The sequence below is a fragment of the Pristiophorus japonicus genome, chromosome 5 (assembly GCF_044704955.1).
Source record: "Pristiophorus japonicus isolate sPriJap1 chromosome 5, sPriJap1.hap1, whole genome shotgun sequence".
In the NCBI taxonomy this organism is placed as follows: Eukaryota; Metazoa; Chordata; class Chondrichthyes; family Pristiophoridae; genus Pristiophorus; species Pristiophorus japonicus.
In genome coordinates this window covers 57,034,923-57,323,280 of record NC_091981.1, presented here as the reverse complement: position 1 = coordinate 57,323,280, position 288,358 = coordinate 57,034,923, and the positions used below count along the sequence as shown (strand labels likewise).

Here is a 288,358-nt window from a genome sequence, read left to right as displayed (position 1 = left end):
GTGCCGTACGTGATGCGGGAAAAGATAGAAGGCGAATTTGACCGCCTGCTGAGGGAAGGCATCATCTCGCCAGTCGAATTCAGTGACTGGGTGAGCCCGATTGTGGGTCGGTGCTCAAGGCGGATGGGTCGGTCAGGATATGTGGCGATTACAAGGCCACCATCAATCGGGTGTCACTCCAAGACCAGTACCCGCTCCTGAGAGCAGAGGATCTCTTTGCGATGCTATCCGGTGGCAAACTTTTTTCAAAATTGGACCTGACCTCAGCTGACATGACCCAGGAGCTGGCAAGTGAGTCAAAGAAGCTGACCACCATCACGACACACAAAGGGTTGTTTGAGTACAACAGATGTCTGTTCGGGATTTACTCGACCGCCGCGATCTTTCAGCGAAATATGGAAAGCCTCCTCAAGTCGATTCCAAGGACGGTGGTTTTTCAGGATGACATCCTCATCATGAGTTACAATACTGAAGAACACCTCCACAACCTGGAGGAGGTGCTACACAGAATGGACCGGGTAGGGCTGCAAATGAAAAAGGCGAAGTACGTCTTCCTAGCTCCAGAGGTAGAATTCCTGGGGATGAGGGTAGCAGCAGACGGGATCAGCCCTACTGCGTCCAAAATGGAAGCGATCCAGAGAGCACCCAGACCCCGTAACACGACGGAGCTGCGTTCGTTCCTGTGGCTCCTGAACTATTTTGGTAACTTTCTTTCCAAATTGAGCACCCTGTTAGAGCCGCTACACGTGCTCCTACGCAAAGGTCGCGAATGGGTCTGGGGGGACAACCAGGAAAGGGCTTTTGATAGAGCACGCAATTTGTTGTGCTCCAACAATCTGTTAACGCTTTCTGACCCATGTAAGAAACTTGTTTTAACGTGCGATGCGTCGTCCTATGGGGTAGGGCGTGTGTTGTAGCATGTTAATGCCAAGGGTCAGTTACAGCCGGTAGCTTATGCCTCCAGAAGTCTGTCCCAGGCAGAAAGGGGCTATGGGATAGTAGAAAAGGAAGCACTTGCATGTGTATTTGCAGTAAAAAAAATGCACCAGTACCTGTTTGGCAGGAAATTTGAGCTGGAGACAGATCACAAACCCCTAACGTCCCTTTTGGCCGACAACAAGGCCATAAATCAAATGCATCGGTCCGCATACAGAGGTGGGCACCCACGTTAGCCGCCTATGACTATACAATTCGGCACAGACCGACCACTCAAAACTGCGTCGATGCACTCAGCAGGCTCCCACTAGCCACCACCGAGGGGGCAACCGAGCATGCTGCAGAGATGGTCATGGCTGTTGAAGCTTTCGAAAGCGAAGGCTCACCCGTGACAGCCCGTCAGATCAAAGTCTGGACTAAAAGAGACCTGCTACTGTCTTTAGTCAAGAAATGTGTCCTGAATGGGGTCTGGGCAGCCACGTATTTAAACCATTTCACAGGCGCAAGGATGAACTCTTGATTCGGGCCGATTGCCTACTATGGGGAAACCGAGTAGTCATGTCCCAGATGTTCATCAGAGAACTCCACAATGGGCACCCGGGCATTGTCATGATGAAGGCAATTGCCAGGTCACACGTTTGGTGGCCAGGGATAGATGCTGACCTGGAACTTTGTGTTCGCAGGTGCAACACGTGTGCCCAGCTGGGCAATGCGCCCAGGGAAGCCCCCCTTAGCCCCTGGCCCTGGCCTGCCAAGCCATGGTCACGCATCCATGTGGACTACGCAGATCCTTTCATGGGAAAAATGTTTTTGGTTGTATTAGACGCCTACTCCAAATGGATCGAGTGTGACATTCTTAATTCAAGCACATCCTCTGCCACGGTAGAAAGTCTACGGGCAATGTTCGCCACCATGATCTACCGGACGTCTTGGTCAGCGACAATGGCCCGTGCTTTACAAGCATTGAATTCCAGGACTTCATGGCAGGAAATGGTATCAACCATGTCAGAACGGCATCGTTCAAGCCGGCCTCAAATGGTCAGGCGGAACGAGCAGTGCAGATAATCAAACAGGGGATGCTCAGAATCCAAGAGGGTTCCCTACAAAGCCGCTTATCACGCCTCCTGTTGGCCAATAGATCCCGACCACACTTGCTCACAGGGGTTCCACCCGCAGAGCTGCTAATGAAAAGGATGCTCAAAACCAGGTTATCCCTTATACACCCCACCATTAAAGAAATTGTTGAGAGCAGGCGCCAGTCACAATGTGACTACCATGACGCGAATGCGAGGGCGCGATGTATTGATGTAAATGACCCTGTCTTTGTCCTCAACTATGCTGCAGGGCCCAAATGGCTTGCGGGCACTGTGATTGCCAAAGAGAGGAATAGGATTCTGGTAGTTAAACTTACCAATGGACAAATCTGCCGCAAACACATGGATCAAACAAAAATGAGGTTCAGCAACCCCATAGAAGAAGCAGAGGAAGAACACGATGCAGAGTTCACTCCACCACAGGTGACTGAACACCGGAACCAAGTGGGGGAGAGCCCAGTTACTGTGGGCAGTCCGGACAGGCCTGAGGCACCGCAAACAGCAGACACTTAGGCCAGCGCCTAACAACCGGAGCCCCAACTCAGGTGCTCTACAAGGGAGCGTAAACCACCAGAGAGACTTAACCTGTGATCCCAATAAGACTTTGGGGGGCGAGGTGATGTCATGTATTCCACTGCCATTGTAACTCATGTATAAACTGACCTAAATTGTACACCGTGAGAACATTGACCACTAGGTGGTGAACTTGTGGGAGACACTCCTAACCTGGACTTTCAGGTATAAAAGAGGATGCTCGACCTACCTTCATCACTTCAGTGCTGGCTAATAAAGGTTACTGGTCACAGAGTGACCTTCTCTCAAGTATGGGCTTCATGTGCATTTATACTGTATAGTAAGGATATATCAGTAAATAGCTGGGGTCCCAGCACTGAGCCCTGCGGCACGCCACTAGTCACTGCCTGCCATTCTGAAAAGGACCCGTTTATTCCTACTCTCTACTTCCTGTCTGCCAACCAATTCTCTATCCACGTCAGTACATTACCCCCAATACCATGTGCTTTAATTTTGCACACCAAGCTCTTATGTGGGACCTTGTCAAAAGCCTTTTGAAAGTCCAAAAACACCACATCCACCGGTTCTCCCTTGTCCACTCTACCAGTTACATCCTCAAAGAATTCCGGGTGTCTGCCTAAGAAGAAAGTGAAGAAGAGTGCTGGTGGGGAGGTCCCTTGTGCAGCTGTACCCAATTTCAGCTGTGCGTGTTTAGGAGAGGGTGTTTTTGGAACGGCACTGTCCAAAATGGTTGGTAGTGCGTCAAATCAGCATTGCACACTGATTGACGTCACGATCTAGTGCGTCAAATCAGCATTGCACACTGATTGATGTCACGATCTAGTGCGTCTTATCAGCATTGCACACTGATTGACATCACGATCTGCCTCATTTGAATTCTTCCACCATACGCAGGCAGTGGCCACGCTACCAACCTGCCCAAAATAGTGTCCACCGCGGCCCGCACCAGAAGTGGGCAGAAGTGTGGCTACCACCATTTTATTGCCGAAACCGGCCTTAACTGCCAGTATTAGGCAGGGGAACTTTGCGGCCAATATCTTTCAGCTCGACCAGTGAATTCAAAATTGTTGTTATGCAACATTTGCACTGCTTTTGTTTTTGTTGTACAAATTAAGGACAATTAAAATTTTAAAATTCATTGGATCAACAACTTGACCAAACACTAAAGCGCTTCACAAAATAAGGCTCACAAATTCAACAGGTGCTGTCCTTTCTTCAATGAGTCTCCCTCCATGGGTTTACTGGGTAAATGCACCTCAGTCGGTTTGTCGCTCTTTCTCAGTCGGTGTGTAGTAGAATCACAGAAGGAGACCATTCGGTTCATCATACCTGTGCGGCTCTTTGTCGTGGTCCAGGCCTAACAGAAGGCAGGAGAATCTGATCTATCTTCCTATCTGGACCACGTCCTTGCTCTCATTCCCGTCTCCCCTTTAGACCTGGATCACGTTCTTCCCCCCTCCCCACTAATGTCTCCGTGCTCCCCCCCCAACAAACTCCTGACTTTCCCCCTCTCCCTCGCCCGCTCCGAGGTCCTGACCTTCTCCCTCCCTCCCCTGTTCCGAGTTTTTGACTTTCTCCCCCAAGTTCCTGATCTTTTCTGCTCCCCCGCCACGAGCTCTTCGCTCCCCCGCCACGAGCTCTTCACTCCCCCTGCGGGCTCTTCTGAAACCACACCCCCCTGATCCCCTCTCCTTCCCCCCTGATCCCCTCTCCTTCCCCCCCTTCGATTCCCTCTCCTTCCCCCCCGATCCCATTTCCTTCCCCCCTTCACTCCCCTCTTCTTCCCCCCCCCCCCACGATCCCCTCTCCTTCCCACCTCCCCCCGGTCCCCTCTCCTTCTCCCCCGATCTCCTCTCCTCTCCCCCCCTCTGATCCCCCCTCCTTCCCATCCCCCCGATCCCCTCTCCTTCCCCCGCCCCAACCCCCCCCCGATTCCCTCTCCACCCCCACACCCCGCTCCCCCCCCACCGGATCCCCTCTCCTTCCCACCCCCCCCCCCGGTCCCCTCTCCTTCCCCCCCCGATCCCCTCTCCTTCTCCCGCTCCCCCGATCCCCTCTCCTCTCCCCCCCGATCCCTTCTCCTTCCTATCCCCCAGATCCCCTCTCCTTCCACTGCCCCCCGCCCCCCGCCCCCCCCATTCCCTCTCCTCCATGCCCCTCCCTGGATTCCCTCTCCTTCCCACCCCCACCCCCCTCCAATCCCCCTCCTCTCTGATATTGCAGATCTGACTGGAATTACAAACTCCTGTTGAGTTTCAATTATGGCTGCATAAGATAGTGAGGCTGGAAAAACAGCTCTGCCGAAGGGCCACTATGAATCATTATTCTCTTGTTCTTTTGAGCCCTGGTTACTGAGCTACAATATTTGGGGCAAACTCACAGATGCCCATCCACCCTTCTCTTGTGCCCGCCCCCCCCCCGCTCCTGCTCTCCCTGCTGCCCAGTCACCTTTCACTTTGATCACCAAAAAACATTGGGTAAAGTACTACACTCACCCCAACATGATCATCGAGGCATACGTCAAAGCTATGGCTGGGATTGTCGGTCCTTCAGCCATCGTTGCCACCTCGAATGTACGGGACGACTGTGTTCTTCCTGAGGTCTGAGCGGGCAGTGTCCCTGGCCCTTAATAATGGGCTCGTGGTGGGTGGGACCATCCGGCCAGTGGATCTTCTCAAGACCACCTTGTGGGTAGAGGTGAAGGCCTCTGCCTCCCTCCCTCTGCACCCCTCCGGGAGAAAGAGGCGAAGGTGCCACTCGGTGAACGAGGAGATGGCACCCATCGCGGATCTTACGGCCCCCCCACCACCACCTCGCACTGTCGGCGGATTTTGCCTATCCCTCGGGAGCTGAGACAGATCCATGTGTCCAGCCTGTGTTTCCCGGGGGTGGAAGGGGGATTGGGGGGTCCTTGGGTCCAATGACACTGACCCTGACATCTCCCAAGAGTTGCTCAACCTGGTCGACAATTTGAATAGAATCCCCCTCACTGCTTGATCGATGGGTGGCATTGGGGAAGGGGAGACTCCCACTTCTCCATCTCTAACTTTTGTGCCAGGTATGTTGGAGGAACTTGGTAATACTTTGTTTCCCTGTTGTGCTACACAGCCCATTGCCTGAGGTGGAAGGTGGCCTGAACTGCTTCCGCCTTCTGACCCAAGCACCCCGGAGAGGACTCCTCTGCCGTCGATTCTGGGGGTGGAATCGTGACAGAGGTGGACCGACGGGTGCAGCGGAGGCATTCACTGCACCCTGTGCGGTGCGAGCGTCAGCCACTGGCGATGACCTCCTGGAGGAGACTGGCGACTCGGTGAAGGGTGCTGGGGATGATTTGGAGTCCATCACCAGTGAGACGGTGGAACTCCAGGACCAGAACCATGGCTTCCCCTTCTTCTACGCGCTGGAAGAAAGGCTGGGGTTCCGTAAGCAGCTTTTGGGGCCATTGCTCGATGACGAATATCTGGTCTCGGATCCGGAGGGCATCAGTGCAAGGGCCCGGGCCTATTATGGGGCTCTGTTCTCTTCGGATCCATCCAGCGAGAATGCGTGCAGAATATTGTGGGAGGACCTGCCATAGGTCAGCCTGGAGAGTGCTGAACAGCTTGAGGCTCCGCTACCCCTGGCAGAGCTGACTTTGACCAGCTCTCGAGGGGAAAGTCCCCAGGGCTGGACGGGCTGACCATCGAGTTCTACAGGGCGTTCTGGGGGAATTCTGACAACTGGGGAGTTGCCCCTCTCTTGGCGCAGGGCAGTCATCATCCTGCTGCCCAAGAGGGGTGATTTCCACCTACTTAAGAATTGGTGCCCGGTCTCCCTCCTTGGCATGGACTACAAGATCTTTGTCAGGGCCATGTCTGCTCAACTTGGCACGTGCTGGCCCACGTGATCCACCCCAACCATTCTACACGGTCCTGGGCCAGACCATCCACGACAACATCCTTCTGGTCCAGGACCTGGTCCACCGTTTCCTGAGAGCTGGTCTGTTAGTCGCCTTCGTTTCCCTGGATCAGGAGAAGACATTCAACAGGGTGGATCACGAGTACCTCTTCGGGACTCTGCGTGCTTTCAGGTTTGGGACGCATTTTGTCACCCAGATCTGACTTTTGTACAGCGCGCTGAGTGTCTGGTTAAGGTTAACGGGTCTTTGAAGCGTTCCTTTACTTCAGCAATGCCCCATGTCCAGCAGACTGGAGTAGAAAAATAAATCTAGGCTGACATTCCAATGCAGTGCTGAGTGAGTGCGGCACTGTTGGAGGTGCTGTCTTTCGGATGAGACATTAAACCGAGGACCCATCTGCTCTCTTAGGTGGACGTAAAAGATATCATGACTGATATGTACTTACGATACAATATAAATGCACACGAGGCCCATACTTGAGAGAAGGTCACTCTGTGACCAGTTACCTTTATTACCAAAACCTCAAGTGATGAAGGTGGGTGGAGCTTCCCCTTTTATACCTGAAAGTCCAGGTTAGGAGTGTCTCCCACAAGTTCACCCCCTTGTGGTCAATGTTCTCAAGGTGTACAACTTAGGTCAGCTTATACATGGGTTACAATGATAGTTGAATACATGACATCACCTCCCCCCCAAAGTCTTATTGGGATCACAGGTTAAGTCTCTCTGGTGGTTTACGCTCCCTTGTAGAGCGCCTGAGCTGGAGCTCTGGTTGTTGGGCGCTGGCCTGAGTGTCTGCTGTTTGCGGTGCCTCAGGCCTATCCGGACTGCCCACAGTGTCTGGGCTCTCCTCCACATGGTTCCAGTGTTTGGTCACCTGTGGGGGAGTAAACTCTACGTCGTGTTCTTCCTCTGCTTCTTCTATGGGGTTGCTGAACCTCCTTTTAGTTTGATCCACGTGTTTGGGGCAGATTTGTCCATTGGTAAGTTTAACTACCAAAACCCTATTCCCCTCTTTGGCAATCACAGTGCCTGCAAGGCATTTGGGCCCTGCAGTGTAATTAAGGACAAAAACAGGGTCATTGACAACAATACATCACTCCCTCGTATTCCTGTCATGGTAGTCACATTGTGACTGATGCCTGCTCTCAACAATTTCTTTCATAGTAGGATGTATAAGGGATAACCTGGTTTTGAGCATCCTTTTCATTAGCAGCTCTGTGGGTGGAACCCCTGTGAGCGAGTGTGGTCGGGATCTATTGGCCAACAGGAGGCGTGATAAGCGGCTTTGTAGGGAACCCCCTTGGATTCTGAGCATCCCTTTTTGATTATCTGCACTGCTCGTTCCGCCTGGCCGTTTGAGGCCGGCTTGAACGGTGCCGTTCCGACATGGTTGATTCCATTGCCTGCCATAAAGTCCTGGAAGTCAGTGCTTGTGAGGCACGGGCCATTGTCGCTGACCAAGACATCCGGTAGACCATGGGCAGCGAACATTGCCCGTAGACTTTCTACCGTGACAGAGGATGTGCTTAAATTTAAAATGGCACACTCAATCCATTTGGAGTAGGCGTCTACTACAACCAAAAATATTTTTCCCATGAAAGGATCTGCGTAGTCCACATGGATGCATGACCATGGCTTGGCGGGCCAGGACCAGGGGCTAAGGGGGGCTTCCCTGCGTGCATTGCCCAGCTGAGCACACGTGTTGCACCTGTGAACACAAAGTTCCAGGTCTGCGTCTATCCCTGGCCACCAAACGTGTGACCTGGCAATTGCCCTCATCATGACAATGCCGGGTGCTCATTGTGAAGTTCTCTGATAAACACCTTTCTGCCCATCTGGGACATGACTACTTGGTTTCCCCACAGTAGGCAGTCGGCCTGAATCGAGAGTTCATCCTTGCGCTATGAAATGGTTTAAATTCCTCAGGGCATGCCCCGTATTGGCTGCCCTGACCCCATTCAGGGCACATTTCTTAACTAAAGACAATAACGGATCTCTATTTGTCCACACTTTAATCTGACAGGCTGTCACAGGTGAACCTTCGCTTTCAAAAGCTTCAACAGCCATGACCATTTCAGCATCATGCTCAGTTGCCCCTTCAGCAGTGGCTAGTAGGAGCCTGCTGAGTGCATTGGCGCAGTTTTCATCCGGTCTGTGCCAAATTGTGTAGTCATAGGCGGTTAGCGTGAGTGCCCACCTCTGTATGCGGGCCGATGCATTTGCATTTATGGCCTTGTTGTCGGCCAAAAGGGACGTTAGGGGTTTGTGATCTATCTCCAGCTCAAATTTCCTGCCAAACAGGTACTAGTGCATTTTTTTTACTGCATATACACATGCTAGCACTTCCTTTTCTACCATCCCATAGCCCCTTTCTGCCTGGGACAGACTTCTGGAGGCATAAGCTATTGGCTGGAACTGACCATTGGCATTCACATGCTGCAACACACACCCGCCCCTATAGGACAACACATCGCACTTTAAAACAAGTTTCTTACACGGGTCATATAACGTTAACAGTTTGTTGGAGCATAACAAATTGCGTGCTCTATCAAAAGTCCTTTACTGGCTGTCCCCCCAGACCCAATCGCGACCTTTGGTAGGAGCACATGTAGCAGCTCTAACAGCGTGCTTAATTTGTGAAGAAAGTTTCCAAAATAGTTCAGGAGCCCCAGGAACGAACGCAGCTCCGTCGTGTTATGGGGTCTGGGTGCTCTCTGGATTACTTCCATTTTGGACGCAGTAGGTCTGCTCCCGTCTGCTGCTACCCTCCTCCCCAGGAATTGTACCTCTGGAGCTAAGAAGACGCACTTCGCCTTTTTCAGTCGCAGCCCTAGCTGGTCCAGTCTGCGTAGCACCTCCTCCAGGTTGTGGAGGTATTCTTCAATATCGTGACCCATGATGTGGATGTCGTCTTAAAAAACCATCGTATTTGGAATCGACTTGAGGAGGCTTTCCATATTTCGCTGAAAGATCGCGGCGGCCGAGCGAATCCCGAATGGACATCTGTTATACTCAAACAACCCCTTTGTGTCGTAATGGTGGTCAGCTTCTTCGACTCACTCGCCAGCTCCTGGGTCATGTAAGCGGAGGTCAGGTCCAATTTTGAAAAAAGTTTGCCACCGGATAGCGTCGCAAAGAGGTCCTCCGCTCTTGGTAGCGGGTACTGGTCTTGGAGTGACACCCGATTGATGGTGGCCTTGTAATCGCCACATATCCTGACCGACCCATCCGCCTTGAGCACCGGCACGATCGGGCTCACCCAGTCACTGAATTCGATTGGCGAGATGATGCCTTCCCTCAGCAGGCGGTCCAATTCGCATTCTACCTTTTCCCGCATCACGTACAGCACCGCTCTGGCCTTGTGGTGTACTGACCTGGCGTCCGGGTTTATGTGAATCACTACCTTGGCCACCATGAAAATGCCGATGCCGGGTTGATATAATGAGTAAAATTTGTCCAGGATCTGTGAGCATGATACTCGCTCCACAGAAGAAATTGCATTGACATCGCCCCATTTCCAGTTCATGACAGCAAGCCAACTCCTCCCCAGTAGTGCAGGACCGTCCCCCGGGACAGTCCAGAGTGGCAACCTGTTCTCCGAATCTTTGTGGGTCACGACTACCGTGGCACTGCCGAGCACCGGAATGATCTCCTTTGTATATGTCCGTAGCTGTGTGTCAATCGGCAATAATTTTGGCCTCCTGGCCTTGGACACCCACAAACTTTCGAACTGTTTGATACTCATCAGGGACTGGCTGGCCCCCGTGTCTAGCTCCATTAATACTGGGATGCCATTGAGGAGCACTTTCATCATTATCGGTGGCGTCCTGGTATATGAACTGTATATGTGCTCCACATGAACTCACTGAACTTCAGCTTCCAGCGATTTCCCTCAGTATTCATTTGGCCTCGTAGGGCTTACATTGGGCCCACCCTCCTCATACATCAACCTGGCTGCAGGCTTCCTGCACATACGTGCCAAGTGACCGCTGACGTTGCAGTTTCTGCAGGTATATTGCTGATACCTGCAAGCTCTGGCTGGGTGTTAGCCTCCACACCTCCAGCATGAGCTGGAGGCCCCGTTGTGGGAATCAAAAGGTCCATTACCAGTCGATCGTCTCTGACTGTCTCTGTAACTATCCTTAAGCGCACCATTAACAGGCGTTGATGGCCCCATTACTGGCTGCATTGTCCATTGCGATGGCATGAATCGCCGTTCAGCTAGCCATTGTCTCTGTTGAATTCCCCCTTTGGGTTCGACTACATGCTCGGGCATGTCCAATATCCCTTGACTGCCTAGAGAACTGTGTGCCGCGTTAACAATGTTGACTCCCTGGCCGTTTGCTGCATTTAAGCCAAGATTTTTGTCATACATCATTCTGGTCTCTTCCTCCCCTGAGATAAATGTCTGGGCTATCAGAGCCGCCGCTTCCAAGGTCAAGTCTTTGGTCTCAATCAGTTTCCTGAAAACCCCAGCGTGCCCGATGTCCTCAATAAAAAAGTCTCACAGCATCTCCACTCTGCATGCATCTGGGAACTTACATAGGCTCGCCAGTCGCTGGAGATCTGCCACAAAGTCTGGAACGCTTTGCCCTTCTCACCGCCAGTGCGTGTAAAACCGGTGTCTCGCCATGTGCATGCTGCTCGTCGGTTTAAGGTGTTCCTCGATCAACTTACTGAGCTCTTCAAAAGTCTTGTCCACCGGCTTCTGTGGCGCTTGAAGGTCCTTCATCAGGGAGTACGTTCTGGATCCACAAACCGTCAGGAGATGAGCCCTGCGTTTGTCGGCTAATCCTGTCCCAACGATTCCTTAGTGACAAAACTTTGCTGTAGTCTCTCAATAAAGTCGTCCCAATCATCACCAACACAGTACCTCTCTTCTGTGCTGCTAGTGGCCATGCTCGGGTGGTTTAAATCTCAGTTTCTCATCGCCAATGATATGTCCTTACTATACAGTATAAATGCACACGAGGCCCATACTTGAGAGAAGGTCACTGTGACCAGTTACCTTTATTACCAAAACCTCAAGTGATGAAGGTGGGTGGAGCTTCCCCTTTTATACCTGAAAGTCCAGGTTAGGAGTGTCTCCCACAAGTTCACCCCCTTGTGGTCAATGTTCTCAAGGTGTACAACTTAGGTCAGCTTATACATGGGTGACAATGATAGTTGAATACATGACAATGACACAAGGCTGTGGGCTGGGCCCATCCATTTCCACCCCTCCTTGGAGTTGGAACAAGTGACACTCACTTGTGCACTAACCAGGGCTAACACAAGTGCCAATACGGATATAGGGCAGGAAATTTAGGACCGAGATGAGGAGAAATGTTTTCACTCCGAGGGTGGTGAACCTGTGGAATTCTCTACCACAGAAGGCTGTGGAGGCCAAGTCACTGAAGAGGGGGCTTGGCTATTTAAGAGGGAGATAGATAGATTTCTGGACACAAAAGGCATCAAGGGGTATGGGGCAAAAGCAGGAATATGGTGTTGAGATAGAGGATCAGCCATGATCATATTGAATGGCGGTGCAGGCTCGAAGGGCCGAATGGCCTACTACTGCTCCTATTTTCTATTTTGGAGAAAAGCAAAGGAGTTATCCCTGATGTCTTGGCCAATATTTATCCTCAATCAACATAATAAAAACAGATTATCTAGTCATTAGCACATTGGTGTTTGTGGGAGCTTGCTTGTGCGCAAATTGTCTGCCGCATTTCCTACATTACAACAGTGATTATACTCCAAAAAATATCCCATTTGCTGTAAAGCGCTTTGAAATGTCTGGTGGTCATGAAAGACGCTGTATAAATCCAAGTCTTGCTTGCTATATCCAGCCAGTTATATGCCATCTGTATGGAGCCTCTCCTGGGCCTCTTGCAGAAGAGCTTGACGGGACTGGTTCTGCAAGGGCCGGGCGTGGAGGTCGTCCTCTCAGCTTATGCCAGTGACATGCTCCTCATGGTCACAGATTCCGTTTCATTGTGGAGGATGCGCGACGCCAGCAGGTCTACTCGGCTGCATTCTCTGCGAGAATCAACTGGGAAAAATGTTCCGGAATCCTGGTAGGTCAGTAGCAGGTGGACTCCCTGCTGGTGGAGCTCAGGCCTTTTGCCTGGAGTACCACTCATCTCCTCCACCTGGGAGTGTACCCTAGCCCTGCCAAGGAAGCCTGGCTGGCGAACTGGCAAGAGCTGGAGGCCAAAGTCACCGCTCGCCTAGGGCGCTGAACAGGATTGCTCAGAGTGCTGTCCTACAGGAGTGGTCATTAATCAACTCGTGCCGCTATGCTATGGTGCCGGTTGATCACTGTCCATCGCTGTGAGTTTGTCACTCAGATACAGAAGAAGCTTGTTGACTTCTTCTGGGACAAAAACTGCGGTTCTGAGGCACCCGCTTAGGGAGGGCAGTCAGGCGCTGTGCGTGTGCACCCACGCTTCGACTTTCCATCTTCAGACCCTGCACGTTGAGGAACCTCCCAGATGGTGTGGACTGGCAACATATTTCTTCCGCCAGCTGCACGGCCTCAATTATGACATGCAGCTCCTGTTTATAAAAGTGGGGTGTAGCATGCCTCATTGCAGGAGCTGCCTGTCTTTTACCAGGAACTGATCAGGATGTTGAACATGGTCACCTCCAACCCGTGTTCTCCTCTGTCAGGAGTGGCAGCTATCCTCCAGGAGCCGGTGCTCAGGAATCCACACCTCCACAATCGTGGTTTCAGGTGACTGCTGGAGGTGAAGACCCTGGCTGGCAAGGTGACCAGAGTCAGGGATGTACTGGATGGCAGAGGAGCAGGTTGGCTGTCACCAGAGATGCTGGTATGGCGCATGTCCTGGCATGACATCTGTTTCGCACCCAAAGCCATCGAGACGCTAAAGAAGGCACTCGGCCCTGATTCCACTTGGTGTGTCGAGGAGGCTCAAGCATGTGGAGCGATCCCGTCCAAGCTGACCCACGTTCGGATGGAATTTCTCAGCGGTGGCAGGCCCTGAAACCTCCCTCGGGAGCTGGTGCCTCACAGTTTGAGCCGTCTCTCGGTGATCCCTTCTAAGCCTTTCCACCCTAAACGGAAGGTTTTCCTGTACCGGCTGCTCTTGCACACTCTCCACTTTGTCTTCCTCGTCTGCCATTCGGATACACCTTGGCATGCCATCTTGCCATCCGAAGGACTCCAGCGGAGGGCTCTCTACTCATGAGTCCTCCCCTTTTCTATTGGGGACTTGCCGAGGGAGTGCTGCACTGTCAGGGGTGCCGTCTTTCGGCATTATACCGGGCGGGGGGGGATAAGGGCACCGCCAAGAAGCCTCGGAAGGGCAATTGGGCTATCAGAAGCCATTCCACAAAAAGTCGCCGGCCAGTCCACTCTGCAGCGTGGCTGCCGATTTGCGCTGCTGAAAGCACCAATTGACTCCCAGCATCCAAAGCTCTTTTCTATTACCCCTTATGTGAAAAACTGCTTCCTGATTTCAGTCCTTGATGGTCTGGCACTAATTTTAAGGTTATGCTCCCTTGTTCTGTATTCTCCCACTAAAGGAAATAGTTTCCCTTTATCTACTCTATAAATTCTTTCATCATTTTAAACACCTTGATTAGGTCACATCTCAATCTTCTATACTCAAAGAGGATACAAGCTAAGTTTATGCAACCTGTCCTCATAATTTAACCCTTTAAGCCCCAAAAAAGCATTCTGGGGAATCTGCATTGCATCCCACCTGCACATCTCCTCCCCCTACCCCCCCCCACTCCCCCCCCCCACCCCCACCATGCCACCAAGGCCAATATATCCTTCCTGAAGTGCGGTGCTGCCCAAAACTGAATGCAGTATTCCAGACGGGGTCTGGCTGAGACTCTAAGCAAATGAAGTATAATAGTTGGCAAATGACATGCACTTGTATATAATGAACAACTTGGCTTGAGAAGCATTACCATGTAGAATAATGCACGTCATTTGTTAAAATGACAGTAGATTTACACTAAGTATACTGCGCATTGTCAGGCTGTGAAGAATCAACATGTCAAGGCTAGCTTAATCCCTTCACAATTCTCATGTGGTGTATGCTTTTGTCACTAATTATCTTTTCCTATCTCCGTTCTTCACATTTAGCCTCGTCTAGAATATTGTTGGTTTGCTGTGATGTACAGAACCTAGTGAATATTCATTTGCAGCCACGACTGGATTAATTGCATTGGATCTTTTTGTTCACTTTTTTCTAAAGTGACTTTCTGTACAATCATATCAACAATTTTAATTGGACAGCAGGGCAGTCGTGGAAGATCAATGCTAATAATAAATAAATGACTCAGATTAAAGCCTGTTTAAGAAGATTACGGGGGTGAAATTGGTCTTTGGCGATAGCGCGAATCGAGGGATGGCGAATTACAACAGTGACTGCACTTCAAAACTACTTCATGAAGCACTTTGTGATGTGCTGAGGTCCTGAAAGGTACGTCTTAAATTCAAGTCTTTCGTTGTTTTTCTTTCTTTTTTTTCATGATCTTAGGACATCCCAAAGTGTTTTGCAGACAATTGTAATGGGATCTTTATGGGATCTTTGCTTAAGAATTCATAGCAACACATTGCTATTAAGAACTAATTGGTTTATTAGCAAAGGTTTAACCATCACACTACACATTACCAGTTCAACTATTTTAGTTGTGCACTTTAAACAAATGCCCCCTGCAAGGGGAGGACACACTCCAAAATAATTTTTTTTTTCCAGTGCCCCTTTTTTTAGGGCACTAAAACCAGCAAATTAAACAAATTAAACTTTAGACATAAAATCAAATTAAAATTTGGTTGCCGGGGGTGATGATGCACTCCAGTCCCTCCGGCATCCACCTCTCACAGAAGGCCGCGAGCGTACCGGTGGATACCGCGTGCTCCATCTCCAGGGACACCCCGGCTCGGATGTAACCGTGGAAGAGAGGCACGCAGTCAGGCTGAATGACCCCCTTGACCACCTGCTGCCTGGACCGACTGATGAAACATTACCAGTTCATCCACCAGGCTCACAACCAACTGCATCATCATGGATCCCCTGAACCCAACTGGCTGGGATTATATTGAGTCTTGTGAACATCATGTGTATAACTCAACAGCTCTACACACCTGTGAGCATACTCACAGGGGAATACATTACACCAATGTACTTTTGAAATAGAAACATAGAAACATAGAAAATAGGTGCAGGAGCAGGCCATACGGCCCTTCGAACCTGCACCACCATTCAATATGATCATGGCCGATCATGCAACCTCAGTACCCCACCTCTGCCTTCTCTCCATACCCCTCATCCCTTTAGCCGTAAGGGCCACATCTAACTCCCTTTTGAATATGTACAACAAACTGGACTCAACAACTTTCTGTGGTAGAGAATTCCACAGGTTCACAACTCTCTGGGTGAAAATGTTTCTCCTCATCTCGGTCCTATATGGTTTACCCCTTATCTTTAGGCTGTGACCCCTGGTCCTGGACTTCCTCCTGGACCTGTCCAGTCCTGTCAGAATTTTATAAGTTTCTATGAGATCCCCTCGCATTCTTCTAAATTCCAGTGAGTATAAGCCTAGCCGATCCAGTCTTTCCTCATATGACAGTCCTACCATCCTGGGAATCAGTCTGGTGAACCTTTGCTGCACTCCCTCAATAGCAAGCATGTCCTTCCTCAGATTAGGAGACCAAAACTGCACACAATACTTAAGGTGTGATCTCATCAAGGCCCTGTACAACTGCAGTAAAACCTCTCTATTCCTACACTCAAATCCCCTCGCTATGAAGGCCAGCATGCTATTTGCTTTCTTCACTGCCTGCTGTATTTGCATGCCTACCTTCAGTGAATGATGTACCATGACACCCAGGTCTCGTTGCACCTCCCCTTTTACTAATCTGTCATCATTCAGATAATAATCTGCCTGCCTTCCTGTTTTTGCCACCAAAGTGGATAACCTCACATTTATCCACATTATGTTGCGTCTGCCATGCACTTGCCTAATCACCTAACCTGTCACTGTTGTAGTGTAAAAAACACGACAACCAATTTGTGCACAACAAGGTCCCACAAACAGCAATGACCAGATAAACTGTTTTGCTAGTATTTCTTGAAGGTTAAATATTGGCCAGAACACCAGGGAAAACACTTCTGCTTTCTTCCAAATAATGCCGTGGGATCTTTTACATCCACCTGAGAGGGCAGACACGGCCTCTGGTTAACATCTCATCTGAAAAGCAGCACTCCCTCAGCACTGGACTGGAGTGTTAGCCTGGATTTTGTGCTCGAGTCTCTGGAGCAGGACTCAAACACACAACCCTCTGACTCAAAGTGCGTGAGTGCTACTACTCAGCCACGGCTGACACTATGTAATATGAATTTATTGAATCGATTTTTTGGGGCAAAGTTTTCTCTATTGGTTCTCTGTTTGCAGAAGAGAAATATAATTAATTCTAATATACAGATAACTACATAATAATATATCATAATATATACTGTTGTTTCTCTTTATTTTGTGGGAACTTATTGAGTTGATGTTGGTCAATTATAATCTCCTTGAGTCCCTTGTTTATTGTCCTTGGAATCACACAAGAATTTTACAGACTTTTCTCCTTCTACTGTTTACATATTAAAGGATCATTGTATATGCTTGTGTGCCAAAAACCAGGAAGTGTGTACAAAATGTAACATAAACGCAACTGATAGAGTTGCACAAAAGAGAAGTTGAGTTAGATTGTTCCAAGAATATAAAAGTATATAAATGTATTGATGAGCCAATAACAGTTTTTTATATAACTAAAGGATTCTTGGGAAGCTGTTAAGGGTCATCCAAGCTATAAAAGGGTTAAAACAAATATGTGATGGTAACGGAGACTCACAATGTATCATCTCAGAGAATGGAACTACTAAATACAGTCTTGGAAACTGTGGCAAGAGAAGAAAAGGATTCCATTACAGTGAAGCAACATCGAAAGGAAGGAAAAAAGATATAAGGACTCACTGAAGAATACCTTTAGCAAACATTTTTCATCAGGGTTTATGAAACTTAGCCAGCTATGATCAACAGCATCCATACATTCATGGCCATTCTGCCCATCATGCCTGTGCTGTTGCTAGCTCTTGAGCTGGAGCTGTCTACTCCAATTAATTAAAATGTATTTAATTAATTAGACAAATTGATACATATATAGGAGATAAGGTAAACCATTTAATTTTATGTTACTGGGAGCTCAGGTGAATCATTAGAGAGAGGGACCTACGAAAGAGTTTGGAAGCTGGTTTCAACCCGTTGGCTTCTGTAATTCACTTGAGTGCGTCCAGCTGCAAACAAGAAACCCTCTTGGGAGAGCTGCATTGCCAATTTAAAACAATTAAGAGCTAGTTAAGAAGCAATTAAGAGCCTTTTTTACATGGGTCTTCAAGTTTAACTGAGTGTGCATGGGACTCCTGAGCTTCCTGAACCTCGTCAGTGAAAGCAAGGCAAGAGCACAGTGGCAATTGAGGGAGCCGAACAAATGACAGGAAAAAAATGGTATAAATATCGAAACCTCACATCTGCTTCTTTGCCTAAAGAAAAGGCTGTTGCTCACAGAACTTGTTCTGAGAGATTTCTTTCAGTACTTTCCAGGTGGTTTCTTCAACGATCGAGTTTGCTCTCACTACATTGGAGCTCACTCTCACTATATTGGAGCTCACATTCACTACATTGGTGGTCACGTTCACTCATTGTCATATATCAGATCAGCATGGGTGCTGCTTATGTTTCACTTTGGACCACAGATGAGGACCAAGATGAGCACCAGCAGCAACAATATCAGGAGGAGCAGCAGGAGTAGCATTAGCCATTTCCTCCCCGACCTGCCGCACCACAGGAGAGAGGGGATAAGCACTGGGGTGCAACTCGCAGGAGGCGATACCCCCAACACATGGTTATCTAGGTAGAGGCTCAGCTTCCTGGACATGACTGAACACCAGTGCCTCAGGAGGCTCAGGGTATCGCGTCAGGTCCTGGCAGACATTTGTAGTCTGCTGAAAGAAGACCTGCTGCCAAGGTGACCTGGTGGACATGCGTTACCAGTGGCTATCAAAGGGAATATTTGGAAGGATAGACAAAAAGGAAAAGGAGGTGGGATAGCTCTGTTCATAAAGGATGAGATCAGTGCAGCAGTGAGAAATGATATTGGCTCAGAAGATCAAGATGTAAAATCAGTTTGGGTGGAGATAAAACATAATAAGGGGAAGAAGTAATTGGTGGGCATAGTCCAAAGGCCCACTAAAATTAGCTACACTGTTGGACAGAGTATAAATCAAGAAATAATGGAGGCTTGTAAGAAAGATATGGAAATAATCATGGGCGATTTCAATTTTCATATTGATTGGACAAATCAAATTGGCAAAGGTAGCATTGAGGAAGAGTTCATAGAGTGTATCTGAGATGGCTTCCTTGAACGGTACATTGCGGAACCAACTAGGGAGCAGGCTATCTTAGATCTGGTACTGTGTAATGAGACAGGATTAATTAATGATCTCATAGCAAAGGATCCTCTAGGAAAGAGCGTTCATAACATGGTTGAATTTAAAATTTGCGTGGAGGGTGAGTAAGTTGGGTCTCAACCCAGTGTCCTGATCTTAAATAAAGGCGATTACTAAGGTATGAAGGCAAAGTTGGCTCAAGTGGACTGGGAAAAGAGATTAAAGAGTAAGACGGTTGATGAGCAGTGGCAGATATTTAAGGAGATAGTTCATAACTTTCAACAAAAATATATTCCAGTGAGAAGGAAAGTCTTTAAGAGAACCATCTGTGGCTAACTAAGGAAGTAAAGGTTGGTATCAAATTGAAAACAATAACGTACAATGTTGCCAAGATTAGTGGGAGGCAAGAGGATTGGGAAACTTTTAAAAGCCAACAAACAACATCTAAAAAATAATAAAGAGAGAGAAGATGGATTATGAGAGTAAACTAGCAAGAAATGTAAAAACAGATAGTAAGAGCTTCTACAGGTATATAAAGAGGAAGAGGGTAGCCAAAGTAAACATTGGTCCCTGAGAGGATGAGACTTGGGAATTAATAATGGGGAACAGGGAACTGGCAGAGACTTTGAACAAATATTTTGTATCGGGCCTCACAGTAGAAGATACTAAAAACATTTGGAGAGGCGTGAGTCCGGCAAGAGGCCTATAAAGACCGCGAGAGGCGTCAGGAGGTGCGTCGGAGAGACGTGAGTCCGGGGTCGGCGAGAGGCCTACAAAGGTCGCGAGAGGTGTCGGGAGGTGCGTTGGAGAGACGTGAGTCTGAGGTCGGCGAGAGGCCTATAAAGGCAGCGAGAGGCGTCGGAAGGTGCGTCGGAGAGACGTGAGTCCGGGGTCGGCAAGAGGCCTATAAAGGTCGCGAGAGATGTCGGGAGGTGCGTCGGAGAGACGTGAGTCCGGGGTCGGCAAGAGGCCTATAAAGGTCATGAGAGGTGTCGGGAGGTGCATCGGAGAGACGTGAGTCCGGGGTCGGCGAGAGGCCTATAAAGGCCCAGCTTGTGCAGCTGTAGGGAGAAGGCAAAAAAGAAGTAGAAAGAAATAGAAAGGTGACGTCACAGCCAAGGGGGTAAGTGATTGGCTGGTGATTGGTAAGTAGTTTTTCTTTTTTCTCTTCTATATCAGTGAGTAACTTTTAGCATTGTTGTTGCCAATTTAAATTAATCAAAGGGTTAAGTCATGGCAGGAGAGCTCGGACACGTGTTATGCTCCTCCTGTACTATGTGGGAAATCAGGGACGCCTCCGGTGTCCCTGACAACTACGTGTGCAGGAAGTGTATCCGCCTCCAGCTCCTGACGGACCGGTCTGCGGAATTGGAGCTGAAGGTGGATTCACTCTGGAGCATCCAGAGCTGAGAATGATGTGTAGAGCACGTTTAGTGAGTTGGTCTTACCGCAGGTAAAGGATCCACAGCCAGATAGGGAATGGAAGACCAACAGGAAGAGCAGTGCAAGGAAGATAGTGCAGGGATCCCCTGCGGTCATCCCCCTGCAAAACAGATACACCGCTTTGAGCACTGTTGAGGGGGATGACTCATCGGAGGGAGCAGCAGCAGCCAAGTTCATTGCACCGTGGCTGGCTCTGCTGCACAGGAGGGCAGGAAAAAGAGTGGGAGAGCGATAGTGATAGGGGATTCAATTGTAAAGGGAATAGATAGGCGTTTCTACGGCCGCAACCGAGACTCCAGGATGATATGTTGCCTCCCTGGTGCAAGGGTCAAGGATGTCTCGGAGCGGGTGCAGGACATTCTGAAAAGGGAGGGTGAACAGCCATTTGTCGTGGTGCACATCTGTACCAATGACATAGGTAAAAAACAGGATGAGGTCCTACGAGACGAATTTAAGGAGCGAGGAGCTAAATTAAAAAGTAGGACCTCAAAAGTAGTAATCTCAGGATTGCTACCAGTGCCACGTGCTAGTCAGAGTAGGAATCGCAGGATAGCTCAGATGAATGTGTGGCTTGAGCAGTGGTGCAGCAGGGGGGGATTCAAATTCCTGGGGCAGTGGAACCGGTTCTGGGGGAGGTGAGACTAGTACAAACCAGACAGTCTGCATCTAGGCAGGACCGGAACCAATGTCCTTGGAGGAGTGTTTGATAGTGCTGTTGGGGAGGAGTTAAACTAATATGGCAGGGGGATGGGAACCAATGCAGGGAGACAGAGGGAAACAAAATGGAGACAGAAGCAAAAGACAGAAAGGACAGGAGTAAAATTGGAGGGCAGAGAAACCCAAGGCAAAAAACAAAAAGAGCCACTTTGCAGCAAAATTCTAAAGGATCAAAGTGTGTTAAAAAGGCAAGCCTGAAGGCTCTGTGCCTCAATGCGAGGAGTATTCGGAATAAGGTGGACGAATTAACTGTGCAGATAGCAGTTAACGGATACGATGTGGTTGGCATCACGGAGACATGACTCCAGGGTGACCAAGGCTGGGAACTCAACATCCAAGGGTATTCAACATTTAGGAAGGATAGACAGAAAGGAAAAGGAGGCGGTGTGGCGTTGCCGGTTAAAGAGGGAATTAATGCAATTGTAAGGAAAGACATTAGCTTGGATGACGTGGAATTGGTATGAGTGGAGCTATGGAATAACAAAGGGCCGAAAACGCTAGTGGGAGTTGTGTACAGACCTCCAAACAGTAGTAGTGATGTTGAGGAGCGCATCAAACAGGAAATTATGGGTGCATGCAATAGAGGTGCAGCAGATATCATGGGTGACTTTAATATGCATATAGATTGGGCTAACCAAACTGGAAACAATACGGTGGAGGAGGATTTCCTGGAGTGCATAAGGGATGATTTTCTAGACCAATATGTCGAGGAACCAACTAGGGGGGAGGCCATCTTAGACTGGGTGTTGTGTTGAGAGAGGATTAATTAGCAATCTCGTTGTGCGAGGCCCCTTGGGGAAGAGTGACCATAATATGGTGGAATTCTGCATTAGGATGGAGAATGAAACAGTTAATTCAGAGACCATGGTCCAGAACTTAAAGAAGGATAATTTTGAAGGTATGAGGCGTGAATTGGCTAGGATAGATTGGCGAATGATACTTAAGGGGCTGACAGTGGATGGGCAATGGCAGATATTTAGAGACCGCATGGATGAACTACAACAATTGTACATCCCTGTCAAATAAAAAAGGGAAGGTGGCTCAACCGTGGCTATCAAGGGAAATCAGGGATAGTATTAAAGCCAAGGAAGTGGCATACAAATTGGCCAGAAATAGCAGCGAACCTGGGGACTGGGAGAAATTTAGAACTCAGCAGAGGAGGACAAAGGGTTTGATTAGGGCAGGGAAAATAGAGTACGAGAGGAAACTTGCAGGGAACATTAAAATGCACTGCAAAAGCTTCTATAGATATGTAAAGAGACAAAGGTTAGTAAAGACAAATGTAGGTCCCCTGCAGTAAGAATCAGGGGAAGTCATAACTGGGAACAAAGAAATGGCAGACCAATTGAACAAGTACTTTGGTTCGGTATTCACTAAGGAGGACACAAACAACCTTCCGGATATAAAAGGGGTCATTGGGTCTAGTAAGAAGGAGGAACTGAGGGAAATCCTTATTAGTTGAGAAATTGTGTTGGGGAAATTGATGGGATTGAAGGCCGATAAATCCTCAGGGCCTGATGGTCTGCATCCCAGAGTACTTAAGGAGGTGATCTTGGAAATAGCGAATGCATTGACAGTCATTTTCCAACATTCCATAGACTCTGGATCAGTTCCTATGGAGTGGAGGGTAGCTAATGTAACCCCACTTTTTAAAAAAGGAGGGAGAGAGAAAACAGGGAATTATAGACCGGTCAGCCTGACATCAGTAGTGGGTAAAGTGATGGAATCAATTACTAAGGATATCATAGCAGCGCATTTGGAAAGAGGTGACATGATAGGTCCAAGTCAGCATGGATTTGTGAAAGGGAAATCATGCTTGACAAATCTTCTGGAATTTTTGAGGATGTTTCCAGTGGAGTGGACAAGGGAGAACCAGTTGATGTGGTGTATTTGGACTTTCAGAAGGCTTTCGACAAGGTCCCACACAAGAGATTAATATGCAAAGTTAAAGCACATGGGATTGGGGGTAGTGTGCTGACATGGGTTGAGAACTGGTTGGCAAACAGGAAGCAAAGAGTAGGAGTAAATGGGTACTTTTCAGAATGGCAGGCAGTGACTAGTGGGGTACCGCAAGGTTCTGTGCTGGTGCCCCAGCTGTTTACATTGTACATTAATGATTTAGATGAGGGGGTTAAATGTAGTATCTCCAAATTTGCGGATGACACTAAGTTGGGTGGCAGTGTGAGCTGCGAGGAGGATGCTATGAGGCTGCAGAGTGACTTGGATAGGTTAGGTGAGTGGGCAAATGCATGGCAGATGAAGTATAATGTGGATAAATGTGAGGTTATCCATATTGGTTGTAAAAATAGAGAGACAGACTATTATCTGAATGGTGACAGATTAGGAAAAGGGGAGGTGCAACGAGACTTGGGTGTCATGGTACATCAGTCATTGAAGGTTGGCATGCAGGTACAGCAGGCGGTTAAGAAAGCAAATGGCATGTTGGTCTTCATAGCGAGGGGATTTGAGTACAGGGGCAGGGAGGTGTTACTACAGTTGTACAGGGCCTTGATGAGGCCACACCTGGAGTATTGTGTGCAGTTTTGGTCTCCTAACTTGAGGAAGGACATTCTTGCTATTGAGGGAGTGCAGCGAAGGTTCACCAGACTGATTCCCGGAATGGTGGGGCTGACATATCAAGAAAGACTGGATCAACTGGGCTTGTATTCACTGGAGTTCAGACGAATGAGAGAGGATCTCATAGAAACGTTTAAAATCCTGACAGGTTTAGACAGGTTAGATGCAGGAAGAATGTTCCCAATGTTGGGGAAATCCAGAACCAGGGGTCACAGTCTAAGGATAAGGGCTAAGCCATTTAGTACCGAGATGAGGAGAAACTTCTTCACCCAGAGAGTGGTGAACCTGTGGAATGCTCTACCACAGAAAGTTGTTGAGGCCAATTCACTAAATATATTCAAAAAGGAGTTAGATGTTGTCCTTACTACTAGGGGGATCAAGGGGTATGGCGAGAAAGCAGGAATAGGGTACTGAAGTTGCATGTTCAGCCATGAACTCATTGAATGGCGGTGCAGGCTCTAAGGGCCGAATGGCCTATTGCTGCACCTATTTTCTATGTTTCTATGTTTCTATTTAATAGATAATCAAAGGGGGTCTAGGAAAGGGGGAACTTAAAATAATCACTATCGTTAAAGAAAAAGTACTCGGTAAAATAATGGGACTAAAGGTGCACAAGTCCCCTGGCCTACATCCTAGGGTCTTAAAGAAAGTGCTGCAGAGATAGTGGATGCATTGGTTGCAATCTACCAAAATTTCCTGGAATCTGGAGAGGTCGCAATGGATTGGAAAACTACAAATGTAATGCCCCTGTGTAAAAAAGGAGAGAGACAGAAAGCAGGAAACTATAGACCAGTTAGCCTAATATCTGTTGTTAGTAAAATGCTGGAGTCCATCATTAAGGAAACAGTAGCAGGACATTTGGAATATCATAATGCAGTCAAGCAGAGTCAGCTCTGTTTCATGTTTGACAAATTTGCTGGAGTTCTTTGAGGTTGTAACGAGCAGGGTGGATAAGGGGGAACCAATGGATGTGGTGTATTTGGATTTCCAGAAGGCATTTGATAAGATGCCACATAAAAGGTTACTGCACAAGATAAGAGCTCAAGGGATTTGAGGTAATATATTAGCATGGATAGAGGATTGGCTAATTAACAGAAAACAGAGTTGGGATAAATAGGTCGTTTTCTGGTTGGCAAATGGTAACTAGTGGGGTGCCACAGGGATCGGTGCTGGGGCCTTAACTATTTGCCATCTATATTAATTACGTGGATGAAGGGTCCGAGTATAATGTAGCCAAGTTTGCTGATGATCGGTGGGAAAGCAAGTTGTGAGGAGGACACAAAGAATCTGCAAAAAGATATAGATAGGCTAAGTGAGTGGGCAAAAATTTGGCAGATGGAGTATAATGTGGGAAAGTGTAAGTTTATCCACTTTGGCAGGAAACATAAGAAAGCAAATTATTATTTAAATGGAGAGAAATTACAAAGTGCTGCAGTACAGAGGGAGTTGGGGGTCCTTGTGCATGAAGCACAAAAAGTTAGTATGCAGGTACAGCAAGTAATCAGGAAGGCAAATGGAATGTTGGCCTTTATTGCAAGGGGGATAGAGTATAAAAATAGGGAAGTCCTACTACGACTGTACAGGGCATTGGTGAAACCACACCTCGGGCTTGAAATCGATGGCCTTACCGCCCACTGCCGCCAACATTCCTCCTCGAGTTGCGCCCAGTGCTAATTTCGATTTGGGCTGGAGTGGGCGGGAGGGGAGAACCGCTGGGAACCAGCCACTGATGTCAGCAGACGGCCAAGTGGCGTAAGTGGACTCCCGCCTGCCGAGATGCCATATTGATGCGGGCGGGAGTCGGCGTCAGAACGGGGATGGACCACTGGCTGGAGGCTGGTCTGTCCCTGATGGTGAGTATGAAGATCTGATAAAAAGGTGAGTAAACATTTTATCATTTTTTTCTTTACAGGGACTTACCTGGATGGGGTCCCCTGAAGGTCTTCCAATGTTTTTTTTTTAATGCTTTTCCTTTTCAGGTCTTTGACCCTCTTCTGCCGCCGAGATTGGGAGCTCCCACCAGCTGCCGCCGTCCTTCTTTGCCGCCCGCCAACCTTTGAAGGACTTTTCGATGGAAACCCCGCCCAAAGTACTGTCAGGTACCTCAGCAGCCATCGGCGGTCCTTTAGGCGGCACTTGGGCGGGCGGGGGCCTTCACCAATTTCGGCCTGCTAGAGTACTGCGTTTTGGTCTCCTTATTTAAGGAGGGATATTCTTGCATTGGAGGCAGTTCAGAGGAGTTTCACTAGGTTGATTCCTGAGATGAAGGGGTTGACTTATGAAGAAAGATTGAGCAGGCTGGGCCGATACTCATTGGAGTTTAGAAGAATGAGAGGTGATCTTATTGAAACATATAAGATTCTGAACAGGCTCGGCAAGGTAGATGCAGAGAGGATGTTTCCACTCATTGACGAATCTAGAACTAGTTGGCATAATTTAAGAATAAGGGGTCGCCCATTTAGAATTGAGATGGGGAGGAATTTCTTCTCTCAGAGGGTCGTAAATCTGTGGAATTCTCTGCCCCAGAGAGCTGTGGGGGCTGGGTCATTGAATATATTTAAGGTGGAGATAGATAGATTTTTGAACGATAAGGGAGTGGTGGGTTATAGGGAGTGGGCAGGGAAGTGGAGCTCAAGCCAAGATCAGATCAGCCATGATCTTATTAAAAGGCAGAGCAGGCTCGAGGGGCCAAATGGTCCACTCCTGCTCCTATTTCTTACGCTTTTTATGTTTCTTATGACCACCACCCTCAACTTCTTCTCCTCAGGCTCCTTCCTGAAGAAGATATTTGCAGAATTTCATAGCTGGCTGCTCACAAATGCATCACCCAGGTGAACAATGCCATGTTTGCCAGGGCAGGCAGTTATGTGCACTTTGCACCTATGAAGCCAGTCAGAGTGAGCCGGCAATCTGGCTGGCTTCCCACAGATGCAGGACATCATTGCCACATTTGTGCAGTCAATCAAGGCACTCCCAGATCACTCAGGAGTGTTTGTGAACCAGAGGGGCTTCCACTTCATCAATGTGCAGCTTGACTGCAACCACAAAAAGTTCATCATGCAGGTGTGTGCCAGATTTCCAGGGAGCTGCCATGATTCATTCATCCTGCACCAGTCAGCCTTCCCTCAGCTCTTCGCACCTCCAATCAGACTTACCGGCTGGCTGCTTGAAGACAAGGGGCTGGATGTTCGCTCATTTGCACCTCGGTTTTTGGACGTTATGCCGGGCATCCAGGATTTACCGCCTGGGCGGAAGATTCAGCTATTGATTTGCACTGGCGCAAAAACTTACCGCCCCGCCCTCCGTTTTTAGCGTGATGATGACGTCAATCGTGCAACGCTGCGCTAGCACCCCTTAACGCCTGAAACGCCTGAAAAAAAAGGGTGGTCCCAGGGTATAGCAGGCGGTATTGACAGTATTTTTTAATGGAGGGATAAGGATCCTACATCGCAGGTCATATTGACTACAACGGTTGCGCACATGAAGCTGTGTGAAGCTCCAACTTGCAAACTTCACTTTTAGCTGCCATTACAGTGCCCTTACAACTTCAGTGAGAGACTTTAATGGGGGCATTATTAGTTCGCCAGTGTATCATGCTCCATGCTATTGCCAGGCGGTGTCAAGCTAGAGGAAGGACTCTTGGCCATGTCGGCCCAAGGATGTGGAGAGGCCGAAGCTATCCGGGGAGGAGGGCTTACTCCCACGGGTTTACAGGCACCAACACTCAGACCTCCAGCTCTCTGAGGAGCAGTGTGTGAGAAGGCTGCGTTTCTGAAAGGAAGTGCTGACAAAGATACGCCATCTCCTACAGGCAGACCCATGCCTGGAGGCAGCCTTCTATACTCCTCTCAACAGGTTTCCGAAATCATTTTGATGTGCTGCATGTTGCACAGCTTGGCCATCATGAGGGGCCAGGCATTGTCCATGGGAATTGCAGGCCCACCTCAGGAGGAAGAGGACGCCAAAGAGGAACCTGACGAGGCCCCCATTGGACAGCCACCCCATCCATGGGGAGGCAGCGTGGAGATGCTGCCGGACCAACACTCGCACATCGCCAGCTCATAATGGACCACCTGTCCTAAATGGAAGAAACTGAGGGATGGAGCTAATACTGGACACGCTATGTGCCCCCATAAGGCACATCTCCGGTGAGCGTTGGAATGATGCACAAGACACCAATGGCAAATGATGAGTCATAAATGTTGCTTCAACAAAGTCACAAAAACATCCCCACCATAAATAAAACCATACAATATACAACGTTATGTTGCAGGGCACTAAACAACAATGAAGCTGCTTTACCGCAGCAAGTTTCGGCTTGGGCGCACAAAGTCCGTTGTGTAACGCCTGACTTAACGCCAATGCTCCTCCAACTTTAGATTGTTGCCGAAACTTGCAGTCGGAGACGCAAACTATTTTCAGGCGCTAACTTTAACGCCCCACTGCGATTAACGCCCCGAAGTCAAAAAAGCCCAAAATCCACCCAAGGAGTATCCACTGAAGATGTGACTGATACACCCTTGAGGAGGCCAAACAATGAGGCAGAAGAGCACTACAATGAAAGCCAAATATCAATGAGCTGTGTAATAGAGCAAGCAATCGTGATGCTGAAGATGTGCTTCAGATGTCTGGACAGATCTGGAGGAACCCTTCAATACGCACCAACCAGGGTCTCCAGAATGATCATGGTATGCTGGGCTTTGCACAACATAGCGCTACAGCAAGGATTGGAGCTGCAGGAGGAGCAAGGCGCAAAGTGCAGGGCCTCTTCAGAGGAGGAAGAGGAGGAGAAACAGGAGGAGGAGAGGAGCAGGAATTTGATGTAGACATGGCACCATCAGAGGCGCCTTGCTGCCGGGATTTAGTTAGGTTGCACTGCACCCACCTGGCACCCAGATGCTGGACCCACTTCCCTCCACCCCCGCCAACCACAAAGCAGTCCTAAAATGACCAAACCATTCCTTTCACAGACACCCATTCCTCGCAGTTAAGTCCTGTCTTCCCATTCATTACAAGTGACAAGGCCAGGCTGCAGGCAAAAACGGGCAAGATGGGAAAGTGGTGCAAAGAGATAATTTTATGTGCCTGAAAATTTAAGCATAAGCTTCACAGTGTAACGTTGCCTAACACACCCATATGCATACCCTTGTGCAACTAGAATTCTTTCATCTTCCTCTTCCTACTACTTCTATGTCGTGCAACCACTGCGGCATCAGCAAAGGTAGAGGCAGGCCACTCATTTCCCTGCTCTGACTGCTCAGATGCTCTTGGACAACATCCTCTAGGTTTTGGAGCCCATGAGGTCCCTGCCAAAGACTACTCCTCCTGCAACTGTGCAGGGGCAGACTCGGCCATTGGGACATGAAGCAGTATGTGGGGTATTGACTGAGAGGGGAGGCAACAGGCAAGAAGTGAAAGTGCTTTGAGCTGAGTCCTTACTTCCATGTCCCCTTTCGCCATCATCCCTCTCATATCCCACCCGCATTTCCCTGCTACCAGTAAGCTGGAGAGCACTTTGCTGCACATAAGTCGGAAGATAAACAGCCAAGTCTAGGAGAGAGAAATTCGGCTGGTTTGTGCCTCCCGTTAACATAAGAACATAAGAACATAAGAAATAGGAGCAGTAATAGGCCATTTGGCCCTCGAGCTTGCTCCGCCATTCAATAAGATCATGGCTGATCTGATCCTGGCCCCAAACTCCACTTCACCACCTGCTCCTCATAACCCTTGACTCCTTTATCTTTCAAAAATCTGTCTATATCCACCTCAAATACATTCAATGACCTAGCCTTCACAGCTCTCTGAGGTAGAGAATTCCAAAGGTTCACGACACTCTGAGAGAAGAAATTCCTCCTCATTTCCGTTTTAAATGGGCGACCTCTTATTCTGAAACTATGCCCCCGAGTTCTAGATTCCCTACGAGGAGAAACATCCTCTCTGCATCTAACCTGTCAAGACCCCTCAGAATCTTATACATTTCAATAAGATCACCTCTAAGTCTTCTAAACGTCAATGAGTATAGGCCCAAACTGCTCAACCTTTCTTCATTTGACAATCCCTTCATCTCAGGAATTAACCTTGTGAACCTTCTCTAAATATCCCTCCTTAAATAAGGAGACCAAAACTGTATGCAATACTCCAGGTATGATCTTACCAATGCCCTGTGCAGTTATAACAGGACTTTCCTACTTTTAAACTCCATCCCTCTTGCAATAAAGGTCAACATTCCATTTGCCTTCCTAATTACTTGCTGTACCCGCGAGCTAACTTTTTGTGTTTCATGTACAAGGACCCTCTGTACCATTGCATTTTGTAATCTCTTGTAACCTCACATTTTCCCACATTATACTCCATCTGCCAAATTTTTGCCCACTCACTTAGCCTATCTATATTCCTTTGTAGATTCTTTGCGTCCTCCTCACAACTTGCTTTCCCATCTATCTTTGTATCGTCAGCAAATTTGACTACATTACACTCGGTCCTTTCATCCAAGTCATTAATATAAATTGTAAATAATTGATATCCCATCACTGATCCCTGTGGCACCCCACTAGTTACAGTTTGCCAACCTGAAAATGACCCATTTATCCCGATTCTCTGCTTTCTGTCAGTTAGCCAATCCTCTATCCATGCTAATATATTACCCCCAGCCCCATGAGCTCTTATCTTGTGCAGCAACCTTTTATGTGGCACCTTATTGAATGCTTTCTGGAAATCCAAATACACCACATCCACTGGTTCCCCCTTATCCACCCTGCTCGTTACATTCTCAAAGAATTCCAGCAAATTTGTCAAACATGATTTCCCTTTCATAGAACCATGCTGACTCTGCTTGACTGCATTATGATTTTCTAAATGTCCTGCTTAATGATGGACTCCAGCATTTTCCCAATGACAGATGTTAGACTAACTGGTCTATAGTTTCCTGCTTTCTCTCTCCCTCCTTTCTTAAATAGGGGCGTTACATTTGCGGTTTTCCAGTCCACTAGGACCTCTCCAGAATCCAGTGAATTTTGGTAGATTACAACCAATGCATCTACTATCTCTGCAGCCACCTCTTTTAAGACCCTAGGATGCAGGCCATCAGGTCCAGTGGACCTGTCCACCTTTAGTCCCATTAGTTTGCCTAGTATTTTTTCTCTAGTGATAGTGATTGTTTTAAGTTCCCCTCCCGCCCAATAGCCCCTTAATTATCCACTATTGGGATGTTTTTAGTGTCTTCTACCGTGAAGACCAATACAAAATATTTGTTCAAAAGTCTCCGCCATTTCTCTGTTCCCCATTATTAATTCCCCAGTCTCATCCTCTAAGGACCAACGTTTACTTTAGCTACTTGCTTCCTTTTTATATACCTGTAGAAGCTCTTACTGTCTGTTTTTATATTTTTTGCTGGTTTACTCTCATATGTTATCTTCTCTCTCTATCATTTTTTTAGTCGTCCTTTACTGGTTTCTAAAAATTTCCCAATCTTCTAGCCTTCCACTGTTCTCCACAATATTGTATGCCTTTGTTTTCAATTTGATACCATCCTTTACTTCCTTAGTTAGCCATGGGTGGTTCATCCTTCTCTTAGAGTCTTTCTTTCTCACTGGAATATATCTTTGCTGAGTGTTATGAAATATCTCCTTAAATGTTTTCCACTGCTTTTCTACATTCTTACCCTTTAATATATTTTCCTAGTCCACTTTAACTAACTCTGCCTTCATACCTTTGTAATTACCTTTATTTAAATTCAGGACACTAGTTTGAGAGCTAGTTTTCTCACCCTCAAACTGATTTCGAAATTCTACCGTGCTATGATTACTCTTCCCAAGAGGATCCTTCACTACGAGATCATTAATTAATCCAGACTCGTTACACATAACGCCTGTGAGGGGCGGTAATGGAGTGCTAAGGGCTTACTGACCAGGCGCGGCGAAATCACCAACGCCCGCGAACTTCCGTGGCGGTTTTGAGCTGGCGCTAATGCTTACCATCTCACTCTCTTGTGTCCCAGAGATCGTGACGTCATCTGGTGTGCAGCGCCCCGTTACCGCCCTGGATTAAATATTCGCTCCCCCCCCACCCCCCACCCCCGCAGCATCGCTGGGCGTCAACAACGACAGCTGCAGGACATATTATCACCTCAGCTGTCCGCTTGGGGAACACTAATTAAAGGCAGTGGTGATCAGGTAGAGCAAAACATTTTAATCTCCCCCTTCTGGTGCCACCTGATTTTCTTTGCCCCTGCGATTGCTCAGCGCTGCACTCTCTTAGAGTGCTTGGGGCTGCCATTCACTTAGCGAAGGTGCCATGGCCCAACATAGACAGCATGAAAACTCATTCACCCAGCATTAGCCCTTCCCTTTAAGGGAGGGAAGGAGCTTGTACAGATGGCAGTGCTGCACTGAACATTGCTCAGTGCTCATCCGCTACCGCCCCTCTCACTCAATTTAGTGCTCTAAGGGAAGTGGTAGCGTTTGATTTAGCGCTCCACTTCCCTCTTGGAGCAGTAAAGCGGAAGTTCCCGTCAGCTGCAAGTCCTTTTCGCCCGGCGATACTTTTTCACTCCCTGAAAAGTTAGCGCCCCAAATGGGGCAGTACGCAATTTCTAGCCCTAGATTTTTATCCATCCTAGTTAAGGTGGCATTCAGAGTGTGCAAGCTGCTGCTAAGGGAAACTCGTTTTACTGCCACATTTGATGCTCCAGGCAGGGGGCCACCCTTTCCAACAATAACAACAACAACGTGCATTAATATGGCACCTTTAACATAGTAAACTGTCCCAAGGTGCTTCACAGGAGTGTTTTAAGACAAAACAAATAAATTTGACACTGAACCACATAAGAAGAAATTACAGCAGATGACCTAAAGCTTGGTTAAAGAGATAAGTTTCTATGGATGAACACATCATAGTTAAAGTCAATAACATCATGCCAGTCATGCTTGAGATGGACTCTTCCATTCTCTTTGCAAGCGTGCACATCGCAGCTGGAAATTCTGCCAGAGCCTCACGCATTTCTTGCTGCTCCTCCAGAATCATCCTCTTTGTCGACGGCCCCCAAGGTTTAGCATCTGCGTCCAGCTGAGCAGAGCTTGGAGCATCCTGCACCCTCCAATGAGTACTTTCACTGCTATCCCTGTCTGCACCATTTGCTCTTGCTCGCATGTGATCTGTGAGACACCAGGTCACAGGATGCATCACACCAAGCACCACCGGCGTGTGTATATCTGCGCTGGTGCTTGGTGTGCATGCATCCTGTGATGGTACACCTTCAGAGTTAGCGACCTCCTCTGAGGCGTCTTTTTCCTCCTCTGACTCCACTGACTATTGGACACTTGTTGGGCCTGTGGGAAAGTAAAGACTTGAGTTAAAACTATCATGTGAAGAATGTTTTTTGTGAACATTACACACATGATTATATTTCACTGGATGCTGACATCAAGTCAACATGAGTGATTGTTGTATGCCATGTGGCTGTGTGATATTTAATTCTGTCGCCAAGTAGCTCGGAGCTTCCCAGCTTGCCATTTCCCACTGCCATCAATGCCGATACTCCACTTAGCTCCAGTGCGTCCTCCTCTGCAGCAGTCAACGTGGTGATGACTGGATGGCCACCTCCGGTTCTCTGCCTCTCCCTGGTGTTGTGCTCTCTTCTCCTGCAAGGAGGGAAACAAGAGACCTCTGAGTGAGAGTCATGGGGTGACACGCACAACAGGATGTAGTTGAGTGTGACATTGCACTCACTTTTACTGACCTCATGAGGTAATTAAATCTCTTCCTGCATTGATTCCACGACCGTGCCACCCACTCCTGCTGCTCACCCCCGCTGCAATCTCCAGCCATGCCTTCTTGTTCTCTGAGGCTGGCTTGTTCCTCCCGTCAGCAGGGAATAACACCTTCCTGCGGGGCCTAACACCTTGCAGCAGGAGGTCCAGGGAGGCATCACTGAATCAAGGGGTAACTTTCGTACGTTGGGACTCCATTTTTTGTCTCCAAGCAATCTCTCTCCAACCTCCACAAAGCTTCAACTGTCAGCTTTGCAGTGCTCCTTTAAATACCTGAACTGAATTGAACACATGCGTGACGTCATCATGCCCGCTCACATTTATTGGTCGGGAAAGTCAGAGGTCAGATGCAAATACAGTCGCTTCATTGAAAAGCCAATGACAAACGCACTGCTGCAACCTCCGGGTTCCCCACACAATCCAGGGCTCCACCTCTGCCAGCATGTCAGCAGGTGAAAATTCCGGACTAAATGTTTATTAAAAAATTAGCTGAGGCCTTAAAAACAGGAGAGAACATTCAGCAATTGAATGATTGATGAAGATCATTAAAACAGTGACAAACTCAAATGTTTTATACTTATTAAAGGAATTTAACAAGAGCAGGAACAACTTTAATTTACAGAGTGCCTTCAACATGCAAAATGCCTGAAAGAATTTAACAGAGTAATGAGCTGGGGAGAGAGTTTAGGAGGGGGTGGCTGGAGACTGGTCAAAACGATGGGTTTTGAGAAGTTTTTCAAGAAGGAGAGTATAGGGAGGGAGTTCCAGAGAGCAGAGCCTAGATGGCTTTATGAAGTTGAAATGTAAAGGCTTAGAAACCACGTAAGTGTTAAAATGAGGAGAACTGGAATATTTTTAAATGTTCAATGCAAGTTCAAATTTGTCACTGAGATTGCTGCTTATGTGTGACAGTCCAATTATCTGGCAGAGCAAGAAACAGAGTTTTGCAGCGAAATGATCGATGGGCAATCCTGTCCAATGTGTTCAAATTGTTCTTGTTTTTGACATTCAGCTGTTGTAGCATCTCCTGGTAATAACTGCCCTTCTTTCCACCTCTTCCACCCATTGGTAGCCAGGATAATGGATTAGTGAAAAAACTAGCTGTAGGAGAAATCCAAATGCTTTGAATGCTTTCCCCAGCAATGCTTAATTAGTAGATTTTAAAGCGAGGCAGTGTTCTTATCCTCCAGCATAGCCTTCTGGGAGAGAGACCAGCAAGATAATAATTGGGTTTGTTGGGTGGCATAATGCCGATATCATAAGATCCTTTCATTTTGATAAACACATAAATAAATAATAGAATTGGATTGGACTTTGTGGCTTGGATTTTTCGCTCACTTCATCGATAGTTTATCGACCTGAAATGTTAACCATGCGTTTCTCTCTCCACAGATGCTGCCTGACCTGCTGAGTGTTTCCTGCATTTTCTGTTTTTATGACAGGTTTCCAGCAGCTATCATATTTTGTATTTTAAAGTACAGCTGGAGCATCTGAAATCCAGAAATCTCAGGACCGAGGCCATTCCAGGTTTTGGGTATTTCCGGATTTCGGAACGTCTTTCCAACATCCCGAATCCGGAAATGCCTAAGCCGAGGTAAGAATGGGTGGTGGAGGTGGGGGGGGGGGGTTTCAGGCGGCGGCCGAGGTGAGGTGAGGGAGGGTCCGGGCGGGAGGGGTTTCTGGGCAGGGGGGAAGGGGTCCGGGCGGGGGGGGGAGGCCGGGCCGGGGGGGTTCCGGTCAGGGGAGGGTCCGGGCAATTGCCAAATGGAGGGAGGAGGAGGGAGGGGGTCCAGGCAGCGGCTGAGCACAGGAGAGATATCAAGGCGGCTGAGGTAGGTCCTGAGGCGGGTGAGGTAGGTCCCGAGGCAGGCGAGGTAGGTCCCGAGGCGGGCGAGGTAGGTCCTGAGTGGGGCGAGGTAGGTCCCAATGCGGCCGAGGTCCGGCGAGGTCCCGAGGCGGTCAAGGTAGGTCTCGAGGTGGGTGAGGTCCTGCGAGGTCTAGAGACAGGCGAGGTAGGTCCTGAGGCCGGCAAGGTAGGTCCCGAGGCAGGCGAGGTAGGTCCCGAGGCGGGCTAGGTAGGTTCCGAGGCAGGCGAGGTAGGTCCCGAGGCGGGCGAGGTAGGTCCCGAGGCAGGCGAGGTAGGTCCTGAGGCGGGCGAGATCCAGTGGCGGAGCGGGGGAGTCCGGCAGTGGGTCCGCATTTCGGAACATTCTCCGGATTCTGGACAACGGCGCCATGGATCGGCCCGGTGTCCGGATTCCGGAACATTCCGAATTTCAGAACTCCAGATTTCGGATGTTCAACCTGTCATGTATCTCACACTACTGTGTATAACTGTATCTTACCATGCTATACATGACTGTAACTAGATATGACCTGTAACCACAAGCATACTTTACCACTAGGGGTGCACTTGCAGGAGACACTGCATACCTGTCCCACACAGGTATGTAAAGGCAGGTCTCAGGCAAGTGTGGCACTCAAGAGCTGTGAAATAAAGGTGCAGGTCCAGAGTGACCTTGACTTCAGCATGTGCCTCGTGTAAGTCTGTACTGCAGGGTCAGGACTTTACAGTGGCGACGAGTTACGGGATCATAGAATCTACAGAATGGTTACCAATGGCTCAGATGAGAAATACAATGCTGGAGGCAATTGGGAGGACTTTATAGAAAGGCTCCAGCAAAGCTTTGTAACCAAAGACTGGTTGGGCGACGATACGGCAGACAAGAGAAGAGCCCATCTCTTGACCAGCTGTGGCTCGAAAACATACGCCTTAATGAAGGACCTGCTAGCACCCGAGAAACCAGCAAGCAAGTCGTTTGAGGAGTTGAGCACACTGGTGAGAGACCACCTGAAGCCAGCGAGCAGCCTACACATGGCCAGACACAAGTTCTACAACGACAGACGCTGTGTGGGTCAGAGCATACCCGATTTTGTGGCAGAACTTCGGAGGCTGGCTAGTTTATGTGAGTTCTCCGATGGACTAAGGAAAGAAGTACTGAGAGACTTTTTTATTGAAGGAATAGGCCACGCAGGCATATTCCGAAAGCTTATAGAGACCAAGAACTTGACCCTAGAGGCAGCAGCACTGGTCGCACAGACATTCTTGGCAGGAGAAGAAGAAACGAGATTGATCTATACTGCGGGTACGACAACTAACGAAACATCGAAACAAGGGGTTCACAGCGTGAAACAAGCTGCTACCCCCACAGACAAAGGCAGGAGAGCAGGCCTTCAACAGCAGGCAGTGGCGCCAGAAGCCATCAAGGGCTACATGAACAGCCGTTCACACCTCATCAACCCACAATGCGAGCAATCAACTACAGACTGAGAGAAGCTCAAGAGAGATCAGCCAGACGCAGCTCATCCTTCAGAAACAATGGAAGCGGTCTGTGCTGGAGTTGTGGGGGAAGGCACTCAACAAGGGGGTGTCGATTTCAGCATGCTGTTTGCAAAAATTGCAACTATACAGGGCATCTGGCTCGCATGTGCAGAAAAACAGCAGCTCAGCTGGTATACGAAAATCGGAAGGGTCGGAAAGCAGACCAGAAGATGGTGGGGACAGTGCCCGGGACGCCGAGGGACAGCGGGTTAACACGATCAATGTCCACTGTTCTTACAACAAGACGTCTCCAATAATGATGAGGGTCCTACTCAACGGGATACCCGTCAACATGGAACTGGACACGGGAGCTAGTCAATCTCTCATGAGCGTCCAACAATTTGAACAGCTGTGGCCGCACAAAAGCAACAGACCAAAACTCACAAGGATTGACACCAAACTAAGGACCTATACCAAAGAAATCGTCCCAGTCCTTGGCAGCGCCATGCTCTCAGTCACACACAAAGGGACGGTGAACCGACTTCCCCTGTGGATTGTCCCTGGAGATCTCCCAGCACTGTTGGGTAGAAGCTGGCTGGCAAAACTAAATTGGAAATGGGATGATGTTCACGCCATGTCGTCATGAGGGTCCTGCTCAACAGTTCTAAGTCGTTTTGAACATCTCTTTCAGCCAGGTGTGGGCACCTTCAAAGGGACTAAAGTTAAAATCTACATCACACAGGATGCCAGACCGGACCATCACAAGGCTAGAGCTGTGCCTTATACGATGAGGGAAAAGATTGAACACGACTGGACCGGCTTCTGCGGGAAGGCATTATCTCACCTGTGGAATTTAGCGACTGGGCAAGTCCCATCGTCCCCGTCATGAAACCTGATGGATCTGTACGAATCTGTGGAGATTACAAGTCTACCATAAACAGAGTCTCCCTACAGGACCAATACCCGCTGCCCAGAGCGGATGACCTATTTGCCACGTTAGCTGGAGGAAAACTTTTCTCGAAACTAGATCTCACATCTGCGTATATGGTGCAAGAACTGACCGAAGAGTCTAAGCTACTCACCACCATCAACACACATCGAGGCCTTTTTATGTACAATCGATGCCCATTCGGCATCAGGTCGGCAGCTGCTATATTCCAGCGCACCATGGAGAGTCTGCTCAAGTCCATCCCGGGGACGGTTGTGTTTCAAGATGACATACTCATCAGGGGCAGGGACACCGACTCCCATCTCCGCAATTTGGAGGAAGTACAAAGTCGATTGGATCGGATAGGCCTAAGAGTTAAGAAATCCAAGTGTCTGTTTCTCGCACCCGAGTTTGAATTTTTGGGCAGAAGGATTGCTGCTGATGGAATCCACCCAACAGAGTCCAAAACCGAAGCAATTCATCTGGCACCCAGGCCCCAGAATGTCTCAGAACTGCGCGCCTTTCTCAGGCTACTCAATTACTTTGGGAACTTTATGCGAACTTGAGCCTCTCCACATGCTACTCAGAAAGGGGTGCGATTGGTTTTGGGGGGACGCCCAAGAACGCGCCTTCAATAAGGCACACAACCTTCTATGTTCCAACAGTGTTTTAGGCTTTTATGACCCAGGTAAAAAGCTAGTTCTTACATGTGATGCGTTAGCGTACGGGGCCGGGTGCGTTTTACAGCACGTCAATGGTGCGGGTAAATTACAACCCATTGCTTATGCTTCCAGGTCACTTTCGCGGGCGGAGCGCGGGTACGGTATGGTGGAGAAGGAGACGCTCGCATGCGTGTACGGTGTCAAAAAGATGCACCAATACCTTTTCGGGGCCAAGTTCGTGTTAGAAACCGACCACAAACCCCTCACGTCCCTGCTATCCGAGTGCAAGGCAATCAACGGCAACACCTCGGCGCGCATTCAGCGATGGTGGGCACTCATGCTGGCGTCTTACGACTACACAATAAGGCACAGACCAAGCACAGACAACTGTGCATACGCGCTGAGCAGGCTACCCCTGGCGACCACGGAAGGGTCCGATGAACTGGACTGTGAGATGGTCATGGCAATCAATGCCTTTGAATCCACAGGTTCGCCCATGACGGCTCGCCAAATCAGAGCCTGGACGACCAGCGACCCCACGTTATCCTTAGTCAACTGGTGACTAGGCAGAGGCTCGCGATGCCTGCCCCGTGGAGATCAAACCTTTCCATAGGCGCATGCATGAACTATCACTACAGGCAGACTGCCTGATGTGGGGCAGCCGAGTAGTTATGCCTCTACGAGGCAGAGAGGCGTTTGTCCGGGAGCTCCACCGCGAGCACCCGGGGATCGTCCTTATGAAGGCCATAGCCAGATCCCACGTCTGGTGGCCTGGCATTGACGCGGACTTGGAGCTCTGCGTCCGACGGTGCACCATTTGTGCCCAACTCAGTAATGCTCCCAGGGAGGCCCCCCTAAGCCCCTGGCCCTGACCCACCAAACCGTGGTCGGGTGCATGTAGGCTATGCGGGCCCATTCATGGGCAAAATGTTCCTCGTAGTCATCGATGCATTTTCAAAGTGGATCGAGTGCACCATTTTAAACTCGAGCACCACCTCCACCACTGTGGAGAGCCTTAGAACCATGTTTGCAACGCACGGAATTCCTGACATATTGGTCAGTGATAATGATCCGTGCTTCACCAGCGCAGAATTTCAAGATTTTATAGTTGACCACGGCATAAATCATGTTAAGACCGCACCGTTCAAGCCGGCCTCCAATGGCCAAGTGGAGCGAGCAGTGCAAATCGTTAAACAAGGCATGCTGAAAATCCTAGGTCCCACACTGCAGAGCCACCTGTCGCAACTGCTGCTGGCATACAGATCTCGTCCGCATTCGTTGTCTGGGGTTCCCCCCGCGCAACTATTGATGAAACGGACCTTAAAGACTAGGCTCTCATTAATCCTCCCAGACTTGCATGAAATTGTTGAGGCAAAGCGCTGGAAGCTAACTGAGTACCATGACCGAATGAGATAGGGGACAAAGTGTTTGTGCTAAATTATAGCAGGGGTCCCAAATAGCTTGCAGGGATAGTAACAGGTAAGGAAGAAAACAGGCTACTGGTTGTACAAATGGACAATGGCCAAATCTGCCGTAGGCATGTAGGCCAAGTAAAAAGTAGATTCACCAACAACCCTGAAGAACCAGAGGCAGACTACAATGTGGAACTCACACCACACCTGGTGGACGGACAGAGGGAACAACCTGAGGAAAGGGCAATCTCAACGGACAGCCCAGGCCAGATACCAGCAATCACACCAAAAGAAAAACAGGCACCAAGGCAAACAACTGAACCACAACTAAGACGCTCCACGCGAGAGCGTAGACTACCTAAGAGACTGAATGTATAAAGACAATAAGACCTTGGGGGAGGGTGATGTCATGTATCTCACACTACTGTATATAACTGTATCTTACCATGCTATACATGACTGTAACTAGATATGACCTGTAACCACAAGCATACTTTACCACCAGGGGTGCACTTGCAGGAGACACTGCATACCTGTCCCACACAGGTATATAAAGGCAGGTCTCAGGCAAGTGTGGCACTCGAGAGCTGTGAAATAAAGGTGCAGGTCCAGAGTGACCTTAACTTCAGCATGTGCCTCGTGTAAGTCTGTACTGCAGGGTCAGGACTTTACACAACCTGTATGTGTTACCAAGTATGGCATGCTAATAATGTTACTACTTGTGATAGATTACATACTATTCTACAAAGAGCAGGAAAGTACTCTTGGTGTCCTAGCCAATATTTATCCTGCTACCAACACCTAAAACAGATAATCTGGTCATTATCTCATTGCTGTTTGTGGGATCTTGCTGTGCGCACTTTGGCTGCCATGTTTCCTACATTACAACAGTGACTACACTTCAAAAGAACTTAGTTGGTTGCAAAGTGCTTTGGGATGTCCCAGTGTCATGAAAGGTTCTATATCAATGCAACTTCTTTCTTCTTTCTTTCTCTTACATTACTTGTACCCACATAAGTAGTTATTCTCCACAGCCCGAAGTCAAAGTTGAAAATGTGAATGTGTACAAATTTCAGGTTGTCTTATATAGCCATGTGTAAATAATATTGAAGCAGGTGTTAATGTCAATATACATTAATGATTTAGACGAAGGAATTGAATGTAATATCTCCAAGTTTGCAGAGGACACTAAGCTGGGTGGCAGTGCGAGCTGTGAGGAGGATGCTAGGAGGCTGCAGGGGCACTTGGACAGGTTAGGTGAATGAGTGAATGCATGGCAGATAAATGTGAGGTTATCCACTTTGGTTGCAAAAACAGGAAGGCAGATTATTATCTGAATGGTGACAGATTAGGAAAAGGGGAGGTGCAACGAGACCTGGGTATCATGGTACATCAGTCATTGAAGGTAGGCATGCATGTACAACAGGCAGTAAAGAAGGCAAATGGCATGTTGGCCTTCATAGCGAGGGGATTTGAGTATAGGAGCAGGGAGGTCTTACTGCAGTTGTACAGGGCCTTGGTGAGACCACACCTTAAGTATTGTGTGCAGTTTTGGTCTCCTAATCTGAGGAAGGGCATTCTTGCTATTGAGGGAGTGCAGCAAAGGTTCACCAGACTAATTCCCGGGATGGCAGGACTGACATATGAAGAAAGACTGGATCGACTAAGCTTATGTTCACTGGAATTTAGAAGAATGAGAGGGGATCTCATAGTAACTTATAAAATTCTGTTCCCGATGTTGGGGAAGTCCAGAACCAGAGGTCACAGTCTAAGAATAAGGGGTAAGCCATTTAAGACCGAGATGAGGAGAAACTTCTTCACTCAGAGAATTGTGAACCTGTGGAATTCTCTACCACAGAAAGTTGTTGAGGCCAGTTCATTATATATATTCAAAAGGGAGTTAGATGTGGCCCTTATGGCTAAAGGGATCAAGAGGTATGGAGAGAAAGCAGCAAGTTGCATGATCAGCCATGATCGTATTGAATGGTGGTGTAGGCTCGAAGGGCCGAATGGTCTGCTCCTGCACCACTTTCTATGTTTCTATGTAATGGTAAATATGTGTGGAGAGCGAAGCATAGTGATTGGCTCAAATGTGCCAATGAATAAAAGACCATTATTTTTCTACAAAGTACTCTGATTACCTCAAATATCCCAATCACCATAAACAATTAATCCAAAAACATCTGTTTAAAATAAAATGAAATGCCTTTAAAAATCATAGAAAACATAGAATCATACAGCACAAAAGGAGGCCATTGGATCCATTGTACCTGTGCTGCCTCTTTGAAAAAGCTATCTTTCCCCATAGCCCTGCAAATGTTTCCATTTCAAGTATATATCCAATACCTTTGAATCTGCTTCCACCACCCTTTCAGGCGGTGCATTCGAGATCATAACAACTCGCTGCGAATAAAAAATTCTCCTCATCTCCTCTCTGGTTCTCTTGCCAATTATTTTAAATCTGTGTCATTTGGTTACCAACCCTCCTGGCAGTGGAAAAAGTTTATCCTTGTTTACTCTATCAAAACTCCTCATGATTAAATCTCCCCTTAACCTTCTCTGCTCTAAGGAGAACAATCCCAGCTTTTCTAGTCGCTCCACAAAAGAAGTCCCCCATCCCTGACATCATTCTACTGAATCTCTGCTGCACCCTCTCCAAGGCCTGGACAGCCTTCCTAAAATCTGGAGCCCAGAATTGGACACAATACTCTAACTGAGGCCTAATCAGTATCCAATAAAGGTTCGTATAAATTCCTCACTTTTGTACTCTATGCCTCTCATTATAAAGCCCAGGATCCTGTATGCTGTTTTAACTGCTTTATCAACTTGTCTTGCCATGTGCATGGTATTTTAAATTGTACCATTTAGTTTACATTGTCTCTCTTTATTTCAAAATGCATCACTTCACACTTTCTGCTTTAAATTTAATCTGCCATATGTTTGCCCATTTCATCAGTCTGTCTGTGTCCTCCTGAGTCTACTACTATCCTCCTCACTGTTCACTACATTTGCAAGTTTCGTGTCATCTGCGAACTTTGAAATTATGCCCTTTATGCCCAAGTCCACATCATTATTATATATCAAAAATAGCAATGGTCCTAATATCCAAGGAGACACCATTTCCCTCCAGTCTGAAAAATAACCATTCACCACTACTCTGCTTTCATTCTCTTAGCCAATTTTGTATCCATGCAGCTGCTATTCCTTTAATCCCATGGGCTTCAATGTTGCTAACAAGATATATACATATATGCATAGATACAAGGAATTATTCAGCCAGCACAGCAGGTGACTTTGAGGAATTTATGCAGCAACTAATCTTGCTACAGCTTGGATTAAAACATCATTACTTTTTTTCTTCAGTGAAGAAAAGGGGTTTAGGGAGCACTGGCACTTTCCGAGTGTACCAGTCACAAGTAATACATAGAAATACATAAAAGTTACAATACAGAAACAGGCAATTCTACCCAACTGGTCCATGTTGGCATTTACCCTCTTTGGGAGAAAATAGTTCTACCCTCTTCCCAAATCCCTTCAACCTCTTCAGTCATCTATCCTATCTAAACTTGAATGTTGACATAGATTCTGCCTCAAACACTAACCCTGGAAGGGAATCCCACAGCCTCGCAACTCTCTGTGTAAAGAGGTTTCTCCTGCCCTCTGTTCTAAATCTTATGCCCCTCATTCTTGACTCCTCAACCATTGGAAACAGTCTGTTTCTATCTATCCTGTTCCATCCTTTCATAATTTAAACACTTTTATCATATTGTTCCTTTGTGAAAAATTTCCATTCATTAAAAAGCAACCAGTAAAAAGTTAGCAACTGCCACAAAATAAACCAATCAATTCCCTGAAATAATTGTTTCTGCTGGTGTTAGCAGCTATGTTGTTTTCCTTCTATTTCTCATCTACATGCTGCCCCTCAGCGACATCATCCGAAAACACAACGTTAGGTTCCCCATGTATGCACTATCTCACCAGAAACTCTCTTGACACGTTTACAGTCTTTGATTTGTCACATTGCTTGTCTGGGTCTGTGTACGTGCCACACTGCTTATCTGACATCCAATATTGGATGAGCAGAAATTTCCCCCAACTAAATATTGGGAGGTCTGAAGCCATTGTCTTTGGTTCCCGCCACAAACATTGTTCCCTGACCACCATTTCCATCCCTCTCCCTGGCAACTGTCCGAAGCTGAACCAGTCTGTTCGCAACCTTGCTGTTGTGTTTGACCCATAGTTGAGCTTCCGACTACATATCCACTCCATCAGCAAGGTGGCCTACTTCCACCTACGTAACATTGCCCAACTCCACCCCTGCCTCAGCTCATCTGCTGCTGAAACATTCATTCGTGCCTTTGTCACTTCGAGACTTGACTATTTCAATGCTTTCCTGGCCAGCCTCCCATCTTCCACCCTACATAAGCTTGTGCTCATTGAAAGATCTGCTGCCCGTATCTGAACCATGTCCTGTCCATCCATCACCCTTCTGCTTGCTGACCTACACTGGCTCCTGGTTCAGCAATGACTCAATTTTTAAATTCTCCTCCTTCTCTTCAAATCCCTCCATGGCCTCACCCGTCCCTATCTCTGTAACCTCCTCCAGCCCTATAAACCTCCAAGATATCTGCGCTCCTACAATTCTGCCATCTTGTGCACCCTGATTATAAATAACTCCATCGTTGGCGGCCGTGCTTTCAGCTGCCTTGGCTCTACACTCTGGAATTCCCTCCCTAAACCTCTCCATCTCTCTATCTCTCGCTCATCCTTTAAGATGCTCCTTAAAATCTACCTCTTTGACCAAGCTTTTTGTTATCTGTCCTGATATCTCCTTCAGTGGCTTGGTGTCAAATTTTGATTGATAACACTCTTGTGAAGTGCCTTGGGATGTTTTGCTACGCTAAATATGCTACATAAGTTGTTGGTGCTGTGGTTGAACAGCGTGGCATTGACTCTTTATAAAGCATTAGTGAGACGAATTGAAAGATGTGAATGTAGTGGAAAGAATTCAGGGGACAGCCAAGATGGTTTGAAGCTTTAGGTCATTGAGATCATTGATGCACGATTCAAGTCTTTAGAATAATGAAGGGACTCACTGAAGTTGATAACAGTATTTTGAGCAAAACCAGGAGAGGAATGGCAAGAACACGATTATAAGGTAAACCTGATCTTAAATTAAAGGAATAGCTTCTTCATGCTCAGAGTTGTCCAACAAACAATAACTTGATTGGACATTCAAAGGGGACTGGACTGACTCCCGATTTGGCTGGATCAGATCCTGAAACGGGAAATAGAAAAAAAGACTTGCATTTAAAGAAAGGCTTGCAATTATGTAGCGCCTTTCATGACCACGGGACGTCTCAAAGCGCTTTACAGCCAATGAAGTAATTTTGAAGTGTCGTCACTGTTGTAATGTGGGAAATGCAGCAGCCACAAACAAAATTGTGATAATGACCAGAGAGTCTGTTTTTGTTAAGTTGATTGTGGGATAAATATTGGTCAGGACACCAGGATAACTCCCCTGCTCTTCTTCAAAATAGTGCCATAGGATCTTTTACGTCCACCCAAGAGAGCAGACGGGGCCTCAGTTTATCATTTCATCTGACAGAGCAGCACTCCCTCAGCACTGCACTGGAGTGTCAGTCTAGATTTATGTGCTCAAGTCCCTGGAGTAGGACTTGAACCCACAATCTTCTGACTCAGAGGTGAGTGTGTTACCCACTGAGCCACAGCTGACGAGATGGAGCAAATCAGTTGGACTGAATGATGTCTTCTTGTGCTTCTATTCCTATATTAATAGACGTCATTAGTAATGACTGGTGTGGGAGAAATGGGTTTTGGTTCATGGGACACTGGCACCAGCACTGGGGTAAGAGGGAGCTGTTCCGTTGGGACTGGCTCCACTTAGACCGTGCTGGGACTAGGGTCCTGGCGAATCAAATACCTAGGGCTCTAGAGAGGGCTTTAAACTAATTAGTGGGAGTGGTGGATACAGCTGAGCGAAAATTTAAAAAGTCAAAGAACAAGGAGAAGGCAATAGATCAGGGTAGCACTGGGGGAAATAAAAACCACAGCATGCCAGGAAGGGACAGAGTGTATAAACACAAAGGTGAATCAGAAAGCAAGAAGAAATAGTAAAAAATATATCTAAAAGCTCTTTATCTGAATGCACGCAGCATTCATAACAAAATAGAGGAGTTGACGGCACAAATAGATACAAATGGGTATGATCTGATAGCCATTACAGAGACGTAGTTACAAGGTGACCAGGACTGGGAACTAAATATTCAGGGGTATTTGACAATTCAGAAGGGCAGACAGAAAGGAAAAGGAGGTGGGGTAGTACTGTTAATAAAGGATGGGATCAATGCGCTAGCGGGAAACAATATTGGCTCAGAGTATCAAGATGTTGAATCAGTTTGGGTGGAGATAAGGAATAATAGGGGGAAAAAGTCATTGTTGGGCATAGTCTATAGGCCCCCTAACAGTAGCTACACAGTTGGACGGAATATAAATAAGGGAGGCTTGTTATAAAGGAATGGCAATAATCATGGGCGATTTTAACCTTCATATTGATTGGACAAAGCAAATTGGCCAGGGCAGCCGAGGAAGAGATCGAAGAGTGTATCCGGGATAGTTTTCTTGAACAGTACGTTGCGCAACCAACCAGGGAGCAGGCTATCTTAGATCTCATGTGTAATGAGACAGGATTAATAAATGATCTCCATTATAAAGGATTTTCTAGTAATGAGTGACCATAACATGATTGAATTTCAAATTCAGTTGGAGGGTGAGAAAGTTGGTTCTCAAATCAAGGTCCTAAGCTTAAATAAAGGAGACGATAAAAGTATGAGGACAGAGTTAGCTAAAGTGGACTGGGAAAATAGATTAAAGTATGGGACAGTTGACGAGCAGTGGCAGGCATTTAAGGAGATATTTCATAACTCGCAACAACAATATATCCCAATGAGAAAGAAAGACTGTAAGAGAAGGGATAACCATCCGTGGCTAACTAAGGAAATAAGGGTTGGTAACAAATTGAAAATAAGGGCATACAATGTGGCCAAGACTAGTGGGAGGCCAGAGAATTGGGAAACTTTTAAAAGCCAACAAAGAACGACTAAAAAAGTGATAAAGAGAGAGAAGATAGATTATGAGAGTAAACTAGCACAAAATAGAAAAACAGATATAAGAGATTCTACAGGTACATAAAAAGGAAAAAAATGGCTAAGGTAAATGTTGGTCCCCTAGAGGATGAGACTGCTAAATTAATAATGGAGAACAGGGAAATGGCAGAGAGGTTGAAAAAATATTTTGTTTCGGTCTTCACGGTAGAAGACACTAAAAACATCCCAATAGTGGATAATCAAGGGGCTATAGGGAGGGAAGAACTTAATACAATCACTATCACTAAAGAAGTAGTACTTGGTAAAATAATGGGACTAAAGGTGGACAAGTCCCCTGGACCTGATGGCTTATATCCTAGGGTCTTAAAAGAGGTGGCTGCAGAGATAGTGGATGCATTGGTTGTAATCTACCAAAATTCCCTGGAATCTGGGGCGGTCCCAGCGGATTGGAAAACCGCAAATGTAAAAAAGGAGGCAGACAAAACGCAGGAAACTATAGACCAGTTAGCCTAACATCTGTCATTGGGAAAATGCTGGAGTCCATTATTAAGGAAGCAGTAGTGGGACATTTGGAAACGCATATTCAATCAAGCAGAGTCAGCATGGTTTTATGAAAGGGAAATCATGTTTGACAAATTTGCTGGAGTGTTTGAGGATGTAACGAGCAGGGTGGATAAGAAGGAACCAGTGGATGTGGTGTATTTGGATTTCCAGAAGGCATTCGGTAAGGTGCCACATAAAAGGTTACTGTACAAGATGAAAGTTAACGGGGTTGGGGGTAATATATTAGCATGGATAGAGGATTAACTAACAGAAAACAGAGAGTCAGGATAAATGGGTCAATTTCCAGTTGGCAAACAGTGACTAGTGGGGTGCCGCAGGGATCAGTGCTGGGTCCTCAACTATTTACAATCTATATTAATGACTTGGATGAAGGGACTGAGTGTAATGTAGCCAAGTTTGCTGATGATACAAAGATGGGTGGGAAAGCAAATTGTGAGGAGGACACAAAAAATCTGTAAAGGGATATAGCCAGGCTAAGTGAGTGGGCAAAAATCTGGCAGATGGAGTATAATGTGGGAAAATGTGAGGTTATCCACTTTGGCAGAAAAAATAGAAAAGCAAATTACAATTTAAATGGATGAAAATTGCAAAGTGTTGCAGTACAGAAGGACCTGGGGGTCCTTGTGCATGAAACACAAAAAGTTAGTATGCAGGTGCAGCAAGTAATCAGGAAGGCAAATGGAATGTTGGCCTTTATTGCAAGGGGGATAGAGTATAAAAACAGAGAAGTCCTGCTACAACTGTACAGGGTATTGGTGAGACCACACCTAGAGTACTGCATACAGTTTTGTTCTCCGTATTTGCATTGGAGGCTGTTCAAAGAAGGTTCGCTAAGTTGATTTCGGAGATGAGGGGGTTGACTTATAAAGATAGATTGAGTAGGTTGGGCCGATACACATTGGAGTTCAGAAGAATGAGAGGTGATCTTATCGAAACATATAAGATAATGAGAGGGCTCGACAAGGTGGATGCAGAAAGGATATTTCCACTCATTGGGGAACCTAAAACTAGGGGACATAGTCTCAGGATAAGGGGCCGCCCATTTAAAAGTGAGATGAGGAGAAATTTCTTCTCTCAGAGGGTTGTAAATCTATGGAATTCTCTGCCCCAGAGAGCCATGGAGGCTGGGTCATTGAATATATTTAAGGTGGAGATAGACAGAATTTTGAGCGATAAGGGAGTAAAGGGTTATGGGGAGTGGACAGGGAAGTGGAAATTAGTCCATGATCAGATCAGCCATGATCTTATTGAATGGCCAAATGGCCTAATCTTGCTCCTATTTCTTATTTTCTATTTAGAAACATAGAAACATAGAAAATAGGTGCAGGAGTAGGCCATTCAGCCCTTCGAGTCTGCACCACCATTCAATATGATCATGGCTGATCATGCAACTTCAGTACCCCATTCTTGCTTTCTTTCCATACCCCATGATCCCTTTAGCCCTAAGGGCCACATCTAACTCCCTCTTGAATATATCTAACAAACTGGCCTCACAACTTTCAGTGGTAAAGAATTGCACAGGTTCACAATTCTCTAAGTGAAGAAGTTTCTCCTCATCTCGGTCCCAAATGGCTTACCCCTTATCCCTAGACTGTGACGCCTGGTTCTGGACTTCCCCAACATTGGGAACATTCTTCCTGCATCTAACCTGTCCAATTCCATCAGAATTTTATATGTTTCTATGAGATCCCCTCTCATTCTTCTAAATTCCAGAGAATATAAGCCTAGTCGATCCAGTCTTTCTTCATATGTCAGTCCTGCCATCCCGGGAATCAGTCTGGTGAACCTTCGCTGCACTCTCTCAATAGTAAGAATGTCCTTCCTCAGATTAGGAGACTAAAACTGCATACAATATTCAAGGTGTGGCCTCATCAAGGCCCTGTACAACTGTAGTAAGACCTCCCTACTCCTATACTCAATTCCTCTCGCTATGAAGGTTAACATGCCATTTGCCTTCTTTACTACCTGCTGTACCTGCATGCCAACTTTCAATGACTGATGTACCATGACACCCAGGTCTCATTGCACCTCCCCTTTTCCTAATCTGTCGCCATTCAGATAATATTCTGCCTTCCTGTTTGTGCCACCAAAGTAGATAACCTCACATTTATCTACATTATACTGCATCTGCCATGCATTTGCACACTCACTTAACCTGTCCAAGTCACCCTGCAGCCACTTAGCATCCTCCTCACAGCTCACACTGTCACCCAGCTTAGTGTCATCTGCAAACTTGGAGATATTACATTCAATTCCTTCATCTAAATCATTAATGTATATTGTAAATAACTGGGGTCCAAGCACTGAACCTTGTGGTATCCCACTAGTCACTGCCTGCCATTCTGAAAAGGACTCATTTATTCCTACTCTTTGCTTCCTGTCTGCCAACAAGTTCTCTATCCACGCCAATACATTAGCCCCAATACCATGTGCTTTAATTTTGCACACCAATCTCTTGTGTGGGAGCTTGTCAAAAGCATTTTGAAAGTCCAAATACACCACATCCACTGGTTCTCCCTTGTTCACTCTACTCGTTACATCCTCAAAAAATTCTAGATTTGTCAAGCATGATTTCCCTTTCATAAATCCAAGCTGACTTGGATCGATCATGTCACTGCTTTCCAAATGCGCTGCTATTACATCTTTAATAATTGATTCCAACATTTTCTCCACTACCAATGTCAGGCTAACCAGACTATAGTTCTCTATTTTCTCTCTCCCTCCTTTTTTAAAAAGTGGGGTTACATTAGCTACCCTCCAATCCATAGGAACTGATCCACAGTCTATCAAATGTTGGAAAATGACCACCAATGCATCCATTATTTCTGGGGCCACTTCCTTAAGTACTCTGGGATGCAGACTATCAGGTCCTGGGGATTTATCGGCCTTCAATCCCATCAATTTCCCTAACGCCATTTCCTGACTAATAAGGATTTCCTTCAGTTCCTCCTTCTTGCTAGACCCTCGGTCCCCTAGTATTTCCGGAAGGTCATTTATGTAAAGTGAACTTAAATTAGATGTGGAATGAGCAATAATTTTTCCAATAATCTGATTTTCAAATCGGGATTTTGAGTTCAAATAAATATTGCTAACTGCCAACAAAAAGTCCTCCATTACAGTAGTTCAAAATCAGATACATACTCAGACTCATCATTGGAACAGCAGAAGATAATGTGCATATCATACAACCAGGGAATATGAACCCAAACTGTCAAAAAACCCACAAAGGCACAGACATAGAGAATGCTATAGGGGATATATGAATTCAGTGACATTATAGGAATATTTTACTGCTTCTACTGTATGTATGATCTCATTGTCTTTGAGGCTTTGAGATAGCTTTATTATATATAATTACTTGTGTAAAAATTATATGAAGACATCTGACCGACTATGACCAGGAAACAACTTTAATTCTTCCCATGGCCTCATGGGATATGATGTTCACCTCTCTTTAGAGGCATTTGCTCACCATATAATACATTTTTTAGTATGTGTGTTTTAAGATTAGGGGAGATACAGCTCTAAAAGATTGTATTTTATGAAGCTAGTCCAAATTTCTCTGTGATTTATTGGAATTCAAAATAAAAATATGTTCCATATAAAAATACAGAATTGTCACCCTATGATTATCCACTTTAGTTTATTCTCTGGGTATCCAATTAGATTTGAAGTCCTAGACTGGAGAATTATGGAAGCTGAGATTTCTGTGTGGGTTACTACTAATGCTGGCAGTTGTAAGTGTAGATCAAATGCCTGGATAACCTGCGGCTATTAGGTTGCATGTCAGATGTGTGGCTATGAGATTTCATTATTACCTGGCCCTTAAGACCAACTAAAATCTCACTTGAACTTGTAACATAACAACAATTAGACTTTGATTGCTGGTCTTTGTGGTGTCAGCCGTGGCTCAGTTGGCAGCATTCTCTGAATCAGAAGGTTGTGGGTTCAAATCCTTCTCCAAAGACTTGAGCATAAATTCTAGGCTTACACTGCAGTGCTGTACTGACAGAGGGCTACACCTCAGACATGCTGTCCTTCAGATGAGGTGTTAACCCGAGGCCTTATCTGCCTTCTCGGGTGGACGTAAAAGTTCCCATTGTACTATTTCGAAGAAGAGCAGAGGAGTTCTCTGATGTTCTGGCCAATATTTATCCCTCAACCAACATCAATAAAACAGATTATGAATCTGTTACAGCTTGAACTTCCCGGAATGGTGGGGCTGACATATCAAGAAAGACTGGATAAACTGGGCTTGTATTCACTAGAGTTCAGAAGAATGAGAGGGGATCTCATAGAAACGTTTAAAATTCTGATGGGTTTAGACAGGTTAGATGCAGGAAGAATGTTCCCAATGTTGGGGAAGTCCAGAAGCAGGGGTCACAGTCTAAGGGTAAGGGGTAAGCCATTTAGGACCGAGATGAGGAGAAACTTCTTCACCCAGAGAGTGGTGAACCTGTGGAATTCTCTACCACAGAAAGTTGAGGCCAATTCACTAAATATATTCAAAAAGGAGTTAGATGTAGTCCTTACTACTAGGGGGATCAAGGGGTATGGCGAGAAAGCAGGAATGGGGTACTGAAGTTGCATGTTCAGCCATGAACTCATTGAATGGCGGTGCAGGCTCGAAGGGCCGAATGGCCTACTCCTGCACCTATTTTCTATGTTTCTATGTTTCTATAAAAAATAGGAGCAGGACTAGGCTATTTAGCCTCTCGAGCCTACTCCGCCATTCAGTAAGATCATGGCTGATGTGATCTTGGCCTCAGCTCCACTTCCCTGCCCGCTCCCCATAACTGTATTGGTGGGATATTTTAGCACAAATGTTACTTTCAAACTATAAATATATTTAATATTCACTGGAATTTTATTTCAACATATACAATGTGACAGAAGGCTGAAGTACATGGTGTGAGGGATCATATTTGACGGAAACCTGGTTGAGGGGCGATGACACCTTACCCTTAAATGACGTCTCACCGCCTGGCTATACCTTCCACCACCTGCCCCGCTCAGACCGTTGTGGTGGTGGTGTGACTCTCATCAGCAAATCACACCTTGGTCTGTCCCTCTACTCTTCCGACACTTTCTCCTCCTTTGAGCATCTCAGCTTATTCTACCCTTCTCACCTCTCATTTAAAATTCTCGTTCTCTACCACCCACCCAATAACCATAAAAATTTTATTACTGATATTTCTTCACTACTTTCCTCCCTCTGCCTCTGCACCTAACGACTTCTCATCCTCGGTGATTTCAACCTCCATCTCAATTCATCATGCTCTCTCTTCTCTGAGTTCATTAGCCTCGTATCCTGCCTTAATCTTTCCCTCCATGTAAATTCCCCAACCCATGTTCACAGCCAGCCCCTCGACCTTGCCATCTCTCATGGCCTCGCTACTCCCATCGTGTCAATTGCAGATAAGGCTATCTCTGACCACTTCCTCGTATCGCCCTCTACCCACATCCCCCTTCCACACCCCCGCCAACCCTACCTCCTTCTGTGTCTGCCCGTGGAAAAACACTCTCCCGACTCTCTTTATGATCTCCCAACTGTTCAAGCTTTGGCCCTCCATTCACCATGACATTTATGCAGCTGCTGATCTGCTCAATCACACCCTCACCACCGCCTTTGATGCCCTAGTCCCTGTTAAAACAATCACTCTCTCTCACCCTGGCTGTTCCCCCCTGGTACAGCCATGATCTTTGCTCCCTTAAGTCCAAGGGACGCAGACTTGAATGGATATGGTGGACAATTAGTTTAGCCATTCACCACCAGATTTGGATGGACCACATAAAGCACTATCAGGTCCTGCTCTCGTCTGCTAAAATTGCTCACTATTCCAGAATCATTCTGGAATGTAAAATTAAACCCTGGCTTCTATTCTCCACTGCTAACCGTCTTTTTAAACCCCTCTCCCAGTCTCCACCCTCACCTCCGACAATGTGTGAGGAGCTCATGGACTTCTTTGTCTCTAAGATTGAGACCATCCATTCAGCCGCCTCTGCCTCTTCCCTTCCTACCCCAAGCCCAACGGGCCAAACTTCCTCTAAGGATTCCCCTTGCCCTAGCCCTGACCTCACATCTTTCTCCAGTTTCTCTCCGATCTCCCTTCATGACCATTCCGAACTCATTCTGTCCATGAGACCCACGTCCTGCTCCCTTGACCCTATTCCCACCAAACTGCTGACGACCGAACATCCTTTTCTGGCTCCCATGATAGATGACATTGTTAATGGTTCTCTCCTTAGGTACTGTCCTCCTCTCCCTCAAATCTGCCATCATTACCCCCTCCTCAAAAAAACAACCCTCGACCCCTCCGTCCTTGCAAACTACAGCTCCATCTCCAACCTCCCTTTCCTCTCCAAAGTCCTTGAACGTGTTGTCGCCTCCCAAATCCATGCCCATCTTTCCTGCAATTCCATGATTGTATCCCTCCAATCCAGTTTCCGTGCCTACCACAGTACCGCAATGGCTCTCATCAAAGTCACAAATGACTGTGACAAAGGCAAACTATCCCTACTCGTCCTTCTTGACTTGTCTGCAGCTTTTGACACGGTTGACCACTCTATCCTTCTCCAATGCCTGTCCACCATCGTCCAGCTGGGTGGGACTGCACTTGCCTTGTTCCATTCTTATCTATCTAATCATAGCCAGAGAATCACCTGCATCGGCTTCTCTTCCCGCCCCCGTATCATTACCTCTGGTATTCCCTGTCCCTCATCTACGTGTTGCCCCTTGGCGACATCATCCGAAAACACAGCATCAGTTTCCACATGTACGCTGATGACACCCAGATCTTCCTCACTACCACTTCTCTTGACCCCTCCACGGTCTCTAAATTGTCAGACTGCTTGTCCGATATCTAGTTACGGGTGAGCAGAAATGTTCTCCAATTAAATATTGGAAGACCGAAGCCATTGTTTTCAGTCCCCGCCACAAACTCCATTCCCTAGCCACTGACTCCATCCCTTTCCCCAACTTCTGTCTGAGGCTCAACCAGACTGTTCACAACCTTGGTTGGTGTCATATTTGACCCTGAAATGAGCTTTTGACCACATATCTGCAGCATAACTAAAACTGCCTATTTCCACCTCCATAATATCACCCGTCTCTGCCCTTGCCTCAGCTCATCTGCTGCTGAAGCCCTCACCCATGCCTTTGTTACCTCTAGCCTTGACTATTCCAACACACTCTTGGCTGGCCTCCCACATTCTACCCTGTTAAACCTGAAATGAGGTGATCCAAAACTCGGCTGCCCGTGTCCCATCACGCACCAAGTCCCGCTCACCCATCACCCTTGCGCTCGCATTGGCCTCCGGTTAAGCAACGCCTCGATTTCAAAATTCTCATACTTATCTTCAAATCCTTCCATGGTCTTGCCTCTCCTATCTTTGTAATCACCTCCAGCCCCACAACCCCTCCAAGATATCTGCGCTCCTCTAATTCTGCCCTCTTGAGCGTCCCTGATTATAATTGCTCAGCCATTGGTGACCGTGTCTTCTGTTGCCTAGGTCCCAAGCTCTGGAACTCCCTGCCTAAACCTCTCTGCCTTACTCTCTCTCTTTCCTCCTTCAAGACACTCCTTAAAACCTACCTCTTCGACCAAACTTTTGGTCACATGCGCTAATTTCTATTTCTGTAACGATGTCAATTTTAAAAATCTCATAATACTCCTGTGAAGCACCTTGGGACATTAAAGGTGCTATATAAATACAAGTTGTTGTTCTTGATGGGGGGACTAGTTCAGCCAGGGACTTCTGGGTGTCAGTGGGGATGTTGCATTTTATCAGGGAGGCTTTGAGGGTGTCCTTGTAACGTTTCCTCTGCCCACCTTTAGCTCGTTTGCCATGTAGGAGTTCCAAGTAGAGCGGTTGCTTTGGGACTCTTGTGTCTGGCATGCAAACAATGTGGCCTGCCCAGCACAGCTGATCAAGTGTGGTCAGTGCTTCAATATCGGGGATGTTGGCCTGGTCACGGACACTAACTTTGATGCGTCTGTCCTACCGGGGGATTTGCAGGATCTTGCGGAGACATCGTTGGTGGTATTTCTCCAGCGACTTGAGGTGTCTACTGTACATGATCCATGTCTCTGAGCCATATAGGAGGGCAGGTATTACTACAGCCCTGTAGACCATGAGCTAGGTGGCAGATTTCAGGGCCTGGTCTTCAAACACTATTTTCCTCAGGCAGCCGAAGGCTGCACTGGCGCACTGGAGACAGTGTTGAATCTCGTCATCAATGTTTGCTCTTGTTGATAAGAGGCTCCCGAGGTATGGGAAATAGTCCACGTTGTCCAGGGCTGCGCCGTGGATCTTGATGACTGAGGGGCAGTGCTGTGCGGCGGGGACAGGTTGCTGGAGGACCTTTGTCTTATGGATGTTTAGCGTAAGGCCTATGTTTTCGTACGCCTCAGTAAATACGTTGACTATGACTTGGAGTTCACTGACACCTGGGAGTCCCTGGCCAAAGACCGCCCTAAGTGGAGGAAGTGCATCCAGGAGGGCGCTGAGCACCTTGAGTCTCATCGCCGAGAGCATGCAGAAATGAAGCGCAGGCAGTGGAAAGAGCGTGCAGCAAACCAGTCCCACCCTCCCTTTCCCACAACGACTATCTGTCCCACCTGTGACAGGGACTGTCGTTCTCTTATTGGACTGCTCAGCCATCTAAGGACTCATTTTTATGAGTGGAAGGAAGTCTTCCTCGATTCCGAGGGACTGCCTGTGATGATGATGAGTTTAGCAATCTTTGGGCTGCTGGAGAAAATCAAAATTGTCCTCATGGTACAGGGATGACTCACGAGGAGTTTACAGCTCGCTGAGCTCAATTTAGTGAGTAAACTGTTTTCTAATATCCATTACAACGCCTTTTACGTTCTGCATTTACATGTCTGGGTGTAGGTGGTAATGTCTATTTGCAGCGTGTTAAAAAAAAGGAAATGCAATGTAAATGTTGTAGTTTGAACTAAACCATGGCTTGAACTGCCTTGGAATGTAACCAAGTAATCCAGGGGACAGCAAAACGACAAGCATCTTTCTGGGCTTTGCTCGCCCCTGTGTCCTTATTTGGAGGGTACGCGCACGGGCTCGCGGCTCCGATGTGCTGGTGCAGTGGGCGCGGGGCTGGAGTGTGGGAAGGGGTGTGACTGGAGCTGCTGCCTTTATTTGGAATAAAGCGGAAGGACGTGCGCGCTCGCTCCCTGGGCCGTGTCGTCACACACACAGACCCGGAGCGCGAGCAGGGCTGCGGCTGGTTGGGAGAAAAGAGCCTGGAGGAACGAGAGCGGGACCAATACCTTTTACATATAACCAGTACACATACACAAACCGCATACAGCTACAGCAGGTAATGCATCAGCATTTTTGCACCAATTGGAGGCGTTTTGTTGTATTTTCTAAAGAAATAATCGGTAATGCTGCCTTAAAAAAAAGGGAGATTTGATGTGGTCGGTGTGCGTTCTGAGCACAAATGATTGTGTATCAGAGCTTGCTTGTTGATGCAGTGTCGTTTCTTCCTTTCTCTTCATCCTTTTTGCATTTGTTGAGGTTTGTTTGAATCCTTCCCAAAATAAGGATAACTAGCCGACGATTGTGGTTGACATTGTAATTGTAAAATATGAAGCTTCTCTATTATGTAACGGATTAACATAACTGTTTCTTGCAACATGGTACTTTGTGATGGAGCTGTCACACGTTTGCTTCAAATTTTAATCAAATTTCGACTCTCCTGTAATTATAATGCAATAAATTCTGCATACATCGTACTGAGATGATTCTAAGCAGGTAGCTTCTCTGTGTCTTCAGGCCTTGTCTACAGTCAGCTGAAGCTGGGAACCTTGTGGTGAAAATGCAAAGTTTCTGTTGCAAATCTGGCATCTTCTGCAAACATGTACTTCATTTTTCTCTCTCTTCCCTCACCCCCCCCCCCCCCCCCCCCCCAGCTATTTAACTGCGCAGAAGCCCGAGAATGCTTTTAACTTGATGAGATTGGGTAGGAAGGAGCGACCTTTTAAATTTCGGTCGCAAGCTTTTAAGAGTCTCAGGGATGACTATTTCGATGTATTTCTTTATGGCAGTTTACACTTAAGGGGAGTATTCTCTTGGGAGGCTTAAGTGGGCCATTGTATGTTTCAGGAGACTAATTAGCCTGAAAGTGACAAGCTGGTATGCTTTCATCTAACTTAGTGCTGATGCAGTTGTCTCAAATCGGCTTTCTAATAATTTTCCCCATGATTTTAATATCCTAAGGAATAGTAAATGCATTACTGCCTTTGTGAAAAATTGTATCACCTGCTTATTCTAGTTTTGAGTCGAACAAGCTCGTTTCTGCAGAATGAAAGATGTACACATTTGCTTAATGCCTCCTGCAGTTTGAAAATTTCAAACCTACTTTATTTTTTAAAAATTCAGGCTATGCACACATTTAGGAGAACTGGTACACTCTTGAGTTGCAGTGCAGTATTTTAATTTATTTTAAAGAGGGATATGACCCTTATGGCTAAGGGATCAAGGGGTATGGAGAGAAAGCAGGAAAGGGGTACTGAGGGAATGATCAGCCATGATCTTATTGAATGGTGGTACAGGCTCGAAGGGTTGAATGGCTTACTCCTGCATCTGTTTTCTATGTAAAAGTGTTGTGCAATTTGTTGGATGGTTTTGTAGCTGTACTCAAGAAATTTTGAGATGTTGCCTGTAAATGATCTTTGAGAGATTTGCATTAATGCTAACTTTTCAGGGATGTGATGCTTAGTGCACCTGATCAATATTTTTCAGTGTGCTTCTATATAATCAAAATGGCTTTCTCCATTTACAGGGTCCATTTACATGGCAACCAGAGGAGGTTAACTTTTCTAATTGTTATGGTGTAATATAGGTAGATAATTTGTAAGCAAACCTCCAGTAAAGTGAAGAACTGAAAACGCATTTGTGTTGTTTGAAGAAACCACAGACAAAAATAAAAGGAAATGTCATATTGAAAAACTGATGGATATAGGGAGAAAAAAATGCTAAAGATGTTCTTTAGTCGTTGAAAAAATATAAGATGTTTTCTATGCAGCGAGCTGTTATGATCTAAAATGTACTGCCTAAAAGCAGAGTCAACAGTAACTTTCAACAGGGAATTGGATATATACTTGAAAAGAAAAAAGATTGCAGGGCAGTGGGGAAAGAGGAGGAGAATGGGACTAATTGCATAGCTCTTTCTTGCACAAGCACGATTTGCTGAATGATTCTATAAATGGAAGTACAACATTGCATTTTACAACACTTTGAATATGCTGGCTTTTTATGAACTTTTCTGTAACAAACTTAAAACATGATAGGTCAAACCTACATTTTATTAGTCCTATAGAACTTTACCTTAGCATATGTATGTATGTATAAGAACATAAGAAATAGGAACAGGAGTAGGCCATACGGCCCCTCAAGCCTGCTCCGCCATTCAATAAATCATGGCTGATCTGATTCCTCACGTCATCACCTTTTCTGCCTAGTTTGCATTGGCTCACTTCTGCTTATCAATGAGTGACAACCATGTCAATACAAAAGGAGGCCTACTCATAGTTACATTCACTCCCTCCGAATTACTGCTTCACTTTTTCAGGTAGGGTGTGGGGCATCCATATTAGTCCAGAGTTTTGACTGATGCAAAGGTTTTCTTGCAATTTGTTTTATATTATTATCTCACTTAAAAATTATGTTAAAAAGAAAGAGAGACTTGCACACACATAGCGCCTTTCACAACCACCGGACGTCTCAAAGCGCTTTACAGCCAATGAAGTACTTTTGGAGTATAGTTACTGTTGTAATGTGGGAAATGCAGCAGCCAATTTGCGCACAGCAAACTCCCACAAACAGCAATGTGATAATGACTAGATAAACTGTTTTTGTTATGTTGATTGAGGGATAAATATTGGCCAGGATACTAGGGATAACTCCCCTGCTTTTCTTTGAAATAGTGCCATGGGATCTTTTATGCCCACCTGAGGGGCAGACAGGGCCTCGGTTTAATACCTCAGCTGAAAGACAGCAACTCCGACAGTGCAGCACTCACTCAGCACTGCACCGGATTGACAGCCTAGATTTATGTGCTCGAGTTCCTGGAGTACACTCACTTCTGCCCCAGAGGTGAGTGTGCTATCCACTGAGCCACAGCTGACACACTAAAGGCCATTAATTTCTATTTGGTTAATTTGTACTTTCTGGAATACAACATTGGTTTTCTTTTGCACTGAAAAATTCTTTCAGCCCATCGTCTCTGTGATGCTCTCTGAAAGAACTATCCAATTTAGCCCTATTCCTCTGCCCTTTCCCCATACCTTTTTTAAATGTTTATTTTTCAAATATGTATTTACTTCCCTTTTAAATGCTATATTATGGATTTTCTTCCACCTCTGTTTCTGGCAAGACATTCAATGTACTAACAACCATCTGTGTAAGTAAATGGATAAAGAAATTCTTCTGACCTTTCCTTTCATTCTTTTAGTGAGGATCTTAACTTATGTCCTCTATTTGCAGACTCACTAACCAATGGAAATAGTTTTCCCCTATTTAACTTATCGACAGTGCTCATAATTTTAAACACCTCTATTAGATCGCCTCTTAACTTTGGTGCTCTGATGAAGACGGATCTGATTCTTCGAGTCCCTCCTTATAACTCGAGCCTCTCCTGTATACTTCCCATGATCTTGACATCCTTCCTAAAGTTGTAGGTATGGCAGGGTTCACTGCAATAAATTCTTCATTTTTGGGAGAGGGAGAAGGAGAGGGGTGGGTGGATGGATGGAGAACCCTGTACTTTGAACATACCACCATTAGCAACTGAAATTCCCAAAAGTTTTGTACTCCATTTGCAACTTCTCAGAAAATGAAGCTGTCCATCCTCGCATGCAGCAAGACCTGGACTGCATTCAGGCTTGGCCTGATAAGTGGCAAGTAACATTTGTGCCACACAAGTGCCGGGCAATGACTATCTCCAACAAGCGAGAGTCTAACCATCTCCCCTTGATATTCAGTGGCATTACAATTGCCGAATTCCCCCACCATCAACATTCTGAGGGTCACCATTGACCACAAACTTAACTGGACCAACCACATAAATCTCTTCTCTTGGGCAGACCCCCGGAGTCGAGGATGACTTGCTTCCACACGAAAATGAGTTCTTGGGTGACTGATGAGCCCAATATGGGATTTACAGTCTCTGTTACAGGTGGGGAAAATAGTGGTTGGAGGGAAGAGTGGGTGGGGTGCTTGTTTGTCGAACACTCCTTCTGCTGTTTGTACTTGGCCTCCGCGTGCTCCCGACAGAGACTCGAAGTGTTTGGCGTCTTCTCGGATGCTTCTCCTACACTTTGAGCGGTCTTGGGCCAGGGATTCCCAAAAGTCGGTGGGGATATTGCAGTTTTTCAAGGAGGATTTGAGGGTGTCCTTGAAGCGTTTCCTCTGCCCTTCTGGGACTCCTGGGCTTGCTGTGTCAGAGCTCGGAGTAGAGCCATTGTTTCAGGAGTCTGGGATCGGGCATTCGGATGATGTGGCCCGTCCATTGGAGCTGGTCGAGCGTGGTTAATACTTCGATGTTGGGAATGTTGGCCTGAGCGAGAACACTGACATTGGTGCGCCTATCTTGCCAATGGATTTACAGGATTTCACAGAGGCAGCGTTGGTGGTACTTCTCCAGTGCTTTGAGGTGCCAAGTATATATAGTCCATGTCTCTGAAGCATGTAGGAGGGCAGGTATCACTGAGCTTGGTGCCAGGTTTGAGGTCCTGGTCTTCATAAACACATACTTCCTCGGGTGACCAAAGGATGTTTACTGTAAGACTCAGATACTCTTACACTTCGGTGAAGGTGTCTATGATGGTTTGGCGTTCGACCTCCAAGTGTGCACAAACTCGAGCGTCATCTGCATGCTGTAATTCAATGACAGGGGGTGGAATGACCTTGGAATGGACTGGAGGTGACGGAGAATGAACAATTTTCTGTTTGTCCTGTAGTTTAGCTCTACTTGTGAGGTTGAGATGGAGCATTGCAGCGAGGAAGATTGAGAAGACTGTTAGTGAGAAGACCGTTGCTTAAAACCGGTCTGCATGTGTATTGGGTCTGGTGGATCCGTTGGTAAGAATCACTACTTGCATATATTGTGAAGCAGGCGGAGGATGGTGACACATTTTTTAGGGCAGCCGAATTTGAGAAAGACACTCCATAATCCCTCAGTTGACAGAGTCGAAGGCCTGAGGTCAAAGAAAGCCATGTATGGAGGTTGATGCTACTCCCTACATTTTTCTTGGATTTGAGGCACGGTGAAGATCATGTCCATTGTACCCCTTAGTGGGCGGAATCCACATTGCAACTCTGGGAGGAGCTCTTCAGCCATTGGGAGAAGATGGTTGAGGAAGATTCTTGCAATGACTTTCCCTGTGGCAGAGAGCAGGGAAACTCCTATAATTACCGCAATCGGACTTGTCATCTTTCTTTCACGATTATAGCATCTTTGAGATCTCCTGGCATGCTCTCCTCCTTTCAGATAAGAGAGATAAGGTCATGGATTCGTGCCAAGTACTTCTCCGCTATGTTTTAGTACTTCAGCGGTGATTCCATCTGCTCCTTGGGATTTGTAGTTCTTCAGTTGTCGGATGGCCTTTTCAACCTCATTCTGGGCTGGTCTGTGCCAAGGTGGTGGCAGGTTGATGGGATGGAGTCAAGGACACTCGTGTCGAAGACTAAGGAGATCTTGATTAAGGAGCTCTTCGAAGTGCTCCTTCCGGCACTGACTCTCTTTGATGAGCACCTCTTCGTTCTTAGCCCTCAGTGGGGTAGGACCTTTGGTGCTTGGGCCGTAGGTGGTCTTGACTGTGGCATCAAGAGCAGCTCAGAGGTTGGGTAATCTGTGGCGAGTGTCTCGCCTGCTGACTCCCCAAAGCCTTTCCGCCATCCACAAGGCACAAGTCAGGAGTATGATGGAATACTCTCCACTTGCCTGAATGAGTGCAGCTCCAACAACACTCAAGAAGCTCAACATCATCCAGGACAGAGCAACCTGCTTGATTGGCACCCCATCCACCATCTTCAACATTCACTCCCTCCACCAATGGTGCACCGTGTTTGCAGTGTGTGCCATCTATAAGATGCGCTGCAGCAACTCGCCAAGATTTCTTTGGCAGCACCTCCCAAACCCGCAACCTCTACCACCTAGAAGGATGAGGGCAACAAGCACATTGGAGCACCACCACCTGCAAGTTCCCCTCCAAGTTGCACACCATCCTGACTTGGAAATATAATCGGTGTTCCTTCATCTGAGTCAAAATCCTGGAACTCCCTCCATAACAGCACTGTGGGAACTGCAAGGACTGCAGCGGTTCAAGAAGGCGGCTCACCACCACCTTCTCGAGGGCAATTGGGGATGGACAATAAATGCTGGCCTTACCAGCGACGCCCAAATCCTGGAACAAATAAAAGAAAAAACTAAAGTCAATAAATATCGTTGGAATGTACATTGCATCTATTGAAATCCTGGGCTACCTGCTGTGATATGGACTATCTATTCACATTTACAGCCACTTACAAGCCGGACACCTTGGACTCGATAATCTAAGATCAGTATCTCCACTGGTTGGTGGTAGGTACGGCCAAATTGGAACCATGGTGCATCTGTTGCTGGCCTTTCCCATTCTTGGCAAAGAGATGCCTCTGCTTGAGCTTTAAGGACTTTAATATGATCAGAAACGTTTTGTCTGAGGGGAAACCCAATAAGGCTGGATTCCCCAATAAGCGGTGTAATGTTCAAGTGCTATATCTTGTGACCAGGTCATCTAGACCACAGCATTCAAGCTTTTTTTTTTTGTCTTTGCAGGCCATATAGATGTGTGCCATGGAGCCTCAGGGGCCACACACAAATGTTAAATCAACATATCCACATTAATTTTCATATCTGAAGTAGCTGATGCTAACATGGGTCTTATGATTTAGAATTTATCTGAGGCATAGTGCTAAGAATAGGCTTTCAGGACAAAACGAGTAGGAAATAAGCACAAACAGGACTAATTGCCAGGTCATGTGACCAATGGGATGCACATGCCTGGCCAGCCCTGAGCTCGCCAATTTCTCTTTTTTTTTTAAAAAAAGAAGCTGATTTAGAATGTGGTTTTACAAAAAAGTGGATGGTTATATGGGTGGAAAAAGATGAATTGTTAAGATCGGGTTACTCATTTCTGTATATGTACTGATCAGACTAGCTTTGGACTGCATACACCTGAATTTGCCAATGTTGGGGAAAGGGTAACTTATACACATCTAAACAGCCACGGTAATTAAAATGGATGCAATAACCTAGATTACGTACATCTTAACATTTTATTTTAATGTACCATTCCCTTCTCTGCTGTTTTTAGGTCACTTGGAGTGACCGATGCGGTTGTGAGCTTACTGCATTCTAGCTGTACCACTGTCTTGAGTCTCCATTTGGCAGAAACACATGGCTGCAGGCTGCTCATCCTCTTCACATCCAAATTAGTGGCACTGGTAGATTGTCAGGAGTGCTGATTTGCTTGATATTAACCTGTTCCAAGCACTGTGATTGGAATACAATATTTCAATCCCAGCAGCATCAAATTAAGGCCTTCCTTTTGGTTTTAAATTCATTAATTAATAAAGCTTTCTTTGACACACCATTTCTGGAAATCATATAATATTGTAGCTCGGGTATGATAGGAGAAGTGTTCATATTCATGCAATTTATCTGACTGGCTGCATAAATAAATAAATGCTTCCACTAAATTTCCTTTATTAATATTTGTGGACCTCCTAAAATGGCTGCCTATAGCATCATAAATTTGATATTTTTGATTTCTGGATATAATGAAGAGCGTGCTATTTATTAATGGAGTTGAAAATTGTATAGTCAAGCTACTAAATTGCCTTTTTAAATAGTTTGTGCAATTCTCGTGCGTGCTATGCTGGGGTCTGTTGGGACGTTTTGATCTGAAGTTGTGCAGGGCCACATTCGGTGCAGTGCCAGGCATGTTACCATGGGAATGGTGGTGGGGGTTTATGAGGAAAGATGATCAGTGGTGTGGTGCATGCAGGGCATCATTCTGCAGTTCCTCGCCTGCTCTAGTGTGAATCTAGAATTGGCAGAGCTGCTTAAAGAGATAATGCTACAGGTACGATTTTATAAAGCAGTTTAGCAATAGACATTGGAAATCTCCAGTGCTAATGCACTGTTCCTCTTTGAGGAGACATTGGGGAAAGGTCTTGACTTTATGCAATCATGTAAAATGGGTGCCAGTGAGTCAGCAGCCTGTTATGTATTTCCATTGAAGTAAATTTTTGATACCGTGCAATGCATAATTTTTGCTGGTAATATTTTCATGCACTTATTTCAATACAAATTGCACCATTACCTTTGAGTGTTTGGCAAACACTTTGCATTAAGCAGGCACTATCTTTACCAAAAAATGCAGCAAACAAGCTCCTTTGGCAGATCAGCAAGAGTGTCTTCATAAACGCACCTCTGCAAACAATGCTATTGGTGTTCGAAAATAACGATGAAATTCTGGGCTACGTGTTGCTGTTCAGCAGTGACTCGTATTAACAATGTCTCTTTTAAATAATTAAGTATATGGCAGATGTCAGCCGTAGATCAGTGGGTAGAACTCTTGCCTCTGAAGGTTGTGGGTTCAAGTCCCACCCCAGGGACTTAAACACAAAAAACTCTAGGTTGACTCTCGAGTGCTGCACTGTTGGAGGTGCCGTCTTTCTGATGAGACGTTAAACCGAGGCCTTCTCTGGTGAATGTAAACGATCCCATAGCACCATTTCGAAGAAGGGCAGGGGAGTTATCCCCGTTGTCCTGGCCACTATTTATCCCTCAATCAACATAACAAAAACAGATCATCTGGTCATTATCACATTGCTGTTTGTGGGAGTTTGCAGTTGGCTGCCGCGTTTTCTACATTACAATAATGACTACACTTCAAAAAGTACTTCATTGGCTGTAAAGTGCTTTTGAGACGTCCGGTGGTCGTGAAGGGCGCTATATAAATGCATGTTGTTAATGCATATGGAAGAACTCCACAAGACTCAGTACTGTGAGCTAAAACTGATGTGACCTTAGTCTCTTTTAATACAACTCCAAAGTACCTAAGCAGCATGGCAGACAACCTTTTATACTCTCTCTTGCAAGAGGTGTGCAGGTGACCCTTGGGCCTCTGGTGGCAAGTCTTACACAGTTACAATGTTTACATACATAACACATGTATTTCCTTTTTCTTATGCATGTTGTGCCTTACAAACCTGCACCAGCAGAACTAAAGCAGAATTATAAGGAAAGCTGTGTAGTGGAAAATTCTCTTGTCACAAGTATTTTTTTTAAGTTAACATCACCCCTCTGATCCGCATCAAAAACTATTTTCCTTTGTAATTATTGTGAGACCTGCAGTAATTTGTGAAAACAAAGTGTTCCAACCCTGCTGGATTTTCGTACAACTTTGTTATATTGGATGCAGAATGAACAAACTTTATAAATGTGTGTGTGTGTGTGTGTGTGTGTTTTTGTCCATCCACCGTAGAGCTGCGGTTGAGTGTCTCAGCCGATTGCTGAATGTAATCATGCCATTTATGGCTTGGTATCCCAGGCAGAAAAGAAAGCTGCAGCAAGTACTGTCGAGGCGTCTGGCTTTTTACACCTGCTCTTCTGGAAGTGTGCATTCCTGTACACCATTCAAATACAGCTTGGCATGTGTTGGCTGGGTTAACATGATGGAGCTTGGGAGGAATAAAGTTGTGCTGTCTTTGCAAAAGGTGCTTCTTTGTGTTTATCCAGTGGTTAACTGAGCCAGTACTCGGGCACGTTGGTCTAATGGTTATGTTACTGGTATAGTAATCCAGAGGCTTCAACTAATGAATCCCAAGAATGTGAGTTCACATCTGATCAGGGCAGTTTGAGAATTTAAATTCAGTTTATATATTTTTTTAAATCTGGAAAAGTGAAGCTGGTGTAAAAATCCAACTGGCTCACTAATGACCTATTGGGAAGGGAAGCTGGTCTGGCCAATGTGACTTCAATGGTTCACTCTTAACTGTCCTCTGAAGTATCCTGGCAATCCACTCAGTTGTTTGCAGCAGCTAGGGATGGGCAATAAATGCTGGCCCTTGCCAGTGATGCTGACATCCTGAGAATGAATTTTTTTAAATACAGAGCACAAGGGCCTCTGGTTCGATCTCTAACCTGTGCTGAGTTTGTTGACCCTTTGACGTATGCAAGATATTAAACGCTAATCTGGAGCACCGCTTCAAGATATTTCAGGGTACTAAAACAAGGAGGCATAGGTTTTTAAAAAAAAAAACGATGAAAGGAAACTTTGGGTCAGACTTCAGGAAGGATGTAATGTGTGATCCTGAGCTTCCGATCGCCTGCCACTTTAATTCTCCGCTCCACTCCCACTCTGATATCTCTGTCCTCGGACTCCTGCACTGTTCCAATGAAGCTCAACGCAAGCCCGAGGAACAGCACCTCCTCTTTCGTTTAGGCACATTACAGCCTTCTGGACTCAACATCGAGTTCAACAATTTCAGAGCATACCCTCTGGCCATCTTTGGCTCCCTTTCTCTCCCCCACCCCATCTTCAGTTTATTTTTTCTCTCTTTGTCTCTACTCTGCCATTCACACCACATTCAGATTAACCTTTTTCTAACTTCTGTCATTACCATTTCAATTTGGCCCATCATCCCTTTTGTCTCTCTAATCTCGCCTGCCTTCCACCCCATCACAGACCTTCCCTTTTGTTCTACCCCGCCCCCCCCCCCCCCCCCCCCCCCCGAGTCTGGAAACGCCTGGGCCTAGGTGGGGGGGCCTGAGGCAAGGTGGGGGGGAGGGGGGGTGGTCGGCCCGAGGCAAGGTTGCGGGGGGGAGGGGTTTGGCCCGAGGCAAGGGGGGGGGGCGGCGGTGGCCCAAGGCGGGGAAGTCCAGTGGCAGGGTCTGTATTCTGGAACATTTTCCGGATTCCGGACGACCCTGCCACTGATTGTCCTGGTGTCCGGATTCCATAACACCAGATTGTTGACGCTGCACCGGTATACAAATTGTTTTGTTTACAGAATATTAGTGTAAAGTCAGAATCTATAGAGCTTGTTTGGAGAAAGTCTTGCCTGGTGTGGTTTGGAGCCACACAGATCAAGACACTCTCCAGTTTGCTCTGTGCTGAGTTAATCGGTTTCTCACGGAGGTTGGCAGTGAGGTGCTTTGGCTAGGGAGAGAAAATCAGCTAATGTACCTGCTGTCCAGTGGCCTTGGCTATAAAGTGTGCAAATTGGATGAGGACAACTGAGCTAGGCTTTGGCACCTCCATGATGACTGATGCTATTTGGGATTAGAGAATAAATGGTCACTTGGTGAAGTAACAGTGGCCAGCACACTCGGAGCACACACCCCAACATAACTTATAGAATTGTCAGCACTGAAGGAACCTGTGCCAGCTTTTTGTAAGAGCTAAGTGTGTTAGCTAACTGAGAGCTTTGTAAGTCCTTGTCTTCCGGAGGCTTGAAATTAGATTATGAGATTGATCCACTTTGTTTAAAGAAAACATTTGTTCTACTTGATGAAATTGGGGTAGTTTCAAACTTTACAATGAACCTTATGAAATGCGTCTCTCTTTGGATCCTTGTAAATGCAGAGATGTTATCATCCAGCAATCTGACTTTGAAACAATTAGGCTCACTGCTGTCAAGCAAGACAGGATTTAAAAAATTAAATCTACAAATGGTGATGGGGGCGCGGATGGTGTGAGGTTGAAGGCCTCATGGGGGTGGTCGGAGACCTCAGAGGGCAGGTGTCCCATCACAGGCGATGGGGGTGGTTGGCAAGGCAGGTACGCTGGATCGTGGATCAATATATGAAGCATGCAGCCTCATTATAATATTTAAATTGCCAACCCGCCTCCTGGGAGCGGGTTCGTTGCCCTTCCCCTTCGCCTTCGTTAAAACCGGAAGTGGGTGGATTGGGGTCGGGCTTCACATTTTTGACACTTTAACCTCGCACTCGACCCAAACCTGTCTGTTTTTTGGGGTTAAAATTCCCTTCAATGTGTGGTGCTATCGACATTCGCTGTACAGCTTATTGGTGTGTGTTTTGGATTCAATCCCAGCAGACCTGGGTCACGTTGGGTTGAACAAAATGTTTACTTGAGACCGCCACCATCCCACTTCAAAAACTTTTTGAGATAATTAATATTAAGAATGTGATACGGTGCGACTTGGTACCACCTCATACCTAATGAAATTCGGCACAAGTCAGATGGTATAATGGGAAGTGTCTATATACCGTTGTATTTACATCCGAAGTAATTATCTGCACGAATATTTTTATGATCTGCGCATGCACGTGGTTGACCCCCATCCCTTTCTGCGCCTGCTCGCTGTCACCAAGGTCTGGCAATGCATGCACGGTGCCCCGCAGTTGCGGCTGCAGTGCAGTGTGGGCCATGTTTTGTTCAGCTCTATGGGACAAGGCCCGGGAGAAAATTGGATCGAGAGTGGGGTAGAGAGAGAACTGGAGGGTGGGGGGGGGTTGGAGATTGAGGAGGGAGGGGGGATGGGAGGGAGAGAATGAGGGGAATGGGAGGGAAAGCGAGAGAAGGGTTCGGAGGGAGAGAAAGGGGTAAGATACAATCTGACAGCGGTATATAGACAATTTCCATTATAAATGTGAACATAGAAATTTTAGAACTGAAAAAAGTTGACATAAAAGTGTGATAATAGATTTTGTACACAGGAATAAGACTTTCATATATTATAATATACATGTTACATAATTGTTTGAATATTGTACTGTAAACACTGGAAAAATATTAATGACTAATGCCATATTTACATTTACATCCGCCCCTGCCCAGTGGTAGTACTGCTTTGCATCCCCCACATGCTCAGGCTGTACTGCAGAGAAATATTTGCATCTTCAAATCCTGGCCCAATTATCCTTCTCTTAAAGTCTGGACTCCCCCTGTGCAGAGTGCTACTGGGGAACAGCTAGTATATATTCAGTTTATTTGTGTTCCTTTGTCGATTTCTTGTGGACTATACTGATTTGGAGTGGTTAAAGCAAGGGTCGACATCTACTGGACTGGAAAGTTTGGCATTCTGGTTTAAATTTTCTTTATAAAACTACCTAAATGTGTTACAGAAGTGAGATCAGGACTTAAAAGTAATTATTTTTTTAAGAGTAAATTTCTTTTTTTTTAAATATCCCTTGTCACAGGATTAGGTGGCACAGTGGATCAGCCGAGATTTATTGGATGAGCATCTGTCTGCTTCTCTTCCCGCTCCCGTACTGTTACCTCTGGTCCCTCAAGGATCTTTCCTATTTCAAATCAACATGTTGCCCCTCGGTGAGATCATCCACAAAAACAACATTGTGTTCCATCCAGTTCCAAGTCACCACTACCTCTCTCGAACCCACCGCTCTGATTTGTCATCTTGTCTTGTCAGTATTGCATCAGCAGAAATTTGGGGAAGACTGAGGTAATTGGTGCTGAAATTGCCCCCCTCTTTAAGGCCCATTATCACCTCCAAGAGGCGGTATGGGACAGATAGGCCTTACCAACCGGGGTCAGACGGATGGGCTGACCCGTCCTAACTTGGCCGGGAGCGTCGGGAACGGGTGTCCATGCTATCGCCCGTCGGGCACACGCTGACCCCCTTCTGACCAGCGGCAACCCCCTTTTCCACCCCGTGAAGAGATATTGCCCCGCGGGAACGCCGCTGCTGCCAATTGGTGCCACTGACAGCTTTCCCCTGCGGGAAGCTGTATGTGGCTGGGCGGCGCGTCCGCCCTTAAAGGGGAGAGCGCGGTGCTGCTGTCTCCATTTAATTTTAATTGTTGGCAGACTCAAGAGGTTGGCTCGACAGTGGTGGCCATGGGTTCGGCCGGGCCGCCAACATACAGCCCGGCACCCCCTCTTTGGTACTGGGCCGCTGGCCTGGCTGGAACCTTCCCTGGTGGCCCAGTAGGCCTAACTAAACTAATTGCAGAGTTCGCAGCGGCCCTCCCCTTTAACTGAAGGGGAGGGACATTGTGACACGTCAGCACCACGCGGCTGCCCACCTTGTGCTGATGTCATCAGCGCAACACTGATGTCTCGTAGCGTCGGCCGCTTCGTTCCAATAACACCGCCCCGACCGGAAATGCAAAACAAAGAGGTGAATGTCGGTCCAATCTCCGCCCCATAGATTGGGACAAAGGAAAATCTAACTAATGGATGAGTGCACCAACATTTTGGTCGGGGGTGGGGGTGGGGGGTGAGGTGCAATTTCAGCCCCATTGTCTTTTGTCCCCGCCACAAACTCTCTTTCTTCACCATCGACTCCATCCCCCTCCCTGGCCACTGTCTGAGCCTGAACAAGACTGTTTATAACCTTGCTGTCCTATTCCGTCCTGAGCTGAGCTTCCATCACCATAACCTCTCCATCACCAAGACCGCCTATTCCACCTCCGTAATATCTCCCGTCTCTTCCCCTGCCTCAGCCCATCTGCTGCAGAAACCCTCATCCATGCCTTTATTACCTCTAGACTTAACTAGTCGAACCTTCTCAAGGCCGGCCCCTCTCCTTCCAACCTCTAAACTTAAGCTCATCAAAACTGATCGTATCCTAACTCACACCAAGTCCTGTTCACCCATCACCTCTGTGCTTGCTGGCCTACGTTGGTTCCTGCTCCGTCGATTTTAAAATTCTCATCTTCATTCAAATCCCTCCATGTCTCGCCCTTCCCTATCTCTGTAACCTCCTCTAGCCCTCCAATCCTCCGACAACTCTACATTCCTCCAGTTCTTTGCCTCTTGTGCATCCCCTACTTGCTCTGCCCCACCATTGGCGGCCGTGCCTTCAGCTATCCAGGCCTGAGATCTGGAATTCCCTCCCTAAGCTTCTTGCGCCTCCACCTCTCGTTCCTTCTTTTAAAAACCTCCTTAAAACCTACCTCTTTGACCAAGCTTTTGGTTGCTTGTCCTAATATCTCCTTATGTGTCAATTTCTGTTTGATTACACTCCTGTGAAGTGCCTTGGAATGTTTTACTACGTTAAAGATGCTATATAAATACAAGGACCCATATTTTCTGAGGCCTACGGGTCCGTACGCAGTGCGTACGTACCTGTAATGGCCCCATAAGTTCTGGGTTTTCACGCGCAAAGCTGTAGCTCAGTGGTAGCACTCTAGCCTGAGTCAGAAGATTGTGGGTACAAGTCCCACTCCAGGGAATACAACATCTAGGCTAACACTCTAATGGAGTGCTGCATGGTTGGAGGTGCTGTTTTTGGATAAGACGTCTGCCCCATCGTGGATATAAAAGATCCCGTGGCACCATTTCGAAGAAGAGCAGGGGACACCTCCCTGTTGATCCAGCCAATATTTATCCCTCAACCAACATTAAAACAGGTTATTTGGTCACTATCACATTGCTGTTTGTGGGATCTTGTTGTGTGCAAATTGGCTGTCATGTTTGCTACATTGCTCTTAAGCTTAAATAAAGGAGACTACAAAGGTATGAGGGCAGAGTTGGCTAAAGTGGACTGGGAAAATAGATTAAAGTATGGGATGGTTGACAGAAACGTAGAAACATAAAAAATAGGTGCAGAAGTAGGCCATTCGGCCCTTCGAGCCTGCACCATCATTCAGTAAGATCATGGCTGATCATTCACCTCAGTACCCCTTTCCTGCCTTCTCTTCATACCCCTTGATCCCTTTAGCCGTAAGGGCCATATCTAACTCCCTCTTGAATATATCCAATGAACTGGCATCAACAACTCTCTGCGGTAGGGAATTCCACAGGTTAACAACTCTCCTGAGTGAAGAAGTTTCTCCTCATCAGTCCTAAGTGGCTTAACCCTTATCCTTAGACTGTGTCCCCTGGTTCTGGACTTCCCCAACATCGAGAACATTCTTCCTACATCTAACCTGTCCAGTCCCGTCAAAATTTTATGTTTCTATGAGATCCCCTCATACTTCTAAACTCCAGTCTCTCCTCATATGTCAGTCCTGTCATCCTGGGAATCAGTCTGGTGAACCTTCGCTGCACTCCCTCAATAGCAAGAACGTCCTTCCTCAGATTAGGAGACCAAAACTGAACACAATATTCCAGGTGAGGCCTCACCAAGGCCCTGTACAACTGCAGTAAGACCTCCCTGCTCCTACACTCAAATCCCCTAGCTATGAAGGCCAACATACCATTTGCCTTCTTCACCGCCTGCTGTACCTGCATGCCAACTTTCAATGACTGATGTACCATGACACCCAGATCTCGTTGCACCTCCCCTTTTCCTAATCTCCCACCATTCAGATAATATTCTGCCTTTGTGTTTTTGCTACCAAAGTGGATAACCTCACATTTATCCACATTATACTGCATCTGCCATGCATTTGCTCACTCACCAAACCTGTCCAAGTCACCCTGCAGCGTCTTAGCATCCTCCTCACAGCTCTCACCGCCACTGAGCTTAGTGTCATCTGCAAACTTGGAGATATCACTCAATTCCTTCATCTAAATCATTGATGTATGCTGTAAATAGCTGGGGTCCCAGCACTGAGCCCTGCGGCACCCCACTAGTCACTGCCTGCCATTCTGAAAAGGACCCGTTAATCCTGACTCTCTGCTTCCTGTCTGCCAACCAGTTCTCTCTCCACGTCAGTACATTACCCCCAATACCATGTGCTTTCATTTTGCACACTCATCTCTTGTGTGGGACCTTGTCAAAAGCCTTTTGAAAATCCAAATACATCACATCCACTGGTTCTCCCTTGTCCACTCTGCTAGTTACATCCTCAAAAAATTCCAGAAGATTTGTCAAGCATGATTTCCCTTTCATAAATCCATGCTGACTTGGACCGATCCTGTCACTGCTTTCCAAATGCGCTGCTATTTCATCTTTAATAATTGATTCCAACATTTTCCCCACTACTGATGTCAGGCTAACCGGTCTATAATTGCCCGTTTTCTCTCCCGCCTTTTTTTTAAAAAAGTGGTGTTACATTAGGTACTCTCCAGTCCATAGGAACTGATCCAGAGTCGATAGACTGTTGGAAAATGATCACCAATGCATCCACTATTTCTAGGGCCACTTCCTTAAGTACTCTGGGATGCAGACTATCAGGCCCCGGGGATTTATCGGCCTTCAATCCCATCAATTTCCCTAATATAATTTCCTGCCTAATAAGGATGTCCTTCAGTTCCCCCTTCTCACTAGACCCTCGGTCCCCTAGTATTTCCGGAAGGTTTTTTGTGTCTTCCTTCGTGTAGACAGAACCAAAGTATTTGTTCAACTGGTCTGCCATTTCTTTCTTCCCCATTATTAATTCACCTGAATCTGACTGCAAGGGACCTACGTTTGTCTTCACTAATCTTTTTCTCTTCACATATCTATAGAAGCTTTTGCAGTCAGTTTTTATGTTCACAGCAAGCTTCCTCTCATACTCTATTTTCCCCCTCCTAATTAATCCCTTTGTCCTCCTCTGCTGAATTCTAAATTTCTCCCTGTCCTCAGGTTTGCTGCTTTTTCTGGCCAATTTATATGCCTCTTCCTTGGATTTAACACTCTCCTTAATTTCCCTTGTTAGCCACAGTTGAGCCACCTTCCCCATTTTATTTTTACTCCAGACAGGGATGTACAATTGTTGAAGTTCATCCATGTGACCTTTAAATGTTTGCCATTGCCTATCCACCATCAACCCTTTATCATTCGCCAGTCTATTCTAGCCAATTCACATCTCATACCATCGAAGTTACCTTTCCTTAAGTTCAGGACCCTAGTCTCTGAATTAACTGTGTCACTCTCCATCTTAATAAAGAATTCTACCATATTATTATCATCACTCTTCCCCCAAGGAGCCTCGCACAACAAGATTGTCAAGTCTATCATATCACCCAGTCTAGGATGGCCAGTCCTCTAGTTGGTTCCTCGACATACTGGTCTCTCAAACTATCCCTAATACTCTCCAGGAAATCCTCCTCCACCGTATTGCTACCAGTTTGGTTAGCCCAATCAATATGTGGATTAAAGTCGCCCATGATAACTGCTGTACCTTTATTGCACGCATCCCTAATTTATTGTTTGATGCTGTCCCCAACCTCACTACTACTGTTTGGTGGTCTGTACACAACTCCCACTCGCGTTTTCTGCCCTTTGGTATTCCGCAGCTCCACCCATACAGATTCCACATCATCCAAGCTAATGTCCTTCCTTACTATTGCGTTAATTTCCTCTTTAACCAGCAACGCTACCCCACCTCCTTTTCCTTTCTGTCTATCCCTCCTGAATGTTGAATACCCCTGGATGTTGAGTTCCCAGCCTTGGTCACCCTGGAGCCATGTCTCCGTGATGCAAATTATATCATATTCGTTAATTGCTGCCTGCGCAGTTAATTTGTCCACTTTATTACGAATACTCCTCGCATTGAGGCACAGAGCCTTCAGCTTGTCTGTTTAACACACTTTGTCCCTTTTTAGAATTTTGCTGTAATGTGACCCTTTTTGATTTTTGCCTTGGGTTTCTCTGCCCTTCACTTACTTTTTTTTCTTTTTATCTTTTGCTTCTGCCCGCATTCTACTTCCCTCTGTCTACCTGCATAGGTTCCCATCCCTCTACCACATTAGCAGACATTTAAGGAGATATTTCATAACTCACACAAAAACAAAAAACTAAGAGAAGGGATAACCATCTAGTGGCTAACTAAGGAAATAAGGGATGGTATCAAATTGAAAACAAAGGCATACAATGTGGCCAAAACTAGTGGGAGACCAGAGGATTGGGAAATTTTTAAACGTCAGCAAAGACCAACAAAAAAAATGATAGAGAGGGAAGGTAGATTATGAAAGTAAACTGGCACGAAATACAAAAACAGAGAGTTTCTACCGGTACATAAAAAGGAAAAGAGTGGCTAAAGTAAATGTTGGTCCCCTAGAGGATGAGACTGGGGAATTAATAATGGAGATCAGGGAAATGACAGAGATGTTGAACAAATATTTTGTATTGGTCTTCATGGTAGAAGACACTAAAAACATCCCAATAGTGGATACTCAAGGGGCTATAGGGAGGGAGGAACTTAATACAATCACTATCACTAATGAAGTAGTACTCGGTAAAATAATGGCTTACATCCTAAGGCCTTAAAAGAAGTGGCTGCAGTGATAGTGGATGCATTGGTTGTAATCTCCTAAAATTCTCTGGATTCTGGGGCCAGCTGGTCCCAGTGGATTGGAAAACCGCAAATGTAATGCCCCTATTTACAAAAGGAGGCAGATAAAAAGCTAGAAACTATAGTTAGCCAAACATCTGTCATTGGGAAAATGCTGGAGTCCATTATTAAGGAAGCTGTAGCGAGATATTTGGAAAAGCATGATTCAATCAAGCAGAGTCAGCATAGTTTTATGAAAGGGAAATCATGTTTGACAAATTTGCTGGAGTTCTTTGAGGATTTAACGAGCAGGGTGGATAAAGGGGAACCAGTGGATGTGATGTATTTGGATTACCAGAAGGCATTCGATAAGGTGCCACATAAGAGGTTACTGCACAAGAAAAAAGTTCACTGGGTTGGGGGTAATATATTAGCATAGATAGAGGATTGGCTAACTAACAGAAAACAGAGAGTCGGGATAAATGAGTCAATTTCCAGTTGGCCAACAGTGACTAGTGGGGTGCCGCAGGGATCGGTGCTGGGTCCTCAACTATTTACAATCTAAATGACTTGGATGAAGGGACTGAGGGTAATGTAGCCAAGTTTGCTGATGATACAAAAATGGGTAGGAAAGCAAATTGTGAGGAGGACACAAAATCTGCAAAAGGATATAGACAGGCTAAGTGAGAGGGCAACAATTTGGCAGATGGAGTATAATGTGGGAAAATGTGAGGTTATCCACTTTGGCAGAAATAATAGAAAGGCAAATTATAATTTAAATGGAGAAAAATTGCAGAGTGCTGCAGTACAGAGGGACCTAGGGATCCTTGTGCATGAAACACAAAAAGTTAATATGCAGGTACAGCAAGTAATCAGGAAGGCAAATCTCCGATCTCCGGTCGCCCAACCTCACCCGGCCTCAGCCCGACCGACACCTCCAATCTCCAGAGGTCCGATCAACCGACCCCCAGAACTCCAGCGGCCTGACCGACCCCCCCCTCCCCCACCCCACCTACCTTCCTTGGCTTGGCCCAGGCAAAGACATTCCAATATCCGGAACGGCCTCGGTCCCAAGGTTTCCGGATTTCGGACGTCACACCTGTACAACAGTGACTACACTTCAAAATTAATTCATTGGCTGTAAAGTGCTTTAGGGCATCCTAGGCAAGTCATTGTTTCATTTCTTAAGGGCTTTTGAGTATAATGTATTTACTAGAATTTTTAGCTGTACTGTATTGAGATATTTTTTATACTACATAATGTGCAGTCATAAATGTTTACTGCTGCTTGTTTTCAATGGAGTAACAATATTCAGCAAGGTTTAATTTGCCTTTCAGGCTAGAGATCCTTTACTCAATCATATTTTATTCCCTGTTTTTATTGCTACTTTTTATTGCCACTTTTTAAGTATAATATTTTGTCCAATTTGCACTTTGTATTTTTGAAAGAATTGTCAGATGTATAATGAGTGTACAATAAAATGTTTATCTTGTACGAGTTGCTTATTTTCCGCATGCTCTTGAGTGACGGGTTGGCTTGGGTTGGTGGTGGGTTTTTTTATTTTAAAAATCTGAATCACCTGAAAGGTGCATTGCTTCAGTATATGACCTATTTTGTCGATCCCTACTGTGTTTTAGGAACAAGCTGACAGAATGCGGTATAATTACAGCTTCCTCTCTCTCCAGCTATTGTTAGCTCTGCATACCAGCATCAATTTTTGAGCATTTTATTGTATTAAGTAGCATTTTAGATTTGAAGACTTAAGCTGGAGCACAATTAAGACATAAAGTGACATAGTATCCAGGTAGATCTCTGTATAATCCCATTTTTCTTGTTTTTCCACATCGCATTGCATTAAAGTGCAAGTCTGTAGATCCAAGTGTCAGACTAAATTTACGTTGTTACCAAAACAATTTTAACCCTTGTGGTAAAGTTTTAAGCAAAACACGAACATTTGAAACACTCTCGCAAGTTGAAATTCCTCAACGTGTTTGAATTATTGCACAAATTGGGCAATAATGAGAAATAACGTTTCATGTTTGAGCCAATACATGAATTGATGCACTACCTGCGTATTAGAGAAAATAACTCCCTGGTGCTACCTCCTTTTGATGCATGTTGCAGCAAGTGTCCTGTGATTTTTTTTGCGTTGCGTACTTAAAAAAACGTTAAACTCTGCGTGAAAGCACCGTAACTTGTGTTCTTCTCCAAGCGAGCCACTAATCAATGTAATGGGCGTGGTAAGTGACACTACCAACTTCTGGAGATTGTGATGGTTGACAACATGCCTCGGGGCTCTGCATCGGTGTCGGGACTGCCATGTAATATATTTGGAATGGGGAGGGAGATCTTGCAAACTTGTAAGGGTGTCTCAGTTGCCGGTGGGTAGACTGCCCTAAAGTTCTTCCACACTTGCCGTACCCTTTGTAACAAGAACGAGCGTTGATCTAGTGCCTTTAAAGTGAAACATCCCAAGGTGCTTCACAGGAGTGTTATCAGACAAAATTTGGCACTTAGCCATATAAAGAGATATTAGGACAGGTGCTTGGTCAAAGAGGTAGGTTTTTAATGAGGAGAGAGAAGCGGAGAGGTTTAGGGAGGGAATTACTTGCTTGTAGTGTGGCCTCTAGCCTTGAACAGGATAGTTTGCTGCTTTGCTCTATTTATAATTATGCTGTTACGCTGATAGATTTAGATAAGGAAGGACGGGAGGAGGCTCAAGTGGAACATAAGCGCCGGCATGGACTGGTTGGGTCGAATGGCCTGTTTCTGTGCCGTATATCCTATGTGATGTAATCCTTTGCACAAGAGCCTGCAAGGTGTCGCTACTCTGTCGCTTTTATTTGCTCCAATTGAAGCAATTTTCCAGAGTCGCAGCTGGATTAGTGGAAAATGCGCTGGTTATACAGTTAAAGCTCATTTGACAAGTGACTTATTGTAGGTGTGTTCTAATTGGCTGAACCACTGTGCATGTGTTTTATTGAATCCCATGTCCTAAAAATCGCGTGTTACTGAGACACCATTTTTAAAAAAACATTCAGAGCAAAAACAACCTCTCACTTTTTTTATAAATTTTGTGAGTGAAGAATTGCAAGCCCTCCACTGGTGATGCATACTCTTCGTAGCTCGTTTCCACTATTTGGGGGGAGTAGGTGGAAAAGAGAAAAAGAGAGAATTAGCCTTACAGATTCAGAACACTGCATCTTGTATTTTTCTTAAACCTGCGAATGTTTACTACATTGCTTGAAAGATAAAAATATCTCTGGAGTGGGAGTTAGCGGGTGTTTTCTACCTGTGATTTTCCTGTGGGAGTTAAATTTCTTTCATTGCTCTTTTGGTTATTACCATGACTGTTATGGAGAAGGATGGCAGCTCTTGATTTACATGAATCAGTGGGTAAGCAGAAATGAAGCCGTGGACCTTTTTGATTCCAGTAATGACTGCCACATCTGGTTTGGTTGCATGTTTTCTAGGGGCTGTGACCCCCTTTTCCAGGGAACCTTTCTAAATGAATGAGATAGATATACTTTATGCACATATATATGTGGTGTGAATGTGGAACTCGCTACCTCATGGAGTGGCTGAGGAGACTAGCATAGATGCATTTAAGGGGAAGCTAAATAAGTACACGAGGGAGAAAGGAATAGAAGGATATGCTGATAGGGTTAGATGAATTATGGTGGGAGGAAGCTCGTGTGGAGCATAAATACCATCATAGACTAGTTTGGCTGAATGGCCTGTTTCTGTGCTATAAATACCATGTAATTCAATGTATATATGTGCATGTATGTATAAAGATATAAGACTGGATTTTCGGTTGCCTAACACCTCAGTTAGCGGTCAGAGTAAAAGGTTACCGACCAGGAGCGCAGCATTTAGCACCCCGACTGAAAATTCATTGGAGGCTCACCGGGGCTGCAAACCAGTAGCACCTGGCTGCTGACAATCTGTGCAATCCTGACATCAGTCCTGGTGCAACACCCACACTTGCGCCCTGGTCGGTAAATTGTTTTTGCAGCCGCACCTAGTCGGTACAGGCTTGCAGAGTCGTTAACTGGTGGCTACTTAAAGGGATGAGGAAGTGCTTCCCTCGGAGGTCACAGTCAGTGCAACGTTTACTCAAAGCACGGTGCATGAGCCTCTGAGTTTCTAAGTTTGCAGTGGTTGACAGACATAACAGTACAGGTTGAAAACAAGTGATTTTGTAACCTGTAGTGGGTGCATTACCATGCAGTGCCTTTAAGACTTGGTTTTTCCCGGGATCTGATTCGGAATTCCGCACATATGCAATGGGCCCACAAAATGTACCGACCAAACTTTCGTTATCGCCCCCCCCCCCTGCCCTGGTGTGCAACAGCTGATTTATCGCTCCTGTCAGCTCTTTGACTAATTCTGACGAATTTCTGGGTGGAGGGCGCAAACCTTTTCAAGGCACTAAAATAACCGCTCCGCCTGGGTTACCACCCCATATGAGGCGCAACCGAATTTCTCCCCCATAACACTTGGGGGAAACCTGTGATGCAGTCAATGGATATCTATAAATAAAAGCCCGGATTTTCCGGGGCCGATGACTGCATACACACAACATACGAGGTCATAAGTGTCCTGCGATTTCTGGGTTTCTGCCTGCGATGGGCAGGTGTGCAAACCTGGAACTTGCAATCTGTCAAGTTTCAGCTTGATCGATCGTATGAATCCGCAGGAAATGGACATTTGCTGGCGCAGAGTTGGGCTATTTGCCCAACTACTGCCCACAAAACCCTTACACCTGGTAAAAGCAGGCTTAAGGCCTTCTTTTAACAGCATAAGGGTTTAAATAAATAGTTACGTAATATTTTTTAAATGATTTAACCATACAAGAACCTTTCAAATTAATTTAGGTTATTTCTGGCCCCTTGAAAAAGGTTTGAAATTATTTTTACAAAAGTTAAATTTTTGATTTAAATGTTTATTTAAATAGTATTTTGAATAATTTTGGCCATGTGGTGATTTATTTTTATTTCAGTGCTGTGATGGTGTGTTTTTTTTAGGTGTGTATGGGGATTCCGTAAGTAAATTAAATCCCCACAAGCATAATGGGAATCCTCTTTGTGATTGGTCGGGCCGGCCCATGTGATCTCAGGGATGCTTGTGAACTGCATGCGCTCCTGGGATACATGGGCCTTTTCGCCGGCGTATGTCTGCGGGTCGATGAGCGCAAGGCTTCGAAGGTACAGAGGCACCAGGTAGGTGTGGAATTTACTTGTGGTTTGGAGGCATTCGCCCGTGGGAAGCTTCTGACCACAATTTCCAGCCCTTTTGGTTTTATCTGACTACTATTTTGAGATGCCTGGGTGTAGAATCTCAGAAATTTACGGCACAGAAGGAGGCTATTTGGCTTATTTTGTCTGTGTCGGCCCATAAAGAACTATCTAGCCTACTCCCACTTTCCAGCTCTTGGTCCGTAGTCTTGTAGGTTATGGCACATCAATTGCATCTCCAAATACTTTTTAAATGTGATGAGGATTTCTGCCTCTACCACCCTTTCAAGCAGTGAGTTCCAGACCCCCGCCAGCCTCTGGATGAAAAATGTTCTCCTCCGCTCCCCTCTAACCCTTCTACCAATTACTTAAAATCTAGGCCCCCTGGTTATTGATCTTTCTGCTAAGGGAAATAGGTCCTTCCTAACCACTCTATCTAGGACCTCATAGTTTTATACACCTCAGTCAAATCTCCCCTCAACCTCCTCTGTGCCAAAGAAAACAACCCCTGCCTATCCAATATTTCCTCATAGCTATAATTCTCCACTCCTGGCAGCATCCTTGTAAATCTCTGTGACCTCTCCAGTGCAATCACATCTTTCCTGTAATGTGACCAGAACTGTACCAGACCAAACCAGTACTCTAGCTGTGGCCTAACCAGTGTTTTATACAGTTCTAGCATAACCTCCCTGCTCTTATATTCTATGCCTCGGCTAATAAAAGGAAAGAATCTCATATGCCTTCTTAATCACCTTATCTACCTGTCCTACCTTCAGGGATCTGTGGACATGCACTCCAAGGTCCCTCCATTCCTCTACTCTACTCTTAGTATCCTACCATTTATTGTGTATTCCCTTGCCTTGTTAGCCCTCCCCAAATGCATTAACTCACACTTCTCCGGATTGAATTCCATTTGCCACTTTTCTGCTCATCTGACCAGTCCATTGACCGCTTCCTGCAGTTTACAACTTTCTTGCCATCAAGCACACACCCAATTTTTGTATCATCTGCAAACTTCTTAATCATATCCGGTTTCCAAAACCTACATGGTACTATGATGAACAGCAACTTTTCCATTGTAAATGTTTAAAAAAATCTTTAGATGCTGGTAATGGTTCCATGTATGTTATATTGCATGTATTTTGTTGTGCACTGTGAACGAGAAATATTTCTCAGGCTCATACATGACCACCAAATATTTTTCTGATCTCATTCCCACTTATGAGGCCGCCTTCTCTTTCCCACCTCATTGGAGATGAAGAATGGAGATGTTTAGCCAGTTCAGGAGCCCGCTGTCAAAACTTCCTCTGACCCTCACCCTGACCCCATAGGTGATCAGGCAAGCCCCAAGAGACCTCGAACCCAATTTGTTTTCCAGAAATCTGAAATGAAAACCGAAAATGCTAGAAATACACACAGCCAACCTGGATACTGTAAAGAGTTATACCTGAAGTGGTCATCTGCCTCTTCTCTTCTCTTTACAGATGCTGACTGACCTGTTTATTTTCAACATTTACATTTTAGCTTCCAACTTTTCCAGATTTGTTCGGAAATGTAAATATTAATATCAAGAATGTCTTGAAATATGACTGAAGGAGTCTTCTGAATGAAGCCCAAGGAAGCTAGCCTTATAACATGTACTTTCATACAAATATAGAAACATAGAAAATAGGAGTAGGCCATTCGGCCCTTCGAGCCTGCAATAAGATCATGGCTGATCATTCCCTCAGTACCCCTTTCCTGCTTTCTCTCCATACCTCTTGATCCCTTTAGCCATAAGGGCCATATCTAACTCCCTCTTGAATATATCCAATGAACTGGCATCAGCAACTCTCTGCGGCAGGGAATTCCACAGGTTAACAACTCTGAGTGAAGAAGTTTCTCCTCATCTTGGTCCTAAATGGCCTACCCCTTATCCTAAGACCGTGTCCCCTGGTTCTGGACTTCCCCAACATCGGGAACATTCTTCCCGCATCTAACCTGTCCAGTCTTGTCAGAATCTTATATGTTTCTATGAGGTCCTCTCTCATCCTTCTAAGCTCTAGTGAATAAAGGCTCAGTTGATCCAGTCTCTCCCCATATGTCAGTCCAGCCATCCCTGGAATCAGTCTGGTGAATCTTCGCTGCACTCCCTCAATAGCAAGAACATCCTTCCTCAGATTAGGAGACCAAAACTGAACACAACACTCCAGGTGAGGTCTCATCAAGGCCCTGTACAACTGCAGTACGACCTCCCTGCTCCTATACTCAAATCCCCTAGCTATGAAGGCCAACATGCCATTTGCCTTCTTCACTGCCTGCTGTACCTGCATGCCATCTTTCAATGACTGATGTATCATGACACCCAGGTCTCGTTGCACTTCCCCTTTTCCTAATCTGCTGCCATTCAGATAATATTCCGCCTTTGTGTTTTTGCCCCCAAAGTGGATAATCTCACATTTATCGACATTATACTGCATCTGCCATGCATTTGCCCACTTACCGAATCTGTCCAAGCCACCCTGCAGCCTCTTGGTGTCCTCCTCACGGCTCACACCACCACCCAGTTTAGTGTCATCCGCAAACTTGGAGATAATACACTCAATTTCTTCACCTGTGGTCGCAAGACATTCTAATGCACAGGGGTCCTTAGCTTACTGGGAATAATGAATTCCAATGCCAAGGAAATAGCCAAGAAGTGATTTTAGTGAATCATATATAGATTTCGATCTTCTGTAGCACTGCAGTCCAGGATCTGCCATATGGTTTCAAATGTTTATCATGATCCCACTAAAGCCTGAACACGAACACAACAGCAGTTTGCTGTCATAAAACAAATTTATTGAGTCAGTCTTGTAATATGTTACTTCAGAGCAGGGGAGTTCTCCCAGGTGTCCTGGTCAATATTTATCCCTCAACTAACACCACTAAAAACACATTACTTGATCATTATCGCATTGCTGTGTGCAAATTGGCTGCTGTGTTTCCTACATTACAACAGGAACTGCACTTCAAAAGTACTTCATTGGCTGTAAAGCGCTTTGGGAAGTATTGAGGTTGTGAAAGGCACTGTATAAACACAAGTCATTTTTCAAATTAAAAATATTACACACCTAACTGATATTGTAAATATATAGGTCTCACAGATATATTTGTAAAACTTTTTAGCTAACGCCTTACCTAGACCTTAATTTGTTCTTTCCTCCCCAAAACCTCTTAATCCCAGTTATTTACATTTTTTTTTGGTTCTGTGTACCAATTTTAAAATATTTGCTTAAAATGCAATACTTTCCTCTTCCCTCCTTCATCTTCCTCCTTTTTCTGTTATTTACATGATTATGTACAAGATTTTTTTTCCTTCTCTTTGCTTTCCATGTTGGAGTTGGATTTCATACTGAATTTGCAGCTGCTGTTGGTGCAGGAAGGATTTTCACCAAGTCATCAATAGCCAGCACTTGAACAGGAGGCTATTTGCCATGGTCTGGTCTGGGTGGTTCACTTACTTCGCCTGAAACGTTCTTGGTCATAAGAACATAAGAATTAGGAACAGGAGTAGGCCACATCTAGCCCCTCGAGCCTGCTCCGCCATTCAGCAAGATCATGGCTGATCTGGCCGTGGACTCAGCTCCACTTACCCGCCCGCTCCCCATAACCCTTAATTCCCTTATTGGTTAAAAATCTATCTATCTCTGACTTGCATACATTCAATGAGCTAGCCTCAACTGCTTCCTTGGGCAGAGAATTCCACAGATTCACAACCCTCTGGGAGAAGAAATTCCTTCTCAACTCGGTTTTAAATTGGCTCCCCCGTATTTTGAGGCTGTGCCCCCTAGTTCTAGTCTCCCCGACCAGTGGAAACAACCTCCCTGCCTCTATCTTGTCTATCCCTTTCATTATTTTAAATGTTTCTATAAGATCACCCCTCATCCTTCTGAACTCCAACGAGTAAAGACCCAGTCTACTCAACTTATCATCATAAGGTAACCCCCTCATCTCCGGAATCAGCCGAGTGAATCGTCTCTGTACGCCCTCCAAAGCTAGTATATCCTTCCTTAAGTAAGGTGACCAAAACTGCACGCACTACTCCAGGTGCGGCCTCACCAATACCCTATACAGTTGCAGAAGGACCTCCCTGCTTTTGTACTCCATCCCTCTCGCAATGAAATAAACATCAGCTTAAGAAATCTTCAGAAACATTCTCCCCCTCCCCCACCGCCCTTCACTGGCTCCACCATGAACATCAGCACCCCTCAATGACACAAAAATTCCCTTGTGCTAAACATTGTTGGCTCTGAATTTTTATTTAACGGTTTCCATTGTATAAAATGCTGAAATATTTTTGGGGTTTTCTGCCACTTGTCTTTCATTTCTTTGTCATTTTTTTTCTGGCTGGTTGTCACTCTCTCCTATTGTCACCCTGGTCCTGTCCCCCTTCCTTCCCCCTCTTGCTTGCATGTGTGCACGCTTTCTCTACAGAACCTAGAGCTCACTGGTCCTTTTATACCTGTTGCTATACTATGAGTTGTCGTGGTGCATTCTGGGTTTTGAAGTTCCACAGGCTCAGGATGAAAACTGCAGTTCCCAATGATCCCAATGTTTATTACTGTGCAAAAAAAACTTGTTCCCTACTGCAAGGAAGGGGACTGAATTTATTTAATAACACTTCCATCCCAACTTGTATCGATTTTATAGAGTCTGTCCTTCATTTGTGTGCATAGGTCATTGTTTTTCGATCAGTTTTTTGAAAGGCTGTCTGGGTGACCCCAAAGCCGGCTCTCTGGGGTTAAAATTGGTTGTAAGGGATCTTGATCACCTAATGGTCTTACTTCAAATAGCTATTTATCTAGATGCAGAAAATATTCCCAAGTTGTGACAAGTGACATAAACTTGCATCAAATATTTCATGTTTATTTGTAGCCTAAGATTGAAGAGGAATAATGGGCCCAAATTTCGGGCCGCGCCTAAAACAGCGCAGCCCGGACCTGGACGCCCGTTTTTCGCGCCACAAAGTGCGCCTAAAAAATACTCACCTATTCTCCGGCAACCTGCAGGTCCTCTGGAGCTGGGCGCGGTGCAGCATGATTTATTGATGTATTTATCATTTATTATTGATGATGGCTCTTTATTTGTAAAACTGAAGTGTTTAATGTTTGTAAACTTCCCTTTAACCCCCCCCCCTGCATTCCCCCCCCCTGCATTCCCCCCCCCTGCATTCCCTACACCTGATTTGTAACCTACGCCTGATTTTCTAAGTGTAGACAAGGTTTTTCTGAGCGTACAAAAATCTACACTTACTCCATTCTAAGTTAGTTTGGAGTAAGTTTTCACTGCCTCAACTTTCAAAATGGACACGCCCCCTTTTGGGAAAAAAATCTGTTCCAAACTGAAACTGTTCTAACTGACTAGAACTGGAGCAAACTAAATGCCGAGAATTGCAATTTCTAAGATACTCTATTCTAAACTAGTTGCTCCAAAAATCTGTAGTGGGGAACATCTGTAGTGGTGAAAATGCTTGAAACTATCATTAAGGAAGAAATAGCGGGACATCTAGATAGGAATAGTGCAATCAAGCAGACGCAGCATGGATTCATGAAAGGGAAATCATGTTTAACTAACTTACTGGAATTCTTTGATATAACGAGCATGGTGGATAGAGGTGTACCGATGGATGTGGTGTATTTAGATTTACAAAAAGCATTCGATAAGGTGCCACACAAAAGGTTACTGCAGAAGATAAAGGTATGCGGAGTCAGAGGAAATGTATTAGCATGGATAGAGAATTGGCTGGCGAACAGAAAGCAGAAAGTCAGGATAAATGGGTCCTTTTCCGGTTGGAAATCAGTGGTTAGTGGTGTGCCACAGGGACCAGTGCTGGGACCACAACTGTTTACAATATACATAGATGACCTAGAAGAGGGAACAGAGTGTAGTGCAACAAAATTTGCAGATGGCACTAAGATTAGTGGGAAAGCGGGTTGTATAGAGGACTCCGAGAGGCTGCAAGGAGATTTGGATAGGTTAAGCGAATGGGCTAAGGTTTGGAAGATGGAATACAATGTCGGAAAGTGTGAGGTCATCCACCTTGCGGGGGGTGGGGGGGGAAAAAACAGTAAAAGGGAATATTATTTGAATGTGGTGCAGAGGGACCTGGGGGTCCTTGTGCATGAAACTCTTTTAGGAGTAAATAAAAAACATTAAACCGTGCCCCCCCCCGATCTGGGGGCAGCACCAACATTTACAAGGCCCTTTTTTTAAATTAAAAAAATTTTTTTTTGGGCACAGAATCAAATTTTTTTCCAAGTGCCCCCTATAAAAGGGGAGGGGGACACTAAAAGCACCGGCAATTAAAACAAATTAACTTAAAAACATAAAATCAAATTAAAATTTGGTTGCCGGGCGTGATGAAGCACTCCAGTCCCCGCCCACCTCTCGCGGAAGGCCGCGAGCAAATGTTTCCAAAAGGTTAGTTTGCAGGTGCAGCAGGTAATCAGGAAGGCGAATGGAATGTTGGCCTTCATTGCGAGAGGGATGGAGTACAAAAGCAGGGAGGTCTTGCTGCAACTGTACAGGGTATTGGTGAGGCCGCACCTGGAGTACTGCGTGCAGTTTTGGTCACCTTACTTAAGGAAGGATATACTAGCTTTGGAAGGGGTACAGAGACGATTCACTAGGCTGATTCCAGAAATGAGGGGGTTACCTTATGATGATAGATTGAGTAGACTGGGTCTTTACTCGGTGGAGTTCAGAAGGATGAGGGGTGATCTTATAGAAACATTTAAAATAATGAAAGGGATAGACAAGATAGAGGCAGAGAGGTTGTTTCCACTGGTAGGGGAGACTAGAACTAGGGGGCACAGCCTCAAAATACGGAGGAGCCAATTTAAAACCGAGTTGAGGAAGAATTTCTTCTCCCAGAGGGTTGTGAATCTGTGGAATTCTCTGCCCAAGGAAGCAGCTGAGGCTAGCTCATTGAATGTTTTCAAGTCAAAGATAGATAGATTTTTAACCAATAAGGGAATTAAGGGTTACAGGGAGAGGGCGGGTAAGTGGAGCTGAGTCCACGACCAGATCAGCCATGATCTTATTGAATGGCGGAGCAGGCTCGAGGGGCTAGATGGCCTACTCCTGTTCCTAATTCTTATGTTTTTATGTTCTTAACTAAGGCCGAAACTTGGCCCCAAAGTTACTAAAATTTTAAAATAACATTCTACAGCAGTCTTGTCTCTGAGAGCTCCATCTTTGGCTGGAGCAGGCTACTTAAAAAAAAAACCTATTAGCTCATTAGTATGTCACCAGATACTGGTTGTTGTGGGAATGTGTCTAATTTACACAGTCAAACTGATATGAAACATATGAAACTTATTGATAGTAAGGGAATGTCTGGATGTTCCAACTATGTCGTCATTTCTTCTTTCCTTAAAAACAAACCTGTTGTGTTCCTAACACAGATGAGCCTGCACACAGGGAGGTTAAAGTGACAGTGACCTCAGTCTTTATTAAGACACTCCAGAGTAAGGAACAGGTCTTGGGGGCCGGTTTATATACAGTGCTCCCAAGGGACGCTGGGATCCCTTGGGACTTCAAGGATGCGCTCCCTGGTGGCAGAACATGAGAGTGCATGCTTTACAGATACACAACATCATTCCCCCTGCCCCCAAAGTCAAAGTGAAAACTATTTACAAAGTGAGGCGGTCGGGAGCCTTTCTTTCCCTGGTGGACCACCTCGGTACAAATGTCTGTTCTGGTGTGTTGGCTTTGCCCTCGCTGGGCTGGCGTGTTGTTGGCCCTGCTGGGTGAGCCTGGCCTTGCTGAGCTGTTGGGCATGATGGGTTCAATTTCCTGGTCCAGGGTGGTGTCGTTGATCCTTTGGTGTGTGTTGTGGGTTCAAAAGGTGGTGTCTGCTGTGGGTTGTTCAGGGCAGTCTGTGAACCGCAGCCTCGTTTGGTCCAGGTGCTTTCTGCAAATTTGTCCATTGTCTAGTTTGACTACAAACACCCTACTCCCTTCTTTAGCTATCACCGTGCCCGCGATCCACTTGGGACCATGTCCATAGTTTAGCACATACACAGGGTCATTCAGATCAATTTCCCGTGACACAGTGGCGTGACTATCGTTTACATTTTGTTGCTGCCGCCTGCTCTCTACCCAATCATACAGGTTGGGGTGAACCAGCGAGAGTCTGGTTTTAAGTGTCCTTTTCATGAGTAGCTCAGCCGGGGGCACCCCTGTGAGCGAGTGGGGTCTCGTGCGATAGCTGAACAATAATCGGGACAGGCGGGTTTGGAGTGAGCCTTCTGTGACTCGTTTAAGGCTCTGTTTGATTGTTTGTACTGCCCGCTCTGCCTGCCCATTGGAGGCTGGTTTAAACGGGGCCGAGGTGACATGTTTGATTCCATTGCGGGTCATGAATTCTTTAACTTCGGCACTGGTGAAACATGGCCCGTTGTCACTGACCAGTATGCCAGGCAGGCCGTGGGTGGCAAACATGGCCCTCAGGCTTTCAATGGTGGTGGTGGCGGTGCTTCCCGACATTATTTCACATTCAATCCATTTGGAAAAAGCACCCACCACCACCAGGAACATTTTACCAAGAAATGGGCCCGCATAGTCGACATGGATCATCGACCATGGTCTGGAGGGCCAGGACCACAAACTTAGTGGTGCCTCTCTGGGCGCGATGCTCAACTGAGCACACATGCTGCATTGCCGTGAGTCGATACCGGGCCACCACACATGGGATCTGGCTATTGCTTTCATCATTACTATACCCGGGTGTATGCTGTGGAGATCCGAGATGAACATCTCCTTGCCCTTTTTGGGTAGCACTACGCGGTTACCCCACAAGAGGCAGTCTGCCTGAATGGACAGCTCGTCCTTTCGCCGCTGGAGCAGTTTAATTAGTATTGCATTTCAACGGGGATGCTGACCCAGTTTTTTACTAGGGACAGCAGAGGATCTTGGCTGGTCCAAGTCCTAATCTGGCGGGCCGTGACAGGTGATTTATCATTTTCAAACACTTCCATGACCGTCAACAAGTCTGCGAGGTGCGTCACCATCAACAAGTTTGCAGGCTGCGCCATTTCCACCCCCGTGGTGGGCAATGGTAGCCGACTGAGAGCATCCGCACAGTTCTCGGTGCCTGGCCTGTGGCGGATGGTATAGTTATACGCTGATGGCGCGAGTGCCCACCTTTGTATGTGGGCTGAGGTATTGGTATTTATCCCCTTGTTTTCAGCGAACGGGGATATGAGGGGCTTGTGATCGGTTTCCAGCTCAAATTTGAGGCCAAAAGGTACTGATGCATTTTCTTTATCCTGAACACACACGCTAATGCCTCTTTCTCAATCATGCTGTAGGCCCTCTCGGCCTTAGACAAGCTCCTGGAGGCAAAGGTGACCGGTTGCAACTTCCCCGCAACATTAGCTTGTTGTAATACACACCCGACTCCGTACGATGACGCATCACATGCTAGCATAAGTCTTTTATACGGGTTATACAATACAAGCAGCTTGTTGGAGCATAAAATGTTTCTGGCTTTCTCAAAAGCAATTACTTGTTTTTTTTTTCCCCATACCCAGTTCTCACCTTTATGCAATAATACATGTAGGGGCTCTAAGAGGGTGCTTAACCCCGGTAGGAAGTTACCAAAATAGTTGAGGAGTCCCAAGAACGACCGCAGCTCCGTGACATTCTATGGCCTGGGCGCATTCCTGATAGCCTCTGTCTTGGCGTCAGTGGGCCGAATGCAGTCCGCCGCGATCTTTCTCCCCAAAAACTCCACTTCTGTTGCCATGAAGATGCATTTCGACCTCTTCAGCCGCAGCCCTACATGATCCAGTCGCTGGAGGACCTCCTCCAGGTTTTGTAGATGCTCGACGGTGTCCCGACCCGTGACCAGTATGTCGTCCTGAAACACCACCGTGCGTGATACCGACTTGAGTAGGCTCTCCATGTTTCTCTGGAAGATCGCTGCAGCCGACCGAATTCCAAACGGGCATCTGTTGTAGATGAACAGTCCCTTGTGCGTGTTGATGCAGGTGAGGCCCTTCGAAGACTCCTCCAGCTCCTGCGTTATGTTGGCCGAAGTCAGGTCGAGCTTGGTGAACGTCTTACCAGCTGCCAGTGTCGCAAATAGGTTGTCTGCCTTGGGTAGCGGGTATTGATCCTGTAGTGAGAAACGATTAATCGTTACTTTTTATAATCGCCGCAAATCCTGACCGTGCCATCACTTTTGAGTACTGGAAGAATAGGGCTGGCCCACTCGCTGAATTTCACTGGGGAGATGATGCCCTCGTGTTGCAGCCTGTCCAGCTCGATTTCCACTCTCTCCCTCATCATGTGAGGTACCGCTCGCGCCTTGTGGTGAATGGGTCGTGCCTCTGGGACCAAGTGGATCCGCACCTTCTCCCCGGAAAAGTTTCCAATGCCTGGCTCAAAAAGGGAAGGAAATTTGTTAAGAACCTGGGTACATGAGGCCTCATCGACATGTGATCGGGCTCGGATGTCATCCCAGTTCCAGTGGATTTTGCCCAGCCAGCTCCTTCCAAGCAGTGTGGGGCCATCGCCCGGGACAATCCAGAATGGCAGTTCGTGCACCATGCCCTCGTAGGTGACCTTGACCATGGCGCTACCAAGGACAGTGATAAGCTCTTTGGTGTACGTTCTCAGTTTCTTTTGCTTCCTCAAAGTATATTATCAATAGAAAGCGTAGTTTATTTTGAGCATTGATGAGCAGAATTGGTTGTACAAATCTGGTCACCTTTAGGTCTCTGAAGTGGGGGGGGGTGGGGTGCAAGTGTCTGATACATCTTGTGGGCAGATTCTAATGCTTGGATCTGCTCCTTTAACCAAAGCTAGGCAGCTTGTGTTTCCTTTTTTAATGGAGGATACATAATGATATTGTCTTAGTCAGAGCAGAGTTCTAAAGACACGACCTCGGCTATGGTAGCTCTGTGCCAGGTGATACCACAACAGAAGCCTTGGAATTCTCCAGGGAAAGGGCGTAGGCGCTGATGCATTCTGATGGAGTTTGGTTAGATTGACTAACAATTAGAATATCTCAACTTGTGAATATCCCAAAAGAACCAGAGAGGAGAGGAGGAGAAAGTTATTCTGATAGCAAAAAATTAATCTCCTTTTAACTTAACCTTCTGCATTCTTTTCTGGCTGTAGTATTTATTTTTGTGGGTTTTTTTTAAATACAAGAATTAGTCTGTGGACCAGAAGCAGCGACAAGTGAAGGTGACTGGTTTGATGTTTCACCATTATGGTACTAATGCAGTAGGTGTCCATTAATAGCAGAGCAATGAAGTTGTAATTATGCATTGATTGTGACACAAGAATATTACCTAACGGATCTAGGAGAACCTTACAATCTGTGTGCAACACAGCTCAACGATTCATGGAAAATTTATTTGTCGCACAGTGTGCAATTTTTCACTTGCTTGGCACTGACATCAAAATGAATGCAGCCACTGCAGAGAATGTGGGGTGTCACTATGTTTTGTCCATGTTAGAGATCCCAAAAGAGAGGCCATGCATTATTTACCTTTTATGGGGCATACAGTGTTTAAGATTTACAGATTTTGGTTCATGATGTTGTCTGAACTCGAGTAAATTATATCCTTTTATTACTCACTTGCACTGACCTGATTCTATATTTTAGTATGATTAATTGCTCACCATATCCGTTTAATTCTCTCTCTCATTTTCTTTTCAGTATATCTGTAATGGCAGAGTTACAAGATTTGGTGGAACGCTTGGAGAAGTCTGTCCAACGGCTGGAGATGGCATCTTTTAAGATACCAGGCGTTCTGACCCCAGATTATGATGCAGTGAATGGGGACAGTGGAGGTACTGCGCTGGAAATTCTTACATTTGAGGGTTGGGAACAAGAGGATGCGGATTTATGATAATTGGCAAAAGAATGAGAGGGGAAATAAGGAGAATCTTTTTACACAGCGCATTGTGATGATCTGGAATGCATTACCCTGTACCTGAAAAGGTGGTGGCAGCAGATTCGGCAGTAAAGGGAATTGGATAAATACTTGATGAGGAAGCATTTGCAGGGCTATGGGGAAAGAGTGGGACAAATTGGTAGATTTTTAAAGATCAGGCACAATGGGCTGAATGGCTTTCTTCTGTGTTCCATGATTCTATGATATACCCACCAATTGCATAATCTAAATATTGCACTGAATTTTACACTATGCACAAAATATCCCTTTCTATTCTCTCTCTCTCTCTCTCTCTCTCTCTCTCTCTCTCTCTCCCTCTCTCTCTCTCTCCCTCTCCCCCTCCCTCCTTCCCTCCTTCCCTAACCCTTAGACTCTGTATTACTATCAGTGATTATTATCGTACAAACTTAACATACCCTTAAAACAAATTAGTTAGATCCCTAGTCTGTGTTGAATTACATGTGCTCAGACAGGTTCATGGTCCTCATGAGAAGGTGGTCTTTACAATGGTATATATGGAGGTCCACAGGAGGAGCCGGTTGCCATTTATTTACTCTGTAGTTCAGCACCTTTTGCGTAGCATTTCTTAAATGACTTCAGGCACTGCCTCCAAAAGCATTGGACCCCCGACAAAGGAGACCCCTGGCACACATGCAGGTTAGTCACAGATAAGGTTTCGGCCCTTCTTTAGTCCATTTGGTTGAGCAGCTAACTGCTGCACTCTCAGTTAGGGAAGCACTTAAGGCTGGGCACATACACAAGTAGGCATAAATTCACCAATCTCGAGGGGTATACACAATAGCACATACGCCACATGCATGCAAACAGAATAAAAATTATTTAACTTTTAATATATATATTGCATTTTATTGTGCAGAATAGAAAATGTCAGACTAGTGGGACATACATAGTTATAAAAAAAACAGCTAGAGGGTTTAATGAAAGTAATAGTGGCCAATTGCATCACATGTTGGAAGAACCAGACAGCAAGACCTATCTCCCTGTCTGCCGAGGCTAGTCTGATATGCGGGCTGCCATAAAAGAAGGCCATTTGACCTGTTGGGTCTGTTAGCTAATCCCACTACCTTCACTGTGGCAAATGATTCCATATTCTCAACTCCAGGTGTAAATACATTTCTCCTAACCCTTCTCTCCTCACCCCTTGGTGTTCATTTTAAATTGCTGAACACTTGTCACTGACTCACCAATTGGAGGAAATCGCCCTTCCCTATTTACTTTTTTAAAATCTTTCATAATTTTAAAAACGTGTATTAAATCTTTTCTTGGTCGCTTCACTTCAGTGGAAGTAGTCCCAGCGTCTTAAGTCTTTCATCATAACTATAGTTTCTCATTCCTGGTACCATCCTATCCTGGTGAAGTTACGTTACACATTCTGGCTGCAATGTTCATTTTATAATGGGGCACTCAAAAATACACACAGACCTCTGTGACTTAACCAGTGTCTTGTACATTTTTATCATAACCTCCTTGCTCTTGTACTTTATGCACCATTGCCCTGATCTGCCATGAATTGTTGTTGCTACACGTCTTCCAAGTCCATAATGAGGCCTCTCTCCATATTGTGCAGTGTACTCTTTTTAACTGACCTTGTCTGGGACATGTTGCAAGACCACTCTTGATTGGTTAAGATATCTGAAGCAATCTAAGCCTTTGATCAGTGAAGGCCCTGATTTTCCCCATGTGACTTGTGCTCTGCTGGGGTACGGGAGTTGTTCAGAGATGGTTGTATGGTGTAGCTTGAGTCTCCATGGATTCAGCAGTCCATGCACCTTTCTCTTTCAAAACTGAGATGTGATTGCATCAGAATGAATAAACCAGGTGTACTCCATGGGAAGCCTAGATCTGGATTATCTTTTATTGTAAATCGTGTAATATTTGGTAAAGACTTTGGTATGAATAGCAACGCACTGATAACCTGTGCTTTGGAGTAGCCAGCAATTTGGAACGTTCAGCTGCCTTTGACTGTTCTAGTGTACGTGAGAGTGCATGGCAAAATAGGGCTCCAGGTATTTCCTTGATAAAGCTGTATGTGAAAAAGTGCAGGAATCTTGCGATAGACCCTGTATCATAAAGTTTGAGGGCATAAAGGTACACTGCCACCAAGAGTGCACTGCAGAAGGTTGAATGTTCCTGCAGGTCCTTGGTTACTAGGTAATCAGTCATGGCCTTCCTGCTGATCCTGAGGCTCTTCTTTCATTATCACAGTAAACCCTCTTCCTGAGGTAGTTTATTCTGCATGAAATGTGCCTGCTTTTTGTGGGAGTTTGCTGTGCGCAAGTTGGCTGCTGCGTTTCTCACATTACAACAGTGATTATACTCCAAAAGCTGTAAAGCGCTTTGAGACGCGCTTTGAGAAATGCAAGTCTTTCTTTCTATATCATTTGTGCTCCTGGGCTGCCGTCTCATCCAGCTGCACTGAATGTGCACTGCACCTATGCTAATTGTAGCCAAGTATGATGCGAAATTCGATACCCACTTTTCGGTTTCTTTTGTTCTCCGGCATGCCAACGTTTTCATTAAAAGTCAATGCAAGAATAAGCTGTGCCTTTTCCGAAAGAGATCCCCTACCTTACTGGTCCAGCACAACCTCTTCCAATTTGCAAGCTAGCTACCCTTGCGGCCTCTGAGGTAGATTTGTGCTAAACTAGGGGCAGGATCTGTCACTTTGCAGTGGACTGCACAGGATCATTTCATATAGAATCCAGAGAGAGATTGATTGTCACCTGTCTGGATAACATTAAATGTTCCTGGCAGTTCAACGACCAAGGTGTGCAATTCCAGTGGAGCATCTAAAGTCCTTTGGTCCATCAATATCTTTTTCACAGAAGGAACATTTCAAATGTGTTTAAAAATGTAGTATATGTATTAAAACGGCAAAGATATACAGTAAAGCAGTAATTTGTTTGTCAATGCGCCTCTTCATGCAGCGTAGTACTGACATTTAGCTGTTTGATTAAAAGATTCAACATCACTATTGAAAGCCCCTGTTGAATTAAAACAGGTTTTTGCAATTGTCCTGCCTGTTTCTGTTTCACATTATAAAAATGTTTCCTGTGTTTTGATGTCTAAGACACTTAACCGTGAAACAAGAACATAACATAAGAATATAGGAAATAGGAGCAGGAGTGGGCCACATGGCCCCTCGCGCTTGCTCCGCCATTCAATAAGATCATGGCTGATCTGATCATGGACTCAGCTCCATTTCCCTGCCCATTCCTCATAACCCCTTATCCCCTTATCGATTAAGAAACTTTTTTGTCTTAGAAACATAGAAAATAGGTGCAGGAGTAGGCCATTTGGCCCTTCGAGCCTGCACCACCATTCAATAAGATCATGGCTGATCATTCCCTCAGTACCCCTTTCCTGCTTTCTCTCCATACCCCTTGATCCCTTTAGCCATAAGGGCCATGTCTAACTCCCTCTTGAATATATCCAATGAACTGGCATCAACAACTCTCTGCGGTAGGGAATTCCACAGGTTAACAACTCTCTGATTGAAGAAATTTCTCCTCATCTCAGTCCTAAATGGCTTCCCCCTTATCTTAAAGTTATTCAATGTCCCAGCTTCCACAGCTCTCTGAGGCAGCGAATTCCACAGATTCACAACCCTCCTGAGAAGAAATTTCTCCTCGTCTCTGTTTTAAATGGGCCCCTTATTCTAAGATCGTGCTCTCTAATTTGAGTCTCACCCATCAGTGGAAACATCCTCTCTGCATCCATCTTGTCAAGCCCCCTTATAATCTTATACGTCTCGATAAGATCACCTCTCATTCTTCTGAATCCCAATGAGTAGAGGCTCAACCTACTCAACCTTTCCTCATAAGTCAACCCCCTCATCCCCAGAAACAAACTAATAAACCTTCTCTGAACTGCCTTCAAAGCAAGTATATGGAAACCAAAACTGCATGCAGTATTCCAGGTGTGGCCTCACCAATTCCTTGTATAGCTGCTTTTATACTCCATCCCCTTTGCAATAAAGGCCAAGATACCATTGGCCTTCCTGATCACTTGCTGTACCTGCATACTATCCTTTTGTGTTTCATGCACAAGTACCCCCAGGTCCCGCTGTACTGCGGCACTTTGCAATCTTTCTCCATTTAACTTGCTCTTTGATTTTTTTTTCTGCCAAAGTGCATGACCTCACACTTTCCAACATTATACTCCGTCTGCCAAATTTTTGTCCACTCACTTAGCCTGTCAATGTTCTTTTGCAGATTTTTTGTTTGCTCCTCACTCATTGCTTTTCCTCCCATCTTTGTATTGTCAGCAAACTTGGCTACGTTACACTCAGTCCCTTCTTCCAAGTCGTTAATATAGATTGTAAATAGTTGGGGTCTCAGCACTGATCCCTGTGGCACCCCACTAGTTACTGGTTGCCAACCAGAGAATGAACCATTTATCCCGACTCTCTGTTCTGTTAGTTAGCCAATCCTCTATCCATGCTAATATATTACCCCCAACCCTGTTAACTTTTATCTTGTTCAGTAACCTTTTTATGTGGCACCTTGTCAAATGCCTTCTGGAAGTCCAAAAACACCACATCCACTGGTTCCCCTTTATCCACTCTGTTCATTACATCCTCAAAGAACTCCAGCAAATTTGTCAAACATGACTTCCTCTTCATAAATCCATGCTGACTCTGCCTGACCGAATTTTGCTTATCCAAATGTCCTGCTACTGCTTCTTTAATAATGGACTCCAACATTTTCCCAACCACAGATGTTAGGCTAACTGGTCTATAGTTTCCTACTTTTTGTCTGCCTCCTTTTTTAAATAGGGGTGTTACATTTGCAGTTTTCCAATTTGCTGTGATCTCCCCAGAATCCAGGGAATTTTGGTAAATGCATCCACAATCCCTGCCGCTATTTCTCAAGACCTTGGGATGCAAGGGGATTTATCTGCCTTTAGTCCCATTGTCTTACTGAGTACCACCTCATTTGTGATTGTGATTGTTAACTTCCTCCCCCTATAGCCCCTAGACTATCCATTGTCGGAATATTGTTAGTGTCCTCTACCGTAAAGACTGATACAAAATATTTGTTCAGAGTTTCTGCCATCTCCATGTTCCCCATTACTAATTCCCCGGTCTCGTCCTCTAAGGGACCAACATTTACTTTAGCCACCCTTTTCCTTTTTATATACCTATAGAAACTCTTGCTATCTATTTCTGTATTTTATATTGGGAAATAAATTGGCGTTTTGGCTGCAAAGTGTTCTAAAATGAGGGTTTGAATAATGTCTTTTATAAGAATAATTAGAAGGTTGTATTAGTAGAACATACAACCGCTTCATTGTAAAGTGATGCATTTTGGTAGAATGAGAAGAGGGCATATAAATTAGATGGTTCAATCATAAAGTGGGTGCATGAACAGAGAGACCTGGGGGTGTGTGTGCATAAATCATTGAAGGTGACGGGGCAGGTTGAGAAAGCAGTTAAAAAGGGTTACGGGATCCTGGGCTTCATGTATAGAGGCTTCATGTACACAAAAGTGTGGAAATTATGATAAACCTGTATAAAATGTGGGTTCAGCCCCAACTGGAGTACTGTGTCCCATTCTGGGTACCGTATTTTAGGAAGGATGTGAAGGCCTTAGAGAAGGTGTAGAAAGATTTACGAGAATGATTCCAGGAATGGGGAACTTCAGTTACATTGATAGACTGGAGAATTTGGGGCTGTTCTCCTTGGAGCAGAGAAGACTGAGGATATTTGATAGAAGTGTTAAAAATCATGAGGGGTCTGGACAGGGTAGATAGAGAAACTGTTCCCATTGGCAAAAGGCTCAAGAACCAGATTTAAGGCAATTGGCAAAAGAACCAAAGGCGATGTTTTTTTTAAAAAAAAAAACTTTTTACACAGCAAGCGGTTAAGATCTGGAATGCACAGCCTGAAATGGTGGTGGAGGCAGACTCAATATTATCTTTAAAAAGGGAGTTGGATAAGTATCTGAAGCAAAGAAAATTAAAGGGCAGGGGGGTAGGACTAGCTGAAAGTCGGCATGAGTTTGACTGGTCGAATGGCTGCCTTCCATGCTGTAACCTTTCTATGATTCCAGACGCAACAGATTGTTAGAGCAGAGTGTGTTTTGATTTATTGCCAGTTGAACTTTTGGAGGAAGAAAGTTCAACATTTATTGAATAGAGTGAAGCCATGAGACATCTGGCATAAGAGCCAGCCTTGGCTCACTGGTAGCATTCTTGCCTTTTGACTCATAAGGTCGTGAGTTCAAGTCCCACTCCAGAGACTTGAGCGCATGATCTACACTGACTTGAGTGTGGTACTGAGGGAGTGCTGAACTGTCGGAGGTGTCGTCTTTCTGATGAGACGTTTAACCGAGGCTCCATCTGTCCTCTCAGGTGGACATTAAAGATCCCATGGCACTATTCAAAGAAGAGAAGGGGCAAATTTTCTCTGTGTCTTGGCCAATGTTTATCCTCAACCGACAACACTAAAATAGACTTTCTGGTCATTATCACTTGCTCTTTATGGGACTTTGTGTGCAAATTGGTTGCTGCGTTTCTACTTTACATTTGTGGTTACACTTCAAAAGTACTTCATTGGCTGTAAAACGCTTTGGGACATCCCGAGTTCGTGAAAGGTGCCATATTTTTAAGTTCTTTCCTTTTTTTTTTCATTCTTTCTTTTCCTTTTTGTTTTTTTTTTTCATGTTTCCTTTACTGCTTCGTGTACTCGGTGTAACATCATGGAAAAATAATGTCAGCCCATTTCAAGTTAACTGAACCTGGAAGGGAATCATGGCTCAAAGCACCACTGGCAACATAGGTCAATAATGACAGAAAGGGGGCAGAGAAAGGAGAGGAAATCGAGAAGAGTGAGTCATTGAAATGTTAAACTGAACTCTACTTCACCAATATGGAAATTAAAAATCGTTTTTATTTTTAACAAGTGCAGTAATTAAAATGGGTTGCGGCTTTTTTAATTGAGCTAAAAAGCTTTAAATCTAACTAATGTTTAATCTGAGCTTATTGAAGGGCTGGTGATGATGAAGAACTCATAGCATCATTGGGTGACTTGAGGTTTCCATGATTTCACCGAGCTAGTTGGATGGATATTTTTGAAACTTAGTGAACATCATTCAGATGAAACTGGCTATTAATTAGACCTGTGATGTTCATCTGGTATCAAAGGGCCCAAGTTTCCACAAGAAAAAAAACAGGCGCCCCTCCGAGCTGGGCGCCCGTTTTTCGCGCCTAAAAAAATCCTCGGTAGTCTGCACCTACTTACAGGTCTTCTGGCCCTTGGCGCAGTCAGCACGAGCTGTGGGGGGGAGGAGCCAGGTCCCGGCGCTGAAAACAGTGCCGGGACCTCTGCACATGCGCGCTACAGTCGGCACGCAAGTGCAGTAGCTCCAGGCGCCGAACTGTGTGGGAGGGGCCCGAAGCACGCAGCCCCTAGCCCTGGCCCAATGGCCTCACTGGGGCTCCTCCCACGGCCAGCTCCTGCTCCCCCCCCCCCCCCGACCCGACACCCGCTCCCCCCCCCCCCGCCCCGAGACCTGACACCCGCTTCCCCACCCCCTCCCGCACCAACCCAAGACCCGCTCTCCCCCCCCCCCCCCCCCCCCCACTGACCCGACCCGACGCCCCCCCTCTCTCTCTCTCTCTCTCTCTCTCTCTCTCTCTCTCTCCCTCCCTCCCTCCCTCCCTCCCTCCCTCCCTCCCTCCCTCCCTCCTCCCGCTCAGCGGCACGAACGGCTGCAGAATTCTCCCTGGCTGAAGCACTTTCGCACAGGTAGGAAGATGGTTTATTTAATCTTTTCTTTGCTTATAAATGTTTATTCAGGTTGGATTTATTTGTATAAGTATAAATAAGGATTTATTGTCGAATTTAATGAGTTCCCTCCCCCCCCACCTCGTTCTGGACGCCTAATTTGTAACCTGCGCCTGATTTTTTAATGTGTAGAACAGGTTTTTTCAGTTCTACAAAAATCTTCACTGGCTCCATTCTACTTTAGTTTGGAGTACATTTTCACTGTGGAAACTTTCAAATCAGGCGTCAGTGGCCGGACACGCCCCCTTTTGAAGAAAAAATTCTATTCTAAACTAGAACTGTTCTACCTGACTAGAACTGCAGAAAAAAAAATGTGGAGAATTGCGATTTCTAAAATAGTCCGTTCTCCACCAGTTGCTCCTAAAAATCAGGCGCGAATCATGTGGAAACTTGGGCCCTATATTTCAGAACATTTATCTGTCGGGAATCGGCACTCATTGCATGGTGCAGAACAACCATGAGCAATGATGCATTAAGAGGGGCAGATGACTTCATTTATATGATGATTGGTTGGATAGTGCTGGCCAAAATGTATCCTTCAACCAAAACCACAAAAAAAGTTAATAGATCCTTGTTTGTGGGATATTGCAATGTTTGTTTGCCTACATAACAGTGATGATTACACTTCAAAAGTACTTTATTGGCTGTGAAGTATTTTGGAATGCCTGTGGCTATGAAAGGCGTTTATCAATGCAAATATATATATATATTTTTCTAAATCTACTATCTTTTGCTAATCCTGCTATATTAGTCTGCTCTTGATGATTTTTTAAGCAGTCTGTCTGTGTGTGTCTGTGTTTGTGTGTGTGAGACATCCTTTGTGACTGACACTGGTGAATTATTCCACCTATCCAATTGTAACCAGAGTATCTCCAGCAATAGCTTCTCGTCCCGCCCCTACATTGGAGTCCCACAAGGATTTTCCCTTGGCCCCCTCCTCTTCCTTATCTACATGCTACCTCTTGGTGACATCATCTGCAGGGTCAGCTTCCACATGTACAGTGACGATGCCCAGCTCTACCCTGCACCACCTCTCTTAACTCTTCCACTGCCTATGTTTTCCCAGACAGCTCATCTGACAACCAGTCCGGGATGATTTGCAATTTCTCCCAGCTAAACATTGGTTAAGACTGAAGTCATCATCTTGCTTCCTCTCCATTCCCTGAAACTCCATACCCTTGCCACCAATTCCATCCATCTCGTCCGACACTGTCTTGGGTTCAACCAGGCTGTTGGCAACACGTTGAGCTTCCCACACCATATCCTCTCCATCACAAAGACCACCTATTTCCACTTCTGCTATCACCCGCCTCCACCCATACCCTAGCCGATTTCCTGATAAACTCCTCATCCTTGTCTTTGTGACCTCTAGACTCGACAATTCCAATGCTCTCTTGGCTCTGAAATTCAACTCATCAAAAGCTTTGCTCCGTGTCCCATCCACGCTGACCTAGATTGGTTCCCAGTCTTCTAATGTCTCCCATTTAAAATTCTAATTTATGCCTGAACTTTATCTTTGTATCGTCCTCTAACCTACAAAACTACTGGTCTTTCCTCCTCTGACTTTGGCCTCTTGTGCAATCTCTTCCTATGCCCCACCATAGGCGGTTGTGCCATCAGCAGCCTAGGTGCCATGTTTTGGCCCTCCTGCCAAACTCTTCCATCTCTCCATCTCTGTCTCCTCCTCTACCACTTTCCTTAAAATCCATCTTTTTGAACAAGGTTTTGGTGTTCCCTTCTATTCTCCTTATTTGGCTTGGCATCCATTATTTTGATTACATAGAGACAGAGGTGGAGAGCTGGAAGGGATTGGCAGGAGGTCCAAAACATGGCACCTAGGCTGCTGGAGTTAACTAATAAAGGACTGCGGTCACTACAGTTCAAATACAACACACTGCCTTGTGTAGTCATTACTAGAGCATCTAAGGACACAACAATTGGCGACGAGATTACGAACTTTCACGCGGAAATGGCTACCTTTTGGTATGTTGCAGCAGTTTGCCAATGGTGATGATTGGGACGCCTTTGTGGAGAGGCTAGAACATTTCTTCACAGCAAACGACCTGGCAGGAGACGACCCGGCCACACTGGCTGATGAGCGCCACGCTATCTTGCTAACCAGTTGTGGGCTCAACGTCTATGGCCTCATCAGGGACTTACTGGCACCAGCGAAGACAATGGCCAAGTCGTACAAGGAGCTCGTAACCCTGATCCAGGAGCAACTCAAACCCAAGGAGAACATTCTCACAGCCAGACACCGGTTCTACACCCACCGAAGGCCAGGAAGACGCGAAGTACGCCGCAGACCTCAGGAGACTGGCGGCACCCTGCGAGTTCGGCACCCATCTCAATGAAGCGCTGCGGGACATTTTTGTTATTGGAATTGGCCATGAGGGCCGCCTTCACAAGCTATTGTCAGCGGATACCACAGTCACACTGCAGAAGGCCATCTCCCTGAGCCAGTCATTCATGACCTCGACCTGCGGCTCTAGGCAGATGTCTCACCCTCAGGACTCAAACCCGGCAGGTACTGTGCACCGAGTGGTGCCGTTCAGGGGCTGGACTGTGGAGTGTGAATCCTCTCAGAGAAGAGAGAACAGGCCCACGAGTCCCTTGACTCAGAATCCGGCGTGGTGGGCTAACTGAGTAGCTCCATGCTGGCATTGTGGAGGGAATCACAGGGCTCACCAGTGCCACTTTAAAGACAGTGTATGCAAAGGCTGCAGCACAAAGGGCCTCCTCCAGCGAATGTGTAAGAGAAATATGACTCACTGTGTCGATGAAGAGTCTGCAGATGGCCATGAATCCAGCATAGATTTTGAATCGATACAGAGAGGCAGCCCAGTCCCACGGGGCGGTACATAGCATGTTTTCCTGCGCCACCGAGTGTTCCCCGCTGAAGATGGAAGTCGAGATAGAGGGAGCTCCAGTCTTCATGGAAGTGGACATGGGGCGAGCCAGTCAGTGATGAATCAAGGAGCCTTTGAGAGGCAATGGGACAATCCGACTGAACGACCTGAGTTGGTCCCGGTTGCACACCTACACCAATGAAATTATCCCAGTCGTTGGTAGTGCGAATGTAAAGGTACTCCATGATGGCACGGTGCACAAGTTACCTCTGTGGATTGTTGCAGGTGATGGACCAACGCTGCTTGGCAGAAAGTGGATCGGGAAGATCCATCGGAAATGGGAAGATTTCATCTCTCCAGCGATCGACGTCCCCTGCGCTCAGGCAAAGCAAGCCCTCACCTGAGAGTGGACCTGGCCCCGAAGAGCAGACCAGCATGGCACCCGAGGCACAGACCGCTCAGCACGACTGTGTGGAGATGATCCAGCTGAGATGACCCGAACGCACCTTCCAGGCTCCAGTGGCAGGACTCCGGAGGAAGAAAATTGGATCCAGAAGCGACTTCCCAACGGCGGAGACAGAACCCGGGGCGAAGAAGATCACCGCAGTCAATATCGTGGATAAAGTAAAGATGGCGCCCAAACCACGAGGTGATGCGCTGAAGACAAAGATGGCCGCGGCCAGATCACGAGGTGCAGCGCTGATGGAGCAACACGTGGCACCAAATGGAGAAGTGGATTGGGGTAAAGCAAGCAAGGCTCTCTTAAAGGAGGCCGGCAACTCACTACAATTAAAGGGACAGTTCCACACACTTAAGCAATGTAATAAGAACTGTAAGTCAGAGATAAAATGTGTAACTGATCATGTAAAATGTGTAATGGATAATCTGTATTGTGTACATGCAACCAGCGAGGAAAAGTCGCACGATTGTGTAAAATGTGTAATTGATGATCTGAACTGTACACATGCAGCCAGCAAGGAAAAGTCGTGCGATCGCGATCAGACCCAAAGAGTGCCCATCATCAGTAAGGAAAAGTTGTGCGATGCAGGATTTCTACTGCACGCAGCCAATGCAGCGGGCAGACACCCATCGGGTGCACACAGGTCCAGCGAGCTACCCAATGCTTGTAGCCTGCATCCAGGGGACCAGAGTCATGCACCATGAAGCGTGGCCACAAGCAGCCAACACACACCAGCTGTGAAGCAAGCGACCTCAGCAGGGCAATGGCCTGGGTCGGCTCCACCTCTCAGGCACCCAATGGCACCAACTGCCACGAGCCTGAAGGAGCAGACTGCACCAAGGCCAAACCCCTAGATGTAGAGTCACCCGCCACTGTTCCCCCAGAGGAAACAAGCACCAACCAGGATTCCAAACCAAACAACACTCAGGCCAGCGAGTCAGCAGTTCCCTGTGCACTGCTAGACAACAGCTCCTCAGGGAACAGCTGTGACCCAGAGCGTAAAGAAAGGACAGGGAGGTCACAGACATCTGTGCACACGCCCAACGTTAGGGAACACGGCAACAGCCCTGAGAGCAGGCTAGGCGAGCCAACCGGGTTCCCCCTGCCAGCACCGGGCACTGAGCCGCCACCAGACTGCAGGGACATAACCCAGCAGCTCCGGAACTAGCTTGTCCTCACGCACTCACTGCATCGATAAGGCATCTAACGTACTTGTCGCACCACGGAACCACACAAAAACAAAAAAAAATGCAAAACCCACTTAGCTGAACTTGAATGTACATGAATGTTCGGAGCCTCCACCATAATCAATGTGGGAGGTGGGGGGGGGGAAAGATGGAGAACGGAGTGGTCAGGGACACGCATACATACACACACACACATATACACACACACACACACACATGCACACTATTGAACCAACTGCTCACCCAAGGTTGAAGTGACCCGCCCAGGGTCAACCAGACAGAGCCCACATAGAGCTAAGCCCAGAGCACAGTCAATGCAGAGGCGATTTGCACTGAGGGTTCATAGTCCCAACAGTAGCCATGTAGGATATATCACAAGGTGTGCCACCAGAGGGCACAGCAGTGGGAGACTCATAGGCACACCTGTACGGGTAACCTGGCCTAGTATAAAAGGCAGGCTTACCAGGTGTGATCTTCACTCTGGAGTTATCAATAAAGGACTACTGTCACTACAGTTCAAGTACAACACACTGCCTCGTGGAGTCATTACTAGAGCTTCTAAAGACACTACAGAAGGGGAGGGGTGTTGTGACACGTCGGCGCAATGTGGCATGTCCGTGTCGCACTGACGTCATCACCGCGGCGCTGATGACTCAGAGCGATGGCCGACCTGCTGCAACAGCACTGCCGCCCCGACCGGGAAAAAGAAGACCTGAAAATCATGGGGCAGAAAAAAATCTTAAAGAACAGTAGGTGCGCCTACTATTATTCGGGGGGCAATTTCGGCCCCATAGACTTGCAGTTATACAGCGTCTTTCACGACCATCGGACGTCTCAAAGCGTCTTACAGCAATTAAGTACTTTTGGAGTGTAGTAACTGTTGTAATGTAGGACATTTATCTACATTAAAGTTCTCTTACGCTCACTCTCTCCCTCTTATATAAACAACTTCTTGATAGTTTACTTGTCGAAGCTTCCATCACAAAAAGTTCATGCTTTATATTGTTTAAAAGAAAAATATACTCACTTCCTGTGGACAGATTTGTTTTTTAGTGTTGTGATGTGATCTCACCCTTTATGAATCATTGAGGTTTGATCTGTGCTAACCAATATTGATAGCAAGGGATTTAGAGAGGGGAATGAGAAAAAGTGGGGTAAATGAAGGAAGAGTAAAGAAATGGGAGTCAAATCCTAGATGGTAAAGGTAGAAAGGAGAAGTGAAAACCATTGGTAGTTCTACCACACAAGTCTGCAAGTCTAATTTGAACATTTAAAATGGCTGGGGCCGAAATTGCCCCCCCCCCTTCCCCCCGGCCCAAAAGGGGGTGCATGCACCTAGTTTCTATGATTTTTAGGTGGCCTTTTGAGCAAAATTTTTTTTCAGGCTGATCAGAAGTCGCTCATAATGGGGGCGGAAGTTGGGGAGTGTATTGACTGCCGCGATGATGTCATCACGGCGCCGCATCACCATGGCTCTCCCCTTCACTTAAAGGGGAGAGCCTCTGCGATGTTGTAACTTCGGTCCACTGGGCCACCAAGATTGGGGTGCCAGGCTGCCTGTTGGCGGCCCGGCCGAACCCGGGGGCATAATTGTCGGGCTGACGTGGCAGTCGGCCGACAAAAAAAACATGGTGGCAGTAGGTCCTCCCCTTTAAGGGGAGCGGAACCGCTATTGCAGAAGGCCTCAGCCTCACTGCACCACCGCGAAAAAGCTTGTTTTGGCACCGCCTGGCGGTAGGCACTGTGATGACGCACTTAGGACGGATTGGTAGCAGCGGAGCGGTGGGGTGGGGGGGGCGGGTCACCGCTGAGTTACCACAAGAGCGGAATTTTTATAGGTGGCCATTGCACGAAAAGTCGGTGATCATTGCACGCCACAGCGTGGCCACCACTTTCTGGTACCGGTTAAGGGGCAGTTTCGGCCCAATTTTATTTTTCTTTAGTAAGAAGTAATTAAGGTTGAATTTAATATTTTTTGTTTCCTTTTGTTCTTCAAGATCTGGCACCATATGTGGAAGCTTTCGATGTAATGCTGACTGGTGCTGTTGCAAACTATGTGAAGCATAGCAAGATCCTTGGGGAAGATGTGGAGAAACATGTAAGTAGGGAAGTCTGCAATACTATAGGAGACTGACCTTGAATTAAAGAGGTACTTGACTTGGTTGCCAGATATTCATAAATAACATTTGTTCCAATTGTATTGATCATCAGTAAGATGAGATTCTACTATATTTTATATATTTCAAGGTCACTTGCATGGTTCTGTAGTTGCTTTTGAATCGTGGAATTGTTACAAATGTGTTATGGTGATATTACAATAATTTGTCCTGTTTAATGATGGGTATTATCCAGTATTCTTTATAGAATTTTGTTACTACTTCTATTCTTCACAAACTTAATTACATGTTGAAGGAACTGATGTGAGCCTGTTGACATAGATCTACAGCAAAGAAACAGGCCATTTGGCCCAACTGGTCTACACTGATGTTTATACACCACACGAGTTTCCTCCCACTCTTAATTGTCTCTTCCTACCCTGATCCAATATCCTTCCTTTGTTAAAATAGCAGACACAGGGATAGCATCTGAACATGTTGTGTTCATACACATCTAGGCTGATTTATAATCCATGAGGAAAGCTAATATCCAAATTTCTTGTGAACTGTGTTGGTCTGAGCCAAGCACTGATACGCTTGTCAAATAATCACTTGGAGCGGGGGAAATTGACACAAGTTTTTGGAGAACAGCTGGAGCCGAGGCACTTGAAAGGTAAGCAAAATGTAACTTAAAAACTTTGTGGTTGCAAGGGATCCATTAAAACGGGTCGTTGCAAGTTCTGGGATAGGTTTGATACCCAAATAGATTTGATAGTCGGTGAACTTGGAGGCAAAACAAAAAGTTTAAAGATGGACACGTTGGTCCCTGGAGATCGATCATGACAGAACGCAACTACGTACTCTTGAAACGCAATTGCAGTGCTGCGGTGTGTCTATTACAGAGAAAGAAATCAACGGCTACTTTGTGTGATTAGTGAATTTCCAGTGATCTTACTTGTGTTAATCTGGGGTCTGGAGCAAGGATGTGATGTTTCGCTGCTCTCCTGGCCTGTACCTTTAAGGTCACTGCTTAAGTACTTCCTCAAATAATGCAGTTAAGGGCAGCTACTTGTAAATTCCTCAAGTCAATGAGTTAAATGTAAATTTCAGGCTCCAGGACAAAATGCCTGACTACTTTTTATTTGTAAAAAAAAAAGATTCTTTGCATCTGTAATAAGTGCCTGGAGTGTGGCAGACGTGCACTGGATTCTCAACCTGTTTTGTATTTACTAGCAGATTGAGCATGGTGTGGCTCAGTGTTTTATATTCTGTTTCATTGGGACAGGAATATTTCTAATGCATAATGTATTATGCAGCTGTCGAGATGGAGCTATGCCCCATTAAGGTCAAAATCTAATTGTTAAGTAACCTGAGCCTTTGGTCCCTTAGGGGGAGAAATTCACTATCCCCCCGTTTGGGATGCTAACTTTTAAAAATGTGGAAAGTTAGCGTCGGGCGCTAATGATTTTAAACTTTTTTAAAAAAATTGCCATTTGTGTTTCAACAAGATGTGGAGCGCTAAGCGTTCCACTTCCTTCTTGGAGCGCGAACGGAAGCAGACGGGGCGGAGACCGCAGCAACGCTGCACACTGGGCCATGCATCGCTGCCACATTGAAAGGCTCCTTCCCTCCCTTAAAGGGAAGGGCCATCACTGCAGGCTCTGCAAAATAAAAAGTACCTACCTGGACCACCACGGCAGCCGCGATCCCGTGCGATCAGCCTGGCACTCATGCAGACTGCAGGGCTAATTAATCGCGGGCAGGAACCGTCAAAAATAACGAAGAAAAGAAATTAAGTTTTTTTTTACTTATCTCGGCCACCTCGCCTTTAAATATCACCCCCGAAGTGACTGGCCGCCCGATGCCGCCTCCTGCAGCTGTCGGTGTTGTCGATCAGCGTTGCTACCGGGGCGATGCGCATGGCGATGATGTCATGATCTCCAGGAGAAGGAGATTGGAGCGCAACGCTGTAACGCCGCTGCAAAACCCCCGCTGAATATGGTGGGAGTCGATGTCATTGCCTCACCCGGTTGCAAAGCCATTTGCGCCCCATTAGCACCCCCTGGTAGTGTTAATGGGTGGTGTCTACGCACCCAATTTCGCCCCCGAAGAGTTTAATTTTTTTTGTTGGGGGAACTGCGTAAGGATGAGGTCAGTCAGAGATTAATTGCTTTTTAGGTCACAAGTCCAAATGCAGAATAAAATGTCTTGCTTTCCCTCCCCCGTCCCCCAAGATTATTTTTTTTAATTACTTCTGCTGGCACGTTGATCCCTAGATTAATGAGTAATTTTTGTTGGGGAGTTTCTCTGCCCATTTCAAATGACGGGCTTTCATTTTTAAAAGATTGTTGAAAGAAATATTAACTGCAAGAAATTTGCCTAGAAGAAATTTGCATGTAATTAAGTGCAACATGTCTGCCCATTTCAAATGACGGGCTTTCATTTTTAAAAGATTGTTGAAAGAAATATTAACTGCAAGAAATTTGCCTAGAAGAAATTTGCATGTAATTAAGTGCAACATGTCTGACACAGGAAGTGTAGCAAAACGGACAAGAAATTTACTGTAAAATTGGCCTGAACTTTTACTTTTGGACCCGTCTGGCGAGGGGAGGGGGGGGGGGGTCTTGTGGAGCGCGGGAAACCCGGAGGTGCGTGTGACGTCACAGACAGGCTCACCGCCCGGAGGCCATTTTATTTAACAAGTGGCTTCCAATCGGGCAGGGAATGCTAGATAAGAGGCCGCAACCCCAAATGGGTGTGAGCCCCGACTGAGGTCGGGGGGGTGGAGATGTGAGATGTGGGGGGGAGGAAGCTGATGGTGGGGAGCTTGTGGGCTGGGAGGAAGCGCTCCTGGCCTATAAGGATTGCCCCCTGAGGCTGTCCTTGCCTCGCTGCAGCTGCCGGGAATCCCAAGGCCTGGGAACCCTGGCCGGCCATGGTTAAGTCCGAGGCTTCCAGCCTCATTATCATGTTTAAAGTGCCAACATGCCTCCCAGGAATGGGTTGGCTGCACACCGCGTCCCACCTCCATCAAAATCAGAAGTAGGCAGGTTGCGGTCGGGATTCAGATTTTTAACATTTTAACTTCCCACACGATCCCAACCCATCCTATTTTTTTAATGGTTTAAAATTTCCCTACATTTTTCATGCTGGGTCAAAGGTTATACTGTTGGAAAGGGAAGGGTGCTGGGATGGGTTCACATCACCGCTTGAAGGACTTGTTTTGGAAAAAAAAAAGTTTATAAGAGCTCTTGCATGGAAACAATGAAGTAACGATGTTTTGAGTCATGAAAAATGATCATTGTTTTCCTTATCCACTGCAGTTAGATGAACAAATGTATTCCTCTGATATTCTAGTTATGTAAATAAATCTCTGCATGTCCCACACGGTTGGGAAATTCTTTACTGAGGATATCAAATGGGTACTCTCCTATCTTTCTTTCTCGACCAAATATCTGCAACAGTAGTTAATGTTACTAAAGGTAATGATTAAATAAACATTTTTCATTTCAGGACTTTTCAGAACCTCCTTCCAACTTGAGTAACAGTACAATCCTTCTATAATTTCCCCTCTATCTTTTTTAAAGATTTTCTTTACATGTTTGGATTCTTAAAGATAAATAAATGCTCTGATTATTTGGACGAACACCTTTGCGGCCTTCTGTATGTGTGCGAGGTATACCGGAGGACGCGCATATTCAGTACCTAACCGTTGCGGCCTGCACTGTGAGCCATGCTTTCCTTGGCTCCGTGTGGAGAAGATCAGGGTGCCGTGAGGGGTGGGGGCACGGCGAAAATCGAGGATCCAAAAGAAGGAGAGAGGGAATTGTTGGTGGAGAGAGAGGGGAGCGGGGAGCGGGAGGAGATCCGGATGGGGTGATGGGAGAGAGGGAAAATCGGAGTGGAGTGGGGGGGGGAGTGGGAGTGGGGGGGGGGGGAAGAGGAGAGAGGTTAGATCGGAGTGTGGGGGGGGGGGGGAAGGAGGAGAGGGATAAGATCAGAGTGCGGGGGGAGGGAAGAGGCAAGATTGGGGGGGTGGGGGGAGGAGGAGGGAGGGGAGAGATGAGACCCGGGGGTGGGGGGGGGGGGGGGGGAGGAGGAGGGAGGGGAGAGATGAGACCCGGGGGTGGGGGGGGGGATCGGATTGGGGGGTGGGAGAGAGGTGAGATCAGAGTTGGTGGGGGGGGGGGGGAGAGAGAGAGGGAAGATTGGAGGGGGTGGGGGCATGGGCGAAAGAGGAGATCGGTGGGGCGGGGGGGAGAGAGAGGGTAGAGCGGAGGGGGTGGGGGGGGTGGAGAAAGAGGAGATCGGAAGTGTGGGAGATGGAGGGGTGAAGAGGGAGAGATTGGGGGGGTGGAGAAAGGGGAGATATGGGGGGTGAAGTGAAGAGAGGGAGATCGGAGGTGGTGGGGCGGGGGGGGTTAGAGAGAGAGGGGAGATTGCAAGGGGAGAAAGAAGCAATCAGAGAGAAAAGATTGGAGGGGGGAGAAGTCAGGAACTCCGGGGAGGGGGACGGCATCGGGGAAGGGATGTAAAGAGCACAGTGGGGATGGGGGAAGAATGTAATCTTGGTCTAAAGGAGGTGTGTGAGAGCGAGAGCATGATCCAGTTAGTGTTCTTCCAACACTAACCTCACGGCCTTTACACCTGCACCACATTCTCCATCTCCTCCCCCTACATCTGGTTGATTTCTCGGAAAGCTCGGTGGTGCGTGTGTGGAAAGAGACATCATTGGACTGGATGAAATCCGGAAGTCTTGACGCTGTCAGTCTTCACTCCACTTCATACCCAATTAACCCGTTAACAATCCAACACACAGTGCCCCATATAAGGTCAGGAACCTGTTTGGGAGGAGAAGGTTAAGATCCTCGGGGGTGGGGGGGGGATACGGGGAAGATCAGGATCTTGGGCAGGGGGAGAATGTCAAGAACTTGGTGGGGGGCGGGGGGGTGAGGTGGGGAGTGGGAAGGTCAGGAAGGGGAGGGAAAAATTCAGAATCTCGGCGGGTGTGGGGTAGGTTAGGAACTTGTTGGTGGCAGGGACTTGTTTGCAGGGGAGAAGGTCCTAATCTGCAAGGTGAGCCCTGTACTCTGAGCTCTGTCTGGGGCCTGGTCGTGGAATGAATGGCTTGAATTACACATTGCAAAGTACAGGCTGAGCATCCGAAATCTGGAGTTACGAATGGCGGGGTCGTCTGGAAACCAGAAAATGTTCCAAAATCCGGACTCACCTGCCTCGGCCGCTCCGACCTCCCCCTGCCTCGCCTCGGCCGCTCCGACCTCCCCCCCCCGCCTCGGCCATCTGGCTTCCCCTCCCCTCCCCTACCTACCTCGGCCCGGGCGTTTCTGGACTCGGGACATCGCAAATACCTGAAATCCGGAACGGCCTCGGTCCCGAGGTTTCCGGATTTTGGACGCTCTACCTGTACTTGATTATTTAGGCAGGCGGGATCTAATTACACATTCCAGATAAACAGCTGGGTACATAATCACCCTCCAAGGGACCAACCAGAAATCTGGTGTTGAAAATAGATGCGACCATAAATAAAATGCAGTTTGTATAACCCTTTGCAATACAATAGAAACATAGAAAATAGGTGCAGGAGTAGGCCATTCGGCCCTTCGAGCCTGCACCACCATTCAATAAGATCATGGCTCATCATTCACCTCAGTACCCCTTTCCTGCTTTCTCTCCATACTCCTTGATCCCTTTAACCGTAAGGGCCATATCTAACTCCCTCTTAAATATATCCAGTGAACTGGCATCAACAACTCTCTGCGGCAGGGAATTCCACAGGTTAACAACTCTCTGAAGAAGTTTCTCCTCATCTCAGTCCTAAATGGCCTACCCCTTATCCTTAGACCATGTCCCATGGTTCTGGACTTCCCCAACATTGGGAACATTCTTCCCACATCTAACCTGTCCCGTCCCGTCAGAATCTTATACGTTTTTATGAGATCCCCTACAAAATAGATTAATGCCAAGTACATTAAAACATGGATTCAATAATTCGAAGTAGAGCGTTTCAATTGACTGGCATGTAGCTTGTTGCATTTTCTAAATAAACATCCCATTAAATATATTACAAAAGCAAAATACTGCAGATGCTGGAAATCTAAAATAAAAACACAAAATGCTGGAAATGTTCAACAGGTCAGGCAGCATCTGTGGAGAGAAACAGAGTTAATGTTTCATCCCCTTAAATATATTACCAGCTATTGTTTTTGTTTGTTTGGAAGATTAACTCAGAAAAGGTAAAGTTTATGCTTCCACTATTCTTTTACATACCACGTTCTGAGTAATTTCACTGCTCTTTTACTTTAAATGGTTTCCCTGGGAATTTTCATTCTCATTTTTCAACGATGCATGGATTTGAAGGACTAGTCTGTTACAAACAGTAAATCCCAAAAAGTAGGGATAAACGGGTCATTTTCAGGTTGGCAGGCTGTAACTAGGGTGTCGCAAGGATCAGTGCTTAGGCCTCAGATATTCACAATCTACATTAAAGACTTGGACGAAGGGACTTTATTAAAAAAAAGATTGTTCCTGGAATGTGGGCGCCGCTGGAAAGACCAGTATTTATTGGCCATCCCTAATTGCCCTTCAGAAGGTCGTGGTGAGCCGCTGCCTTGCAGCACTACAGTCCGTGTGGTGAAGATAATCCCACAGTGCTGTTATGCAGGGAGTTCCAGGATTTTGACAGTGACGATGAAGGAACAGCGATAGATTTCCAAGTCGGGATGCGGAACGTGAAGTTGGTGGTGTTCCCACGCATCTGCTGCCCTGGTCCTTCTAAGTAGTAGAGGACATGGGTTTGGGAGGTGCTGTCGAAAAAGCCTTGGCAAGTTGCTGCAGTGCATCTTGTAGATGGTACACACCGCAGCCACGCTGTGCCGGTGGTGGTAGGAGTGAATGTTTATGGTGGTGGATGGGGTGCCAGTCAAGCGGGCCGCTTTGTCCTGGACAGTGTCCAGCTTCTTGAGTGTTGGAGCTGCTCTCGTCCAGGCAAGTGCAGAGTGTTCCATCGCACTCCTGACTTGTGCCTTCTAGATGGTGGAAAGGCTTTGGGGAGTCGGGAGGTGAGACGTTCGCCACAGAATACCCCGCCTCTGATCTGCTCTTGTGCCCACAACATTTGTGGCTGGTTCAGATAAGTTTCTGGTCAATGGCGACCCCCAGGATGGTAATCCCGTTGAATGTCAAGAGAAGGTAGCTAGACTCTCGCTTGTTGGAGATATTCATTGCTTGGCACTTATTTGGCACGAATGTTACTTAACATTTATCAGCTCAAGCTGGAATGTCATCCAAGTCTTGGGGGCTTGGAGTGCTTTATTATCTGAGGAGTTCCGAATGGAACTGAACACTGTGTAATCATCAGCGAATATCCCCACTTCCCCACATCTGTACTTCTGACCTTATGATGGTAGGGAAGGTCTGTGATAATTGCATCTGAAGATGATCGGACCGAGGACACTGCCCTGAGGAACTCCTGCAGTGATGTCCTGGGGCTGAGACGATTGGCCTCCAACAACCATAACCATCTTCCTTTCTGCTAGGTATAACTCCAGCAAATGGAGGGTTTTCCCCGATTCGCATTGACTTCAATCTTACTATGGCTCCTTGATGTCACACTTGATATCCAGGGAAGCCACTCTCTCCTCACCTCTGGAATTCATCTCTTTTGTCCAGGTTTGGACCAAGGCTGTAATTTGTTCTGCAGCCGAGTGGTCCTAGTGGAACCCAAACTGAGCATCAGTGATTATGTTACTGGTGAGTAAGTGCCACTTTATATCACTGACAACAACACCTTCCATCACTTTTCTGATGATCGAGAGTACGCTGATGGGGTGGTTATTGGCTGAATTGGATTGATCTGCTTTTTGTGGACAGGACATACCTGGGCTGTTTTCCAGATTGTCAGGTAGGTGCTAGTGTTGTAGCTATACTGGAACAGCTTGGGTAGAGGCACAGCTAGTTCTGGAGCACAAGTCTTCTGCATGACAGCTGTCATGCAGTTGGGGCCCACAGCCTATACTGCGCGCTCAGCCATTTCTTGATATCATGTGGGGTGAATCAGATTGGCTGAAGATTGGCTTCTGTGATGGTGGGACCTTGGGAAGAAGCCAAGATGGATCATCCACTTGGCACTTCTGGCTGAAGATGTTTGCAAACGCATCAGCGTCGTCTTTTGCAATCGCTTTCTGAGCCCCGCCATCCTTGTTCATGGGGATGTTCATGGAGTCTCCTCCTCCCGTTAGCTGTTTAATGGTCAACCACCATTCACGACTGGATGTGGCAGGACTACAGAGCTTTGACCTGAACAGTTGGTTGCGATATCGCTTAGCATGTTGCCTCTGCTGTTTAGCAGGTATGTAGTCCTTTGTTGTAGCTTCCCCAGGTTGGCTCCTCCTTTTTAGGTATGCCTGGTGCTGCTCTTGGCATGCTTGATGGTAATGGTAGAGTGAGGGATACGCCAAGCCATGAGGTTACAGATTGTGGTGGAATAGAATTCTGCTGCTGCTGCTTATGACCCACATTGCCTCTTAGATGCCCAGTTTTGAGTTGCAAGATCTGTTCTCAATCTATCTCATTTAGCACGGTAGTAGTGCCACAAAACACGATGAAGGGTGTCCTCCGTGTGAAGACAGAACTTCGTCTCTACAAGGACCTGCGGTGGTCACTGCTACCAATACTGTCATGGACTGAGTGTATTGTATCCAAGTTTTCTGACAATACAAAGCCAAGTGGGAAGGTAAGCTGTGATGAGGACTCAAAAGAGCCTGCAAAGGGATATAGACATGTTAAGTGAGTGGGCAATAAGGTGGCAGATGGAGTATAATGTGGGGAAATGTGAGATTATTCACTTTGGTAGGAACAATAAGAAAACAGAATATTTTTTAAATGGAGATAATCTATTAATTATTGGTGTTCAGAGAGATTTAGGTGTCCTCGTACAGGAAACACAGTAAGTTAGCCTGCTGGTACAGCAAGTAACCCTTTTCTCAATCTTCCTCGCTGCCCTGTTCTACCTCCCAGTCAACAAGATCCCCGCTGGAGTGGAACTAAACTACAGAACCAGTGGGAACCTGTTCAACCTTTGTAGTCTCCAGGCTAGGTCCAAGACCACCCCAACCTCTGTCGTCGAGCTACAGTACGTGGACGACTCCTGCGGCTGCGCACATAGAGGCTGAACTCCACGTCATAATCAACGTATTTACTGAGGTGTACAAAAGCATGGGTCTTATGCTAAACATCCGTAAGGCAAAGGTCCTCCACCAACCTGTCCCCGCCGCACAGCACTGCCCCGCCCCCCCCCCCCCCCCCCCCCCAGTCATCAAGATCCACGGCACGGCCCTGGACAACGTCAACCATTTCCCACACCTCGGGAGCCTCTTATCAACAAGAGCAGACATTAGCGACGAGATTCAACACCGCCTCCAGTGCGCCAGTGCAGCCTTCAGCCACCTGAGGAAAAGAGTGTTTGAAGACCAGGTCCTCAAATCTGCCATCAAGCTCATGGTCTACAGGGCTGTAGTAATACCCACCCTCCTGTACAGCTCAGACATGGACCATGTACAGTAGACACCTCAAGTCGCCGGAGCAATACCACCAACGATGTCTCCACAAGATCCTGCAAATCCCCTGGGAGGACAGACGCACCAACGTCAGCGTCCTCGACCAGGCCAACAGCCCCAGCGTTGAAGCACTGACCACTCTCGATCAGCTCCGCTGGGCAGGCCACACTGTTCGCATGCCAGACACGAGACTCCCAAAGCAAGCGCTCTACTCGGAACTCCTTCACGGCAAACAAGCCAAAGGTGGGCAGAGGAAACGTTACAAGGACACCCTCAAAGCCTCCCTGAGAAAGTGCAACATCTCCATTGACACCTGGGAGCCTCTGGCCAAAGACCGCCCAAAGTGGAGGAAGTGCATCCGGGAGGGCGCTGAACACCTCGAGTCTCATCGCCAAGAGCATGCAGAAATCAAGAGCAGGCAGCGTAAAGAGCGTGCGGCAAACCAGTCCCACCCACCCTTTCCCTCAATGACTATCTGTCCCACCTGTGACGAGGACTGTGGTTCTTGTATTGAACTGTTCAGCCACCTAAAGATTAATTTTTAGATTGGAAGCAAGTCTTCCTTGATTCCGAAGGACTGCCTATGATGATAACAGTAAGCAATTAGGAAGGCAAATGGCATGTTGGCCTTTATTGCAAGGGGGTTAGAATAAAAGAATAAGGAAGTCTTGCTGCAATTGTACAGGGCTTTGCTGAGACCACACATTGCACTGTACTTGCTGAGTACCGTGCATGGTTTTGGTCTCCTTATTTAAGGAATGATGTACTTGCCTCAGAGGCGGTTCACTAGATTGATTCCAAGGATTAGAGGGTTGTCCTCTGAAGAGAGATTGAGTAGAATAGGCCTACGCTCTCTGGAGTTTAGCAGAATGAGAGGTGATCTCATTGAAACATACAAGATTCTGAAGGGAATTGACAGGGTAGATACTGAGAGATTGTTACCCCGGCTGGAGAGCCTAGAACTAGGAGGCGTAGCCTCAGGATAAGAGGTCGGCCATTTAAGACTCAGATTAGGATGAATTTCTTCACTCAGGGTTGTGAACCTTTGGAATTCTCTACCCCAATGGCTGTGAATGTTGAGTCTGAGTATATTTAATGCTGAGCTGGATAGATTTTTGGAATCAAAGGATATGTGGATCCGGCGGGAAAGTGGATTTGAGATCGAAGATCAGTGATGACCTTATTGAATAGCGGAGCAGGCTCGAGCGGCCGTATGGACTACTAATTCTTATGTTTTATGAATCACATTTAGCATCGATACACTTAGTGGCTGGAATTTTCGCATTTAAAAAAAAACAAATGGGTGGGTTTGGAGCATGGGTGCAGTTAAATTATTACAAAAGGAGATTTCTGACCTGATCCCGCCTCCAAGTCACCCACTTGCAGTTTTGACGGAGGCGGAACGGTGGGCGGGCAGACAGCCAACCTGCACCCATGGGTGACAACTTGTTACCTTGCAGATCGCCGCTATGACATGTTGCCCACCATCCTCAGTGCTGATCTGTATTCTTTATTCGGGGGAGTTAATGGGTAAGTCTCACTTCTACCTGGGGTGCAAAATACGATTGAAGAAAAAGGTCCCACTTTTTCAAGAGAAGGATTTATACTTGTATTGTCTGTTCGTTCTTTGACCCAGGGAAGATGCAGGGAGGATGTTTTCCTCTAGCTGGAGAGTCTAGAACCAGGGGTCACAGTCTCAGAATAAGGAATCGGCCGTTTAGGACTGAGATGAGAGATGAGGGTGGTGAATCTTTGGAATTCTCTACCCCGGAGGGCTGTGGATGCTCAGTTGTTGAGTACATTCAAGACAGAGATTGATGGATTTTTGAATATTAAGGGAATCGAGGGATATGGGGATCATGTAGCAAAATAACCCTAACCCTGACCCTAAATGCAGACCGGTCTGATCTTATTGAATGACGGAGCAGGCTCGAGGGGCCGAATGGCCAACTCCTGATCCTATTTCTTATGTCCCATCAGAGAGCAGGTAGCCATGCTGGCTCTGGTAAAGGAGCAGTGTAAGTGTTGCTAGGAGATTGTACAGAAGGGCCCAAGGGTGAGAGGTAATTTTAAACTGTGCGTTATTATCCCTCTCCCTGAGAGGAGAGTGTCAGGCCTCCAATCAGCACCTCTGCAACCAAGTTGTTCAGTAATCACAAACCTACTGCTGGATACCAACCTTCCAAACCCCTTGTCATCCCCGACCCCATCCCTCGCCGATCCTCCGGCTGATTTCCTCCCCCCCCCCCCCCCCCTGCACCCGATCCCCAATATTGACATGGTGATCCCCAACCATTCCGATCTTGCAATCCCTCCCCCAGACCGCCCCCTCACATCTGAGGCCTACCCCCCGCAGCCAGTCGGCGTCTCAATCTGGCTGGCTGTGGGCAGGAATCTGAGACTTCACATTCAAATCAGGCCCTACTGTTAAAGTCGGCAGGGCCTGCAGGAATCCCCGCCTCCTGAATTTCCTGCCCACCTCCTGAGGCCCCACACCCCACCCTGCCTCCCTTGAGAAAATCCCATCTTGTAACTTTGAAGAAATAGGTTTATCACAAAAATAAGCATTTTTATTCAGTGTCTAGTCTACCACCTATGTGTAACCAATTTTTAAATAACTGAAAATGACTTTAAAATAACTCTACGGAACCATTTGCTAATTATATTGGTATACAGTAGTCAATTTCTTAGTAAATTAAAAAAATATCTAGCTTTTAAAACATGCCTATTAATGCCCTTGCACCTAAAAAAAAAAATCTTAAGAGTCTCCTCAAAGGCCTGCAGACAGGTGCAATTAGCGGAAACTCGCATTGGGTGATTAATTTGATCTGGAGGTGTGCCAATTTAATGGGTGGTACCAGCTTTCATGGCGATGTTTTTTAAATTGGCGCAATAGATTGCAGAAACTCGATTTGTGCTGGAGGTAATTTGAACTTGAAATTCTGCAATCTTTTGCACTGGTTTGGCCGATTTACAATGAATTGCTCTCGGGGAGGGGGTGGCGAGGGGGTTGGGGGGGGGGGGCTGGTTGGGGAAACAGCGCAACCGTGTGGTGTCTCCAAGCCTTGAAGTTTGATATATTTTTCCAGTATATTGTATTATTTCAATCAACTGATTAGTCAGAAACTGAAAAAGAAAGATTTGAAATGCTTCATCAAAGTTTTCATTATTCCTAATAAAGGGCCTCAACTGGAATGTTAAACCACATTTTCTCTTTCAGATGTTGCCAGCTAGCTTTGTAGTTACCGTGTTTTGTGTTGTTGCAATCTAAATGAGTTGTTGGAGTTTCCCTAAACCTCTCCACCTCTTTCCTCCTTTAAGATGCTCCTTAAAACCTACCTCTTTGACCAAGCTTTTGATCACCTGTCCTAATGTCTCCTTTGACTTGGTGTAAATTTTTGTCTGATTACGCTCCTGTGAAGTGCCTTGAGACATTTTATTACGTTAAAGGCACTATAGAAATGCTAGTTGCACAATTTTTTTTTTTAAAAAGCATCAACTACAGTTATTAAAACTGAAATGCTGGAACCTAAATGTAATGGCCCAGATCTTGCTGGAGCGGGGCATCTCATGGCATATGCTGTTAGACTTTTTCCTGTACCCTTCAACTGAAAAGTTTTTTGCGTTGTTACTTGCTGAAAGTGCGAGTTTATAATGGCAAGGGCAATGGCGCATCTGGGACCTTGGTGAACCAACAATGTACCTCCTTAACCAATGAGAATTAAGGATTGAGAAAGAAACAGAGGAATGACTGAGAAGGTGGGTGAATTAGAGACAAATCGGGTACAGGGGAAAAGATAGATTGGATTAGAGAGAGAGATTTAAAAAAAGAGATGGAAAGGAAAATTAAGACATTTTAAAATTTGACAGTTTTAAAACCTTTAACAACATTTCACTATATGGTGGAACGAGTTTGAAGAGTTTAAATTGTTCCTCCAGAGAGGTTGATTGGCATTGCATTAACAATTATCATGGTGTTAAAAAGCTACATGCGCTCTTAATTGTCAGCCCTAACTTGAAGCGCATTTAATGTGCAAATCCAGAAAGTTTTAAAAACTAATAAGGAGATGAAGTACGAGATACTGTTTGTGCGAAGCAAATATCAGAACAGTGTGAATTGACCAGCAATTTCTGGAGATTCACAACTTGCACCATATCTCTTAATCCCCTGAACTTGTTGGCAGATTTGCATATTATTAACGGCATGTATCATTGATTTGGCCCATTGTTTATATATTATGTATAATGTAAATTCAATTTACCCTGAATTCACAGGCAAGGCAAGTGCTCTGAAAAGCTATTTTTGTGTGCAACAATTGAACACGAAGGGAAAAACCTACTTGACCTCGTCCTCCCCAATCTGTCCATGACAACATTGGCAGTAGCAATCACCGCACAATCCTTGTGCAGACAAAGTCCCGTCTTCACACGGTGGACCATCAGCAACAGCAGAATTGTATTCCATCACAATCTGTAATCTCATGGTCCGGCATATCCCTCACTCTACCATTACAATCAAGCCAGGGGACTAACCCTGGTAAAATGAAGAGTGCAGAAGATCATGCCAGGAGCAGCACCAGCGTACCTAAAAATGAGGTATCAACCTGGGGAAGCTGCGACTCAGGACTACATGCATGCTAAACAGTGGAAGCATCATGCTATGAACAGAGTTAAGCGATCCCACAATCAACGGATCAGATCAAAGCTCTGCAGTCCTGCCACATCTAGTCATGAATAATGGTGGACAATTAAACAACTAACTGGAGGAGAGGGCTCCATGAATATCCCCATGCTCAATGATGGCGGAGCTCAGCACGCAAAAGTCAAGGCTGAAGCATTTGCAACTATTTTCAGCCAGAAGGGGCGAGTGGGTGATCCATCTCAGCCTCCTCCTGAGATCCCCACCATCACAGAAGCCAGTCTTCAGCCAATTCGATTCACTCCACATGATCAAGAAACGGCTGAGCGCACTGGATGCAGCAAAGGCAATGAGCCCCGACAGCATCCCGGCTGTTGTGCTGAAGACTTGTGCTCCAGAACTAGCCATGCGTCTAGCCATGCCTCTAGCCAAGCTGTTCCAGTATAGCTGCAACACTGGCATCTACCCGACAATGTGGAAAACTGTATGTCTTGTCCACAAAAAACCGGACAAATCCAATCCAGCCAATTACCACCTCATCAGTCTACTCTCAATCATCAGCAAAGTGATGGAAGATGTCATCGACAGTGCCATCCTGTGGCACTTGCTCACTGATGCTCAGTTTGGGTTCCATCAGGACCACTCCACTCCAGACCTGATTACAGCCTTGGTCCAAACATGGACAAAAGAACTGAATTCCAGAGGTGAGGTGAGAGTGATTGCCCTTTGCATCAAGACAGCATTTGACCGAGTGTGGCATCAAGGAGTAAAACTGAAGTCAATGGGAATTGGGGGCAAAACTTTCGCCTGGCTGGAGTCGTATCTTGCACAAAGGAAGATGGTTCTGATTGTTAGAGGTCAATCATCACAGCCCCAGGACATCGCTGCAGGAGTGTCTCAGGGCAGTGTCCTAGGTCCAATCATCATCAGTTGCTTCATCGTGACCTTCCCTCCATCATAAGGTCAGAAGTGGGGATGTCCGCTGACTATTGCAGTGTTCAGTTCCACTCGCACCTCCTCACAAAATGGAGCAGTTCATGCCCACATGCAACAAGACCTGGACGACATTCAGGCTTGGATTGATAAGTGGCAAGTAACATTCACGCCACACAAGTGCCAGGCAATGACTATCTCCAACAAGCGAGAGTCTAACCACCTGCCCTTGATATTCAAGAGTGTGGCAACAAGAGTGGGTCAGAAGCTGGGTATTCTGTGGCAAGTGTCTCACCCCCTGACTCCCCAAAGCCTTTCCACCATCTACAAGATACAAGTCAGGAGTGTGTTGGAATGCTCTGCACTTGCCTGGATGAGTGCAGCTCCAACAACACAGTTAGTTGTTTAATTGTCCACCACCATACATGACTGGATGTGGCAGTACTGCAGAGCTTGACACCATCCAAGACAAAGCAGCCTGCTTGATTGGCACCCCATCCACCACCTTCAACATTCACTCCCTCCTCCTGGCGTTCCGTGGTTGCAGCGTGTACCATCTATAAGTGACTAAAGTAAATGTTGGTCACTTAGAAGTTGAGAAGGGGGATTTAATAATGGTAAATGTGGAAATGGCTGAGACCTTAAACAATTATTTTGCTTCGGTCTTCACAGTGGAAGACACAAAAACCACGCCAAATATTGCTGGTCACGGGAATGTGGGAAGGGAGGACCTTGAGATGATCACTATCACGAGGGGGGTAGTGCTGGATAGGCTAATGGGACTCAAGGTAGACAAGTCCCCTGGTCCTGATGAAATGCATCCCAGGGTATTAAAAGAGATGGCGGAAGTTATAGCAGATGCATTCGTTATAATCTACTAAAATTCTCTGGACTCTGGGGAGGTACCAGCGGATTGGAAAGCAGCTAATGTAATGCCTCTGTTTAAAAAAGGGGGCAGACAAAAGGCAGGTAACTATAGGCCGGTTAGTTTAACAGCTGTAGTGGGGAAAATGCTTGAAGCTATCATTAAGGAAGAAATAGCGGGACATCTAGATAGGAATAGTGTAATTAAGCAGACGCAACATGGATTCATGAAGGGGAAATCATGTTTAACTAATTTACTGGAATTCTTTTGAGGATATAACAAGCATGGTGGATAGAGGTGTACCGATGGATGTGGTGTATTTAGATTTCCAAGAGGCATTCAATAAGGTGCCACGCAAAAGGTTACTGCAGAAGATAATGGTACGCGGAGTCAGAGGAAATGTATTAGCATGGATAGAGAATTGGCTGGCTAACAGAAAGCAGAGAGTCGGGATAAATGGGTCCTTTTCGGGTTGGAAATCGATGGTTAGTGGAGTGCCACAGGGATCGGTGCTGGGACCACAACTGTTTACAATATACATAGATGACCTGGAAGAGGGTACAGAGTGTAGTGTAACAAAATTTGCAGATGACACAAAGATTAGTGGGAAAGCGGGTTGTGTAGAGGACACAGAGGCTGCAAAGAGATTTGGATAGGTTAAGCGAATGGGCTAAGGTTTGGCAGATGGAATACAATGTCGGAAAATGTGAGTTCATTCACCTTGGGGAAAAAAAAAACAGTAAAAGGGAATATTATTTGAATGAGGAGAAATTACAACATGCTGCGGTGCAGAGGGACCTGGGGGTCCTTGTGTATGAATCCCAAAAAGTTAGTTTGCAGGTGCAGCAGGTAATCAGGAAGGCGAATGTAATGTTGGCCCTCATTGCAAGAGGGATTGAGTACAAAAGCAGGGAGGTCCTGCTGCAACTGTATAGGGTATTGGTGAGGCCGCACCTGGAGTACTGCGTGCAGTTTTGGTCACCTTACTTAAGGAAGGATATACTAGCTTTGGAGGGGGTACAGAGACGATTCACTCGGCTGATTCCGGAGATGAGAGGGTTACCTTATGATGATAGATTGAGCAGACTGGGTCTTTACTCGTTGGAGTTCAGAAGGATGAGGGGTGATCCTATAGAAACATTTAAAATAATGAAAGGGATAGACAAGATAGAGGCGGAGAGGTTGTTTCCACTGGTTGGGGAGACTAGAACTAGGGGGCACAGCCTCAAAATACGGGGGAGCCAATTTAAAACCGAATTGAGAAGGAATTTCTTCTCCCAGAGGGTTGTGAATCTGTGGAATTCTCTGCCCAAGGAAGCAGTTGAGGCGAGCTCATTGAATGTATTCAAATCACAGATAGATTTTTAACCAATAACTCGGAATTAAGGGTTACGGGGAGCGGGCGGGTAAGTGGAGCTGAGTCCACGGCCAGATCAGCCATGATCTTATTGGATGGCGGAGCAGGCTCGAGGGGCTAGATGGCCTACTCTGTTCCTAATTCTTATGTTCTTATGTTCTTATGTTCTATAAGATGCACTGCAGCAACTCGCCACGGCTTTTTCAGCAGCACCTCCCAAACCCGCGACCTCTATCACCCAGAAGGACAAGGGCAGCAGGTGCATGGAAGCACGTTCCCCTAAAAGTTGCACACCATCCTGACTTGAAAATATATTGCTGTTCCTTCATCGTCGCTGGTTCAAAAGTCCTGGAACTCCCTGTCTAACAGCACTGTGGGAGTACCACAAGGACTGCAGCGGCTCAAGAAGGCGGCTCACCACCCCCATCTGAAGGGCAATTAGGATGGGCAGTAAATGCTGGCTTTGCCAGCGATGCCCACATCCCAGAACGAATAAAAAAATAATTTCCAGTCTGGAAATGGTGGTACACTTCCAGAGGGACCATGTAGACCCAGAGGTGATGGTGTGCATGATGATCGATGTCTCACCTTCCATTGCAGCATAGGCAGAAATGACCCAACGTCTTAGTGCTGCAGCGGAAGCTCAGACTGCTCTTGTGCAGTCTCAGCTTGATACCACCCAAACTCTGACTGCTGCCATCGTGGCTCGGTCTACCACCGTTGACCAGGGCTTTCACGGTGTCACAGCAGGCCAGCAATCTGTGCTCCAACAGATTGCTAGGAATGCTGAGGGGCAACCCCGGGGAATGGCAGTGGGTCTGTGGAGAAAGACACTGCTGTCCTCTCGCTGGATAATATCATTCCTGCTGCCACTGCCAGTGCCCTTGCAGCTGCCTGCCAGTCAGCCAGCCTAGACTGCTGCCATCCATGCTGAGGTTGTGCAGTCTACAGCCGGACCTTCTTGGTTCACATCTGGTTGAGGTCGTCCTGCAAGGAAACTCAGCAGCTTTCCACCAGCCATGCTGCTGCCACTGGGGGCACACTACGTAGTAGCATAGGAAAAGGCACACAAATGACGGGCACAAAGGGATTGCACAATGTTGATTAGTTATTAGAACTCAATTCGAATGCAATATGTGTGATATGTTTATAAATACATTTTTAAATTGTGTTTGAAATATCTTGTGTTTCTCATTTCAATTTTGCGCTGTGATATGGCGTGAAACAGGGATGCTAGGATGGGGATGTGGTGAGATACAGAGATCTGAGGTTTCCTTCATGTGAGTCGCTGATGAGCCGGTCACAGACAGACCATTCGGGAGTCCGATTTTTCTTGCTGCCTCCGCCCTCCCTCCTGTTGCACCTGACCATCCTCCTCCTGAGGTGGTTCCACAATCCTTGCTGGCAAGGGCCGCGCCCTCATGATGGCCAAGTTGTGGAGCATGAAGCGAAGTGGTACACCCGCTCAGCTGAGTACTGGAGGACTCCTGAGCAGTCCAGGCAGCAGAACCATTGCTTCAGTAGGTTGATGGTGTGCTCGATGATGCTCCTGCTGGGAGCTTGGCTCTCATTGAGTGCTGAGCACAAACGTTAAGGTTGCAGAGGGGAGTCATGAGCCAGGTGTAGATCTCATTGAATGGCGGAGCAGGCTCAAGGGGCCGTATGGCCTACTCCTGCTCCTATTTCTTATGTTCTTATGTAGAGTGGATAGCCCTTTCTCCGAGCAGCCACGCTCTAGTTTGACGTGGTGGCTGGAAAAGTGCTGGCACACCATTGTGGCACAGTATGAAGGCATTGTGACTGCTGCCAGGATAGCAGGCATTGACATTGAGGATTTGCAGTGTGTGGCTGCACACCAATTATAGCTGGCTTCCTGTTGCTGCACGTCAATGAGGTACACGCTGCACCTCAACCTGTCGTTTGCTCCAGCCTGTAAGTTTAATGGCTAAAACGAAGTTGGGAGATCGGGCATCGAGTGAGCATTTCACACTCACTGACGACATGATCTCCGTGATTGCGATGTCCCCGGCGATCCAATCAAGTTTAATGGCAATGCTATCGGCAAGACCGATATGGCGTGCAGCGCTGGAACTGACAGCTGGCGGTAGAGTTCTGAACAATGTTTCAGCACCATCTCGTGGCACTAACGTGTGGCACTAAACACACACACATTTCTCCCCCAATGAGTTTGAAATTCACATTTACGTGCGCTCAACCCCTTGCTTAATCTTGCCACATTTCATCATTAGTGTGTCATGTTGATGCAACGATTCATTTATAGTCCATGACGTGTGGACCTTTGGTGAGGACAGGACCAGGATGCCTCTTCTGTTGAATACCTTGTCAGCTCTCTCCTGCATAATGCTCACCTGGGTGAGGTACATGAGGATATCCAGTGCCTATGCGATAAGCCTTCAGGAGAGGAGACAAAATTGACAAGATGAAGAAATGTGGTTAGTTTGGCAAAGCTCAGCTCCCAATTGTAATCTTGCTAGGTAGAAGCATGGGTCACAGCAACAGCCTTATCCATATATTGTGCTTCTCTCCATTGAAGCCCCATACTGGGAAAGGAGCTTTGCACAGTTACCCCTAGTATGTCTAAACTCTTCTCTTTCTCTGCCCCCGCCCGCCCTCGTTTGCCTACATTTTTTTTCTGCTTTTAGCAATTAGTCTCCCTTGTGGATTTTTTTTTTCAAGTAACAAGATCTCCAGGGACTGTTCCCTTGACGAATGGGTGCATGACTTGCTTCCAGACCTCTACTCGTGCTACTCTGAAGCCAGATATTGGGAGGTGTGTGAGAGTGACTGACTGACTGGCATTATACACTCCTGATTTGTACTGTCCTTTTCCCTCTCCTTTAGCTCTTAAAGAAGTGCTTCTTCTCAGTGCAAGTGTGAGGCCATCCACTTTGGACCCAAGAAAGATAAATCGGAGTATTTTTTAAATGGTGTCATACTAGAATCTGTAGAGGAGCAAAGAAATTCAGCAGTATCGCGTAGCAGACTTTTCAATGGAAAAAAAACGTGCATGCAGTTTTTGAATGGGCCGCACAATCCCTTACAGGGAATGTTGGACATAATCCTCAAATTAGAGCTAGGCCATGCAGCAATTAAACCAGGAATCACTTTTTCACCCAAAAGGCATTAGAAATCTGGAATTCTTTCCCCTTAAAAAAGGCAGTGAATTCTGGGTCAATTGGAGCTTTCATGATTGAGATCCACAGATATTTGTTGGATAAGAGTATCAACAACAACAACTTGTGCCTTTTAATGTAGTAAAACGTCCCAAGGCACTTCACAGGAGCATTATCAAACAAAATTTGATACCAAATCACGAGATATTGGGGCAGATGAGCTTGGTGAAACAGGAGGAAAGAGGTAGAGAGACAAAGTTAGGGAGGGAATTGCAGAGCTTGTGGTCCAGGCAGCTGAAGGCATGGCTGCCAATGGTGGAGTGATTAAAATCAGGGATGCGCAAGAGGCAAGATGTGGAATAGCGCAGACATAAAAACATAATAAATAGGAGCAGGATTAGGCCATTTTGCCCATCAAGCCTGCTCCGCCATTCAATAAGATCATCGCTGATCTGATGAGGGATATGGAGCTAAGGTGGGTAAATGGAGCTGAGGTGCAGATCAGCCATGATCTAATTGAATAGCGGATCAGGCTCGAGGGGCTAAATGGCCTACTCCTGTTTCTATTCTGTCATTATTGAATTGGGTAGTCACCGTCTATTAGGAAGCCAGAACCTGTGGAATAGAGAGTTTGGACTCTAGTTGCGCAGTCCCACCACAATGTTCTTTTGTATGAACCAACAAACTTCACTATCTCCAAACATCAGGTTCTATCAACACTATGGGCCTAAATTTCCCTAACCCCTTTTTCCGGCGCACTTAACTGAGGTGTGCCGACTTTCTGCTCCTAAACCGGCGCCAAAAATGTAGCTCCTTATTCTCCCCACTCCGTGGACCATCCTAGGGCTTGGCGTGGGCGTGACAATCACAGTGGGGGGCGGAGCTACAGTCCTGCGCCGAAAACCGTGCCGGCAGCTGTGCGCATGCGCAGTGGAGTCTGTGCGCATGCGCAGTAGCTCCTCACCCTCCCAACGTGTCCCGATGTTCGCTGTCCCTATCCCTGGCCGAGTGGCCTGCCGCACAGGCCAGCCACTGCTTTCCCTGCCTCAACCATGCTCCACGATTGGACACCCTGAGGCATCCAATCTCCCCTGACCTCCAATTTCACCCACAAGGCCTCTGTTTCCCCCCCTCCCCGAGACCTCTGATCCTCCCCTCTGGCCGACGATCGTCTTCCCGGCCTCCCCCCTCCAGTCCCGATGCTCCTCTGGCTCACGAGTCCCGAGTACCAACCAACCCTCCCCCGATGCTCCTTCAGCCCCTGACGCTTCTCCAGCTCCTGAGTCCCGACCTCTGCCCCTGCTGGAAAAGTGTTCACATTTGGGGATGTTGGACGAGGAAAAAATTGTCTGTGAAACCTTCCTCATCGGTGGCCCGCTGCATTCCCTAAGGTAGGTGTTCTATTTTTTATTATTTATTGATTGATTTTGGTGCTTTAGGTGCAGGGTTCCTTCTATTTTTTTTATTATTTATTGATTGCTTATTACTTTGTCTTGGTGCTTTAGATGCAGGGTTCATTTCTATTTTATTAATAAATTCTTATTACTTTTTGTGCTTTGTTTGGTGCTTGGTGCTTTAAATGTAGTTACTTGTTCCAATTCCTTAACTGTAAGTAAGGTCTTTCTGTGCGGACAAAAGTGGACCCATACGCTGCCCTAAGTTAGTTTAATACAACTTTTTTCTGGCCAAATTGGCATAAATGGTGTAAGTGGCTGGGAACGCCCCTTTTGGGGGAAAAAAACTGACCTAACAAAAAACCTAACTAACTCACTTACACTGGTGCAAATTAAATGGCCATATTTGCAACTAAAAAGATATACCAGAAAAATCAATGAGTTACACCAAATAAAACGCTGCAACTCATGGAGAAATTTGGGCCCAAAATTTGGGTGTCCTGGCTGATTTATACATCGAAATCAGGGCATGGACTGAAGCTGTGTGGTTATGGTTGATGCTGGTTAAAAAGAATTGACTCGCCAACTATTAATTTTCCTGTGTAGCAATGGACTCTTAAAAGTATGATACTTTGGGGTCTTTTTCATATTTTACCTCCATCGCCATTATCATCAAAGGCGGTCCCTCGTACGAGGATGACTTGCTTCCACAAGTTCACAGGGGTTGAACAATACAATTTAAAAAAAAATTTTGGTGAAGATACAAATTTGTTCCTTCTAATTGTAGAATCCTCATCATAGGCAGTCCCTCGAAATCGAGGAAGACTCGTTCCTTTCTAAGAATGAGTTCTTGGGTGACTGAACAGTCCAATATAGGAATTACGGTCTCTGTCACAGGTGTTGAAGGAAGGAAAGGGTGGATGGGGAGTCTGGTTTGCTGCAAGCTCCTTCCGCTGCCTGTGCTTGCTTTCTGCATGCTCTCGGCAACGAGACTCGAGGTGCTCAGTGCCCTCCCGGATGCTCTTCCTCAACTTGGGGGGGATTCTTGGGCCAGGGACTCCCAGGTGTCGGTGAGGATGTTGCATTTTATCAAGGAGGCTTTGTGGGTTTCCTTGAAACGTTTCCTCTGCCCACCTGAGACTCACTTGCCGAGTAGGAGTTCCGAGTAGAGCACTTGCTTTGGGAGTCTTGTGTCAGGCATGCAAACAATGTGGCCCGCCCAATGGAGCTGGTTGAGTGTAGTCAGTGCTTCGATGCTGGGGATGTTGGCCTGATTGAGGACACTAACGTTGGTGCGTCTGTCCACCCAGGGGATTATCCACTGGAAGGACAGATTTTTTTTTTCCCCAGGGGATTGTAGCATCCTATACAGTGACCAGGTGTTGTCTTAAAACTCAGTTATGATTGACCAGCTGTTGTCTTGCTCTGCAAAAAAAAAATGCATCTAAAGGCTTTCCGTAAATGTTGAGCAGATTTTTTTTAAACTGTTCTCAGGATGTAGACATTGCTAGCAAGGCCTCATTTTTTGCCTACCCTGATTGCCCATGGAGGGCCGCCTTCTTGAACCGTTGCAGTCCTTATGCTGATGGTGTTCCCATGATGGTGTTATGTAGGGAATTCCAGGATTTTAACCTACTGACAATGAAGGGATGGTGATATATGTCCAAGTCAGGTGAATGTGTGACTTGGAGACAATGCTGGTTAGTGATGAGGCTCTTTTTCTTCTTGATGTGGTTGTGGGGCTGTGAGATGCTATTGGAGTAAGCTTGATGAGTTACTGCAAAGGTGCCTGTACTTATTACTGATGGTAGAGGAGCTGGATGTTCAGTGCAGTACAAAGTGCAGCGTCGAAAATTCAGAGTTCTGGAATGCTCTGGGACAATCCATGACGGGGTCGTCAAGAATCCGCAAGATATTCCGGAATCCAGAGACTCTGCCAAACAGTTACTGCTGCTAGCCGGGCCCAGGGAAAAGTCAAAAAATGAAATCCAACTAACAAAAATTGCAAGAATAAAAACTCCAATCCTAACTGTTCCAGGCCAAGTTTTCACAGTCACCGCACCGCTGCTCCTGGGTCCGCACGCAAGTACCTTTGGCTAGAACCAACCAAACTCCTTGCGTAAGTCCCCTTCGACTTGTACAGGTACAGGGCATCAGACTCTCTTCCAAAACATACAGGTACAAAAATGAGAGAGGGAGACTTATGATATGTTGCAAAGAAGCGAGGACTACAAGGCTTGCGAAGAGAAGAACTACAAAATGACGTCTAAAAACCTAAAATACCGGAACTTGGACCCGGGCATTTCGGGACACACCTCTGATGCTCCAAAATCCAGAAATACCTGAACCTGGGCTCGGGAGTTTCTGGACTTCGGACATCAGAAACACGCTTGAAAATCCGGAAAAACATGAAGTCCTGAATGGCCTTGATCCCGAGGATTCTGGATTTTGGGCGCTGCACCTGTAACACCATATCAAGCGGAATTTTATATATTAAGAAAATGAATTCTTGGGAAAAGGATGCCTCTAGCATGGCTGGCATTTACTGCCCATCCCAATTGCCATTGGGAAGCTGGTGATGAGCTTTCTTCTTGAACTGTTGCAGTCCCTGTGATGAAGGTACTCCCACATTGCTGAAGGGACGATAAAGGAATTCCAAGTCAGGTTAGTGTGTGACTTGGAGGGGAACTTGAAGGTGATGGTGTCCCCATGCACCAGTTGCCCTTGTCCTTCTTTGTGGTAGAGGTCGGGATTTGGGAGGTGCTGTCGAAGAAGTCTTGACGAGCTGCTGTAGTACATTCTGTTCCCACATGAGTCGTGAACGCCAGTGAAACATGGGCTTTCTCAGTCTCTTTGTACTGAGGAAAATATGGCAAGTGAGTCTGGAGAAATTAGGTGGGTGGAGTTACTGAGCTGAATTAAAATCCATCGAGGGGCTCGTTAATTTAGAGTAATTCTGTGATTGTTCATGGCTGTAATGGTACGATCATTAAACTGTCAGACTCACTTATCGCTACCAAGCCAGTTGCTATTTCCGATGCTGTCAACTCTTCGCAATTTAATGAAGTTTATTCAAAACAATTCAATTGGCGACAAAAGATGTTGATAATCCAATACTCCATACACATACAGACATAAATGAGGAGGAGTGGGCTGTCTCCACATACTCTCCTTCTAGGGGAGCCTGTGTCAGACTGCCTTTCTGCATTCTGTATCTCTTAGTGTGTTTGTACTACAGTTTGGGTTTTAGTTATACAGGTCTCAGCCCAGAATTTGCGGTCAGTAGCGAAGCAAAGAAATTATAGAAAGCTGCCATTTTAATTTGAAGCAAACTTAACATAAAGCAGACATGAAGCAGTTGTAATAGTTTCCATAGCAACACAAGGCCCTCACACATGATCTGTGCAGGCATTTAAGCCAGTTGCTATTTCCAAATTACAATTTTAAATAAGAAATGAAGTCATTTTGTCACTTGTGCTAAAGATAAATGTAGATAACCAGCTATGCTAATTAAGATTAAAATGTTCAGAATTGATTACATGTCCTGAAATCCAATTTGTATCTAAAAGTAACCATATATATGAATTTCTTTGTCAGTGATCTAATTTTCTACCATGCTTTTTTTTTTGAAGTTGAAACTCCATTTTGTCTTTGTAGTTTTCCTTGTAGATAATTTAGAATTAAAAAGAAAATAAGACCAATATTTGTTGGAATTCCTTTTTTACAATATGAATTCTCAAAAATGTCATTAAGAATCATTCTAGTTTTTAAAAAAAAACACCATCTGTTTAACTTTACATAAAATACAACCACACGTTTTTATCTATCACATTACCATTTTATCTTTTATTTATCTAATTGCAAATTCTTATTTACAATGTCAATTTTAAAGATGTCAGATGTAGGTCAAAGCAGCTTTCTTGTCTAGGCAAATTCTTGGGGGTGGGGTGGGGGAGGGGGAGAATTTTAACCCCCAAAACGGGTGGGTCGGGTGGGAGGTTAAAATGTTAAAAATTTGAATCCTGACCTCCAACCCGCCCACTTCCAATTTTAATGGAGGAGGGACAGGGGGGAAACTTCTTTACCGAGAGAGTGGTTAGAATGTGGAACTTGCTACCACATGGAGTAGTTGAGACGAATAACATAGATGCATTTAAGTGGAAGCTAAATAACATATGAGGGAGAAAGGAATAGAAGGATGTGTTGATAAGGCTAGTTAAAGTAGAGTGGGAGGAGGCTCGTGTGGAGCATAAATACTGTCGTGGACCAGTTGGGCCGAATGGCCTGTTTTTTTGCTGTACATTCTATGGAGTCGAAATTCAGTTTATACCGCCACCCGTTATCACCGGCGGGAGGCGGCTAATGGGCGGCAAAGGCCTACCTTCGACAAGCATTCAACAGTCTTATACAAATAAAGAGCCATCCTGAATAAAAAAATTATAAACAAAGCAAAGACAAAATATTCAATGTTCCTACCTGTGTGAAGCAGCAGCAGACTTCGAGCTGCGGTGCTTCAGGCAGGCCTTCTATGTTGGAGACAGGGGTGGCGTCAGTAACTCGACGGCAGCCCAACAGCGGCAGCAAGCAGCCTTCGAGCTGCGGTGCTTCAGGCAGGCCTTCTTTCCATCTAGGAGACAGGGGCGGGCGACATCAGTGGCTCCACGGCAGCCGAAGAAACAGCAAGCAGCCTTCGAGCTGCGAAGGAGGCTGAGGCCATTTGGCCGCGGGATAGGGGCGGCGGCAGTGGCTCAAAGGCAGCCGAAGAAACAGCAAACAAGCAGCCTTCAAATCAACACTTTTACATAGAAACATAGAAAATAGGTGCAGGAGCAGGCCATTCAGTCCTTCTAGCCTGCACCGCCATTCAATGAGTTCATGGCTGAACATGCAACTTCAGTACCCGCTTCCTGCTTTCTCGCCGTACCCCTTGATCCCCCGAGTAGTAAGGACTTCATCTAACTCCCTTTTGAATATATTTAGTGAATTGGCCTCAACTACTTTCTGTGGTAGAGAATTCCACAGGTTCACCACTCTCTGGGTGAAGAAGTTTCTCCTCATCTCAGTCCTAAATGGCTTACCCCTTATCCTTAGACTGTGACCCCTGGTTCTGGACTTCCCCAACATTGGGAGCATTCTTCCTGCATCTAACCTGTCTAAAGCCATCAGAATTTTAATAGTTTCTATGAGGTCCCCTCTCATTCTTCTGAACTCCAGTGAATACAAGCCCAGTTGATCCAGTCTTTCTTGATAGGTCAGTCCCACCATCCCGGGAATCAGTCTGGTGAATCTTCGCTGCACTCCCTCAATAGTAAGAATGTCCTTCCTCAAGTTAGGAGACCAAAACTGTACACAATACTCCAGGTGTGGCCTCACCAAGGCCCTGTACAACTGTAGCAACACCTCCCTGCCCCTGTACTCAAATCCCCTCGCTATGAAGGCCAACATGCCATTTGCTTTCTTAACCGCCTGCTGTACCTGCATGCCAACCTTCAATGACTGTTGTACCATGACACCCAGGTCTCGTTGCACCTCCCCTTTTCCTAATCTGTCACCATTCAGATAATAGTCTGTCTCTCTGTTTTTACCACCAAAGTGGGTAACCTCACATTTATCCACATTATACTTCATCTGCCATGCATTTGCCCACTCACCTAACCTATCCAAGTCACTCTGCAGCCTCATAGCATCCTCCTCGCAGCTCACATTGCCACCCAACTTAGTGTCATCTGCAAATTTGGAGATACTACATTTAATCCCCTCGTCTAAATCATTAATGTACAGTGTAAACAGCTGGGGCCCCAGCACAGAACCTTGCGGTACCCCACTAGTCACTGCCTGCCATTCTGAAAAGTATCCATTTACTCCTACTCTTTGCTTCCTGTCTGACAACCAGTTCTCAATCCACATCAGCACACTACCCCCAATCCCATGTGCTTTAACTTTGCACATTAATCTCTTGTGTGGGACCTTGTCGAAAGCCTTCTGAAAGTCCAAATATACCACATCAACTGGTTCTCCCTTGTCCACTCTACTGGAATTTTTTGAGGATGTTTCCAGAAGATTTGTCAAGCATGATTTCCCTTTCACAAAACCATGCTGACTTGGACCTATCATGTCACCTCTTTCCAAATGCGCTGCTATGACATCCTTAAAAATTGATTCCATCATTTTACCCACTACTGATGTCAGGCTGACCGACCTATAATTCCCTGTTTTCTCTCTCCCTCCTTTTTTAAAAAGTGGGGTTACATTGGCTACCCTCCACTCGATAGGAACTGATCCAGAATCAATGGAATGTTGGAAAATGACTGTCAATGCATCCGCTATTTCCAAGGCCACCTCCTTAAGTACTCTGGGATGCAGTCCATCAGGCCCAGGTGATTTATCGGCCTTCAATCCCATCAATTTCCCCAACACAATTTCCCGACTAATAAAGATTTCCCTCAGTTCCTCCTCCTTACTAGACCCTCTGACCCCTTTTTATATCCGGATGGTTGTTTGTGTCCTCCTTAGTGAATACCGAACCAAAGTACTTGTTCAATTGGTCTGCCATTTCTTTGTTCCCCGTTATGACTTCCCCTGATTCTGACTGCAGGGGACCTACATTTGTCTTTACTATCCTTTTTCTCTTTACATATCTATAGAAACTTTTGCAATCCGCCTTATTGTTCCCTGCAAGCTTCTTCTCGTACTCCATTTTCCCTGCCCTAATCAAACCCTTTGTCCTCCCCTGCTGAGTTCTAAATTCCTTGGCTTTAATACTATCCCTGATTTCCCTTGATAGCCACGGTTGAGCCACCTTCCCTTTTTTATTTTTACGCCAGACAGGAATGTACAATTGTTGTAGTTCATCCATGCGGTCTCTAAATGTCTGCCATTGCCCATCCACAGTCAACCCCTTCAGTATCATTCGCCAATCTATCCTAGCCAATTCACGCCTCATACCTTCAAAGTTACCCTTCTTTAAGTTCTGGACCATGGTCTCTGAATTAACTCTTTCATTCTCCATCCTAATGCAGAATTCCACCATATTATGGTCACTCTTCCCCAAGGGGCCTTGCACAATGAGATTGGTAATTAATCCTCTCTCATTACACAACACCCAGTCTAAGATGGCCTCCCCCTTGGTTGGTTCCTCGACATATTGGTCTAGAAAACCATCCCTTATGCACTCCAGGAAATCTTCCTCCACCGTATTGCTTCCAGTTTGGCTAGCCCAATCTATGTGCATATTAAAGTCACCCATTATAACTGCTGCACCTTTATTGCATGCACCCCTAATTTCCTGTTTGATGCCCTCCCCAACATCACTACTACTGTTTGGAGGTCTGTACACAACTCCCACTAACGTTTTTTGCCCTTTGGTGTTCTGCAGCTCTACCCATATAGATTCCACATCATCCAAGCTAATGTCTTTCCTAACTATTGCATTAATCTCCTCTTTAACCAGCAATGCTACCCCACCTCCTTTTCCTTTTATTATATCCTTCCTGAATGTTGAATACCCCTGGATGTTGAGTTCCAAGCCCTGATCATCCTGGAGCCACGTCTCCGTAATCCCAATCACATCATATTTGTTAACATCTATTTGCTCAGTTAATTCATCCACCTTATTGCAGATACTCCTTGCATTAAGATACAAAGCCTTCAGGCTTGTTTTTTTAACACCCTTTGTCCTTTTAGAATTTTGCTGTACAGTGGCCCTTTTTGTTCTTTGCCTTGGGTTTCTCTGCCCTCCACTTTTCCTCATCTCCTTTCTGTCTTTTGCTTTTGCCTCCTTTTTGTTTCCCTCTGTCTCCCTGCATTGGTTCCCATCCCCCTGCCATATTAGTTTAACTCCTCCCCAACAGCACTGGCTAACACTCCCCCTAGGACATTGGTTCCGGTCCTGCCCAGGTGCAGACTGTCTGGTTTGTACTGGTCCCACATCCCCCAGAACCGGTTCCAATGCCCCAGGAATTTGAATCCCTCCCTGCTGCACCACTGCTCAAGCCACGTATTCATCTGCGCTATCCTGCGATTCCTACTCTGACTAGCACGTGGCACTGGTAGTAATCCCGAGATTACTACTTTTGAGGTCCTACTTTTTAATTTAGCTCCTTAAAATCGTTTCGTAGGACTTCATCCCTTTTTTTAACCTATGTCGTTGGTACCAATGTGCACCACGACAATTGGCTGTTCTCCCTCCCTTTTTAGAATGTCCTGCACCCGCTCCGAGACATCCTTGACCCTTGCACCAGGGAGGCAAAACACCATCCTGAAGTCTCGGTTGCGGCCGCAGAAATGCCTATCTCTTCCCCTCACCATTGAATCCCCTATCACTATCGCTCTCCCACTCTTTTTCCTGCCCTCCTGTGCAACAGAGCCAGCCATGGTGCCATGAACTTGGCTGCTGCTGCCCTCCCCTGATGAGTCATCCCCCCTAACAGCACTCAAAGCAGTCTATGCCATGACTTAACCCTTAGATACACTTAAATTGGCAACAACAATGTTAAAAGTTACTGACTAATATAAAAAAGAAAAACAAAAGCTACTCATCAATCACCAGCCAATCACTTACCCCCTAGGCTGTGACGTCACCTTTCTGTTTCTTTCTACTTCTTTTTTGCCTTCTCCCTGTAGCTGCACAAGTCACGCCTTTTATAGGCCTCTGCTAATCCCCGGACTCACGCCCTTTAAAAATGGCCGAGTGTCGATGTTTACGCGCTACTGCGCGCGCGCGCTCCAACGCGCATGCGCAAGGCTGCCGGCACGACGTTGTCTCATTTAAATTAGCCCCACCCCCCACCACTTCTAGAATCGGCGCTACTCTCTTGCTCCGCCCCCGCTACTCTGCGCGCTGCGCTAAGCTCCAAAGGTCCTGCAGGAAGCCGGAGAATCTAAAGGTATTTTTTTGACACACTTTCGGGCGCGAAAAACGGGCATCCATGTCGGGGCTGCGCTGTTCTAGGCGTGGCCCGAAACTTCACCCCAGAGTGTGTAGGTAACATACCATTTTTACATCAATAAGAACATAAGAAATAGAAGCAGGAGTAGGCCATTTGGCCCTTTGAGCCTGCTCCACCGTTCAGTAAGATCACGGCTGATTTTCTATCTCAACTCCACCTTCTCGCACTATCCCCATATCTGTTGGTTCCCTTAGTATCTTAAAAAATCTATCGATCTCTGTCTCGAATATAGCCAACGACTGAGCATCCACTGTGCTCTGGACAGAGAATTCCAAAGATTCACAACCCTTTCAGTGAAGAGATTTCTCCTCGTCTCTGTCCTAAATGGCAGACTCCTTTTATTCTGAGTCTATGACCCTTATTTGTCGACTCTCCAGCCAGGGGAAGCATCCTCCCAGCATCTACCCTGTCAAGCCCATTAAGAATTTTACCTGTTTCAATGAGATCACCTCTCATTCTTCCAAACTCTATGGAATATGAGCATAGTCTACTCAATCTCTCTCCATAGAATAATCTCCCCATCCCAGGAATCAGTGTTGCACTTCCTCTAAGGCAAGTATATCCTTCCTTAGGTAAGGAGACCAAAACTGTACACGGTGCTCCAGGTGTGGTCTCACCAGGGCCCTATTTAATTGCCGTAAGACGACTTTACTCTTGTACTCCAACCCTTTTGTAATAAAGGCTAACATACCATTTGTTTTCCTAATTGCTTGCTATACCTGCATGTTAATTTTCTGTGATTTGTGTACAAGGACACCAGGTCCCTCTGAAAACCAACATTTCCCAATCTCTCCATTTAAAAAAATATATTCTTTTCTAGTATTCCTACCAAAATGGATAACTTCACATTTCTCTACATTACATTATATTCCTTCTTGCCCAGTCTTGTCTATGTCCTTTTGCAGCCTGTATGTATTCTCCTCACAACTTACTTTCCCACCTAGCTTTGTGTCTTCAGCAAACGTGTATGCTTGCCAATTTAAGTGTATCTAAGGGTTAAGTCATGGCAGGAGAGCTCGGTCACGTGTTATGCTCCTCCTGTACCATGTGGGAACTCGGACACTTCCGGTGTCCCTGACCACTACGTGTGCGGGAAGTGTATCCGCCTCCAGCTCCTGACAGACCGCGTTGCGGAATTGGAGCTGAGGGTGGATTCACTCTGGAGCATCCACGATGCTGAGAATGACGTGAATAGCACGTTTAGTGAGTTGGTCTTACCGCAGGTGAAGGGTCCACAGCCAGCTAGGGAATGGAAGACCAGCAGGAAGAGCAGAGCAAGGAAGGTAGTGCAAGGGTCCCCGTTTTGAATACTGTTGAGGGGGATGACTCATCAGGGGAGGGCAGCAGCAGCCAAGTTCATGGCACCGTGGCTGGCTCTGCTGCACAGGAGGGCAGGAAAAAGAGTGGGAGAGCAATAGTGATAGGGGATTCGATTGTAAGGGGAATAGATAGGCGTTTCTGCGGCCGCAACCGAGACTCCAGGCTGGTATGTTGCCTCCCTGGTGCAAGGGTCAAGGATATCTCGGAGCGGGTGCAGGACATTCTGAAATGGGATGGTGAACAGCCATTTTTCGTGGTGCACATTGGTACCAACGATACAGGTTTTTTAAAAAAAAAGGGATGAGGTCCTACGAGACGAATTTTAGGAGCTAAATTAAAAAGTAGGACCTCAAAAGTAGTAATCTCAGGATTGCTACCAGTGCCACGTGCTAGTCAGAGTAGGAATCGCAGGATAGCTCAGTTGAATATGTGGCTTGAGCAGTGGTGCAGCAGGGAGGGATTCAAATTCCTGGGGAATTGGAACCGGTTCTGGGGGAGGTGGGACCAGTACAAACCGGACGGTCTGCACCTTGGCAGGACCGGAACCAATGTCCTAGGGGGAGTGTTTGCTAGTGCTGTTGGGGAGGAGTTAAACTAATATGGCAGGGGGATGGGAACCAATGCAGGGAGACAGAGGGAAACAAAAAGGAGACAAAAGCAAAAGACAGAAAGGAGATGAGTAAAAGTAGAGGGCAGAGAAACCCAAGGCAAAAAACAAAAAGAGCCACTGAATGTAAAGGGGCTGCAGGAGGGGTCAAAACTAAAAATCATGGCTTAAAAACTAGTATTAAAACACTCTACCTAAACGCACGCAGCACTCGAAATAAAGTAAATGAGTTGACGGCACAAATGGGTATGATTTGGTGGCCATTACAGAAACGTGGTTGCAGGGTGGCCAAGACTGGGAATTAAACATACAGGGGTATCTGACGATTTGGAAAGATAGACAAGAAGGGAAAGGAGGTCTGTTAATAAAGAATGATATCAGGGCAGTTGTGAGAGATGATATTGGCTCCAATGAACAAAATGTTGAATCATTGTGGGTGGAGATTAGAGATAGTAAGGTGGAAAAGTCACTGGTGGGCATAGTTTATAGGCCCCCAAATAATAACTTTATGGGGCGGGCAATAATCAAGGGAATAATGGAGGCATGTGAAAAAGGAACGGCAGTCATCATGGGGGATTTTAACCTACATATCGATTGGTCAAATCAAATCGCATGGGGTAGCCTGGAGGAGGAATTCATAGAATGCATATGGGATTGTTTCTTCGAACAGTATGTTACAGAACCTACAAGGGAGCAAGCTATCTTTGATCTTGTCCTGTGTAATGAGACAGGAATAATAAACGATCTCCTAGTAAAAGATCCTCTCAGAATGAGTGATCACAGTATGGTTGAATTTGTAATATAGGTTGAGGGTGAGGAAGTAGTGTCTCAAACGAGCGTACTATGCTTAAACAAAGGGGACTACAGTGGGATGAGGGCAGATTTGGCTAAAGTAGACTGGAAAGACAGACTATACGGTGGCACAATTGAGGAACAGTGTAGGACTTTTAAGGAGCTCTTTCATAGTGCTCAACAAAAATATATTCCAGTGAAAAAGAAGGGTGGTAAGAGAAGGGATAACCAGCTGTGGATAACCAAGGAAATAAAGGAGAGTATCAAATTAAAAACCAATGCGTATAAGGTGGCCAAGGTTAGTGGGAAAATAGAAGATTGGGAAAATTTTAAATGACAGCAAAGAATGACTAAGAAAGCACTAAAGAAAGGAAAGATAGATTACGAAGGTAAACTTGCGCAAAACATAAAAACGGACAGTAAAAGCTTTTACAGATATATAAAACGGACAAGAGTGACTAAAGTAAATGTTGGTCCCTTAGAAGATGAGATGGGGGATTTAATAATGGGAAATATGGAAATGACTGAGACCTTAAACAATTATTTTGCTTCGGTCTTCACAGTGGAAGACACAGAAACCATGCCAGAAATTGCTGGTCACAGGAATGTGGGAAGGGAGGACCTTAAGACAATCACTATCACTAGGGGGGTAGTGCTGGACAGGCTAATGGGACTCAAGGTAGACAAGTCCCCTGGTCCTAATGAAATGCATCCCAGGGTATTAAGAGATGGCGGAAGTTATAGCAGATGCATTCGTTATAATCTACCAAAATTCTCTAGACTCTGGGGAGGTACCAGCGGATTGGAAAGCAGCTAATGTAACGCCTCTTTAAAAAAAAACAAAAGGGGGCAGACAAAAGGCAGGTAACTATAGGCCGGTTAGTTTAACATCTGTAGTACGGGAAATGCGTGAAACTATCATTTAGGAAGAAATAGCGGGACATCTCGATAGGAATAGTGCAATCAAGCAGACGCAACATGGATTCATGAAGGGGAAATCATGTTTAACTAATTTACTGGAATTCTTTGAGGATATAACGAGCATGGTGGATAGAGGTGTACCGATGGATGTGGTGTATTTAGATTTCCAAAAGGCATTCGATAAGGTGCCACACAAAAGGTTACTGCAGAAGATAAAGGTACGCGGAGTCAGTGGAAATGTATTAGCATGGAGAGAGAATTGGCTGGCTAACAGAAAGCAGAGAGTCGGGATAAATGGTCCTTTTCGGGTTGGAAATCGGTGGTTAGTGGTGTGCCACAGGGATCGGTGCTGGGACCACAACTGTTTACAAAATACATAGATGACCTGGAAGAGGGGACAGAGTGTAGTGTAACAAAATTTGCAGATGACACAAAGATTAGTGGGAAAGCGGGTTGTGTAGAAGACACAGAGAGGCTGCAAAGAGATTTGGATAGGTTAAGCGAATGGGCTAAGATTTGGCAGATGGAATACAATGTCGGAAAGTGTGAGGTCATCCACCTTGGGGGAAAAAAAACAGTAAAGGGGAATATTATTTGAATGGGGAGAAATTACAACATGCTGCGGTGCAGAGGGACCTGGGGGTCCTTGTGCATGAAACTCTTTTGAGTTTACCTGCAAAACATAAAAACATTAAACGGTGCCACCCGACCTGGGTGACACTCCAGACATTTACAAGGCCCTTTTTTTTCCCCCCTTTTTTTTTGTGTTTTTTTTTGTGTTTTTCTTTTTTTTTTTTTTTTTGGGCACTAAAATGACAATTTTTCCCCAGTGCCCCCTATAAAAGGGAAGGGGACACTAAAAGCACCGGCAATTAAAACAAATTAACTTTAAAACGTAAAATCAAATTAAAATTTGGTTGCCGGGCGTGATGATGCACTCCAGTCCCTCCGGTGCCCACCTCTCGCGGAAGGCCGCGAGCGTACCGGTGGTCACCGCGTGCTCCATCTCCAAGGACACCCTGGACCGGATGTAAGAGCGGAAGAGAGGCAGGCAGTCAGGTTGAACGACCCCCTCGACCGCCCGCTGCCTGGACCGGCTGATGGCACCCTTGGCCGTGCCCAGGAGCAGTCCAACGAGGAGGCCTTCGGACCTACCCGCTCCCCTCCGCACAGGGTGCCCAAAGATCAGGAGAGTGGGACTGAAGTGCAGCCAGAATTTCAGGAGCAGCCCCTTCAAATAGTGGAACAGGGGCTGCAACCTCGTGCATTCAATAAAAACATGGAACACGGACTCCTCCAGACCGCAGAAATTGCAGGCGGCCTGGGAGTCCGTGAACCGGCTTAAAAATTTGTTGCACGGCACTGCTCCGTGCACCACCCTCCAGGCCAAGTCCCCGATGAATAGTGGGAGGACCCCTGCGTAGAGTGCCCTCCATCGGGGACCCCCGCCTCCTCCGGACGGCAAGATGGTACGCCATGGCGTGTCCGGACGGCCGGCGAGGATGGCAAAGTTGAGGGTGTGCAGGAGCAGCCCGTACAGGAAACCCCTCCGCGCGGAACTGAAAGGCACGGAGGGGATTTCCCGGAGGCGGCTCAAGTTGTGAGGCGCCGGCCCCCGAGGGAGGTTCCGGGGTTTGGCGCCGATGAGGAATTCCGTCCGGACGGGGGTCAGTTCGGACGGGATCTCCCCACGTGCTTGAGCCTCCTCGATGCACCTAACGGAGTCAGGGCCCAGAGCTGTTTTTAGCGACTCGATGGCATCGGCCGCGTGGCGGACGTTGGCAGAATTTAGGCGCCGCGCCAGCGTGTCTGGCGCCATCCAGCCCGCTCCTCCGCCATCGAGCAGGTCCCTGACCCTGGTCACCTCACCAGCCACAGCCCTCTCTTCCGACCGCCACATAAAGCCTCGGCCGTGGAGGTACGGATTCCCGAGCAGCGGTTCCTGCAGGACGGCCGCCACTCCAGCCGGCGGAGAGCTGCGCTTGGTGGAGACTTTGTTCCAGACCCTGATGAGTTCCCTGTAAAAGACAGGCAGTCCTTGTGCATGAATCCCAAAAAGTTAGTTTGCAGGTGCAACAGGTAATCAGGAAGGCGAATGGAATGTTGGCCTTCATTGCGAGAGGGATGGAGTACAAAATCAGGGAGGTCCTGCTACAGCTGTATAGGGTATTGGTGAGGCCGCACCTGGAGTACTGTGTGCAGTTTTGGTCATCTTACTTAAGGAAGGATATAATAGCTTTGGAGGGGGTACAGAGACGATTCACTAGGCTGATTCCGGAGATGAGGGGGTTACCTGATAGATTGAGTAGACTGGGTCTTTACTCGTTGGAGTTCAGAAGGATGAGGGGTGATCTTATAGAAACATTTAAAATAATGAAAGAGATAGACAAGATAGAGGCAGAGAGGTTGTTTCCACTGGTCGGGGAGACTGGAACTAGGGGGCACAGCCTCAAAATACGGGGGAGCCAATTTAAAACCGAGGTTGAGAAGGAATAATTTCTTCCAGAGGGTTGTGAATCTGTGGAATTCTCTGCCCAAGGAAGCAGTTGAGGCTAGCTCATTGACTGTATTCAAGTCACAGATAGATAGATTTTTAACCAATAAGGGAATTAAGGGTTATGGGGAGCGGGCGGATAAGTGGAGCTGAGTCCACAGCCAGATCAGCCATGATCTTGTTGAATGGCGGAGCAGGCTCGAGGGGCTCGATGGCCTACTCCTGTTCCTAATTCTTATGTTCTTATAAACGTGGATATATTACTCGGTCCCCTCATCAAAGTCATTAATATAGAAAGTAAATAGCTGAGACCCAAGCACTGATCCTTGCGGTATTCCACTAGTTACAGCATGCCAACTCTAAAGTTACCCGTTTATTCCTACTCCCTGTTTTCTCCGGTTAACTAATCCTCAGTTCAAGCTAATATATTACCCCCAATCCCATGAGCCCTAATTTTATGTAATAACCTCTTGTGTGGCACCTTATTGAATGCTTTTTAAAATCCAAATACACTACATCCACTGTTTCCCCCTTATCCACCCTACTAGTTACAACCTCAAAGTAAATCAGTGAAGAGATAGTGGATAAGTTTAGCGTGTTTCCCCACCCCTAGAATTAACTTGTTTCATTAAAAACATTTAGGACTATATTGTGGGTTGGGTGGGGAACCTAGAAGACTGACTTATTTTCAGTGACTTGATTGGTTGCTTTTACGGTAGGTGCTGGTTGTTCATTGGCTGTGTTTTAATGTAGAGAGAGTGAGGAAATAGATCGACTTTACGTAATGGCAGATTTGAACCACTCAATCTGTGGACGCATCAGATTTTCCCTCGTGTGTGCCAGGTGCAAAACATTTATACATATATAGTCAGAGCAGAAACTTGATCAGCTGATTTATAAGGTCACAACATCCTAGATGGAATCTTTGCCACGGGAGATACAAATAGTGGAAAATGCTTGAGAGAGTTGTCTGGATTGGTGGTGTAGTCACTCGTTAAGACAAAGCGTGTGTTCTTTTGTCCATTTAACTTTTAATGCTTTTATCTTTGTGCCACGTTCCCTGCTTAGTTTCTGCAGTAATTTAGGCTGGAGAATAGCTTGGGTTTTTTGGAAAAACAAGCAGTTAATTCAGTGCAGTCAGCAGAAATGCAAACAATGAGGTCAGAAGCTGACAATTCAGCTGAGTTATCGTGAATGTGGTTTAAACTAATCAGCTGTATTGGTGACACAGGCAACTGCTTTCACAAACCGTGCAGGAGAGCAGCATCTAATTCCGATAGAAGGACTGGCTAATCCCACCGCTCAGTCTCTCTTATAGCAGGCGAAACACATTTTAGCTCCAAACTACAAATTACGTGATGTTCAGTGCAGAATAGTGCTGGTTTCACATTTCTGTTTATAGTTTCTATTAGTTTTGGTGGTTAGTTTTCAGTTTTAGTTTTATGGAAATGCTACTTTTGCATTTATTCTGTTACTGATCAACAAAGTGCAACAACATTAAAATATATTCTGATTTTTTTTTTACTTTGCTTGTGAACATAGAAAGCACCAGGCTCAAGTCTTTAATGAAAACCACTTTGCTTCAGTGCAAAGAAGCTGGAAACTATTCCCATCATTCACTGTTCTGACTTAGGACTGTGTGTATAAAATTATTACAAAGCAGTTTTGGTAGTGTCTTCAGTCTCCATTTTTTCCCTTCAGTAAGTTGCTTTGTGGAAGTTCTGTAAAAGTTTTAATTCATCGGAGGGAGTAAAGTTCCACTGATTCAAGAAGTACCAATGAAGCTCTAGTTTAAAGTTTAAGCCGTGTATCAAATGCAGTTGTAACCATTGATCATGGTACATTGCTTGTATCTCGACGATCCAAATTTCTAAGAGAGTGCCTCAATTTTACAAGCTGATTTGCAAATTTTCTCGCTATTCTGATTTCAGAGCGGCAGTCTTAATTTTTTTTTTTAAATGCCATTTCATTTTCTTCAGCCTCTAGGGAGTGGTGAAACTGACGATCTGGTAACTGGGGAATGGTAACTATCACCAGGTAACTAATCTCAGATAACTACCACTAGGTAACTAGGGATAGGAGGCGGGAAATAGAAGAGGACCAAGTATATTGCAAGGAGGATTTTCAAAGGAACAGCCATAGAGTGTGACACAGCCCTATACTGCAGCAGCAGGATCCATCTCTGGAAGTCAACGACCGCATTGTGGAACAGGTGTTGAAGCTGAAGCTGGAAGATGCACTGATCGGGCACAACTCGTGTTGGATGGGCCACTGCACTCACCAGCCCCGAGACCTCACCAACCAGTACCTGGCAAAAACACCAGGTCATGGCTTCCTCGCTGCTTTTATTTCCCCATTCCCCCACCCATCCCCAACCTGAAGTTGTAGCATGTGGGCACAGTCTTACACACCTAGGCACCTCACACACCCACACAACGGTTCAGAGTCAATACATAGAAAATAAGATTCAGTAGCACTGAAGGAGGCTGTTCAGTCCACTCGGCCTGTGCCAGCTCTCAAAATGTTACCCGCTTTAGTTTGTTTCCCTTGCCTTTTCTCTGTGTTTTATTCCATTTTCCTTTTTGCCCACTTCCCTTTTTAAAAACTATTACGGATTCTACTTCCACCATCTTCGGGTGGGGCATTCCAAGTCCTCACAACTCTCTCCATTTAAAAAATTACTCTCCTAACTTCTCTTCGAGGGACAAGGGTTCCTTCAAAAGGAATCAATTAATCCAATCCAATTGATTCTGCCTCACCACCTTATGGACAACAGTTATTACCAAACTCTTTTTATAATCATGATATCTACTCTGAGCTCTCATTAGTTTTCATACAAGGTTATTTGAAGAATTGATTTATTGCATCTCGGTCATTTCGGTAAAATCAATTGCTTGGTTATTTCTATTGGTGCCTGAGCAGGAACATACTAGTATGAACCTACTTATATAGAATTACATCGACCTTTCAGCATAAAAACAGGGCTTTCAATGCAACTGGTCCATGCCATTTCATTTCCTTCAGCCTTTAGGAAGCAGTGAATCCGAGAGAATATAGAAACGGGGGTGGGGGTAGCCATGTAACTGCCACCAGGTTACGAGGGATAGGAGCCTCCCATACCCCCCACCCCCACCCTACCTCATCTAGCCCTATCAGCATATCCTTCTATCCTTTCTCCCTCATGTACTTATCTCGCTTCCCCTTAAATGCATCTATGCAAGCAACCTCAACCACTCCATGTGGTAGCAGTTTCCAGGTTCACACCGCTCTCTAGGTAAAGTTTCTCCTAAATTCCTTATTGGATTTATTAGTGGCTATCTTATATTTATGACTTCTAGTTTTGGATACCCTCACAAGTGGAAACTACTTCTCCTACATTTACCCCATCAAACCCCTTCATAATTTTTAAAGACCTCTATCAGGTCTTCCCTTCGTCTTCTCTTTTCTAGAGGAAGAACTTGCATTTATATAGCGCTTTTCATAACCTTGGGATGCCCCAAAGCGCTTTACAGACAATGAAGTACTTTTTGAAGTTTAGTCACTGTTGTAATGTAAGAAACCATAGGGCTTTCTTCATCTGATTCGATCTTGTGACCTCATTAAATGGCACATGTTTCCTGTGTAGGTGGATGTATGAAAGTTGAGCTGGGGCAGTGTGGGCTCTCACACAGCAACTTGTTTTATTCATTCTTCTGAAATCGGAAAACCTGAATTGATTCCTTACCTCTCTAATTGCAATTGATTATTAATAGTGAGTATTTACTTCTTCAGTCATTTAACACTCTATAAATATTTAACTATCTGTTAATGTCTTGCACCTAGCTGATTAAAGGTGATTTGAAATTTCCATTCCTTTCATTGAATCAGTAGAAACGAGTTATGTTATTTTCAAGGGACTACTGCCCTGAGATGAATTATCATTGTTCTCATCTATAAGTCCCTCTAATACTTGGCCTCAATCTACCTTTACAATCTCCTTCAGGCCTATCAAACATGCTGTTCCTCTGACATCAGATTCTTCTTTGTCCCCCATCAGCATTCACACCAACACTGGCAGAGTCTTCAGCTGCCTCGGTGTGCTTCCAGCTGTCCCTCCGAGACCTTGCTGCCTCTCTCCCTTCACAAATCTTCTGAAAGCCCATCTCTTCCACTAGGCTTTTGGTAACTCCTCCTAATCTCCCTTATCCTGGCTCGATGTACACCCATCTATATAGCAGCTTGGGATGCTGTACAAATGTAATTTGTTGTCTTTGTTGCATCATCATCCTGAGGCAATATTTTTTCAGTTGGTGTAAGGTGGCACTCGGGACGTCATTGACCAGATGGGAGGCATATAGGGGGTGAAATTGCCCCGCGCCTTGTTTGGGGCACACAATTCGAATTAAATTTTAAAAATTTAGCGCCTGGCGAGATGGGCAGCTAAATGTCCCAGAATTGGGGTCTTTGAATCCAAAAAATCTGTGGGGCGGTATCGGAGGCATAATTCGCCTCCGCGGGGTGATAGAGGGGCAGAAGCATGGTGCGACCTCCGCGTCATGCTGACGCGTCACAACATCCCTCTCCTTTTAAAGAGGAGACCTGCTGCGAACCTTACAGCCACTTTCCACTGGGCCATCAGGGAGGGATTCGGCTGGGCCAGTAGTCTGCCGACAAAAAAAAAAGATGGCTTCAGCAGCGCAAGACCCTCCCTTTTAAGGGCAGATGGGGCACCCCAGCCACCACAGTTTTACAACCCGCAAAGCTGTCGGTGGCATCACCCTGCATCATCCTCGCTCCCGCAGGGCTATTTTCCCCTGTGGGGTGTAAAGGGGCCGTGGTTGCCATAGCCCGGGACGAAAACTATGGGGTGCAGCACAAAGCTGTTTTCGTTGCTGCCATCCCGGGGAAATTCCGGGTGGGTCGCGTCCCCCACCTGCCCCATGTTGGTTGGACAACCTCAAAATAAACAATTTTAGATAGTGAATATGACTTTTTTAAATGGCTTCAGCTAGTTGTATCTTTGGACAAAGCTCATTGTTTCTGGGGCAAAGGTGGTCAGTACTGGCTGCACACTCTGACCATGGCACAGGTGATTCCTGTTCTGGATGGATTCTCTGTCTGTCAACATCTCTGTCCAGAAATTAATTGTCAAAAGTTGCTTGATGACTAAGACTGACCATTTGAAATGTGTCTGGTTTTACCGACTGGAGAATAGTTTAATTCAATTACTCTGGCTAAATCATTAAAGGGAGATAGTTGAAGTGATATTACAACATTAAAATGTTTCCCCACAAGTGTGAATTCCTATATGCTCTAAAGTTGCCTGTGTACATTAAAAGCATAACTAACTCAAAAGGATTCCCATAATAGTAAATCATAGCTCTGATTACTCAGCTTTGGTTCTGCCTGGAGATCGGCTGAACTTCATGGATTGGAAATTCACATATTTGCATCATGAAGGTTTAATAAAACTGTTTTATCCAAAAGTTCATTAACTTATCAGGCTGTTCAGATGGGTATTTTAACCACTTGTGAACTGATTCTAGTTTTTATTTAAGTATTCGGCTTTCAATTACTTGCTGTGTCTCCCTGCTATGTGTTCTTCCTGTAAGTAAATATTAGTTTTAGTCTAAATACTTGGGTCTGACAGCTTAGTATATACCACCTTCCCTAGAAGGAAGGAGAATATGATTGGTATTTCATAGAAACTCTGGTGCACCACATACCATAACCTAAAGGGTACTTGTGAAACTCCCATTCAGAGTGCAAGGTTTGTGTTCATAGACTTACACCTGGAAACTGTGCTTGGCTGGGACTTTTAACTGGAATCAAATTGGGTAAAATTGCTGAATCCAAAACAAGGGACAAATAGTCCTTTAATGTAATTTGCATTTCCAATTTTATTTCTCACCTGTTTACTCCCCTTCCTTCCTCTTAATTCCTCACGTGGATACAGTTCCATAGATCTTGTGTTGTCCTCTGGTACCTTGCTCAAGTGACCAGTAGGGGTTTCTGGGTAGTACTGGGGGTGAATGGAAACCCTAATTGTTTTTTTTTCTTCTTCACCTCCCCATCACTAACCCGGGGGGCTAAGGCAAATTGTAACAATAACTTGCATTTTTGATAGCGTCTTAAACTCAGTAAAATGTCCCAAAGCGCTTCACAGGAGCTTTATCAAACAAAATTTAACAGAGCCATATAAGGCGATATTAGGGCAGGTGACTAATCACTTAGTCAAAGAGGTAGGTTTTAAGGAGTGTCTTAAAGGAGGAAAGAGAGATGGCGAGGTTTAAAGAGGGAATTCCAGAGCTTAGGTCCTTGGCAGCTGAAGGCATGACCAACAATGTGAAGCAATTGAAATCATGGACGCTCAAGAGGCCAGAATTGGAGGAGTGCAGAGATCTTGGAGGGTTGTAGGGCTGAAGGAGATAGGGAGGTGCGAGGCCATGAAGGGATTTAAACACAAGGATGAGAATTAAAAAATGTAGGCATTGCTGGACTGGGAGCCAATGTAGGTCAACGAGCACAAGGGTGATGGGTGAACGGGATTTGGTGCGAGTTAGGATACGGCCAGCAGGGTTTTGGATGAGCTCTAGTTTAGTGTCTTGCTCCTGCCCCAGCTGAGATCTGCTAACTTGGGTCAGACTAGACTTTGCACCTGGGATCCTCCTTGGTATGTGTGGCTCAGCTACTTACTGGATAATCTTGCTGATCCATCAGGGAGTATTTTTACAGCTGTAATTTCAAACATTTTAACCATGAAGGGGTGGGAGTTCCCAGGTCAAACTACGGCTTCACTAAAGTTCACTCATTACACAAATGTTGGGGTTGGAATTTACTTTTCTTCAGCTAATTTGGAATGCAGTGTTAAATTGTAGAGAAGTTTGGAGTGTTCCTATACTCTATAGACCTAGATCAAAGTGCTTCAATATTTATGTGTGTGCATTTATGTGAAATAAAATACTCGCGCTAGTTATGTGCAAAAAAAATCTGAGAGGAACTTTGTGTTCAGTGTTAACTTATTAGTGAAGTGCTAACTTGACCAAGATGGCTATAATAAAGAAAGACGTACAGTTATACAGCGCCTTTCACGACCTCAAGATGCCAAGTAAGTACTTTAAGTGTAATCACAAGGGTAGAAGCCTGCAGAACATGCAAATGTTGTGCATTCAAAGAAAAATAGCAACCTAGTTGCTAAAGCAAGTGCCCTTTTGTAGCCTTTTGTCTTTTTTCTTGAAGGAATGTTACCAGTACCTGCTGGGTACGTGATCCCCACTGATTAATACAGAGCACCAAGGGGAAATAAGCAACGTGATAAGTGTTTCTGGAAAGGTTTTTACTTTGTAAATAAGGTCATTAACCTTTCCACTCCTATCACTGTCTTCCATTATACTGGTGTTTTTTTCATGCTTCCAGTTTGACACTTGCTCAACTCTGTGACCCAGATGTTTCTGCTATTAGATGACACTAAGCTGGGTGGCAATGTGAGCTATGAGGAGGATGCTAAGAGGCTGCAGGGTAACTTGGACAGGTTAGGTGAGTGGCCAAATACATGGCAGATGCAGTATAATGTGGATAAATGTGAGTTATCCATTTTGGTGGTAAAAATAGGAGGGCTGATTATTATCTGAATGGTGACAGATTGATAAAGGGGGAGGTGCATCAGTCTTTGAAGGTTGGCATACAGGTGCAGCAGGCGGTGAAGAAGGCAAATGGCAAATAAAGAGGATTCGAGTATAGGAGCAGGGAGGTCTTACTACAATTGATAAGACCACATTTTGAATATTGTGTACAGTTTTTGTCTCCTAATCTGAGGAAGGATGTTCTTGCTATTGTTCACCAGACTGATTCCCGGGATGACAGGACTGACATATGAAGAAAGACTGGATCGACTAGGCTTGTATTCAGTGAAATTTAGAAGAATGAGAGGGGATCTCATAGAAACATGTAAAATTCTGACGAGATTGGACAGGCTAGATGCAGGAAGAATGTTCCCGATGTTGGGGAAGTCCAGAACCAGGATAAGGATATAAGGGGTAAGCCATTTAGGACCGAGATGAAGAGAAACTTCTTTACTCAGAGTTGTGAACCTGTGGAATTCTCTACCACAGAAAGTTGTTGAGTCCAGTTCGTTAGATATATTCAAAAGGGAGTTAGATGTGGCCCTCACTGCTAAAGGGATCAAGGGGTATGGAGAGAAAGCAGGAATGGGGTACTGAAATTCAGATCAGCCATGATCATATTGAATGGTGGTGCAGGCTTGAAGGGCCGAATGGCCTACTCCTGCACCTATTTTCTATGTTAGTCGCTTTCTTTGTGTACTTTTTTGCTTCTCTCTTTCCTGCCAGTTTTCTCCTCTTCCTGCAGCATAACCTCATTACTCATATGACAGATCTTTGATGTAAGCTTAGACAGGACGTTCAACCACCGGTGTCATAACTAAGTTCGATCCTGTACTCGCCCAGTGCCCATGCACATGCACTTCCAGCCGGGGTCGTTGCGTAACAAGAGCAGTCGCCACTTTTCCCCCCTCGAGCACGTAGATGTTGGAGTCCATTGCAAAGCCCCTACACCCACCCTGGCTGAGATCAGCACAGACTGGGCATGTAACCTGGGACCTTCCTGATCTGTATAGCATAGGTTATTGGCTATGTTTCCCCACTGAAGGCATCAGGAGATCCTGTGTGTGGTTGGTTTTAATATCAAATATGTCAAAATGGGAGAGAGTAGATGGATTTTTATGATTGTAATTTGTTGGCCTATTTTTATGGAAAAATTCAAGTACATTTTAAATATTCATGAGAAATATTTATATGGATTGATATTCTAGGTACTGAATAAAATTCTCATTGATTTTCCCATTACCAATTTTAATCAAAATAAAAACCTCCAATAGTGTTCCATGTTAATTTATGGAATTTTCTACTTTCCTTTTCTGTTTTTTATTTTTAAATTTCTTTCCAGGATTTCATCAAGAACAACAGCTTGCATTTATATGGCGCCTTTATTGTATTGAAACATCCCAAGGCACAGCACCGGAGCATTATCAGACACAATTTGACACCAAGCTACAGAGTGTCTTCAGTGATTCACTAGTTTTAATTTGGGCCCATTTATTGTCGTCACTTACACTTATTTTAGGTTTCTCCTCTGTTTTTGGTGACTGCGAAGGGACTGGTTCGTTTTGCAGGCATTGCACCACTCACAGGTAGGGTACTAAATGGAGGACTAATGCAGATGAACTAGCAGAAAATGGGTTAATGAGTATCAGTTAAGGCATCAATGATCATGCTTGAGTATAGAAATTAACCCAGTTCAATTGACGAGCTTGGGTTGTTTGAAGATTTTTTTCTCGTTATGATGTTTGTAATAGTATTGCCATACCGTGCTTTCTCTCACTAATGTAAAGCAGTAAACTTTCAATTAAAACTGAACAATCATACATTTTGTGTTTTAATTTGTACATTGTATTGCAATGCAGGCAATCCTAGGCCTGGATCACAGTCAGGCAGCCATCTAAAACATCTGTGCTAACTGAGGGCACTACCGTTTCAATCACTGGTGTGAAAGAATAACATCATTGCGATATGTGTGCGCACTAGGTCCGTGCAGCAGAGCAGGTCTCCAGTCGTCTTGGCTAATCTTTGCCACTGGACCAAGTCCCAGCTCTGTGAAGCCCATGTGGTGGCTGGTGTGCAACGGTCACCACACGTTAAAAAAATCCACGCATAGGCATCTTCCGCCCTTCGGGATGTAGTTCAGAACCTGGAATTTTAGGTCCTTCATTTGAACACCTTTGAACTTATCCTTTTTTGGCGTGCTCATTTCGAGGGACTGCCTGTGATGATGGGTATTTGCATTTCCACCTCCTGCAATCTGAGCATATTTCCATCGCATCTGACTACACAGGGACAGATTCAATAGGTTTGCTCCCATGTGTATTGCTGTATCCGACCCAGAGAAACCATGAAGCCGATTGAGAGTGGTTGGGTTGAGTGCAAAATAGCTTTAGCTTAAGTTCAGAGGAATGTCAATAAGTTTATCTTTAGTATTAAGAATTTAAATACTCAGCTCCATTTATAAAAAAAAAATATTTCTGGTAGCTGCAAATATATTTTTCCTACATGATCTGTCAGAAGCCAGGTTTAGTAATTGCCTACATTATAACAGTGATTACACTTCAAAAGTACTTCATTTGCTGTAAAACACTTTGGGATGTCCCGAGGTAGGAAAGGCTCTATAAATGAAAGTTCTTTTTCTGGTCTCTATGTAGAACATGTTTATGATTTCACTAGAAATATGACACTGCAAGCAGAGGAAATCATCCCCACCAGTTAATTCTACAAGAGAGAACAAACTTATTGGAAGAGACTAGATGTGTGGCATATAAATATTTCAGTACATTAATGCACCCCCTCTGCTCTTCTTCAAAATAATGCCACAGGATCTTTTATGTCCAGAGAGGGCAGACAGGGTATTGGTGTAACATCTCATCCCAAAAAGAGAGCTGCTATCTTTCAGTGTCAGCCTAAATTTTGTGCTCAAGTACCTGGAGTGGGACTTGAACCCACAACCTTCATGACTCAGAAGCAAAAGTACTACTAACTGAGTCACGGCTGAATATATGAGCGGTTAACAGCTGTACAGTATAGGGTGTTTTGAGGGGGAGTTTAAGATACATTGTTGAGGCACAGTTGAGTTTTACTCTAGTATAGCCATGCTGTACATGAATTGGGAGCGTTCAGTGCTGACTGTTGCAAAAAGAGGAAAGGGTTTGATTCCCTTATATCTCTCGCATTTTAAGAACGCAAAAATATTTAATTCCCTCCCCTTCCAAAAAGAAATGAAGGAATGGTATTTATTATTGAAAGGAACTTGCTTTGTAATGACATACTGGAGAATTTTAATCCACTTCAAATGATGCAACACAGAAGGAGGCCTTTAGGCCCATTGTACTAGTGCCGGTTCTTCGTTAGAGTTCATTCCCCATAACCCTATAATTTTTTTCCCTTCAACTATTTATCCAAATCTCTTTTGATAGTTACTATTGAAGCTGTTTCCACCACCGTTTCAGGCAGGGCGTTCCAGATCGCAACAACTTGTGTAAAAATGTGTTCCCTCATATCGCCTCTGGTTCTTTTGACAGCCACCTTTAAATCTGAATCCTCTGGTTACTGACTCTTCTGCCATTGGAAACAGTTTCTCCTTATTTACTGGAGGCTTATAAAACAGAGATGACCTGACTAAAATACTGAACTTTACTGATTTCTGTATGTAGGAGGAAAATGAGAATTCAGTTATGTGACCAGTGGAAAGCACTAATGTTGGGCATTGGGAAACGGAGAAGTGGTTTTGTGCTTAGTGGTACAGGTAATACCTCTCCAGTCCGGGACTCTTTAGTCCGGAAACATCCCTGGTCGGCATCAGTCCGAAAATTGTGGCTCCACATGTTAAACGTACGTGTGATGCATTTTGGATGACAAATCTTGACAGCCTTGCCCTCGACAGCTGGAGGTTTTACACACTGGCTGGTGCCCTCGCTGCCGAGACCACCTCTCCTTGCCTGATTTGGCGCGGGCGCACATGCTCTGAAGACTGCAGCGCCGGGCTGAGCCGACATTTTTCCCTCCCCCCGGTCTTGGGGAGGGGGTTGTTTGTGTGTGTCGGTGCGAGGTGGCTGCCGCTTCCACCAGTCAGGCTCTGCTTGCGGCTTACACATGGACTGGCGGCGGGAGTAGAATCGTGGGTAAGGGTCGGTGTCTCTCCTTGACTTTATCCTCTACTTTATCTCCGATCTTTAGGGTTTTTTTGTGTATGTGGTTTTTTGAGGTGTTGGTGTTCATTTAGGTAAGTGGGCCGGCGAAGGGAAGGGAAGGACAGGCAGCTGACTGAGACACCGAAGCTGGGCCTGAGGATTTAAAAAAGCAGAGTGATTCTGGACGACTAAATGCTGCGCAGTTGGCTTCCAGGTCATTGTCAGCAACATTGTCACCTCTCGTGGTTCGGAAAATTCTCTTGTCCGGCACCGGTCAGGTCCCAAGGGTGCTGGACCAGAGAGGTCCAACTGTAATGGATAATCCTGATTGGTCATCTCTGTTGACTTTTTACATCAGTATCTGGTTAAGATGTGATGTGCGAGTTTAGCTGGTTTACAGTCAGTGTTAATAGGTTTCCATTTCCCAATGATATGAATTGAAAACCCTGCTTTTTCTTAAACTAAATGCAGGAACATGAAGTCTGAGGTTAGAAAAGGCCTTTCACCCCATTGATCTTACTCTTTTCCGTAGTGAAAATCCTGTCGACTGCCCAATCTAACTCAATCTCTTTAGAAATGAATAACCAGATCAACCTTCCAGATAATAGAACTCAAGAGAATAAAATCTCTTCCAACATATCAATGGATGAGAGGCCTTGTCTGTGAGGTGAGACCAGAGAAACTAGGGCTTTTTTCATTAGCGTAGAGATGGTTAGAAGAGTGCTGATAGAGTTGTTCAAAATTATGAAGGATTTTGATCTATTGATTATGGAAACCATTTCCACTGGGTGGTGAGTTGGTAACTAGGAGAGGGCTTAAATTTTAGATCATCAAAAGAATAAAGGGAGAGCTTAGGAGAATGTTTTATATATATATGCAGAGTTTTTAATATATCGGAAACCGTGGAATCCGTAATCACTTTTTTAAAAAAGCAGTAGATAAATATTTGTGAAAGAAAAATTATAAAGGCGATGGAGAAGGGGACAGGGAATGGGACAAAGTGGATAGCTTTTTCAGGGAGCTGGAACAGGCAAGAAGGGACTTCCTCCTGTGCTGTAAAACTCTGATTACAAATTACAGTATTCCTGACCAGCTGCATGCTCCCCAATGGTCCCAGCACGACTGAAGCTAAGAGTAAGTGATCATCTATCTGTACTTTCTTGTGACCTTAAATCCTGCTCTTAACTGTACCTTTATCCCAGCTCCTTTTTAAAAGAGGTCATATAGTCTTGACTATTAATGGCAGTTGACTCTTCATTCTCCAAATTCTTTCCAATACATCAGTATCCCATTGAACGGTGCACAAAACGGCACACAGTATTCTAAATGTGGCTTCAACAATGAATTAGAGGTTAAAATAACATGTTTTGACTCATCATCAAATGCCTTTGTGTCTCGGTGATTGACAGCCTTGCCGTCAGCTCTCATTGGCTGTTTTTCGTGGTTAGTCTATTATCGTGCACCTTTGCCGGCAGACATCCATTTGTTGCATGAACATTTTCTGTATCACCGCACGTTACTTTCCATCTATATAAAATAAGTGAGTAGATCAGACACTTCTGAAAGCTCTCGCCTTTTCCTGTTCTCATCGCCTGGCCACGTAACTGTAGCAATTCTGTAATATTACAGAAGCGGTCTCTGTATACTGCATTAACTAGCACAGCATCCTGTGGCAAAACTGAAACTGATATCTGTCTTTCAGATGAGACGTTAAACAAAGGCCATGTCTTCACTCTCGGGTGCGCATAAAAGATCCCATGCCGCTATTTCCAGGAAGAGCAGGGCAGTTCTCCCTGGTGTCCCAGCCAACATTTATCTCTTGACCAACACCACCAAAAACAAGACTATCTGGTCATTTACCTTATTGCTGCTGGTGGGACCTTGCTGTATGCAAATTGGTAGCTGTGTTTCCTACATTTCAACAGTGACTACCCATCAAAAATACTAATTGGATGTAAAGCTTTTTGGGACTTCCTGACGTCATATAAATGGAAGTCTTTCTTATAAATCCTCCAAATATCACAGGATTGGAGACTGGTTTGGCTCCATGTTTAAATTACATTGTTTCAATGCTCACCACTGGCTGAGCTATAGGTGATTTTAGTGCATCTGTTTAAAACAAATCTGCGGTGAATGGTAATGCATTTTACAGCTCGATCTTCCGTTTGGCTCCAGTGGTCAGTCGGTGATGAATTATGCCAGACCAAAATGCCAAACCCAGTAATAATGTTGAGTGCCAACTTTTAATATCTGCAATTTAAATGCTTGGTTGCAGATCATAATATCTTCAACTCTACATCTGACATTTTCCAATAATACTGACTGGTTTTGTGAAGACTATGGGGCCGAAATTGTGCACCGCTGGAAACAGGTTGCACCTACCCTGTTTTAGTTGTTTTTACCGGCACGGTTGATGAGTTGGCCTCTTGAGCGAAATTCTGCTCTGGCTTTTTTTTTCAACGGACCAGAAGTCGATCATAATGGTGGCGGAAGTGTGGCAGTGAGCGGAAATTCGCACTCTAGAGGGGTGGAAGTTGAGGGCGGGTGGAGTGGCCGCCGCTGTCAGTCATCAGCGTAGTACTGATGATGTCATCACAGTGCCACGTCACCATGGCTCTCCTTCACTTAAAGGGGAAAGCCTGCGTGATTCTTTAAGTTCGATCCACAGGGCCACCAGGGAGGGTTTTGGCCGGGCCAGTGGGGCAGCCTGGCCGAACCCGATGGCATAATTGTTGGCCCAACATGGCAGTCGGTCGACAAAAGAAAAACACGGCGGTCGCAGCCCTTTAATGGCAGCCACATCGCCGTTTTAGAAGTACTGCAAACACACTGCTCCGGCAGAAAAAGCTGCCGGTGGCATCGAGCAGCGGCAGCCAGGTTTTCTATGCGGAATTTCGCAATCGGGAGGGGGGGGACATCGGCAGTGCGCGCTCTGATGACGCACTTAGGACTGATCGTCAGCAGTGGAGCGGTAGAGGGACAGTGTGTCACCTCTGGGATACCACAGGAGCAGAATTTTCAAAATGGTAGCCATTGCACTCCGCAGTGTAGCCGCCGATTTCCAGTGGTCAAAGGCCTTAAGGGAAGGGGAAATTTCGGCCCCTAACACACTCTTGCTTCCACTGATGGAAGCAACCGCTCCTCATTCGCTAAGTGGCAGAAAGCTGTTATCAGTCCGTGTTGGCATTTACCCTCTGCTCACATGGAAAATAAATGCCAACATGGGATGAATGGCTTGCTTCTGTGTTGTAACTTTGTACTTGTGCAATGTGAGTTTGGGGGTGAGAGCTAAATTTTTTGATCTCCTGTTGTTCTGCGTAGATACAGTTTGGATCATATGGTAAATTCCTAACTTTAAAGATAATGGTGGTGCCTTAAGTAGTGGTTCAGTAAGGATGTGTTTGTCTTGGAGCGGATGCACTAGAATGATACCAGGGCTTAGAGTTAAATTAGACCAGGCTTGTATCCCCTTGATTAGAAGATTAAGGGGTGATCTAATTGAGGTGTTCAAGATGATTAAGGGAATTGATTGGGTAGATAGAGAGAAACTATTTCCCCTGGTAGAGGAATCGAGAACAAAGGGGCATAACTTTAAAATTAGAGCTGGGCCGTTCAGGTGTGATGTCAGGAAGCACTTCTTAACTCAAAGGGTAGTGGAAATCTGGAACTCTCTCTTTTTCTCCCAAAAAGCTGTTGAAGTGAGATAAATCGAAAATTTCAAAACTGAGACAGATTCTTTTCTCAAGTATGGATATTAAGGGATATAGAGCAAAGGTGGGCAAATGGAGTTGAGGTACAGATCAGCCATGATCTAATTGAATGACAGAACAGTATCAAGGAGCTGATTGGCCTACTCCTGTTCCTATATTCCTAACCCCTTAGAACCATTTACCACCAATGTTCCCTCTAGTTATTTTTTGGGCCGCGGGGTCCCTTTAACAGGCTGCGCGACCCATTCAAAATTCCACACATGCGGTTTTTCTATTTAAAAGCTGGTGAGTTGGCTGCGCGGGGAGGGGCTCCAGAGTGCTGCACAGCCGCGTAGCTTAAGGAAAACATTGCTTATCACTAACACCTAGAACCACTAACTTTCCCCCCCGTCCCCCCCTTCCAACATTCCATTGACTCTGGATCAGTTCCTATCGAGTGGAGGGTAGCCAATGTAACCCCACTTTTTAAAAAAGGAGGGAGAGAGAAAACAGGGAATTACAGACCGGTCAGCCTGACATCGGTAGTGGGTAAAGTGATGGAATCAATTATTAAGGATGTCATAGCAGCGCATTTGGAAAGAGGTGACATGATAGGTCCAAGTCAGCATGGATTTGTGAAAGGGAAATCATGCTTGACAAATCTTCTAGAATTTTTTGAGAATGTTTCCAGTAGAGTGGACAAGGGAGAACCAGTTGATGTGGTATATTTGGACTTTCAGAAGGCGTTCGACAAGGTCCCACACAAGAGATTGATGTGCAAAGTTAAAGCACATGGGATTGGGGGTAGTGTGCTGTCGTGGATTGAGAACTGGTTGTCAGACAGGAAGCAAAGAGTAGGAGTAAATGGGTACTTTTCAGAATGGCAGGCAGTGACTAGTGGGGTACCGCAAGGTTCTGTGCTGGGGCCCCAGCTGTTTACACTGTACATTAATGATTTAGATGAGGGGATTAAATGTAGTATCTCCAAATTTGCGGATGACACTAAGTTGGGTGGCAGTGTGAGCTGCGAGGAGGATGCTGTGAGGCTGCAGAGTGACTTGGATAGGTTAGGTGAGTGGGCAAATGCATGGCAGATGAAGTATAATGTGGATAAATGTGAGGTTATCCACTTTGGTGGTAAAAACAGAGAGACAGACTATTATCTGAATGGTGACAGATTAGGAAAAGGGGAGGTGCAAAGAGACCTGGGTGTCATGGTACATCAGTCATTGAAGGTTGGCATGCAGGTGCAGCAGGCGGTTAAGAAAACAAATGGCATGTTGGCCTTCATAGCAAGGGGATTTGAGTACAGGGGCAGGGAGGTGTTGCTACAGTTGTACAGGGCATTGGTGAGGCCACACCTGGAGTATTGTGTACAGTTTTGGTGGTCTAACCTGAGGAAGGACATTCTTGCTATTGAGGGAGTGCAGCGAAGGTTCACCAGACTGATTCCCGGGATGGCGGGGCTGACCTATCAAGAAAGACTGGATCAACTGAGCTTGTATTCACTGGAGTTCAGAAGAATGAGAGGGGACCTCATAGAAACATTTAAAATTCTGACGGGGTTAGACAGGTTAGATGCAGGAAGAATGTTCCCAATGTTGGGGAAGTCCAGAACCAGAGGTCACAGTCTAAGGATAAGGGGTAAGCCAGTTAGGACCGAGATGCGGAGGAACTTCTTCACCCAGAGAGTGGTGAACCTGTGGAATTCTCTACCACAGAAAGTTGTTGAGGCCAATTCACTAAATATATTCAAAAAGGTGTTAGATGAGGTCCTTACTACTAGGGGGATCAAGGGGTATGGCGAGAAAGCAGGAATGGGGTACTGAAGTTGAATGTTCAGCAATGAACTCATTGAATGGCGGTGCAGGCTAGAAGGGCCGAATGGCCTACTCCTGCACCTATTTCTATGTTTCTATGTTTCCCCAAACCTATATGATTACGTTATACTCCTGCACTTTGCACAGTAGTGTGTGCTGCAGGTTTGGCTACATTAATGTGCAATTTTATAAACTGCTAAAAAAAATGAAATTCTAAAATCAGCCGATATCAAATTTTTAAAAGATATATAATTTTAACAATTCCGAAGCACGCAGCAAATACCGAAAAGTTAAATCTCGCAGGATCCTCAGCGCACGGTTCATTTAAGATTTACTAAAGCAAACTCTGATGTATTGTTTAATGCTGTTTAGGATTCGGGACTGCTAGTTTTCTTCCAAGAAACTTTGTTCTGAAGCTTTATAACAGTTCAAGGTAAGGGTTAGTGCACTGTAGTAACACCACTTTAATTGAGCATGTCAGATAAAATTTGTACGTGCAGCACAATTGTATGCTTCCTAGCTTCTGTTTCCGAGGAGAAAGTATAATGGAAATTTTTGTGGAAAATTGCCATATCTCTAGATCTTTTAAATTAACGAGTGCCTTTTTTTTAAAAAAAAGTCGAGTTGGAAAATATTCAAATATTCGTGAGCGACAGTTATATGTGGCTGCTGCAAGAAAGTCGCCTCTTGTCAATTGAAAGGTCTTTACTTTTTTTTTGCAAAAGGGAAAGTTCCTGGAAATCTATGGCTAAAATGTTGGTCACAAAGTCCTGACATACGCTTCAGTTTTCTCATACAATTCCAAATTATGTCTCTCCCTTTCCATCCGTCCTTTCCGTTATTAAATTTCCAGCAAATGTGTACATCATTTCTGTCACAGTATGACTTTTAGACCAAGAAGGAGATAGAAACGTGGCTAACATAATATTTCTATCTCCAGCACGCAGTATCTGAGCCAGTTATTAGTACAGTAGCAGGGACGCAGCTAACCACTAGAATTGGGCACAGGTGCTTTGCTCATGATGTAGGTCATTGCTGGAAAAATGGAAATCTACAGCAGATGTGATTATACCGTTTTGAAGTGTTTCATTATGTTTGGAGGAGTCTGAAGAATAACCTTGAAAGGCTAGTTTTTATACAGTGATCGCAAAGTGTTCATATTTAGTAAGGAGCACGATTGTGTAATTTGTTTTCAGAAGTTTTTTTTTCCAAATTGTGCATTTTAATATTTTTGTATAAGTTAGGTTTGTACCAATACATTTTGAATTTAAATGTTTTTATTTGTAATTTTACCAGCCTTATTTTATAAAAATGTCATTCTCAGAATTTGGCATCGCTGGCAAGTCCAGCATTTATTGCCCATCCCAAACAACTGAGTGGCTTTCTAGGCCACTTCAGAGGACAGTTAAGAGTCAAACACATTGATGTGGGATCGGAGTCATATATAGGCCAGACTGGATAAGGACGGCAGGTTTCCTTCCCTGAAGAACATTAGTAAACAAGTTGGATTTTTACAACAGGTCACTGTTACTGATCCATACCAGTGCCTCTAATATGTCTTCCTTTCTCCTCAACCGAGGATTCCACTCCATTGTGGTTGACATGGCCCTCGACCGTGTCCGTTCTATTTCCCGCACTTCTGCTCGCACCCCTTCACCTCCCTCCCAGAACCATGATAGGGTTCCCCTTGTCCTCACCTTTCACCCCACCAGCCCCCCACGTTCAATGGATCATCCTCTGCCATTTCCGCCATCTCCAGCGTGATCCCACCACCAATCACATGTTCCCCTTCCCTCTCAGCATTCCGAAGGGACTGCTCCGTGACACCCTGGTCCACTCCTCAATCACCCCCAGCAGCTCCTCCCCTTCACATGGCACCTTCCAGTGCAAGCGCAAGAGATGCAACACCTGCCCTTTTATCTCCTACCTTCCCACTGTCCAGGGCCCCAAACACTCCTTCCAGGTGAAAGTGATTTACTTATACTTCTTTCAATTTAGTATACTGTATTCACTGCTCACGATGTGGTTTCCTGTACATTAGGGAGACCAAACGCAGATTGGGTAACTGCTTTGCAGAGCGTTTAGTCCATAAGTGTGACCCTGAGCTTCCGATTGTCTGCCACTTTAATTCTCCACTCCACTCCAACTCTGATCTCTCCGTCCTCAGCCTCCTGCACATTGGTACCAACGACATAGGTAAAAAGAGGGATGAGGTCCTACGAAATGAATTTAAGGAGCTAGGAGCTAAATTTAAAAAGTCGGACCTCAAAAGTAGTAATCTCAGGATTGCTACCAGTGCCACATGCTAGTCAGAGTAGGAATCGCAGGATAGCGCAGATGAATACGTGGCTTGAGCAGTGGTGCAGCAGGGAGGGATTCAAATTCCTGGGGCATTGGAACCGGTTCTGGGGGAGGTGGGGACCAGTACAAACCGGACGGTCTGCACCTGGGCAGGACCGGAACCAATGTCCTAGGGGGAGTGTTTGCTAGTGCTGTTTGGGAGGAGTTAAACTAATATGGCAGGGAGATGGGAACCAATGCAGGGAGACAGAGGGAAACAAAAAGGAGACAAAAGCAAAAGACAGAAAGGAGATGAGGAAAAGTGGAGGGCAGAGAAACCCAAGGCAAAGAACAAAAAGGGCCATTGTACAGCAAAATTCTAAAAGGACAAAGGGTGTTAAAAAAACAAACCTGAAGGCTTTGTATCTTAATGCAAGGAGTATCCGTAATAAGGTAGATGAATTAACTGTGCAAATAGATGTTAACAAATATGATGTGATTGGGATTACAGAGACGTGGCTCCAGGATGATCAGGGCTGGGAACTCAACATCCAGGGGTATTCAACATTCAGGAAGGATAGAATAAAAGGAAAAGGAGATGGGGTAGCATTGCTGGTTAAGGAGGAGATTAATGCAATAGTTAGGAAAGACATTAGCTTGGATGATGTGGAATCTATATGGGTAGAGCTGCAGAACACCAAAGGGCAAAAAACGTTAGTGGGAGTTGTGTACAGACCTCCAAACAGTAGTAGTGATGTTGGGGAGGGCATCAAACAGGAAATTAGGGATGCATGCAATAAAGGTGCAGCAGTTATAATGGGTGACTTTAATATGCACATAGATTGGGCTAACCAAACTGGAAGCAATACGGTGGAGGAGGATTTCCTGGAGTGCATAAGGGATGGTTTTCTAGACCAATATGTCGAGGAACAACTAGGGGGATGCCATCTTAGACTGGGTGTTGTGTAATGAGAGAGGATTAATTAGCAATCTCGTTGTGCGAGGCCCCTTTGGGAAGAGTGACCATAATATGGTGGAATTCTGCATTAGGATGGAGAATGAAACAGTTAATTCAGAGACCATGGTCCAGAACTTAAAGAAGGGTAACTTTGAAGGTATGAGGCGTGAATTGGCTAGGATAGATTGGCGAATGATAGTTAAGGGATTGACTCTGGATGGGCAATGGCAGACATTTAGAGACCGCATGGATGAACTACAACAATTGTACATTCCTGTCTGGCGTAAAAATAAAAAAGGGAAGGTGGCTCAACCGTGGCTATCAAGGGAAATCAGAGATAGTATTAAAGCCAAGGAAGTGGCATACAAATTGGCCAGAAATAGCAGCGAACCCGGGGACTGGGAGAAATTTAGAACTCAGCAGAAGAGGACAAAGGGTTTGATTAGGGCAGGGAAAATGGAGTACGAGAAGAAGCTAGCAGGGAACATTAAGATGGATTGCAAAAGTTTCTATAGATATGTAAAGAGAAAAAGGTTAGTAAAGACAAACGTCGGTCCCCTGCAGTCAGAATCAGGGGAAGTCATAACGGGGAACAAAGAAATGGCAGACCAATTGAACAAGTACTTTGGTTCGGTATTCACTAAGGAGGACACAAACAACCTTCCGGATATAAAAGGGGTCAGAGGGTCTAGTAAGGAGGAGGAACTGGGGGAAATCCTTATTAGTCGGGAAATTGATGGGATTGAAGGCCGATAAATCCTATGGCCTGATCGACTGCATCCCAGAGTACTTAAGGAGGTGGCCTTGGAAATAGCAGATGCATTGACAGTCATTTTCCAACATTCCATTGACTCTGGATCAGTTCCTATCGAGTGGAGGGTAGCCAATGTAACCCCACTTTTTTAAAAAAGGAGGGAGAGAGAAAACAGGGAATTATAGACCGGTCAGCCTGACCTCAGTAGTGGGTAAAATGATGGAATCAATTATTAAGGATGTCATAGCAGCGCATTTGGAAAGAGGTGACATGATGGGTCCAAGTCAGCATGGATTTGTGAAAGGGAAATCATGCTTGACAAATCTTCTGGAATTTTTTGAGGATGTTTTCAGTAGAGTGGACAAGGGAGAACCAGTTGATGTGGTATATTTGGACTTTCAGAAGGCTTTCGACAAGGTCCCACACAAGAGATTAATGTGCAAAGTTAAAGCACATGGGATGGGGATAGTGTGCTGACATAGATTGAGAACTGGTTGTCAGACAGGAAGCAAAGAGTAGGAGTAAATGGGTACTTTTCAGAATGGCAGGCAGTGACTAGCAGGAAGCGGGTACTGAAGTTTCATGTTCAGCCATGAACTCATTGAATGGCGGTGCAGGCTAGAAGGGCCGAATGGCCTACTCCTGCACCTATTTTCTATGTTTCTATGTTTACACTGTTCCAATGAAGCTCAACACAAGCTCAAGGAACACACCTCATCTTTCAATTAGGCACTTTACAGCCTTCTTCGATTTCAACAATTTCAGACCATAATCTCTGCCCCTATTTTTTTCCCCCCTTTTTTTTAAACCCCCTTGTTTTCTCTTTCCATGGCAGCTGGTGATGATTCCGCAATTCACACCCCATCTAGACTCATTTTTGTTTCTTAACTTGTTCCATTACCATCTCATTTTTGCCTATCATAGACCTTCCCTTTTGTTCTTTCCTCCCCTCCCCGTTTCATTGCCCCTGCACTTTCTTAAGAATCTGTTACATTTCAAATTGGTGAGCCACACCTGGAGTACTGCATACAGTTTTGGTCTCCATATTTAAGGAAGGATATACTTGCATTGGAGGCTGTTCACAGAAGGTTCACTCGGTTGATTCCGGACATGAGGGGGTTGACTTATGAAGAAAGGTTGGGCCTATACCCATTGGAGTTCAGAAGAATGAGAGGTGATCTTATCGAAACATAAGATAATGAGGGGGCTCGACAAGGTGGATGCAGAGAGATATTTCCTAGGGGAAACTAAAACTAGGGGACACAGTCTCAGAATAAGGGGCCACCCATTTAAAACTTAGATGAGGAGGAATTTCTTCTGAGGGTTGTAAATCTGTAGAATTCTCTGCCCCAGAGAGCTGTGGAGGCTGGGTCATTGAATATATTTAAGGTGGAGATAGACAGATTTTTGAGCGATAAGGGAATAAAGGATTATGGGGAGTGGGCAGGGAAGTGGAGCTGATCTTATTAAATGGCGGAACAGGCCCGAGGGGCCAAATGGCCTACTCCTCTGATTTCTTATGTTTTTTTTTCTTTAAACTTTTCCAGTTCTGACGAAGAGTCACAGACCCGAAACGTTAACTCTGTTTCTCTCCACAGTTGCTGCTTGACCTGCTGAGATTTCCAGCATTTCCTGTTTTTATTTCAGATTCCAGCATCTGCAGTATTTTGCTTTTGTATCAGTTACTGAAGCAGCTTTTTGTTTCCAGATTTTTATTTTAAACTGAATTACATTTCTCAAACTGCCGTGGTGGGTTTTGAACTCGTGTTCTCTGGATTATTACTCCAGGCCTGTGGATTATTAACCATTATACTACTGTACCTGATATTCCTCGAAGTGAGGGGTTGGGCCATTGCAAATAGGATTGTAGAAGTTTTACCAGTGCTCGCTCCATATCGGCATGATTTTACTCTAATGCAATGTGACTGCTCTTTCCCTGCACACTTGAATATTTTATTTCCGGTTCACCTATTTCCCTCTTGAATGCTGTGAATGGATCTACTTCATGAGCCACTGGGTATAGTGGATTCCGAGGACTGACAATTGTTTCTGCTAAAAACACAATTCCTTTTAATATACTCCTTCATGTTTCTGATTCTAAATTTAGGCCCTTTATTACTGAGTCACAGTTTAGTGAAAATAATGGGCTGTGTAGGTGAGTTTCTGTCGGGGTGGTGGCGGCCAGGGGAATCATGTACCTTCTCCCCAAATCTGTCCTCGCCTCCCTTCAGCTGCCGGGTTTCCCGAGGTCTGGGAAACCCGGCCGTCCACGGGTTAAACCTGCAAAGCATAAGAGACTGCTAGACTCGTTGAAATATTGAATTGGCCAACCGTGCTCCTGGGAGAGGGTTTGCTGCCCGCCCCTTGTCCAGCCTCGCTTAAACCCAGAGGTGGGTAGGTTGTAGTTTTAACATCTCTCCTGACCCAAAGCAACCTGTTTTTGGTAGTTTTGATTCAGCCCAATGTTTTCACTATTTACCTTCCCTAAACTGATCCAAAGTTTGAGCACATATTGGATTCTCCAGTGAACCTTCTCTGCACCAGTGAATACAGTGCTCCTCTTATTATGGGGTAAATTTGTGATTTAACAAACAAGTGAGATCATCCACTTTGGACCTAAAAAGGATAGAACAGGGTACTTTCTAAATGATGAAACGCTAAAAACAATGGAGGTGGAAAATGACTTGAGGGTCCAGGTACATAGATCATTAAAAGGTCATGAACAGGTACAGAAAATAATCATAAAGGCTAATGTAGTGCTGGCCTTTATATCGCATGGGGCAGAAGTTATGCTTAAGCTATATAAAACCCTGGTTAGACCACACCTGGAGTACTGAGCAGTTCTGGGCATCACACTTTAGGAAGGATATATTGGCTTTGGAGGGAATGCAGCATAGGTTTACCAGAATGATAAACCTACACTGGGCCCAAGTTTCCACATGATTCGCGCCTGATTTTTAGGAGCAACTGGTGGAGAATGGACTATTTTAGAAATCGCAATTCTCCACATTTTTTTTTCTGCAGTTCTAGTCAGGTAGAACAGTTCTAGTTTAGAACAGAATTTTTTCTTCAAAAGGGGGCGTGTCCGGCCACTGACTCCTGATTTGAAAGTTTCCACAGTGAAAACGTACTCCAAACTAAAGTAGAATGGAGCCAGTGAAGATTTTTGTAGAACTGAAAAAACCTGTTCTACACATTAAAAAATCAGGCGCAGGTTACAAATTAGGCGTCCAGAACGAGGTGGGGGAGGGGGGGAAGGGAACTCATTAAATTCGACAATAAATCCTTATTTATACTTCTACAAATATTATACAAATAAATCCAACCTGAATAAACATTTATAAGCCAAGAAAAGATTAAATAAACCATCTTCCTACCTGTGTGAAAGTGCTTCAGGCAGGGAGAATTCTGTAGCCGTTCGTGCCGCTGAGAGAGGAGAGGAGAGGAGAACAGGAGCGGGTGTCGGGTCGGGGGAGCGGGCCTCGGGTCTCGGTCGGGGCGGGGGGGGGGGAGCGAGTGTCGGGTCTGGTCGGGGGGGGAGCAGGAGCTGGCCATGGGAGGAGCCTTATTCATGCAGCCCCAGTGAGGCCAATCAGCCAGGGCTAGGGGCTGCGTGCTTCAGGCCCCTCCCACACAGTTCGGCGCCTGGAGCTACTGCACTTGCGTGCCCACTGTAGCGCGCATGTGCAGAGGTCCCGGCACTGTTTTCAGCGCAGGGACCTGGCTCCGCCCCCCACAGCTCGTGCTGGCTGCGCCGAGGGCCAGAGGACCTGTAAGTCGGTGGAGAATACCGAAGATTTTTTTAGGCGCCGTTATAGGCGTGAAAAACGGGCGCCCAGCTCAGAGGGGCGCCCGTTTTTTTTCTTGTGGAAACTTGGGCCCACTGGGTTAAATTACGAGGAAAGATTACACAAATTAAGATTGTTTTCTCTAGAATTTAGACGGTTAAGGGGTGATTTGATCGAAGTTTTCAAGATATTAAGGGGAACAGATAGGGTAGATAGAAAATTTTCACACTGGTTGGGGATTCTAGGACTCGGGGACATAGTCGAAAAAATAGAGCCAGTCCTTTCAGGAAATTAGTAAACACTTCTACACGCAAACGGTGGTAGAAGTTTAGAACTCTCTTCCACAAATGGCAATTGATGCTAGATCAATTGTTAATTTTAAATCTGCGATTGATAGCTTTTTGTTAACTAAAGGTATTGAGGGAAATGGGCTAAAGGCGGGTATACGGAGTTAGGTCGCAGATCAGCCATAATGTCATTGAATAGCGGAACAGGCTCGATGGGCTGAATAGCCTACTCCTGATCTTATGTTCTTATGTTCCACAGAGCTTTGCACAATGGGACACGTGTATTGGGAATCCGGCAGCCCACTAAAATTAACAGGTGGAAAATCTGTACAGGCCGCAAATCTGGGACGTTCCCCTCCACATGTGAATTCCCAATGGAGTGCGTCTGGATGTGGAGCGGGAGTGTGTCTGGATGGGGCGGCAGGGACGGGAGTGTATTTGGATGGGGCGGCAGGGACGGGAGTGTGTCTGGATGGGGAGTCGGGAGGTTCTGGGTGGGGGGAGATCTGGCGGGCCGAGTGTACGTCAATATTCTCAGCAATCACTCTGATGAAGTCAGAGTACTGCTCAAGGGCTGGACATAAACCTGATAAATTCATGGCAGAATTCCAAACTAATCTCATTGAATGGCGGAACAGGCTCGATGGGCTGAATGGCCTACTCCTGTTCTTATGTTCCTATGTTCCACAGAGCTTCACACAATGGGACATGTGTATTGGGAATCCGGCAGCCCACTAAAATTAACAGATGGAAAATCTGTACAGGCTGCAAATCTGGGACGTTCCCCTCCACATGTGAATTCCCAACAGGTCGGGTCTGGATGGGGAGGGGTCTGGATAGGGAGCGGGAGTGAAAGAGAAAGACTGCAAAGTTCCACACTGCATGGTAGTAGAGGTTTGTTAAGTAAAAATACAGCCTGACATCGGTAGTGGGTAAAATGATGGAATCAATTATTAAGGATGTCATAGCAGCGCATTTGGAAAGAGGTGACATGATAGGTCCAAGTCAGCATGGATTTGTGAAAGGGAAATCATGCTTGACAAATCTTCTGGAATTTTTTGAGGATGTTTCCAGTAGAGTGGACAAGGGAGAACCAGTTGATGTGGTGTATTTGGACTTTCAGAAAGCTTTCGACAAGGTCCCACACAAGAGATTAATGTGCAAAGTTAAAGCACATGGGATTGGGGGTAGTGTGCTGACGTGGATTGAGAACTGGTTGGCAGACAGGAAGCAAAGAGTAGGAGTAAATGGGCACTTTTCAGAATGGCAGGCAGTGACTAGTGGGGTACCGCAAGGTTCTGTACTGGGGCCCCAGCTGTTTACATTGTACATTAATGATTTAGATGAGGGGATTAAATGTAGTATCTCCAAACTTGTGGATGACACTAAGTTGGGGGCAGTGTGAGCTGCGAGGAGGATGCTATGAGGCTGCAGAGTGACTTGGATAGGTTAGGTGACTGGGCAAATGCATGGCAGATGAAGTATAATGTGGATAAATGTGAGGTTATCCACTTTAGTGATAAAAACAGCGAGACAGACTATTATCTGAATGGTGACAGATTAGGAAAAGGGGAGGTGCAACGAGACCTGGGTGTCATGGTACATCAGTCATTGAAGATTGGCATGCAGGTACAGCAGGCGGTTAAGAAAGCAAATGGCATGTTGGCCGTCATAGCGAGGGGATTTGAGTACAGGGGCAGGGAGGTGTTACTACAGTTGTACAGGGCCTTGGTGAGGCCACACCTCTGGAGTATTGTGTACAGTTTTGGTCTCCTAACTTGAGGAAGGACATTCTTGCTATTGAGGGAGTTCAGCGAAGGTTCACCAGACTGATTCCCGGGGTGGCGGGACTGACATATCAAGAAAGACTGAATCAACTGGGCTTGTATTCACTGGAGTTCAGAAGAATGAGAGGGGATCTCATAGAAATGTTTAAAATTCTGACGGGTTTAGACATGTTAGATGCAGGAAGAATGTTCCCAATGTTGGGGAAATCCAGAAGCAGGGGTCACAGTCTAAGAATAAGGGGTAAGCCATTTACGACCGAGATGAGGAGAAACTTCTTCACCCAGAGAGTGATGAACCTGTGGAATTCTCTACCACAGAAAGTTGTTGAGGCCAATTCACTAAATATATTCAAAAAGGAGTCCTAGGGGGATCAAGGGGTATGGCGAGAAAGCAGGAATGGGGTCCTGAAGTTACATGTTCAGCCATGAACTCATTGAATGGCGGTGCAGGCTCGAAGGGCCGAATGGCCTACTCCTGTACCAATGACTTTTAAGAGTGGCTGACTCCTGACTTTCCTGTTTTGACTCTGCCTTTTCAAAGAGCATAAACGTGGTGATGATGTTTTTAATCATTGCAATTTTAGTTACATAATTCCTCTCCCTTCAGCAGCAAGTGTACAGATATTGCTCATTTGGAACACTTGCAGGGTGACCACACTTGAAGATATAAATGTTGCACACCCCTTTCACTAGTTTCCAAGTCTGTGTCACAGCCCTACCAACTGCTGTTGTGCAACCAAGACTCAGTGCGGTTTCTGAAAATCGAAAGCTGTAACTCGCTGATTAAAGGCAAATGGTTGCACCCTTGAACTCGTATGAAAGTGGCTTATTCTTTTAGACCATTGGTGCTGATAGCTGTAAGTACGGAAGATGAGCTTTCACATTCCCAGCAGTTTGTGCTGATTTCTCTAATCTCACTGCAGTATGTGGTGTCTTGTATATTTCTGCCCATCTGTGTCCCGTCAAGATTAACAATTAATTTAAGTTTATTCCATAATTCTGAAATGAACTTGTGGGGCATTTGCATTAGTTTATACTAACGGCGTAACGAGCCCAATCCTCGTTGTTTTTCCTTTCATTTCATGCTGGTTTTATGCTCCATTGTTTCCTGTGTTTGAAATGTACTTTTACTTTTGTTTCCAAACAGGCAGTGATGTTTAGTGCAGCTTTTGAAGCCCAAAGAAATTTCCTGGTGATGGCCTGTAAACACCAGCAACCTCTGGAGGTGAGTAACTGCATGTGTAATATGAAGGCCTCAAACCATCTGCAGGAACAGGGAGAAGCTCACGAGCCCAGTCAGCTAAATCCGAGCACATCTACACTTCATAATGTTGAATGTTTCAACGTAGCAGTGAGATTTCTGTGAAATAATTGACTGTTGAAAACTGTCCATGATTATAAATGGAGAGATTGTAATATATTTGTTATAGGACAATATTATTTACTAAATCTGCTTCTTGATTTACATAGATATTGGCTGGCTTTTCAAATTTCAAAAATCATTTTAACTTCTGACAATTATTTGGATGAAGCAAGTAAGTTTCTCGAAGTTTCTAAATGCGAGACGTCTGAAGGTTTCCAGTTGGTTGCCAAGCTCCTCGTGGGTATAAAGAAAAAGAAAGAACTTGTATTTGCATAGCACCTTTCCTGACTGACCTCAGGATGTTCCAAAGCACTTTACAGCCAATGAGTACTGTTAAAGTGTAGTCACTGTTGTAATGTAGGAAACGTGGCTGCCAATTTTCTCACAGCAAGGTCCCACAAACCGCAATCAGATAATGACCAGATAATCTGTTTTAACAATGTTGGTTGAGGGATAAATATAGTCCAGGACACTGGAGATACCCCACCCCTCCCATCTCTTTTTTTGTGAAATAGTGCCTTGCATGTCTGGGAGGGTGACTAAAACCTGCACAACAGCCATGCTGCAGAAGTAAAGTATGCAACTGTCATGTCCTACGTTATAAAAGCAGTTCATTGGCTGCAGCAAATTTACGTCGACCCAAGAGCGCAGACGGGGCTCGGTTTAGCATGTTATCCGAAAGACAGCAGCACTCCCTCAGCACTGCACTGGACTGTCAACCAAGATTATGTACTCTAGTCTCGAGTGGAATTTGAACCTATAAACTTTTGGTTCAGAGGCACGAGTGCTATCACTGAGTCACAGCTGACACTTAAATTCTATTAAATACTAAATTGCTATTTCTCTAGTTATGTAACACTTAAAGCTTTAACTATGAAACAGTTGTTTTTTCACCCATATGTTTTAAAAAATTTGTGAACTCCCATCTAAACAGCGAAGTGACTGCTGGCTTTGACCTTCTGAATTCTATCTCCTTGACCCTGCACTTTTTGGCACCTGCTGAAGCAAATGATGAGCAGCAGCAAATGACTGGGATCAGATGGCGTCGAATAGATCTGTCTTGGGCAGCTGACTTTGGATAGAGGGTGGTGCCATTGCAGTTGTGTTGTTGGTGAAAGTTCATGTTTCAGAGCATAATGCTGTCGATACTTCTAGAAACATCTTGCAATATTTTACTTGATCACTGGGACAAGGCAAAGTGAAATTTATTGTTTTATGGTATCAACGATAGCACTGATTATACTTGATAGATCCTGACATTCCTGGGAGGGAGACTAATATCTACACAATAGCAGTGACGCAGTAGTAAAGTATACAATTGTCTAGTCCTACATTATAAAAATACTTCATTGGCTGTAGCATGTTTTGGGATGTCCTGAGGTTATTCATGAAATGCAAGACTTTCTTTAATTGTAAGTGGTCTGGTGCAGAAGCATTGCTGAGTAACTGATGCATATTCACTTTGATGCATGCTGACAAGTCCTCTTGTACAGTTAATATCACTATATATAAGCTTGCCCAACCTCCTGTGTCCATTCAAGTCTCTGGAGTGGGACTTAAACCCACAACCTTCTGACTCAGGCGAGAGTGCTACCCACTGAGCCACAGCTGACACCTAAAAAGGCAATGGAATGATGTGTTCACATGCACAGAACATGATGTTAATTGCATTAAAATGCATCATCACATCACATCACATCACATCACAATGAACATGGTACATGTACATTCTGACTCTCCTTCCTCAAGTGAAACCAACTTGCCATACCTTGTATTTTGTTTCTGATGGAGACACTGGGATTAGTTTATTAATTTAGCATTGCTGATGCAAAGCGTTGAGTGTCGGGTATACCAGTTAATGGGGCTGGTCTTTGCGAATTGCAGGTGCCGTTGCCAACCAGTTGATTCGTTACCTTGAAACAACCTCAACATTGGCCCTTCCCTTTAAGGGCGGGAAGGAGCCTGTTATTCCGGCAGCACTGCATGGGACATTGTGCAGCGCTCTGCTGCTACTGTCCCTCTTGCTCCGTTTAGTGCTCCAAGAGAAGTGGTAGCACTTTGATTTAGCGCTCCACTTCCCTCCTGGAGCGGTAAACCGGAAGTTCGTGTCTGCTGGAATTGTGTAGCGCCCGCCGATACTTTTGTGCTCCTGCAAAAGTTAACGCCCCAAACGGGGCGCTACGCAATATCTAGCCCCATATCTTTATGAATCATGTTAAGCAGAAGTGAAACTTAGAACTAAAGGTACTAGTGAGTGCTTCATTTAATGACCTAATCTAATGCGTTGCATCTGATTGGTATTAAAAATCATTATCGCCCTCCGTAGGTGCTTAAAAAAGGTGCAAAGGTGGCCAATTTCTCCCTCGTGATGTGACAATATCATACAAAAATTAAATTGGTGCAGCTCTCAAAATACCTACTGGAGTACTGCAATCACACTCCAATCAAGTAGAATTCCATTTAACAATTTAAATATGGAGACGAGACAAGGGGTTAGAAATTGCTCCGCGCCCGAAACGGGTCGCGCACCCCATTTCAATGGTTTTTACCACCCCCAACTTTCACCCCTCAAGTGTACTCACTGCCCTAACATCCGTCCCTCTCGCGTGGTCACCGCCCCCATTAAGAGCGACTTACGGATCCAAGTTTTAAAAAAAACAGCAAAGAGCGTAATTTCGCTCGAGGCGACCTCAACCACAGCTGCGGTAAGAACCATTGAAACAGCATACCAACCAGGCGCGGTGAAAGTACTGACACCTGCGAATGTACAGGCGGGTTCGCACTGGCACTAAAACTTACCGCCCCAATCTCCAGCGCCTTGGAGATAGTGGCGTCATCCGGTAGGCAATGCTCCATTATCGCTCCGGATCGTAAGTTCGCTTCCGCCCCCTGCAGCATCGTCGGGCGTCAACAGTGGCGCAGGGTGCATTGTGAGGTCAGATGGCCATTTGGGGAGCGGTAATTGAAGGCATTGGTGGTCAGGTAGGCCCAAATTTTATATTCACATCAATATTTGAATTTTTGCAATGCCGCGATTAATGAGCCCTGCACTCTGTTAAAGTGCTTGGGGCTGATCGTTGCGAAACGCAGGTGTCGTCGCCGACCAGTCGATTCGTTACCTTGAAACAACCTTAACATTTAAGGGAGGGAAGGAGCCTGTTATTCCGGCAGTGCTGCATGGGACATTGTGCAGCGCTCTGCTGCTACCATCCCTCTTGTGCCGTTTATTGCTCCAAGAGAAGTGGTAGCGCTTTGATTTAGCGCTCCACTTCCCTCCTGGAGCGGTAAACCGGAAGTTCGTGTCTGCTGGAATTGTGTAGCGCCCGGTGATAACTTTTGCAGGAGCACACAAGTAACGCCCCAAACTGGGCGCTACGCAATATCTTGCCCCATATCTTTAACTGCACAGGCAGTAATTAACGAATATGATATAATTGGCATCACGGAGACATGGCTCCAGGGTGACCAAGGCTGGAAACTCAACGTCCAGGGGTATTCAACATTCAGGAAGGATAGACAGAAAGGAAAAGGAGGTGGTATAGCGTTGCTGGTTAAAGAGGAAATTAACGCAATACTAAGGAAGGACATTAGCCTGGATGATGTGGAATCTGTATGGGTGGAGCTGCGGAATATCAAAGGGCAGAAAACGCAAGTGGGAATTGTGTAAAGACCACCAAACAGTAGTAGTGAGGTTGGGGACAGCACCAAATAAGAAATTAGGGATGCGTGCAATAAAGGTACAGCAGTTATCATGGGTGACTTTAATCTACATATAGATTGGGCTAACCAAACTGGTAGCAATACAGTGGAGGAGGATTTCCTGGAGTGTATTAGTGATGGTTTTCTAGACCAATATGTCGAAGAACCAACTAGAGGGCTGGCCATCCTAGACTGGGTGATGTATAATGAGAAAGGACTAATTAGGAATCTTGTTGTGCGAGGCCCCTTGGGGAAGAGTGATGATAATATGGTAGAATTCTTTATTAAGATGGAGAGTGATACAGTTAATTCAGAGACTAGGGTCCTGAACTTAAGGAAAGGTAACTTCGATGGTATGAGACGTGAATTGGCTAGAATAGACTGGCGAATGATACTTAAAGGGTTGATGGTGGATAGGCAATGGCAAACATTTAAACATCACATGGATGAACTTCAACAATTGTACATCCCTGTCTGGAGTAAAAATAAAACAGGGAAGGTAGCTCAACCGTGGCTAACAAGGGAAATTAAGAATAGTGTTAAATCCAAGGAAGAGGCATATAAATTGGCCAGAAAAAGCAGCAAACCTGAGGACTGGGAGAAATTTAGAATCCAGCAGAGGAAGACAAAGTGTTTAATTAGGAGGGGGAAAATAGAGTGAGAGTGGAAGCTTGCTGGGAACATAAAAACTGACTGCAAAAGCTTCTATAGATATGTGAAGAGAAAAAGATCAGTGAAGACAAACGTAGATCCTTTGTAGTCAGATTCAGGTGAATTTATAATGGGGAACAAAGAAATGGCAGACCCGTTGAACAAATACTTTGGTTCTGTCTTCACGAAGGAAGACACAAATAACCACCTGGAAATACTAGGGAACCGAGGGTCTAGTGAGAAGGAGGAACTGAAGGAAATCCTTATTGGGCGGGCAATTGTGTTGGGGAAATTGATGGGATTGAAGGCCGATAAATCCCCGGGGCCTGATAGTCTGCATCCCAGAGTACTTAAGGAAGTGGCCCTAGAAATAGTGGATGCATTGTTATCATTTTCCAACAGTCTATCGACTCTGGATCAGTTCCTATGGACTGGAAGGTAGCTAATGAGATGCAAAGAGATTTAGATAGGTTAAGCGAATGGGCTAAGGTTTGGCAGATGGAATACAATGACGGAAAATGTGAGGTCATCCACCTTGTGGGGGTGGGGGGGGGCGGGAAACAGTAAAAGGGAATATTATTTGAATGGGGAGAAATTACAACATGCTGCGGTGCAGAGGGACCTGGGGCTCCTTGTGCATGAATCCCAAAAAGTTATTTTGCAGGTGCAGCATGTAATCAGGTAGGTGAATGGAATGTTGGCCTTCATTGCGAGAGGGATGGAGTACAAAAGCAGGGAGGTCCTGCTGAAACTGTACAGGGTATTGGTGAGGCCGCACCTGGAGTACTGCGTGCAGTTTTAGTCACCTTACTTAAGGAAGGATATACTAGCTTTGGAGGGGGTACAGAGACGATTCACTAGGCTGATTCCAGAGATGAGGGGGGTTACCTTATGATGATAGATTGAGTAGACTGAGTCTTTACTCGTTCGAGTTCAGAAGGATGAGGTGTGATCTTGTAGAAACATTTAAAATAATGAAAGGGATAGACAAGATCGAGGCAGAGAGGTTGTTTCCACTGGTCGGGGAGACTAGAACTAGGGGGCACAGCCTCAAAATACGGGGGAGCCAATTTAAAACCGAGTTGAGAAGGAATTTCTTCTCCCAGAGGGTTGTGAATCTGTGGAATTCTCTGCCATAGGAAGCAGTTGAGGCTAGCTCATTGAATGTATTCAAGTCACAGATAGATAGATTTTTAACCAATAAGGGAATTAAGGGTTATGGGGAGCGGGCGGGTGGGTAAGTGGAGCTGAGTCCACGGCCAGATCAGCCATGATCTTTTTTAAATTGCGAAGCAGGCTCGAGGGGCTAGATGTGGCCTACTCCTGTTCCTAATTCTTACATTATTACATAAGAACATAATTACATAACACCACTTTTTTAAAAAGGAGGGAGAGAGAAAACAGGTAATTTATAGACCGGTTAGCCTGACATCAATAGTGAGGAAAATGTTGGAATAAATTATTAAAGATGAAATAGCAGTGACAGGATTGGTCCAAGTCAGCATGGATTTATGAAAGGGAAATCCTGCTTGACAAATCTTCTAGAAATTTTTGAGGATGTAACTAGTAGAGTGGACAAGAGAGAACCAGTGGATGTGGTGTATTTGGACTTTCTAAAGGCTTTTGACAAGGTCCCACAGAAGAGATTGGTGTGCAAAATTAAAGCATATGATATTGGGGGTCCATATGTGATGACTGCTATCGTGCTATGTGTCTTAGCTTTAAAAAGGTCAAGGATTCAGATTAAGTAAGTCATTAAAGGAGTGTGCTGTTTGAGAGAAAGAGAGGGATAGAGAACTGGTTAGCAGACAGGAAGCAGAAAGTCGGTATTAACGAGTCCTTTTCAGAATGGCAGACAGTGACTAGTGGGTGCCGCAGGGCTCAGTGCTGGGACCCTAGCTATTTATAATATACATCAATGATTTGGATGAAGGAATTGAGTGTAATATCTCCAAGTTTGCAGACGACACTAAGCTGGGTGGCGGTGTGAGCAGTGAGGAGGATGCTAAGAGGCTGCAGGATGGCTAGGTGAGTATACTGCATCTGCCATGCATTTGCCCAATGTGGATAAATGTGAGGTTATCCACTTTGGTGGCAAAAACACAAAGGCAGAATATTATCTGAATGGTGGCAGATTAGGAAAAGGGGAGGTACATCAGTAATTGAAAGTTGGCATGCAGGTACAGCAGGTGGTGAAGAAGGCAAATGGTATGTTGGCCTTCATAGCTAGGGGATTTGAGTATTGGAGCAGGGAGGTCTTACTGCAGTTGTACAGTGCCTTGGTGAGGCCTCACCTGGAATATTGTGTTCAGTTTTGGTCTCCTAATCTGAGGATGTTCTTGCTATTGAGGGAGTGCAGCAGACTGATTCCCGGGATGGCAGGACTGACATATGAGGAGAGACTGGATCGACTGGGCCTGTATTCACTGAAGTTTAGAAGGATGAGAGGGGATCTCATAGAAACACACAAAATTTTGACAGCACTGGACAGGTTAGATGCAGGAAGAATGTTCCCAATGTTGGGGAAGTCCAGAACCAGGGGACACAGCTGAAGGATAAGGGGTAAGCCATTGAGGACTGCGATGAGGAGAAACTTCTTCACTCAGAGTTGTTAACCTGTGGAATTCTCTACCGCAGAAGGTTGTTGATTCCAGTTCATTTGATATATTCAAGAAGGAGTTCGATGTGGCCCTTGCGGCTAAAGGGATCAAGGGGTATGGAGAGAAAGCAGGAAAGGGGTACTGAGGTGAATGAACAGCCATGATCTTATTGAATGGTGGTGCAGGCTCGAAGGGCCGAATGGCCTACTCCTGCACCTATTTTCTATGTTTATGAATCATGTTAACCAGAAGTGAAATTTTGAACTAAAGGCACTAATGAGTGCTTCATTTGGTGACCTAATATAATGTGTGCATCTGATTGGTATTAGAAACTTCCCACAACTGCTGCACAATAGCATCTAATAGTCAAACCCTTAGTGACGATTTATCCGACTTCCTTTGTTCTCCATATCCTACATTTTTCTGGGAAAGTGTATCCCATCTGGTTTTTAGTGTCATTGTTGCAGTGCCTAAAACCTCTACATTTATGTCGGTTGGAAGGCTCTCATTTGGCATTTATGTGAACTTGTTTGATTGGAAGAGCCAAAACCAAGCTTAGTCACTTAAAGCAGATGTAAATATTCAACACTTGCTAGTGCACATCATAGTTTGTACAAAGACACTTAATACAACATTGTTTCTGGAGAATGCAAGATCTGTAAAAACAGCTATAAACACTGCAGTCAGCCGTGGCTCAGTACTAACACTCTTGTCTCTGAGTCGGGAGGTCATGGGTTCAAGCCTCACGCCAGAGACATGAGGACAAAATCTAGGTGGACATTTCAGTACTCAGTGCTGCATTGTCAGAGGGGCCATATTTTGAATGAGATGTTAAACCGAGGTCCCATCTCTCTGTTCGGGTGGACATAAAAGATTCCATGACACTATTTTGAAGAGGAGCTGGGGAGTTCTTTCGGTGTCCTGGCCAATATTTCTCCCACAAGCAACATCACTTTTTTTTTAAAACAGCTTATTTGGTCATTTGCCTCATTGCTTTTTATGGGACCTTTCTGTGTGCAAATTGACTGTCACGTTTCCCTACATTACAACAGTACTTTATTGGCTGTACAGCGCTTTGGGTATGCTGAGGTTGTGAAAGGTGCTATATAAATGCAGCTTTGTTCATTAAGTTCAACCCTTCCTCTAAAACCTCCTGTGATTGTCAATAGCAACATCATGAATATGTGTGTCAGGATTTCCTCCATTCAGTACTTATATAAACGCTTTCTTGCCAAGTAATTTTATTTTTATATTTCTTGTAGGTGATCTGGACTCCCTCCCACCCCCCACCCTACAGTCACTTAAACATGGTTCAGCTGAGAATCATGACTCAAGATTTTTTTTAATCTCCCCTCTCCTTTCCAAACAAAAACACGCAATATAAAACTGATCATTTACTTCACTGGAGCAGAGATTCGAACACTGCCCTTCCCCCTACATCCTTGAGTTCAGAAGGTTTGATGGGGCTGGGGATTTTTTTTGGTTCTATTTTTGTCACTTGCACTCCCATGTGTGGTTTTCAGCCATTAGAATTCCGGTACAACGGCAAAGGCCTTCATAACTCTGATTTCTTTCTCTCTCTCTCTCTCTCTCTCACACTTTTTCATCCAGGAACAATTGGAGATCTTATCCCAGTAACATGACTGATGTTTCCACTTCATGCTTACGTTTGGTACGCAGGCACACTCCTTCACTGGAGTTGTCATTTTTCACGTGCGCTTAGGCTTGACTGCTATTCGACCATGACGGCATCACAGCTAAACTTGGTTCTGTCCCTATTCAACTTCCATGTACACTTTCCAGCAGGAGCCATGGGAAAACAATCGGAAATAAGAGCACTGACTGAAGTTCCGCCCCCTCCCACTCTATCCCAGCATGCTGTGGACAACTGAAGCATCCCTACTGCTACTGTGACTAAGATCAGCTAATTGAGCAGAGACCAGGAGCTGAATCTGGAACATTACGGTTCTGATCAGTGTGTGTTTCTGTAGCATGCTTAAACTAAGGGTTTGGAGGGCCTAAGGCACCAATTTAGGATTTTTAATTTAAGATTAAGCTCTTCTGATTTGAAAATTGAAAATATACAACTGTGCAATTTTCCACTGAATAGTTTAAAAACAAAATGTAGATCTTGCACAGAACAACTGCAAAAATTAGAGAGCTGAATTTAGAAACAGAAATTGCCAGAAATGCACAACTGATGGGTCAAGTGGAATAATATATCAGAGAACGAGACAGATCAGTGCCAGGCCTTTCTAGATACAAGCCAGGGGCACAGAAACAGGAGCTGCAACCCATCCCAGCCCCTCACTTGTGTTTAGAGAAGGTTAGTGTTGGCACCCGTGTCTGCCCCAAGATGTAGATATAGAATTAGTGTTGAATGCTCTACAAGTTGAATTTTTTTTTTCAGGTTGTCTTGAGATTATATTTTGCCTAATTCTAACTGCTCAAACTCCAAATTATTGAGGAACTTTTTTTTTTAAACAGTTCACTCTCCAGATGTGGGCATTGCTGGCAAGACCAGCATTTATTGCGCATCCCTAGTTGCCCCTTGAGTGGCTTGCTGGGCCACTTCAGAGGGCAGTTAAGAAAAAAAGACTTGCATTTATATAGCGCCTTTCACAACCATCGGATGTCCCAAAGCGCTTTACAGCCAATGAAGTACTATTTTGAAGTGTAGTTACTGTTGCAATGTAAGAAATGTGGCAGTCAATTTGCGCATAGCAAGGTCACTCTTACAGCAATGTGATAATGACCAGATAACCTGTTTTCAGTGAAGTTGATTGAGGGATAAATATTGGCTAGGACAGCAGGGATAACTCCCCTGTCCTCCTTCGAAATAGTGCCATAGGATCTTTAGTGTCCACCTGAGGGGGCAGACGGGGCCGCGGTTTAACAACTCATCCGAAAGACAGCACATCCGGCAATGCAGTACTCCCTCAGCACTACACTGGAGTGTCAGCTTAGATTTTTATGTTCAAGTCCCTGGAGTGGGACTTGAACCTTCTGACTCAGAGGCAAGGGTGCTACTGACTGAGCCACAGCAGACACTAAGACTCGCATATTGGTATGGGATTGTAGTCTCATTTAGACCAGACCGGGTAAGGACAACAACAACATCAACAACTTGTATTTATATAGCGCCTTTAACGTAGTGAAACATCCCAAGGTGCTTCACAGGAGTATTATGAGATAATAAAGTTGACACTGAGCCGCATAAGGCGAAATTAGAGCAGGTGACCAAAAGCTTGTTCAAAGAGGTAGGTTTTAAGGAGCGTCTTAAATGAGGAAAGAGAGGTAGAGAGGCGGCGACTTTTAGACAGGCCAGCATTATCCACATCTGGAGAGGGAAGTAATTTAAAAAAAAAAAGTTTTCCCAATAAGAGTTTAGGGCCTAGGCAACAGAAGGCACATCTACCAATGGTTGAGCGATTATAATCAGGGGTACTCGAGGGCAGAATTAGAGTAGCACAGACATCTTGGGGGGTTGGCAGAGATAGGGAGGGGTCAGGCCATGGAGGGATTTGAAAACATGGATGAGAATTTTTAAATCGAGGTGTTGCTTAACCGAGAGCCAATGTAGGTCAGCGAGCTTGGTGCGTGTTAGAACAAGGGGCAGCTGAGTTTTGGATCACCTCTAGTTTACATAGGGTAGAATGTGGGAGGCCAGCCAGGAGTGCATTGGAATAGTCAAGGCTAGAGGTAACACAGGCATGGATGAGGGCTTCAGCAGCAGATGAGCTGCAGCAAGGGCAGAGACGGACGATGTTACGGAGGTAGAAATAGGCGGTCTTAGTTATGCTTTTGATATGTGGTCGAAAGCTCATTTCAGGGTCAAATATGACACCAAGGTTGCGAACAGTGTGGTTCAGCCTCAGACAGAAGTTGGGAGAGGGATGAAGTCAGTGGCTAGAGTTTGTGGCTGGGACCAAAAACAATAGCTTTGGTCTTCCCAACATTCAATTAGAGAAAATTACTGCTCATCCAGAACTGGATGTCGGACAAGCAGTCTGACAATTTGGAGACCATGGAGGGGTCGAGAGAAGTGGTAGTGAGGTAGAGCTGGGTGTCATTGGCGTATATGTGGAAACTGACGTGTGTTTTCGGATGATGTCGCCAAGGGGCAATATGTCGATGACAAATAGGAGGGGGTCGAGGATAGATCCTTGGTGGACACCAGAGGTAATGATGCGGGGGCAGGAAGAGAAGCTGTTGCATGTGATTCTCTGGCTACGATTATATAGTTAAGAATGGAACCAGGCAAGTGTAGTCCCACCCAGCTGGATGATGGTGGAGAGGAGTGAAGGATAGAGTGGTCAACTGTGTCAAAGGCTGCAAACCAGTCAAGAAGGATGAACAGGGATAGTTTGCCTTTGTCACAGTCACAAAGGATGTTTCGGTACTGTGGCAAGCGCAGCAGTGTTTTTACGACAATCTGACAGCTTCATGGTCACTTTTACTGGTACCAGCTTTTTAATTCCAGATTTTATTTAAACGGAGTTCAATTCTCATACTGGCATGGTGGGATTTGAACTCATTCTCTGGATTATTAGTCCAGGCTTATGGCTCACTAGTCCAGTAGCATAACCACTACACTAATGTGAAATTGTTTAAACAGGAAAGAAATGATTAGTTTGTCGTAATCCATACTGAGGGAGAAAAGACTATGAAAGGGTCAGATGGTGCATGAATGAATGAATAAGGAAAGAGAGCTTGTTGCTCTCTTCCTACTGCCCAGACTGTTTGCTTTGCTCATACAATGTTCAAAATGAATGGGGTTGTTGCTATTTACACAGGAATGGCTTTGCAGACATTCAGAAAAGGCAGTCTGGAGTCTGATAGGATTTGGATATTTCCTGTTACATTGTGAAAGCAAAAGCTGTTCTGAAAGTGTAAGACCATGTCGAGTTCCCTTGTCATAATACTGAAGGCAAAGGGCAGTTGTGTGTCTTTATATATTTAAAAAAAAGTTTTCTTTACATTTTTTTGGTTGGTGCCAGGTTTGAAATCGCACATGAAATCATCACCAATGTGGTGTGATGTGGGAGTAGTTCAGGCTGATGAGTTTAAATGGTGTCATCAGAGGGTGAACGAAAGAGGTGCAGTCAGTCATAAATGTTTCAAAAGTGAATTGAAACCTTTTGTGAGACCTGGGCAGGTGAACATGCTGGAGCTGTTTTTGTGAAATTGTTCAGTCTTGCTTTTGAACCTATTTTGTTTTAATGATGTTTGCCCAGGATGAATGTTCGTTTGCTGCTCTCATTAAAATAATCAAAATTCAGCGTTATTTTTCGTCAGCTAGGTATCTGGCAGAGTTTCTGTTGCTCCCGTATGGACAATACCCTTGTTTTCCCCATATGATTGACCCCACTTAGCTGAGTCCAAAAAGAATTTGGGTGTGGGTTAGAGCCAAGGCTTAAGAGACCCAAAGTGTGCGATTTATCTGCAGGATTAATGTCGTTAATTGGGATGACTCATGCACATCGACTGCTGTCACACAGTCATTCTAAATGTTATTGCTAGCTAAGGACGTGCTGCATTCGGTTCTCAGTCTGGTTGAGCCTTTAGGAGTATTTCAGCTTTTATATAATACAATTAAAGAATAAAAACCTGTTTTAATGTAAACTGCTTGGGTATGTGCCGTAAAAGGATTTAATGTGAAGAGAAGCTGACCTCTTTCTCAGGCCACCCAAACTGCTGGAGTGACCCCACCCTTCTCCCCACTCCCGAGTACTGTTTCACTTGGAACATTGTTTGGTGCAAAGCGAAGTCAGGCTGTCTGCTCCTGGTTTCGCTCGTACCCTCTCAAAATGTTGACTGTCAGCTGTGATTTCACAATGATGCAAGTTGTTCAGTATATGGGGTGCATTCAGCAGGCATTAACAGGGCCCGCTTAACACTGCAGCTTTGCCTTCTAACTACTTCAGCACGTAGATGAAGCGAGTGAACATCGGCACCAACTACCCTCCCACATAGCCCAAAGTGCTATGCAGCTGTTCATTATTCAGCTGTTCACTCAGCATTCAATGTTACAGCCATTCAGACTTGACGTACATTTTTGGGTTGATTATTACAAATTTGCATTTCCAGCACAGAGCTACGTATGACCGGAGCATATTGCAGGAAATTGTGCTCGGAGGTCAGTACCCTCGGCAGGATTTTCCATCGATCTAATGTTAATGGGCTAAAAATTCTACTGGGAAGCTGGGCTCTATCTTAATGTCTGATATATTCAAAGTTTTTGTACCAGAAGCAGAAAATTTGTAAAATTTACACCTATATATAATGTTTGATTCCACACGTAATGCTCTTACCGTGTGTTGGCATAATCTTCATTCCACTCATAAATATCCTCTAGTTATTTTTAAATGTATTGATGAGTGTTGACATTTTGTTCTGTCAATAAGATAGTTATGGGTGTTTTATCAACTGCTGCCCAACACTCACCATATATTCCAGACACTAGAGGGATAGACGGCAAACCAAATCGATGGAAACTAGAGGTAAAGATACAATGCACTTTGATATAATAGGCACAAATTCTAGGTGCGAAGTTTTCAGTCATGAGTTTTATAACTGAAGTATCCAGTTGTACCAAGAACAAATGTGGGTAAATGTAGCTAAAATGCAAACCGCATGTGTCATGGAATAGCCAAGTGGCACTTATTCTCTGCTCGCTCTTCTTCATGGTTTCCCACTCCTTCTCTGTCTTTTCTTGTGACATTGGAGAGTGAGACAAAACGAGACAGCTAAGGAAAGAAAGTTATACCAGTATCCATAGCGGCAGTGAAACCCTCTATTTAAAAACTATTGCACCTGTAGTTTTAGCACAAGGACTTCCACTAATGCTCTGAACGAAGGAAAGCAGCGCCTCCATAGCAATCTCTGTCACTTATGACAAAAATCTTGAGAAATGGAGAAATTCCAACAAAATCCAAATCCATGGGAAATGGTCATCTCCTGCGGGTGAGTTAGTAGGTTGGCCACAACAGGACACAAACATTAATATTATTCGACAGAACCAGTCCCCAGGGCTGCTCGCAATAGCCTGCCATACTATACCGTGGAATGCTGAACCATGAAAGTGGTGTATCACCAAAACAATTTACAAATGTATAAGGTTTTGTGGACTAGGCTGCCCCAGCACTACTAAACAAATAAACCCCATTTAATAGTGAAGTGGCAAGCGCCTAATGAAGCAGTGGTGAGGCTGCTAACATGGGTCTTGCTGGTTTTGTGCGAGGGAAGCATGGGAAGGACTGGAGTATTCTGAGCAGTAACGATAATGCAAATTATTTGGAACTTGATGTGCAACACAAACTAATCTGAGTGTGTTTTAAAATTAATTGTTGCCTAAAGAAAAATTATAATTGCATTGTTCCTGTCTCACTCTCTCCTACATCACATTTCCTGGCCCTGTCACCCTGCCCCATGCTGCATTCCTTCCCCCAGGTTGGAATAAAGGCATGCTAAGACATCGCAATTGTACTTCAGACTGCTTGTGTGCAATGCCACGGCAGATCAGCTATAATATACTGAAGGGAGAAAAAAGAACGCAGTAAAAATGGAACGTATCTATAATATGTTAACCACGGCTACTTCCATTTGTATAGCATTTTTCAGCTAAAAGAGCTTCTCAAATTGCTTTACAGGGGGAGAACATAAGAAATAGGAGCAGGAGTCAGACATACAGCCCCTCGAGCCTACTCCGCCATTCAATAAGATCATGGCTGATTTTCGACCTCAGCTCCACTTTCCCGCCCGATCCCCATATCCCTTGATTCCCCTTGAGTTCAGAAATCTGTCGCTCTGAACCTTGAATATACTCAACGACACAGCACCCACAGTCCTCTGGGTAGAGAATTCCAAAGATTCACAACCCTCAGAGAATTACAGGAGAGGTGGACATCAAGCAGCAGGTAGGAGTCGAATTGGAGGAAGGCAGTTGTGAATCTTTGGAATTCTCTAACACAGAGGGCTGTGGATGCACAGTCTAAGGGAATCAAGGAATATGGGGATGGCCGGGAAAGTGGAGTTCAGGTCGAAGATCAGCCATGATCTTATTGGATGGCGGAGGAGGTTTGAAGAGAGGTGTTTTTGAGGAGAATTTTGAAAATGTGGAGAGAAAGTAGCATCCAAAAATGTTGAGGGAGAGAATTTCAGAGGTCAGGGACACGATGGCTGAAGAGTCGGCTACTGATAATGGAGTGGAGAGATTTTTTTTTAATTCATTGTCGGCATGTGGGCAATAGCGCATTTGTTGCCTAACCCTAGTTGCCCTTGAGAAGATGCTGGTGATCTGCCTGCATGAACCGCTGCAGTCTGTGCAGTGAAGGTACTTCCACAGCGCTGTTGGGTAGGGAATTCCAGGATATGTGGACAGGTGTGGTGGGTGTGTAGAATAGGATATGGGCCACTTAGTTCTGAATGAATGAGAGTATGATACAGCTGGAGATTAGAATGCTGGAGAAATTGAACCTTGAGGTGATAAAGATTCTGGGGACATAGTTGGATGATGTCGTGGAAATGGAAGTAAACGGTCTTGACTGCGGACTGAATACAGCATTTGTAGCTTGGCTCAAGGTGAAACAGGACATTGATATTACGGACCTTAGCAAGCAGCTGTGGAAGGGAGATGGAATCGACGCCAGTGTAACATTATCACTGCATCATCAGACCCGACCAAGATGACCGTCAATAAACAATTCTGCATCTTCGTGCAATTTACCCACTAAATTTGAGTCTTGAACTAATGGATAATTATAAAATCTGTGCCATGAAATGTAGGGACTGGGCAGCATAGGACTGGGTTGTAAAGCACAACGAGATAAATGCCACCAAAAATGATAGATAGAGTTAATTTAGGATCACCCACGTGTGTGGCCTGAGTTTCATATTTTTGGCAGCAACTGTAATTGTCTCTCCAAAGGAGTTAAACTCCACTTATTGTGAAATTTATTCCATATCGTAAGAACTTAAAATGGTTTGAGTGTAAACATAGTAGGAGGTGGCAAATCTAAAGAATTTAGAAGCGGAAAGGAAAAGAAATGCTCCCTCATTTATCAGCATTGTGCATACTCGTTCTTCACTGAGGTCTGGCATCTTGTTACACCTCTCGCAATGTCCTGACTTATATTGCTGCATTTAAATGTTATCTTCATTTAAATTCAGCGAATTTGCCATCTGATGAACCAAGAGGCTAAAAACTGAAGGGAGCCAAGCAGTAACATACTCTCCAGTGATGGGCGGAACATTTGGGGAACCTATAATGTGAAAAGGTTTCATACAAGAGGTTGGTTTAAAGGCCAATCATATGAGCCGTACATGAACTCACGAATTGTTCGTCGCCCTTTAACACACCGAACAATGCACTGCAATGCCCTTCAGTTACTGACTCTATATAGAAGATTTTCTGCAATGCAGTTTGTTTATCCCCATGGTCCAGTTGCTGCTTTACTACTGGCAGCAGTAGCAAGTTATATCAGTCATGTGATCTCTCCCTCTTCACCTCCAACTATCTAGCATTTATATATAGAACATCTCCATAAAAAGCAACAGATGACACTGCCGATGGAAAGCTATAATTCACTGCACTTGCGAAAGGACTGACTAAGGGCCGAGAATAACTGTTTATACTGTTTCCATCCCTGTTGATTGTACATACTGTGCTGCACTCTGTTTACACTTTATTCAATTCTTGTACAATCAACCGTGTTCCCCAAAAAAGTTAAAATGCACCCACAAGATAAACAAGCAACATGGCCATAAAACCTTGTGCTATTTAAACTCTTCAAGAGCTGCCTTTTACATTTAATTTCAGCTGGGAAGACCAGGAAAGTCGAGTGCTGTGAGTGACAATCCCTCGTGAGAGGCACGCACTCAGCAACTGCTGTCCTTCACAAGGCGTAATGATGAAAATGCTTTCTGGTTTCTATTTTCTGTATGGCCAATCTGTATGACATTGTTCTGTGACTATTCAGGACATGCATGCCCAGGAGCTTCTCTCGAAATTCATATCTTTATTTTTGTTGCGATTGCTCTTCACACCTTATACATTTGTGAATTGTTTTGGCGATAGACCATGTTCATGGTTCAGCATTCCATGGTATAGTATGGCAGGCTATTGCGAGCAGCCCTAAGGACTGGTTCTGTCGATTTACCCTGTTGTGGCCTAGCTACTAACTCACCCGCAGGAGATGATCATTTCTCATGATTTGGAGTTTGTGGGAATTCCTCCATGAGAGACTGCTATGGAAGTGTTGCTTTCCCAGCATTCATAGCAACCGTGAAAGTCCTACGCTAAAACTATAGATCCAATAGTTTTTAAATAGAGGGCTTTCACTGCCAGTATGGATAATGGTATAACTCTCTCTCCAGAGCTGCTTTGCTTTCTCTTGCTCACCACTAACACAAGAAAAGAGAGACCAGGGCCGGAATTTTACCGATGCTGAGAGGGTGAGATCAGAGGCGGGTTAGCTGTCAACATTGAAGTGATTGACAGCAGGTTGGGAGCCCGTGGTCAACCCGCCTCTACGCTAGTCTCCCATGTGTCGGGTCTGTCAGCGCTGAACAGACCTGACACCAAGTGACGGGGGAGGCAATTTAGATTATTAAGAGGTTGTTAAAAGGCAATTAAACACCATTTTGTGCTGCACTTACATTTTTCCAGCTTTTTGATGAGGTTCACAGCATTAGGGGATCACGTCAGGTAAGTAGGTCGGGTGTTCCATTGGTATCCATTCTTCTGAATAATTGACAGCTGCAAATATGCTGGAAAAGCTTTTAGACAGCTGTTCACTTTCCGATTTCAGAAGCTGGAGTCTTCAGAATTTGGAAGACATATTTGAACTTTATACAGGTTGGAAGTGTTTGGAGTAAACTCTCTATCCACTGTCACGTCCTTGGAACAACTTCTCTCACCATTGACAGATTGTTTCTGTCATCTCAACCTCACCTGTCACCTATTCCATCAGCATCAGTGCCCTTGAAAAAATCTCACCTTGGTCCTCAGAATCCCACCACGATCAGCCCCAACACCAGCAGCACCAACAACACCAACCTTCTCTGCAATCAATTGATACTGCACAGGACACGGCATCAGCACCTGACCACATTGCTGCCCAGGAGGCGAGAGATGGCCTCAACATGGCCAGATTTACTTCAGTTGTAATTATATACCATGGCTGCCACATGATGCGCTAGGTTGGCACCACCCCACACCAGCATAAAGCATCTCTACAATGCCCAAGCCATTCCTTTCACACTCATCACCATTGTGGATGGTACCCTTATGTCTCACCATTCACTGCAACTCACTAAGACATTTCCAAAGATCTGTCCAAGAACACAGTGTTGAAAATAAAGGTTTCAATGTTTGACACCACACTTAGAGAAACTTTACATGAACATTGCATAAAACACCCCAAAGGCCTACCCTTGTGTTAGTTGGTATGACTGCACGAGGATGAGAGTGAGTGTGAGGGGTGACTAGTGAGATGAGGAAGTGATTAAATAGATAGAGAAAGATGGGTGGAGGTGCAAGGTAAGTTGGTGTGAGTAAGGATGTGCAGGAGTAGGGTAGGAAAGGCAGAGTGATGGGGATATGATGAGTGGCTCAGCAGGATGAGGTTGATTGTAGCTTTGCAGTAACGTTTCGTGATCTACTGAGATCATTGAAACGTTTGCAGCACTTTAGCCAGGTCCCCCTGACAGTCTCCCTACTTGTGCCCTCTTGTGCAATGTGCAACCAGGCTGCATTGGTCTCCTGAGGAGAACTCTTCCGCCCATTGGAAGGGAAGAGAACCTCCCTGCGTGCTGTGAATCCCTCCATAAGCACATGGAGGGAGTCATGGGATAGCCTGGGTGCAGCCCTGCATATCTCTGCTGTGCTTGTCAGTGTTTGCAGCACCTCAATTCTGTAGAACACTGACAGCACAACTGTCAAAAGCAATGTGGACATGGTCCCTTTAAAGAAACTGGCTGATGACATGTCATCAAATGACGTCCTCAGACCCGCTTCCTTTTATTTGGCCGTGAACCTCGTTGGGCAGGCTTAACGAGCCCAATGAGGGGAAAATCACTTGTACAAAGCAGGATGGAGCCGGCAGTGGCTGGGAATGCACTACGGATGTCGCCTGTCTCGGTCCCACCTCGGTAGGCGAAATCGTGGCCAAAGAGTGGGAAAACAAGGGGTAAGAAAGAGCAGAGAATGAGGGCCACTTGGCTATTCCCTGTGACAGATGCAGTTTGCCACTTTTAGTTAAATTTACCCACATTGGTTTATTAGTAAAACTGGATATTTCAATTGTAAAACTCATGACTGAAAATATCACTCCTTTGGGGGGGATATTGCCCTCCGCCACGTTTCGGGTGATTAATTCAAATTATTACCGCCCGATGGGAGTCGAAGGGACAAGGTGGAAAATTCGGCTCTTTAACTGTGACATGGCCTCCCAGCACTTTGGGATGCTGCTCGAGGCGGGAGAGGAGCAGTGTCTGATGTCAGCAACATCCCTCCATTTCAGTTAAATGGGAGGGACGCTGCGAGTCCATGTGAGGCCTCCATGACGCCCACTGGGCACCCAGGAAAGGGTTTGGCTGGGCCAGTGGCCCTGCACCCAAGAGGGAGTGCCGGGCTAACTGTTGGCTGCCCAGCCGAATCTGCGGCCGCCATTGTCGGCCGACTGCGGAGTCAGACAACAACTAAAAGAAAATGACAGCCGCGGCAGTGCGTCCTTCCCTTTAAGCACGGCCGCACCGCCCAGCTACTGGCAGCTTCCCACCTCGCAAAGCTGTCAGCGGCACTGACCGACCGCGTATCCGCGAGGCGGAAAAGGGGTCACCCCACGGCCGACATGGGGTCGGAGCACCAGTAGGGGTGCGGCGGAAACCCCTTACCGCCGCCCCCAGCTCGGGGGCAATTGCGGAGAGGGTCACACCCTCCGCCTGCCCCCGGTTGGCAAGGCCTTACTGCCCTGTTATGCTACCACCCCTTAAAGGGGGTAACCGGCCTTAAAAAAAAAAAAAAAATATGCAATTTCGGCCACCTAGAATTTGCGCCCATGATCATAGAATCATTGAATAATACAGCACAAAAGGAGACCATTTGGCCCATTGTACCTATGCTGGCTCTTTGAAAGAGCTATCCAATAGTTCCACTCCCCTGCTCTTTCTCTATAGCCCATCAAATGTTTCCCCTTAAAGTATTTATTCAAATCCCTTTTGAAAGTTACTATTGAATCTGCTTCCACCACCCTTTCAAGCAGTGCATTCCAGATCATCATAACGTTCTGTATTTATTTTTTTCCTCATGTTGCTTCTGGTTCTACATAAGAACATAAGAAATAGGAGCAGGAGTAGGCCATCCAGCCCGTCGAGCTTGCTCCGCCATTTAATACGCTCATGGCTGATCCGATCATGGACTCAGGTCCACTTCCCTGCCCACTACCCATAACCTCATTTCCTTATCGGTTAAGAAACTGTCTATCACTGTCTTAAATTTATTCAATGACCCAGCTTCCACAGCTCTCTGAGGCAGCGAATTCCACAGATTTACAACCCTCAGCAGAAATTTCTCCTCATCTCTGTTTTAAATGGGCGGCCCCTTATTCTAAGATTATGTCCCCTAGTTCTTGTCTCCCTTATCAGTGGAAACATCCTCTCTGCATCCCCACCTTGTCAAGTCCCCTCATAATCTTATACGTTTCGATAAGATCACCTGAATTCCAGTGAGTAGAAGCCCAACCTACTCGACCTTTCCTCATAAGTTAACCCCCTCATCTCCGGAATCAACCTAGTGAACCTTCTCTGAACTGCCTTTAAAGCAAGTATATCCTTTCTTAAATATGGAAACCAAAACTGTACACAGTTTTGTCCAGGAGTGGCCTCACCAATACCCTGTACAACTGTAGCAAGACTTCCCTGCTTTTATACTCCATCCGCTTTGCAATAAAGGCCAAGATACCATTGGCCTTCCTGATCACTTGCTGTACCTGCATACTATCCTTTTGTGTTTCATGCACAAGTACCCCCAGGTCCCGCTGTACTGCGGCACTTTGCAATCTTTCTCCATTTAAATAATAACTTGCTCTTTGATTTTTTTCTGCCAATGCATGACCTCACACTTTCCAACATTATACTTCATCTGCCAAATTTTTGTCCACTCACTTAGCCTGTCTATGTTCTTTTGTAGATTTTTTGTGTGCTCACTCATTGCTTTTCCTCCCATCTTTGTATCGTCAGCAAACTTGGCTACGTTACACTCAGTCCCTTCTTCCAAGTCATTAATATAGATTGTAAATAGTTGGGGTCCCAGCATTGATCCCTGCAGCACCCCACTGGTTACTGATTGCCAACCGAGAATAAATCATTTATCCCGACTCTGTTCTGTTAGTTAGCCAATCCTCTATCCATGCTAATATATTACCCCCAACCCCATGAACTTTTATCTTGTGCTGTAACTTTTATGTGGCACCTTGTCAAATGCCTTCTGGAAATCCAAATACACCACATCCACTGATTCCCCTTTATCTACCCTGTTCGTTACATCCTCAAAGAATTCCAGCAAATTTGTCAAACATATCTTCCCTGCCTGACTGAATTATGTTTTTCCAATTACTTTAAATCTCTGGTTACTGACCCTTCTGCCAATGAAAACAGTTTCTTCCTATTTACTTCAACCCTTCATGATTTTGAATACCGCTATCAAATCTCTCCTTAAACTTCTCTTCTCAAAGGAGAAGCCCAGCTTCTCTAGTCTCCTCAAATAACTAACAAGTTCCTCATCCTTGTCAGGTGTGACATCCGGAAACCTCGGAACTGAGGCCGTTCCTGATTCAGGATATTTCCGGATTTCGGAACGTCTTTGCATGGGCCAAGGGAGGGAGAGAGGGAGGTTGGGCTGCCGGAGATCTGGGGTGTCGGTCAGGCTGGGGGCGGGTGTTGGTCGGTCGGGCTGAGGCCGTGGGAGGTTGATCGGGCCGGGGGGGCGGGAGGGCGGGCGGCCAGCTAGAGGTTGGGCAGAGACCAGGCGAGGTCGGGCCGAGGCGGGGGAGTCCGGATTTTGGAACAGTTTCCGGACGACCCCGCCACAGATCAGTCCGGATTCCAGATTCTGGAACTCCAAATTTTGGACGTCGCACCTGTACCGTATCGATGTGCATTGGATCTTTAGCTCCACTTTCCATCGATTTCTGAGTCCTCACGCTCCTGGTGATTTGGTGTAAATCCCTCTAGTGTCTGGAATGGATGGCGAGTGTTGTTGATGTGCTGGGCAGCAGTTGGTGAAAGGCCAAGAATGGAGCATGATTTTGAAGAATTTCTCCAGAGCACTACGTGGAGCACTGCAATGGTCGTTAAGTGCGAGAGCATTAAAAAAATGTTGTCACTTTTTGTTGCATTTTGTAGAAAGATAGAAATTTGACTCTCGCCTGTCAAGATTGTGCTCCACTTCCTCTGAGGGGCAGTAACTGCAATTTTGCGGCCGGCTCCGGGTGCAGGAAGTTCCACCCAGAGTCGGGGCGCTGGGGAATTTCTCCACCCCCACCGCTCCCCTGCCCCTCCCCCCCCCGCCTACCCCAATTTTTTTCAGCTCAGTACAAACAAGATCAAAGCTATCCTTTCCCACTCCTAACAACTTACTTCTGGCCTCGAGTACTCCAATTTCCCCAACAGCCACCTTGGGCTAAACCCAGAGCCTTTTCAATCTACTCCACCCTGAGCGGAGCTGAGCTTCCCATCCCACGTCCAGTCCAAAATCATGTATTGCCACCATCAAAGCACTGCTCACACCTCGACCTGTCCCTCACCACTGCTCAAACCATATTTCACCTCGAGGATTGATTTCCTTAACGCTCTACTTGCCAGACTCCACCTATCGCAGATTCCACCACATTCAGAATTCTGCAGCTCATGTCTTCTCCTGCACAAAGAGCACCACTCCTGTCCTTGAGTTCTACTGAATTAGCCAGTAAATTGAACTTAAGATCCTTATCCTAGTTTTCAACTCCCTCTAATGGCCTTGCCCTACCTTATCTGAGTGATCTCCAGCTGTACAAACCCACAAGCACACTATGTTCCTGGCCATGAATTACTGCTTGTTCCCTCCTCTCTCTGCTCCAACACTAGTGGCTGTTCCTTCTGGAGTTCTGTCCTGAAACCACTTGCCTCACAACCTCCCTCCCTACTTTCAAAAACTTTTTTTTTTAAAGTTATCTTTTCTTTTGACCTCAATCTTCCTTCTCTCCCCTCCATTGTTACCCTGCTCTTTCTAGCTCAGTGTCATATTTTCTTGTTAAATGCTCTTGACTGTATTGCATGAGCAGAGCTACAATACGGGATTTTTTTTTGATGAATGAACAAATTTGCACCATTTACATTATGAACCGGGGATTGAAAGTCAAAGAAGCAATTGGATTAGGTTAAAGTAGCCCATGCCAGCCGACAACAGAATCTGAATAGCATTCAGGCTTGGGCTGACAAGTAATATTCATATCAGAAGTGCCAGGTAATGACCATCATGTACAAGAGAGAGCATCGTCATCTCCAATTGACCTTCAACAGCACTACTGTCGCCGAGCTCCACACCATTAACATCTTGGGGGTCCCACGTGACCAGAAGCTTAATTGGCCCATCATATCAGCACTGTGATTACAACAGCAAGGCAGTGGTTGGGTACTTTATATCAAGTGACTCACTTCCTGATCTCTCAAAGGCTCTTAACATCTGTAAGCATCAAGTAAACATAGAAACATAGAAAATAGGTGCAGGAGTAGGCCATTCGGCCCTTCGAGCCTGCACTGCCTTTCAATGAGTTCATGGCTGAACATGCAACTTCAGTACCTCATTCCTGCTTTCTCGCCATACCCCTTGATCCCCCTAGTAGTAAGGACTACATCGAACTCCTTTTTGAATATAGTTAGTGAATTGGTCTCAACAACTTTCTGTGGTAGAGAATTCCACAGGTTCACCACTCTCTGGGTGAAGACGTTTCTCCTCATCTCAGTCCGAAATGGCTTACCCCTTATCCTTAGACTGTGCCCCCTGGTTCTGGACTTCCCCAACATTGGGAACAATGTTCCTGCATCTAACCTGTCTAAACCCGTCAGAATTTTAAATGTTTCTATGAGATCCCCTCTCATTCTTCTGAACTCCAGTGAATACAAGTCCAGTTGATCCGGTCTTTCTTGATATGTCAGTCCCGCCATCCCGGGAATCAGTCTGGTGAACCTTCGCTGCACTCCCTCAATAGCAAGAATGTCCTTCCTCAATTTAGGAGACCAAAACTGTACACAATACTACAGTGTGGCCTCACCAAGGCCCTGTACAACTGTAGTAATACCTCCCTGCCCCTGTACTCAAATCCCCTCACTATGAATGCCATTTGCCGCCTTAACCACCTGCTGTACCTGCATGCCAACCTTCAATGACTGATGTACCATGGCACCCAGGTCTCGTTGCACCTCCCCTTTTCCTAATCTGTCACCATTCAGATAATAGTCTGTCTCTCTGTTTTTACAACCAAAGTGGACAACCTCACATATTTATCCACATTATACTTCATCTGCCATGCATTTGCCCACTCACCTAACCTATCCAAGTCACTCTGCAGCCTCATAGCATCCTCCTCGCAGCTCACACTGCCACCCAACTTAGTGTCAACCGCAAATTTGGAGATACTACATTTAATCCCCTCGTCTAAATCATTAATGTACAATGTAAACAGCTGGGGCCCCAGCACACAGCCTTGCGGTACCCCACTAGTCACTGCCTGCCATTCTGAAAAGTACCCATTTACTCCTAATCTTTGCTTCCTGTCTGCCAACCAGTTCTCAATCCATGTCAGCACACTACCCCAATCCCATGTGCTTTAACTTTGCACATTAATCTCTTGGGCGTCAGGCGTGTGATGGAATACCATTCACCTGGATGGGTGCAGGCACAACAAGACGCAAGCTCGACACCATCCAGGACAAAGCAGGATGCACTGTAGCAAATTACCACGGTCACGTCAACAGCAACTTCTTCCCTTGTAACCTCTTCAGCCAAGAGCAAGAGTGGCATTACCTTCAAATTCCCTTCCCAAGTCATACACCGCTTTGACATGGACACATATCGCCGCTGCGTCGATATTCTGGAGTTTGTTCCTGATGGGAGTACCGCCAATACAAGGACTGCAGCGATTCAAGGAGCAGGCCCACCACCTCGGGGCAACCAGGCTTGTGCATAAGTATGGCCTTGCCAGCATCACCCACATCCTGGGAACAAATAAAATATATATTTTTAAACCCTCCCTCGCCCCTTAAGTTTATTGTGATGAGGGTTATTTTTTAAAAAGCCATGTTAGCAACAGATTTGTTACATTGGCTGAGGATGTGGAGCACGCAGCCTGTAGCCTGGTTTCCTAAGGTGCCACGGCTATACAGGATCTCTCTCACAGCTCCAAAGTAGCAGCCTACGTTGTCTTCTGTTAGGAGGCTCCAAAACATCTCTTGTCAGTGACTTTTATAGAGGAGTCTCACAGGGAGAGACCTAACTTGAGGGTTTCCCTTCAGGTAATAAAACTGATGACTAGAAATTTTCTGTGGTTATAATTTTTTGCCATAAAATGGTGGCTTTGAACAAAAGCTTCTAACTCCCTCCCCTATACTTACCTTCTTCCATTTAACCATTTTGTGCTGTTAACTGGATCTAAAAATGAATGTTCCTTTTAAGAATAAGTGGAACATAAACTCACTCTAGGATACAGTTAACATTGTTAATAGTCGTCATGATAGTTGTAGTGATAGCAATTGACAGTTCTACTTGTCCAATAGCTATTTTGTTTTACAGAAACAAAGTCTTGTGTCCTAATCCCACGAGCAATTTATAAACTCGACAAACACTTGTTCAGAGAGATTTAAGACGTCTCCAGTAAATACTGCAGATGCTCCAAGCTATGCCATTGGAACAGTGCAGTTATTTCAGTTGCAGCAAGTCATTCTGAAAGCTCCAAGTGGCGTCATCAATCACTGTTGCAGCCAGCTGCAGACCTTCACCTCGTGACTTTCCTTCATCGTGACATATAGGAGACTGTTACCAGGCAAAATCTGGATTACAACTGAAACTCTGTCCTTTGACATCCGGCATTTTGTACTGAGCACAAACTGAGTCCTTTCACATCAAATTCTTCTGACATTTTCTCTAACTGTATATGGGATTCCAGCCCAAAAGTAGGACAAACATGTTGACATTTAGGTATGTGGGTTATGTCAGAGCACACAGTCAGAAGCCTGAGCCGTCAGCAGAGATACCGCATTAGTTTTATTTTTATCTTTGCAAAGTGTTGCCTCCTTACAACCAGACGTTTAGAACAGAAGGTGTTGCCAGCTGCAACTGGGAGATTTCCAAACTTTACTAAAGTGATCAAATTATATTTGTCAATTTATGTGAAGTGGCTACAAATCGCATTAATTGTTTCTGCTTGTCTCATCTCCATCGTCACCAGCGTGTTTTCTAGATGCATATAAATGACTTGAAGATAGTTGTGCCACAACTATTTGCAAGGATGTTATACCAGATCAGTGTAGGGAATGCCAGACAATAACTAGCCTATAGGGAAATTTCAGTTTTTTTTTTAAACCAATGGGGAGGGAAAATTGCTTTGTTCATACTGTCCACCAGACTTTCTTGCAAAATCAGGGCTCTTTTCAGACAGACTTACAATTTCACTGAAATACTGTCCAATTGAAATTTTCACAAACACATACCGACACTTGACCCATGATTCCTTCAAGTGATTGCTGATATTTAATGATATCCTAGTTGGTAATTCTAGTTGACTAATCAAATACAGACAAACTTTACTTGAAAGTCTTGCATTTATATAGCGCCTTTCACAAACTCAGGATGTCCCAAAGCACATTACATTCAATAAAATACTTTTTGAAGTGTAGTCACTGTTGTAATGTAGGAACTGTGGTAGCCAATTTGCAGACAGTAAGGTCCCACAAACAGCAATGTGACAATGACCAGATAATCTGTTTTAGTGATGTTGGTTGAAGGATAAATATTGGCCAAGACACAGAAGAACTCCATGAGATCTTTTACATCCACCTGAGGGGGCAGGCAACGCTTCCTCAGTACTTCATTGAAGTGTCAGCCTAGATTTTGTGCTCAAGGCTCTGGAGTGGGACTTCAACCCACAACCTTATGACTTGGAGGCGAGTATGCTAGCAACTGAGCCACAGTTGACAACTTGCATGGAAATTTCCCAAGTAATTACAGTTTGCAAAAGTACTGGATTTGAGTTGGAAAGAAAAATTATTTCACTCTTTATGACTTTAGACCTCATGGTTGTTTCTCTCTTGGCACAGCTAGCACCTAGTTTTTTCATCTGAACTATAGAACAGATTGTGTCCTTATCCAGGATTTCAAAGGAAATGACGTGTTAATTTATTGTCTAATGTGAAGAATTCTCTAGAACTCCTGAACCCTCCAGTGAACCATGACCATGGATATCTCCAAGGCCGTTGACAGGGTCTGGTACCTTGTGGTTCTAGGCAAGTTACCATCATATGGCCTTCCATCGAAGCTCTGCTCTTGCCTATCTAGTTTCTTCTCAAATTACTCCAGCTGTGCTATGGTTGATGATTCATCCTTTGACTCCTTTTCCATTAACTAGGAGGCTCTGTCCTTCCTCCCAATCTGTTACTTATTCATGTAGAAGATATCTTTCTCATCATCTTATCTTTCTATTCTTTGGCTGATCATTTCCATATTCATCAATTTCCTTTATTATGCACATTCACCTCACAACCTTCATTCCCCTCTCAGTGTAGTAGCTAAACCACTATATCTTGATCTTCTCCATGCCCTTTTGAGGCAACAAAAGTGTTTTTTTTTCAGGTCTTCAACGACACAAGCCCCGATTTTAATTCTCATTTCGGTGGGGGCAAGGTCAGTTGGAAACTCATGCTGCTACAGAAATGAGGTCACGGCTGTCTTAATTCCGGGGCCTCATTAACATGCTGCCAGTTCACTTCCCTATTGGAACTGCTGTTCATCCTGGCCCCACAGCCTCTTCTGGGGCTGATCCCCTTTCGGCCTGGTGGGAGCGCCACATCGCCGTCCCCAATCAGGCCTGAGATAAAATTGGGATCTGACATGTGTATATATAAAGAAGGACCCTGCCGGCTTTGGGTGGGTGTCCTTGCCGCCTCCTCGGGAGAAGTTAAAATTGCGGGCAGTGAGATCCTGGTAGTATTCCAATGGGTAAGTAACCTGGATGATTTTAACTGCCCACCCTCCCCCACAGTTTCTTCATGTGACAAGTCTAACCAGCAGCTATCACCTCTTGCCTTTAGTTCCATTCTTAATCCCTCATAATCTGATTGACATTCTTGGCATCACCATCTTGTCTAACCTCAAATACACTCCTCTATCTCCTCCATTGCAAAAAATACTTCTAAAGATTGTTTTCCTATGTTTATTGCTCAATATCTAGTCATATGATTGCATGATCTAGGGAGTCGTAACAATGAAACCATCTTATCATATGAACTGGATACTGTAATCTCTCTCAAGCGGTCACATACACATCTCCGATGTTCCAAAAAGCAGAGGGATTCGCGTTTTAGTGAGATGAGGCAGAGTATAAATCAACACACTGGTTTATTTTGCAGTTGTTAAATTAATGAGGAAAGTAAAATTTATAGTAAATTTAGCCTTAGTTTCACTTCATTCAGTAAACCTCCTTGTTATACAGAAAATAACAACACATGCCACACTGTCTCGGTTAGTGGGCTAAATTCACTTTTGATCAAGATGTCCTCTTGATCTCCATAGCCTTATCTCAAAAAGGCCTAGGCCTCACTGTCTCCAGCAGACCTTGTAGAACTCACTCCCGACAATGTCTCATATCCTGTGTTCTGGGCTGGACAGAAAGCCAGCAGCTTGACATCTAACCCTCTTCTGAGCACTTCTGTGTGTCTGGCAATTGACCAGTGGGTTTGCCAATCAAATTGACTACTGGCTTTCTGGGTGGGGGCCCCCTCAAAACCATCTCCTGCTGCTGCTCCCAAATGAATATAGTCCACAATAATAATCGATGTGAATGATTACTGGAATGTTAAACAAACTTCCATTGTCTCAATCAATCTTGATAGACACCGTCCAAATTCTAATTCACCTCTCCCAGGACTGCAGTCCAGTGAATTCAACCACTTGAGTGCTAAAGTTAACATAAAAGCAACATACTCTAAATTATACCAAGATTCTTCCATGGAATAAGAGGTAGAAATTCCCAAATTCAACAACTTGTGCTTAATTTATGTTCAATATTACACTCATAACTGGGTAGACACTTAACACCACTTCTGCACTTCACCAGAAATACAACTTGTCATCTAATCCCTCTCTCACTTCCCACATCCAACCTCTCTAACCTTGTCCAAGGCTTGAAATCTTTGGAATTCCTCACCTCCTTCAGTCTTTTCGTCTTCCTACGATCTCAAGACTTTTAAAGCCCAAATGCCCCGATTTAACTTGTGTTCTCTTTAATGCTTTGGAACCTTGTTAGGGACAGCATTATGTGCCTCATCCCTCCATCTTAGTTTCTCAACTTATTGAAAACAATTATGTGGTTTTTTTTGTCAGATCATCTTCAATGGTCTTCTAGTACCCTGGCAGAAAACATAAGTTGTTTGGTTGGGATGCCAGTGGTAAAGATGGCTTTTGTTTTCCTTCAATAAGAAACATCTGTTGAAGGTTGATGATGGCTATAAGTGTCTGGTAGTGTGCACTGTGTGTGTGTGTAGAATGAAAAGCCTGCAAAACTGACAAAGTAGTTGCTCTGCTTTTACACTTAGCCCAAAAGTTGTGACCGCAACACTATTTCAGGCGCCATAATCAGAGGGATCAACAGCAGGGAAATGTTGGCAGTGACTAGTACGATCAGAAAATTTGACCGCTCTAATTTCAGGTGTACTTTTTACTGAGAATCCAAGTGAGAGACCATGGCTTATAGTGCAGGACACTCCAATGTTGTAAAGAGTACAACAGATGATGAGGTAAACCTAAGAATTAGTGGTTATGTGATATAAAAGCAGAAAATGCCAGAAACACTCAGCAGTTCCTCAGGGCAGTATCCTAGGCCCACCCATCTTCAGCTGTTTCGTCAATGACCTTCCCTCCATCATGAGGTCAGAAGTGGGGATGTTCGCTAATGATTGCAGTGTTCAGTTCCATTCGCAACTCCTCAGATAATGAAGCAGTCCATGCCCGCATGCTGCAAGACCTGGACGACATTTAGGCTTGGGCTGATAAGTGGCAAGTAACATTCACGTCACAGAAATGCCAGACAATGACTATCATTAAGAAGTGAGAGTCTAACTACCACCCCTCGACATTCAATGGTATTATCATCACCGAATTCCCCCACCATCAATATCCTGGGGGTTACCATTGACCAGAAACTTTTCTGGACCAGCCACTCATACTGTGGTAACAACAACAGGTCAGAGGCTGGGTATTGTGCAGTGAGTGTCTCACCCCCTGACTCCCCAAAGACTTTCCACCATCTACAAGGCACAAGTCAGGAGTGTAATGGAATACTCTCCACTTGTGCGGATGAGTGCAGCTCCAGCAACACTCAAAAACTCAGGACAAAGCTTGATTGGCATGCCTTCCACCACCTTAAACATTCACTCCCTCCACCACCGGCGCACCGTGGCTGCAGTGTGTGCCATCTACAAGATGCACTGCAGCAACTCGCCAAGGCTTCTTCAGCAGCACCTCCCAAACCCGCAACCTCTACCACCTAGAGGGACAAGGGCAGCAGACACATGGGAACACCATCACCTCCAGGTTCCCCCCAAGTTGAAAACCAACCTGACTTGGAAGTATATCACCATTCCCTCATCGTTGCTGGTCAAAATCCTGGAACTTCCTCCCTAACAGCACTGTGGGAGTACCTTCACCACAAGGACTGCGGCGGTTTAAAAAGGCAGCTCATTGCCACCTTCTCATGGGCAATTAGGGATGGGTAATAAATGCTTGATGTAACAATTGTACTAAGGATTTTCTTATCCTTCTGCACCTGTGTCCTCTGGACCCCGCCTGGAACCAGAACCGGAAGTGGGACCCCGCAATTGGCCATATTGATTCCGACCACATTGCCCGACTGAGCTGTGAGCCGCCGAGCCCTGTGCCCCCCGCTGAGCTACCGAGCGCCGGTCCGCCAGCCGCCGAGCCCTGAGCTGGAAGGTGGTGGGGGGAGAGAGCCTGTTTTGGAGGTGGGGGGGAGGTGAAGAGAAACCTGCTTGTTGTGGGGAGGGGGGAGAGAGAGAGAGAGAGAGAGCCTGGTTATTGGTGGGGGGGGGGTGGAGGGAGAGAGAGCCTGATTATTGGGGGTGGGGGAGAGAGCCTGGTTATTGGGGGTGGGGGAGAGAGCCTGGTTATTGGGGAGGGGGAAGAGAGCCTGGGAGGTGGGGAGGGGGAGACATGGGGTGGGGGGAAGAGAGCGAACTCAGCGAAGACAGATCACGTTCTTCCAACTCCCTTTACACCCACACCCGATTTCTTGGAAAGCACGGTGCATCAGGGACATCGTTGGAGTGGATGAAATCCAGAAGTCATGACACTGTTACTATTCACTTAACCTGTTAATAATCCGCACACAATGCCCCATCTAGGACGTGTGGGGGGTGGGTAAGGTCATGCACTTGTGCTGGGGTAAGGAGGGACTTTGGCTGGGGGAGGCAGCACTTGTGTTGGGATAAGGGACTTCTCTTGGGGAGGGATGCACTTGCGCTGGGGTAAAGAGGGTCTTTGGCTGGGGGAGGGATGCGTCCTTTCTGACTTCTGAAATCCAAATGGATTATGTTACAATGTGCAAAGTTAGGCTGGTCGGTTCCATTTACACATTCCAGGGAAACTTCAGAGTGAGACTTATCCTCCAAGGGGACCAATCAGAGAAACGGCTGCAATTCAGTAAGTACAAATAAACGCTTCCGTAAATGCTGGACTTGCCAGCGGCGCCCACATCCCAGGAACAAATTTTTAAAAAGCAGGTCAGGCAGCAGATGTGGAGAGAAACCGAGTTAACCGTTCAGTTCTGATGAAAGGTCATCGATCTGAAACGTGAACTCTGTTTCTCTCCACAGATGCTACCTGACCTTCTGAGTATTTCCAGCATTTTCTGTTTTCATTTCAGAATTCCAGCATCCGCAGTATTTTGAGTTTGTGTCAGTGATTAGGTGATGTCTGGTTTAGGGTTTTAACGTCTGTTGATTGTTGAAGAAAAGGAAACTGTAGGACATAAGTTCTGTAGTTTTATGAAAGAGTTGGAGCAGGTGATATTACAATGAGTTTTCAGTTTTATAATTGAGAGTGGCTCATTTGGAGCTTAGCAATAGCATTGATAATGCAAAGAAAGATGCATTTGAATTAATATAGTGGCCTTCATGTTCTCCGGACGTCCGAAAGTGCTTCACGGCTGATTGCTTTTGATGGGTAGTCACTGATCTTGTAGTAAAACCTGACAGCCAGTTTGCGCTCATCAAGGTCCGACTAACAGCGATAGGATCAGTGACCAGTTCATCTGTTTTGGTGGTGATGATTGAGGGATCGATTTTGGCCTCGACACCGGAAAACTGTCGTGTTCCTCTTCAAATCGTGCCATGGGATCTTTTATGTTTGCCTGAACAGGCCCTGAGCACTGCCATGGTGTGGGAGTTTACAAGTAAATCCTCCGTTCTTCAGCACACTGGGGATCATTTTCAACCTATACCACTTGGGTGGTAAACCTGTAGAGTGGAGTGCTTGCCTGTTAAAGAATCTCCCCCAATTTTCATTTAAATAATATTTGGGCATACAGGTGCAGTGTTCAGAATCCGGAACCCTCGGGACCGAGACCGTTCTGGATTCCGCGTTTTTCCGGACTTTGGAACGTCTTTCTGATGTCATGAATCCGGAAACACCCGAGCCCAAGTTCGGGTGTTTCCGGATTTCGGAACGCCAGAAAACAGGGGGTGGTGCTCGGCAAGGAGCTGTTTGGGCGGGGCTGCGGAGCTGTTTGGGCGGGGCTGCGGAGCTGTTCGGGGGGAGGCTGCGGAGCTGTTTGGACGGGGCCCCACCGCAGCGGAGCTGTTCGGGGGGAGGCTGCGGAGCTGTTTGGACGGGGCCCCACCGCAGCGGAGCTGTTTGGGCGGGGCTGCGGAGCTGTTTGGGCGGGGCCCCACCGCAGCGGAGCTGTTTGGGCGGGGCTGCGGAGCTGTTTGGGCGGGGCCCCACCGCAGCGGAGCTGTTTGGGCGGGGCTGCGGAGCTGTTTGGGCGGGGCCCCACCGCAGCGGAGCTGTTTGGGCGGGGCTGCGGAGCTGTTTGGGCGGGGCCCCACCGCAGCGGAGCTTTTGAGCGGGGCCCTGCCGTGGAGGAGATGTTTGTTTGGGCAGGTCGACGCGGAGGTCACAAGGTAAGGGCAGCGGCAGGACTTTAAGATCAGCAGGTCCGGATTCGGAACGACCCTGCCACCAATCAGTCTGTAGTCCTGATTCCGGAACTCCGCAATTTGGCTGTTGCCCCTGTATTCGGTTTCCACTGGGTGATTGGTTTAGCATCTCATCTGAAAGACAAAACCTTCAGCAATGCAACATTCTCTCAGTAACGCTCTGAAGTGTTATACCGAGATGCTATGCTCAATTTCCTGTAGTGGGGCTTGAATCCGCAACCTTCTGACTCACAGGAGACTGGTACCACTGAGCCAAGGCTGACCCTGAGGCAAGAAAGGTTTTTAAACTCATGAGTGAGAGTTGACAGCCATGACCACAAGTATCTACATTTTGTGGAGATGAGCACTTGTGGCAAAAAAAAGCAAAACTACCACAATGTGGCTGACCACTGTTGAATCCGTATGTTCAAATATTTAAAGAAAAATTGCTGTAGCTTTTAACTTTTCTATTTATTTGTTGGCCAAGCTGAGATTGTAAAAAAAGTAAATGGGGGTTCGTGTCACCTTGTGCAGTAAACTAGCCCATCCAGTAAAGAACAGGATCGATTATTGTTTCATTGGAAATGAATATTGGGCGGGTTATTATAATCCGCTCCGCCAGTTTACCACGCAAGTGATGAATGTGAAAATTACTAACATCACCAAAACAGATTAGCTGGCATTATCACTTTGCTGTTTGGGGGACATTGTGGAGTTTGCCACATTTCTACGTTACAACAGTAACTATGCTTCAAAAAGTACTTCATTGCTTGTAAAATGTTTGGTACATCCTGAGGTTGTGAAAGGTGCTATATAACTGCAAGTTCTTCCTTTAAGTGAGTAAAAAGTAATTTTTTAAATCTTTTACGGTCTTGTGTGGAACTCCCTCCGCTCTACCAGCCAAATTGACAAGTGAATATTTTACTCCAGGTGTTAGTGAGCTTAAGGGGGAGTTTTAACCCCCAAAAACAGGTGGGTTGGGGTTGGGTGGGAGGCTAAAGGGTTAAAAATCTGAATCCGCCCCCAACCCGCCCACTTTTGGTTTTAGCAGAAGCGGGACGGGGGGGCAGGCAGCCAAACCACTCACAGGAGGCAGGTTGGCACTTTAAATATTATAATGAGGCTCCGTAACTCTGGCTGGTCGGGTTTCCCGGCCTCAGGGAACTCGGAGCTAAAGGGAGGCAAGGACTGCTGGATCCAGGAGATAAGTGTCTTTCCACCTACCTCCTGAATCCAGCTTCCCTGCCTTCCCCCCCGCCCCCCGAGGCCTCCAATCTCCCATCTCTCTCCGGCCCTCGATCCTCTTCCAACCTTCCGACCTCATCCCTCTGGCCCCCAATCACTTTCCGACCTGCCCTGTCCCCCCACACGATCTTCCCTCCCTCCTCTCTGCGACCTGGTTGGCTACCCCGCCCGATAGCCAACTAGCCTCTCCATCTGGCTGGTTGCGGACAAGAATGATAATCAGGCCCTGCCGTTAAGTTCGCCAGGACCTGCGGGAAACCCGTTCTCCCGCCTCCAAATTTAAATTCCGGCCAAGAAGTGGGAAATTCAAAATATCACCACACATATTTTTTGTTACAAAATTAGAGTCCGACAAACAGTCCTTTTGCTGGAGTAAGTAAATTGCGTGTGTCGTTGCCCGTCGTCAGTGGATGAATTTTTTTTTTATATACACAAAATTGGAATAGCATTTGGAGAGAAACTTCACCACGAACCCAACTAATGGCCAGAGCCTGCAACTGCATAGTGACCTTTGACTCAGCAAAATTGAATGGGACATATTGTCCTAATAATTTACGATGTTAAATGTTGAGGGAACAGTTACCAAAAATCTTGACAACAGTGACTGTCCTATGTGAGATTTTATATAATATACTAATTAATTTCCTGTGGTATTGCACATGGAAAGTCAAGATCACGTGTAGTCTGCAAATGATCTGTCTTTATTTTTATATAATGCTTTTGAGTTTATATTATTTACAGTTCTGGCAAAACTTACATGGATTTGGGAAGCAGAGAAGTAGAGTTGCTTGGAGCTGAGGACCTTCTCTGCAGTGCAAGCTGGGGAGCTGGGAGGCACTACAGCACCACTACTGGTGGGATTGTGCCATTACATCGTGAGAAGTTTACATAGGCAGTTTCAATTTTAAATGTGAGCATAGGAATTTAGACAGGAAGTATATGTAGACATTAGATTTTTAATATATTATCGATATTTTTCAAATGTAGTCAATACTATTCCATATAAAATGGGTGCCGAATGCCACTTGTAAACTGGCTTTTCAGGAAATGAGTTGTATTTTTGATTGCGACAATCTAAATTCTGAAGAAGAGAAATGCTATAGGCGTTCATTTGTGGTTGAGCTTTATCGGCGCTGGAATACGATGGCCCATGCCAATCCTTACCCCTTAGTCAAAAATACTTACTTGGGATGTGCAATAACAGATAACGTTCCACTTCAAGGGTAGCAGTGACTAAGTTCTACCATCTCCTGCAATCTGACGTGCAGACAATGTCGAGTGTCGAAATTGTACATCCAAATGCCATGAAGTCACCACAGCACTGAACTTTTATGCCTCTGGCACTTTGCAAGCCACCTCTGAGGACATATGCAACATACGTCAAAATGCTGTGTACATATATGAAGTAGGTTACTGATACATTATTCACCAGGGCAGATGCTTTATTCATAGATGACCAGTTGTACAAGTGACCGTACGAATGATCACCAGCTTCCTAGGCAGTGGCCATTATTCCTTCATTTTAAAATGGTCTTCTGTGCTTGGATTACTTGAAGGAGAAGCCAGGGGGAAATCAAGGCTACTCTCCTGCAAAAGCAAAATACTGCTGGTAATCGGAAATAAAACCAGAAAGTGCTGGAAATACTCAGCAGGTCAGGCTGCATCTGTGGAGAGAAACAGAGTTAACATTTCAGGTCGATGATCTTTCAGCAGAATTGGAAGATGTTGGAGTTGAAAAGCTTTTAAGCAAATAGAGCCAGGAATAAGGGGGCCAGTGAAAGAACAAAATGGAAAGCTCTGTGATAGGATGGAGGGCAGAAGTGATTAAATGGCTAAAGGGATGATGGTGGAAGACAAAAGATGGTGATAATGGGACAAGCATGGAAATATGGGTCCAGACGTTGCACAAATGGTTACTGCAGAATAGCAGAGGGGGGAGGAAGCTTGGAAAATTTGGCAAAGAGAAAAAGGCTCCCATTGGCTAGGAATGTGGTGGAAGAAAGGCAGGTAAACCCCAGGAGTCCGGACTACCAGCCATGTATCGTGCCCTAGCTCTTGAGACTCTTGAAACAGCTATAAACACCAATACAATGAGGCCTATGCAGCCACCAGGATCATTAGTGAGCATACTATAGGCATCTTGATATAGCATTTAAGATAGCTGGACAGGGCATGGGACATATTACAGTACAGCCACTGACCTGGGTCTGCAAGATTATGATTGTCCACAGCATGTTGCACAATTTCGCCATGTTGAGGTGTCTAACCATGGATCAGGTGGAGGAATTGAAGCCAGTGTCGGAGCAGGTCACCGATGATGAACATGGAGATGAAGCACCTTTATAGCTAGAAAAAGTAGTAATCTGGGCTGTCATAGACAAGACTGTTCCCTAAGTAATTGAGCTGCCCAATACACTAACTGTTCTGTCGACATAGCATATGCATTGCTCCAATATACTATCCCAAACACCATATTCGGCAATGCTTCAAGTACCATGTATCCTTTGATCTGATGCAGCCTTACTCTGCACCTGGAGCTCCACCCAAAAACCATTAAGCATGAGAGTGCATTGCCACCATTATCCTGATGTATCTTAGTTACATACTATACCCGTCAAAAGTATATGTGCACAAATTGTTGAAGGTGGCAGGGCAGGTTGAGGAAGCGGTTTAAAAAGGATCCTGGGCTTCATAAATAGAGGCAAAGAGTACAAAAGTAAGGAAATTATGAACCTTTATAAAACATTGGTTCGGCCACAACTGGAATATTGTGTCCAGTTCTGGGCACTGCAATTTAGGAAGGATGTGAAGGCCTTCGAGAGGGTGCAGAAAAGATTTACTAAAATGGTTCCAGAGATGAGGGACTTCAGTTACGTGGATAGATTGCAGAAGCTGCTCTTAGAGCAGAGAAGATTGAAAGGAGATTTGATAGACGTGTTCAAATCATGAAGGGTCTACACAGAGTAGATAGAGAGAAACTGTTCTCATTGGCGGAAGGGTCGAGAACCAGAGGACATAGACTTTAAGGTGATTGGCAGAAGTTCCAAAGGCAACATGAGGAAAATCCTTTTTACGCAGCAAGTGGTTATGATCTGAAATGCGCTGCCAGAAAGAGTGGTGGAGGCAGATTCATTCATGGCATTCAACAGGGAATTGAATAGGTACCTGAAGGAAAAAAAATTGCAGGGCTACAGAGAAAGGCGGAGGATTGGGACTAGCTGAAGTGCTCTTTCAGAAAGCCGGCACGGGCTCGATGGGCTGAATGGCCTCCAACTGTGCTGTAACGATCCACGATTCTATGAAAGCTTGGAGGCTGAATTGAGTATTTAAAAAAAAGCACTTGCATTTATAAAGCGCCTTTCACATCATCAGGATATCCCAAATGCTTCATGGCCAAGGAAGTGCTTTTGAAGTGTATGTACTATAATGTAGGCAAACGTAGCAGCCAAATTGTGCACAGCAAGATCCCACAAAGAGCAGCGGAATGAATAACCATTTAAACTGACTTGGTGGTGTTGGCTGATCGTTGGCAATGACAGAGAATTCCCTGCTCTTTCGATAAAGTACTACAGGATCTCTTATGGTCACCAAAACAAGCAGACAGGGCCGGTCATTGGTTGTATGAAGGGCCTCCGTTATGGGCTCGCTTCTATAATTGTACGAGGATGGAGGAAGGAGTTTTCAGTTTGCATGTGTGCCTGCAATTTATCTCTTGCACACCATTATTCTCTGTGACAGTAAAAACAATTATACAGAACTTAAGCATTTAAATAAATAATACAAACTTGATGGTACTATTCATTCGTTATCCAAAATCTTCAAAGTGCAATTGTATCAACTTTTTGCAGAAAGCATTAAATATTTGTTAGCCACGTCTTGTGTGTCAGGCTGTAATAAGGGTTACCCGTTCATTCAATCAATCTTACACTTTAATACAAAGAGCTAAAGTATCAGGTTTTAGTGCCAAGCGACTCATTACTTTAATGGCTGTGTTTTGCTTGCTGGTGGTGAAAGGTTAAATGTGACATTAGATTGTGATGTGCAAAGGGGTTTTGTCCATCATGTCCGTGTCAGTGTGTACAACTAGCAAAAATGTTCAGCATTGATTCGTTATAATTCCTACAGGAAATGTGCAGGGCTTTTCTATAGATTGTTGCTTATCTACCCAGGACTTGGATTTGATTGTTCTCGAACAGTAAACAAGCGGAGTGTGTTTTAAATGGAAATGATTATATTTAAAAATTGCACATTTTTTCATATTTTTTATATAAAGGACAATCTATTGTGTTTCAATTCAAAGTTGTTTCATTTGAATTGCCTGTTAGTGAGTTTTTTCAAGCACAATGAATATAAGTGCTCTTTTAATCATAGAAACATAGAAAATAGGTGCAGGAGTAGGGCATTCGGCCCTTCGAGCCTGCACCACCATTCAATAAGATCATGGCTGATCATTCCCTCAGTACCCTTTCCTGCTTTCTTTCCATACCCCTTGATCCCCTTAGCCGTAAGGGCCATATCTAACTCCCTCTTGAATATATCCAACGAACTGTCATCAACAACTCTCTGTGGCAGAGAATTCCACAGGTTAACAACTCTCTGAGTGAAGAAGTTTCTTCTCATCTCAGTCCTATATGGCCTACCCCTTATCCTAAGACTATGTCCCCTGGTTCTGGACTTCCCCAACATCGGGAACATTCTTCCCACATCTAACCTGTCCAGTCCCGTCAGAATCTTATACGTTTCTATGAGATCCCCTCTCATCCTTCTAAACTCCAGTGAATAAAGGTCCAGTTGATCCAGTCTCTCCTCATATGACAGTCCCGCCATCCCCAGAATTAGTCTGGTAAACCCTCGCTGCACTCCCTCAATAGCAAGAACATCCTTCCTCAGATTAGGAGACCAAAACTGTACACAATATTTCAGGTGAGGCCTCACTAAGGCCCTGTACAACTGCAGTAAGACCTCCCTGCTCCTATACTCAAATCCCCTAGCTATGAAGGCCAACATACCATTTGCCGCCTTCACTGTCTGCTGTACCTGCCTGCCCACTTTCAGTGACTGATGAACCATGACACCCAGGTCTCGTTGCACCTCCCCTTTTCCTAATCTGCCGCCATCCAGATAATATTTTGCCTTATTGTTTTTGCCCCCAAAATGGATAACCTCACATTTATCCACATTATACTGCATCTGCCATGCATTTGCCCACTCACCTAACCTGTCCAAGTCACCCTGCAGCCTCTTTGCATCCTCTTCACAGCTCACACCGCCACCCAGTTTAGTGTCATCCGCAAACTTGGGAGATATTACACTCAATTCCTTCATCTAAATCGTTAATGTATATTGTAAAGAGCTGGGGTCCCAGCACTGAGCCCTGCGGCACTCCACTAGTCACTGCCTGCCATTCTGAAAAGGACCCGTTTATTCCGACTCTCTGCTTCCTGTCTGCCAACCAGTTCTCTATCCACGTCACTACATTACCCCCAATACCATGCGCTTTGACTTTGTACACCAATCTCTTGTGCGGCACCTTGTCAAAAGCCTTCTGAAAATCCAAATACACCACATCCACTGGTTCTCCCTTGTCCACTCTGCTGGTTACATCCTCAAAAAATTCCAGAAGATTCGTCAAGCATGATTTCCCTTTCATAAATCCATGCTGACTTGGTCCGATCCTGTCACTGCTTTCCAAATGCGCTGCTATTTCATCCTTAATGATTGATTCCAACATTTTCCCTACTCCTGATGTCAGGCTAACCGGTCTATAATTACCCGCTCTCTCTCCCTCCCTTTTTAAAAAGTGGTGTTACATTAGCTACCCTCCAGTCTATAGGAACTAATACAGAGTCGATAGAATGTTGGAAAATGATCACCAATGCATCCACTATTTCTAGGGCCACTTCCTTAAGCACTCTGAGATGCAGATTATCAGGCCCCGGGGATTTATCGGTCTTCAATCCCATCAGTTTCCCTAACACAATTTCCTGCCTAATAAAGATATCCTTCAGTTCCTCCTTCTCACTAGACCTACTGTCCCCTAGTACAATCGGAAGGTTATTTGTGCCTTCCTTCGTGAAGACAGAACCAAAATATTTATTCAATTGGTCTGCCATTTCTTTATTCCCCATTATAAATTCACCCGAATCCGACTGCAAGGGACCTACGTTTGTCTTTATTAATCTTTTTCTCTTCACATATTTATAGAAGCTTTTGCAGTCAGCTTTTATGCTCCCTGCAAGCTTCCTCTCGTACTCTATTTTCCCCCTCTTAATTAAGCCCTTAGTCTTCCTCTCTTGAATTCTAAATTTCTCCCAGTCCTCAGGTTTGTTGCTTTTCTAGCTAAATTATATGCTCTTCCTTGGCTTTAACACTATCCTTAATTTCCCTAGTTAGCCACGGTTGAGCCACCTTCCCCGTTTTATTTTTACTCCAGACAGGGATGTACAATTGCTGAAGTTCATCGACCACAGAAAGTTGTTGAGGCCAATTCACTAAATATATTCAAAAAGGAGTTAGATGGAGTCCTTACTACTAGGGGAATCAAGGGGTATGGTGAGAAAGCAGGAATGGGGTACTGAAGTTGCATGTTCAGCCATGAACTCATTGAATGACAGTGCAGGCTAGAAGGGCCGAATGGCCTATTCCTGCATCTATTTTCTATGTTTCTATGTGAACTTTAAATGTTTAATTCAAGTTGCTTAATTCAAATTATGACCCAATTCAATTTTTTTGTGCAAAAATAAAACAAGCCTTGGAATTAACAGGTGTAGACTGTAATGATATTTCCTGAGCCAGCGCTAGCAATGCTCCACCCCCCAGCTGCCCCCCACCCCCCCCAATAAACCCAGTGCACTGGGAGTTGTATCAATTTCAACAGTTGCATTTTTAAGATCAGAATAAAAATCCATTCTCAAACGGGCCAAAATATAAACTGTCATAACATTAACAGGAAAGTCTACATAGGACCATCAAATGCGCACAAGGGTTTCTAAGGGACACAGATAACTAAACTGCAGGTCAGGCACATGTTAAATCAGGCCCATTGTAATTTGCGATTTATTTATTCTTCCCCTTAACATTTTGTCTTTCTCTGTCCCAGAATGAGATGAATGTGATTCTCAAACCCCTATCTGACAGAATGCAGGCGATCCAAAACTTTCGAGAGAAGAATCGTGGCAGCAAGCTGTTCAACCACCTGTCAGCTGTTAGCGAGAGCATCGCTGCACTGGGGTGGGTTGCAGTGGTAAGTGGAAAGATTTACTATTGAATGAATGCAGTCGTGTGAGTGGGTGCTATTCACAGGCTCCCAGTTTCAGCATGGCAGACAGCTGCTATCTCCCTCTCTAGCCCATTAGTGCTTTGACCATACATGATGAGGCTGTGTTCAGGTTTGCATGGCCTTTTTCAAAAATGTTGTCAAATTTAAGAGAAGCCCTCAGTGTTTTAAAATGTGCAACCAAATCTTTAACTTTCTAAAGCACAATAGCAAAACTCATGTTGTCCACTACCTGTCTGAAACCTGAGATTAAAATTGCAGGCATAAAACTATTGCATGGGGACTATTTGTAGTGCCAAACTTGTCCAAGCTGCAGTCCTGAGACTATAGTAAAAGCAGTCCCTCGAGCCTGTTTCGTCATTCAGTTAGATCATGGCTGATCTGTATCTCAACACCATTTGCCTGCCTTGGTTCCATATCCCTTAATAAACTTACCGTACAAAAATCTATCAATCTCAGTTTTGAAAGTTGACCTAGCCTAAACAACTTTTTGGGGGAAGAGCGTTCCAGATTTCCACTACTGGGGACACATGTTCCAGCTTTATATCTGACCTTTTGATGCTCAGCCAGCTTAGTCTTATTTTTGTTCCGAATTCTTACTTGCTGGTTTGTCTTGTTTGAATATTGTGGGCCTGGAGGTTTGGAATGGGCTGCTTTATACCATTATTTCCTCGCTGGTGGATAAATCCTAAATCAGAACAGGATCTGTTAGCACGAGCAACTTGAAAATTAATGGGAATTCACAGGCACTGAGCCTCCAAGGTACACACCTATACAGCCCATGAAAACACAAAAGCTGGCTCACCAATGTTATATGTAACATCTGTTTTGTTAACTTGTGTGTGAAGGGTGTCGGTGCTAGGGAACAGAACACTTTGTATTTTGGGCACTCAATGTTGGCATCAAGTGCTTGAACATTTGGACCTGCAAGGCAGCTGTCGAACAGAACAATTGTCATTGATGTGGTTCTGTTGTGAATGGCAGCTATTGAATGAGAAATTGGATAAACAATTCTCTGAAAATGGTACACCCGTGCTCTCTTCCAAAATATACCATCTCATAATCCGAGATCGAGGAATCATGTTGGTATCTTACAACCAATAATACCATATAACTGTATTTAGTGCCCTGCTTATCAGAATAGAAATCTTCAGTGGGACAGTTTTTAGAAACTCCGTGATGATGTTAGCAGATGATAAGCATTTACCTGACTTTCTCTACAAGGCTGGGCACTTTGAAAAAAATTTTCCACTATGCCCATATTGCCCTGTGGCCCTGTATGTTACAACTCCAGGCTCTGTCCTATTGGTTAGTAATGTAACTCTCAAGATTATTGAATTATTCTATTTTTAAACGTATCAAAGTAATGAATGGAGCCCTAGCTATTTAACTTAACTTTTTTTAATCTGATCTAATCCACTTGCTGGTGGTTATATCACTGATGAGGTAGCTCACTCCTCTTGCTTTACCCAAGGACCAAATGAAAGAGCGATGGGGGAAAAGCAGGGGAGTGGGACTAATTGGCTAGCTCTTTCAAAGAGCTGGCACAGGTACGATGGGCCGAATGGGTTCCTTCTGTACTGTATCAGTCTATGAAAGCAACAAAGCTTTGTGACATCTGCTTTACTGGTTATTAACTGGGCAACAAGTTAGTAAACAGCTTTCTGTTGAATCTAATGCTTTTTTCTGCAATTTCTCTTTTCTATGCATCCTTCCTCACCTGACACTGCTATTTTGTTATGAACTTAGGCCCCTAAGCCAGGTCCTTATGTCAAGGAGATGAACGATGCGGCCACCTTCTATACTAACAGGGTGTTAAAGGAGTACAAGGACATGTAAGTTTGCCTTTCTTGCCCTCCTAGCCTTAGGTGTGTTCTGTTTAAATTAGTTGCTTGCATATTCTGCATGATATTGGGAATAAATTCCAAGGGTAGCACTATAAAATATTTTGAAAACAAATTAAGAGGAGTTCAATGATAACTTAAAATTCAATTTTACATCATGGCAACATTGTGTTCAGTAAGGGAGCTTGAAAGATAATATTTAGTGAAACTTATTTAGAGATTAATACATTGGGTAGCTACAGCCCCCCATAGCTCATAGCTGTTCCTTCTAGTTTCCCACTGCTCAGCTTTCCACTCCCAACACACGTACGGTTAACTATCTCTTTCCCCCTCACCACCACTGAAAACGAGAGTCAATGGTCAAAGAACAAATGAATAATCGAGGCGATGCATTACTAGTTAGGGCTGGGACTGAGGTGCAAGTTTCTTATCACGTGGTGCTCACCTTTCACTTTCCTATTTTTCAATGCCGTCGGTCGAAGACCAACAGACAAATAAACCTAAAGCAAAATATTGCAGATGTTGAAAATCTAAAATCAAAACAGAAAATGCTGGAAATACTCAGCAGGTCAGGCAGCATCTGTGGAGAGAGAAACAGAGTTAACGTTTCAAGGCCTTTTTTTATCAGAAATGGTCATCGACCAGAGGCATTTACCCTGTGTTTCGCGCTTCACACGTTGCCTAACCGGCGGAGTATTTCCCGCATTTTCTGTTTTTAATGGTCCAGAAATTTCAGTCGGCTGCTTCCCGCGGGCAATCGGACAAAAAGCTTTTTTTTTAAAATGCGCACTTAGCTTATCCTGCTGCACCCATGTGAGTTCCTAGTGCTGAGGCCTCCACTGACTGCACGTCGCAGCGCGTGCACATCAGGACATACGCAGGGCTGGAATTACTGTCACATGGCTCTGGGCAGCCAATCAGGTAAAGTATGTTCTCATTCATAATAATGGGAACTCCGTAAGTTGGAGTTCCATTATTATAAATGAGAAACAGCCCCCAAAACACATAAAACTAATAATAAAAATTATAAAAATTACACCACATATTTTTATTAATTTAAATTAGTTATTTATGTAATCTAAAAAATATATATATTGATTTTCTTTTTAAATTATGCTTTAAAATAAACTTACCATAGTGGGGAGGGTTTTTAACAATAAAATGTTTTTATAATATTTTAAAATGTTTGTGTATTTTAAAACTTTTATACCTGTAAAAGTAGGCTATGCACCTGCTTTTATCAGGCACAAGAGATTTGAGGACATTTGCTGGGCAAGATATGGGTAAATCCCACAATCTTGTCCTTGCAAATGTTCTCGCTCCCGAGATACGGAAGATCTATCAAGCTCCAGTTTGACGGATCGGAAAAGCCGTTTTTCAGCACATGCGCATTGTGCGCTGAAAACCGGCTTTTGCGATGCCTTCCCGGGTCCGTAGACACAGTACAGACCCCGGAGGCCGGATTTTCTGCCCCAATATAAATAATGCCTTTATCCATTTCATTTCCTGATAGGTGAATTGGTGGTTAGATTATCTGTGTTTCTCTGGCACACCAGTGGCATTTGGTAGGCATGAATTCTTTCTGAAATCCCTTGATAGTATTTTGTTGATAAGTATCAGATTCCAGAGGTGCAAAATTGGCCGATAGAATAATGGGCTAGAAATTGGGGGGTTTAATCGACACCTGGTAGCGCCAGAATCGGGCGAACAAGTGACGGCCACCGCTCTTCTGCCAGCTGGCAGGGGGTCCCACGGCAGCTGCCATTTTCGGATGGCAAGCAGTATTGCCGATATTAGCGATCGCGAAAATTATGGAAATTATGCAGATTGTGACGTCACACACTTGATGCCCAATCTGTGAGTTTGGAGTTCGCTGTTCAACATACCGGCATGCCTTAAGTGCGATGAGCTGAGCAAGCATTAACAAGCAGGAAGGAGGCCCCAGCAGTGATATTTAAAGGGATCATTAACTACTTCTTGCAGCTGACATATCTCTGCAATTTGACTGGCTCCGTGCAACTTTCTGCAACTCCAGTCTTTCAAGGTTCTACGGTAACAGGGAGTGTTGTTGGAAATGGAGAACTCCTTCATTATTATTTAAAGGATTCTGCTAATAGCACTTGCTCACAGTCATGGGAGCTCTACATGCCCTCGAATCTTCAGAAGAGGGAGCGGAGGCAGTGAAGATGATGAGAAGATGCGCACAGAGGGAGGAGGAGGGGCAGGAGGGCTCTCAACAGGCCGTACCCACCTAGGGTCTTCCGAGAGCGCTTCTCTTATATCCACTTAAGCAAGGAGCAGTGTATTAAGAGACTTTGATTCAGCAAGGAGATGGTCACAGAACTCTGCCACCTCCTGCAACCAGACCTGCAGCCTGAGAGCAGGGTCACCATGGCTCTCCCAGTGGCAGTCAACATCACCGTTGGCCCTCAATTTCTTCGCCAGCGGATCCGTCCAGTCTGCAGCAGGAGACATAGCTAACATCTTACATTTTGCCGTCCATTGCTGCATCTGGGAGGTCACTGAGTTTCTTTACACCAGAAGGGACAACATTGTCTTCTCTTTGAGCAGAGAGAAGCAGGATGAGTGTGCATGTGACTTTACCAGGATAGCGGGCTACCTCATGGTGCAGGGCGCCATCCACTGCACCCACATGGCCTTTTTTAAAAAAAAAAAAATAAAAAAAAATTTGATTCTGGGATATGGGCGTCGTTGGCAAGGCCAGCATTTATTGCCCATCCCTAATTGCCCTTGAGAAGTTGGTGGTGAGCTGCCACCTTGAACTGCTGCAGTCTGAGATGTTAGCTATGTCTCCTTTCACGACCACCGGTGGTCTCCAAGTCTTTACAGCCAATTAAGTACTTTTTGAGGTGTAGTCACTGTTGTAATGTAGGAAATGTAGCAGCCAATTTGCGCACAGGAAGCTCCCCTCAAAACAGCAACGTGATAACGACAAGATAATCTGTTTGTGACGTTGATTCAGGGATAAATATTAGTCAGGACACCAGGGATAACTCGCCTGCTCATTTTTGAAATAGTGCCATGTGCTCTTTTACCTGATAGAGCAGACAAATCCTCGGTTTAATGTCTCATTCGAAAGGGGGCACCTCCGACAGTGCAGCACTTCCTCAATAGTGCACTGGAGTGTCAGCCTAGATTTTTTTTTTTTGTGCTCAAATCTATGGAGTGGGGCTTGAACCCACAAACTTCTAACTCAGAGACGAGGGTACTACCAACTGAGCCACGGCTGACACCCAACGATCTTCCATAACCGCAAAGGCTACCACTCTCTTAATGCACAGTTGGTGTGCAACCACACCCAGCGCTTCCTGATGGTCAATGCCCGCTAGCCTGGCAACATCCAAGATGCCTTCATCCTGCGTCAGTCCAGAATGCCAGCAATCTTCCAGCCACCACAGCAAACTCGACGGTGACAGCTCGGAGACAAGGGCTATCCGCTCTGCACCTGGCTGATGACTCCCCTCTGCAGCCTCAACACTCATGCCCAGCATTCAAATAATGGGAGTCATGCATCCACCAGGAACATCATTGAGCAGACCATCAGGCTACTGAAGCAACAGTTCCGCTGCCTTGACCGCTTGGGAAGAACTCGTGGGTGTCCCATTTTATGGTGGTCTGCTGCATGCTCCACAACTTGGCCACCATAAGGGCGCAAACCTTGCCAGCAGCAATTGCGGGACCACCTCAGGGAGAACAAGAAACGGGAGCAATAGGAACAGGAAGAGGATGGGCTGCCAGACTACATCCCCATCATACCATCCCTCTGTCACAGAATATCACAGCGTCCTCCTGGGCACAAAGCTGAAATGACAGTCATTACAAAAGATTCCAAACAAAATGAATACATTATCAAAAATCGATTCACACATATTTACAGTAATTATGAATAATTACCCTTGTGCAATCCCTTAGTGCCTGTTGTTTGGGCACCCTTTCTTATCCTAGTGCTCCTACAAAGTGCTCCCCCAGTAGCTGCAACATGGCTGGTGAAAGGCTGTTGAGTTTCCATGGACTGCCTCGAGCAGTTCTGGCCCGAGAAGGCCCAGTTGCAGACTGCATCACCTCGGCATAGGTGGCAGCAGTTTGGTCCGGCTGGCTGACTGCCATTGCCCTTTCCGCTGCCTGAGTGACAGTGGTGAGAACAGGAACGCTGTCCTTTTGAGAGAGGACAGCAGTGTCCTGCTCCACTGACCCACTGCCACTCCCCTGGGGCTGCTGCAACACCCTGCAAGCCCCGGTCGACACTGGTAAACCCAGCCACAATGATAGCAGTCTGAGCTTGGGTGGCATCAAGCTGAGGTTGCATGAGAGCAGTCTGCGCTTCCACTGCAGCACTAAGATGGTGGATCTCTGCTGCCTGTGCTGTAATGGCAGCCGTGACATTGGCCATCACACGCAGCATCATGTCTGGGTCGACACAGCCTCTTCAGGAGTTTTCCATCATCTCCAGCCTGGAAATCCTGGTCTCAAGGCTCTGTACAGCGCCCCGTGCAATGTTGGAGGCGGCCTCTTCCATGCTCCTTGACATAGCCTAGAGGCGCTCTGGGACACTTGCCATTGCACCTAGGTGAAAGTGAGAATTTGATGTGCCTGTCCATCTTCTGAAGATCGCCCCATCGAGGTCCTCATCCAAGTCCTGTGCAGCAGAACCCAACCTCAAGGGAGCTGGCCCCCGATCTACCCATTCCCCCTGGTCTTGCTGTAGCTCATTTGTGCCCGGTGCCTCACCCTGTGCAGATCCCACCTTCACTAGCCTCTAAAGTACGCCAGTTTCTGAGCTGGTGTCTGCGAGTGACAGCTGTAGTGATGTTCTGTTGTTTTCTTCTTCCCCTCTCCCTCTCTCCTGTGCATCACCTAGGGGACAGGCTGCTTGGTTGTTGGTGATTTTCTGAAAGCAGAAAGGCACAAAAGTCGGGTTATGTTGAGGCGGGGTGGGGGGAAGCAAGCTATGCACACATACAGCATCAGCAGCTTGAGAGTGAGAAGAAATTGTGCGATGAGGGGTAAGTGGGATGTGAGAAGAAGGATTAGGAATGACCATACCATTGATGTCCCCAAGGGGTTCAACCTCGCCCGTTGCCACAGCCTCTATGATCTGCCACCAAATTATGTCCAGCACGCTCTCCTTCAGCTGCCTGAGGTTGTGGGTGGCAGCTTGCCCCCTGCCTGTCTGCAACCTTGGCCTGCAAGAGAAAGAGAAGTGTGAGAGTGAATGTGTGCAATATGTGTGGGTGATAGCTATTCAACTATGGCAGGACATCAGTGTGTGCAAGTTGTGAGATGTGGGTGTGAGTGTTGCAGCGGTGGTAAGGTTAAGAGAGTGAAGTGAAGCTCTGAATGTGAGGTGTGAGTGGTGATCATAAAATCATGGAATGGTTACAGCACAGAAGGTAGCCATTTGGTCCATCAAGCCTGTGTTGGCTTTCAACAAGAGAAATTCAGCTAGTCCCAAAAAGTTGAGTGCTAGGCGTGTGGGGCATTGAATAGTGTATGAGGCTTGTGGTGCAGATGGTGGGATAAGGCATTTGCTGAAGCCTTCACTAATCTTCACATGACGTGTGAGGTCATTAAACTTCTTTCGGCACTAGATGGCCGACCTCAACACCACAGTACTGACTGTGACCTGAACGGCTATCTCCTGCCTCAGCCTTCGCAATGTGTGTGGCAAGGGAACAGCCCGTCTCCTCTGAACGGCCACAACCAGTGCCTCCAGAGCCGTGTTGGAAAATCTCCAGGCTCTCTCCCTTTGAGGATACTCTGCCATGGCTTTGCAGTACCCTCCTTCTTCTTCTTGCATCTGCAGCTCTGAGTGGTTTGACAATGAGGTGCATTGATGCAGTAGCATCAGTGCACCTTCTCTTTAAATACTGAGTAAAGCCTGTGCCACACATGACTGGGAATTAGACTGGCCCCGATATTGATCCAGCTGTTGAGCGTAAAGCCAATGAGCATCAGTTTTAGCACTGAAATAAGACGTAAATCACGTTAACGAGGACTGAGCATGAATTTTGCGTGCTACCTCGACCATTTTGAAGTGCCGCAGCTTAACATCCTTGGGCCTTAACATTGCGCGTTTCATGGCCATATCGAATTTCTAGGCCCATAATTCTGCTTATAGCCAAATCTCACTCATTATGGGGCAAAGATCTCGATACAGGGGGTCTTTTGTTTTGCATTTTTTATGCATGCAGCCGAGGGTGTGGATTACAGTTTTCATTTGAACTTCTGACAAAGGAAATGCTGTGTATGGTGTTGCACTGCGTGCCATATGACACGTGCTTAAGGACTCGGCTGTCTGAAACCTTCTGAACAAGTCCCTTCAGAGCATTAGTCACCCCCAGACACTCTGCACAACAGGTGCAGTTGGCTAATCAATGACGGGCATCCAATAGAAAATGTATCAATTTCTAATTGCAGTCATTAGAGAGAGATGTTTTATTCTTTAACCACTTACTTCATCTGCAGTTAACTCTGTGTGTGGAGTCTGTGCAGATCAAAGGCTCCCCTGATCACTCAAAACATTAAACACACCACACGGCGCAGTTCTGAGCTATGCAGCTCAGGAAAGTATCAGATTTGACCGACAATCTGGACTGAATTTGCTGATCTGTGGTTGGGGGTGGCGCGATAATTGGTCTCTCATCTCCATATCACTAGGCTTGGTGGAGTAGGTGGCAGGGGGAAGATTCAACTGGTGATCGTACCCCCACAGTCCAGTGCATGTGGGGGGATGTTGCACAAGGACAGGATTGGGCTCACACTTGCAAACGGCTACTTGGGTGAGGTACAAAAGGGCTGCCGATGTCTATTGATCCACATCCAAGTATGAATCAAAGCCTTCAAGAGAGCAGGATTCAAAAATAAGAACACTGACAGAAAGTGCCATGTAAATTCCAAATAACTAGCTTGAGAGGCTAGAGATCATACAATCTGAGGACTGTTTCAAGTAGCGATGGCCAGCAAGCACTTAAGGTCCTCCCTCACATGTCCTTCCACTAGTGGTCCTTCAAGAAGAAGTCATCCAAACATGAAGACAGGCGGCAGGTTGTCATCCTCTTTTAGCCTTACATTGAACAGCCCAGCTCTTCACTACGGAGAGGGTTTGTATTCTTGGTGCATGTCTAGGTCTCCCTGCCTATTGTCCAAATGGATCAGGTATCTTCTGACAGGCAGCAGGAAACGGTGTGGTTTATACAAAGTTATATCTTGGCTGGCCATTTACTGGGGCATTGAATCCCACCGATTCTATTAGTGTCTGGGTGCATTAGGAGAGTGGTAAACTCCTTCAATATAGCCTGAAAAACAAATGAAGCCCTTCCACCCCAACCTGCACCACAACATTGTGGCCTGAGTAAACCAGACTGAACCTTCCCAAACTCTGCTCACTTTTGTTCCTATAAGCAAGAACGAACCATTTCATCCCATTCATGGATGGAAAGTCATGAACCACCTGCAACTATTTTGAGTTGTACCTGTAAAACTACCTGCAATCTCTGAGGGGTGGAGAGAGGGCAAGGTTCCCCACCAGTAACGTGCGGTAAATCAATCCTGGGTCCTAGAGGTAAAACAGCAATGTTCAAACCAATGGCACCTTGCAGCACAGTCTTCTCGACTCCCAAGTTGCAAAAGAATCTTCGAGGCAATGAGAGCTGAAACTATTAGCCTCATTATTTTGTCATTCCTAAAAAATCTGGTTATTTTTTCCTGTCATGACGACAAAATAAATTTAAACAACTTCCTCAAACTTCCTCACTGTACTTCAGGGCATGTGATTAGTTGACCGCATGTCCTAAATCCTCTGATTCCAAGTAACTGATACCAGCTAATCTGCTTCCAATTGGGCCTCACTCGCTGAACAGATCTCCCAGGTGCCCAAGAGTTGAGCCAACCCACAAGTCTTCAAAGGTTCTTTGTGGACATTGGCCAATGACAATAACCTGTGGAGAAACAGCTAGGGAAGGTTTCTGATTAGCATGGTATTCAGAGCTAGATTCCAGATAGCCCAAAGGATAGTTTCTACCAGAGGAATGTATTCTGGTTATCCAGAAATAGCTGCATTCCCCTGTTTTAAATAAGATCACAGCAAAGGGTCAAGGAGCATTTAACTGCAGTAGTCTGTGTGCTCCAGTTAGCCAGACCCTTTCAAATAAGAACATAAGAACTAGGAGCAGGAGTAGACCATATGGCCCCTCGAGCCTGCTCTGCCATTTAATACGATCATGGCTGATCCAATCATGGACTCGGGTCCACTTCCCTGCCCGCTCCCCAAAACCCCTTATTCCCTTACTGTCTATCTCTGTCTTAAATTTATTCAATGTCTCAGCTTCCACAGCTCTCTGAGGCAGCAAATTCCACAGATTTACAACCCTCTGAGAGAAGAAATTCCCCCTCATCTCAGTTTTAAATGGGCGGCCCCTTATTCTAAAATCTTTTAAATGATTCCCACATTCCAGAACAGCACTGGAAGACTCCATCTATTGCACATGCTGTACTGCCTTATTGGAAAAGTCTGTTCTGCGCATGTATGCATAAGCACCCAACTCATCTAGCTTATCTCACCATTTTTTTCCTCCCTAATTTTTCTCTTCCAACATTTTCCCTTTCCCTCTTCTGAAAGTGTTGGCACTGTGCTCGGGTATGATTGCTTTGGGGCCAGGGCCTTCCTGAAGAAAAATAACAATTGTTTTCCCCATTAAAGTGCACTTCCTGCATAATTGTGCTGTTAAAACATATTCTAGCACCAGGAATTTAAAAATCGGCTCATTATTTGGGATTATTTAGATATTATATTTAGTGTGAAAAAAGAAACTAACTGCTGGCTGAAGTAGATCTTCATGCTAAATAGCTTCAGTGAACTTCTTACCAAGTTAATCTCAAATAAAAACCAAAAATGCTGGAAATACTCAGCAGGTCAGGCAGCATCTGTGGAGAGAGAAACAGCGTTAATGTTTCAGGTCGATGACCTTTCATCAGAACTGGAAAGAGTTAGATGTAAGGATTTTAAGCAAGTGTAGGGGCAGGGAAAGGGGGGCGGCGGGAGGAAAGCAGAAGAGATTAATCTCAATGTTGTTTGGTGTTGATATTCTCTTAAATCTCTCTTCACCTACAGTGATAAGAGACATGTAGAATGGGTCAAATCGTTCCTTAGTATCTGGACACAGCTTCAGGCCTACATCAAGGAACACCACACCACTGGGCTCTCGTGGAATACGGCTGTAAGTATCCTCAGCTTCATGCAGCATTAACATTAACATAGCTTAATGGATCTGCGCTGGTGTCTTTCTCCATGTGAGTCACCAGTCAATTTCTACTCTCCTGTTCACTCCCAGCTCCATTTTAACATAGCTTGTGCCTGAAAAGAAAGAGACAATTCCCTTTTAAACGACTCTGCTTCAATGGCATTCTGTGACAAAGAATTCCACATTCTAAACTCTCTACTTCTCTTCAGATATTAGAATATGTAAGAAAAAAAACAAAGAACTTGTGTTTCTGTAGCGTCATTCACAGCCTCAGGACATCCTAAAGCCATCATCATAGGCAGTCTCTTGAAACGAGGATGACTTGCTTCCACGCCAAAAAAGGATGAGTTCACAGGTGTTTCAATGAAGGACCAAATATTCCAGGTCCTGAACTACATCCTGAAGGGTGGAAGATGCCTGTGCGTGGATTTTTTTAACGTGTGGTGACCGTTGCACACCAGCCATCACACGGGCTTGACAGAGCTAGGTCTTGGTCCAGTGGCAAGGGTTATCCAAGACAACTGGAGACCTGCTCTGCTGCACGGGCCTAATGCGCACACATATCGCAGTGTGGGCAGGCCCGTGCTGCCCCTGGTCCCTCACTGTACACCCCCCCCCCCCCCCCTGTACACCCTGTACACACCCCTCCTCACTGTACACCCCTTCACTGTACACCCAGTATACCCCCCTCACTGTAGACCCTGTACACACCCCCCTCACTGTACACCTTGTACACACACCCCCTCACTGTAGCACTTCACAGCCAATTAAGTAGTTTTGAAGTGTTGTAGGAAATGAAAGAAACGCAGTAGCTAATTTTGCAAACAGCAAAGTCCCACAAACAGCAATGTGATAACGACCAGATAATGTTGGTCAAAGGATAAATATTGGCCAGGACACACAGGAGAGTTCACCTGCTGTTCTTCAAAATAGTGCCATGGAACCTTTTAGGTCCACCTAAGAGGGCAGTCAGAGTCTCGGTTTAACGTCTCATCTGAAAGACAGCACCTCCAACCGTGCAGAACCCCCTCAGTATGGCACTGGAATGTTAGTCTTGATTTCATGCTCAAGTCGCTGGAGTGGTAATTGAACCCATGACTTCTGATTCAGATGAAAGTGCTATCAACTGAGCCATAGGCAGCGAGGTTGCCCCTTGTAGATCAGATAAGGAATTGGTAAATTCCAATATACAATTCCCAATAAATACCAACACTCAAAACCCATGTATTAATGAATCACTGGTCTGCTCTTTGAAACATGACACCATTTAATTAAAAGGTAGAGCTCTGGGAAGTGGAGCACTGTATACAGGAAGAGTTTAATCTTTATTTCAATGGCAGATCACAATAGCTTTGTTGCTTATGTTTTCTGTAGTAGGTGGAGTTAGAGCCTGGCGATCATTTTGCAAATCTTCGGAAGTTGAGAGTTTGCACCTTCGAGATCATTTTAAAGCATGCATTGCATTTTCCATTTTAATGATGCCAGTGCCAGTACTGTGCATCGAGGGGCAAAACCTAAATCTTCCTCTCCCCCGCCCCACCCCCAAAAAATGAGATGTCCTTTTAAAATACAAGCTGCATGACAACACAGGGTGTAATGCCAGAGGTAAGTCATTGTGAACAGAACAAAAGGTTAAGGAAGAAAGAGACTTGCATTTATATAGTGCCTTTCATGACCACCAGGTGTCTCAAAGCACTTTACAGCCAATGACGTACTTTTGAAGTGTAGTCACTGTTGTAATGTGGGAAACATGGCAGCTAATTTGCGCACAGCAAACTCCCACAAGCAGCAATGTGCTAATGACCAAATAATCTGTTTTTGTTGTGTTGATTGCGAGATAAATATTGGACAGGACACTGGGGATAGCGTCATGGGATCTTTTACGTCCACCTGAGAGCAGACGGCCTCGGTTTAACGTCTCATCCGAAAGACAGCACCCCCGACAGTGCAGCACTCCCTCAGTAGTGCACTGGAGTGTCAAGAGATTTTTTTTAAGTTTCTTAAAAATTTGAATTTTTATAATCGAAAGTAGGTGCAGTAGTAGGCCCTTCGAGCCTGCACCACCATTCAATAAGATCATGGCTGATCATTCACCTCAGTACCCCTTTCCTGCTTTCTCTCCATACCCCTTGATCCTTTTAGCCGTAAGGGCCATATCTAACTCCCTCTTGAATATATCCAACTGGCATCAACAACTCTTTGCACTAGGGAATTCCACAGGTTAACAACTCTCTGAAGAGAACTCCTCATCTGAGTCCTAAATGGCTTATCCCTTATCATTAGACTGTGTCCCCTGGTTCTGGACTTCCCCAACATTGGGAACATTTTTCCAGCATCTAACCTGTCCAGTCCCGACAGAATTTTAAGTTTCTATGAGATCCCCTCTCATCCTTCTAAACTCCAGTGAATAAATGTCCAGTTGATCCAGTCTCTCCTCATATGTCAGTCCTGCCATCCCCGGAATCAGTCTGGCGAACCCTCGCTGCACTCCCTCAATAGCAAGAACGTCCTTCCTCAGATTAGGAGACCAAAACTGAACACACTATTCCAGGTGAGGCTTCACCAAGGCCCTGTACAACTGCAGTAAGACCTCCCTGCTCCTATACTCAAATCCCCTAGTTATGAAGGCCAACATACCATTTGCCTTCTTCACCGCCTGATGTACCTGCATGCCAACTTTCAATGACTGATGTACCATGACTCCCAGGTCTCGTTGCACCTCCCCTTTTCCTAATCTATCGCCATTGATATTCTGCCTTCCTGTTTTTGCCACCAAAGTGGATAACCTCACATTTATCCACATTATACTGCATCTACCATGCATTTGCCCACTCACCTAACCTGTTCAAGTCACCCTGCAGCCTCTTAGCATCCTCCTCACAGCTCACACCGCCACCCAGCTTAGCGTCATCCGCAAACTTGGAGATATTACACTCAATTCCTTCATCTAAATCACTAATGTATATTGTAAATAGCTGGGGTCCCAGCACTGAGCCCTGCGGCACCTCACTAGTCACTGCCTGCCATTCTGAAAAGGACCCGTTTATCCCTACTCTCTGCTTCCTGTCTGCCAACCAGTTCTCTATCCACGTCAGTACATTACGCCCAATGCCATCTGCGTTAATTTTGCACACCAATCTCTTGCGTGGGACCTTGTCAGAAACATTTTGAAAGTCCAAATACCACATCCACTGATTCTCCCTTGTCCACTCTACTAGTGACATCCTCAAAAAATTCCAGAAGATTTGTCAAACATGATTTCCCTTTCATAAATCTATGCTGACTTGGACCTGTCCTGTTACTGCTTTCCAAATGCGCTGTTATTTCATCTTTAATAATTGATTCCAACATTTTCCCCACTACTGATGTCAGGCTAACCGGTCTATAATTACCCGTTTTCTCTCTCCCTCCTTTCTTAAAAAGTGGGATTAAATTAACTACCCTCTAGTCCATAGGAACTGATCCAGAGTCGATAGACTGTTGCAAAATAATCACCAATGCATCCACTATTTCTAGGGCCACTTCCTTAAGTACTCTGGGATGCAGACTGTCAGGCCCCGGGGATTTGTCGGCCTTCAATCCCATCAATTTCCCTAACACAATTTCCCGCCTAATAAGGATTTCCTTCAGTTCCTCCTTCTCACTAGACCCTCGGTCCCCTAGTATTTCCGGAAGGTTATTTGTGTTTTCCTTCGTGAAGACAGAACAAAAGTATTTGTTCAACTGGTCTGCCATTTCTTTGTTCCCCATTATAAATTCACCTGAATCTGTCTTCACTAATCTTTTTCTCTTCACATATCTATAGAAGCTTTTGCAGTCAGTTTTTGTGTTCCCAGCAAGCTTCCTCTCATACTCTATTTTCCCCCTCCTAATTAATCCCTTTGTCCTCCTCTGCTGAATTCTGAATTTCTCCCAGTCCTCAGGTTTGCTGCTTTTTCTGGCCAATTTAAAAGCCTCTTCCTTGGATCTAACACTATCCTTAATTTCCCATGTTAGCCACGGTTGAGCCATCTTCCCCTTTTTATTTTTACTCCAGACAGGGAGGTGATCTTTAAATGTTTGCCATTGCCTAGCCGCTGTCAACCCTTTAAGTATCATTTGCTTATGGCGAAATTTGACACTCTGCAGAATTAAAATTAGTTTTTCAGGGTCATAACGGTTGTTTAGCAGTCACTACGCTGTCATCATCATAGGCAGTCCCTCGAAATCGAGGAAGACTTGCTTCCACTCCAAAAATGAGTTCTCAGGTGACTGTACAGTCCAATATGGGAATTACAGTCTCTGTCACAGGTGGGTCAAACAGTCGTTGAAGGAAAGGGTGGGTGGGGAGTCTGGTTTGCCGCACGCTCCTTCCACTGCCTGCGCTTGTCCTCCGCATGCTCTCGGCGATAAGACTTGAGGTGCTCGGCGTCCTCCCGGATGCTCTTCATCCACTTTGGGCAGTCTTGGGTCAGGGATTCCTAGGTGCCGGTGGGGATGTTACACTTTTATCAAGGTGGCCTTGAAATGTTTCCTCTGTTCACCTGGGGCTCACCTGCCGTGTAGGAGTTCTGAGTAGAGCGCTTGCTTTGGGAGTCTTGTGTCGGGCATGCGGATGATGTAGCGCCCAACGGAGCTGGTCGAGTGTGGTCAGTGCTTCGATGCTGGGGATGTTGGCCTGATTGAGAACACTGACGTTGGTGCGTCTATCCTCCCAGGGGATTTGCAGAATCTTGCTGGTGGTATTTCTCCAGCGCTTTGAGGTGTCTACTGTATATGGTCCACATCGCTGATCCATATAGGAGGGCGGTTATCACTGCAGCCCTGTAGACCATAAGCTTGTGCCTGATTTGAGGTCCTGGTCTTCGGACACTCTTCCTCAGGCAACTGAAGGCTGCGCTGGCACACTGGAGACGGTGTTGGCTCTCGTCGTCAATGTCTGCCCTTGTTGATAGTAGGCTCCGGAGGTATGGAAAATGGTCCACGTTGTCCAAGGCTGCGCCGTGAATTTTGCTGACTGGGGGGGCAGTGCTGTGTGGCGGGGTCAGGTTGGTGGAGGACCTTTGTCTTACGAATTTTTAGTGTAAGGCCCATGCCTTCGTACACCTCGGTGAAGGTGTTGATGATACCTTGGAGTTCAGCCTCTGAATGTGCACAGACACAAGCGTTGTCCGCATACTGTAGTTCGATGACAGGATGGGATAACCTTGGATCTAGCCTGGAGGCGACAGAGGTTGAACAGGTTACCATTGATTCTATAGTTTAGTTCCACTCCAGCTTGTTGAGCAGGAGATGGAGCATTGCAGCAAGGAAGATTGAGTAGAGGGTTGGCGCAGTGACACAGCCCTGCTTGACCACAGTCCGGACTTGGATTGGGTCTGTGGTGGATCCGTTGATCAGGATCACGGCTTGCATATCATCGTGGAGCAGGCGGTGGATGGTAACAAACTTTTGGGGGCCGCCAAAACGGAGGAGGATGCTCCATCGTCCATCGTGATTGACAGTGTCAAAGGGTTGGTGCTGTTCCCTGCACTTCTCCTGTAGTTGTCGCGTGGCGAAGATCATGTCCGTTGTACCCCTTAGTGAACAAAATCCGCATTGTGACTCTGGAAGGAGCTCATCAGCCACGGGGAAGACGGTTGAGAAGGATTCTTGCAATGACTTTCCCAGTGGCCGACAGCAGGGAGAGACTTCTGTAGTTGCCACAGTCAGACTTGTCCCCTTTTTTTAAAGATGGCCACGATTATGGCATCTCTGAGATCTCCCGGCATGCTCTCCTCCCTCCAGATAAGAGAGATGAGGTCATGCATTTCAGCCAGTAGTGCTTCTCCGCCATACTTTACTGCCTCAGCGGGGATTCCATCTGCTCCTGATGCCTTGTTGTTCTTGAGCTGTCGGATGGCCTTTATACCTTGTGCAGGGCTGGGGTTTTGCTGAAATGGTAGCGGGCAGCATGCTGCGGGATGGAATCGCGGACGCTCGTGTCAAAGGTAGAGTCTCGATTAAGGAAATCTTCTAAGTGCTCCTTCCAGCGGGCCCTGACTGCATCGGTGTCCTTAATGAGTGTCTCCCCGTTCTTGGCCAGCAGTGGGGTGGTGCTCTGAGTGCTTGGGCCGTAGATGGACTTAACTGCGGTGAAGAATCCTCGCGCGTCATGGCTGTTGACCAGCTGCTGAATCTCCTGTGCTCTCTCCCCACACAATCTATTCTTTAGGTCACATGTTATTTGTTGGACCTCGGCTTTCAGCCGTCTGTAGAGCTGCTTTGCTGCTCCCGAATTGGATCATTCTCATCAAACCAGTCCTGGTGTTTCCTGGTTGAGTTATGGTGGCCTGGAGGGCAGACCTTGCAAGTGCTGTGCACACTCTGCGTCTCGGGGTCATCGAGGGTCGCCAGGTTGTCAGTGAGCCGCTGGCTGTGTAGGGCACTATCGGGCTCAGTTACACCTAATCCAACAAGGCCTAACATTTAATGGTGTATTTAACAGCGATATTACCACGGAAATGCCAAAGTTTTTGTCAGTTTCACTGCTGGCTATGGGGAGGGCCACAGCGCAGCTAGTGTCGGAGCAGTGAATGACTGACTGCAACTTCAGCATTTGCACGTTTAATTGCGCATGCGCTACATCCTGAAGTTGCGGTCAGTTTCAAAGCGGTAATAACAGCGAACGCTGTTAATTCACCGTAATTACCCACCGCAAATTCCGGCTCAATATCTTTTCGACATTATACTACCCTTGCTTAACTTATTCCCTGTCAGAGTCTACTGGGAGAAAAGATTTTGATCATATTATGTAGAAGTAAAATGAAGAGTACATGGATGTTCACTCTTTCCGAAGTACTCTTGGTATGCTCTTTAAAGTTGAGCTGGGGAGGAGGGAGAACATTCACAGCTGTGAAATTAAGCTTAAATTCCAGTTACATATGACATGTCGCTGATAAATCCCAAGCTTAGCAGCATGAGTTGTCCTGTTTATTTTCAAAATTGAGAACTATTTACTGGGAAGATGAGCTGCTAATGAGAAATCCTATATGCATTCTGAGGGCAATAAATGTCAGTCTGTCCACAGCAAATTGGACCATTCGCCCTTGATTGTGCTGGAAAAGCACTGTGGTAGTGTGTTAAAATGTAATAACCTGCTGATTCCGGGGCTGATATTCGGAAGGTTACAGCCGCTGCCCCAGCATGTTCTGTGGCTCTCCTTCTGCCGGTATCTGAGGGTTGGCATCACTTCTGTGGAGCGGCAAGGAGTTCAGGTAGTCAGCCATGGCTCAGTGGGTAACACTCTCGCCTTCTGAGTCATCAAGTTGTGGGTTCAAGTCCCACTTCAGAGACTTGAGTACAAAAATCTAGGCTGACACTCCAGTGCAGTGCTGAGGGGGTGCTGCACTGATGGAGGTGCTGTCTTTCAGATGTGATGTTAAACCAAGATCCTGTCCGCCCTCAAAGAAGCATAGGGTCGATCCACCCAGTGTCCTGCCAATATTTATGTCTCACCAACATAACTAAAAGCAGATTATCTGGTCATTATCAAATTGGGTCCTTGCTGTGTGCACATTAGCTGCCGCGATTCCCACGTTACAACAGTGACTGCACTTCAAAACTACTTCATTGGCTGTAAAAAGCTCTGGAAGGTCCTGAGGTTCTGAAAGGTGCTATAGAAATGCAAGTTCTTTTTATTCATATCCATTTCAGGTAGAATAGTGGGGGGAAATCCAGGCCCCACTTTTAATTTTTCAACAAAAAACCAAAAAATGTGCACAGGAGAGCTTGAGGCTTCTCTCGCCGTGCCCTCACCAGCTGCCACTCCCCAGGATTGGAAAAGATGGGAGGGAAATTGGGAAAGAAAATAAATATATATGCAAAGGATTACTTTGTATAGTACTCTCCACCCCCAGCCTGATAATCTCCTTAAAACTAGTCTCTGTTGCATTGTCAAGCCTCGTTAGGCACTTTTTACATTGTAAAATTGGAGACCTATTTTAGCTCTTTTTCCAGCTGTTTCAGTGTATTTTTTTTAAATGGAGAGGTTGTGTACACTTATCTTGAGGAGTTGAGAGCAGCTGTGTCAGCACTTGCTGTTGACGTTCCCTCTTAACTGAGGTCGGCACAGGAGAAGCGTCCTGAGGTGTTTTAATGTGATCCAAATGCACTTTGCTGTGTTTAATTATGATGCATAAAGCCCAATTAGGAGCGAAACGGTGAACTTCAGGTCAGATATTGCATACCAGCAGAACGCCAAGGAATCTATATCCCTGGTGGGTAATTGTACCATTGATAGAAAATTCTAGAATATAAAAAAATGCCTACTTCAGGAAAATGCAGTGAGTTTTCAGTGTCCTCAAGAGTTAATGGGCTGGATTTTAGGCTTTTATGTTTTCGGGACAATAATGGCGGCTGGGGCGGGAAAGTTAGCGGCCGGAAATAGTTTGCGTCTTAGTAGTTAAGTTTGGGCATCTGGGCCCAGTGTCGGGGCGCAGTGTTAAGGGAGGCATTGTACACCTCTCTTGGCGCTAGGATGGGAAACTCCTGTGCTTAAACAGCCAGCCAGGGAGAGCCCCACTCGGTGGGGGGGGGGGGAAACCTAAAAGAAAATACAAAAACATTCCCAAAACATTGCCCACGCCACCGCAACACAAATTGGACAAGAAATGAAAAGAATAAACAATTGCACTTACTTTAGGAGTCTATTACCTACCTCTCCGCCAACGGGATGGTTGAACCGTCCTGATTTCCCAGGCGGTCATTGCGGGCGGGCGGACGGGTCGGGCAAGACTCTAAACCAGAGGCATTGCACACCCGGCACAGCTCTTCCGGCCGGTGCTGATTAGCACCGCCGCAAAACCCAACCCGAGGATCGCGACGGGGCGCTGGAGACCTCACTGCCACCTTTCACGTCTCTCTGGGGCGGCACCCAGAGCGCAAACAACCGGAAAATCCAGCCCAATATGGTTTTTTTTTTTAAAGATACACTTTTGTAATTTAAATCATTTATAGTTTACACCATCTCATCACATCACAGTCCGCCTTTACATTTTGTCTTTTACGATGAAAATCTGTATTTGTGGAAAACCCTTTCTGCACTCCCTCAAAATCAAACCATCCACTGCGTTACAGTAAAGGAAAGTTTACATAATGCACATGTCTTCTTTTTGAATGAAAGATAAGGTCACATTGCTTTTGACATTATTTTGTTGTTTGGATCCAAGGAGACCAAAGTCAGCGTATTCCAGTTCCTCACAAACCCATCGCTCAAACCGTTCCCTCATCCTGACAGCAGAATCATCCGCAGTGCTGCCAGTGGGATGAGGGAGCCTATTCTAACAATGTAAAGGTGGGTGTCACTTCCCCCCCCCCCCCCCCCACCAGTCATCTGGACTACACAAGCCCAAAGACAGCGATGAATAAATGAGGATGGTCAGCCTGCAATCTAATGTGGATGGGTTCAGATTATATCATTATTAAAACTGTTCCTCTTATACCCAGAGGTTAGGCCATCCTTTTTGAACACAGTGCAGGGGTCATTTTGACTTTGGCCGATAGTGTAAAATGGGCAATATCAGATCAGCCGCCCGTTACACATCTCTCCCAATTTTCAAATCGGTTGCATTCAGAAAAACCTGGTCTACATGCGGCCTAGCTGGTGGTCCTTAAAGGGACCACCAAAAAATACCTACCCGAGTGTGGAGTTAGGGAGGAGCAGAAGTGGTCCTTTGCCACTCCACTACAGTCCTGCAGACCGTTTTTGGTCCCTGCTCGCCTGCCTGTTTTTCCCCTGTAAGGACTGCCGGCAATGCAGCAGCCTGACTTTCCAAGCTTCTAGCTAGCGAGCTGCCTCGGCAGGCCGAGCAGGTGTCCCTAGTGGGGTTTAAAAACCTTCCAGAATTGTTCTGGAATCTCCAGGAATTAAAGATTAATTTCCAGGACGTTAAATCAAAGGGGCATTAAAAAAAATCATCAGGTCAAGTTATGAAGTTTCTTTTCTTTTCAATTGCCGCAGGAAAGCGGTGCACCCCGAAGATGGATGTGTGGGTCGAGCACTGGCGGGAGCATGGGGCGGGAGGTCATGTGATGAAACCTCCACGAATACATCCAACCAGAGTTGGCAACCCTAAGCCTGAGGCCCAATATCGGGTGCATCTCAGGCAGGGTAGTTGCTGAGAGATTGATTCCCCTGGCTGGAGAGTCAAGAACTAGGGGGCATGGTCTCAGGATAAGGGGTCAGCCATTTAAGACACAGATAAGGAGGACTTTATTCACTGAGGACTGTGAATCTTTGGAATTCTCTATCCCGCAGGGCTGTGGATGCTGAATCATTGAGTATATTCAAGGCTGAGATAGATAGATTTTTGAACTCTAGGGGGAATCAAGGGATATGGAGATCGGGCAGGAAAGTGGAGCTGAGGTCGAAGATCAATCATGAACTTATTGACGGGCGGAGCAGGCTCGAGGGGCCGTATGGCCTACCCTGCTCCTAATTCATATGTTCTTATGTTCCTTCCAGGCTGCTGCTGGCGAAAAAGCAACATTATGCAGTTTGGAGTACACTGCTGCATAAGTGAGGCCAATGAGGCTCTCTGTACAAAGGGAGACAGCTTCATCTCATTCCCTCTTGCAGAGATAAGCAGGCGGAACGAGCACGAGGGTTTGCACGAATTGCAAGCTTCCCATGGTGAAGGGTGCCATTGACTGCACACACATTGCTTTGCGTGCACCTCATGTGAACACTGCCATTTTCCTGAACTGTAAGGGATTTCACTCTCTCAACTTGTAGCAGGCAGCGCCTCCTGCAGGTCAATGCCTATTATCAAGGCAGTAGTCACGATTCGTTCATTCTCCGGCAGTCCTCTGTGCCAGCTGTGTTTGACTCACCACAGCAAGTCAAAAGCACATGACTCCAATCCAGAACCCATGGACACATGCACAGGAGGCCTACAATAAGAGCCATGCTGTCACAAGGAACATTAGAGCACACCATCAGCGTCCTCGAGCAAAGCTTCCGCAGTGAAGTGGGTCTCAAGGTTTGTTGTGGTGTGCTGCACAGCCGTGCCATTATGAGGGAGCAGAGCAGTCCCTGCCACCACCTAACAGCTGAGAAGCTGAGGAGCAGGAGGAAGTGGAGGAACACAAAGAGGAGGAAGAGGAAGAGCAAGGGAGATACAAAATACACACATACACATTCCAATTCAAATTTACAAATTAAATCATGACACAGTACACACAAAAATAAACTCATCACCCTTGTGCATTCCCTTAGTTTTGACGTCCTGCCTGCATCGCAGTGAATGGGCACGGGTTATTTGTGCATCGCGATTCCTGCGCCCGTTTTCAAGGGTTATTCAATTTAACCCTCATGACTTGTCGCAGTTTGTATTTTTCATTTAGATTGCCAGTATTTGAAGAATTTTGTTCTTTTTATTTGGATTAACACTAATATATTTTCATGTGCCTAGTTTAAGGCTTCAACGTTAACATGATAAGGTGACTGAGAACTGTGGGGAATAGCACCAATTAAGGACTTACTTTATTCTTCCGAATCTTGGATTTCCAAAAGAGTATTTGAAGAGTACGATAGTCCCAGGGACTTAAGTTTAGGCATCCTGTTCAGAAGTCGCGTCAAAACTGAAAATGACCTGCAAAATCAAGTCCTATAATTACAAAAAGAGGTATTGAAGGTTGCAATTTTCAGTACCTCTGGGGAAAAATTCTCTGCATCGTGATATAAAGTTTTGTGCATTTAAGTGTGTGTGTCTGTGTAAGTATGTGTGTGTGTGTGTATATATAATGTGTGTGTGTGTGTGTGTGTGTGTGTGTATATATATATATAATTCTTGAATGAGTACGTTAAGTTGAGCTGATCTGAGCTGAATCATTCTGAATTGTTCTTGTTGCTCGATCCCTGGGACTAAAGATAACTCTATGAGCAGCAGACAATGCAAGCTGGTATCGGAGAGGCTGTTCCCTGAGGGTAATGCACGGGGTTTTATCATTTGGAATTTCCTGAATTGCCTCAGTAAAGCAAACAGTTGATGTAATTCTCATAAAATCCTATTAACAACAGAACTGGAAAAATAAGCAAATCAATTTAACTTCACTGATACAAAGTGTACAACAACTTAGTAACAGAAGTAGCAATGTGGAAAAGTTCCCTTTGGGATCGGGACACCGAAACAACTGGGATAAAAACAAAAGAAATATAAAATGTGAAATAACTAGAAATGCACTGCAGGTTGTCCAGCAGCTGATTGGCCCACAGTTTATTTCCAGTGTGTTCTGTTTTTATTAGTTCTGTCCCGTCTGATCCTGTCCAAGGTGTAGTTGAAAAGAAAAGCAGTGAGCAGATGCCACACAGGAGCCTGCTATTTTTGAAGCTCACCCCACCCTGTTTTGAAAAAAAAATAGCTATTAAAATCACAGCTCAGTGCAAAATCTGAAATTGTTTACTCAGTGGCGCTCCTTGTTAGCTGGACTCAGTTGGTAGAACTCTCATTCCTGAGTCAAAAGTGGTAGGTTCAAACCCCACTCCAGCACTTGCGCGACATATTCTATGCTGACACTTCAGTGTGGAACTGAGGGAGTGATGTATCGTTGGAGATGCTGAGGCCAAAATTGCCCTCTGCCTGAAACAGGGCGCACCTACCGTCTTTTAGTTGCTCCGTTCCCCCCCAAAGTATGGGGTGGACATTCTGCTGATTTTCAGCTCTTTGGTTTATGTTTGCGGTCTTCCTGGTATGGGAGAGGGGCGGAAGTGCAGTTGGGTCGGAGTGGCCAACGTTCCAAGTCGGCAGCACCGCCTCTTTATGGGTGACCGCACCGCCTGGCCACAAAAAGTGAGCCGACAGAAAAAGCTGTCAGTGGCACCGACACCACCGCTCTCGCGGGGCAATTCCGCACGGCAATTTCGGAAAGGGGGTCGCCGTTGGTCAGTAAGGGCTCGGCGCATGCACGACGCAGCGGGAAAACAGGCGGGGCGGTCCCCTACACCGCTCCAAAACTAAAGGAGGGCAATATACAAAATGGCGGCGACTCGGCAGCCAGTCTGCACGAACCCATGGCCACTGCTTTCAGGCGGCCTTATAGAAAGGGGCAATTTCGGCCCCGCTGTCTTTTGGATAAGACATTAAACCTGCCTGTCTTGGTGGCACTTCTTCAAAGAAGGGCATGGAGGTCTCCTGGTGTCCTGCCAACATCCATTCCCAAACAACACCACTAAAACAGATTAACTGGTCTTTCATCTCCTTGCTATTTGTGGGACCTTGCTGTGAGCAAAATTGGCTGCTGTGGTTGTCGACATTAGCTATGCTTCAAAAGCAGTTTATTGCTAGCAAAGAACTTTGGAACGTCCTGAAGACATGAAAGGTGCTACATAAATATACGTTTGTCTTTTGTTTAAGATTGCTGAGCTGGCTATTTCATTTCGAACTGATCATCTCCCTTCTTTGAGATCTAACACCAGAAGATATAACAAATTATCTGTTAATTTCATCATCTTTGAAACCTCCCCAATAAGATGATGTAAAACATCCCATCCTATGTTCTATACTGCCATCTCCAGCATTTACAAAGTGTGAGATTGAAATAGCAGAATATTGGGAAGTGCAGAGAACGTGTAGTTAGGAAAGCCTTTAGAACAAATGAGCCGTGGCAATGTATAAATCCAAGTCTTCCTTGCTCTCTTTCAGTCCTTTTTCCTTCCATTCTGACTTTTTTCTTTTTCAGCTTTCATACTATCACTGAGTGTGATTTATTTTAATGAACAATCCATCCTGTGCATGTATATTTGAATAAAATAAAACCATATAGTACAATTAAAGAAAAACAGCCAAGCCGTAGTTTGCCTCAAGGAGGTTCATGTGACTAGCTGGATATTGTTAATTGTATAGAGCTAATGTAGTGGTTATGGGCACCTGGGGACCTGACAATACACAACAGACGCTGATGAAAAGTTTATGTTCTTACTTTATAATTCCTACTGAGCAATTCTTTGTTTGCTCTCCAAAGACCATTTACAGCCCCAAAAAAGTAGTTGGCTGCTGTTCAGCTGTTAACTTGCAAGGGTTGTATGTCACTGGCTGCTGTGTTCAATTGAAACAGGTGGTCTCATAATGAGACAGTGAGTGGGTCCCCACTTCATTTTGTTTTCAGTGAAGAAATGCCTTAACAAAAGGCCTATGTTTAATGTCGCTGTACACCTGCTCAGTGAGTCTGTTGCGTAAAGAGCTGAGTCCCTGCTTGTCCTAAAGGACCATATTCTCCAAAATGGTCAAGGAACCGGTGTAAAAACTTCTTGTACAAGAGCCCACTTGGATCATTTCCCAAAGATGCTGGCTATGTTGTACAGATCATGATATTAAATCTGAGATTCCCTATCTGACGTTTCCTTATACAGATGGTAGTTCTCATTGGCCTTAATCCGACAATTCTTACGTGTTTTTCAATTATTTTTATATCTTCGGAAATTGTTTCTGTAAAATTTCAATATCAAGGGGCGGAAATTGTCTCTTTGTGCAGTACCAGTTAGAACCGCTGGCCAGCAATAACGGTGCACTAATATGTTCGCGCGCAGGCGTGGTGGCCACACGGACGCGATCGGCTTTGCACCCAGGGCTCCGTCAGTGAAATGTGGTTTGCTCCGCAATTAGCGCACCGCCGGGTGCACGCGCGGGCTGACCCCTATGTGCCCTTCGGGGGAGATTGCCCCGCGGGGCACGAGGTCGCGTGGTGTGGTGCAAATGACAGCTTCTCGGTGTGAGAAGCTGTGGAGTCTGTAGCACCCCGGCTGCCCTTAAAGGGTAGGTGGTAGCACGCCGGCTGCCATCTTTTTCCTGCTGGTCGACTTTCTAAAAATGGCGGCCGCTGGTGTGGCCGGGCCGCCAACATGCCGGCATCCCCTTTTCGGTGGCCTGGCCGACACCTCCCTGGTGGCCCAATGGGCGCCACTAAAGAGGCTGCAGAGTTCGCAGTGGCCCTCCCCTTTGAAAAGAAGGGGAGGGACATTGTGAGGCATCAGTGTGACGCATCCCGTCTGTGTTGCGCTGACATCATCAGCGCCCCACGAGCGTGCTCTGTTAACGCAATAATAACTTTTCTTTCACACACAGCCCAAATCTACACCGGTGCCGCGCTTCCCTCTGCCAGTGATTTTTTTTTTAAAAAAGCAAATTCAAATTATGCACAGCAAACTTAGCACGGGGCAAATATAGCCCCCAAGTATTTTAATTGTAATTGTCAAGGGTATCAGACATGGCTGTGGTAGCACTCTCACCTCTATTTCAGAAGCTCATGTGTTCCAAGTCCCACTCCAGGGACTTGAACACACATCGCAAGCTGGCACTACAGTGCCGTACTGAGAGAATGCTGCACTGTCGGAGGTGCCGTCATTTCAGATGAGACTTAAACCATCTCTGGTGAACGTAAAAGATCCCCTGGCACTATTTCAAAGAAGGACAGGACCGTTGTCCCCGGTGACCTGGGGCTGATATTTATCCCTCAGTTAACACCACTAAAACAGAATTTCTGGTCATTATCACATTGCTGTTTGTGGGACCTTGCTGTGTGCAAATTGGTTGCCGCGTTTTCTACACTACAACACTGACTACACTTCAAAAGTACTTTATTAGTTGTAAATGCTTAGGGACGCCTGAGGTCATGAAAGACAATACATAATTGCAAATTTTCTCTTTGTTCCTTAATCACAAAATATTTTTTCCCTTCACTTGCTTATTATTTTCCAGAAGTTGATGGCTTATGCTGAGGTATATTTCCACACGTTCTAATAACCCTGCCCCCGCCCCCCCCCAGCCACAAGTGGCCCTTCATAGCTGAGCCCGGACAGGGAATGGCAGCAAGTAGAACATTGTGGGGAGCCTTACAACTGAGCTCGGATTCAGCTGATGCCCGCCTATCCATCTAGTGTTCCATGTTGGAATGTTGATCAGAGACACCCCTTCCCTCGCCCAGCTTAGGGCACTCAATCCAATTGTAGCACACTTGCCTTGGATGAGATCGCTTTACTTAACACTGACCAGGGATGGAGCTTGGTATCTGTCTGGTCTGGTGTAGCTCACCAAACTAATAAATGTTCCCGCTCACTGAGTCATCGGTGGGGAGGAGAAGGGGTGTGTGTGTGGTTTTAAAAAATATTCTAATTAGAAAACAATAGTAATTTATTTTAATGGAAGAGCTGCTGCAGTTCTCAAAAGGTTAACAGATGTCAGTAAAAGTAAAAATGTGTTCACTTGTTAGTAATTCTGTATGTTTTAATTCAGTAAATGCAGCCTTTCCAACATCACCCACAGCCTGAGAACAAGTAAGAAGGAAAGTAATATTTGCCAAAAATATGGTACTGCGGGTATAGATAGAAATTGTGTTAAAGCTCTGCGCCTCTCAATAATGTTCCCCTTCAAGGAGCTGCGCGGCCCATTAACAGGTTTGCACAAAACTTTAACATTGCAAAAGCCAGTCCTGGGCTGCAGGGACCGACAGAGAGCTGCGCGACTGCGTAGCTTATAGGGAACGTTGCTCTCTACCCCTCGCTCCTCCTTTAAGTTGCTCTTTAAAACCTACCTCTGACCAAGCTTTTGGTCATCTGCCCCAATATCACCTTATGTGGCTCGGTGTCAAATTTTGTCTGTCAACGCTCCTGTGATGTGCCTTGGGACGTTTTAATACATTAAAGGCGTTGTATAAATGCAAGTTATGTGAACGTACAATCTGGAGGGAGCAGTTATAGTGCAATCGTTAACTCATTTTTGTTTGGTGACCCCTTGTGACCTTTGCTTCACATAATAGAATCATAGAATGGTTACAGATCAGAAGGATGCCTCTCCTCGTTCTTCCTACCAAAGTGTATCACCGCACTTTTCCGAATTAAATTTTATCTGTCACATGGCTGCCCATTCCACCAGCCTGTCTATGTCCTCTTGAAGTCTATCACTAACCTCCTCACTGTTCACTATACTTCCAAGTTTTGTGTCATCTGCAGATTTTGAAATTGTGCCCTGTACACCCAAGTCCAAGTCATTAATATGTATCAAGAAAAGCAGTGGTCCTATTACCAACCCCTGGGGAACACCACTGTATACCTTCCTCCAGTCTGGAAAAAAAACCATTCACCACTGCCCTGTTTCCTTTCACTTAGCCAATTTCATCTGTATACAGCCACTGTCCCTTTTATTTCATGGGCTTCAACTTTGCTGGCAAGCCTATTATGTGGCACTTTATCAAACACCTTTTGGAAGTCCATGTAGACAACATCAACCACATTGCCCTCATCAACTCTCTCTGTTACCTCATCAGAAAAATCAAGTTAGTTAAACACTATTTATCTTTTAACAAATCCGTGCTGGCTTTCCTCAATTAATCCACACTCGTCCAAGTGACTGTTATTTTTGTCCCGGATTATCATTTCTAAAAGATTCCCCACCACCGAGGTTAACTGACTGGCCTGTAGTTGCTGGGTTTATCCTTGCACCCTTTTTTGAATAAGGGTGTAACATTTGCAATTCTCCAGTCCTCTTGCACCACCTCCATATCTAAGGAGGATTGGAAGATTATGGCCAGTACCTCCACAATTTCCACCTTTACTTCCCTCAGCATCGTAGGATGCATCCCATCTAGTCCTTGTGACTTATCTACTTTAAGTACATTTTAAGTACATCTAGCCTTTCTATTGGTCTCCTCTTTATCAATTTTTAGCCCATCTAGTATCTCAACTACCTCCTCCTTCACTATGTCTATGGCAGTATCTTCTTCCTTGGTAAAGACACATGCAAAGTGCTCATTTAGTACATCAGCCATGCCCTCTGCCCATGTTTTTATGTGTAGGGCCCATTTTGGTCGCTAATCGGCCCCATCCCTCCTTTTATTACCCATTTACTATTTATATGCCTATAGAAGACTTTTTGATTCCATTTTATGTTAGCTGCCAGTCCATTCTCATACTCTCTCTTTGCCCTATGCTATAAACAAGAGAAGCACAATGTCTTGTGACAAATCTAAAAATATAACTGGACCTTCCCAAACCTGAGGAGCGTATTAGTTGTGCTAAGTCATGGTTCCACCTGGCTCATTCTGAGCTCCCCATTTCTTGTTCAATTCTGTGACCTTTTACAGCCCCTTTTACTTCAGACTAAGAGATGACCCTGCTTTACAGTCTGGTCCTCCTCCACTTTGAGGATAACCAGTGCGATAAGCTGAAAATAAACGTGGCAGACTTCAGCCAATCAGAATTATTGAGCAGCCCCCAACATAAGCAGAATAGTTTTTTAAAACTTTTATATAAGTACTTGCTTTGAGCCTAAGTCGTCAGAGTATAAAACCAATATGTAAACGGAGTTTGTGTGAAGTGTTACACCCTGCTAATATTACACACTGGAGATTACAACAGCTCCAATGTTATAACCCAGCCAAGCTACAGCTACTGAATCAATGCAGTATTCACCAAACCCTATCTCGGGGTTGATCTGAATCAGACTTCTGAGGGCATCCAGTATATTGGAGAGGGGTGCTGAGTTTAACTAGTATACTGGAGAGGGGTGTTGAGGGCACCCAGTATATTGCAGCAGGGTGGTATTGGAGGACGGGCAAATGAGAGCATGCAGGATGGCTTCATTCAAGATATTCATATATTGCAGTCATATGGCGGCACATCCCATGGGGTTTGAGTTTGGCTCTTCCAACAGCTCAACAATCAACTCGAGCTTCCTGACACGCCAACTCTTTCGCCTCTGGTATTGTAACTGGGAGTGGGGCAAGAGGAGGAAAGGAGCCGGATTTTCTGGCTGTGCGCCTCCTGTGACGACGAAGATACAATTCACACCTTCCCAACCGTCCTCTGGTGGAGAGAGATTACAGAGGGACACTGGGAGAAAATGTAAATGTAAGGTGAAAGTAAATAACTCTTCATTTGGACTCCTAATGTGATGCAAAATAATTCATCAGTTGTAGGTTGTATTTTTTCACCTTTTCTTAAATAGGATGTGATATTCCAAAGAAATGCCATTATTAATATATATATATATATATTTCCCTTTGTATCAGATGCAGCACATATCCTCAACTATATTATGTAACAAGAGCACATCAGGTCCTGTCCTTCCCTCTGGGGGCCTCCTAAAATTCTTACAAATAACAAATTAAATGACAGCTACTGTGAGCACGGAGATCAGTCTGGTGAACTATGGGTAACAGCTGTTGCAGACACAAACAGCTGAGGTAATCCTGTAAAGCTATGGCTTTTGCAGATGACGATACACAGTCGCCTGATAAGCCCTAACTATTCTTTCTATCAGGGCCTTCAATTGTTACTCTGTCCCAGGCACAAAGCTCTGATTTCTACACATCAGGGCCTTTTAGTGAGCCAGTGAGAGACAGCTTGATGCCTGCTGCCTACATGGTAACTCCCAACAAGTCCCTGACTGGGCGCTTGCAGCTGATTGGCTGATGGTTACTTCACCTGACGCCCAGCACACATCTGTTTTAAATTAGTTTTGACACCGAGAGGAAACAAGAACTTTTTGGGTAGAAGCAAAAGGGGATTTGATGACTGAAGGGTTGGCCAGGAGCAGCAGACACGTAGGAAGAGCGGATTAAGAATTCTTGGGGCTTTGGGCATCAAGAACATTCGGGAGCCCTTACCACCCATTATAGCACAAACGTTTTCGTAAAATGCATGAATATATAGCTCCATAGAATGTTTACGTACCGTATTAATAATAAAGCAAATCATATCACTATATGCTACGATTTAATTAAACTTAAATGACATCACAATATAGAAACATAGAAAATAGGTGCAGGAGTAGGCCATTCGGCCCTTCGAGCCTGCACCACCATTCAATAAGATCATGGCTCATCATTCACCTCAGTACCCCGTTCCTGCTTTCTATCCATACCCCTTGATCCCTTTAGCCGTAAGGGCCATATCTAACTCCCTCTTGAATATATCCAGTGAACTGGCATCAACAACACTCTGCGGTAGAGAATTCCACAGTTTAACAACTCTTGAGTGAAGAAGTTTCTCCTCATCTCAGTCCTAAATGGCTTACCCCTTATCCTTAGACTGTGTCCCCTGGTTCTGGACTTCCCCAACATCGGGAACATTCTTCCTGCATCTAACCTGTCCAGACCCGTCAGAATTTTATATATTTCTATGAGATCCCCTTTCATCTTTCTAAACTCCAGTGAATACAGGCTCAGTCGATCCAGTTTCTCCTAGTATGTCAGTCCTGCCATCCCGGGAATCAGTCTGGTGAACGTTCGCTGCACTCCCTCAATAGCAAGAACGTCCTTCCTCAGATTAGGAGACCAAAACCGAACACAATATTCCAGGTGAGGCCTCACCAAGGCCCTGTACAACTGCAGTAAGACCTCCCTGCTCCTATATTCAAATCCCCTAGCTTTGAAGGTCAACATACCATTTGCCGCCTTCACCGCCTGCTGTACCTGCATGCCAACTTTCAATGACTGATGTACCATGACACCCAAGTCTCATTGCACCTCCCCTTTTCCTAATCTGCCGCCATTCAGATAATATTCTGCCTTCGTGCTTTTGCTACCAAAGTGGTTAACCTCACATTTATCCACATTATACTGCATCTGCCATGCATTTGCCCACTCACCTAACCTGTCCAAGTCACCCTGCAGCCTCTTAGCATCCTCCTCACAGCTCACACCGCCACCCAGCTTAGTGTCATCTGCAAACTTGGCGATATTACACTCAATTCCTTCATCTAAATCGTAATATTGTAAATAGCTGGGGTCCCAGCACTGAGCCCTGCGGCACCTCACTAGTCACTGCCTGCCATTCTGAAAAGGACCCGTTAATCCCGACTTTCTGCTTCCTGTCTGCCAACCAGTTCTCTATCCCAGTCAGTACATTATCCGCAGTACCATGTGCTTTAATTTTGCACACCAATCTCTTGTGTGGGATCTTGTCAAAAGCCTTATGAAAGTCCAAATACACCACATCCACTGGTTCTCCCTTGTCCACTCGACTAGAATTATTTGAGGATGTAACTAGAAGATTTGTCAGGCATGATTTCACTTTCATAAATCCATGCTGACTTGGACCGATCCTGTCACTGCTTTCCATTCGTGCTGCTATTTCATCTTTAATAATTGATTCCAACATTTTCCCCACTACTGATGTCAGGCTAACCGATCTATAATTACCGTTTTCGCGCTCCTTTTTTAAAAAGTGGTGTTACATGAGCTACCCTCCAGTCCATAGGAACTGATCCAGAGTTGATAGACTGTTGGAAAATGATCACCAATGCATCCACTATTTCTAGGGTCACTTGCTTAAGTACTCTGGGATGCAGACGATCAGGCCCTGGGGATTTATCGGCCTTCAATCCCATCAATTTCCCTAACACAATTTCCTGCCTATTAAGGATTTCCTTCAGTTCCTCTTTCTCACTAGACCCTCGGTCCCCTTGTATTTCGAAAGGTTATTTGTATCTTCCTTAGTGAAGACAGAACCAAAGTATTTGTTCAGTTGGTCTGCCATTTCTTTGTTTTCCATGATAAATTCATCTGAATCTGACTGCAACGATCCTACATTTGCCTTCACTAATCTTTATCTCTTCACATATTTATAGAAGCTTTTACAGTCAGTTTTTATGTTCCCAGCAAGCTTCCTCTCATACTCTAGTTTCCCCCTTCTAATTAAACACTTTGTCCTCCTCTGCTGGATTCTAAATTTCTCCCAGTCCTCAGGTTTGCTGCTTTTTCTGGCCAATTTGTATGCCTCTTCCTTCTAACGGGTCTGGACAGGTTAGATGCGGGACGAATGTTCCCGATGTTGGGGAAGTCCAGAACCAGGGGACACAGTCTTAGGATAAGGGGTAGGCCATTTAGGACTGAGATGAGGAGAAACTTCTTCACTCAGAGTTGTTAACCTGTGGAATTCCCAACTGCAGAGAGTTGTTGATGCCAGTTCATTGGATATATTCAAGAGGGAGTTAGATATGGCCCTTGCAGCTGAAGGGATTAAGGGATATGGAGAGAAAGCAGGAAAGGGGTACTGAGGGAATGATCAGCCATGATCTTATTGAATGGTGGTGCAGGCTCGAAGGGCCGAATGGCCTACTCCTGCACCTATTTTCTATGTTTCCTTGGATTTAACACTATCCTTAATTTCCCTTGTTAGCCATGGTTGAGTCACCTTCCCCGTTTTATTTTTACTCCAGACAGGGTTGTACAATTGTTGAAGTTCATCCATGTGATCTTTAAATGTTTGCCATTGCCTATCCACCATCAACCCTTTAAGTATCATTCGCCAGTCTATTCTAACCAAATCACGTCTCATACCATCGAAGTTACCTTTCCTCAAATTCAGGACCCTAGTCTCTGAATTAACTGTGTCACTCTCCTTCTTAATAAAGAATTCCTACCGTATTATGATCACTCTTCCTCAAGGGGCCTCGCACAACAAGATTGCTAATTAGTCCTTTCTCATTACACATCACCCAGTCTAAGATGGCCAGCCCTCTAGTTGATTCCTCGACATGTTGGTCTAGAAAACCATCCCTAATACACTCCAGGAAATCCTCCTCCACCGTATTGCTACCAGTTTGGTTAGCCCAATCTATATGTAGATTAAAGTCGCCCATGATAACTGCTGTACCTTTATTGCATGCATCCCTAATTTCTTGTTTGATTTTGTCCCCAACCTCACTACTACTGTTTGGTGGTCTGTACACAACTCCCACTAGCGTTTTCTGCCCTTTGGTATTCCGCAGCTCCACCCTTACCGATTCCACATCATCCAAACTAATGTCTTTCCTTACTATTGTGTTAATTTCCTCTTTAACAAGCAACGCTACACCACCTCCTTTTCCTTTCTGCCTATCCTTCCTGAATGTTGAATACCACTGGATGTTGAGTTCCCAGCCTTGGTCACCCTGGAGTCATGTCTCCATGATGCCAATTATATCATATTCGTTATACTACGATTAAATTAAACATATTTGTAAGGGCCATATAGTCGACTAAGGCCCCTAGCCATAGACCACATAGGCCCGTGCATTAATTCGCCCCTGCATAGGTTCATTACAAACGACAAACAACAACAACTTGCATTTATATAGAGCCTTTAACATGATAAAAACATCCCTTCATGGGAACACAATCAGACAAAATTTGACACTGAGCCATAAAGAGGTATTCGGACAGGTGATCAAAAGCTTGGTAAAAGAGGTAGGTTTTAAGGAGCATCTTAAAGGAGAAGAGAGAGGTGGAAAGGTTTAGGGAGAGAATTCCAGAGCTTACAGCCTAGACTGCTGAAGGCACAGTCGCCAATGGTGGAGCAATTAAAATCAGTGATGCGCAAGAGGCTAGAATTGGAAGAGCATAGATATCTTGGAGGATTGTAGGGCTGGAGGAAGTTAGAGTTGAGGAGGGGCGAGGCCGTGGAAGGATTGGAGCACAATGATGAGAATTGTAAAAACGAGGTGTTGCTGGACCGGGGGCAATGTAGGTCAGCAAGCCCAGGGCTGATTGATGAACAGGACTTGGTGTGAGGTAGGATACGGGCTGCAGAGTTTGGGATGAGCTCAGGTTTACATATTGGAATAGTCGAGTCTGGCGGTAAGAAAGGCATGGATGAGGGATTCAGCAGCAGATAAGCTGAGGCAGGAGTGGAGACGGGCCATCGAAAATTGTTGGCTGCTTCAGAATTTTTGTATTTTCGGGTCTTGTCTTGCTCAAATATTTATAATTTTCTCTAGTAGAGACACTTGTTTTAAATGTACAGTAAATCATTATCTTTTTATGCATGGAACTATTTATGCATTAGATATGAGATTTAGTCTATATAAACGATAACTTAACTTGAGCTGTTTGTGAGCCATAGGAAACTAAAAAGTAAACTCAAGCGTGATCTCCGGACATCAGTTATGAGAGGACCAGGTGCACCCATCTTAACTTGCTCTTGATACCTGCCCTACTAACCTGTACCCTGCTCTACACAAAACAAAATAACGCCATACAGACCAAGGCAACATGAGCAATTTGATTTCAAATTTTAACAGAGTAACATGAAGATGCTTCTATAAACACAATGCAAGAGTGTGATCTCCTTATTGAACCCATAAGTTGTATACAACAGTTGCACTGCAGCAAGGCGCTAAGACAGCACCTCCCAAACCCACAAATCTCCACCACCTAGAAGGACAAGGTCAGCAGGCGCATGGGAACACCATCACCTCCAAGCCCCCTTCCAAGTCACACACCATCCTGACTTGGAAGTATATCGCTGTTCCTTCATCGTCTTTGGGTTAAAATCCTGCAATTCTGTCCCTAAGGGATACCTTCACCACACAGACGGCAGTGGTTCAAGAAGCAGGTTCACCACCATCTTCTCTCGGGTAATAAAATACTGGCCTTGCCAGTGATGCTCATAGCCCGAGAATTAATACATTGAAAAAAAAAGTTCCTGAGCAGTAACATATGTATAGTCACCGATGGCTATGGTCACCAACCTAATATTTTAGTTTGCTATGCGACGCTTGGTGTTTATACATTACAATCTTTGGTTTATAATCAACCCATGTGGATGTTTGCTCAGTCTCATTTGCTCCAGCCAGTCCCTCAATTTCCAAACCCCTCCTGTTTCTACCAAAAGGCTAATTTCCATTCAATGGCAAAAAAGGTAGTTTGCCAAATCCACACTCTACTATGTCAAGCATTTCCACAGAGAATCTTGGGCCATCGCGGGCATCAGTTAACCCATGCAGTATGTTTCATTTTAAACTGAAGTGGGTCAGACAATGGCAGACTAGTTGATGGCTGATGCCTGCATGGTAACTGTAGGCACCGCCACTAGATTAATTGACAGATATGTCCACAACTACTGCCGTATGGCCTGCTTAAAAATTGAAAGTGATTGTAGCTTGGAGTAGTGGCTGGAAGCCATTACAAAGAAACTTTTGATTACATAGGATATACGACACAGAAATAGACCATTTGGCCCAACCAGTCTATGCTGGCGTTTATGATCCTCTTGTCTTTATTCATCTAAATCTGTCAGCATAATCCTCTCTTCCCTTCTCCTTCATATGCTTACCTAGCTTCCCCTTAAATGCATCTATACTATTGGCTTCAACCACTCCCTGTGGTAAAGAGTTCCACATTCTCACCATTCTCTGGGTAAAGAATTTTCTTCTGAATTCCCTATTGGATTTCTTGGTGACTATCTTATATTGAAGGCCTCTAGTTATGCTCTTCCCCACAAGTGGAAACATTCTCTCTGTATCCACTCTAACAAAACCTTTCATAATTTTAAAAACCTCTGTTGGGTTACCCCAACCTGTTCATCCTTTCCTGTTATGTATACCCTCGCATTTCTGGTATCATTCTTGTAAATCTTCTCTGCACTCATTCCAGTGCCTCTATGTCCTTTTTATAATATGACGACCAGAACTGTATGCAGTACTCCCAAGTGTGGTATAACCGAGGTTTGATACAAGTTTAGCATAACTTCATTGCTTTTAAATTCTATACCACTAGAAATAAACCCTAGTGCCTGGTTTGCTTTTTTATGGCCTTATTAACCTGTGTCGCAACTTTGTGATTTGTGTATGTGTATTCCGAGATCCCAGACTCGCACCCTCCAAGTAATAAGTGACCTCCCTATTCTTCCTACCAAAATGTAGTACCTCACATTTATCTGTGTTTAACTTCATTTGCCAACTATATGCCCATTCTGCAAGTTTATTAATGTCCTCCTGTAATTTATTGCAATCCTTCTCAGCATACCTCCCGCCCTCCTCGAATTTGGTGTTATCTGCAAATTTAGAAATTGTGTTTTTGATTCCAAAGTCTAAATCGTTAATATAAATTGTGAACAACAGTGGTCCCAGCACTGATCCTTGTGGAACACCACTACCCACCTTCTGCTACTGTGAATAGCTACCTTTTACCTCACTCTCTGCTATCTGTCTTGAAGCCAGCTAGCTATTCATTCTGTTACTTGTCCCCTGACTCCGCATTCTCTGACTTTGTTCATCAGTCTATTATAGGGTGCGTTAAAGAAGGCCCTTTGAAAATCTAGATAAATTACTTCTATTGCATTCTCATTGTCTACTCCCTCTGTTATCTCTTCAAAAAATTTAATGAGGTTGGTCAAGCAACATTTTTCCTTTTACTATTCATTGTTATATTTTTGGTTTCTAGGGGGGCGAAATTGCCCTTTTTTTAAAGTCCCATTAGCGGTTCTGAGGGGCACTAATGAGGCACAATGAGGTTATCGCCCAGGGGAAGGCCCCGGAGGTTTGGGGAGTATTGTGCTGTTAACGCCACCCCCCCCACGATTTCGCAACCTCAGGACATCCCAAAGCGTTTTACAGCCATTGAAGTACTTTTGAAGTGTAGTCACTGTTGTAATATAAAGCTCCCTCTAAACTGTTCCATCAAACACTCCCAGGGCAGATACAGCACTGGGTTAAATACAGAGTAAAGCTCCCTCTACACTCGTCCATCAACTGGCGTAAAAATAAAAAAGGGAAAGTGGCTATCTAGGGAAATCAGGGATAGTATTAAAGCCAAGGAAGTGGCATACAAATTGGCCAGAAATAGCAGCGAACCTGGGGACTGGGAGAAATTTAGAACTCAGCAGAGGAGGACAAAGGGTTTGATTAGGGCAGGGAAAATGGAGTACGAGAAGAAGCTTGCAGGGAACATTAAGGTGGATTGCAAATGTTTCTATAGGTATGCAAAGAGAAAAAGGTTAGTAAAGACAAACGTAGGTCCCCTGCAGTCAGAATCTCGGGAAGTCATAACTGGGAACAAAGAAATGGCAGACCAATTGAACAAGTACTTTGGTTCAGTATTCACTAAGGAGGACACAAACAACCTTCCGGATATAAAAGGGGTCAGAGGGTCTAGTAAGGAGGAGGAACTGAGGGAAATCTTTATTAGTCGGGAAATTGTGTTGGGGAAATTGATGGGATTGAAGGCCGATAAATCCCCAGGGCCTGATGGACTGCATCCCAGAGTGCTTAAGGAGGTGACCTTGGAAATAGCGGATGCATTGACAGTCATTTTCCAACATTCCATTGATTCTGGATCAGTTCCTATCGAGTGGAGGGTAGCCAATGTAACCCCACTTTTTAAAAAAAGGAGGGAGAGAGAAAGCAGGGAATTATAGACCGGTCAGCCTGACCTCAGTAGTGGGTAAAATGATGGAATCAATTATTAAGGATGTCATAGCAGCGCATTTGGAAAATGGTGACATGATAGGTCCAAGTCAGCATGGATTTGTGAAAGGGAGATCATGCTTGACAAATCTTCTGGAATTTTTTGAGGATGTTTCCAGTAAAGTGGGCAAAGGAGAACCAATTGATGTCGTATGTTTGGACTTTCAGAAGGCTTTCGACAAGGTCCCACACAGGAGATTAATGTGCAAAGTTAAAGCACATGGGATTGGAGGTAGTGTGCTGACGTGGATTGAGAACTGGTTGTCAGACAGGAAGCAAAGAGTAGGAGTAAATGGGTACTTTTCAGAATGGCAGGCAGTGACTAGTGGGGTACCGCAAGGTTCTGTGCTGGGGCCCCATTGTACATTGTACATTAATGATTTAGACGAGGGGATTAAATGTAGTATCTCCAAATTTGCGGATGACACTAAGTTGGGTGGCAGTGTGAGCTGCGAGGAGGATGCTATGAGGCTGCAGAGTGACTTGGATAGGTTAGGTGAGTGGGCAAATGCGTGGCAGATGAAGTATAATGTGGATAAATGTGAGGTTATCCACTTTGGTGGTAAAAACAGAGAGACAGACTATTATCTGAATTGTGACAGATTAGGAAGGGGGAAGGTGCAGCGAGACCTGGGTGTCATGGTACATCAGTCATTGAAGGTTGGCATGCAGGTACAGCAGGCGGTTAAGAAAGCAAATGGCATGTTGGCCTTCATAGCGAGGGGATTTGAGTACAGGGGCAGGGAGGTGTTGCTACAGTTGTATAGGGCCTTGGTGAGGCCACACCTGGAGTATTGTGTACAGTTTTGGTCTCCTAACTTGAGGAAGGACGTTCTTGCTATTGAGGGAGTGCAACGAAGATTCACCAGACTGATTCCCGGGATGGTGGGACTGACCTATCAAGAAAGACTGGATCAACTGGGCTTGTATTCACGAGTTCAGAAGAGTGAGAGGGGACCTCATAGAAACGTTTAAAATTCTGACGGGTTTGGACAGGTTGGATGCAGGAAGAATGTTCCCAATGTTGGGGAAGTCCAGAACCAGGGGTCACAGTCTAAGGATAAGGGGTAAGCCATTTAGGACCGAAATGAGGAGAAACTTCTTCACCCAGAGAGTGGTGAACCTGTGGAATTCTCTACCACAGAAAGTAGTTGAGGCTAATTCACTAAATATATTCAAAAGGGAGTTAGATGAAGTCCTTACTACTCGGGGGATCAAGGGGTATGGCGAGAAAGCAGGAAGGGGGTACTGAAGTTTCATGTTCAGCCATGAACTCATTGAATGGCGGTGCAGGCTAGAAGGGCTGAATGGCCTGCTCCTGCACCTATTTTCTATGTTTCTATGTTTCTAACCACTCTCAGGGCAGGTACAGCACGGGTTAGGTACAGAGTAAAGCTCCCGGTGTGATCAGGACCTTATTGTGGGGGCCGCGCTGATTTCCGGGCTGGGCCACCGCACGCTGCTCAGCAGACCGGAGCCATTAGAGGGAGCAACGTGCGGCGGCATAGCACTGCACAGAGCAGCGCGTGCTGCTGCAGGAGGGCGGCGGCTGTGAAGAGGACGACTGGATTTGACGTCGCCCAAATCCAGGTCGATGATTTGGAGCATGGGCAGGTACAGCAGGAGTGGCTAGATCGGGGCAAAGGAGCGGCGAGAGTTCGTAGCGGGACGTGATCGGGGCCCAGGAGAGGCGTGAGTTCAGGGCCCAGAAGAAGCCAGGGGCAGCACAGGCCAGCCCACACTGTATGTGTGCGTACTCTGTCCGTGCAGCAGAGCAGGTCTCCAGTCGTCTTGGTTAATCCTTGCCACTGGACTAAGACCTAGCTCTGTCAAGCCCGTGTGGTGGCTGGTGTGCAACGGCCACCACATGTTTTTTTTTAAATTCCACGCACAGGCATCTTCCATCCTTCAACATGTAGTTCGGGACCTGGAATATTAGGTCCTTCATTGAAACACCTGTGAACTCATCCCCTTTTTGGCGTGGAAGCAAGTCATCCTCGTTTCGAGGTACCGCCTATGATGATGATGATGATAGGAAATGATGTAGACAAGGTCCCACAAACAGCAATGTGATAATAACCATGTAATTTTTTTTAATGGTATTGGTTGAGGCATAAATGTTGGTCAGGACACCAGGAGAACTCATCTGCTCTTCGAAATAGTGCCATGTTATCTTTTACATCCATCTGAACATTGGTTTAACGTTTCATCCAAAAGACAGCACTTCCGGCAGTGCAGCACCCCTCAGCATTGGACTGTTGTCAATCTAGATTTCGTGCTCAAGTCTCTGGAGTGGGACTTGTACCCACAAATGTCTGACTTGGAGGCGAGCGTACTACCTTTTATGTGGCAGTGAAGCCCAGGGCAACTTCTTTCTGGTGTTCTCTCTGCAGGTAGTAAGATACAAAGTGGAGTGAGGTGGATGGTAGGTTATTTGGTCTTCCCATTCCCTGCCCTATGGTGATCAGTCCCTGTTACTGGCACGTGTAAATGGGAAACTGGGGCATTAGGGATGGAAGGAGGAGGGGGCACAGAAAGTGGCCAAGAAAATTGAGGAACTCAACAGCCTTGTTAACCTGTGTTGCAACTTTTAGTGACTTGTGTATGTGTACTCCGAGGAATGACAGGAATACCTATTATAGTGCACTCTCCGCTATCACTGATCAGACACATTGTAATTCTTGGTCTGTAACACCCCACTTTCTGGAACTGGAATAAACGATTGGATACACAAAGAAATTGGAGGGGGAGAGTATTTGCAAATGGAAAACAAAGAATTGCAAGAAAGTCAACATGAAAGCACAAACCCAAGTTGCCGATTCAAGATAACTAAGCTCCTCTTGCTTTCTGTAAATTTACCGTTTAAACTGAATTTTGATTTGTTTGAGGGGGTGGGAGTAAAGCAAATGCTTTTGCAAAACACCAGGCCTGCAGGTTCCTGAAATGAAGATGAAATGAAGCAGCTTCTCCACATGAAGATGCTGATGTAGTTATTTTACAATCAATAGAGAAAGGTTGAGTGCCTATTGCCATTATGAGCATTGTCACAACAGCAGCTGAAATTTTGTCTTTATGTTTTCAGGGCCTCGTAATGTCTGCACCATCTTGTGGCCCTTGTCCCCCGCCTCCACCTCCTCCCCCTCCTGGGCCCCCGCCAGTCCTGCCGTCGGAAATACCAAAGGATAATGCATCTATAGCACGATCTCAGCTCTTTGCTGAGCTTAACCAAGGGGAAGCAATCACTAAAGGTGAGCATATTAATACGACTATTTGTCCTTGTCTGCACGTGGGAGTGCAGGGAACAAAATCCTGTTGTCAGCCATGTTTTGTTACTAACTTGATTGCTGCAAATTTTTCAAACAAATGTTTAAGTACATTCCAAATTTAAAAGAAATGGTTTGTAGATGTATTATTCCACTCTGTCGTTTTATAAATGGCTGTTTGCAGAGTTACAGATCAGCGAGTCCAGTAAGGTGTCTGTACCTACACTGCTGTAGTGTCAACCGCTGACCATCCATTGGTTTGAATTTTTTATATGTATATAAATAAATACACAGTCAAGTTTCCGCTGGTTATATCAGCGCAATCCAGGAGGAATCCGGGGAACTTTAAACATAAGTGTGTTACGCCCATGTTCTCCGTGATCTTTTATGCTGGTTAAAAATTCCGTTCACCAGATTCGGGCTCTGCCCACAAAACTGGCCTCGCTGCAGGTTGCAGTTGCAGAATTGCGCCAATTATGTTGGTTCGAAAAGGCTCTCCAAATTGCGCTCATTTTCTTAGGCGCTCAGGCACGGTTTAAAAGTTTGTTCATATCAAAAAATATTTAATTTACTAAAACTAACTAGTACACATCGATGAAACTATGAAATAGTTCATTGTAGTTTTCTTTTAAGTAGTTTTTAGTGATTTTACATAAAGTCACCTCACAATGCTTATTTTTTGGTGATAAACCCATTTTAAGCTGTATGAATAAAACTGCACGAGGTTATCACTCTTAAATACATCAAGGAATACTTTTTAATGAAGAGAAATGATTACGTTCTAAACAGACCGATTGGGCTGGTTCATTGAAGATTTTATGGTTGTGATTATGCATATGTATTTTAATGGCAACTTGAAGCCTAACCCAACCAGCACAATTGCAAACAAATTTTGGCGCAATTTCCCATTTATGCCCAAAGCGGAAACTCTACCCCATTGTTATATGTTTGTGGTTTTTAATACGACTTTTCCCTCCTCTTTGTGGAAAAACATCCAAATTTCTTGTCGATTCAGGTAGTTGGGAATAACAAACCATATGTGGGGGAGGAGGACACTGAAAATGCAACACAACTAGGGCTATTGAAAGGATCAGTGCTTGGGTCTCAGCTATTCACAATATATCAATGATTTGGATGAGGGGGCCAAATGTAATATATCCAAGTTTGCTGCTGATACAAAGCTAGGTGGGAATGTAAGTTGCGAGGAGGATGCAAAGAGGCTTCACCTTGAAGCGCGAGCTGGTTCAGAAGGGCGACGGTTGTGAAGAGGGCGACTGGATTGTATGTCACCATAACCCAGGTCAGTGATTGGAGCGTGGGCAGGCACAGCAGGAGCAGCGAGGTCAGGGCGAAGGAGTGGCGAAAGATTGCAGAGCGACGTGATCGGGGCCCAGAAGAGGCAAGGGTCCAGGGGCAGCACAGGCCAGCCCACACTGCGATATGTGTGCACACTAGGTCCATGCAGCAGAGCTGGTCTCCAGTCATCTTGATTAATCCTTGCCACTGGACCAAGACCTAACTCTGTCAAGCCCGTGTGGTAGCTGATGTGCAATGGCCACCACCTGTTTAAAAATCCACGCACAGGCATCTTCAGGAAATGGATCATAATGGGGCAGGCGTTAGATTCAAAGTCAGGCTGACAGGCTAAAAATGGGTCGCTCGGTTCCTCCGCCGCTGTCAATCATAGTGACGTCACAGCACATGCACGTCACCCCGCTCTCTCTCCTTCATTAAAGGGGAGATAATCTATCATTTTTTAACTTTGGCCACTGGGCTACCAGGGAGAGTTTTGGCCGGGCCAGCAGCCTGGCACCCAAGAGGGGGTGCTAGGCTGCCCGTTGGTGGCCCGGCCGAATCTGGGGGCAGTATTTTGCCGGCCGATCAGCAAGTCAGCCGGCAAAAATGTTTTGGGCCCTCCCCTTTAAGGGCAGCCGCGCTGCCGGACCGCACTGTGTGGAGATGGTGCACTGGCAGAAAAACCTGCCGGGGCACCATGCGGCGGGGGATCGACGGATTCAGATGAAAATCGATGGGCAAGTATTTTTATTGCTTTTATATTGTTTTCATTGGCGGTGCAACCACTCGGGCGGGATAGGGTCCAGGCCAAAAAATCCACGACCTGAATTTCGTTCAGGTCGGCCTGTTGACCCCAAAGCAGCAGCCATTCGATTTTTAGGAATGGCCGCTGCAAACAGGCATTTAGGGGTCTCTTTGAGATCCTAAATTTCAGCCCCATCATGTCTTGTACTGGAACCGGGGGCAGGATGGCTGAAAAGGCTGTGTTATGATTTATTTGTGTCTCTCTGTTTTTAAGCAGGAAAAAAATAATTAGGAAGTTAACAGCCAACGGTAGAATGGTGGCGATACATCATGTTCATGTTGCATTGCTTGTAAAGCTGTATCATGCATCTCCCCTCCCCTCATCCCTTTGGTGGTTGTACCTTCGGACAACCCCATCCTCTGGAATTCCAACCTTAAACCTCTTCAACCCCCCCCCCTCCTTATTTAAGATCCTCCTTTAAACCCACCTCAGACCAAACTTTTGGTCACCCTTCTTAATCTCTCCTCCTTTGACTCAAAATCCATTTTTTTCTCCTGAGGTAGCTGGGGACATTGCCTCTACATTAGAGGCGCTGTATAATTGCAAGGAGCTCTTTTTCTCTATTGTTGTTGTATTTATGAGGTTGCTGCTTAAAAGCAACTGCACATGAGCAGTTGTTTCTAAGTCGCAGATTACAATCCTATTTACAGCCGATGGGTTTTCCCCACAGTCGGGGCAAGGGTACTTGCAGACCAGTGGGTAAAGAAAACATCATCCGTGGCCTGTATGGGCAGGGTTATCTACCAGTGGCCATCGTAATGTGGGTCGCAGAGGAGTAGCAGTGCTGAATGATACTGGGGCTTAGAGAGTTAAAATATGAGGACAGGTTGCATAAACTTGGCTTGTATTCCCTTGAGTATAGGAGATTAAGGGCTGATCTAATCGAGGTGTTTAAACTGTTAAAAGGATTTGAAAGAGTAAATACAGAGAAACTTTTTCCTCTGGTGGGGATTCAAGAACAAGGGGGCATAACCTTAACATTAGAGCTAACCCATTCAGGAACGAAATCAGGAAGTGCTTTTTCACACAAAGGATAGTAGAAAGGCTGTGGATGCTGGGGGGCAATTGGGGAAAATTGGAACTTTCAAGACTGAGATAGAGTTTTGTTGGCTAAGGGAATCAAGGGATGCAGAGCAAATACAGAAAAATGTTGAGGTGAAGATTAGCTATGAATGGTGGAGCAGGCCCAAGGGGCTAAATGGCCTAATCCTGTTCCTATGAAAGGTAAATACAGTACAGGTTGTATCTCTCCAGTCCAGCACCCTTGGGACCTGACCGGTGCCAAACCAGAGAATTTTCCGGATCACGGGATGTCACGCCGACCCTAGACTTACCGGGTCCTGATGACAGCACTCGGGCTCCTGAACGCCTCCGCCACGCTCCGACTGCAAAACTCGGCTCTTGCTCCCTCTCCGTGCTGACCCGACCGAGGAGGGAACACCGGAAGAGGAGCAACTAGTCCCAGGACATAGCGTGCCGACCCCCCGACCTAGGAAGAAACACCGGAGGAGCAGCAAGGATAAGAGGAGCAGCCAGCCCCAGGACACAGGGCGGGATGCCACCCCCGCCGGGAATGATGCCGGACCAGGGATGTTTCCGGACTAAAGAGTCCCGGACTGGAGAGGTACAACCTGTACAATGCAAGTATTGCTGTATTTACACCGCTTCTCAATACCAACGTTAAACCCCGGCAACAATTCAAATCTTTTTTTTAAGTAGTACAGCATAACCATTCTGAGAAGGAACAGAATCCATTTGTGTAGCCAAACTGAGCAGGAAATACATTCTGAATGAACAATACATTGACCACCCAAGGATAGTTGCTTCAACTGGGGGTGATTTTTAACAGCACATCAGAAATGTGTTCATGTTAATGCGCCACATCGGTATGTAAATGCATTGCGTCATAAAATGTGAGTGGGTCCTTGAAATGAGGTGCCAAGCTGAGGCTGGGAGCTTGCACATAGTGACGGGAGGTTAAATCTAAGGCCTTGGTGCTTCAGTTTGATCCGGGTAGGTGTGCAGTGCAAGTCATAGGTTGGCACAGTCATAGGATTGGGAGTACACACCTGATGGCTATCCTAGTCCATGGGGGCAGTTTGGGAGTAAAGGCTGGCATTATAATAAATGTTAAATCTGAATTGCCAAATAAAAATGGAGATCTTCCAGTCCCGTGGGGCTTTAGTGCCAGGACTGGTAGGCAGCAAGCATTGCATTCACCAAAATCATGCTGGCCAACCATGCCCGATTTTCAGGGATCAGCACTCATTACATGTATGGTGAGCTCCAGGCCCCTGATTGGCCCTACCCTGGGAGCTTGCCAATGTTTTGGAATCTTGTGACCATTTTTACAAGGACAGAATTTAGAACAAAAGTTACTTTCTTTCAGCTCTTTCTGTTCTGCCCAAATTTTCTTAATGCTTCAATTTCAGTAGGTGAATTTGGAGACCATATTCAGCTAATATGGGTTTCCAACCAATAAAAAAATATCCATGTTAAATGTTACCATTTCTTTTTAAATCATCCGTCCCTTTTCAGAAGTTCATCGCACGTGGGGCTTTCCTTAGACCTACTCCATTTCGGTCAATACAGTACACAGTATGATTTAAATCTATTTGACTGCATTTTAATAACATTAAGGCCTTTCACATTTTGTCCATGAGCTTTTCAAAAGGCCATCTGGAAGGTCACTTGTAGGCACAGTGAAAAGGTCACACACAACGCCCATTGGGAAGGTCACACACAACGCCCATTGGGAAGGTCACACACAACGTCCATTGGGAAGGTCACACACAACGCCCATTGGGAAGGTCACACACAACGCCCATTGGGAAGGTCACACACAACGCCCATTGGGAAGGTCACACACAACGCCCATTGGGAAGGTCACACACAACGCCCATTGGGAAGGTCACACACAACGCCCATTGGGAAGGTCACACAACGCCCATTGGGAAAGTCACACACAACGCCCATTGGTAAAGTCACACAACGCGCATTGGGAAGGCCACACACAACGCGCATTGGGAAGGTCACACACAACGCCCATTGGGAAGGTCACACACAACGCCCATTGGTAAGGTCACACACAACGCCCACTGGTAAGGTCACACACAACGCGCATTGGGAAGGCCACACACAACGCGCATTGGGAAGGCCACACACAACGCGCATTGGGAAGGCCACACACAACGCGCATTGGGAAGGCCACACACAACGTGCATTGGGAAGGTCACACACAACACAATTGGGAAAGTCATACACAACACACATTGGGAAGGTCACACATTGGGTGGAACTTGAAATGGTGCCCGATTTCCTCTATCACCCATACCACACTGGCATCATCAACCGTGGCAACCAAAAATCATACCAAGAAAAATGTGCAGTGACTGTTCAACAATTGAGCACATAAAGTGTGCACTTTAAACCATACATCTGCTACTTCAACAGTATGATTTCCCCTTTAGAATAATGTACTTACCAATTGTAATGTATGCACCTGTGAGTATGCTCACAGGTTTATAGAGCTGTTGCCTTTTCTATTATTTGATTGCTCCTCGATTTCTGGCTGCACTTCAGTCCCATGCTCCTCATCTTTGGGCACCCTGTGCGGAGGGGAGCGGGCAGGTCAGAGGGCCTTCTCGTAGGACTGCTCCTGGGCATGGCCAAAGTAGCCATCAACCGGTCCAGGCAGCGGGCGGTTGAGGGGGTCGTTCAACCCGACTGCCTGCCTCTCTTCCGCTGTTACATCCGAGCCAGGGTGTCCCTGGAGATGGAGCACGCGGTGTCCACCGGTACGCTCGCGGCCTTCCGCGAGAGGTGGGCGGAGGAGGGACTGGAGTGCATCATCACCTCCGGCAACCAAATTTTAATTTGAACCATGTAATGTTTAAAGTTTAATTTGTATAAGTTTCTCGGTTTTAGTGCCCCCCCCCCCCCTTTAATCAGGGGGCACTTGACTTATTGATTTATTGTTTTACAGATACAACAAAATAGTTGTAGAGCTGTTGCCTTTTCCATTATTTGATGGGGCTGCTCCTCAATTTCTGGCTGCACTTCAGTCCCACGCTCCTGATCTTTGGGCACCCGGTGCGGAGGGAAGCGGATAGGTCGGAGGGCCTCCTCGTAGGACTGCTTCTGGGCCTGGCGAAGGTGGCCATTAACAGGTCCAAGCAGCGGGCGGTCGAGGGATCGTTCAGTCCGACTGCCTGCCTCTCTTCCTGGCGGCTACGTTCACGCCAGGATGTGCCTGTACGCAGTGTCTACCGGTACGCTCGGGGCTTTCCGTGAGAGGTGGGCACCAAAGGGACTGGAGTGCATCGTCACCTTCGGCAATCAAATTTTAATTAAAGTTTTATTTGGTAATTTGTGGGTTCTAGTGCCCCTTTAATAAGGGGGCACTCGGCTTTATATGTTTATTTTAAAATAGTTGTAGAGCTGTTGCATTGTGAGTGGCTCAGCCAGTCATGTGATGTTCAATGTATTAAGAAACTTGTTATGTGTTCTTATAATCACAAGGCTGTTCCCATTTTGTTCAGTCAACGGGTGCAGGTAATGATCCTGCTGTTGCCATTTACAGCTCTTCTAGACAAATCTTTTGTTTCTTTACTTGTCCCATTACCATCTCCTTTTGCCTTGCACTATCATCCCTTTTGTCATTTAATCACTCCTGTCTTCCACCCAATCACAGATCTTCCCATTTGTTCTTTCCTCCCATCCCCTGGTGGCTGCGGGTGGGTAGGCCGCAGAGAGGAGGGAGGGATCGGGTGTTTTGGGGCAGGAGAATCGGAGGGCGGGGGAGAGGAGAAAGCATTGGGGCCGGCCTCAACATCATCAGAGTGGGGGGGGGGGGGCGGGGAGGAAGCATCGGGGTAGGGGAGAGAGGCGGGCGGAGTCCAAGAAGGTTATCAGAGGACGGTGGGGGGAGATCAGAGGCCTCGTGGGTGGATGAGGCTGGGACACTGGATCTAGGAGGTAAGTGTAAAGGCTCTTACCTCCTGGATCCAGCTGTTCTCGCCTTACTCAGCTGGCGGGTTCACCAAGGTCTGAGAAGCTCAACCAGCCACAGTTAAATTTTAAATGATGGTTAAAACTGAAGCAAACAGTCTCATTATAATTAAATTATTAAATAATTAAAAGTGGAGGAAACTGGTGTAGTCCACTGTTAATGCTAGAAAGTTGTGTGGTTATCATATAAAATAAAGGGCAATAGGGACAGGTCACTCCTTCCTGGTGTAACTTTAAATGGCAACGTTTGAAGTTAGAATTACCACACTGTCTAATTTATTATAATAGCATAAGTGGTTCGAAATTATGGTAACTTAAGATACAAGATTCCTGTAAGAGATTTAGAATAGAGAGAAACTTATTTGCACGGAGAGTTGTGAGGCTATGAAATTCACTTTCAGGTTTAATAGTTGAGGCAAAAACTATATCAACCATTCACGATTAAATTGGATAGGTGAATGAAGGAAAAGAGAATGAAACGATGTAGAAACAGAGTGGATAAATGTGACTAGAACTATTTGCTTGTGTGGTGAGTTAATGCTGACAATGATTGGTTGAGAAATGAACTGTTTCCATGTTGTAACTTTTATGTATAACACAAGAAACAGTGAAAACTCTGCCTGTACCTGTTTGAGAAGAGCTCGTAGAATCTCTTAGCTGTCTCCCGACAGTTAGGAATATTGGATGTGTGCACCCTCTGGAGGCAAATGTTAGTGATGCAAATTGTTAAGATGTTTACACTTTTCAGTGAAGTACATAATGGCCCGGAATTTTCGGTCAGCGGTGAAGCAAAGGCATTCACCACTGGCCCCGAAGAAAGCTGCCCACAGAGACCTCTGTGGCGAAAAGTTTGTCTTTTTCGACATTCAAGTGATTTCAGCGCTGGGAATCCCTAGAACGATACTGCTCTGATGTCAACAAGCTGTCTAAGCAGCCAACCACATTACAGAATTCTCAGACAGGAAACGAGAAGCTGCTTTTATCCGGACTTTTTAAAAAATGTTAGAGAGCGAAACAAAGATTGGGGCTTTCACATGGGAATATGGTAAAACCTGAAATATAATGAACAAACAACATTGTTTTTTTATTGTAAATGTTATCATAATGGAGAAATTTGACACACCACAAAAATAAAAGAGATTTTCAGGGCCATAACGTTTGTTTAGCAGTCAATACGCTGTTAAACCCCCAGTTACACAGAATCCAACAAGGTTTAACATTTAATGGGGGATTTAACAGCGATGTTACCGCAGAAAAGCCCACATTTTCATCAGTTCACTGATTTTACTGATTGCTGGCTATGGGAGTCCTCAGTGCAGTGACTCACTGCAACTTCAGGATTTTCACGTTTAGATGCACATGCACTAAATCCTGTAGCTACGGTCATTTTCAGAGGGGTAATAATGGCGAATGCTGTTAGTTCACTAATATTACCCAGCACAAATTCTAGCCATGTGTGTTGGTTATTTGCAGCACTGAATCAAAAGTCTATTCCAGGTGTGAGAAACCGTCAGTTGCGGTTATTTCCTTACATTTATTAAAATACTAGAAAAGCATCTTCAGCTGATAAACAGGACCCTTAATCGAGAAATTAATGTTTTGCTAATGTCTCACCAAGTTTATCCAGTGAATAGCTGAGCCAAATAAAAGGTTCCTGGTTCAATCACTGATCTGTGCTGAGTTAAGTTTGCTAGCAGTTGGGTCGCTACAATTGACCTCAGTACCCCAGGACTAGCAAGGGCAGATAAAAATCAACTCAGTGTTATCACTTTCCAGCTACCCCTACTTTGAGAAAGATTGTGAGTGTCTAACTGACTGAGTGAGTGGGTGTGTGTCAGATTAGGATAACCTCAAGCTCAGTTACGATGCCTCCTATAGCTGAATAACCTGCTAAGACTATTGAAGCTCTTACATGAAAGATAGCAACCTGTTCAAGTTGCCTTTGGATCCATATCACAGCAAAGAGGAGGTTCCATTCCATTCAACAATGATGGTTCTGGGCACTAAAAAAATGGAATTGGAGGGATTGAGGAGCAAAGAATAAATAAAGAGCGAACTTGCACTTACATAGTACCTTTCATGTCCTCAGGATGTCGCAAAATGCTTCATATGAATTACTTTTTAAATGTAGTCACTTATTTTGTAAGCAAACATGGCAGCTAGTTTTCTCACAGCAAGATCCCACAAGCAGCTTTGAAATAATGACCAGATAATCTGTTTTGGTGGTGGCAACTGAAGAAGGAATGTTGGCCAGGTCACCAGTGAGAATTCCCTTGATTTCCTTTGAACAGTCTAACTAGAACTTGCAGGTATATGGGACCTCAGTTTAACATCTTATCAGAAAGACAACACCTTCAATAGTGCAGCATTCCCTTGGTGCTACAGAGAAGTGTCAGCCTAGATTTTGTGCTCCATTCTCTGGAGTGGGGTTTGAACCCACAACCTTCGGACTCAGAGGTCAGAGTGCTACCAACAAGTCAAGGCTGACACTTGTACAAATTGTGGAGCGTGTGTGCAAAGAAAATGATTCGAACTTGGATTGCATTTGGGATTTTTTAGTGTGTGGTGTGTGGTGTGTGTGTGTGTGTGTGTGGTTTTCCCCCCAACCCTCGCGTGCTTCTTTTGATCCTGTGCAAAACTTTTCATTTCTAAATGATTTTATTACAAAGATCAGACTAATTGAGCTCTGGGGAAACTGATGTGTTGATGTTAGCTGTGCAAATAGGTTACCAATTTCAGCAATAAACCAGTAAATTAACATTTGTTTCAAACATGTTCAGTTATTAGTTTGATGCCATTTACTAAAGTGGCTTTTTAATACCTCTTATCTCTCTCACTGACCCTGTACTTTGTATCACATTTACCAGAATGGTCCCAGGGATAAGGGACTTCAGTTCTGTGGATAGGCCAGAGAAGCTGCGATTGTTCTTCTTGGAGCAGAGAAGTTTAAGGGGAGATTTAATAGGGATGCTCAAAATTATAAGAGGGTTTTGATAGAGGCAAAATTGTTTCCACTACTTTGCAGATTGGTAATCAGACAACACAGATTTAAGACAATTGTCAAAAAAACGGGGGAGATGGAGTAATTTTTTTTACACACCAATTTGTTATGATCTGGAATGCACTGCCTGAAAGGGTGGTGGAAGCAGATTAAAAGGGAATCGGATAAATATTTGAACAGGAAAAAATTGCAGGGCTAATCGGAAAAAGCAGGGGAATGGGACTAATTGGATAGCTCTTTCAAAGAGCTGACACAGGTGCGATGGACTGAATGGTCTTCTGTGCTGTATAATTCTATGATATCTTGATTTTCCTAACTGGGAATTTTCTGTGCCTTCCCCCTGAACCCACTCCAACTCACAGTGCAGAAATTTCTGCCTCCTTTCACATTCTTGTAGCAAGAATCTAAAACGGTTTGGACCTTTTTTAAAAAAAAAAAATTAGTCTCCAGCAAATCACTTGTGATTCAGTGGCCATGGTCAGTCTAATTTAGGAAATAGAAATTTTAGCAAATGCTTTGCCATCTAAAATCCTCTCGTTCCAATCGCATTTCAGTTGGATGAATTTTGAAATTCCAATATTCCTTGAAGTCCCTGCTGGAGCTCGCATGGTACTGATGCCGTTTAATATTAAACAGTAAGCTCCTCAAATTAATGAGACTAATACAAATGCCCGATACTTGGCAACTATTTGGTTCACCTGCTGATTCAGTAAACTGAACAGTTTTCTGTGTGAGGTACGAACATGTTTTTTTTTCTCTCCAGGTCTCCGCCATGTCGCCGACGACCAGAAGACTCACAAAAATCCAAATCTTCGTCCTCAGAGTGGAGCCGTCAATTCCCCGTCAAAGAGTCACTCGGCCAGTCCGACGTCTCCCATGTCTCCTCCGCCACAGCCGAGGACACCCTTGCTGGAGCTGGAAGGAAAGAAGTGGATAGTGGTAAATATAACCAAGTCACTGTACAGGATATCTATACAACGAGGAACAAATGCCAAGGCTCAAATTGTAACATCTTATAACCATGTACTGATAGACAATATTCCATTCTTAAAAAAAAACGTACTTATACTTGCCATCATGGGATTTGAACTCATGGACCTGTGTTTTCATTCAAAAAGGGCAGAATAAGAAAGAACGCACTTGCATTTATATAACACCTTTCAGGACCTCAGGACGTACCAAAGCACTTCACAGCCAATGAAGTATTATTTGAAGTGTAGTCACTGTTGTAATTTAGGAAACACAGCAGCCAATTTTACAAACAGCATTGAGATTAATGACTAACTAATCTGTTTTTGGTGGTGTTGGTTGAGGGATAAATATTGACCAGGACATCAGGGAGAACTTCCCTGCTCTTCTTGGAAATAGTGCCACGGGATCTTTTATGTCCACCTGAGAGTGCAGACGTGGCCTTGGTTTAACATCTCATTCAATAGATGACACCTCTGACAGTTTAGTACTCCCTCAGTACTGCACTTAAGTCTCTTGGGTCTCTTCTCAAATTCAGTGCTATTCAATGGTTTTTGGGAGCCAACTGATGTACAATTATTTTAACTGGGCTCCCAATGGTGTTGGAAGATAAATGTAACTGAGATGCACGTTTCCGTTGGAAATTTGTGTCCAAATTTAGGCCACACAAATTCATTTAGGGCAGATCTTCGTGAAGTGCCAAAAGATTGATGTGTTTGTAAAATCTTACCTGTTTTCGTTGACCATTTTAATAAAATAACAACAAAAAAATTAAAACAAATGATGAGGGCTTTCACTACTAACTTGGACACATTTTCAAGTCGATTTATATGATTTTAACCATTGATAATGCATAGTGAGTGAGTACTGGGAAGGGAGCAGAATGTCTTAGTGATTTATTGATTCCTTTACTGCAATATATATCCCCACTCAGCTGGTGTCAGATTATCTATATTACACAAATCTGCATGTTTGCAGTAATGAAGTAGATAGGTGTAGTTTCATGCACCAAAAGTCCAATTAACACCCGCACTGCTTATTCCAAGTACCACCGCTTGGCATGGAGCTGTTTAGATAAGTTGAAAGTACATTCACGGCCTTTAGGTTTTGTTTCATGCACGCAATCTCTGAAGACATTGTGCATTAGTGGGTGATTACTAAATCCCATGTGTCATCAAAGAATAATAGGTCAATGTCCCGTGTTGTTTTTATTAGATAATTAGAATTTCTCCCATTGACCGTCTTCCATTGAAATAAAATCGATTCTAAACTCTGAGAGCTTAAAATAATCAATAAGGAATGTGGTGCATAAAAGCAATAGGATGATGGATTTAATGGATCATTTATTACTTAAGTAAGCATTAGGATAGGATAGTCTACTGAAAATGTATAGGATTTTTCACCTATTTCATAAACTTCAACAGAGACAATCTTCGCAAAAACAAGTTATTGTTTTTAAAGCATTGAACCCCTTTACTCATGTCTAACTTTAGTGAAATTGAGAGTTTTTGTCCCCTTACTGTCCTTTACCCTCGATCACCAGTAGGCTTGACGAGCCCTGTACAAAGTACAATAGTGACATCTAGTGGTAGAGGGCCATTTCTGCAGTACATCTGTCACTGAAACATTTCTTTGTTGATGCATTTAAACAGCTTGTTTTTTGTTTTTGAAAGTAGACATTTTAGGAGTGGTTTGTTTGACAGTACTTGTTGGACTGTACAGAATTCACCAAATGTCATTAGGTGAGTGTGGCTTAAATAAGGATTGTCTCCTAATTTAGCTTTGGTTCTATGAGAAGTACACTTGATGCCTCTACTTTTCCCCTTCGCCATATTCTTTGCAAGGACCAAACTCTTCGATGATGCTACGTCAAAATATCACCGCCCCGCTCTGAAGTATTTACTGGGCTTGCAAATTTGTGAATACTGTTATTTGACACCACTCAAGAGCAACTTGTGAATGAGTGCTACTATATTGGGAGTTAGACAGTCTTAAGTGGGTTTGTGGTTTCACTTTTATTACAACTGATGCCTCCTCCCAATTTTTTTTAAAAAGCCACATTAGAGATATACTCATTTGGTAATGGAGTTCAAATCTGTAGTCACCACAGTGACGTGGCTTGTTCCCAGGAGAGAGAAAGCAGCTAGCTCTGTGCTTAAAGAATTGGTGTAGTCAGACCCTTCCCTAAACTTTGGTGCTGATCTACTTCGCACTTAAAGTCTGGGACCGATGTTCTCCCTAAGGTGTGAGGCTAAGCACCAATCGGGAGGTCCTGCGCAGGCCACTCACCAGCAGCTGCCGCTGCAAATACCACCCAACAAATTTAATGGAACCACACACTAAAAAAAATTAGAGGGAACTATGGCTGGGACCTTCACTGTTTGCACCGATGCTAAAGGAACTTCTTACATTGAGGTGTAGGTGAGAGCAACAATTGTCACCAAAAGGCAAAATTTTATTTTTTACATTAAAATTTTTTAATGCTCCTGTGAAACCAAGAAGTGAAGCAGTACTCCCCCTTGACTCCACAGTCCTCGTGATCGCCCCCTCCCATTGCTGCTTCAACCTTCCCCCTCTCGGGACTTGGTTGCTGCCAGCGAGGCAAACTGCCCGATATTCTGCTTCGTGAAATGGGCGAGCTTCCCGTGGAGCGCAATAGGCCGAATGTTAGAGGCCCAAGGCCCAATTGTGGGCCAGCCTTGGGCCTTCCGGTTGGGGCACGCACTATTGCCATTCCACTGGTTATGGACCTGAAAACCAGCCATAACCAAATTCCACCCCTATATATTTGTGTTTTATATTTGAATTTACAGGTAAATGCATTATTACTTTAATTCTAGGAATACCATGAAAATGATAGAAACCTTGTCATTTCTGAGACTGAACTGAAGCATGTTGCCTATGTCTATAAGTGTAACAACTCCACGCTGAAAATCCAAGGCAAAATCAATTCCATTACTGTCGGTAAGTAAGTGGATCAATAGCAAAGGGTTAATCGCTAATGAAAATGACTCATCTTGCACACCATAGCAGCAACTACTATGTTCTCTCCAATTGTCCAGTTCTGTCGCCTTTTGTTTGCATCACAGCAGCTGGCCCCGAAGTATTTTTTTTACCGTTTCAGATTCTTGTAAAAAGCTTGGCCTCGTGTTCGACAATGTGGTGGGAATAGTTGAAGTCATCAATTCACGAGATGTGGAAGTTCAGGTAAGAAATAATTTGCAACATCAGCATGTATTTGGGAGTACTAAATCATCTCGATTATAGGACTCAACTTTCCCCAGTTATCTGTGCCGCCTTTTTTGGTGTAAATTAAAATTTGCAAGTTTCCCCAAAGTCTCTGCGCAGTGTAACTCAGTTAGTTATGATTTTTTTTAGGTTAGTATTTTTTTGCGTCGTGGGGGCGTAACCTGATGCCTGCGCCAGTTTTTCAGATTTTTGCAAGTTTGGCCAACTTACATTTTTCCTAGGACGGTGTATGTGACCACTCCCAAAAATCCTTCTGGGCACTTAAGAAAAAACAGTGCACATTAAAAAATCGGCACAGAAAGACGCCATTGTTTTTAGGCAAAGTTTTGCAGGGATTCAAGAAGACATTAAATATGCATCATGAAACTTAATTTGTTCAAACTCAAAACAGAGAAAATGGAAGTCTAATGCAATTCTTTAATTTTGGATTTTTTTTCAAAGTGCCACGCCACCATCGAACGTCTCCTCAATGCGAGGCTCGAGGGTCGGAGCATCGGCAGGCAGAATTGGTCCCTCACCCGGACACGGGCTCAGAAGAAGCCCCTGGGTGCGGAGGGGAGGGGATGGAGGAGGGGGGGAGGGGAGGGGGAAGTTGAATGGAAGGGATGAGAAGGGCCTTACACAAGAGGCCTGGGGGGAGGGGGGAGTGGGTGGGAGTGTTTTCTGAGTCCCTGTGTCCGGGCGAGGGAGCGATTCTGCCGGCTGACCCTCAAGCCCAGTGAGGAGACTTTCGATCGGTGGTGAGGTGGTACTTTGGGGAAAAAATCTAAAATTAAAGAATTGCATTAGACTTCATTGCCCCAAATGTCGTCATTGAATGCCTAGCTTCCCGTTCTAAGCAAGCCTATTACGCATGTGTGTGGCCAATACTAGGGCGTCGACCTTGGGGAGAGAGAGAGAGAGAGAGAGAGAGAGAGAGGAGAGAAGCTTTAACTCCATGTCCTGCTGTCCTGAGCTTCTTGCAAAGGTACAATTTAATTATGGGTGCAATATTGACGATGCTATACCTCGTGCAAGCCTTCTGTATGATGGTGCTGCGGAAGAGACGATTGATTTGATGTCATCGCATGAGGAACCTCAGAGTATGTAGGATGATGGGCAGGAGGCCTTACCCACGTCGGGTATATTGAGCCAGGCGTTCATACCTGCACCTGAGTGATGCAGACTGTGTGAGAAGGCTGCGTTTCCACAAATAAGTTGTAACCGAGATCTGTGAGTTAATAAAAGCCGACCTGCAACTTGGGAGGACTGCTTTGTCAGTTGAAATGAAGGTTACAGCTGCACTTTCATTCTATATGCATCTGGATCATTCCAGGCCACAACTGGGGATGTATGCACCATTTCTCAATATGCAACACATATCTGCATTCGGCAGGTAACTGCTACACTATATGCCCAGAGGAATAACTACATAAAGTTCCCCAGGCAATGCGTGACAGGGCTGTGGGCTTCTCCAGGATTGCTGGCTTCCCAAAGATACAGGGTTGCGTTAATTGTACCCACATCGCCTTGCGAGCACCTTTGGAGGATTCCGAGATGTACAGGAACAGAAAAGGCTTCCACTCCCGTGAATGTGCAGCTCATGTGTGACGACATGCATCGCATCATGTCAGTTGATGTGAGATACCCTAGGAGCACCCATGATGCATTCATCCTACGCGAGAGTGCTATATCTGCCATGTTTCAACAGCAGCCAGAAGAGCAGAGCTGGCTGCTGGGAGACAAAGGGTACGGCCTCGCCACCTGGCTCATGACACCCCTACACGTAACCCGGACGGAAGCTGACCGGGAATAAACATGTTGCACATTGCGACGCGCAGCATAATAGAGAGGACCATTGGCACCTTGAAACATGACTTCCCTTTCATAAATCCATGCTGATTCTGCTGGGCCGAACTATGCTTTTCCAAATGTCCTGCTACTGCTTTTTTAATAATGGACTCCAACATCTTCCCAACCACAGATGTTGGGCTAACTGGTCTATAGTTTCCTGCTTTTTGTCTGCCTCCTTTTTTAAATAGGGGCATTACATTTGCAGTTTTACAATCCCCAGAATCCAGGGAATTTTGGTAAATTACAACCAGTGATTCATCAACAGTCATAGCATCTTATAAAAGCTGTTACTATTTAGCTGGATTATAACCATGCTTGTGCATTGCCTTTGCAGGTGATGGGAAAAGTACCGACTATATCTATAAATAAGACAGAGGGCTGCCACATATACCTCAGTGAAGAGTCTTTAGGATGTGAGATTATCAGTGCCAAGTCTTCTGAAATGAACATCCTAATTCCTCAGGACAATGATTATGTAAGTTTCACACAGTCGTGAACATTTGTTGCTTTGCAGGCTCCAATGTGATTACGATGGCTTTCATACTTGACTCCCTGGGGGAAAATTTTCATCATCTGCCCTCCCAGTGCAGAGTTTTGTTGGAAACATGCAGCCGAATACCCGATATGCAAAGCTGTGTGTGGGGAGCGCTGAAGGCAAACATTTCCCCTTCCTTTCCCCAAAAAGCTGCAGTGTTTGTCAAGTTAAAAACTTGAAGTAGCCGACAATTAAAAAGGCTAATGGAATGTTGGTCTTTATCTCCAGGGGGCTGGGATACAAAGGGGAGGAAGTTATGCTTCAGTTGTATAAAGCCTTGATCAGACTCCATCTGGAGTACTGTGCTCAGTTTTAGACCCCACACCTCGGGAAGGCTATATTGGCCTTGGACAGGGTACCGCGCAGATTCACCAGAACGATACCAGGACATGGAGGGTTAAATTATGAGGACAGGTTACATACACTTGGCTTGTATTCCCTTTGAGTGTAGAAGGTTGAGGGGTGATCTGATCGACGTGTTTAAAATGTTAAAAGGATTCTAAAGGGTAGAGACAGATTGGGGGGAATTTTAACGTACCCACCCGCAGCCAGCTAGAATCTCAATCTGGCTGGCTGTGAGTTGGAAACCAAGGCTTCACCTATAAATCAGGCCCTGCTGTTAAAGTCGGCAGGGCCTGTGGTAAACCTGGCCTCCCGGGTTTCCCAACTGCATCGGAGCCCCCCTGCCCCTAACCCGCCTTTCTCCAGAAAGTTCCGGCCAGAGAAATTGTTTCCTCTGATGGGGAATCATGTACGAGAGGACATGATCTTAAAATTAGAGCTAGACCATTCAGGATTGAAATCGGGAAGAACTTTTTCACACATAGGATAGTAGAAATTTGTAATTCTCTTCCCCAAAAGGCGGTGGATGCTAGGTCAGTTGGAGCTTTCAAGACCGAGATCATTAGATTTTGGGTAGATAATGATATCAAGGGATATGGAGCGGAGGCGGGTAAATGGAGTTAAGGTACAGATCAGCCATGATCTAATTGAAAGGAAACCGCTGAGTTTTTTTAAAGAGCTGCCTAAGTTTGGAAAAATTGAAGTTTAACAAAAACAAGTATTGATCAGTGGATTTTTCACACCCTAGCCCCAGATCGTGTGAGTATTTAAATTTATGAGGAAGGGGAATGAGCAACGACCAGCATTTATATGTTTGATCAAATATTTGTAAGGAAGTAACCTAATTGGTAAGGAATTAGTTACCTCAAATCTCCAAAAAATGATTTTAATGGCATTAATTCCATTCTTGACAGACATTGGACATGTAGGAGTAGATTTTACCAATTGGCACTTCCAGCACCAGGTGTTCATGACAGGGATGCATTTTGGGAATTCGGGCACAAAGCTTAGTTTTATTCCATCGGATTTTCTGTCGATCAGTTTGTCCTTTTTTTTAGTATTTACATAGATCTTCAAAAATACATTGAATTTTTCAGTAACCTTTCTTTTTAGAGCTCAGTTATTTGTCGTGAAATGAAAACAGCTGAGAACTTCAGCCTTAAAGTGATTTTCAATGAAAGCTTCTCCTTTTAACAGTTTTGCCCTGAAATACAGTTCAGTCAGTGTTCTGCTGTTGCTATGGTTCTGAGCACGGGCACTAAAGAGTAATGAACCATAAAATTACAACGGGAAAGGTCAATGGTTCAATCAGTCGTTGATAGCCATATTCAGTGCGGATGATGAGAACTGACTACCGAGGCTTTATTTGTTCATATCTTGGTTTATTTCCTTTTGGTTTGGATAAGGATTATAAAGGTAGAAGTTACTGTCAGCTATGCACAATAAGCTCATGCGAGGTTCCCGCCTTTCCCATTTTAACAGGGATGTCATCCTCTTTAAAATAAATGGATAGACTGCCACTAAAACAGTAGAGAAAGGAGTTTGGTACGAATGCTTTAAGTATTGATAACATCATACAGTAATCTTTACCCTATGCCACAAGTGTCCAAACACTGGCCGGGCTAATCTGACCCGTGAAGCCCGGGCAATTCAGTCCTTATTTCCACTTAATTTTTTAATTAATTTTGTGAAGTTGCTGCACCGTATAGTTAAATGGTACATTCAGGAGAAGAAACTGAGGCGAAGGTCATTGGCGCAGTTGAGAATAAGCTAGGAAGCACACACTTTGCATATGAACATAAGAAATAGAAGCAGGAATAGGCCATTTAAGATCATGGCTGATCTGATCTTGGTCTCAACTCCACTTTCCTGCCTGCTCCCCGTAACCCTTGACTCCCTTTATAGTTCAAAAATCTGTCTATCTCCACCATAAATATATTCAATGACCCATGCTCCACAGCTGTCTGGGATAGAGAATTCTAAAGATTCACGACCCTCTGCGAGAAGAAATTCCCCCTCATCTCCATTTTAAATGGGTTACTCCTTATTCTGAAACTATGCCCCCTAGTTCTAGATTCCCCCACAGGGGAAATATCCTCTCTGTGCCTACCCTGTCAAGCCCCCTCAGAATCTTATACGTTTCAATATCACCTCTCATTTTTCTAAACTCCAATGTGTATAGGCCTAACCTGCTCAACCTATCGTCATAAGACAACCCCTTCATCTCAGGAATCAACCTAGTGAATCTTCTCTGAATTGCCTCCTATGCAAGTATATCCTTCCTTAAACAAAGAAGACCAAAACTGTACGCAGTACTCTAGGTGTGGTCTCACCAACACCCTGTACAGTTGTAGCAAGACTTGCCTACTTTTATACTCCATCCCCCTTGCAATAAAGGCCAGCATTTCATTTGCCTTCCTAATTACTTGCTGTACCTGCATGGTAACTTTTTGTGATTCATGTACAAGGACCCCCAGATTCCTCTGTACCACAGCATTTTGTAATCCCTCTCCATTTAAATAATAATTTGCTTTTTTATTTTTCCTACCAAAGTGGATAACCTCACATTTTCCCACATTATACTCCATCTGCCAAATTTTTGCTCACTCACTGAGCCTATCTATCTCTTTGCGCATTCTTTGTGTCCTCTTCACAACTTGGTTCCCCACCTATCTTCGTATCATCAGCAAATTTGGCTACATTACACTCGGTCCCTTCATCCAAATCATTAATATAGATTGTAAATAGTTGAAGCCCCAGCACTGATCCCTGTGGCACCCCACTAGTTACAGTTTGCCAACCTGAAAATAACCATTTATCCCGACTCTCTGTTTTCTGTTAGTTAGCTAATCCTCTATCTATGCTAATATATGACCCCCAACCCCATGAGCTCTTATCTTGTGCAGTTACCTTTTATGTGGCACCTTATCAAATGCCTTCTGGAAATCTAAATACACTACATCTACTGGTTCCCCTTTTATCCACCCCAAAGAACTCCAGCAAATTTGACAAACATGATTTCCCTTTCATAATACAGTGCCGACTCTGCTTGACTGTTTAATTTAGGGCTCGGGGTCAGTTCTGTTTGAAATTTGTGGACCTGGAGGTTTGGAAAGGATTGTTTTTAACACTGTTGCCTCATTGGTGGAAAATTCCAAATCAGCGCACCAAGATCAGCCTCTGGAGATGCAGTATATGGGAACGCAGCTTTAAACTTTGAATGTGCTCCACCTGTGAGGCCCACCAGGATTTTAAAAAGCTTGGACAAATTGGATATATACTTGAAAAGGAGATAATTGCAAGGCTGTTTAGAAAGAGCAGGGGAGTGGGAGTAATTGGATAGTTCTTTCAAAAAGCCGGAATGGAAACAGTGGGCCGAATGGTCCCGTGTGCTGTATGATTCTATGCCCGCCCTATACTGTTGAGAATTATTAGTAATCTGTGATTTTAAATGCTTGCTGGGCAGAATTGTTTCAAGTATGAAGTCATATTTGCTAACGGATGCGCATGTTTTGCTTCTTTTACAGAAAGAGTATCCGGTCCCTGAACAGTTCAAAACTACATGGGATGGGACAAAGCTGTTTACTGAAGCGGCAGAGAATGTTGGCTAACTGTCGAAGTTACGAGCTGTTCCACAATTCACGCGTTGTATTCTAGAGTTAGAGTTCACCATAATGCAATTTACACTTTGTGCAGCCATAGCATACAATACTACAGTAGTCAGACACCTTGCAGTAATTGCATTACAAGTAGGGGTGCAATGATTGACAGTCTTACAGGCGCTCTGTTTTCAGTAACTAAGGGTTACGAAACTTGTACATATTTTGGGTGTAATTGACAACTTTGTACTTTTTGTGCTTTGTATGACAAAATCTCGCCCAGTTCTTACATCAATTTAGATAACCCCCAGTATTTCAGTTAATTCAGAATTAATCATTGCACCTCCTGGTTATAGTCAATTTTATAATTCTGCATGTCACCGTCCCTGCAGTGTTCCTCTTAAAGGGACAAAAAAAAGTTGGTCTTGCCTCTTTTTTTTAGTCTCCATTGAAATTTATTCCAAGAACAGCAGTATCTCTAATACATAGTTGCTATGTAACGGTTTCAATTAACGTTCCATGCGTCCCCCTTGTGTTGCAGGTAAATTGTGCCATTATTTCATAATAGTTTGCCACATTTTCTTGATCAGGGTGGATGATGTCCTTTCAGAGAGGAACTGGACAACAAATTTTAACAACCACTTTTTTTTTAAGTTTCAAAAATGTCTTTTTTTTTATATATTTTTGTTTTTTTCAATTTTGTTTCATCCACTAATGTTGAATTTTTGCCCATCAATATGGAGTCTAAATTTGTAACCAGGGATGAGGACTCTTTATTTACAAGGTGAAGCTAACACCTGCCTTTTCTTAAGGTGTTGGCATAATGTAATGTAGGTACAAGCAGACATGGGAGTCACTCTGTAAAAGTAGATTTGAATTCTTTCCCTCTCCAAGCTTTTGTTAAAATGGCTAGACCATTTCAAGGTAATCTAGAGCATAGAACATAGGCTCACATCTGCAGATCTGTATTGTTCAGTGTCTTGTATATGCAGCAGTTGGGTCCTGGCAGTGATATTACAATGTAATGGCTTGCATAAACGTAATGTTATGCAGGTACCACGATGTCCTCACACACATCAGCAAGATTAACGTAGACTTTTACTGTTCTAAGTTCCAAAGTTTGTCCTCAACAATATCTTAGTGTAGAAAACGGATACAGTCTGTTGCAATGTAGTATTGCAGTTGTTCCTGTTAATGAAATTATTTTTGAGGGATTAGTTACTGTAATTTGTAATATCCCTAGATGGTTTGAAGATTTTTGAAATTTGTCACAAGGAAGGCGTTCTGCAAATAAAAACCAAACTGTTGCAAACCGTGCAATGATCAGCGTGGTACTTTACTATTCCAGGTCTGAGGATTATGGTGCACATCACTAATGAATCTAACTAAGGTCTGTGCCTTAATATGTGCTTTTTATGTTTTACTCAAAATGATGTGATTGTTTCTCCAGGATAAGTTATTTTTTGACGGCATTAGATTTACTGATTATAGGGCTCTGCAAGACTGGCTAATGATATTATGAATCTTAAATAAAAACAGAAAATGCTGAAAAACACTCAGCAATTCAGGCAGCATCTGTGAAAAGAGAAACCGAGTTAATGGGGGAAAAAAGAATGGGTGGGTTGGAGTCGTGTGGGAAGTTAACATGTTAAAAATCTGAATTCTGACCAGAACCCGTCTCCAACCCATCCACTTCCAGTTTTAATGGAGGCGGGACGGGGGGGCAGGCAGCCAACCCAGGAGGCCCATTTAAATATTAGAATAAGGCTGGCATGCCACCGATTTACCTCCATTTTGAATTTAACTTTATCTGGTCGGATTTTGCAGGCCTCGTGAAACCCGCCAGCTAAAGTAATGTGAGGACTGCTGGATCCAGGAGGTAACTACCTTTACACTTACCTCCTGGATCCAGCGTCCCTACCTCAACCACGCCCACCCCCAATCGGATATCCCCCATAAGGCCTTCGATCCCGCCCGACGAGGCCATCGACTACCCCCTATTTGGATGTGGCTCGGGGTAACAGGCTGGTTTTTGAGTCAATAGTTTGTGGGTTCAAGCCCCACTCCAGAGCAGATAATTTAGGCTGACACTTCAGTACAGTACTGGAGGAGTGCTGCACTGTCGAGGGGATTTTTGAATGAGACTTTAAATTGATGCTCAGTCTGCCCTCTCAGGTGGACATAAAAGGTCCCATGATATATTCAAAAAAGAGTTGGGAATTTTTTTCCGATACCCTGGCCAATGTTTATCCCTTAACCAACATCACTAAAATAGATAATCTGGTTATTTATCTCATTGCTGTCTGAGACCTTGCTACGTGCAAGTTGGCTGCTGCGTTTCCCTACATTACAACAGTGACTACACTTCAAACATACTTCATTGGCTGTGAAGCACTTTGGTACAGCCTGAGGTTGGGAAAGGTGGTATCTAAATGTATATATAAAGGTGCATTATAGAAAAAACACCAGATGTTCTTTCTTTCTTATTCTAACCAATTTGAAGGAGAATCCAGATTCCGAATTCAAATCTCATGATGGCAAGTTGTGAAATTGAATTCAATAAATCTGATAATTTGTGGGCCAGCGTGGAAAGAAATGATCACAAAAGCCCCCAGATTCTCAATAAAAACCCAACTGGTTCACTGTTATCCTTCAGGGAATGGAGCCTGTCACCTCAAAGGTCTGGCCTGCATGCAACTCTAGCCACACCATGTGATGGACTGTTAATGCCCTCTGAAATGGCCTAGCAAGCCACTTGGTGGTAAAAGCAATTGCTCAAGAAGAATAAGATACCCTATTCTTGTATGGTTAGGATGTGGTTTAATCTGATAATGATTCCGATTTTTGATTTGACATTAGTAGCTTGTAGACTTGTACCATAGCTAGGAATAATAAAATGGTCATGTTGCTCATTTCCAGAATGCTTCAGGATATGAATGACATATAGCAAGAAAAAGCTTAACAGTAAGGAGAGGTTTTTTTTAGCGAGGAATGCTTAAATAAGGGATCAATGGTCTTTCAGTTAAAAGGGTAGCCTATATCACAAACAAACAAGACAATGATCAATAGATCTGTTAGTTGTCTTTTAGTTTAGTTGATTTTCAGTTTCCTATCACACCATAATGAATCCTCAAAGTTGCAAGGATGGGTTACAAAGTTACAAGGTGAGCGACTAGAGCGCTATCAAGATCTTAAGCTTTCCTTCACAATTTGTAGGGTACGGGAAAGGGATAATGCAGGTGCCAGCTTGCCGGAGGGCAAGGTCATACACTAGTTCTGCTGCAGAGGACTCAGATGATGACTTCGATGGGCCAGGCTACAGAAGAAGACTGATGGGTGTATATAACTAAATGTTGGTGCACTGGAATGCCTGCATTCAATGTCAAGGAGCATGGAAGAGTCCAGCACAAACTTGGCACAGAGTTTTGCACAGAGCTTGGAGCCCATCCTTTCCAACATGGAACTGGTGGCCATCTCCATCAACACACCTGTGGAACCAAACATGATGCAGCGTCTGATGACCAATGTCTCAGCTTCCATTGCAACACAAGCAGCATCCACCCAATGTCTGAGTGCTGCAGCGGAAGCTCAAACTGCTGCCATTCAAGCTCAGACTAGTGTCATGCAATCTCAGCTTCCTGCCATGCAAGCTCAGATCGCTGGCATCATGGCTCTGTACAAAAGGGCTTCCAAGGCATCACAGGACTCCAGTAATCTGCTCTCCACCAGAGCACTAGGATCGCCCCGAGGGCGTGGCAGTGGCTCCTCTCTCAGGATGACATCATTCATGCTCCCACCATTAGCCCAGAGCTGCTCAAGATTGTCCTCCAAGGTCCACTCCACTGAAATCTTCCACCAGCCATGCTGGAGTAGCACCTTGTAGGAGCACTAGGACAAGCAAAGACACATGCAAGAGGCACTAAGGAAATGCACAAGGGTGATTAGTCTATTTTTGTATGCACTATGACCTGATTTGAATTATACATTTGTATTGGAATATGCATTGTGTTGGCTTTTATTTTTGCGCTGAGGGCAAGATGTGATGGTCAGTGACAGAGGGAAGGTAAGGTGTGGGACTGTTGATGAATGGAGAATTGTTGAGGTTATTGGTATCGCTAATGAATTATTTGTTCAAGTAAAGCACAGGCAAAAAGGGCTGTCTAGGTTGCAGCCTCCCTTCCTCCTCCCTCTTGTAGCAGCTTGTGCTGCTTGTTTCTGCTCTTTCTCCCAAACATGCTCAATGCCAAGTGGAGGTCTATTTGTCTATCCATATGTGGAAGCAACTTGTTTGTGCAGAAACCTTGAAGTCAGCTAGAAAGTACTTCCGCACCTGCCCGGCCACTCCGTGCAGACTCATCATCATAGGCAGTCCCTCGGAATCGAGGAAGACTTGCTTCCACTCTAAAAGTGAGTTCTCAGGTGGCTGTACAGTCCATTGTGGGAATTACAGTCTCTGTCACAGGTGGGGCAGGTGGTTGAAGGAAAGGGTGGGTGGGGAGCCTGGTTTACCGCACGATGGGTATGTTAAACTTTACGAAGGAGGCTTTGAGGATGTCCTTGAAATGTTTCCTCTGCCCACCTGGGGCTCGCTTACCATGTAGGAGTTCCAAGTAGAGCGCTTAGGGAGTCTCGTGTCGGGCATGCGGACGATGTGGCCCGTCCAACGGAGTTAGTTGAGTATGGTCAGTGCTTTGATGGTACTTCTCCAGCACTTTGAGATGTCTGCTGTATATGGTCCACGTCTCTGAGCCATATAGGAGGACGGGTATCACAACTGCCCTTTACATAAGAACATGAGAAATAGGAGCAGGAGAAGGCCATTTGGCCCCTCGAGCCTACTCCATCATTCAATACGATCATGGCTGATCCGATCATGCACTCAGGTCCATTTCCCTGCCCGCTCCCCATAACTCCTTATTCCCTTATCAGTTAAGAAACTGTCTATCTCTGACTCAGCTTCCATAGCTCTCTGAGGTAGAGATTTACAACACTTAGAGAAGAAATTCCTCCTCATCTCAGTTTTAAATGGGTGGCACCTTATTCTAAGATTATGCCCCATAGATCTAGTCTCCCTTATCAGTGGAAACATCCTTTCTGCATCCACCTTATCAATCCCCCTCATAATCTTATACGTTTCGATAAGATTACCTCTCATTCTTCTGAATTCCAGTGAGTAGAGGCCCAACCTTCTCGCCCTTTCCTCATAAGTCAACCCCCTCATCTCTGGAATCAACCTAGTGAACCTCTGAACTGCCTCCAAAGCAAGTATATCCTTTCTTTAAATATGGAAACTACAACTATACAGTATTCCAGGTGTGGCCTCACCAATACCCTGTATAACTAGGAAAACTTCCCTGCTTTTATATTCCATCTCCTTTGCAATAAAGGCCAAGATTCCATTGGCCTTCCTGATCATTTGCTGTACCTGCATACTAACCTTTTGTGTTTCATGCACCAGGACCCCCAATTTTTCTCCATTTAAATAATAACTTACTCTTTTTCTGCAGTTTTTTTCTGCCAAAGTGCATAATCTCTCACTTTCCAACATTATACTCCATCTGCCAAATTTTTGCCCACTCACTTCACCTGTCTATGTCCTTTTGCAGGTTTTTTATGTCCTCACACATTGCTTTTCCTCCCATCTTTGTATCGTCAGCAAACTTGGCTATGTTACACTCGGTCCCTAGTATAGTGTAAATAGTTGGGGTCCCAGCACTGATCCCTGCGGCACCCCACTAGTTACTGATTGCCAACCTGAGAATGAACCATTTATCCCGACTCTGTTTTCTGTTAGTTAGCCAATCCTCTATCCATGCTAGTATATTACCCCCAACCCCATGAACTTTTATCTTGTGCAGTAACCTTTTAGAACATAAGCTTGGTGCCGGTTTTGAGGTCCTGGTCTTCAAACACTCTCTTCCTCAGGCGACCGAAGGCTGCGCTGGCGCACTGGAGGCAGTGTTGGACCCCTTGCTGATAGTAGGCTCCCGAGATATGGAAAATGGTCCACATTGCTGTGGATTTTGATGAAGGAGGGGCAGTGCTGTGTGGTGGGGTCAGGTTGGTGGAGGACCTTTGTTTTACAGATGTTTAGCGTAAGGCCCATGCTTTTGTATGTCTCGGTGAAGCTGTTGATGATGGCTTGGAGTTCGGCCTCTGAGTGCGTGCAGATGCAAGCGTCATCCATGTACTATAACTCGATGACAGAGGATGGGACAACCTTGGATCTAGCCTTGAGGCGACGAAGATTGAACAGGTTCCCATTAGTTCTATAGTTTAGTTCCACTCCAGCTTGTTGAGAGTGAGATGGAGCATTGCAGCAAGGAAGATCGAGAAAAGCGTTGGTGCGATGACTCAGCCCAACTTGACCCCAGTCCGGATGTGGATTGGGTCTGTGGTGGATTCGTTGATCAGGATCATGGCTTGCATGTCACCGTGGAGCAAGCGGTGGATGGTGACTAACTTTTGGGGGCAGCCGAAATAGAGGACGCTCCATAGTGCCTCACGGTTGAGTGTCAAAGGCCTTTGTGAGGTCAAAGAAGGCTATGTACAAGGGTTGATGCTGTTCCCTGCATTTCTGTTGTAGTTGACGCGCGGTGAAGATCATGTCCGTTGTACCCCTTAGTGGATGGAATCCGCATTGCGACTCTTGGAGGAGCTCTTCAACCATGGGTAGAAGACGATTGAGGAGGATTCTTGCAATGACGTTCCCAGTGGCCGACAGCAGGGAAATTCCTCTGTAGTTACCGTAAGCGGACTTGTCCCCTTTTTTGAAGATGGTCACAATTACGGCATCTCAGATCTGCTGGCATGCTCTCCTTCCAGATAAGAGCGATGAGGTCATGTATATGTGCCAATAGTGCTTTGCTGCCATACTTTAATGCCTCGATGGGGATTCCATCTGCTCCTGAGGCCTTGTTGTTCTTGAGCTGACCGATGGCCTTTTCTATCTCGTGCAGGGTTGGGGTTTTGGTGAGATGGTGGTGAGTAGCATGCTGCGGGATGGAGTTAAGGACACTCGCGTCGAAGGCAAAGCCTCAGTTAAGGAGCCCTGACTGCCTCGCTGTCCTTAATGAGTGTCCGTTTTTGGCCAGCAGTGGGGTGGGGACTTAGGTGCTTGGGCCGTAGATGGACTTGACTTCACAGAAGAAACCTCGTACATCATGGTGTAAGAATAAAAAGGTTTAGTAATAACATTGATTCTGTGTATATATATATAAATGTTTAAAAGTGTAGATTATACAGAAAGGCTGCAGTGTTGAAAGAAACAAAATGGATGACTTCCCTAAGTTCATGTCTCCTCGCACTGGGCAGAGCTCAAGGAGCAAAGAAAGCATGCTTTGAAACTCACCAAACTAGAAAAGATGTTAATTGGAAAGCCATTAACCTAATGGCTTGTTGAGAATCCAAGATGGCGGATGGGATAGCAGCTCCCTAGGGAGCTCTCCCCAAACAAGCCTTCATTTGACCATCTGATGCCATCTTCCACCTCTCCCTTAAACCTCCCCCCACTCCCTCCTCACTGTTTTAGCCTCCTCTGGTCCTAACTCTGACCCTTAAAGTACTCCACCTTCCCCTTAAACCATGCTGCAAGAACTCACTGCCCACCTCCAACTGCGGCCTACCTTCCAGGCCAACCTCCTCGCTGACAATCCCCTCCAGTTGGACCCTCGATTCTCGTTCCCGATGGACGACTGTCATGTTTGTAGACGATGTATACTAACTGTATAGTCACACAAGGTGTGCCACCAGAGGTGGGAGACCTGAGGGTCACCTGCATAGGTGTGCAGGGCCCAGTATAAAAGGCTGCCCACCATGCTTGTGCCTCACTGGAGTTACAATAAATGGGACTAAGGTCACAACAGCTCAAGCACAATACTAGACCTCATGGAGTCATTCATAAGAGTATTAAAGACATAACAACTGGCGGCGAGATTACGAAGTTTCACGCAAAAATGACTAACTTTGGTGCATTAGAAAAGTTCTCATCGGGTGAAGATTGGGAAGCCTTTACTGAGCAGCTTGGCCAATATTTCACAGCAAATGACCTGGTAGGTGATGATCCGACCATGCTGGCAGATAAGCGCAGAGTTAGCCTGTTGACCAGTTGTGGGCCCGCGGTCTACGGCCTCGTCAGGGACTTGCACCAGAGAAAACAACGAGCAAGTCATACGATCAGCTGAAAGTGCTAATTCGGGACCAACTCAAACCGAAAGAGAGCCAGGCATCGATTTTATACACACTGCCGCTCCGAGGGCCAGGAAATCGCGAAGTATGCTGCCGACCTCAGGAAGCTGGCAGGACCGTGTAATTCGGCGCATCCCTCGCCGATGCGTTGCGGGACGTCTTCGTAATTGGCATCGGTCATGAGGCCCTTCTTCACAGGCTACTGTCTGCCGAAACTACCATCAATCTGGAGAAGGCCATCAGCATCAGCCAGGCGTTCATGACCTCAAGCTGCAGCTCCAAGCAAATGATGACTCACTCTCAGGACTCAAACCTGGCAAGTACGGTAAATAGAATGGTGCCTTTCACAGGCAGAACTGTTGAACGCGAATCTGCCCAGGGCGAAGCGTACAGGCCCCCCCGAGTCCTTTAACTCTGAGTCCGCCGAGGGGTGCAAACGTTAAGTCAAGTAGCACCATGCTGGCGTTGCAGAGGTAATCACAGGGCTCATCAGTGTCGATTCAGAGACTATGTGTGCAAAAGCTGCAGCACAAAGGGCCACCTCCAGCAAAAGTATAAAAGAGCTGTGACTCACCACGTGGAAGAGGAGTCAGCAAATGGCTGTGAATCCAGCGTGGATTACGAGGAGATGGCTAGAGAGGCAGCTCAGTCCCAGGACAAAGTATATTGAGTATATACCTGCACAACAGATTGTCCTCCAGTGATAATGGAAGTCGAGATAAATGGTGTTCCAGTCTTCATGGAAGTGGACACGGGGGCGAGTCAGTCAGTAATGAGCCAGGAAGCCTTTGAGAGGCTATGGAACGATCAAGCTGAACAACCCAAGCTGGTCCCGGTTCAGGCAAAGCTGCGCACCTACACCAAGGAACTGATATCAGTTGTTGGTAATGCGGATGTAAGCGTATCCCATGATGGCGTGGTGCACAATTTACCATTGTGGATTGTTTCAGGTGATGGACCAGCGTTACTTGGAAGAAGATGGATGGGGAAGATTCATTGGAACTGGGAAGACGTCATCCCTCCAGCGATCGACGTCCCCCGTGCTCCGAGGCAGAGCAAGCCCCCACCTTCAGTTGGACCAGGCACCGGAGAGCAGATCTGCGCAGCCCCCGAGGCACAGACCGCTCATCACGACTGAGTGGCGATGATCCGGCCGAGATGACCTGGACTCACCTTCCCGGTTTCAGTGACAGGACTCCTGGGGAGGAAGATTGGATCCGAGGGCGCCTTCACAGCTTCAGTGGTAGAATCCCTGGGAAAGAAGATCGCGGCAGTCGACATCATGGACAGGGAAAAGATAATGTCCAAACCACGAGGTTCAACGCTAATGGAGCAGTGACACGTGGTTCCACATAAGGAAGATGATTGGGGTAAAAGTAGTAAGGCCATTTTAAAGGAGGCCAGCAACCCGCCATTTTTGAATGAACTGCTTGAAATTGGTAACCAATGTAAAAGTCCAGCTGTAACGAGCAAAATGTTGTTGAGTGATGTCAGGTGCAAATCGCAATCAGCCAATGTAGCAGGCAAACACCTAACGGTCATATACAGGGTCCAGTGGGCTACCCAATGCTGTAGCCTGCGTCCCCGAGACCAGAACGATGTATCATAAATCACAACTGACAGAAGTAGACAAGCCGCAGAGTAAACGATCCCCGGAGAGCAGAGGCACTGGTAGCGATACCCTGCCTCAGATCGGTTTAACATTGCAGGCACCCGATGGCATGAACCGCCACGGCCACAAATAGTAAACTGCACCAATGCTCGCAGTCGGCTACCGTCACCCACTCGCGACCTCGGCAATGCCCAAGAACGAAGGGTCACCCGCAACGGCTCCTCCGAAGGGGACCTGGACCAGCCAGGATCCCAAACTAGAGAGTGCTCACAACGGTGCCCTCAAGGAAAGCGAGTTAGCAGTCCCCTGCGAACTGCTAGACAAGATGAGGCAGCCCCACCATCGCTTAGACAAAACCTCACTCGCTCAGATCGCTTCCCAGGGAACAGCAGCAACACTGTGCAAACGAAAAGGACAGGGAAGTCACAGACACATCAGCAGTCTTTGGGCCTGCCCGACACTAGGAGTAACGGCAAGAGCCCTGAGCTCCGGCAACTCGAGCAAAATGTGCTCACCTCGCCCACAGACCCACTAGCATGGGGCGCTGCATCAGTCGCCCCGTATCTCATCTGGCCGTGCTGGAACTAGACTGTCCTTGTGTACCTGTACTGATTTATCTGTACTAATCATGTAAATGTACAACACAAAAAGAAACACCCAACAAATGTACCAAGATGTAAATGTAAAACCCATGTGATGAACTTGAATGCAACTTGCATGTAATGGGCCATTAGCATGATCTGTGTGTGGGGGGGAGAATGGAGTAGTCATGGAATCACAACCAGAAACCACTGGGACCTCCACTGGCAACAAATCTCACTACCAACCCACCCAAGCTAGAAGCAACCCTCCAATGGTCAACCAGGAAGAGCAAAGCCCAGGTCACCGTCAATGTACGAGTCAATTTCCATTAAAGACTTGGGAAGGGAAGTGATGTCATGTATGTAGACCATGTATACTAACTGTATAGTCACATAAGGTGTGCCACCAGAGGGCACTGCGGTGGGAGACCTGAGGGTCACCTGCATAGGTGTGCAGGGCCCAGTATAAAAGGCTGCCCACCATGCTTGTGCCTCACTCTGGAGTTACAACAAATGGGACTAAGGTCACAACAGCTCAAATACAATACTAGACCCATGGAATCATTCATAAGAGTAGTAAACACGTAACAGACTCAGCTGCTCCAACCGACCCCCAGTGATCTCAACAGTGGTGAGCCTTCGACCAGCTTCAAACACAGGTTTGGGCCTAGCTCACGCGCGAGCCTTCCCTCTGGGCCTTCATTGGCGATGTCCAGGCCTCCATCTATCGGCGACATCCGGGCCTCCCTTCCTTCAGCGACGGTCTGGACTCCCCCCCCCGGTTGCTGGCCCCACTCAACGGCAGAGTCTCAGTCGAGTACATGGTGTGCACAATGGCTGTGGTCACTCTGACCTCTCCTCCTTCCACAAAATGGACCTCTGACCTTCCCAATGCCTCCCCTCAGCCAGGCCTCGGATCTCTTACCATCTCACCAAGGGGCGCTGCTCAGCGCCGAGCTAACGGCTTGCATCCCGCCGTAGGCAATTAGGCTCATACAGCACTGCCTGGTCTCCAGTCGTCTTGGACCCCCTTGCCACTGGACCAAGACCTTGCTCAGCTAAGCCCGTGTGCAACGGCCACGCCACGTTAAAAGAGCTCACACACAGGCATCTTCCACCCTTCAATATGAAGTTTGGGACCTGGAACATCAGGACATCATGGACAACTCCAACAGCAACAGACCGGAACGCCGCACCACCAACGTTGCCCAGGAACTTAGATGCTTCGATGTCGACATTGCCGCCCTAAGGCAGGG

General features: G+C 45.5%; 1 protein-coding gene across 2 annotated transcripts; it reads left to right on the top strand.

The window, feature by feature from the left end:
* The first annotated feature begins 56,568 nt into the window (after nt 1–56,568).
* On the top strand, nt 56,569–278,042 carry cap2 (cyclase associated actin cytoskeleton regulatory protein 2). Of its 2 annotated transcripts, XM_070880657.1 has the most exons (13): nt 56,569–56,779; nt 92,525–92,658; nt 107,066–107,166; nt 172,388–172,465; nt 214,361–214,504; nt 216,287–216,372; nt 225,512–225,617; nt 255,903–256,068; nt 266,959–267,134; nt 270,005–270,128; nt 270,289–270,371; nt 272,581–272,721; nt 276,651–278,042. In XM_070880657.1, the coding sequence occupies exons 2-13, from the start codon at nt 92,535–92,537 to the stop codon at nt 276,732–276,734; spliced, it is 1,413 nt and encodes a 470-aa protein (XP_070736758.1). In that variant the 5' UTR covers nt 56,569–56,779; nt 92,525–92,534; the 3' UTR covers nt 276,735–278,042. The 2 variants fall into 2 exon arrangements, with proteins under 2 accessions (XP_070736758.1, XP_070736759.1); XM_070880658.1 differs by lacking the exon at nt 92,525–92,658.
* The last annotated feature ends 10,316 nt before the right edge of the window (nt 278,043–288,358 follow it).

Bases quoted from the DNA above. Each gene is read 5' to 3' on its own strand.
- cap2 (XM_070880657.1), top strand. From the start codon at position 92,535: ATGGCAGAGTTACAAGATTTGGTGGAACGCTTGGAGAAGTCTGTCCAA. The intron at 92,659-107,065 runs GTACTGCGCTGG...TTGTTCTTCAAG, and splicing joins AGTGAATGGGGACAGTGGAG to ATCTGGCACCATATGTGGAA. The intron at 107,167-172,387 runs GTAAGTAGGGAA...GTTTCCAAACAG, and splicing joins GGGAAGATGTGGAGAAACAT to GCAGTGATGTTTAGTGCAGC.